The 288,358-nt window shown below is 44.0% G+C and overlaps 1 protein-coding gene and 1 long non-coding RNA gene across 2 annotated transcripts; one reads left to right on the top strand and one right to left on the bottom strand.

Moving 5' to 3' along the window:
• Positions 1-9,836: 9,836 nt before the first annotated feature.
• LOC146796283 (uncharacterized) lies at positions 9,837-29,242 on the bottom strand. The gene is made up of 5 exons (XR_014969916.1): positions 29,048-29,242; positions 14,607-14,718; positions 10,851-10,995; positions 10,644-10,754; positions 9,837-10,222 (listed from the first exon to the last, which is right to left on the bottom strand). It is a non-coding gene; the product is annotated as an uncharacterized LOC146796283 (long non-coding RNA).
• Positions 29,243-52,663: 23,421 nt separating this feature from the next.
• Positions 52,664-239,147, top strand: SEC22C (SEC22 homolog C, vesicle trafficking protein). The gene is made up of 8 exons (XM_085628780.1): positions 52,664-52,795; positions 64,287-64,427; positions 100,222-100,433; positions 106,812-106,975; positions 121,783-121,962; positions 153,524-153,642; positions 188,910-188,975; positions 236,175-239,147. The coding sequence occupies exons 3-8, from the start codon at positions 100,243-100,245 to the stop codon at positions 236,373-236,375; spliced, it is 921 nt and encodes a 306-aa protein (XP_085484906.1). The 5' UTR covers positions 52,664-52,795; positions 64,287-64,427; positions 100,222-100,242; the 3' UTR covers positions 236,376-239,147.
• The last annotated feature ends 49,211 nt before the right edge of the window (positions 239,148-288,358 follow it).

Here is a 288,358-nt window from a genome sequence, read left to right as displayed (position 1 = left end):
AACAACCCTGGGTGTTAGGCACCCTCCTTCCACTCTCTTTTCCACCAGTCCAGGGGTGGTACCCTTAAACTAGCCACTCAGTCCAGGGTCTGTACCCTGATGCTGAACAGTTGCCTGGTGAGCCAGGACTTGCAGGGGGAATCCCCCCTGCCTCCAAGAGTGACACACTCTATTTGTGTTGTCCAGTTGTCTGCCTGGAGCAGGCCTACAGCCCTCTGCCTCCAAAAAAGTGCAGGGAGCACCCCCTGGTCAGAAGTGGCCTCACCAGGGTAAGTCTTGGGGTTCTCTGATCTTAGAGCTTGCAACCCAAGACCCACTAGTCCTCCCACTGTGGACTGTTCCCACCTCCTGCCCCTCAGTCTGGGCCTCTGTACTCTCCCTGTGGGAGTAGTATCTCCAGAAACCAGAGCTTTTAGGGCACTCTGGGGAGCCACCCCTTCAAGCTCTTTTACCACCGGTAGTAACTCAGTTCCCAACACAATGACATATACACATGGAAGCACTAAAGATGTACAGTTACAACAATCCCACCCCAAGAGCACAGATGCAAGCATACAACAAGAACTTCACCAAACCAGTCATCATGTGAACATCGTGCAAACTCTTCTACATGCAACTGTAGCTGGCAAACATACTGACACAAGATATCAGGAGAGCTGCCAAATACAAAATGAGGCTCACACAACAAACAATGAGAAAGAGAATGCTTCTAGATGCATGAAGAACATTAAAATTCCCTATTCAGTACAGCCGACACCAAACCTAAGGAAAACATGGTTCTTGCCAGCAGAACACCAGCTGTGTTGCTTTTCATGAGGGAAGTAGCAGCAAGTCATAAGAGGATCTATTGCCTTTGGTGCAGCAGCCGTGTGGCCCACACACAGCTTAGCACAGTCCACGTGGTCCCGTAGTGACCCACTGGAAAGGGCCTCAAGGTAATCCCCACACGAGAGATGGGCCTGTAGCTGCTCCATCAACAGGTACGGGGGGAACCGGGACATCAGAGGAAGACATCCAAACATTGTTGATGTCGTTCCAGTCCTAACAATGTTGTCCTTCACGGAGTCAAGACACTCTAAGAAACACTGTGCAGCAAATTCCACTGATGATCTTGATGCACCGTAGTTTGAACTGCTGACACCAACGACAATACCATTAGAGCACGCGGGATGAGCAACATTGTATGGGTGGACTTAAATCCAACCGACCTGCTGTCGAAGGATCCGGACTCCATGTACACAAGTGTTTGTGTCCAGAGTCCTCTGGTTAAATCATGGAGGGGAGCAGTGATGTGCTGGTGCTGCTAGCTGCACCTGTCCATTTACCCAGTACTGTCCTGAAGACTGTCTCGAGAGACTAGGAGACTCAGTGGTGTCCAGTTGTTTTAATTATTTCCACAGGTTGGACTCGTTTTTTGTTGAATATTTATAGGAGTGCGGTGTCCTGCTGGACGTGCAGTTTGTTTCCAGCCACTCCCCGAGGGCTGGCTTTACACCCACCCCACACCCATCCAACACAGGCCACCAGTCAGGTGACCCTGTCAATAAAAGGGCCCAGGTGCAAGTGCACGTGGCGAATTCCCTACCCCTACCTCCAGTGTCTGTGCCATTATTATATGGTATGTGGGCCTAGGGCCCAGAACACCACACAGGCGTGCTCCCTCAGAGGTAGGACTAACCAATCGTGCTGTGCATTGCCGGAAAGCAGAAATAAGCAAGAATAGAGATGTGTACTGCCTTGGTGTCAGCGGGCACCAGCCACAGAAGTGGCTTAGCAAGGAGCTGCTTTGGACAAAGCAGTCATAGGTCATAGCTGCATGTGCTACCCTGTGGGACACAGTCACCAAGCTGTAGTGTCATGCGTATTTGCTGCACTGAGGGTAGCTGCCATCCGCAATGGCACACCCTGAGAGTAGCAATTTCCATCTATGATTTGTGTGCATCCTAGGTGACAGAGGTCGCCCGCCAATGGAATTGTGTTGCCCTACTGTCACTTGATGTATGTGCTGATCTGTAGCAGGTGACGCCTGCATCAAGGTGGCAGAAAACTTCACCGTGGTGTGAACTGCGGTGGGGCAGCAGCGATTAGCAATCAATGCCTGTATTTGCGGCCCCTCGGCGGCAGAAACCAGCTATGACAGTGGACGATACCAGAGAGACATCAGCAAGCAGTATCAGAGGAGGGTTTTCATCCCCAGAGGCCACAGCCATCAGCCATAGGAATTCTATTGTCACCAGTAACCAATCAAAGCTGTACGTGCAACCACGAGAGCAGCTGACTAGCAATAGCAGGCAATGATGCCCTCCATGGAGTACTAAAATAACATAATGGTGCGCTTCTTTAGGGGCAGCCATTAGCCGTGGGAATGTCAGCAGCCTCCGGGTAGGGTTACCACCTGCCCGGTTTTCTACTTTAATGTCCCAGCGGTACAAAAATAAACACAATCCCCTAAAGCCGATATTTTTAGCCTTTTCTTGTACATACTTCAAACAGCAAAAATACATAGACTACTCATTACGTCATATTACGTCATATATAGCTTTATTCGGAGTCATAACAAACATGCATAAAAGCAATTACACAGATAAAAAGAGCAGCCATCCAGTTCATTTTCATTACATATAAAAACGGATTAAATGCGGTATCATCATAAAATCAAAATATTAAAAAATCAACTGATTAAATTCATTGAAGTACGTATAAAGGGATTGTAAACATAAGGACAAATTGCTAAAAGACCACTACTCCTTTCAAAGTGTTCTGGAGCTGCGTTGACTATCCCAGACTAATACATAAAGTGAAGTGAGACAGAAAAGGGATGCTACAAATGAATACATTCGATGTTATTTATAGTCCTTTTCAGTATCATGCCTAGGCCTTCGCACACACGGAAAACTACAACAAATGGCCGCTATTTTTCTTTTGGAAAGGTGGAAACCCTACCCCCATGGAATCGGTATCCTGCTATAGTATAAAAGGTGCTCCCATCAGTGCAGAAATGATCAACCATACGTGTGTGTGCACAGCACTGGGGCAGTAAGAGCCAAAAGACGTGCAAATGTTATCCGGGGGCAGTAACCGCCTGACATGGTACTTCCTCCTGCCTTGGAGACAGAAGGCACAACCTATCGAGGTTATAGGTCAGAGACGTTTTGAAGCATGGGCAAAGTGGGCTCTGGCCCAGGGCCCCAGCCTATCAGGGGGGCCCCTGACAGAGCCACCTCTGTTTTGCAGAGAGTCTTGTCCTGATGAACTTATATAATTCTTAAACTGATTGTCTTAAATACCATTTTCCTTTCATTTATTTGTAACGTGGGTTATGTGTGAGTCTATTAAAGACATTATTCAGAGAAATGCTGTGTTTGTGTTTCATGCAATGTCCATTAAAAAAGTTTCTTTTAGATCAAAACAGGACCTCACACTTGCGAAATGGGAGGGTGTGACAGAGATTATTTGTAGTGAGCTGCTGCTGTGTTACAATATTGAAAACATCACTGTCCTGAACAATAGATGAAAACACACTTAGAATTTGGAGGAGAGTGTTGGAGCACTGTCAGTGACCTGGCCAAGGAGGACATGAAAGAGCAGAAACGGGATCATAAATTCAAAGCAGTTCCGAACAAGGGGCACAAAATACGTCTGGTGCAGCACCCCTAAAACCCTTAAGATGTCACCGTTATGGGTGTCTGTGCAGCCCTGGGACTGTTGTCTCCACTCTCCGGCCAATTAAACTGTGCTGCCCTGGGGGCACCAGAAGCCAGCCATAGCTGTGCATGCTGCACTAGGGACAGCAATAACCAAAACAGAAGCTGCTGCCCTAGTGGCATTTGACGCCATCAGTAGCAGTCAATGCTTAGTTTGGCGCAGCAGTAAGCTATCATAGTGGTATCTGCTGCCTTGATAGCAGCATCTCACGAACAATGGCATTTTTTGTTGCCTGTGGCTAACATTTACCAACAATAGTATCACATTGTGCCTTGGGGTAGAAGCCATGAGGCATGACAGTACATGCTGGCAGGGCTTTAAGTGGGATGAAAAAACTGGGGGGGGGGGGGTCTCTCAAAGGGGCGTGGCGGATGCTGTTAGGGGCGTGGCTTAAAACGAGTAAGCTAAAAATCTATGCTTAGCATAGTGTGCCGCCCGACTGATATTTTGATGCTTCTGTGATTGAATCCAGATATATAACACAATAAGTAAGATTACCAACAACAAGCTAGGACTATTGGCTTTGTCAGTGGTTGTTAGATGCATAAGATACATAATGATGAGACTGTAAAAGAACTATAACGAGTTTCTTTGAAGTTACCCCAAAGGCAGTGAAGGGTGGTACATCTGCAGAGGTAAGATTTTTTTCAGCACCTGCTTTTAGAACTGCCTGTGCTCAGCACCAGCAAGACCCAGCTCACCTAAAGCCCTGCTGCCTTTAGAGCAGTAGTCAACCCAGAAATAGAAGGCTGTGCTTCCCAGGACCAGCCGTAGGTAGCCATTACTCTTGATGCTGCCATAGAGACAACAGGCAACAGCATAGTGCCTGCTGCCCAAGATCCGAACTAACACATTCATTAGTATGTGCGCAGCCATGTGGCAGCAGGAGCTAGTTACAGGCAAGCGCGCTTCCCTGGAGGCAGTAACCAGTCTTAGTATTTGCTGTTGCTTTGGGTATGTCATCAGCCATTCAGGTATAGGTGAGCGGGCTTCCCTGGGGGCCAAAGCCGCAAGAGATAACAGTCAAAGCTGCCTTACAGACACCAGATTACCAGTCAAAGCAGTTGTTAGATTGTGCTCGTTGATGCTCTCGTAAAGCCATGTATAAGTTAGCATTCATTTTTTCAGACTCCATTTTGTGTGAGGTTCAAAACTAATCCTTCCATGTTCTGAGAAATACCCTTTGCTAAGTTTCGTTTCTTTAAAAAAGAACTGATTGTGCCAGTGCATGGTTTTCCCTAGATAAAGAACCTCTCCCACCTGTCTGGCAGTTTGATCGTAACACAGGATGGAAAGGCCTTTAGAGTGTCCTGAACTGTGCAAGATATGAGAGTAGAAACCTTTTATGTCTTTCACTGTCCGGTCACATCTGTATGGGAAATTCCACTGTGGGCGTATTCTTAGCTAACCGTGCAATGTACATAATGTATCTTTATGCTTAGTGTTCCTCAGTTCCCTCTGTAGTACTCTTACGAGACTGTGCAGACGGAGCACCTCTCTGAGCATATGCTAATAAACGATTACAGTATGGAGCCTGGGTCATAGGTTCTCTCCCTTAGAGCAACTCTCGGAGGCCAGCGACTGGATCATCAGGCCTAGTTTTCCATAGAGTGAGGGATCCTCTCCAAACCTGAGAATCCTGAGTTGGAATAGCCATGGTTTCGAGCGCCTTAGGAATAGTGGTGAACTCGAAGAAAGATTGAAACCCTTTCATTTGGTGTTCCTTCAGGAGTACTGGTTGAGAGAGGAACAGACCTTTGAAGGTTTTATGGTATTGAACAGTAAAGGTCAGTGCCGGGAAAGGGGAGAGCATCCACTGGTGTATCCACTAAGGTGATCAAGAAATCACTGGAGGCTATAAACATATCTAGTGGTCTGCAGTTTTCTGTAGTTGAAATCGGCTTGAGCATTAATATACATAGATGTTTTCTTCTTATAAATGTTTATATCCATAAAGAAGACCACCAACGAATGAAAGGCTGATTGGACTAATTTGAACATTTCTTCCAGAGTCTGGGAGCAAAATTCCCGGAACCAGTCATAATAATGGACGGACATGTAAATGTCCATCTCTTTTCAGCACAGATGGACTCACAGCTGGAGGAAGCTTTGGAATCTTACAACATTCCTCCAGCAAAATTTCCCCCTGGTGTTATTAAAAAGGAGGCTAAAGTACCGAGCCAATGGCTGGTGAACAATGGATTGATTCACCTAAATGGCCGATATAAAAGTGATATGCCAGCAGCCGCAACCTTCCGTCAGGGCCAGTCTCCTGGCCCGATTGATTATATATTCACTACTCTTTGTCATTTTGATCACTTTATGGACTTTGAAGTGGCAAAATATGAAGGTAGTAATCACTTGGCTACCTTGGTGGTTCATAACGTGTATGGGCCGGTGACTCCAGTGACGGGTTTACCTCTGGGTGTGTCCTACCCGTGGAGGCTTTCAACGCACCTTGATCCCACTCATCTCCAACATTTAGCCATCTTTCTATTAAATGAGAATATTGATATCCTCTCCATCTGTTCCGAAAATACTATTGTGTGGTACAACGAAATTATACATCAAATGTTGGGCTATATAACTGTAAATGTAAGAGAGAGGGGACCCCAAGCAGACTCCTGTATAAAGTGGGGGGGCTGGCTTGATTCTGCTTGTCAAGAGCTGAAGTGACTGGTGAGATGGAGAGCTTGGAGTGCTAGGTGATAACCTGGGACCGTAGCTTCTCAGGAGCTGGTTAACCTTAAGTCCCAATATAAATCCCCTATGAAGGTGAAAAAAGCCTCCTTCTATCACAGTAAGTGGGATGAGATGCAGTAAATTATCCTCTCCGAGGATCAACAAAGGTTTTGGGTGATGGTCAACGAGCCCAGCAATCTTAATTGGGGTACCCTTGTATGTATGATTCCGAAAGATCAGTGAGCTTCCTATTTGGTAGATTTGTTTAGGAGACCTTCTGTTCTAGCTAGATCCTAGGACATTCTTGGACAAAAACTCCCCCTCACATGGTTTTCAATACAGGAGGTAAGACTAGTCATAAAGAATATAAAGCTTTCCCTGCCGCTGGCCCCAATAATATCCCAGCGGTCATAATCAAATCGAACAGTGTTTGGTGGGCTTGGGTTTATTGACTTTTGTTTGCTTCAACAGGCCTTCACCCCCTATAATGGAAAGGGTCCATAGTAAAACCCATTTTTTAAAAAGGGAATGGCTCATACCCCATTCATTATAGGCTTATTAGCCTTCTGGATATTTAGTTTAAGGACTTCTCCAAAATTATTTTATCTAAGTTGGAAGACTGGGTTACCGAATCCAAGAGAGTTCCAAATAGAGCAGGGGGGTTTCCAGGAGGGCTATTCTACCACTGATCACTGCTTTGCATTGTGGACCATCTTCCAGAAGGCCCTGGAAGTGAATCAAAGGCTGTGCTGCTGGTTTTTTGACTTCAGTAAAGCCTTTGATTCACCGGACAGGGGTATCTTATGGGAGAAACTCGCCGCCTGAGAGCTCCCTCCAACCCTTCTTAGTGTAATTTAATCTTTGTACTCTGACAACTGGACTCAGGTGGAGCTGCATAAATTGTGCCAGATGTCCCAAATAATTCCAATTAGGAATGGCCTTCTGCAAGGATGCGTCTTAGCATCTTTGCTCTTTAGTTTATTTCTATCTGACCTTCCCACTTTTATACCCCAAACAAGTACAGCTAGTTGATCAATGCAAATATTTGGGCCTGATCCTTAGGAGGAACTTTAAATGGGGCTCACATTGGACCTGCACTAAACAGAAGGCACTATTGCAGGCCAACTGCTTGGGAAGATTCAACTGGAAATTTGAGGGGGATATTCTGCATCCCACTATTGCAGGTTTATGAAGGGAAGTTACCTCGCAGGGACTGTATGGAGAGGAGACCTTTTCACTAGATCCCCTCTATGAGTGGGACCGATTAGAAGGGACAGTCTAGAAGGCTTCTATGACTCCCTCCAGGCACCATGGTCCAGGCCATAAGGAGAGAGTTCAACTTAGTCTCCTGGATTCTGCTGGCAAGGAGTAGAATGATCTTTATTAAGAACCTCCATTCAGTCTGTGGCACAACCACGTCCGGTCTCCCTTGCCAGGCAAACAACCCTTGAAAATGCCTGCAGTAATGGTGACCGAGAATAATGACCTGACCTACTTGAGCAAGAAACCGTCTATCAGCTTCTCAATTTCTACTCTAGGCCACATCATTGTCTTTCCATATTTAAATCAGTTACCAGGCCCCGGCTTATGGGATTAAGTCTTAAGGGAAAGAGTGGGATGTAATCCAATTCCTTCATCCTGCCAATGTTGGGCCAGGGTCCAGGATAATATGGGGTCTCTGCCCCTTGAACGTAAAATGCTCTCTACTGCATATACTTATGGACTGTGTTTTTTATCTTTCAAACCATATTAGGTTTTTAAGATCTCTGTTTTTTAAATATGAAACAGTCCAAAGGAGGAAAGCTCTTGAGTTGTTATCAGAAATGTGTTATTTAGATATGGCATTAGGGATTCCTTGGTTTTATGGTCTGTCAAACAGAGTTTTAATGATGAATTTTAGTAGGACGGGGGGTGTGGGGTGGGTCAGTTGGGTGTTAAAATTACTGATTTTAACTGTTTTATGTGTTTTTAGAATGTTTTATGGACTATTGTCTAAATAAACTTGTTTCTACCCCCTTTCTTCAGCTCCCGAATACAGCCAGCGAGGGTGCGACGCCATCCACAATAATCCTCAGTGGCGAGTACGGGCATCACCCTCACTGTGCGGGTTCAACCTAACAAATGTTTCCTCAGTATCTCATTTGGGTGGCAGCCAGAATCATTTGGCAAGGCTAGTAACGGCAGCCCCTCCTGACATATGGGTTTGCAGCTGTAAGGGATAATACAGGTGCAGGCTCCTCCAGCGCAAGCATCCCTCTGAGATGATTGCAAGTCTCAGTACTTCTCAAAGTAGCAAATCTACCAGTGGTCCCCTCTAGCCCCCTCTGGCCAGCTAAGCAAGACTTGCACAGCAGTCAACATACAGCAAAGCCAATGGCAGCGCTCTACTGGCATATGAGTGTCACTGGACCAACAATGCACACGGGCAACAACCCGATCAGTGCACAGCTGAATCCTCACACTTGGCACACAGAGCCTCACAGTAGGGCTCCCCACTGGACCTCACTCCGACTGACGCTCTCCCCTTTCTCATAGGACAAACTGGCCTTGTCAAGAAGTCAGGAGCTGGTGCTCCAGGCTCCAGGTCAGGTGGCCTTGGTATTGAGGGGTGATGTTCCCTCACCCGAAAGGGAGACTAGTAGTCATTTGCCCCCAGTCCTCGTCACAGGCAGAAGTCGTGCAGAGCTTCCCCTTCTCACGTAGCCCATATGGCTGCTTGGCAGATGACTGAGTTTAGGGTCTCAAACTCCCCTTCTTATAGGCCATTTTCAGACACCAAAATGTAATTTAGAGTCTGAGTCTTTGAACTTTTATGTTGGGGTTCTGCTTGTTTTGAAGCAGACACTTCTCTTTTTCTTCTTTCCTCATGATAGACTGTCTGTCACAGCAGACAAAACTCTGAAGCTGATTGTCCCACAACACAATTCATGGGAGTGCCCAGAGTTCACACCTGGATGTCAGCCACTGTGATATGCGCATAAAAAGGTTAATCCCAGATTTCTAGCCCTACTTTTTATGATTCCCTTATCAGCTCCCTTTCCTGAGATGTGTCCAGGTCCCTTCCTTGTGATCTATCACTGAGTCAAAGAGCAGTCTTTTGAAGTGGAAAGGGTGTCTCTGCCTTATCTCCCCCAGTGTGGCCCACCCAGTTCACAGGAATGCAGTAATGCACCATTACAGGCACACTTACTAAGTCTATACAAAAAAATCGGGAGCGGACCCACTGCCCAAGAGACAGGGTACCTGAAGTATATGAGAGAAAGAATTCTCTTGGGTATAATGAAAACCACCTTCTCCTCAGATATACAATATCAAATCATGCATATATTAATCATTCTCATTCCCAATTAGGGTTTCAAATATCCTGATATTCAACCGGACTCAAACTTAAATGTGGATCACCAAATAACAACTGCATATGACTAAATGATAAAGAAGCTAAATCAGTTAACAATTATTATCACAATTTATTGACAATCATATAATCACATATCCACATCCATAATAATTAACAGATTCATACAATAATCATAAGATAAAATACACCAAAAGCATATAAAATAAAATAGAAAGAAAGAGTTAGAGAGCAAGAACGTTATGTGAAATCAATATATTCATCAAAGAAAGGTATAACTCCAGTATAAACTAATGTATAGGAATCATCAGTCTATTATTTTCACAATAGATCTTGATTTGAAACAGTTCATGGATTTTAACCAATTCTTAATGGCACAAGCGTCGACGCGTTTCGGTGATAGTTGCTTATTTAAGTTCCACCTTCATCAGGACAAGAATAATAAAATCTCTCCAAAATTTCATAAAAGCATAAAATTACCTAGTGAGACAATAAAAAAGAATTTTTATATAAAAAACAACAACAAATCTAAACATCTTAATCAGTAATCTTAAAGTTCTTGAATCAATGTTTAATCGATTTATGTCATACATTCTCCAATATTTCAAAATAGTGAAAAAACCAATACAACATCCTATTTAAACATAAACAGGTCTATCATATCTTTATCAATAAGTCCATACAGTTGTTCGAAAAGGTATCCACCAACCATTTAATTCATACATAACCCAACAACACAATCTTATTAATCCATTCTAATATATCATCCTTACTGTCAAACCTATCCCTTATATCATAAATCATAGGGTCCTAAATAGGTCCTCTACTTTACATCAAACAGTTAATAACCATTCTTTATATATTCATTTATAGAGGGGTATTTTTCAATAGTAATACATACCCCTTATGTGGGTTAGATCCAATTAAAGGAACAGACTTATTACTAGTTCCTATTACGAATGTGTTCCTAATGGAATACCTTGGTCCATCGATTTGTTCAGATTATTAGGTCCTAATAAGGGATACAGATACATTTTAATTGTTTAGTCCAATGCAGATATGATAAATGTACAATTTTTTTTTAGAGCATTAGAGGTTTCCTGCTTACCTCAGTAATCTCACTGTGATATAAAATATATGTACATATATATGTATGGGTCCAATCGGATTTCTCAAGAGGACTTCGAAGAGATGTTCCAATATTTGTATTAATTAATGGAATCTTCTCGTAGATAGCATGTAGTCAAATCCACCTACAATGTCAGTAAATCGCATATATTATATATTTGACATGTCTGGATATTCAAATCATAGTTATGACAACTTGACATTTATGTCTTGTTAGTCTTAATTGACTCACTAGGGGTCATACAATTAGCTACTGTCCGGAAAAATCCTAAAAACCGGGATGACTATTCACATACGTTTCCATGTTAAGCCATGGCTATATATTGTCCAATGTGGATAATTTAACAATATAAACTGACCTCTTTTATTCACTATAGGCCCCCTGAATTTAAGGAGTTTTAAAACAAAATTCACTCAAATAACATACCGCCAATTATCTGGGAATCGAAAGTTTACAGGCAACATTGTGCTGTTAACCAATAAGACGCTAGACAGCACAAAGCTGTGTGTTAACAAAGCGCCAAATATTTCAAAATAACACTAAAATGCTATAAAGGGTATAAAGATTTACAAAAATATCTTAATATCCCTCCACGGAATCGGAATTTTTCAGGCAACATTGTGCTTTTAACCAACGAAATGTCAGATAGTACAGCGCTATATGTTAACAAAGCGCCAGATTTTTCAAAATAACACAAAAATGATTCTATAAAGAGAGCAAAGGTTTGTGTCAATCTCTTGATATCCCTTCACGGGTTCACAATTTCCTACCACTAAGCGCCTGTATCTAACTTAACCCGTATTGCGTTTTACCTTTGTAACTTGGTTTGAAATGATCCTCTCGAATTCCACAACGTCTTTCCGTACGTCTCGTTTCCGGATAAGAGACCGATGAACCCGTTGCCGGTTCACGGTCCCTTTTATGTGTTGAGTAATCTGTCATAACTATTTGCACCTTGAATGTTACGTCAAAATAGCGCGACTTGCCACTCGCGACTCTTAAAGCGGTACTGTCCTTCTTAAGGCGCGATGTCAAACGAAACGTATAGTGGGACCCACTTCTAGAAGAAATGGCCAAACTACGGTACCACCATTTACAATGTCCAGCAAATCAATATATCATGAAAAAGGACATAGATATCAAAAGAACTAATACAAAGTTTAGAACAGTTTCTATGATTTTTCATAAACCAATAGATTTGGTCAAAGTAGTTATAAACTTCCAAAAAATATAAAGATAAAAAAGTTTTATTTATATCTTTATTTTTTCCATGGGATATGACAAAATGAGAACATCGAATTTTAATGTAAGTAAATAAAATTGATCCCTACCATCTAACACTCCAATCTAAAAATAATATGCAGATGGAGAGTACAATATAGACAGAATCTACTCTACAGAAAGGCTGGTTGCCGGTACACCAATTGAACTAATAGAGCAGAAATCTAGTCACTAATACATCCACCATTAATGCAAACAGCTAAGTGTTAATTTCATGATGTCTATCAATCTATTAATTTCATCCAGTCCTCCTTGGTATTCAAACCCATTCTAATAGTATCTAGAATAGAGATATACCATTGCTCACGTTTTTTGCGTTTTAGGGTTAAGTCACCTGATCTTTTGTTACCTTCTATCTTTTCTATAATAAATCACCTAAAATCCGTTAAGGTATGTCCTTCTTTTACAAAATGACTGACAAGGGAAGCATTTCCCTTTTTGTTCTTTATTGCAGACTTGTGTTCCCCTAACCTAATTCGCAATTCCCGAGATGTCTCACCAACGTATCCCAAATTGCAGGGACATAAAAGTAGGTACACTAAATTATTACTACTACAATTGTTCAGGGTTTTGGAAACTAAAGTGAGTTTATTATAAATCACCTCTTTGCCCTGTATACATTGTCCGCACATGTTGCAACTATTACATTTATAGTTGCCAATAGCTTGAGTACCCATCAATGTTCGTTGATGTATAGAGGAAACTTCTCTGTAAGTGTGAACTAACTCTCTTCTCAGGTTGTTGTTTCGTCTAAAGGCGAACAATGGTCTGTCCAATTTAGTTGATGTTAGGTCATTAAGAATGTTCCAGTTTGAGTTAATAATGTTTTTTACTTTATTACTAAAACAAGAGTATTGACTTACAAACACTAATTTTTTAGCATCATTGACTGATTTTTTCTTGTCTTTCCTTTCTCCCAACATACTATCACGGTTATAAAATCGTGCTCGTTTTAAAGAATGCGAGATCAGTTTTTTGGGGTAACCCCCTATCCTTAAGTTTGTTCGTTAGAACCTAAGAATGCTTGTAAAAATCATGGATAGATGAACAGTTCCTCCGCAACCGGAGGAACTGTCCAATAGGAATGTTGTCCTTTTGTGCCTTGGGATGGAAACTCGAGTAATGTAATAATGTATTTTTATCCGTAGGTTTAGTGAATAACTCGACCTCTAATATACCTCCAATCTCTTTGATCCTCAGATCCAAAAAGCTGACACTTTGATTACTATATTCAGACGTAAACCTCAGGTTGACATCTCCCAAATCCAACCAAGCCAAAAATTGCTCCAGCATGTCAGTCGTGCCCTCCCAAATAAAAAGGATGTAATCTATGAATCTACTCCATTTCACGACGTTCTCAAAAAATGGAGCAGACTCATTAAAAATGTGGGTCTTACCAAATTGACCCACATATAGGCAGGCCAGACTTGGGGCACAAGTAGCCCCCATGCTGGTGCCCTTGATCTGGAGATAGAGGTCATCCTTAAACAAAAACAAATTATGCTTAAGTACCAACTCTGTACAAGCCAGAATAAAATCAGCTTGGGCCCCTCTACACTCAACTGGACCCAGGATGTCACTGATAACCCTAAGGGTGGTATCCTGGGGTATGTTTGTGTACAGGGCCTCAATATCTAAAGTAACCAAAAGCTGAGTTTGATTATTGAATTCACAACCTTCAATTGTTGTGATCATGTGGGCAGAGTCCTTGATGTAAGATTTTTGTTTTTGGACTAACGGTCTTAAAAAACTGTCCACATATTTACTCAATGGTTCCAAAAGGGAGTTAATACAGCTAACAATTGGTCTAAGTGGCGGGTTATTCATATCCTTATGGATTTTGGGTAACCCATATATCGCAGGGATAACTGGTTTTTCATTGCACAAAAATGTATATTCTTTCTCAGAGATCCATCCACTCTCTTTGGCTGTAGAAAGGAGTGTGGAGATCATCCCCTTTAATTCATTCCATTTGTTCATTGGCACCTTAATATAATGGTCCTGTACATTCAGGAGGTTCATCACCCTCCTCTCATAGTCGGAGGTGTCAAAAATAACCACCCCCCTCCCTTATCCGCAGGTTTAATTGTGATCCCCAAATCATTTTTAAGATTGAAGATAATATCTTTCTGTAACTTACTTACATTATGTGTAGTGGGAGGTTGAGATTTACAAATATTCTGTATTTTCAATTCAACAACTTGTTCAAAGATTTCCACCTTCCTATCTATTTGGCTAATATGTGGAGTGAATGTAGATTTAGGTGTGAGGCCTGAGATATTGATCTCTTCTATCTGTTCCTTATTTTCAAAAAACCTCATTAATCTAATCTTCCGAAAGAAAGACTTAAGGTCCTTCTCTAAAAGAAATTTGTTAGCTTGAGTAAATCCCTAATTCCGCCTCTGTCAGAGTACGTTTAGATAGATTAATGATAGGGAAACTCTCATTTGTTACCTCCAATATCTTCGATTCCTTGTTTCCAGGAATTCCTCTTGAGGTTGATGCCTCACATACTGTCCTCTCCCAAACCCCTGGTTGGTTCTCTGCCCTCTCCTTGAGCGTTGATCTAAAAAAGAGGAGGAGGAGGGTGGGGGGGCAGAGCCGGAAGTAGAAGATGTATTAGTCATTAATGCATTTCCTCCATACTCCCCCCCTTTGATAGTTGAACCCTTGATTATTTCTATTACTTTCATCATCTGATCCTGATCCAGATGATTCCGAAAAAGTAATACGGTTCCTACCACCCCTTTGATATGTGGGTCTATATTGGTATGGTCTCTCCCAACTTGATTCACTTTTCTGTTGGTAGTAATCCTTTTCTAAATAGGGATAGTTCGCTTTAATATTGTATTTTTCAATATCTCTCCTTAACTTGTTGGTCTTTTTATTGGTTAGATAATCACTATATCCATTGATCTCCGTATCTAGTTCTTCTAATTTTTTCTTTACTTCATCCACTACTGAATTATTTTGAAGTTCTATAAGTAGCTGTTCTATTTCTTGTTTTTCTAAAATAATAATCTCTTGAGCTGTTTCAATAATAAGAAGTAACCAATCTCTGCTACATCTATTACCAATGTGTGACCATGTTTCTAGGAATTTTCTATGTTCAATGAAAAGTCCGGGTTTGTTTTTAATTTGTAATCCTACTGGTATTACCCCGGCTTTTACGTATTCTACCAGAAATTCAGCATGGAGTTCAGTTCTAATGAGTTTCTTCCTAAGATTATATAGTTTACCCCATTTGTCGGTATTGTTTGAGAAAACAGTCACCTTATTGCCATTTTTAGTGTTAATGATCTTATTAAATGGTTCCTCACTGAATCCAAATGTTTTAAATAGATCCATCTTTATTATACGTGAGGAAAAATCACCTACCAATAAGGATTTATTAAAAGTGTAATAATCTTTCCAAAGAAAGATTGAGACTCCCCAACCAACCGGTTGTACGTAATACTATACAAAAAAATCGGGAGCGACCCCACTACCCAAGAGACAGGGTACCTCAAGTATATGAGAGAAAGAATTCTCTTGGGTATAATGAAAACCACCTTCTCCTCAGATATACAATATCATATCATACATATATTAATCATTCTCATTCCCAATTAGGGTTTCAAACATCCTGATATTCAACCGGACTCAAACTTAAATGTGGATCACCAAATAACAACCGCATATGACTAAATGATAAAGAAGCTAAATCAGTTAAAAATTATTATCACAATTTATTGACAATCATATAATCACATATCTACATCCATAATAATTGACAGATTCATACAATAATCATAAGATAAAATACACCAAAAGCATATAAAAATAAAATAGAAACTTTGAGTCCGGTTGAATATCAGGATGTTTGAAACCCTAATTGGGAATGAGAATGATTAATATATGCATGATATGATATTGTATATCTGAGGAGAAGGTGGTTTTCATTATACTCAAGAGAATTCTTTCTCCTATACACTTACTAAGTCTACATTCACAGTACACTTAGTAGGTGAAATATATATATGTATATGTAGAGGTGGACAGACTGCCGTTCCGCCATGACGGAGGGACTGCCTGCCTAATTTATAGATGATTGCCAAACAGGCGGTCATTTATAGAAGCATTGGCAGTAACCACCATCACGACGGCTCTTGTTAATGCATTTTACTCTTTGCTACAGGGATGCGACAGCAGGATGCAGACCTGTAGCAAAGAGTATTCTTTATTTCTGTACAAAAAGAAAATGCTTCAACAGGATTTTCATTTTGTAAAGAAAAAATATAATGCTCCATTCACCATAGGAGTCTACTCCCATGGCGGGGGGAGTTTTATAATGTTTTAACTGTTCCTTTCAGCCAGGATAGAAACAGTAAACAAGAACTACATGCACGCCCATCTAAATTGGGTGGGTGGGCATGTAGCCAGTTCTCCGACGGCCCTTACTCCCTATGGCTGTTGGAGAAGTTTAGCCATGGTGGAGACAGAGTAGTCTCTGCCATGGCCAAATTGAAGGTCCGCTCACATTTAAATTGGGTGGGTGGACCTTAATGTTGGCGGTATGTATACTCTGTCACCATTGCGATGGAGTATACATACCGCCAACATATAATTCACCGTCTTACTGCCCAGCATTGTTACCTCTGTGCATTGCACCACTACAAGTAAACATGCATTCAGCACACAGACTGTCTGCATGCACTATTTAGCACTGAAGCTTTTCTATATTTAACCAAGATGTGCTATTTACAAACACACACACAATGCCAGCACACACACTCATCATGTGCACGCTGCCCAATGATTCACACTTCATGCATTGTACTACAAGCAAGCACACATAGACCCAGCACATGCTTTCATTGTGCATGCAATGCACAGCACTACTTCTCTCATGTAATGTATTTGATTTGATTTGAATTTTTGTAAAGGGCACTCAAATACCCAGAGGCATCTTGGTACTAAGTAACAAGGCTGGGAGTGTGGCCACAGCTTCTATTGGCGAAATAGCCATGTTTTTAGAGACTTACGAAATCTATATAAGGGATGGAGTTGTTTTTATTGCAAGAGGGAGCAGGTTCCAATTGAGTGCGGTACAAGCCACAAAAATCCTACCTCCCCAAGATGAAAGTTTATAGGGGGAACTACCAGATCACTGGCTGAACTTGAGTGAAGAGTCCTCTCTAAAACATATCTTCTGAGTTTTTTCCTCAGGTTGGTTGGGCCTGATCCCTGAAGCACTTTGTATGTAATGCACAAGGCTTTAAAAACTATGGGGCATATTTACAACTAAAGTGGCGGAGTGCAGCATTAAGCCAAGAAGGCTAACGCCGAGCTCCATCACTATAGAAACTCGGGGATGCATCGTATTTTCAACAATACGGTGCAGCCTTGTGTTTCTCCCTGAGCTGGCACGAAATTAAACTGCCTAGAGCCAACGCAGGCACCCTTGCACCATAGTGCAAGGGTGCCTGCATTGAGGGAATGATTATTTATGTGTAGGAAGGTGTCCCACCCTGCACATAAACAATCATAAATGGTAATTTGGAACTTCTATGTGTGCTGCATTGTGCAGCACACATAGAAGTTGCAAATCGTCATTTTTAAAATGATGCAACACACATAGAAACAGCAAAAACGAGGAGAAATAAAGCATTTCTCCACATTTCGCCTGTTTAAGATCAGGTTTTCCCTGGCCTTAATTTTGCAAGTGCTCATATTTACGTCACCCTTAAATAGTGGGCAACGTCAAAATCAATGGGCGTTGCAGCGGAACACCCACCGCAACAACCGTTGCCCACCCGTTTCAAGCTAAGTATATCGCGTAAGGAAGCCTTATTGACAAGGCTGTGTTAAGCCACGTTAAGTGGCTTAAAGCTGCCTTGTAAATAAGGCAAAGCCCCTATTGCCTCAGGAACGTCTTTAAAAGTGATGTTCCTGCGGCGATAGGGGCTTGTAAATATGCCCGTAGGCGCTTCTGTACAGGTAACCACTGTAAACTGTTGATGGCCTGTGAGGCAGACTGGAATCTGGAAACTTTCATCAGCATTCTGTCTGCAGAATTTTAAAGAATCTGAAGTTTGTTCAAATAAACTTTTGGAAGATTTTGATACAGGTCATTACAATAGTCCACTCTAGATAACTCAAGGGTTATGACAACTGTGTTCAACAAGTCAAACAGTAGAAACTGCACAATTGTTCCCAATAATGCATAGTATGTAAAAAGAGGTCACATTTATCTTATCAACATGGTCCCTGTAGGTAAGTCTATCATTAATCAGGATGCCACTTTTTTTTTTCTTTTTTGACTGGTGAAGGAAGAGAGCCTAATTCAGCTGGCCACCTAGAAGGGGGCCAGAAAGAAGTGTTATTACCAAATAAGATAACTTCTGTCTTTAAAGAATTTAATGGGAGGCAGTTTTTATCCCTGCAGTTCTTATCCCTCCATAGGCTCACTGCCCTCATACATTCCAGAAAATATCACTCAGGTCTGGGCCCTTGCTGGAAAGGGAAACCTCAATCTGGGTGTCGTCAGCATAAGATACTAATGGCAACCCAAAGGATTTTACTAAAGATGCCAAAGATGTAACATAAAGATTAAATAGAGTTGGGCTTAATGATGAGCCCTGTGGAACCCCTCAAGGTAAAGAAAAAGGTTCTGATACATTATCATCTAGGGTGACAGATTGAACACCGTCTGTCAAAAAAGATTGCAGAAAAGAGACAGCAACACCATCTATCCATCAGCATTCTAACCGGTCAATCAAAAGATCATTAGTGGCGGTTTTCGAATGCTGCAGATAGGTCAAGTAAGATAAGGGCTGCATTGCTGCCCATATCTACTGATGCCCTGATTGCCTCTGTGGCCACAATTTGAGCTGACTCCGTGCAATGACCTTTATAAAAGCCAAATTGCGTGCCATCCAGCAAATTATTGTGGTCCAAAATCAGCCAGCTGAGAGTTCATTGCCTTTATAATCAGCTTGGCCAGAAAAGGAAGCCTCGATATAGGTTTAGAACTATTTGGATCACAAATGTTTAATTTAGATTTCTTTAACAGCGTAAGAATTGAAGCAGACTTCCATTGTTTAGGAAAATGACCTGTTCGAAAAATAGCATTGAAAATCTTTGTTAATTAAGGAGCCACTAGGTCAGGCACAAGATGACCATTCTTGGGGGGGGACAAGGGTCTGAGGGGAAGCCTGACTTAGTGGTAAGAATGGCTTTTTTAACTTGCTCCTCACAAAGATACTCAAATTCTATAAAAAGGATCTTATTTTTATCCTTAGGGAAGATATCCTTACTGATCAGATATGTAGCAGCGTTAGAGGAAAATCAATTGAAGTTGATCTCAACTTTGTTCTGAAAGAAGTGTGCTAATGAGTCACAGAAATCCTGATTATAACCTGTCAATTTTTTTATGACAGGAGAGGAAAGTTTTGTGACTACTTGAAACAAGGCTTTGTTGGAGCAGCAAGCCAATTCAACAGATTTAATATAAAAGGCAGATTTTTCGGTAAGAATACGTTTTTTATACTGTGCAATCAAAACTTTATATTTTGATTTTTCTCTTGGATTGTAGATTCTTCTCCAAATATGATCTTCACCTGCTTGGTGACTCGAAGTGTTTCGCTAAACCAGAGGGCCGAAGGCTTACTTTGCTTTGAAGTTTAAAATTTTCCAGTGGGCAATTTATGAACTGCGGCATTTAGCTAAACTGAATAACTTGTTAACATTGAAGTAATATTGTTAATCTAGTCTGTCTATGTCTCGGCAAGAATAGAGTTGAGTTCCAATGCTTGCACCAAGTGCCAAGCACGAGATACTGTTGGTAGAGGGACTTTTGCTTAAAAGCGTAATCTCCCAACTGACGACACTATGGTCCAACCAAGTTACAGGAAAGATTGCTGGGTTGGAAAGGACCAGATTATTTGAGAATATGCTGCCCATTTTATGATCAGCTAAGTGTGTAGGGCCATCCACTCGTTGTTCAAGACCCAACCTCAATAAGGTATCCACTAGTACTTCTGTATCAGGGTCCCTCTGATTCACTAGGTGAAAATTAAAATAGCTAGTATTGTAAATTCTGATTGAGACAGAGAGACTCCAGAAGAGAACCTATGACTTGAGAGCACAAGGCTGTTGGTCCAGGTGGATGATATAGAAGAAGACCATTGAAAGATTGGGTTTTAATTGGAAGACCCTACCGCTCTCATTATTGGAGAGGGCGGCATTATTCAAAATGATGTCTCTAAAACGCTTTCTATATGCACTCCAGAACTTCCCAGGTCCGGTCCCGCCGAAATATTTTAAAGAGGTGGAAAGTCTCCAGAGGGAGCTGCTTTGGGATGGTCGCCCCTTGCATAGCCCTTCCCAAGCTAGTTCTAAGTTGGTATGATGGGGATAGGGCTACCAGACATTAGGAAGTATTATTGGGCGGCCCACTTGGCAGCCGTAAATCAATGTATGTACCGACAGTGGGACGACCCAGGCTACAGGATGGATAAATGGTTATTGCCGGGGGGGGGGGGGGGTAATTACAACATTGCCCTCTATTCTAGATCCAATACATTTTCTCTAACGGGATCGACTGGACACTCAGTGCACGTATGGCACATAGAAAATAGGAGCCTGGGGTGGGAACGAAAGCTCACGTTGGCTACTCCTTTGTGGGACTCGGAGCAACTGGGCACCCTGAGAGGCTCAAAGGGATTTGATAGGTGGGAGCTGATAGGGATCACGAAAATAGGGGACCTATGGCAAAAGGGAGAAATTATCTCCTTCACCACCTTGCAACAAGAATATGAACTGGCCAGCACGGAATACTTTAGGTACTTACAGGTGAGACATGCACTAACATCGCACTTGCAGAGGGGAGTATCCACCCCTGATGCCTCGCAGTTGGAGGACAGATTGCTTGATGGGTACCTACAAACAAAAGCAGTGTCCTTGACATATAAAAAGCTGATCAATAATGCGCCAGAGCCTCTCAAATGATCCGGGAGCGCTGGGGGAATGATGGGTTAGAACTAGATGATTAGGAGTGGCAAGAGGCAGTGGCCTTCCCGCAGGAAGTTGCAATCTCCTCCAGATTGTGTCTGGTCCAATTGAAAATCCTCCATAGAATCTATGCTGTGGGGACGCGGCTTGTCAGTATGGGAAGGGCGGACGAGGGCATGTGCAGGAGGCACTGTGGTCAGGAGGGCACATTTATGCATGTCCTGTGGGAGTGTGTGTGTATACAGAAGTATTGGAAGGGGATACATGCCTGTATAGGTGAGGTCCTTGGACTTGTGGTGGGGATCGAGGCTAAGAGATGTCTTTTAAATGTATGGAGGCCACAGATTTAGGTAGGAAAGACCATATTTGCTAAAAGAAACCTGGCAAGATTGTGAGGGGGAAAGCAGACATGGATTGGTGTATGCTATGGGAAAAAACTGTGTTTCTAGAGGGTGCCCCAAAAAGTGGATTGACATATGGAGCAAATGGAATAGCTACCATGGTAATATATGTGAACCAAGGAGCGCTGAAACTTTTCAGACACTCACCCCCAGTCACAGATTGGGGTTGAATCCATCATCACTCTTTAGCTCACTTCGCCACATCAGTTCAGACCCAGATATATGCAATTAGTCTTGACCCTGTGCCTCATGGGAACAGTCCAGCCCGAACTGCCAAGCCAGGTCTTCCCTGAACAGGAAACAAGCATCCTGGGACCGGTTTCTGGGTAACACCCTTCATCAGCCAGGCTTGCTTGAATCCAGTGGCATAGTGAGCAAGGGAACCATAGTATGGTCCTTTAGGGCTGTTATTATTACAGACAGACACCACTCTCTTTCTCCAAGGTCCTGAAGAAAGCCCCACCGACCCAACAGGTCGATTCCATAGGGCTGAAACATGTCAAACTACTCTTGGACATTCTTCAGTGCGTTAGATTAATAATTCGTCTTTTTACGCACAACACTGTTTTTTATTCACCTCGATTCCAGATTTATTAAAAGTTCAGTCTAGCATATACGAGGCTTCTAATTTTAATGCACTTCACTAGAGCACTTCACATTTACCTCTACTTGATCACTACTGTAAGGTTCTCCTCCTGGTGGAGGAAAGCATACGAAAAAGAAGCCCAATGATGACGCTGTCACGTTTTTAACTTGGCGGAGACTCAAGAGATACTGCCACATGGCTTAAGTACGTGAATGAAGGTTTTTTACAGTAAAACAACCAACACGTTGCAAACCCTGGTTACTTAGGTCAAGTGATCCATTCCCCTTTGATATTTTTTATTTTTATTACTAGCCATGGATAGTTAATACAGCTCTAGAACACATTTAAAAGTGTTTTCTATCTATGTTCGCTGTTCAAAATATGTACAGGTAAAGGATAATAATACCAGCTTTTGGAGATTGGGCTTATTTGTGTTCCGGCCGGGGGATTGAAGTACCAGTGGTGATGGTAGAAAACCGGCCAGATGGCAACCCTAAACGTGTTCCTCACAAGCATACATACACCCAGTACATGCACTAACCACACATGCACTGCACTGTACTGCACTATCCTTGTACTATTCCCTACCCAGGCACACATACATCCAGCAAAGGGGAAGCATCCTTACCCCGCAGTCACAACAACGACCTGCCTTTACAACTCAGTCACTACCTTGACTGTGATGTTACCAGAACTTGCTTTTGGGGGCCCTTTGCTGGACTGGTGTTGGATTTTTAAGTTCAACACCTTCCCTACTGTTGCATAGACTGGAGTTGGAATAGTAACTTATACTATTCGATAGTCCAACGCCCCCTAAGGCAAGTCATTGTCACGACTTGCATGGTAAAGTAATGCGTGGTAACGTCGCAGTCGGAACAGTGTCTGTGTTGTTAAAGCATGCAGGGTACATACATGCAGCGTTCCATCATACAACCATTCTGGACTGCACAGTACTCCACATCTTACCTGATGTAGGCCAAGGGGTGAGTTAAGCACACAGCAGTGGATCTTTTAAAAAAATGAGGGCGCCTGTAGCCCTCACTCCATTGACACAGGGTACAAAAGGTCCTGTTCACTGTTACTGATCACTGCACAGTATGCTGCCACCAGCATGCTCATGCTGTTTAACTCCTGGTGAAGGCGACAGCCTTCTACCACTATGAGGTAAACACTTTGGGCGCCCCTTCCATCCCAACAAGACCGCATTCTGTGAGATAGGCCTGTGTCATGGCATACACACATGATCCATATTCGCCTATGACAAACAAATCTGCATTAGGGATCCAGACAACAGTACAGTTGGGAACTCAGGACAGGTATGCATGTCTCTTACAATTCGGAGGACTTTCAAGTCCCAACACTAGGGAAACTCCTCTTTACAGTGGTTCACTATATTGACCTCTTGTGTACAGCAGTCTGAAGCCCCTCCAATTAGGGACTTGGAGAATGACCTGTAGAACAATAGGTGTTAGCTTGAGCAAAGTCAACTTCGTCTGGCAAAGCCACTGGTCACAGTAGTCTTGTATACCTATTCTATGCAAAACCCAACTCGAAGACCTTCGGTATGACTCGCATCTTCAAAGGGCGAATTGAGCCTAAGGGCCTTATTACGATCTTGGTAGATGGGATACTCTGTCACAAACGTGACAGTTGTCCTGTCTGCCGTATTACAAGTTCCATTGGATATAATGGAATTGTAATTTTGCAGACGGGATATCCCTCATGTTTGTGATGGAGTATCCCATCTACCAAGATCGTAATCAGGCCCTAAATCTTTTCTGTTATTCTATTTTATGAGGACAATCTATCAGATCTCCAAGAAATGAAATAAGAAGCTTATATGATGAGCTGTTTGAAATATGTGGTAAAGTTTGTGCCAAATGCATTCTTGCATCTGTATTTCTGTCTTTTAAAAGCGCAAAACAAATACCCCGTAGTGTACCTGGCCACTGAAGAAGCCTAAAGGAAATAAAATACTAAGTGGCTAGCCAGAAAGTATTCACAGCAATAAAGTTGAGGGTACGACTTTAAAGGGAGATCATTCCAGAGCCTAGCAGCAGTAGTGGAAAAATCTCAGCCACCCAGTGTAGATCTCTTACATCTGGGAACATTTATCAAGAAGTAAGAACCAGATCTAAGTGTCTGATTGGCAGTACAGTGGATACATCTGCCAGGTAGAGGACTAGGGCTCAGATTGTACAATGGTTTATGGACCAAACACAGAGATTTAAATGTAACCATCTGAGACACAGGCAACCAATGCAGCTTTGCCAAAGCAGCAGAGGCAAAATCACACTTGCCGTACTCACATTAGAGTCATTTTAGCTGCACTATTTCGGACTAAATGTAACCCGTTTATATCTTTGACAGGAGGAGCAATTTACACTAGTCAAGTCTGGCGGAGATGAAGACATTTATAATGTGCACTCTGCCCTAAAAAATAGGAAAAGAATGTGCTTTAAGACACTTAGAAGGTAGGAACATGACTTGACCATTGTAATGATCGGAGACTCTATAGACAGGGATTGAGCAAATTTAACACACAAGGTGATTTTCATTTTGTAAAGAAAAAATAATATGCTCCCCGCGCCATGGGAGTCTTCTCCCATGGCGTGTGGTGCATTATAATGTTTTTCCTGTTCCTACTGCCAGGTTTTACCTGGCAGTAAGAAACAATAAAAAATAAATACATGTCTGCCCATCTAAATTGGGGACCTAAGAAACAAGCATTTGCAATGCAAATTGGTCTCGCATTTGTAAGAGTTAGAGGTACTGGCATTGTAAATGACAATGTATTTTACCTACCAAAAGAGTGAAAGAGAAAAGAAAATAAAAACAGAAAGGATGCTAGATAAAGGAGGAAAATTAAATGGAGATGGAGCAAATGTGAGAAAAGTGGACAGCTGGGACGAAAAGAAAATATAGGGGCAATTGGCTTTGGCAATGTTTTTAAGCTATGTTGCACCACCGGGAGCTGGAGGGGTGGGAAGGCACACTTGGGAGCAGGAGGAAGCTACGCGCACGTGTGTACCTTGTACAGTGGTCTCAGGTTAGTACACCTCTGCGCACGTGGGCAACAGTTAAGTACACAGAGTGCGGGGTGCAGCGCCAGCAGGGACATTCGGCTGGGGGAAGAGTAAAAGTGTGCGTGAGGGCAGGAGCGCCCGCGGAAGGATACGAGGCAGGTGAGTGCACGTTAAGGTGTCAAAGGGCGAGCCAGGCACAGGTGCAGGTGCCTGAGTGAAACTGGTCAGGTGTGTACTTCTGGCTGCGGAGAAGAGATGGTGAGACAGGACGGGTCAGCTTAGTACTGCAGGGCGGAGGAAGGGGACGCCGAATACACCTGTGGGGCGGGAGGCAAGCAGCTAACTATGTCTGGGTGAAGGAATCAGCTAGGCACACTGAGGGCCTGAGGTAAGTCTGGGCTTCTGAATGCGCCTGGCCGCTGGCTGGAAACAGGTAAGTCCGCCTGAGCGAAGACGTCAGGTGAGTGTACATGGGCGTAGGGAGGGGCTGCTAAGCACAACAATGGGCAGGCGTGGAACGGGTAAACCCCCGGACACAAACATGAAAGGTGAGTCTCAGAGACGCTAGAGATGGTGGCTACACCTGGCTGAGGGGGTTACCTAGGTACATTGGGTGACGGGCAGGTAAGTACATCTGGGCTGGGGTGGGGAGAACGGGAGCAGGTTGATATGGCTGGTGCAGAGGGCGTGGGACCACTGGCCAGGCGCCCACACAAGGGAGAGTGGCAGAGGAGCGCCCCTCTCTGGCGGCTCCAGCCAGCCCAACTAGTCCCAGGTCCGACGTGTGTGAGAGCTGTGCACACAGCGCCCGGCTCTGTATATAGGCAGGAGAGCAGCCGGCGCGAGGAGGGAGGAGCCGGGCTGGGAGTTTAAGAGTTTTTCAGAGCAGCTCCGTCCTCTTCCCCTCGCTGGCACGGGCGGCGCTTAAGGGCTCCCTGAGAACTGTGCACACTGCTCTCCGGCTGCTGTGTTCGCAGACTTCGGCTCGCTACACACTGTGCCTCTCTGCTGCGGTCCCTCTCTGTGCACACTCACACAGAGCCTCGTGCACAAGCTTGTGCTCCTTGAACTCTGCAGGTCAGTCCGTCCCCTCTTCTCTGTGTTTAATACTGATCTGGACGCCCTGCTGCTCTCTTCGGTCTGACACTCTTTCCGATTCTTGTGCACACTTGCGTTCCATGCATTCTGCAGCTAAGTGTGTACCGGGGTCTGAGAACATTGCTGACTGTCCTGTGTACTGTTTGCTGCTAGTCAGCAGCGCGTGTCGGAGGTCACTCGGCATCTGTTCCCGGATTCGCAGAGCCGTACTCCCCAGGCACGCATGTTGCACATTCACTCATTAACCCACATCACAACAGCGCTGAAAGCACACTGCACTCTCCTCCCCTGTGCAGCGAGGCTGCCAGCGCAACCTGCAGCTCCAGGAAATGGACGAAACATGCCGAGGGAAGCCCTAGTGATATGCGTGCCCAGTACTGCACCGAAATCAAACTATTGAGAGGGCGCATTACCGCACTCTCACTAGAGACAGAGCAAAGCAATCTGAGAGGAAGTCTCACCAGCGAGTGCGTCTGCAGGAGCTGTCAAGCGAAGTACTGAGTGAAGTCTCACTAATACGTGTCCCCAGTACTGCATTGAAGTGTCAATAGGGATAGGGCGCCATACTGCAGGTGAAGTTGCACTAGAGACAGAGCACAGTAACCTGAGAAGAAGTCTCACTAATGAGTGTGTACGGTAGTGCAGGAGCTGTGAAGCGCAGTACTGAGTGAAGTCTCACTAATGAGTGTGTACAGTAGTGCAGGGGCTGTCAAGCACAGTAACCGAGACAAGCTTGACTAAGACTTGTGCCCAGTACTGTACTGCAGTGTCAATAGTGAAAGGGCGCAGTTCTGTAGGTGAAGTCTCATCAGAGAGAGAGCACAGCAATCCGAGAGAAGTCTCACTAATAAGCATTTGAAACGTAAACACATTTTGGGCCTGTGGGCATATCACTTAATCTCCCCGTCAGTCGCGGCTGGCATGACGGGCGAGGGGGGGTTGGGGGGTGGAAATGGGGTCGTCACGGGGGGGGGGGAGGTGGGAGGGGTTTAATTAAAGAAAATTGAAAAATATAAAATAAAACTTACCGTAACGCTTCTTGATTGGTCCGGACCCCCGCTCATGCCGTCCCTCTTTCTCCAATTCCCTGCAGCTCTCGTCATCAAGGAAAGATGTTGGAGCAATCAGGGAACTCCGTGTTCCTCTGTCCGGTGTGCGGGGCTCTCCTTGGTGCATGGGAGCCCCGCCCACACTCAGGCGCGAGACGCCTGCCTTCTGGTGTTCGCGCTTCCTTTACTTTGCACACTACTTAAAAACAAGCATTTGCAATGCAATATGACTCGTATTTAAACGAGACATATTGCATTACAAATGGGAGCTTCCGCGTTGAGGAAGGCATGAACAGGAGTGAGGGGATGAGGGGGGGCGAAAAATCTGCGAACTGCGAGAGGGGGCGGGGGGACAGGGCAGCAAATAGTGTTCGAGTAAAGGGGCTGATAGCCTCGGAAGGAGCAAAATGATGACATAGGCGTCAGGAGGCGGGACTAAGAAGCCAAACACCAATCAAAATGCAGTATTGATGATTAAAGCCAATCAAAAAGATGGGTGGAAAGTGGGTGGAGCTTCCCCCACTATAGTGTATACAGCATCTCTCGACGAGACAGCGCATGCGCTGCCTAGGCGAGACCTAAAAAGGAAAGGAATGTGCTTTAACCCCTTCAGTGCCCGCCCCTTTCCCCGCCCTGTGCCGGCCGTTGCATTAGCGGGCGGGGTTTGTGACGAGCTGGTCTCGTCATGGGCACAGCGCAACCGCGGCCCATGACGAGACCAGCTCGTCACGGGCATTGAAGAGGTTAAGACACTTAGAAGGTAGGAAAACAACTTCACCCCTGTAATGATGGGAGACTCTATAGACACGGTTTTGCCGAATTTAACACACAAATTCTTAAGAATAGGAGTAGGTTTGGACCTCTTGTCCAGAATGTCTGGCCAGAATGGCATAGTTCAGATAGCTGACCACAGAACAGAGCTAGTATCTCCCTTTTCCCACCATTTAGCTTAAGCTGGTTGGAGAACATCCAGGGTAGATCTCATTCATACACTTGCATCCTTTTGGAAAAGATGTTGTGTTATTGACCACTGTGTGGCCTGAATATGATTGTGGGAAGAATGTCGGATTAAGGGAGGCGACTAGTGTGTTGTCTTCTATTTGTTCATCCATGCCTTAGGCTTGGTTGAAAGAGCAGCTCTCTCTATGTATACTTGTCCAGGGAGAAAAATGTCACTTACATCTGTAAAGCAACCTTCTACCTATATCCTTGCTCTCATCTGTCCACCCAGCCTTCTGTTTGGACTTATCGACATCTATGTTCATCTATGATCCTTGTCTCCAGGTATTCATTTACTCATCCACCCCATCTACCCACACACATCCACTATCCACCGGGACCCATACATTCTTCATCCACAAATTATCCATGCAAATATATCCACCCACCACCACTGAAGCATTCAATCATCCACTCACATTTGCATCCACCCAGTGATTCAACCCCGCCCATTAGTCTACCTACTCAACCACAGTTGCATGAACACCTCAGTGCAAGTCATTACGGACACTGTCTCAAGTCCTGAACTATTAATCGATTTCAGGTATATTAGTCTAGATAGTTCAAATGGGGTAAAACAAAAATAACTTCACACCCAGAATGCATTACACTCTTGCACACAAGTCCAAGGCTGTAAACAGTGTGCTTGTCTGTATATGGGACTGTGAGTCTTGTCTGTGTGTATTAGGGTATCTATGTGCGTTATCTCTTTGTGTAGCCAAAAGTATCACAAATCACATACATGCCAACCCTTCCGATTCAGGTGGGAGACTACCGATTCCATGCCAAGCCCCTCGCCTCCAGATTCCTGCATGCACACACCCAGCTCCTCGAGGAGCGTCTGCCGACAGGAACTGGTCTTGTGTGACTCGGATTATGCACTGCTGGTAACCTGCTCCTGCAGGCCAGTGCACAGCATTTTGTTCACGCTCTCTCTGCCTGCTGTATCGCTCGTGACTGATAAGGAAAGAACGTATTTGCATTTCTGAAATCTGACCTTGCAGCAGCACACTAGCATGTCCCATACATGGCAATGGGCCCGATTAAGGCTTCGCCCAAAATAGAAGTCAATGTTAGAAATACATTCTCCGGATAATTTTTTTAGACCTCCTTCTTTGCTCTTCTAAAATGTTGCCATGTTTGATGTAGAGAGTTAAGATGCAGTAAGTATAGTTTGTAACTCTAAGTTTATTCCATAATTTTACAATCGTCATTCAACATCAGCCCCGATCTCAACTTTCCCCGCTACCGTTCACATTCTTACATCCCATTCCAATTTCACTAAATCAGCATTCCTTCCATGCACCCAGTAACAACCTCGCGCGTAGAGACAATGCCAGAACATGACACACCTTCTCCTTTTATACAATGACAATGAATGCAATGGCTCTAAATGAAAGATACAATAAAAACAGTAAAGAATAATGATTAAAAGTGCATCCTCTAAAATCCGGAAAAATGAAATCCTCATTGTAATACAGATTCACAATGTTCTAATCTATAATAAAGTCCTTCAGCTTCCCTGGTAAGCTTATAAGCCTGCCAGAGTGTGTAACTTTCACTCTAGTATCTTCCCTTGGTACTTTTTGTGCAACTCGTGGCAATTAATGTTCACTGATGCACCTTAAGTCACTACTCACCTCTTGCACCACTCCAGGTTATACACAGTGACAGGATTCCAAGGAATTCTTTACTCCAGTAGTACAATTGAGGTTGGCTTCGGTTCCATCCAAGTCATTTCCATCCCTCATCCACAAATCAGAGGATCTTGCCACACTTCCATGACAAAATCTTGTTGCATTTTGCCAGTTTACTAAAATACCAAAGTTTGCCATCTTCCAGCTCAGCTAAACAAGCGAAAACTTTCCTCACCCTCCGGGGATCAGAAAAATGGCTACTACCCTTCTTGACAATCCTGCTTAACTTGACCCCCATCCACTCCCCTTCACTCAAACACACTTCTTTGGCACCTTTGTTCTTGTCATAGTACTCTTTATACATGTTGCGGGCGTTCACCAGATTAGCCTTAACCACCTCCGGTGACCATTTGCTCTGCATTTCCTGACACATACATGCAGAATTGCCCTTTCTGAGATGGTCTCATCCTCTTAGAATCTTGAAAGGGCTGTACCAACTTGTTTAGCTCAAGCTCCCAATTTTTACCTGCATTGATGGCAGCCTGAATACTCCCATAATAACCCTGTTAAACCTTTCAACAGCGCCATTACAGGCAGGATGATATACAGGAGTTTTATTTTCCTTAACACTATTCCTTTTCATAATGTTAGTAACTTTCTAAGGAATGAATTGCAGTCCATTGTCACTCAAGAGTGATTTAAGAATACCTTCTCTGAGGAATACCATCTCAAGGAAAGTAACAATAGTAGCAGAATCAGATATTTCACTGACCATTAATTCTGACCACTTGGAATCCATATCCAGTAGTACTACAACATATTTGGACACGCCCCTACTGTCTAAAATGGGGCCCAGCACATCAATGGCTAAAACTTCCCATGGACCAGAAGGTATTTCTCTTATGCCTAGGGGCCGTCACAACACAACTAAAGACTTATCTGCATTGGTACAATGTGCACAAGTCCTGACACATTTCTCCATAGCGGTGTCCATGTCAGGCTACCAATATGAACTTTGGAGTCTTTGTTTAGATTTGACCACACCCTGATGACCTTCCTGCATTAATTCAAGTATCCTCAGTTGTAGGCTCTGTGGTGGCCCTGTTACCTGTTAAAATAAACCATAAATTGAGACAGATACTTCGTCCCTAAGTTCCCAAAAACATTTGCATTCTTCCACCACATCTCTTTTATTAGGCCAACCATGCAGTGTGTATTCCTTGACTTTGCTTAAGGTCAAATCCTCAGTATATCCAACTTCCCAGTCAGAATCTGAAATAGTATCAGTACCACACTGAGTGCTAGCTACACTATAGGTATTCCACTAACTCACTTCATTCCCCCCTCCCCCCCCCAGGGGTGACCTGCTGAGATAGTCAGCTACCTTGTTCCTTATTTCTGGGAGATACTCAACATTGTAGCATAATCCAGTAAATGAAGGGACATCCTAGCTGTACGGGGAGTAGCGTTATTAGATCCTTCCATGCTCAAAACGTTTACCAGCAGTTAGTGGTCAGTACGTATTGTGAATGAATTACCCCACACAAACTCTGAATTTGGCGGTAGCCCACACACACAGCAACATCTCCCATTCAATTACTGAGTATTTTTCTTCAGGAGTAGTTAAGGATCTGGAGGCAAAGGAAATGATGCAGCCCTCCATCACTAGAGACCTGAGATTACACCGCCCCATGCCCTTTACCACTAGCATCTGTTGTCATGATACATGATAGTGTTAAATCCTTGTAAGGGTATTGCTTCACAAATGTCAAGTTTTATTTCCTCAAACTGTTTCTGACACATGCCAGTCCACTCAAATACATGCAGAGTATGCAGGAGTTGTCTCAAGTAGTATGTTTTCTCTGCAAATCCCACTCCAATTTGGCGTAAAACTCAGCTAACCCCAAAAACGACCTCACCTATTCTTCACCTGATGGAGCTGGGGCATCCCTAGTAGACTCTAAGAATTCTTTCTTGGGAGTAATTCCACTGCCACACACCTCATGACCTAGATAAGTCACTGATTGTTTTTCAAACTTACATTTGTTCAATCCAGCAGTCAACCCATTAGCTATCAACTTCTCCAAGACCTCATATAGTTCCTATTTGCTCTTACCCATTATCAGTATATCATCCTGGAAGTATGCTACCCCTGGGAGATCTTTTGGAGTTTGTGCATAAATCTTTGAAAGACTGCTGCAGCGGCAGCCAATCCAAATGGCATGTGAACAAATCTGAAACACCCCACCTGCGTTATGAACACTGTAAGATCCCTACTGTCTGGATGCAGGGTCACTTGGTGATAAGTTGAAGCTAAATTGATAATGGGGAACCACTTGACACCCTTAGTCAAAGCCAGCAGTTCATTTATCTTGGGCAGCAGAAACGTATCCACTATGATATTTTTTGAGGTCTCTAAGGTCGATGCATACCCTCAATTTACCATTGCTCATCCTGACTCCAAGTGGTTCCATCCACTCTGCACACTCAACAGCCTCAATTATCCCTTTATGTTCTAGGCTCTCTAGTTCCTTTGTCACTTCATCTCTAATGCTGAAGAGAATACTCCTTACTTTGTGGGACACAGGTACTGCATTGTTTTAAGACTATTTTATAAACAACATTTTTCAAATTGCCTATTCTTCCTGAAAATACCTCCAGAATACCTCCTGACCTTGTCCACAAAAACTTGTTCAGTGTCCTCTAACACTTTCACTTGGTCCACACTATTAGGATTTAGAGTAATGTGTAAAGATTTTTGATCTACCCAACGTAACACTGAGGGTCTTACCTCTGACATGTACAAGTTACCCACCATCACTCTAGCTTTGAACTCAGAAGATAAAACACAAAAACCACACATAGGCATTTACTCACCTGTTAACGTAACTGGATGGATATCCAACTCTATTAACTGAATTTTTATTATGTTTTCAAATTCACTCTTTCACGCATCCTTGTTAATAATAGCACATGGTGAACCAGAGGTATATGGTGATACTTAACTACATGATGCCTGTGTTTATATCACACACTGGTTTATTCCTGGCTAGTCCACACAAATTCAGGACAGAACACTCAACACAAAATATACCCTCTTCTTGTTCCAGGCCCACCTCTGACTGTTCTGAATTCAATATATCAAAGCAACTTAACACACTGCACACCTTTATTCTTCTTCCAGCAAACCTTAGCATAATGAACAAACACTCCACAAAATAAGCACTTCGCACTTAAGGCAGGGCAATTCTTATCTCTGGCTAGATGATCCTTGCTGCCACACCTACAAAAATCCAACTTCTTGCTCTTATTTCCACTCCCGAATTTCTGTTTATTCTCTGACCCCCCCTTCACATTTAGTGCTGCGTGTCTTAGAAATTTTGCAAACTATAGTATTCTCTTTAGACTCAACCCAAATAGTAGCTGAGGTGTGAGCTGCCTTTGCACATCTTTTGGGTAACTCACTATTTTTAACTAAGACTATTATATCTTTGAGTGAAGAGTCCTCACTTACCCAAAGTCTCTCCTGCAAGTTTGAGTCAGTGGTATGCTTAATGAACTGATCACTACTCAAATCGTCATGTAAAATACCAAATGTACAAGCTATAGCTAACTTTTTTAAGGCTGACACATAATCCTCAATGGGATCAGATTTACCTTGCTTTCTCTGAAAGAAATTAAATCTGTCAATGGCTACACATACTGTAGGCTGATAATAGCGATCTAGATCTTCCAGAGCATTCATAAAAACATCCTGTTCACCTTCTGTTCTAACTATCTTTTCCATTTGATAGTAAATATGTAACCCTTCTGGACCTAAATTATGTAACAGCTCACCCAATCGTGTAGTAGTCAAGTAGGGTGGACTCAGCTGAAAGGGGCTTCAAGACCATGCATGCGTTGTTCCTTAATCCAGTAGTCGCCAAATTCCAGAGAGTTACGACTCAGTAAGTATAGTTTTTAGGTCTCGCCTAGCGTTGCAGCGCGAATGCGCTGCCATCGCTTTGCAAGGCATGCAGTGTACACTATACTGTGGAAGCTTTGTGGAAGCTCTGCCCACTCTCTGGCCCATCTTCTTCATTGGCTTAGGTTCTAAATGCTGCCTTCCGATTGGTTTTAAGCTTGTTAGTCTCTCCCTATAACAGCCATGTCAATCATATGTGTCCTTCCACGGCTACTGGCCCCTTCACAGCACAGACTACTTTCTTCCTGTGCCCCCCCTCCCACAGTCCGATGCCTTCTTGCCGCCGCCGCCCCCCCCTCGTGCCTCGTCGCCCGCATGCATTGCTATCTGCAATGCAATAGGTCCAGCGGAAATGCGAGTCCTATTGCATTGCCAGTGCTTGTTGGTATTACTCTAATCTGTTTCACACAGTGCTTTAGGGTCACAACATTATATAACCTACCCTGTAGATGAGACAATATCTGCGGTTCAGCAATTAGACGTAAGAAAATGTATGCTCTCCGGCTTTCCCTTATTCGCCGCGCCAATGTCAGTGCTGACAGAGCCCACAAGAGGGCAGCAGAGCTCCAAACAAAATGACTTCTCAGCAATTTATTTTCAAGACAATCAAACTGTCCATCTCAGAACCCTTTCAGTGTACGCTGCAGAATATGAAAATTCTCTATTTCCATACATGTGGGTTAAGCAAAATTCAGCAATACAACACACTTAAGAACTGATTTCAGACATTTTCAATTGTGCGCCCCAGGGAGTATTGTCCTCTTGTTCCGATCACGATATTACTTCAAGAGGAAAGGTCTATCCATTGGTTAAAGTGTTTTTTACACTGGAAAATAAACATCCGGGATTTAATTTAAAAAAATCAGAGATTTAAGTACTCTAACATTCTTTGCTGAGTACAAACGTGTCCCCTACCTCTCCTGGCCTGACCAGTCTCCTGTATGTGACAATCTCTTGGGGCTCCCAGGTATTTCCCAGGTCACAGCGCGGGCAAGAAGATGTACTCTGCAGGATAAAGAGAGGCTCTGCTGCAGGGTGAACCGTGCGCAGCTTGTTCTAAAACCCACGGCATAGCAAATATGCAGTAAGTATGTTTTAAAAATGACTTAAAAGGTTTCTCTTTGCTACAGAGTACATGCAGTTCTCTTAGTTTATTGACTCGTTCAAGTAAGTGAATTGTGTAGCTGTGGTGCGCCAGACCCCTGGAATGCTCACTTCACTGGTGTTACATTTTGAAATAATACAGCCTGCTGTGACTGCTGTGTGTATCTCCCAGCTTCTCCTGAGGCTTACCCAGCACCATCCTGTCATGACACTGCTAACTGCGCCAGCCGGAATCCGCGAGTCAGCTGACTCTAATTAATGTACGCTATAGGCCCGAGGCAGCTGGGCTCTGTGTTAGGGCCTCTCACACCCTGTTAGGTTCTGCAGAATAAACGCAAGTCCTTGATCCTTTTAGTGTTAATTCTTAGCGGAGTCAGGTGACCTGCTTTCTATCTGTCCGCTTTTTTTTTTTTCCTAGTGGTGACATCTGAGGCTAATATTAGTAGTTACTTCATAAGTCTTACCTTCCTGCTTACAGCATTCGTTTATGAACAAGGTAGCCCCTGCAGTGACAGCTTTACTGACTTAGTTCACCCCACTCCAAGTGAAAAACCTTTTCCCATCACATTAATGTTTTGCATGGCCTCATCTTGGACAACAAACACCACCTGGGAAAAGTAATTTGTTTTATTCTCCTTGTTCTACCATGCTCCTTTTCTTTTCTTTTTGTCCAATTGGCATTGCTTCTGCCTTTTTATTCTTATTAGTCAATACATTATGCCAACCAAAATTCACAAGTTTATTAAATGATCAGCATTGTACAAGAGAAGCAATAAAATAGCAATAGAATAAAACTCATACTTCCTATCACTTTTATGAAATATTTAAGTAAACAAGACTCGGTGTCAAGAACAGATGTATAGGCAGAGTCTTCAATGCTATGTCATGTGAAGTGATGCTTGCCCTCTTTCATATCTGCCAAGTTTTCAGATTGCTATGTATGATATTTTGATAATTCTGTTGTAATTATGACTCAGCCACCTCATGAATTTGCATCAGTTTTAAGATCTTAGAGTTTCTCGTTGCTAAAATGGGTCAGATTTCGAATATTTATGTTTCCCTCATCTTTTATTGGTTGATTTTGCTGGCGAGAAAACTGTCACTCATAGTGGTTCTTATGGCACTCAATTAAATTCAAATATCTTTATTCGGTTATAGTGAACAATAACCATAAAAGCACAATAAAATACAAGTTAAAAAGATAATTTCTTGGCCAGCGAAATACATATTTACGTATCACATTATCATGGATTTCCGACAACTAAAAACATTTTTAAGAAACCCAGTAACAGATGCAATAACAAATTCATTTTCTAAAAATTGCAATGCTAAAAATGCTTGTTGGCAGCGTTTCAGGCCAAAATTCTTTAAAACAGGTACAATCCATCTCTTTCTTGGTGCATGGTAATAATTACAGAAAAACATGATATGGATAGTTGATTGTGGTGAGACGTCGTCGCACGGACGCTTACACAGATCTCTAGACCAGTCGTTCACTACAGGGAAACTTAGGGATCTAAATAAAATATTCAATCTAAAACGAGTCAACAAAAAATGGTCAAAGTCTCGATCTATTAAAAATATGTATGGCTGGATTGTTGGAGTCGACAGAGTTAAGTAGTGGGCTTGTGCCATGGGCTTTCTCATTTCAGTGATGGCTCTAATTTCGCCCAGAAGACCCATACAACTGGCTTTAAGATCTTTCCTAGATATACTGCACATCAAGGAAGGCTCTGTGAAATATTCCGGGTGTCCTATTTTTGTGAGGAACATTTTCAGATACTCCAGCCATCTAATATATTTGACACCATCAGACTTCAGCGCATCTGCCAATAGATATAGCAGTTAAAACCAGTTTCATCTGACAACCAAAATCTGTGCCAAAGAAGGACAGGTTGGGTCTTAATAGTGTCTTCCAAATATGGAATGCCTAATTCCAGGTGGCAAGTGTAGGTTGAAGTACTTTGTGGTAGGGCCAGGAGAAACCTAAGAAAAATATTTTCCGCAATCTGCAGGGAGTTTATGTCTGCATAGCCCCATATGCCAGCTCCGTAAGTAGCTATAGACACACATTTTTCCTTATAAATGTGCAGAAGTTCTGCCGGGGGCGCTTTCCTAGTTTACGACTAAAAGTTGTTAGGGCCATTATCGCCTTAACAAACCACAGGCGTCTGGTTTTGACCGCCTCCGACCATAATCCTGTCCTATCAAATAGTATCCCTAAGTATGAAAATATGTTAGTGCTCTCTATCGGTCTTCCATCAATGTATAGAGTTTTAACCCTCTTGTTCGTCCCGACCCCACAATTCATTGTATATGTTTTGGAGCAATTTATTGTAAGTCCCAAATTGGATATAAAGCTGGAGAATGAATTGACAACCCTTTGGAGTCCGAGTGGTGTACGGGCCACTAAAACAGCATCATCTGCATACAAGAGTGCAGGGATAGGTTGCTTAGCTGCCTTCGGTAAATCCCTGCACTCTTTAACTAAAATAGATTCTAAATTATTTATATATAATGTGAAGAGAAATGGGGCAATGACGCAGCCTTGCCACACCCCTCTCCCAATTCTAAAGTGACTCGTGCATTCTCCACCTCTCCCATATCTAACCTTAGCCTTAGCCCCAGAATAAAGCTCCCTTAAAAAGGCAATTATTAAGAGATCCACGCCTAATCCTTCTAAAATCAACCACAGCTTATTGTGGATGACGCAGTCGAAAGCTGCCGTTAAATCCTCAAAAGTCATAAATAGTCTGCCCTTTTTTGCCCTTGTATACTTGGCCAATAAAATATGCAGGTTTAAACCCTGCTCAACTGTACCCAGACCCTTGCGAAACCCATATTGTAGATCACTAATAATATCTTGTTCTTCAGCCCAGGCCTGCATTCTATCTAATAAAACCCGCCCAATGATCTTAACTGTAGAATCCAACAACAAAATTGGGCGATAGCAAGCCGGATTCATCCTATCTCCCTTTTTAAAAATTAGCACATTCGTGGATTCGAACCAGGTTGGTAAAAAGCCGCTTTTATAACATGCATAGAAAACCTGAGTTAAAAGCGGACCCCATAGTGCTAGGTTAGATTTTAAAAAGTCCACAGGAATGCCATCTGGCCCTAGGGCCTTGCTACCCAAGCTAGAATTAATTGCTGCAGTAATCTCATTGAGTGTAAAATCCATTCTTAATTCTTGCACTGTAGCCTCCGTGTTGAATATAGTACCATGCACCTCTAAAGTCGAATTTTTATACAAATTTGAGTGATGTTTTATCCATTCTGGTTCGGAGATGGCAATCTCCATGACGGCCATCTCCTTGTTAGCTAAAAAAGGGGCATTCACCGCTTTCCAGAAGGAAGAGAAATCACGACTTTCAGCAGCGTCGTGTAAGGCCCGCCATGTATTCTGTTTTAAAATAGACTTTCTAGCTTTAAGTACGGTTTTATAATTTCGTCTTGCCTCCCTGATGTGGTCGATATTTTTTACTGTGGCATGTATACAGTTTTTAAGATTGGAATATGTCTTTGTACATTCGGTATCAAACCATCCTTGATTATTAGAAGCTTTCCTATTAGTTTCGACAAACAGTGATTTCTTTATATAATTTGAGATAGCCAAAAAGTTTTCCCTAATCTCTTGACTGGGTGTGTTTTCATCCAAGCATGACAGAAACATGTTTTTACAATTAAAAACAATTTTTGAGATAAGTTCCTTAGTGTCTACAGTAGCCCATTTAAGTGCAAAACCGTTTTGCCTGCTCATGGCAATATTATCAACATTATCTATGGATGTTATTCTAGCATTAGTGCTCTGTTTAAGCACTGTCACATCTACACTTAGAGGGAAGTGATCACTTAAGGCAAGCTCATGTGTCTTAAAATTTTTAATACATGAGGAATATCTACATGAAGACAAGATAAAATCTATGGTAGAAAATGTACCACGAGCATTAAAAGGGCTGAAAGGAACCATGGGTGAACACAGACTATTAACAAATCCTAGTTCGAACGTGAACATTATATGGTTCAAAAAGTCACCGTATGTTGTGTGCGGAAAATGAACGAAACTGTCCCCATTTTCATACGTTAAGCCACAGACATCTTTATCAATATGTTTACAAATGGGGGAATTGAAATCCCTACCCCATATCACAAATACCTCCTTATTTAAGCGAGTATATAAGGCATGTAAATAACGGCTCAGGGATTTCAGTGTTTCTTTAATCAAAGCAGGTGTCACATTATTATGAAAGTTCAATATTGCCAAACAAAGAGTGCTATCCACATGTAAAACAACTATATGATAGTAGGGTTCAATGGCAGTAAATTCGATTTTTCCTACAATGAGGCAGTTTGAGACATACGTGCACAGCCCCCCTTTAGCTCTGCCAGATGTTGTTGCAATAGCTGGGGTATGGAATGTTTTGTAGCCACTTATATGTATAGGGTCTATCGCCCTGGTTTCATGTACGTTAACAATATTGAAGTTGTTAACAAACTCAATCCATAAAGTATTAGACTCCTTAGATTTTAAACCGGCGACATTCCAGAACAGGAGTTGACACTTATCCTCTAGTTCTTTTCCATTTTCATTAACCCCCACGTTATCAACATGAGATTGAATGGAGCTGGTATATTGAAGTGGAGGTGAAATTGATACTGACGTACTAATGCCCAGCATGTCATGCTCTAGCCCTATGCTTTCCTTCTCATTGAGGAAAAGCTCAACAGTTGTTCTGTTAGTAGATGGCGATACTAGATGTCCCGGGCTGAGCAAGGGGCCCGTGTTGCTGGGTGTAGCTATATACTGATGTTCCCCCGTTTGTGGTCAGTCCACTAAATCGAGGTTGGAGAATGTCTCAAACTGATTATGGACAGGCACGTTGAACTGACTCATAAAGCCTGAGATGAGTGGTTCCCTCAAGTTAGTAAAATTGTTATTATTCTTTGGGTGATAAAAATAACCTAGTGGTACTAAATGGACACCCTGGGTAGTGATTGTATGAGACCCGGCTCTATTCAAAATTAGTTGTACTAATTTTGGAGATTTGAATGTTAGTACCACGCAGTCCCCGCTCAAGTTCTTCCGACCTTTACCAACCCACGATACTCTTATAACCATCTTAAATTCTTCATATAGTCTCTCTGTTAGTCCTATCCTAGTACCTAACCAGTGTAGCGATCTATTCCTTAAAGTCTCCCATGATTCCATACTCCCCATCTGTACTCTCGGGACATTAGTTAACACCACTACATAGGGGGAGGCTCCAGAAGGTAAATCCAGACAGATATTATGCCGATCACCTTCATTCCCATTCAGGGTGCTGGTAGTGTTAAAATTGGGATTTGGGGGATTAGTAGATATAAACGGGACTGAGGAGGGAGTGTTGGAGTGAGCCTCATGATTAAGAATAGGAAATTTCTCCGCTTTTCGGTGTAGTGAACTGCTCTGTTCTTTCTTACCAATAGGTGCCGGGTCGGTGGTTTGACAGCTCTCGCTGTTAACAAGTTGGACTTGGTTACTCCTGTGCACATCTAATAACTCCTGTATTGGTTTCTGTACTTTGCCCCAATAATTAAGTAATGCATCTTCCAGTTTTCCAATTCTACCTGATAAGTATCTAGTGTTGCTCTAATATAAGTGTCCAAGGAGTCCAATTTAACTTTTATCTTATTCACCTCATTTTGTGTACGTATGTTGGAGGTACCTGTAAGTTTTTCCCTGCCCTCTGATTTTTGTGACACTAGCGGCATGCCCTTATTAGAGGCCTTTTTTCGTGTTTTTAAATGGGATATCACCGATGGTGAGCCTATGTTTCCCATAATTTTAGGAAGCGTAACAGGATTTCTTGCTCGCTTAGGGGGTGGTTGGCTCTCCTGATCTAGGTCACTTCCTGATATATGTCCTGATGTATCTACAATGCAACCTTTGCTGCTTGACTGGGGTATTTCAGTAGATAGATCAGGACAGCCCTGTGGGGTGTTGTCCCCTGCCATGTTTGAGCCATGGTCTGAGTTGCCCGAGCTCAACGACTCCTCTACGGACAGGATCTGTTGTTCAATAACTCCCACAGCCCCCGTTAAATAATTAAGTAGTGATTGACGCGAACGCGTCTCTGTATTGGGCTGATTATTGTTCTTATGAGTAATAGTTTGTGCCTTTTTTTCCCCCATTTCAGCACAATTACCCCCAGTTGACACAAAACAACCTTCGTCAACGCTGAAAATGCTACTGCCCTATCAATACATAAAAGTGGCGGGGATAATAAGTCTCAGTATAAGTAAACAATAACGTTTTTACCCTCTACCACAGTACCTTTAAATGTTGAATCAAATGCCGTGGCCCAGTCTTGTCTATTTCGAGCTATGACGGGCTAAGACGGGCCCGTCTTGGCCCGGTCTGAGCCCGGGCATGCCCCACGTGCGTCTCGCGCTGTGGGACCGCCACGCTGGTTTTAAAGTCCCTCCAGGGACTGGCGTCGAAGTGCGAGTGCAAGGCTGGGCCAGGGGCCGGGTGGAAAGGATGCAGGCGTCTGTTCGCGGTCTCCCGCCCTGCGGGACCGCCGCGCTGGTATCAAAGTCCCTCCAGGGACTGGCGTCAAAGTGCGAGTGCAAGGCTGGGCCAGGGGCCGGGTGGAAAGGATGCAGGCGTCTGTTTGCGGTCTCCCGCCCAGCGGGACCGCCGTGCTGGTTTTAAAGTCCCTCCAGGGACTGGCATCAAAGTGCGAGTGCAAGGCTGGGCCAGGGGCCGAGCGGAAAGGATGCAGGCGTCTGTTTTCGGTCTCCTTTCCTTCAGCATGGCACTCATAATTACACAGAAATTATGAAAATGTCACATAGAGCAATCTAAAACCTTGGCAGCTATGCTCTCGGGTAATTTCCGCATTACCTGCCTCGTGCTTCAGCTACTCGGTGTTTCTCCCACCAGGACACCGGAGCAGTAAACCCCGAGCCCTGCAGCACACAAGGAACTTCACTTCCATTACAGTCCATTAAAGGAGCAAGTTGGTCAGAGCATGAGCCCGAAGCACTTCCACACATGGGGTGCGGGAGCCTGCAAGTGGAATGTGAATAGGAAAGCACTGCGTAACAGTGGGATGAGTGATGTGCGCATCGTCAAAGGAAAAGTATTTTTCAGATGCGTCAGTGCTTAATTTGACAAAAAATGAGTACCGGTGCCGAAAGCTCTGCTCGGAAGCCCTATTAAATAAATGTCGGCGGGCCAAATACTAGGGCTCTCTAGAATTGAAACCACCCCAGGCCTCTTTAATCCAGTACCTGACACCCTTGGCTTGTTTATTCCTCTTGCTGGTTCCTGCTGTCTCTTTTTGTGATGGTACTTAAGTCTTTTTCATCTTCCTTCTTTCCCCTTTGTGTGTTTATGTCGAGCATTCAAGACCGCTTGGATAAACTTTAGTATATACTTATTTTATACTTATATGTGTATGAACTATGTGGGCTATGGAGATCAGCGCTAGAAAACGACCAGCAGAGGTCAGTATAATACCAGAATCCCTTTAGCATGCTCTAGATTCCAGTCCATAGAAATTGTCTTCCACGAGCACCTGTAGACAAAATATTTTTTTTCAAATCTTGTATTTTCAGTGATATGACCACCGAGGACCCTGATTTAATATTAAAAACAGAGCTTTGGACTATACCATTTCCCGCTGAAAGGCAATATTTCTCTCCATGTGTTCCCATACCTGGCGTGTCACGCAGTTTGGTGCTTACTCTCCCTCCATTTTAAAGAACAGTAGATGTTCAGCACCCAGGCTAATGTGCTGCATAGCTAAATACATATAGGATCCCAAAGGCAAGACCGATTACATTGCAAATGCTTGTTAACTCTACGATTACTCCGTAATTGGAGAGAGGTACAGGAGTCATTCAACATCAGCCCGATCTCAACTGTCCCTGCTACCGCTCATATTCTTACATCCCATGCCAATGCCACTAAACCAGCATTCTCTCCACGTGCTCAGTAACAACCTTGCGCGTAGAAACAATGCCAGAACATGACATATAACATCATAAACTCTTCGGACCGTGTCACAGGCGTATCCCCTCTTTCCCTGCAAACCCTTTCCTCTGCCAAGGTTAACCAGCAGGATCAGCATATATATCCAGGAACTAGGGCTGATTTTTTACCAGCCTGGCCTGTTTTTTTAAGTGTAGACTGATGAAAACAGCTGCAACCCTAGCATGAGCACTGGTGGATTCGCCCGTTTCTGCAGATACTGCAGAAAATGGAAGCTCTGAACAGAATGCACACTCTCCCACTGTACAGCGTTTCAAAGCAGGGGAAACAGTTAGGACAAGCAGGGCAGGGGTATTTCAGATATTATATTTACTAATTGATCTAAACCCAGTCATCAGCCAATCCACTAAGCCAAATCTCTACCTCTGAAACTTTAACCTTTATCTTTTTTCATTACTAGTGAAGGCCAGTGAGGTTTCGGCTATTTATGAGTTGCACTAGGTAAACAGCATTCGCATGAAGTAATTATCTGAATTGTGCTGAAACATGAACAATATGTGGGAAGTTTTAAATATTTACCATACATATTTAGAAAAGGGAAATCTAAGAGATTCCCCAAGAATCACACAATGTGCCGAAGATGGGTTTAAAACCTAGGTCAGTAGATTTCAAAGTTGGTAGCTCATTCCATTAGGTCAAATATCAGCCATCTATCATTCGCCCTGACATTTTAACCTATAGCTTTTTGTATTACTAGAGATGGTGTAGTATTTCTGATATTATACTTTGAGGGGAAAAAACAACGCACTGAGCTTCTATGAAAGGTTGAGAGGTATACATACCAGTCAACTCATCTGCATTTGGTGGGCGTCACCCTCTTTTCACTTCTATTCACTTGTCTGACAAACAAATTGCCTATTGTTGGGGAAATAACGTCCCTTGCATGGTGTACAGGTGTGTTTCCCTCTCCTAAGTGCCTGAGTGGGTATATAAGGTATTCTATTTTTGAGTAACCTCACAGTAATCTGGTGGGAGTACAGAGGGCTAGGCCTCTTCGTTGAAACAACTGTAGTCCTAGGTATGTCATGTGACTTGGAGGGTTTACAGGTAAGTACTTGGTTTTGGGAGTTGGGTTTCTGGGGTTAGAACCAGGGTCAAGGATGCGCTCCAAGTGCACCTTCTGTGGCACTAGGGTGGCCGGGTGCAGAGTGCTGAGGCTAAGTGTTATCCAATGGGGGATAGTGGGCCTCTGGTTGGTGGCTACTCACAAGCAGGCCACAAGGCTGAGGGAGAAAAACTCCAAGAGTTAAGCTCAGGGCAAAAAGGGGATCAAGTTAGCACACAAAATGCACCCAGAGTGGCACTGAGGCGGCCGGGTGCAGGGTGCTGTTTTGGCGTTGGGTGCCCTGTTGTTTTCAATGGGAATTCTCGGGTTTCAACAAACACTGCAGGCTGAGGATGAAGATCCTCTGGAGGTGACCACCAGTTGAAGAAGTAAGTTGGGATGTCGTGGGATGTCGTGGGGTGCCGGGACACCGTCGGTTGGGCCACCCAAGGCCATGGTGCGTCGGGTGCAGGGGTATCTTTAGCCATCTGGTTTTCCTTACCGGCTCCGGTCTCAGTCGGGGTGGGGGATCCTCCATAAGGGGCTGCAGGCATCGTCGGGAGACTTGAGGTAGGTCAGGGATCATCAGATCCCAGGTCTGGATCGCCGGGAAGACCTCTTCATGGTGTTGGGCCACTCCTACTCGGGCGTGGGCATCGGGTGCAGAGTGGTGTAGACTCGGGGATTTGGCCGTAGTCAGAGTCTGTTGGTGAGCAAATCTGGCGCTCATGGGAGACAAAGTCTTTTCAGTGAAGGCAGGGCTGGTCTTCTGGGTTCTGGGGGGCTGCTGGCTGCAGGACATGCCGGGATTCCACTGGAGAAGGTCGAGGTAAGGACAGGTTGGTAGGGCTGGGACGAAGTCTGTTGGTGTCCTCCTCTTCTTCCTTCAGCACGGCTCTTCGGTCCTTCTTCTTCTTCTCTCTTCTTGTCTGAGGAGGCACAGTTCGGGTTGCGCCTAAATACTAGATTTAGGGCATTTTAGGTAGGTACAGGTTGGGACTAATGGGTCCCTTCCTTGGGGTGGGTACACCCCCTATTATGCCACCCTCCAGTGGGGGGGCATAAGCCTCTCTCTTGTTGGCTGGGTCCCCCTATTTTCAAGATGGCAGGGACTGAGAGTTGTGCTTCACCTCGCCCCCCACCTGATGTGTGGGGTTGGAAAAGGTGGGCATACCTCTCCTCCTATCTTTGCTTTCCTGCCGATTCTCCCACCCAAAGTGTGGGTCAGAACCGGCAGGGGCCAGTTGCTGGGAGCAGCAAATGGCTGGGTCAGCTCACAAAGGCGGCAAGTCTATGAAGCTTCCCCTTCGTGAACCCTGCCCATCCTGGGGGAGGAGGCTGGGCACATCTGCCCAGGATGTGCTCTGTTATAAGACCCAAGAGCGGGAGGCTCTCGTCCCAGCGGTCCAGAAACATGTCTGGGGTGGCAGCTGGCGAGCAGACAGTCAGCCAGGACACTAGAGTTAGGTTGTTTTTCAGGGGGCATCTCTAAGATGCCCTCTGAGTGCATTTTTCATAAAATCTCACACTCGCATCAGTGTGGGTTTAATGTGCCGAGAAGTTTGATAGCAAACTTCCCAGATTTCAGTAAAGCCATTATGGTGCTGTGGAGTTCGTAATGCAAAAAGAACAATTGATGGACAGAATGCAGAACAATGTCATACATTAACCCCAGTACAGAGATCTGGGACTAAATCTATTGGTTTTTAGCTCATCATGCCATTCCAGTTTGAACCCAGACATATGCAAATCAGTCTTGACCCTGCACCCAATGGGAACCGTCCAGCACGAATGCCAGGCCAGGCCCTTCCTGGACTGGAAACAAGCATCCTAGGACCGGTTTTGGGGTTTCACCCCTCATCAGCCAGGATAGCTTGACCACAGTGGCATGGAGAGCATGGGACTAACGTCTGGGCATACCCGTCCGTAATGACAAACTTCCAGACCATATACAATTTATGGCTTTACTGCACTTTCAATGTCTAAGAATAGACTTAGACACTGTAGGGGTACAGGGTTCATGCACCTGTACCCTCACCAGTGGCATAGTGCACCCAGGTAGATTGGTGGCTGACCTATGCCATAGGCAGTGGGTTGTAGGCATGCATGTTTGCCATGTTAACTCTTCACTTTTCCCAGCACCAAAACACGCAGACTGCAATGGCAGTGTGTGTGTTTTAAGGCACAGGACCTTTAAGGGTGGCAAAATAAGTGCTGCAGCCTTTAGAGGCCTTCTCTGGTCACAGGGCCCTTGGTACCTAGGGTACCTTTTACCAGGGACTTACATGTGGCCAGTGAGGTGTCAATTTGGGGGTACACAGTACAGTTGTACGGAAAGAACATAGGCCCTGGGTACCTGGTTGGCAGGATCCCAGGGCACACGTAGTCATAGAGCATCAACATCAGACAAAAAGTAGGGGAAACCATGCAAAAAGGAGCACTTTCCTACAGTCACTGAAAGAGATCATATGCCTTATTTGTGTCAAGGAACATAAACATGTTTGAAACAGCCTTGTGAATTGCATTAATGTGCAGGAGCTGGTATATCCTACACTACTGTCAATACATTTTGGCCCATCAAAGGCATATCAGCACAACTTAGCTGATCTGCACTTATGTTCATTGTGTGTAAAGGGTGGTGTTAGGGACATGCACTCATTAAATGGACAAAACTGCTTGGCTACACTCATCATAAAATATCACTCAAAGTGTCACACATAGGGCAATCAAATGTCGTGCATAAACAATGAAAACACAGAAATGTCACACTTATGGAAACTTAAAACTCGGCAGCTATGCCATGCTACTAAGTATGGGTGACTATACAGTTTGCAAGAAAGTGTCACACATGGTCGTTGAATGTCACTCATAATTATACTGAAATGATGAAAATGTCACTTATTAGCAATCTTAACCCCTTCAGCGCGGCGCGGATTTCCGCGCCACGCTGAAGATTCCGTGCGCGGGCGGGGCCATGACGGAACGGTTCCGTCATAAGCACAGCCCAACCGACGTGCATGACGGAACCGTTCCGTCAAGCGCGTCGAAGGGGTTAAACCTTGGCAGATATGTAAATGTTGGGAGAGGCAGGGCATGGCCAAGAATACCGGTCAGCGCCGACTACCATAGAAGTAAAATACTACCTCCGAGTAGTAATTCCTAGACCATGGCGTATCACTATTTCTGCACAAGTCTTCTACCTGAAGCGGGTTTGTTGGCATGTATGAACTAGCTGCTCCACTCCATATTTTTTCTTTGTATTCTGGAACTTGTACTTCTCCATATATGCTATATCTAAGACTACATGTCCCAGAATGCAAAGAAAAAAAACATCTGGATTAGAGCAGCTAGTTTTGCAGGGACCTGAGGAACCAGGAACGAATATGTTTCCGAGTTCCACAGGTGCAAAGTGTCCTGCAAAGTGATATTGGAAGCTGGCTATCCTAACCCCAATTTTATATTGAGGAAATAGAAACGCAGGGCTTTAAGTGGGCCAGGTCTCACCGGGTCTGAGCTCTGGCAGTTTTGAGGTCTCGCCTAGCTATTGCGTTTACGCAATCGCTATGCGAGACTCTAGTAAGAGGGGCATTTCAAAGTACTCCCAAACGTGGATTGCATGGCGAGCACGCGCACAATCACGTGCATCGTGCTGCCATGCAATCCGTTTGGGGAAGCGCTTCAGCCCACTGGCGCCCTCGGCATCATACTTCAAAGGGTCCGCTCCCCCGCCTGGAATGCACTCCCCCGCCCCCGCCAAGCGCGCGCACTTGCTTTCACTTTCGCGCGGCGGCCCCGCACAACAGCATCACTACTTGCCTTTCTTTTTCTGGTTAATGTTAGTTAAAGCAATGCGCATCATGACACAGCATGCGCACCTTTCTTAATTTCAGCACGGTGCATGCAGCCTCTTTTGGTAATTATGCAAGGCACCCATGCACCTCACAGCAGCGTGACTACCTGCAGTTCGATTTCAGTGTAATTTCAGTGACTAGGAATGTGCTTCATGACACATCATGCACACCTTTCTTTATTGCATCATGGCGCACGCAGTCTATTCTACCTCTACCCACCGCCACAAATTTACAGCACGCCACCCGCAGCCTCTTTAACTTCTCTCCACCACCACAATCCCCTGCATGCCACCCGCTGCCTCTTCCACCTCTCCCCACGTAACAAATCCCCAGCACACCACCCGCAGCCTTTTTCACTTCGCTCCACTGCCACAAATCCCCAGCACACCATCCGCAGCCACTTTCACCTTGCATGCACACCTTTCTTTATTTCAGCATGGCGCACGCAGGCTATTCTACCTCTACCCACCGCCACAAATTTACAGCACGCCACCCGCAGCCTCTTTAACTTCTCTCCACCACCACAATCCCCAGCATGCCACCCGCTGCCTCTTCCACCTCTCCCTACGTAACAAATCCCCAGCACACCACCCGCAGCCTTTTTCACTTCGCTCCACTGCCACAAATCCCCAGCACACCACCCGCAGCCCCTTTCACCTCGCTCCACCGCCACAAATCCCTAGCACTCCACCTGCAGCTTATTCCACCTCTCCCCACCGCCACAAATTTACAGCACGCCCCCTGCAGCCTCTTCCACCTCTCCCCAGTGCCACAAATCCCACACTCCACACGCAGCCTCTTCCCCCTCTCCACACCACCACAAATCCCCAGCACGCCATCCACAGCCTCTTCCCCCTCTTCACACCAACACAAAACCCCGGCACGCCACCCGCAGCCTCTTTCACATCTCTCTACTACCAAAGATCCCCCAGCACGCCACCCGCAGCCTCTTCCCCTTCTACACACCACCAGAAATCCCCAGCATGCCACCCGCAGCCTCTTCCCCCTCTTCACACCACCACAAAACCCCGGCCCGCAGCCTCTTCCACCTCTCCTCACCTCCACAAAACCCCGGCGTGCCACCCGCAGCCTCTTTCACATCTCTCTACTACCAAAGATCCCCCAGCACGCCACCCGCAGCCTCTTCCCCCTCTCCACACCACCAGAAATCCCCAGCACGCCACCCGCAGCCTCTTCCCCCTCTTCACACCACCACAAAACCCCGGCCCGCAGCCTCTTCCACCTCTCCCCACCTCCATAAAACCCCAGCCCGCTACCCGCAGCCTCTTTCACATCTCTCTACTACCAAAGATCCCCCAGCACGCCACCCGCAGCCTCTTCCCCCTCTCCACACCACCACAAATCCCCAGCATGCCACCCGCAGCCTCTTCCCCCTCTTCACACCACCACAAAACCCTGGCCCACCACCCGCAGCCTCTTTCACATCTCTCTACTACCAAAGATCCCCCAGCAAGCAGGCAGGCCACAAACAGAGCAGGTTTTGCTGGAGGGTGCAGGGTAGAGCCGAGGCCGCTCTGTTGGCTGCTTTGGCAACTACCACACTTGGCTATTACAACCAAATGGCCGTATTTATTTCTAGGATTTATATACATGCCTTCCAGCTGTGTGTGCAGCAGTCACTACCTGGTGTCCAGTGCGACCAACCCTTCTCCCGGGGCCCCGCGTAATCTAATGCAGATTGTTAAAACACCGAGTCCAAACGCTGGTAAGTTATTTGCAAGAACTAAAGTCCTCTACATTCTCCCATACTTTTCCTGAGCACTGGATAGAGCAGTCCAGGCAGAACCAGATCGGCACAATTTTTTCTTTTCTTCTTTTTTTTATGTGTTTCTAAAACAATAAATAACATTGTGGCACTCATCATGATGTCCTACATGACTTAATGCTGCAGTTAATGTGGGCTTTTCTTCCTTGTGTAACTGCGGCAAAGGGCCTGAAATTAACCCGGAAATCAAATTGCCTAAACACTTCTAGGGTTCCAAAGGAGAGACCTATTGGCTATGCCAATGCTTGGCTATAGGGCAGTTGTGCAGCGCGCCGATCTCTCCAGACAGGGGCTTCTTTTCACTCGGTGTCTGCCGGTACGCTCATGACCAAAAGATATTAAAATGTAAAAAAATGTGGCTAGTATATATGGTATGCTATAGGGCATATGTGCAGCGCTTATTAGCTGCATTCCTCGTTGGTCACGTGCTTTCGCTTCGCTTTTGGTTGTTATCTGCTAATGACATTTATGGCCTTTCCAGATGCTGCCGCCCTTGGTTAACCTAGTATCCTGTTACTAATTGATTTCCGCCACAATCCGAGCTTAATCACGGCGTCTCTGCTTCTGCACTGTGTGATTTTGGGCAAGTTGAACTGCACAATGCACCAGTTCGGAAAGCTCTGAAATGCGCCTACATGTTACAGAAATGCATTCTTTTAACTTTAAAGACATTTGATCATGTATTTAATTGTGTCACAGCTCGCCAACCTTCACCCCTTCCCTCGCTCGCTCTCTCCCTATTCCCCGCCTCCCCTTTGCTTTCTCCCTCCCCTCACTTCCCCTTCCCTCATCTCCTCCACAATCCGAGCTTAATCACAGCGTCTCTGCTTCTGCACTGTGTGATTTTGGCCAAGTTGAACTGCACAATGCACGAGTTCGGAAAGCTCTGAAATGCGCCTACATGTTACAGAAATGCATTCTTTTAACTTTAATGACATTTGATCATGTATTAAATCCGAGCTTAATCACGGCGTCTCAGCTTCCGCACTGTGTGATTTGGGGAAAATTCTTTTTCACGAAGCCGCTTTTGTGCACATCACAATTGACCGCACCTTCAAATGCGCGAGTTCGGAAAGCTCTGAAATGCGCCTACATGTTACAGAAATGCATTCTTTAAACTTTAAAGACATTTGATCATGTATTTGTTTTTTGTGTGTTACATACTGGAGACTCGGGCCGGGGCAGGCGCCTGCCTCAAGACTAATTTAGGGACCATTATTTTAAAACGTCGACTTAAATACATTGTGCAGTACAATGCATTCTTCCGTCAATGGGAACGGTGTGCAGTCGCAGAGAGGGAAGAAACGACATCAACATATACATGCTACATTTCACACTTAAAAGACAGACACACTATCTATCGCACCATCTTATCTAACCAGCAAAACGAAGTTCACCTTTTATCCTTTGTTCGCTCACAGACACTTCAGGCGGTTTTTACAACCGTTGGCTCTATTTAACTTCAAGACAGGAACACTTTCAAACATAGCCTCCTTGATGCCAGATCACTAAAGATTGACTGACGCTACTACGCACTCCTTGCTGACACAAAGAACAACATTCGGGAAAGACTACGCTCACCTATCTTTCAAGTAAGTCTACTTTATTAGCAGAGGCACTTTGCTAGCATCTGGTATTTAAGAAACAAGTGAAATTTGGCAAAGAGCGTCAGTTTATAAGTTGGGCACGTTTGTAAAAGAAAAACAAGCATTGGCATAGCCAATAGGTCTCGCTTTTGGGACCTTATAAGTATTTAGTTATGCAACTGTTGCATGGCTAAACACTTTATAAGGTCCCAAAAGCGAGACCTATTGGCTATGCCAAGACCTATTGGCTATGCCAATGCTTGTTTAAAGGAGACCTCGAAACGGGTCTCTGTCGGGCTCTGTTTTGTGCCCTGGCACAGGCGGTCTGTTTTTTTCCAGACTGCAGTGACAGCAGGCACATCGATGTGTGCTGCTCACACTGCTCACTTCTCACAAGTGGAGGAGTTACAGCATGACATCATGCCAGGTGAGCATTGTAGGGGAAGGGAAATCCTTTAGAGTCATTTTCTCTCTGGATTTCCCTTCTCGATTTGAAACTCAGGAGGAGCAAAATTGTCGTGGTGTCACATGCAACTAACAACCATTGACAAAACCAATAGTCCTGACTTGTAGGTATGATGTTACTTGCTGTATCATATATCTAGATGCAATGACAGAAACAGCAAAATACAAGTTGGGCGGCACACTATGCTAAGCACAGATTTTTAGCTTAAGTGCTTTTAAGCTACGCCCTTAATTACATTGGCCACACCCCTTTGAGGGACCCTCCAGGTTTTTCATCCCACTTTTTATCTTTGCATATTTATATAGCGCGAACTCGACCCGAAGGTATTGGAGCGCTTTACATAGCACCGTATTTACATTAAACATTCAGGCACGGGGAGATTACGTGATTTGCCCAGAATTACAAGATTTGGACGCGACCTCGAGGCTCGAACCCTGGTTTCCTGCACCAGAGGCGGCAGCGAAGCAGACGGACCACATCCTCTCACTTAAAGCCTTCTAGAAACGATACATTTGCACTTGCCTCTGTGAAAAGTGATCTGCGCAAACTTGTGCTGGTATATATCGTTCCATTTTTTCAAATGCTATCCTCCTTGACAGACATCTCTTCTAGTCCTATAAAAAACCGTAACCAGGTCTCCAAATTAGAAGAACTGCGGCTCGGTCCAACTATATCCATTCAAACATGGCCGCCTCGTTTCATTTACAGGGGGTGGGGTGTGGGGGAGGCGCGCGCGAGAGAGAGTGCGCGAAATGGACCGGGGTATAGACCAGTGAGGTTTCAGGTCGTAGTCCATTCTTTGTTTCGTGCAACCCACGCCATTACATGTGAGCATGTAGAAAATAGCTAGTTTGGTTTCTTGAGCTTGCCGTAGGGAGCTCCAGAGTGACAGCTCGACAGTGTGCGGAGTCCTGATTGGCTGAAAGCAGCGTGTTGTTTTGTAAATAATATGGCTGAAATCTGTGTCTGCTTTGTACAGGGACCGCATCCTGATGTGATGTTCGGCAGCAGAGGTACTTTGCCAGCACAGATGCAGGGGTTGGGATTGAGGGGTAGGGTTTGAGGGGTAGGGTCTCCAAGGCTGCAGATACTTCTTCTCACAACACGTGTGTAGTGAGCAGAAGGGACTGGGACACAAAGAGCCTAGATGGGCTGAATTGGTTATGCCTTGCTTTGTTGCAGAAGTGCAGGAAATACACCCTGCATACGTCGTTTTAAGTGTGCAAATCGTCTTTCAGTGAAGTGTCTAGATAAGCCCTGCTGACTCTTGCGCCCAAGTAAACCTTGTTTGGTAAATTACCTTTGGGGGACTGGTAGTGAAGGGATGTCATCTGCTTTACACAATTAATTCATATAGGTTGCTTTCGCGGTGACCCATTTTAGGTAGACGTTGTGATCATCCTGCGATGTTTTTGTTTAGTCAATTTCAGGGGAAAGTGGAAGTTTTGTCAGAATCTTAATGGGAGATGTGAAATCAAGGACACTCGCTCCAGGTTAAGGCCAATGGGTGGGCTACGCTATGTAGTATTTGACTAATAGCTTGTCTAATATTTTGTCAGAAGTGATGGAAATTCGTAGAATGGTGATAATTTGGCATGTGAGAAAAATAGGTTGTCTATTGAAGAGGTACATGTAAGTCTGTGGCTTATTCAAACTTGTCGGGACAGTCGGGTAATTTATATTCATGCAGACTACCTCTCCTACCCCCCCCCCCCCCCCAAAGTTATATTCTGGCCTCCTATCATCAAAAACAAGCTGAGGGATACCATTCAGTAGTATATATTTGAATACAAATGTATGCTCTTTAATCCTGATGAAGTTACTGGTATCACTCTCACTGTAAAGAAACACGTGCTGGCTGGTTGAATTTATATGACTTGAAGATATAATAAAGTTGAATAATTGACTGGACACTCAGTGTGACAATGTTTTTGTGGCCTGCCGTCTACTCATTTATCATTTAGAATTCTGCTTCTGAATTTACAGCTACGCCTGGAATCTCTTCCAGAATTTATAACCCAAAAAAATACATGTGTGACGTTTAATTTCGTTAAGCCAATAAAGTTGGCAAGAGCCAGACAATTTCAGCAGGAGATTACTCCTAGAGTGGGAGGTTGTGATGTGATTGGTTTAAGCTATAGAGCTACTGTCAGATGGATAGTTAAGATAATAGGAACGATGCTCATGTAGTTTGGTCTCCTTGGAGACACATGCAAAAAAACAATTAAACATTAGGTAAGTTTGGGATATGCCTTGTGGGTCATTCATATTGATAGAAAGAACGAAGCTGGCGATCATATAGGTGTTTGTTTGTGGTAGGCTTAGCATTAGAGTTCCCTTCAGAATCGACTGGACATCAGGCATGTTGGAAAACCGGAAAGGACACCTTTCAAAATGTAAGAATGTGTTAAAGGAAGTAGCTAGAAGGTCAACGTGTGTCAACTGGCATCAAAACAATGCACATGGGTTAAATCATTGTTGAAACTATACACAGTGTGAAGAGTGCACGAGGCACCATGGGCTAAAATATAAAATAGGCAATATTGTTATATTGTGTGTGCCTCGGATATTAGAATTTGTTGGCTTCATTCTGCTGGCAATTCTGTGGAGTTGGCTTAGTCTCAAGGAGGATAGATGATAACTGAGCGATAAGATCTCCAGACAGAGAAGAGCTCATGATGCACATTTGCTGCCAGAATGTTGGAGGTTTTAGTCACAGAACCGTGCTACGAAGGGACTTAATCTGCAGAGGATGTTGATGCAGAAAAGAGTGGTAAAACTTCAGCTGAGTGAGTCCCACGTTTTTAGGGACTTTGTTCGCTTATGCCATGGAGATTTCCTCTCCTGATTTTAGCTACGCATGGACGTGGTCTGAGAATGGTATTGTATGCAGGGCCGTTTCTCCAGGTCCTGGGGGACTCACTTGTTTCAAATTGTGCAACTGTCGCTTACTATTGGTATTCCATGGCTGGGGCTATTAATGTATTGTTCACAACTCTCTTGGGGTGTCGAGAAGGACAGGCCTTGATCTGGGAGGTGATCATAGGTTTGGAACTCATAATGCATGACACAATCAAGCAAAAGTCAGAAAAGATCAGTGTCCAGCCAGAGGTGTAGTTTAGAAAACATACCCGTTTTAATTTGCACTATAGTTTAATATAACCTTTAAAAAAAAACACAAAAAAAGATAGTTGAATATAACCCTTAAATGATATTTAACTGTTTAAACTAGAAGGTCCTAGCCCTGTCACTACCTATGCTGGCCATGTTGTAACATGCACTCTGTGCACCACCTGAGCTACAGAAAAATTGTGATCGTAAACAAGGTTCTTTCCGCAGCACCCTGGGGCTACAGGACTGCGCTGTGGTTCACTGAAATAGTGCATAAGCTGAGACATTCCTTCATGGAAAAGAGAAAGTGTACCAAGTCTGAGAAGAATCATATGTAAAAGGATTTTTCTTTTTTAGCAACCAATAATTCAAAGTGGAATTTGTACAGCTGTGTTAATGTAGATTCCTAGCCAATTCATGGCATGATAAATAATTTGCCAAAGTCAATACCGCAGCAACTTGATGTTTGAAAACACTACATATCGCACCATCATATGCATCAGTTACAAATCAAATTTCAAAGCTTTATTCAACGGCATGTCATAAAAGCAAGTATCCTAACACAACACTATAAATACTACAAAATGGAATTCATTTTTTTTTTTTTTAAACTCATTAAACCATGGTGCTGTCGATTACAAAATTTAAGCAACAGTGGATTAAAACAATTCAGAAAAAATCATAATTTTAAAAGTTAATCATACATTATTCGATGTCATAAAGTTCATTGGCTAGCTTCTGGAGGCTATAGAGTGCGGGTGCGTATAATCCAGGCCCACCCTAAAAATTTTGCGACAGCAGTTGCCATACGGGGTGTGCAGTCTGATTTAAGTATTCTTAAAGCCTCTGTGTACCTACGTGTCCCCAGATTTAAACACACTGGTTTTAGCCACTTGCGACGAGGGCTAGTGCACAGGGGACATACGAACAGCAGATGGCCTATATCCTCAGTCAGATCTTTACAACGGTGACACTTGATATCCCGAGTAGATGACCATTTATGAGTGAACGCTTTTACAGGAAGAGTCCCAATTCTGAACTGGAAATACAGTTTTCTATCATGGGGCCTTTCTATGATATCCCAATAAGCCTCACAAGTTGGTAGGGGTTTAATGTCAAGAAAGCGATCCGTTAGCTTAGCATTTGAACCAAACCTATGGGCAGGCATCAAGATCATATCCCAGTACATTTTTTTCAAAGTTAACTTTGATGGGAAGCTTGAACCATTTGGGTCAACCCATAGGTGGTCTAGTTCCAACTTTGTTAACAAACCCCTAATTTCCTTAAGCCATAGAATGGAATGGAAACGATCTGCCCTGATGATATCCTTCAGGGCAGTAGCATAGTGGGCTAGTTCGGGAGTTGTCATAATCCATCTCCAGTAAAGTAGGGGACGTAACCGTGCTAAATCCTCTATTTTTTTCCTGCCAAGATCGTATGCAAGCGGAACGGTGGGGGTACTTTGGGGAACCCCAACTAAACAGCGTATAAACTTGTTCTCTGCCAATGTTAATTGTTTCAAGTTAGTAAAACCCCACAGTTCCGAACCGTACAAAGAGGCACTTATGACCTTCATATTGTAGATTTCTAGGGCAGGAGTAATAGGCTTGGTTAAAGAAGATATGTGCTGAGAGGCAATTACACCCGCCAACTGGTGAAATTTTAAAACAGCCATATCAATGTGACTTTTCCAGCTCATGTTACTCTGGAGAGATATTCCTAAGTACGTGAATGCCTCAACCTGTTCCAATGGGGTACCATTAAAATTAATTACACCTTTGAATGTTTTCCGCTGATTCAGGGACATGAACTTGGTTTTGGAGGTGTTTATCTCAAGTCCACGCGTTTGACAGAAATCTCCAAACGCGTTTATTGCCTTCTGGAAACCCACTCGGAGTCCGGGAAACTATCAGCGTGTCGTCCGCAAACATGAGGACTGGCACGCGAGCCCCTGCTAATACCGGGGCATCTGTGGGGGAACAATTAAGGTGATCTACTATGCCGTTGATGTATAAAGAAAACAACGTGGGTGCCAAAACACACCCCTGTCGGACACCACGCTCGACTGGAAATGAGTCGGTCACCTCACCCTGTGCCCCCCACCTGATTCTTGCGTAGTTGTTCTCATGCAAGCGGACAAGAAGCGTTAACAGTTCCGGCGCCATCCCTGCTTCAGCGAGAACCCTCCAAAGTTTGGAACGGGGGACTAAATCAAAGGCTGATTTCAGGTCTACAAAGACCGCATAGAGTGTCCCATTGGTCAAGGTCACGTTCCTCCAATAAAGTGCTAAAAAAAAAAAACCTGATCAACAGAACTAGTACAGGGTCGAAAACCAGCTTGATATGGGGACAAAATATAATTTTATTCTACCCAAGATTGCAGTTTATTTTGTACTAGTCGACCTATAAGTTTTTGGGCTGAGTCTATAAGACTGATAGGTCTATAATTACTGGGTAGTGATTTGTCACCCTTTTTAAAAACCGGGATTATTTCCGCACCTTTCCATGAGGTGGAGATAGGCGCACCCTTAGCCACAGAATTAGCTAACCATTCAAAATACTGACACCAAGGTAATCTATCACTTAAAAACACATTGGCTGGAATGCCATCCATTCCTGGGGCTCTACCCCCAGTCACGCAGTCTAGTGCTAGGTTGACATCTTTGGTCGTAAATAGCTGACTTTGATAGAAGATAGTGGGGGGAAGTGAACACTCTCCTTCAGATGGATTACAGGCGTATTGTGGTCTAAAAAAATCAACCCACTGGTGTTTGGCAACATTATTTTGGGGCGGTTGAGCTGTCCCTCCTCTGTCCCACTTGGCTATGGCCCAAAATTGCTTTTGATCTTTAGCTACACAAGCAGATTTCAGATCACGCCACTGTTCCTCATCCCACTGTTTCTTGGCCACTTTCTGTGTGTGCCTGTATATCTCTCTAGCCTTTCTCACACCTGGAATATTTCTAGTTCTAAGTTCAGCACTAAGGTTCTGGCGGGCTACTTTGCAAGCTTTATTGTACCATCCCGCCTCAGATGTTTTTATTTTATTGGCCTTATCTGCTTTTATGGTCTTCATAAAGAACCCTTGAAGTTTAATAAAGAAGTGGGTATGAGCCTCAAGCATAGCTTGGGGGAAGTTTTGATTGGCAGATTGAATGTTTATGTTAGCCACTTCATCTAGCACCACTTTTTTAAGATCCTCCAACTTCTCTGGGTTCTCAATAAATCTGCCCCATTTAACGTGGCGCATATTATTCGAGGCTACAATATCTAAGGTGATTTCCCCCCCCTAATTCAGGTTCTCTAAACCCCTTAAGTGCTTGGAATTCCATGCAGAGAGGGTTATGGTCACTTTCCACCCTGGATTTTATGGTCATATCAATCAACCTATGCCATTCTCTAATATCCACCAGGAAATAATCTATGCGACTGGAGGACCTACCATTATCGAATGTTTTTGCTCCCTGGCGATCAGACGGGGTACGCCCATTGGCTGCTCTGAGCCCTCTCTCTAAACATAAAGCTTTAAGTTGAATAGCTACTGCTGACCATCTTTTAACTACGGGAAGTTCCAACTGAGGGACACCCCATTTACTATCTTCCTCAGCTGCAAGAAATTGGTCCTCATGTCCAAATGGCTCAAATGTAGTATTAACATCACCTCCCACAATAATAGACAGCTGGGTTGGAAGTGCTTCAAGCTGGAGGTCAAGAGCAGTGATTACATCGGATGTTTGTCCCCCAACCATCCCTCTAGCGTAAATGTTGAAAATTGCCACTCCATGGCCAGAGGCCCATGTGATATTCACTGACAAAATGTCATTTAGTAGAGAGCTATGTTGCTTAATTTTGCAGCATAGTGATTGGCGGATCCAAATTATCAAGCCCCCAGATGGCCGACCTTTGTTTTTTTTGATAGCAGGTACCTGAAAATTAAGGAACCCCATACGATGTACTGGAACCAATGACCAGGATTCTTGAAAAAGGATGATGTCGAACTGGTCAACAAAACTACCCCATTCGGGAGACGTTAACTTATTACCGATTCCAGCAAGGTTCCAGGAAAGAAAAATCAACCCTGCCTCAACTGCTGGGAAACAAGAGGGGTCTTGTATTGTTAACAAACTTTCAATCTTGCCCTCCGTCTCAGACTCATGCTCAACATTAGTAAATGAGCTGCCGAGTGGCTCTATTGTTAATACCTCAGATCCTAGACTATCACATTTATCCAAAGGGTTAGAGCAAATCGGTTGAACTAGGTCAGTTGTCTCAGGCTGTCTCTCTAGGTAGTTGGATACTCCCATCATTTCTGGTCGGGGGATGAGATCAACATAAAATGATCTCTGCACTATAGGAGCACACAGTCTATCAAACTTGGCTTGGTTCTTTTTCTCCAGTCTACCTTCCCTTTCAAGTCAATCACAGTCATTCAGATCAGACAAGACCCCAAACCTATTTTCCAAGCTGATTCCCCAATCCCTATTTAAGTCACTCCTACCCCATTTGTTAGAGACAGGAATCCGCTTTGATCTAAATCTCATCGGATTCACTTCACTTCCTCCCTTACGATAAAAATATTCTAGCGTTAGTGGGATTATAGCGGTACCCCTTCGTTGTGGGGGGAATATATTTGCCAGGACGTTAGGGAGTACACCTGAACTTGAGAAATTGAGAACTATGCAGTGTCCCGCAAATTGTTTCGGGTTATTCCCTAACCATGCTACTCTTCTTGCCATGATAATTTCCCCTGCTAATTGTTGTTTACCCCAAGGTGACATCTTCATATTATTTAACATCCAATGCAACGATTTACTAATCAAAGAGGATGTAGATTCCACTTTGCCAGGCGACTGGGTGGGTGCGTTAGCAAGGACTAATACGAGGGGGGAAGCCTCGACGATACATTGGAATGGATCTCTCTCTTGATGCGATGCAATAGGTCTTAATGGGGGATCTTCTTTAACTACGTTCTGACCATCCTTACCTACTATGGGTTGAATGAGGGGAGGGTTCAATGTCCCATTTTCTTCAGCCCCTGCCCCACACCTAGGGTGCTCCACATTTAGTGCGGCTCTACTTAACACCAGGGTTGATATACTACCCCCCTCCTCCACTGTCTTATTTAAAAGTACACTCAGTCTTGTTACCTCTGCCATGAGCTGATCAATTTTGACCACCAACGGTTTAATAATACACTTAACCTTTGAATCAATCATGCTAGCTATTTTTTTGATTTGCTCATCCTCGTTCTCCTTGTCACCATGTAACCCATTTGCCTCAACCTTTTCCATGCTTTTGGGTACAGAGGTTGTCTTTTTTATACCAGAACGTGACCCACCACTTTTGCACTGGGCTTTTCTACACGCTCTGACTGCTCTAGTTACAGGCACGGGGACGGGAGGCGGGGATTTCTCTACTTCAATGTCTGGATCTACGTCTACTTCGAGATTAATTTGCAGGTTGACGACAGAGGACGCACTTTGTTCGAAGATGTCACTAGTTAGAACCTCAACGTCAGGAACGACACTACTATTAACCTGTAATGAAGATTCTAGCGAGGGTTCTGACAAAGATCTCATCGTAGGGGAAATAGAAGAACAACTCAACCCCAATGACGCCCTTCTCTCATTATTAATTTTGCTTACAACCTGCACCAGATAATTGTCCATGGTGTTAGACACAGAGGAAACCTTTTGTTTAGACATATCCCACAGAATTAACTAGCTAATGCCGCACTATTACTCTATGCTGTTTGTACCAACCAGTATGTGACAAATTTGGTTAAAAAAAAAAAGACTCAATGGGCGGAAATGCCACAATACAAGTCTCCCTATTTGGAACACACAAAAGTACAACATGTACAATGATCAGGGTTACTGGCCCAGCACAGTCCCAACCTGTCCCGGACTGTCACAGACTGTCCGCCCTTTGTCCGGTCTTCGTCCGGCGCAGTCCGCGCGCGGTCCCGCGACGCGGGTAGGATGCGGGATTTAAAGCGCCTTCGGCCTCAGCTGATCGCGTGGGCGGCTCCTGCCGCTGGATACCCTGGGAGATGTAGTCCTCCACACAGCGACCGCGTCCTGATGAAACTGCGGCGGCGGGTGGACTACGGGAGTTTCAGCCCAGGTCCCGAGGAAGTGCCCAAGTAATACAGCCAGCAAATGAAGAATGGAATGGAATGGAAAAACCTCGATGCTCCAGGACAGGCGCCGGACATACGCTGTCCTCCAATCAAACTGCTCCGCCTCTCAACACGCCGCAGTTGCCACAGCCGCACACAGCCGCACACAGCCGCACCTGCCAACCGAACCCCCAACCGCTAATGAGAGGGGGCCGAGGCTAAAGCAACCTCCGAAGTGGTGTCAACGGTGGGGACAAAGGTGGACAAAGGCGGGAGCAGCAGAAACAGCGTTTTCTCCGACCTCACCGTCAACTTGGTCGTGGGTAAAGATTCATGAGTCAGTAAAAAGGTATGAAAATAATTTAAATTAGAATCAGGACCATGCACCAAGCACTTATCTGACTTTTGTTGGGGTGCTCAGGCATTAACAAAAAAGCGGAGGCGAAGTCTAGATGGCAAGGGCACACAATGGAATCACATACATCAATCCACGACTGAAGAAGAATAGACCAGAGACAATGGTGCAGATAGGCGGCGAGGCTGGGTAACTCCCGCTGTGACCCAGGGCAGCCGGCCGTGCCCCTGACCTCTGAAGCGGGAACGGTAGAAACGCCATAGACGGCCGCCACACAACTGTGGGGGAGCTACAAAGCAGACATGTCAGGAGCACCACGGGGATTACACGAGGATTTTTCACGGAAATTGGAGTTCGGTGACACGACTGCTCAGCAGGTATGGTGGATAAAGCGGGTCTTGGTGGAAGGGTATTCCCGCCCGTCCACTCGTCCGTTCATTCACTGCACGCTGCTCAGGGGATGCCGCTCGGGACTTGGCCTACTTTAAAGCCCCCCGGAGATTAGAGACCGGTAACTGAAACACCCGGTCGGCGTCTTCAAAACAGTCCAAACCGCTCGTGGCCGCTGCTGCCGCACTCACGGCTCACACCTCTCTACTGCTGTGGCGACTCACTGGAGCTCTGCTGCTCTCTGCTGGCTATGCATCAGTTACTCAAATGAGTCACTGGGCCCACTTCACGCTCTAGTCTTGTCCAGAGCTCTACAGTGATTTGAGGCACAAGTAATCTTAAGTCAATAATTAAGACACGCTATTTTCTTAGCTCTGACTTCGAAAATCCAAGGGCCCATATCCAAATTGTGAGAATGCTGTGCTATAAAGATTATTGTAATGTTATTTAGTGGCAGAACAGGCTTGGGGACCCACTCAAGTGTATGGGATTCTCCTCCACCAGGGAATATTGGGTGGAGGCTCAAGAGTTTCCTGCCTTCGCTTACTCACACCTCTGCAACACTGAGACATGTGGTCAGCAATCCAAATGCTGGGCTCCAAGAAGCAACTGTATAGAGTAGTGGCAGAGTAGGATAGCTCGCTTATTGGGCAGGCGTCATTTACTGGGTGCATCCTGCTCTCTGCCCTCTGTTCCTTGGTCCTTGGTTAGGGTGGGCCTTAGCGTGTCCATACCGCCGGGTTCTCACATTTACACCTCTGGTCCTGATGAAAGCCTGATTAACATTCATGTAGGCAGAAACATGTTGACCGCACTTTCAGGGACAATACCTGAACTTTTAATTCTAGTTCTTTATCCCACACATTTTTTTAACCATGTCTGATTGGCAAAATCAATAAAGTTCTTTTTGACACAATTTGGACATTTTTAATTTCACTAAATTCACTTCTCACTTAAACACCTTTTTACCAGCTCCGCAGTAATCTGGCGTCGCAGCACACTAGGGTGGCACGCGGCCACTCCTGGTGGGGCCCAATGATGAAGCATGTCACCAACCAGGTTGGTGAGTGAGGGCTTTTTAAAAAAAACAAATGGGTTTTTTCAAACAGTGATAATTTACTGTGATTATCTGCAAGTTTGCTCTTCCTCTTTGCTATTACTTTAATACACTCCTTTGTTGATGGTTTGAAATAGGATGTAGACAGAAGGAGAGAGACATCTGATGGGTCTGGTGAAACATGACTGGGTGACATGAAGGAGGATTTGGTGGGTGATGAGACAGTAAGCATTGATGATTGTAGGGGTGGGGTTGGTTTGCAGGAAAGAGTGAGGAAGAAGGGACTGGGCTAGGCCTCAAGGTACAGTCTACAGATAGTGTGTGAGTAAGTGGAGAAGGCACATATGAGGCCCCCTTTTTGATTGAGTTAGAAAGATTTGTAAGCAGAGGTGGTGGAGAGATTGAGTTGTTGATTGTGGGGAGCAAGGATGAAGGAGGAAATAAGTGGGTTTGCAAAGGTAGGGCAGGAGGAGGGGGGCGGGAGTTTAAAGGGAGGGACAGGGAGATGCTGGAATTCCGTTACATTAAGATAAGGGAGTCCTCACCCCTCTGTAAAGAGGAGAGATGCCCACATATTGGAATCAGGGTATCATAATCAAAAAGTAAAATCATCCAGGAAATCGTATAGAGGCACATAGGTTATCTAACATTGAAAATGTATATTAAGTTTCAGATTTTAATATTAAAAAAACTATTATGGAGGCATATTCATGTCATAGCTTTCCCTACTCTCCTTCAATTGATATAATCTGTGATTGACATCTTCTGCATTTCTCTTATGTCTCTTTTTTCTTCTCTGAAATCTGATGGCATTGTTCAAACATCTGTCTTTTGTTCTCCACAAATTTCTCATGTCTCTTAGTTTTGCTGTATCACCTTTGTATTTTTGTATCAGATTTTCACCTGCCTCTTGTTGCACACAAGATTTACCACACAACCCATAATTCTCACTCTGAATTTTTTTGGGGGGATGCTTTTCATTTGAAAAGGGTAATCCATCTCTCTTCTATACTTATGAATGTGTTCAGTAGTCTCTCATAGCCAAGCTTATATGCAGTTACTCTCTCATGTTTCCCTCAAGTCACACAACGTATCTTATTCCCTTTCAAATACATTTTGATTTTGTCTCTTTTCTTCCTCAGGATTATTCCTTCACATTTCCTGATCTATCTTTGTGTGTGTGTGTTACATCAGATTGATTCAAGAAACTTGCAGAGCAAGCTCTGTGAACTGAGTCATGCCAGAGCTGTCTTACTGAAGGAGTAAGCCCAAAACGAATTTAGAAAAGGCGAGTTTTGGGATGCCATTCATCTAAAAAAAAACGGACACATCTCTCTTATATACTTTTGAAAGTTACCAGTAGTCTTTCATAGGCGTGGTTACATTCAGTTTTGTCATGTTTCCCACAAGTGACATCACTTATCTTATGCTCTTCAGATAGCTTTTGATTTTGTCTCTTTTCTTCCTCAGGGTTATTCCTTCACCTTTCCTGATCTATCTTTGTTTGTTACACCTGAATGATTTAAGAAGCTTGCGGAGGACAGCTCTGTGAACTGGGTTATGTAAGTGCTCTCTTACTGAAGGAGTAAGCCCAAAAAGAATTAAGAAAAGGTGAGGGGTTTTTTGTGTGTAGTTTACGCTTGCATAACGTTTTCTCTAAGTGTTTATACCTGTCTTTTATTTTACTTCCCTCACCTATCCTCAAAACACCACCACTTACATCACCACCATCATCTCATCATCCTCTTCCTCCTCATTGTCCTCTCTTCCCTCCTCCATTTTCTACTACTTTCTCCTTCATCCCCCTCCCCTTTCTTTCCCGTTACCTCCTCCCTCCCCCTTTCCTCCCTCTTAATCCCCATCTTTCTCCTGCTCCACTTTCCCTTCCTCCTACCCCACCTCTCCTTCCTCACCTCTCCTTCCTCCTTCTCCACCTCCCCTTCCTCCTTCTCCACCTCCCCTTCCTCCACTCACCTTGTCTGTCTTACTCTTGACCTCTTTTAGGAAAGAAGGGTTTACAGTGAAGTATTAGCATAGTAGCAGATGACATACTTAGAACGGATGACTGGTTCAAACATAAGTCAACCAGAGCTTTATATGACAAAGGATTACAAGCCTCTCCAAAAAAATGTTGGAGAGCATATGCAGGATCCCGTCATTACAGATCACCTTAATACATTCTAAGAAGAAATTATATAAAACGCACTAGTAAGGTAAAAACCCCAAGAAAACTGTTAAAGATAAGAATCATCCTTTGTTGCGTCCAAAAGGTATGTAAAATGCCTAAAGCATTATATCAGGATCCAGATGTTACCTTTTACATTATGGAGAAATAACCTTTCATGGTGTATTGTATTGTATTGTAATTGCATTGATGTAGCGCTTACTACCCCTGACAAGGCGTCGAAGTGCATTTTCGGCAAGTAGCACGCTACTCCGGAACCCATAGAGGATTAGCGGTGAATTAGTATAGTGAAGATATGAAAGTGATTTGAGCGGTGGATATGTTACTCAGTTATTTGGATTGAGAAGGATAGCGAAGGGGTAAAAGAGATAAAAGTGTTTGCATTTATATAGCACATGCCACCCCCGACGAGGCACCAAAGCGCCCCCTCGGGTATGCATTTGGGAATTTACAAGGGGCAGGACTCATGATAGCCACACTTTCATTTAACTGTAACTTTCACCTGTTTTTGGTACTTATGTGTTCCATCATTTCTCTTTTTCTCAATACAGGTGTGTCTAATTCCTCTCTCTGACTCTCTTATTACCTTTCTGTATCGACTGTTTCCAGTCCCCCCATTCCTTTACCCTTTCTCATCCTTCTGACATTCCGTTTTTCATCGCGCCTGCCCACCTCTTTGTATTTTTCCCTGCCTGTATTTTTACCTGTCTCTTTCTCATTCTGTCCATGTCCCTTTTCAACTTGAAAACACATGCACACAAACAAAAAAAATATATGTCACCAATAGTTATGGTTGAAGACAATATAGGAAGGATGTAATCTATACACATTTATCTTTGATTCCGTGTGATGAATCTGAACAAAAAATGGCATGTGGAGAAGGGAGTGAAAGTTATAAAAAGGTCAAAAAAGAATATGTTTCTCTTCAAATTGCTTTAAACACATCTGTACTGGTCAACACCAGACTCTACGTAAGTCAGTCACAGATCACTGCCTTCTGAGTTTTTTTGATTTGGTGTAAATCTGTACAGTAATAAATGAAATATCCCCGGAACCTCTTTGTCAAAATATGCATAAGTAATTTACTTTGATTTATCATAAAGATTTTTCAATATGTTCCCAACAATCTATTTGCATGCATAGGCTGAATATGACTGATTATAGCTTGCGTATTAGCAAAAATGACTTGAGAATCACCACGCTGTGGGAAAAAAAAAGCTGCAGCAATTGGTGTATTACAGATGTGGTGAGTGGACACTCTTCACCCCAGAGGATGCATGGATGATTTTTGGAGGGAAAGAAAATTAACCTATTCCCTAAAAAGTCTTTGATTAGCTGCAGGACTTGCAAATCCTTCTGCCCCGAATGCTGATTTGCATAATATTCCATTTCCACATCTATTTCCATTCCTTCAGTACCTCTAATCCAGGTCCAAACTCTAATTATACACTATTACAAGTAGGAAATATGCACAAACTATGCTCAGTTCACTGTTCCATTTAGAACTGCATGCAACCCTAAATAATGTGTTTTTGCATTGCTTATAGCTTTCATCCATATTGCAACAGATTTGTATAAAAGCAAAACATATCCTACTATGTTTGATCTTGGAAATATGCCTTCCGGAATGCCAATAGACCGTGACCTATAGGCACTGCTGGAAAGTACTGGATAAGGGTGTGTCCTTCTTTGGGCATTGCTACAGGCTTTATTTAGTCGGCACAGTGGGCATTGATACTGGGCAACCGATAAAGCTAGGCATGTTTTCCTTGTGCTTACTTGACCTTTCCAAGCATGGAGTAATGGTAGGAATACTAGGACGTAGGGCATGGCCTGCCCATTGGGTACTGAGGGCAGGGGTACTAATCCTAGGTCATGACCGGAAGCCACCAGTGAGGCAACGGCTCTTGGGTACAGGTTCTAGCTGTTTGGAATGGCCTATGAGTCTGTTTTGGGTGTGAGTACTTAGCATAGGGCATGGGTGAAGAATATGTCCTTCAATCAGGCATTGACATATTTCCAGATAACACATTTGGCATGTTTATTCCGCATTGCACATTCAGGTCAATATCCAATCAAGCTTAAATCTATGAAACAGAAGCGTTTAATTGAAACCATGGATGTGTCAGGAAATAGAAAAATCAAATGAGAGTCAAACATCGCCATCCTAGATTTCAGAGTCTCACAATAAAGATTCTTTGAGACTCTCACCCACTAGATTCTGCCAGTGGTGTATATGATCTCCACTGTTGTGGACAGCTTCATCATCGGGTCACCTGAGCATGGGGTAGTCCAGGTAGGTAACACCTCCAAAAGAAGGGAGAATAGCTGGATGTAGAAATTCGATAGGATCTGTGAGGGTGGTTAAAATGACCTCCTATCCTATGGGATGGTGTGAGGCTAAAAAAAACTGGGAAATGTTTTCAGGATGCACTACTTATTCTTCACGTCTCACACCGGCGGTCTACATGTTTCAGCCATCATTAGCCAATTGTGTCAGTTGGCCTTTGTCAGGACGTGTGGTAATCAGATCCCTTCGTTCGGTGAAAGGACAATGCCTGCTGGAACTTTTAAATATGATGGTAAGTACATTCACTTACGTATTTTACGTAGCTTTTTTTTTTTTTGCCCATTCCCTGGGGAAACAAAAAAGAAGACAAATTTAAAAAAGCAAGCTATAAATATACTTTCACAAGCAGTTATATTTGGTGTCTGCCCAATATTTATTCCAATCTTTATGCACCCAAAGACAAGAACTACAAAATGTGTATAACCTTCACCATTAGTGATATGGACACATCTTTTCGTGTGTGGCACAGAAAGCAAACTTGTAGTCAAAGACGCTACCGTCATGTGGTGGCTTTACTACTGCTCCCAAGAGCTTTTCTCGTGGACCACGGTGCTAATAGTACAAGGTCTAATTTAATTGTTTAAATTTTGTTAAAAGTTTTGAAAAAGTGGTCAGTAAATGGAGTCTAGTTGTTCTTACTCTCACTATGTGTCTTTTGTCACGACAATATTGCTCTCGTATGTCTTTCTTTGTTCGGCACGTGTCACATGTGGTCGTTTTTGAACAGGGGTATTAGACACGTGGTAATTTAATAAAATGTTAATCTAGCTGACATACAATTACAGTGAAAGTTAGGATGTTGGGTCCAACAATGGTGTTAAAAAGAAAGATGTACGTCAATAGCTAGGTCCTCATCTTGAGTATGTTCCTTCTACAAAGTCATGTGACAAAGGGTGACATTGCACACAGGTTCTTAAGTCTTATATCTGGCATTGTGACCCAAGTAAAAACTTGTGCCTGTTTTTACAGAATTGCAGTACTAGTTAAGTACATGTTTAGTCGGGGCAGTTTAAGTGTGACATAAGTAATAGGTTAGCTAGTGTTCAAACCTGTGAGACCTCTGACATATGCAACTGATATATTTACGTCTCGCTGTGTGTAGGAGGATGTGTCACACCCTGAATATGCTGCGCTGTTGATAATGTATTTACTAGGTAAATCCGAACATATCTAATAATATAGCGCCCCCTGTACAAACATGCAGTGCATACCTTATTATAGGTTTAACAAGAACTGATAGGATGTGGGATTGTGGCGGGCAGTCTGGCATTCAGCCACTGTGAGTGGTAAAAAACATTAGGGGAATTAAAGAAATTAAATGTAATTGTAATCCAAAATCAATCTATAAAGATTAAAAACGAGGCTGTCTTGCCTCCGTAGCCCCTACTTACTTGGCAAAAGGAGCTTGCCTGGTTGTGTTATCTACTGGGTCCTCACTGTCCTGAAACTTGTAGATATCTGGACACGGTGGTGTACATATATATTTTATTTATTTATAAAGTTTTATACAGTGCAAACAAGATCCCGAAGGACATCAGAGCGCTTTACAATAGGATGGACGGTAGGTAATAAATGCAATATTGACATCGAGTAAGAATAACAAACAAGCATAATTACAAATTTACAGGATAAGGGGTCAGAGGAGAGTAATACAATAAGAGGTACATAGTGGGCTAAGAGAAAGGCACACAATGAGGTAAAGAAGAGTAGCATCCACTAAAGGTGTAATTGTTGAAGGAACGGTGACTTAAAGCCGCTGATCCTGACCACATTCAGGTAAGAACTGGTTCATTAGGAATCTTTTGGCTTCTAGTTTGAAAGCAATCATGAAGGAGATTCTGCGTACTACCGGTGGAAGAGAGTTCCATATCTTCGGGGCAGTGCCGGAGAAGGCTCGGTGGCAGGTTCTCTTTTTGCTGAAGATGTGTGGTTTCAAGAGGAAAGTGTTAGCGCTTCTTGAGGCTCTACCACCGCAGGATAATTCAAGCTTTTGTGCTAGGTAACTAGGAGTTTCGAGATGGAGGGCTTTGTGCGTCAGAACGGCAATCTTTAACTGAATTCGAGCCTCGTAGGGCAATCGTATAAGAGCTTTTAGGACTGGGAATATGTGCGCATTTCTTTTGGTACCTGTAACCAGTCAAGCCGCAGCATTCAGGGATGCCCTTAGTGGAGCCAGGGTATATTTGGGGAGGCCTAAGAGCATAGTGCTACCATAGTCTAACCTCAGCAAAACCTGCGCTTGGACCACCTGTAGAAATCAGTTTGTGGAAGGATGGCTTGATATTTATGAGTGTCCTCATCAAGTGATTGGCTCCCTTACACACATTACTGATATGAGTCTTCATGTTCAGATGCTTGTCCAGAGTGATTCCGAGAGATTTGGCAGAGTCTATAATGAGGGGGGAGCAGTTGAAAGCGGTGAGGTGAGTCAGCCACAGGTCTAGCTTGGGGATGTGGTTCGGGGGAGAGATGAGAAGGAATTCTGTTTTGGAGGTATTGAGTAGGAGGTGGTTCTCGGTTAACCAGTTTTGAGTAGACGTAAGGGTAGAGTTGAGCGAGATGATGTTATCAGGGGAGCAGATTTACAAATAAAGTTGCGTATCGTCCGCATACATATGGAAGAGAATGTTTGTGGAGATTAGTGAATTAGCTAATGGTTCCAAGAATAGGTTGAAGAGTATAGGAGATAGGGCGGACCCTTGGGGGACCCCCATGAGTACTGGTGAGGGTTGGGAGAGAGTGGTTCGCCTTGACTCTTTGTGATCTGTGTTGAAGGAAGGACGTGAACTATTGTAACACCTGACCAGAGAAACCCATCCTGTTCTTCAGGATGGCTAGGAGGTTGTCGTGATTGACCGTGTCCAAGGCAGAGGAAAGGTCAAGGAGGAATAGGAGGCAGGATTAATTATGGTCAAGCATTTTTAAAATGTCATCCATAACGTGAGTGAGAGCCGATTCAGTGCTGTGCCCCCTCCAAAAGCCAGATTGATGCTGGTCTAGGAGTTGAAAATTCTCTGTGAGCACAGAGTTGGGATTGGATGTGTTTTTCTAGGAGTTTGGCTAGGGTGGGAATGTTGGAGATAGGGCTGAAGTTGTTGAGGTCAGCTCTATCTGCGTTAGTTTTTTTTAGTATAGGTGATACCTGAGCTGCTTTTAGGCAGTCTGGGATCGAGCCTTGTGACAGTGAAGCGTTTACAATCCTTGTCCAGGTGGGGATGAAGACATGCTTGATTTCTTTGAAGATGGACGGAGGCAACGGGTCGCTGAAGTGATTAGATGGGTTGATACTCTGAAGAATCGTGTTGATGTTATTTTCACTGAAGGGGGTAAAGGTGCCCCATGATGCATTGTTCTTGGTGTTCAAGCCGCTATGTTTGAGTTTTTCTAAGAGGCCAGGAGGTGGTGCGGACCCAGAAGAAGGCAGTAGCGCCTTCTTAGATGCGAGTTCAATGTTGATTAGTCTTGATTTCTCAGTGAAGAAAGCAGCCAACTTTTCGCAGGAGGGTGGGCTGCCTCTAGAATCAGAGTAGTTTGGAGCTACCACTGATTGCTGTTTTACCAATTCAAAAAGTTTCTTGGGATGGGTAGCCGCTTGATCAAGTTGGCATGTGAAGTAGTCTGCCTTAGCACTCTTGATTTGTTTGTTGTAGGAGCTCCTCACATCTCTAAGGAGTTTTAGTTGGTCCAAGAAGGGTTTGGATCTCCAGGATCGTTCAACTGCCCTAAGGTTGCAGCGTTCCGAGTTTAAGTTGTCGTTGAACTATGGTTTGGATATTTTTGTTGAGGCATTTCTTTGTAGTAGAGGAGCAACGTCATCCATAATGTTGGAGATGGTCGAGTTGTAAAAGTCAGTGAGTAACTGAAACACAACCAAGTCAGAGAAGGGAGAAGAGGGAAGATTTACAGTGGGCTGCTAGTACATATGAATTTAAAGATCTGAGGTCCCTTTTCCAGATCTTTGATTTCGTTGGTTGGGCCTTTCTCATAGACACCTCACTGTTAATATAGAAGAGGATGCAGTGGTGGTCGGACCAATCGCAAGGGGTAATGGTATCCAATGTGATGGTCTGCCCTTTGGAGATGATGAGATCTAGAATTTCTCCTTTATTATGATTGGTTGGTCACAATGCTGAATAAGTTCTTGATAATTTAAGAATGATTTAAGGCATGTTACAGCTTGGTCGTTGGGGTTAGACCATTGAATGTTGAAATCACCGAGGAGGATTTGGGACGATCCAGAGTGGACATTGCCAGAGATGATTTCCATAAGTTGCTCGATGAAGGGGAGACTGTCTCCCGGAGGGTGATAGAAAGTGTGAAGTTTGCACACCGGTAGGGTATTACTTGAAATGCTGAGGGAAAGGTATTCACAGGAGGAAGCGTAGAGGACTCCAAGTGGGAGATCGAGAGTGTGTTCCTGTGAATACAGGCTAGGCCACCACCCAGCTTCAGAGCTCTGTCAAGACGAATAATGTCATGGGTAGGAGGTACTAGGAAGTCTAGGATAGGAGTGGTGGCGGGATTTAGCCACGTTTCAGTGAGGATGATAATGTCTAACTCATTATGTTGGATGAGGTCGAAGATATCGGAGGCGTGTTTACTGGCTGACCTGCAATTGAGTAGCACACATTTAACAGCTTTGCCGCGGTGCACATTCCCCCGCAGTGCGGGCAAATTCCACGCGTGAGCAAATCGGATGGCCCCCGGCAGTCTGACGCACACTCCCACCGAGCATGGAAGAGGTTAAGCCGTACCTGATTAAGGGGGAAAGGAGTCTAGATGACGTTCACTCTCGTGAGGTTGTCGTTATTGATTACTCTAAGCTTGTGAGGGTGTTCTCTGTTTGGGTTAGGGTGGATGGTTTGTATTTGTCCCGGAGGGATCGTGTTGGAGTTGGACCTAGGTGAATAAGAGTTGAGAAGGACATTGGTCTCATTAGACGCAACGTAGGCCTTAAATCTTCTGGGGCGGGAGGGGGTCGTTAGGTAGGGGTATGGTTTTCGAGACCGAGGGGGGAAAAAGCAGGCCCATGCGATCTCTAGCCCTAGGGCAGGCAAGTTCGCGGATGTGAGGAAGGAGCTGATCAAGGGGAAATGATCAGTTGAGAGGGCTTTCAAGTCATGTAGTTCAGTTGTGAGAAGTTGTAACTGAAAAGTTATATCATCCAGGCGCGCAACCAAGTCTGAGTGTTGGGAAATCGGGCGGAGAAAGGGGGCCTCGATCTAAGTCCATGGGGTCCGTGGTGGTGATGTGTAGTTCCTGGGGAGGAAGTAGATTATTAAGGACTGGAGTTGGTGAATTAGTGAGGGAGGTATGAGCATTGAGCTGTGCGTCTGTTACAGTCCCAACAGGATTGAGTGGGATTGTTCGATCATGGTCGGTGAAGGGCAATTGCAAGGTCTCCGGCCTAGTGGGTGGCGTGGAGAGAGGGATGAGGGAAGAGGGATCGTTCATTGAGAGCAATGGTAGTAGGTCGCTAGGGAGTCTCTCCGCTCGAGGAACAGTTAGAGTCGGACTGGCGGGCTGTGCGTAAGGCGAACACGAGGTGTTACTCTCCGTCAGAGTCAGGGGTCTAGAGTGTTGGCACAATTGAACAGGGCACTGAACCGCACTGTGATCATCTAAAGGTGAAGAATGATTTGGATAAAGTGTGGACCTCCCAGATGTGGTGGGGGAGGGCTGGTTAGATCCAGAGTAAAGGTAGGGTGAGTGTAGGGATCATTGGTTTTCTACGAGGCCGCGGTTTTGAGCAACGGGAAGATAGTGGCCATCTTAACTAGGTTGACATTAGAGGCTTGGATTAGGGTGATACCGTTGTTATAGAGGGTGATGGTGGCATTGGCGTTGAGCGTGGACGAGGGCGCTGTTTTTAATTTGAGCCCATGAGGTGTTTTCCTGGAACCTGATATACGGAGCATAGAGTAGAAAACCTTCCGCCAGCATGCTCTTTTTCTGGTGTAGAAAATAATGTCATTAACTCTACTACCTTTGTTTGCACAAAAGTAGACGTCTGAGATTAAGGTTTCGGGACTAGCCCTAAGTGTATGGTGTTTGTGTTAGGGCGAGAACTTGATTGGCAGCATTCGTGCAGAAACTTTAACTAGTAACAGGTGTAGGTGCTTGCCGTAATCATACGTACATGTAGTGCCTGGCAGAAGAATGGACAAGAGTCTGTTTTTAAAGGATGAAACAGACAACACCTTATGATGTATTCAGCAATGACGGACTATGCATCATCGTAAGGCTGATGTACCATAGAAATCAAGGAACAGGTGTAGGTGCTTGCCGTAATCATACGTACATGTAGTGCCTGGCAGAAGAATGGACAAGAGTCTGTTTTTAAAGGATGAAACAGACAACACCTTATGATGTATTCAGCAATGACGGACTATGCATTATCGTAAGGCTGATGTACCATAGAAATCAAGGATGGACAATGTGTCCCTTTTCCGATAAGCAAGTTTCCTCGTAACACTTAGAAATCATTTAGTGGGGACGAAGCCAAGGCCTTTATTAAGGATAGATATCTGTTCTTCGGAAAGGGATAATTCAGTGAGGTTGAACATTAGCGAGTGCTAGTGCTTGTCACTGGAGTCTGGTTCTTTGTCCTGCTCCTGGTATGGATTCCTGGGTACGTGTCGTCACATTTGAATTCCTTCTTTTTTCTTCCTCATTGTGAGTTCTGGCCTCTCCCTAAAAAAGGTGGTCTAAAAAGGGGAAATAACCGTGGTGGATGTCTTGCCATGTATGGGTCAGAGAAGGCCTCACAGTTTTCAGCAGAAGCTAACCTATTAATTTATACTGCACTGAACGCCCCGGCTAAACATGTTCTTGCCTAGTATGGTGATTCCTCAAAAACATGCACAAGTTTTTACTTGGGACACCATACCAGATAAAAGAGTTAAGAACCTGTTTTAAATGTCTCTCTTTGTCACATGACTTTGTAGAAGGAACACACTCAAGATGAGGACCTAGCTATTGACGCATATCGTTTTCACACCATTGTTGAAGCCAACATCTTAACTTTTGCTTTAAATGTATGTCAGCTAGATTAACATTTAAAAAAAGACCACATATATAATACCACTGTTCAAAAACAGCTGCATGTGATACCTGATGAACAATGAACGGCACACAATGAGAGTCATTTTAACGTGACAAAAAGGCGCATAATGAGGGCTAGAATGACGACTCCATTTACTATCCACTTTTTGACAACTTTTAACAAAATGTGACTTTTTTACGTAGACCATGTACTATTAGAACAGTGGTTCGCTAGAGACAAACTCTTGGTAGCAGTAGTAAAGTCACTATATGACGCTAGTTTCTTTCCCAACAAGTTTGCTTTCTGTGCCGTATACAAAAAGATATGTCCATATCACTGATGGTGAATGTTATTCACATTTTGAATTTCTTGTCTTTGGATGCACAGAAGGTGGTTTAAATATCAGGCAAACACCAAATGTAACCGCTTGTGGGAGTATATTTATACCTTGCTTTTCAAAATTCTTTTTTGTTTTCCCAGGGAATGTGCAAAAAATGATATCTCTGTAAAATATGTAAGTGAATGTACTTACCTTCAAATGCAAAGTTCCAGCAGGCAGATTCCTTGCACCGAAAAAAGGGATCTGATTACCATAGATCCTGACAAAAGCCAATCGACCAACTGGGGCAATGATGGCTGAAACATGTAAACCGCCATTGTGAGATGTGAAGGATAAGTAGTGCATCCTGAATGCATACTGAATACATCCCCCAGTTTTTTAACCTTACTCCCGTCCCAATTTTCTATTGAAGTTGTGTGTTCCAGTCTAGGAGGTAATATTAACCACCCCTACAGATCCTTCCAAATTTCTACATCCGGACATTCTCCATCCTGGTGGAGGTGTTACCTACCTGGACTACCCCATGCCCAGGTAGTGCTGAAAGTTGCACTCTGTCTCCATGTGGTGGGTCTCTTGCAGCATAAGAACATCAGGTGCATGTTGATTAGCATAATGGACAACAGCCCCCGCTTGAGTTTATAAATTCGACCGTTCATGTTCAGGTAATTGATTCTGTACTGATCATTGGCTATGTTGTGTGTGCTGACGTAGTCCTGTGGATGTATTTATTCTGGGGCAAATTACATGCATCGCGAAGGCGTTCATGCTGTTCCATCTTCCTACATTGGGTGAGGAGGTGTAGTTTGTGAAATTAGAAATGTAAGTCTTTTCGAGCCAGATGTACGACCATGACAATTTGTGACTCACAAATTGCGCTCGATTGCGAGTCGCACTTTGCGAGTCGCAAAACGCCATGTACAACAGTGTTTGAGACACTGTTTGCGATTCCCAATGGGGTTGCAAATTGCATGCCTACTCATAAAATATTCATCAGGCACTCGCAATTTGCGACCCCATTGGGAATGGCTGGCCCTCCCAAGGATGGTGGCCTGCTGGGGACCCTTCCCATTTGTGAGGGCATTACCACCCTCTTGAAGAGGGCTGTATTTTGCGAGTGTTTTGCGACCACAATTGTGGTCGCAAAACATTCATACATGGGGTAGAGGGTCACTATTAGGAAGGGATGCCCTTGAAAAGGCCCTTGCTAATAGCGATTCGCAGTTCCTATTTAGCGAGCCGCAAAAAAATTGCGACTCCCTAAATAGGAATTGTACATGCCCCTATTAGTTTTTGCATGCGCAAATGGGTCGCTGACCCGTTAGCGCATGCAATTTAGGGTCGTACATCTGGCCCTTAGGGCCTACCGCATGGGGCACGATCTAAGCAAGTTGTGTTCATTACTCTAGTGGCCCCAGGGCTAAGAATGTGGAAGACATATCTGCAAACAAACTCCTAACCAAAACTACTACTGGAAACCAAACAAGATTAACCCATGATCCCAAACTCCCCCACCTCGTTTCTCTGCCTTTGAAGCAGCTGTTGCCCTGAAATAAATCAGTGACTTGTCATTCAAGGCCAAACTTAAACAAAACAATAGAAGGGAAACGAATAACCAAAGGATGGAGTGAAGTTGTCCATCACCTTCCCCACAGCATCCAATTTGGTTGAGGGCCAACAATGTCCGAGTTCAGCACTGGATTTGTGCCAAGACGACATGCGTAGACGTGCATCTGCGGTCAATGGAGCAGCTGGCAGGTTAAGTCAGGACTCTCATGGCACTGGGGAAGTCTCACCGAGTCCTGAACCCAATGGTGCATGCCTGGGGCCAGCATCCTCCAGGGGTCTCCTACGGGAGTGATGCTTAAGCTATCTTCATGCACTATGTCCTGTACGTTTACAGGGTTCCTGGTGTTGCGCCCAGGGGGGATCTTCATGACCCACAGTCAGGTGGGTCAATCTCCATTCTGACCCTCCACCCCTCCTGAAAATCCACCACCCTGACATTGTTGCTCATCACCCTCCCTTCTGCAGCCTCAACCCTTGAGCAGATCAACCCTCTTTTAAAGAAACTTGAAAGCGGCCGACAGCAGTGTCAAGGTAGCCTGCATTGCTCATATCTGGTCTTCAGATAGTCGTGCCTCAGCTTCACCGAGTCCTGCAGTCCACGCAGATTCCCTCCATCTTCCCTTAGAGGGCTGTCCTGGTATCCATATTGGCCAGAAATATTGTGTCTGTTCCAGATGTAGTTGTGGCCTCTGCACACAGTGCTGTGTTACTGGGAGCTGACACTGTGCCTCCCTTTACAGCCCCTGGTGTAATGGTCCATTTTTGTCTGGCCCTGGTGGCTGAGTCTCTTCGTCCCCATTACACTGATTTCCCTACAAGTGAATTGTTCTCACAGGAGTGTTTTCACTTTCCCTTGTACCATGATTTGTTTCGTAGTTAGGTGGGAGCGGGGTATGGTGGTAGCAAACAAAAAATACTCACCAAGCTCCGGACAGCCCGACAGAGAGGCCAGCAGGGCCAGACGGCACAGACTCCAACCCCGCCATTACCCAGATCATCTGGGAGGCAACCTGGAGACCATTGTCTAGTGGAGGAAATGCCTGGGGTGATCACAGGGCCGCTTGGGGAAACAAAAGCTTAGTGGTCTTACCGGGCCCAGCACTCTGCAGACTCTAGCATCCAGGCGAGGTCTCAAGCTCTGTTCTGCTGCCTGTCCTCCTGGCGAAGAATTGCCACAGGAATGCCCCCGCACCTTCCTGCACCCAGTCAGCAGAGACCACGCACTTGAGGTCAGAGACAGGAGGCAAAAAGTATTGGCCAAGAGCGCCACAGTTCCGTGAGGAAAATATATACAAGCAGCACAAATGGAAGCAGTGATATAAATCACAGTCGGTATGGGGAACAAAGGAAGGGAGACCACAACGTGACAGGGTGAAAAAATAAATTATAATCTTTGTAAGTAGTTAAGAAGCCACTTAAAAAGGAAAAAAAGCTTGATAAATTGAATAGTTTTCATCATGGTATCATTGTTATTATTATTATTATTATAGTTATTGCTTTGCTTTGTAAAAGACTCAATGGCGTTGGGTAAAATTCGCATAGCATCATGGAATGTTTGTGGCCTTAACAACGGGAAGAAGAGAGCATTATTTTCGAGGGTTGTTCAGGCTCTACATTTAGAGGAATTATGTTTGCAGGAGACTCATGTGCCCTGGAACAACCGTGATCAATTAAAAATCCCTGGTTTTGATTTAATTGGGTGTTCCCGACAGTCTTCAATGATAAGAGGGGTAGCAATCCTAGCGAGGCGGGGGTTAGGCTTGTGTGTAAGAACCTCTCAAGATAATGGGGGGCGGTGGGTTATCTCTGAGCTTTTGATTAATGGTAGAGCATTGACTATCTGCACTGTATATAGCTCAAATATCGACGACCCTGCAGTTTTACATCATTTAAATGTAGAATTAGCGTCTTGGCCTCATCCTATCTGCCTCTGTGGTGACTTTAATATTAATCTCTCTGCTGATTTTAATCTTATAGGAGGGCAAAAATATGTGGGCAAGAAACACAGAGTATTCAGAGCGTTGCAAGCACTGGTTCAGGAACATTCAATGACTGATCTGTGGTTTCATCATTTGAAGCACTTGGATGGTTATACATATTTTTCGGCCCCCCATAAGAAAATGATACGTTTGGATTATGTCTTTTTCTCCGATCAGTTTGCAGACAATACATCAATCTCAATTTCACCTCGTATAATATCTGACCATAATCCGTTGGTCATCGATGTTATATTAAACCGTCACTCGAAGCCTCCCAGATCATGGACTTTCGAGAGAAAACTTTTATCAGAACAACTCTATTTAGATCATATGAGGCCATGGGTATCTGATTTTTTTAACCTTAATAGGGGATCAGCTCCCAGTAACATCGTTTGGGATGCACTCAAGGCAGCAATCCGGGGCGAAACAAAAAGCTTTTCACATTTTCGCCAGAAGCAAATCCAAGAGCAGACTAATGTGCGGGTTGACGCACTAAGGTGCGCAGAGGTTCTCCTCACTGTCGCAATTAGGGAGGGCCGTGATATAACCTATAGTCAAACTCAGGTTGCGCATATAAAGGCTTCCCTGCTTGAGTTTTTTGGACAGGACCTGGCAGCTAAATATCTTCAGTATCGTCGGATGATGTTTGAGTTTGGCGAACAATCCGGCAGGGTCCTAGCCAAACGACTTCAGCAGCGAGCCCAGGCCAACCGTATTGCTAAGATTCAAGATACCCAGGGGCACATTCATGATACTCCTGAAGGAGTCCTGACTGTTTTTTCTGAGTTTTACGGTTCTTTATACACTGAGGAACCTAAGGATATTGATATAGATTATGAGTTCGCCACTTTTGTAAATGATCTTAACACCTCAAAAGTAATAGACCAGCAGAACACTATTTTGGCGACTCCAATAGAATGGGAAGAGGTGGAACTGGCATTGAGTTCACTAGCCAAGGGTAAGGCGGCTGGTCCGGACTCTATTCCTTTGGAGTTCTATACCATATTTCGCTCTGAGATACGGGAGGACTTTCTAACAATCCTTAGAGATGCGCAACTAGGCCGTATTCCAGACTCTTGGCGTTTTACAACTATTATTATTTTTAAAAAGAAGAATAAGCCGGAGTTGGACCCTGCATCATTCCGTCCGAAATCACTGATTAACACCGATAATAAGATTTTCGCAAAGATTTTGGCTACAAGGCTAGCATCAGTGATATCGCCATTAGTGTCTATCCGCCAACGTGGTTTTATCCCCGGCAGAGACACGGCGGATCATGTCCGCCGTGTTATAGCATTGCTGGATTGGGCTCAAGCCACGGGATCCCCCCTTGGTGCAATCCTGTTAGACGCGGAAAAGGCGTTTGACAGGGTTGCCTGGGGGTTCCTGTGGAAAGTTCTGCACTGGACGGGGTTCTGTTTAGATTTCATCTATGCCCTGCAGTCACTATATAATAAACCTTGCGCAACCCTATCTATATCAGGGCTGGCTTCAAGACCTTTTGACATCAGCAGGGGCACTAGGCAGGGCTGCCCCTGCTCACCCCTTCTATTTGCACTGTATATAGATCCGTTTTTGTGTAAACTTGAGCTCTCCTTAAATATATCTCCGGTTAGGATTAATACATGTGAATTCAAAATCTTGGCATATGCTGATGATATTATAGTATTAACTAGTGATGTGTCAACTTCATTTCCTGCAATTAAAAACCTAGCAGAACAGTATGGCCAGTGCTCGGGCTATAAACTCAATGCCCAGAAAACGCAGGTTGTTCAATCTACAGCAATGGGCCCCTTTGATGCACCAGTGGTCCAAAGCGCAGTGTACCTAGGGATAATAATTACAGCATTAGTTGATAAACTACCAGATATGAACATCCTACCCATCATAGATACTGTTAGCCTTACTCTACAAAGATTAGACAATTTACACCTATCCATGTTTGGTAGAAGGAATGTGCTAAAGATGCTGATTTTGCCTAAATTTCTTTATTTATTTAGGACCATTCCGTTAGAATTTGCTCAGTCAAGTCTTATCCGTTCAGAGAGATGCTGCAGTAGGTTTCTATGGGGATACCGTCAGCCCCGAAGAGCAGCGAAATGGATGCAGTTACCACTGCTTAGGGGTGGGTGGTCTGTTCCTAATTTATTGCTATACAGTTGGACAGCTCTACTTCAACATTTGGCTATCCCACTATTTGGAGACAGAGCAATACTTCCACTATGTCGTGCACCTTCTATTTTTGAGATAGGACTAGGAGAGGAGGCCAAGGGAATTTTATTGTCAGTCCTTGAACCTAAAGTAATCATGTCAATGTACTCAGTTTGGAGGAAGGTACGGCGTAGATGGTCCATCGCCAATATTAACTTTTATACCCCCCTGTCAGCGGCTAGACTGTTACCCTCTATCTTTCAAGATCAAATCACAATTCGGTGGAGGCACCACGGTATCACTACTCTAGGTGATTTAGCACACGAGGGCAGCATGGCTTCTTATCTTTTTTAAAAAAATAAGTTCAGTGTGGATATACATGAATTCTTCAAATATTTGCATCTTCGAAGTCCTTTAGTTAAACTTTCATATAACACCCCTACTCTGTTTGTCAAGAATATCCTTATAAACCTGATTTTGAAGAACTCACGAATTGGGCCGCTTTATCAAAAATTGTCAGGCCTTCCCGGTGATCTGTTGCTTTACAATACTAAATGGGAATCTAAGTTAGGTAAGGCGAGTATAGATATTACTCATACATTAGAGTTATCTAGTACGGTTTTAATCTCGGGGAGCCTACGCTTCCAAAGCTATATGGCCCTATACAATCTTTACTATACTCCAGCCAAAATATATTAATGGGGAGGTAGGGGTGGGCATAGCTGCCCGAGATGTGGCTTAGCAGCAGCTAATGACGTACATATGTTTTTTACCTGTTCTAAATTGGCTCAGTTCCTTCAAGACGTTCAGACATTTATTAATACAAGCCTTAAAATCCCAGTGGAGTTATCTCCGGAATTAGTAATACTAGGTTGTGAGACTGATTCTTTGCCATTAAGAGCGAGCCATACCACAGCTCTAATATCCATTGCTATGTCTTTAATACGATTATGTATAACATCGGAATGGATTAGTCCTACCCCCCCACTTTTGTGAACTGGAGAGCAAGGATTCTAGCTCTCCATAATTTGGAATCAGCTGTGTTCATGAGGGGAGGTAGGAGGAGACGTGAAAGGGGGGTACAAATTTGGGCTCCATTTATACAATGGCTGAACAGCTGAAGGAAAATAATTAGCCTTGTTAATGGGTAATTGTATTTTGGTTTTTTTTCCGGGGGATATATGGGTTTGCCGTGCCCTATCTGTATTTTTCATTTGTTTTCCGTAAAGTTGTCAGATGTGCTATAGGAAATGTACAATTTACAATGATCTCTATGATGAACTTATATGGTACGAACTATTGTATTATTTTCAAGCTGAATAATAAGAAATATATTAAAAAAAAAGTAAGTAGTTAAGAAGCACTACAGTACACATGAATATACAATGACCATAACACACAAAGTGAGCTCTGTCCGTGCTAGTGAAACTGGGCAGCGCAGTGACACAGGGGTGTGGAGAACAGCGTGAACGGCGATCACAGGTAGGGATAAAGTGGTCAAAATTACAAAATATATACAGTGTTAATGTACAAAATTTCAGATAAATAGATTGACCCCAACAGTGCCCGAGTACTAGGCTGGGTAGTCCACGGCGTTTCAACCTGAATTATTGCAGGTCATCAGGACAATGGTCATTAGTTTGAGGGTAGTGCTCTATAGGAAAAGGAGAGCGAGAATGGATCAGCACCTGAGTGGCCCAAGGAGAAGGGGAACAATAGATAAGGTAAGTAGAAATTACTTAACAAAGAGAGTCCAAGGTAAGGATCTGAGTAATCCAGGAGTGGTCAAAACAACGAGGCACCAGGGATCCGTGTTGGTGCTGTATAGGGAAGTAGACAGGGTAATGGGACATCTGGACCGCCGTGTTAGCAGCAGGTGTAAAAGCACATTAAACAGGTGTGTGTATATAATTACCCAATATATTTGGTCCTGTAACGTGGTCGGCAATGTATAAAGATCCAAGGGGGGCTGTGTTAGTACATCCAGAGGCAACCCAGTTAATGGGCGTGGCGATGGATCTGAAAGGTAGGGGAGGGAGGAAGGAGTTAAGTTAGCGTAAAAACCGGGCTAGATAACCGATCGCGTCGTGGGATAATGTCAGGGTAGAGCCGTCACTTACTTGAAGCTGAAGTATGGAGTGGCGCAATGGCGGGAAGTGACTTCATGTGCTGCAACAGAGGATCGAAACCTCCGGGATGCAGCCGAGTCGGGACGAGTAAAGCGTCCGCGAACACAGGAGTACAGGAAAGGGAGAATAAAACCCGGAAGGAGGATCACGTGACGCGAGTCATGAGTGGCGGAGCACAAGACTAGGGAAAGGAAAAGATAGTCGTGGGCCCCCGGGGGGACCAAGGAGTGCCAATTGAAGAAAGAAGTGCACCGAGCGTGCTAGGTTCAAGGCTGCACTTCGATTACAAAATAATTGATAAGTTTAGAAAACTAATCACACGTCATATTATATATACCGCAAATAAATGTAACTCGTATTTGGCATATTATATGGGTGACATTGAACAAAGTACAATGAGAATAATTGTAGTGACAGAATAATTACATCAATTTAAAGGAGGAGAAGTATTGAACATGAGCCCAAATAATGCGGAGAAACGAAGGTAAAGCCATTTTTTCAGGCAGGACAATGCATGTGTGGCTAAAGAACCAAGTAAATTTGTTCAAACCACGAAGATGGAACAATGCCTGCAGATATGCCCTTCATTACTTTCGCATACGTCCACCCCTCTCGCAGGAGCCCCTAATTCTTCAAGGGTTCTACTGGAGAATCTCGAGAACCTAAAGAAAAAACAAATTTTTACAGACCTCCACGCACGCGTGCTAACAGAATATCTAAAATCTGATACCATACCACTTGGTCTTCAAATACGCAATGTTCCGGCCATCTTTACACAAGACCCGAAATTTCGTACTGGCTTCAGCCACCTTGCCACTACCTGCTCCAGACATTGGATGGTGTTGGGCATAGACACAGCCATAGAACACAGTGGCAAGGAACTAGAAGAGGTTGCAGAACTTGAGAAATTAATCCTCTCAGATACATCCATCTGACGCCAAGGCCCTACTGGATGGAGTAAACAGTACCATTGCCACATTCCACACCTTTGAGCAGAGTAAAAAGATAACCAAAATCCAAAAAGATATAAAAAAACTATAACAAGGACACAACATACCCCTACTTATTTGATACATTCTTCAGTACACCTTACCAAACACCGAGAAGCAGAAACTGGGGCAGATACAGGAACAATCAAGCCATCACCTTCTCAGACTCCTCCAACACATCCATAGAGGACACGGACCCTGGAGAAGGGCCGAGTACTGATCGACCACAGAACAGACCACATCCTCAACTGCTACTACCTAACATTTTTTTAGGAGGGAACCGCGGACGCGGTCGGGGACAAACAAGACCCAACTATCAATACCAGTACGCGGGCGAGCGACAAACACGTTGCAAATTCTATCAATGGGGCCCTCAATGACGTCCCTTCCCATTGCCAGACAAAAAGCCGAATTCGCCCATATGCCAACCAATACTGATGACACCAGGCTACTCTCAATGGACATTGAGGTATATCAGCAACCTGCAACGGATCAACTGCCTACCAAGCAAAACAATTTGGATATCCTGACGGAACAGCAAACACCTAATGCCTCTCCAATTCCCATTTTCAATCTCTCCAGGCATACCCTTTCCTCAGAAGAGATTTCACTTCTCAGCAAGGGCCTTTCGTTTGTCCTGACAGAACACAACAACTTCTTCAAACTACAAGAGGACTTACTCCTTTTCTTTTGACGCATCCGCCTCAAACAATTCTTTTCTGACAAACCGGGTATAGTGATCATGGACATGGAGAATTATGACAGCGAGATCCTACGTCAGCTGAGAAACACCTCTCACTATCGGTCTTTACCTACAGATCCCCTCTCTGAAATTCGGAAGCAAATACAATCAATCACAACGCATGCCCTAGACTCTGCCATCATCACTAAAAAAGAACACGCTTTTCTTAATAACCCACACCCTCGGACCCCAGTTATTTATGTACTACCCAAGATCCACAAGGACTCAACAAACCCCCCTGGACGACCGATAGTATCCGGTTGTGGATCAATTCTGGAACCACTGGGCAAATACGTTGACGTCAACCTACAATTGTTACTGAATAAATGCGAATGCAGATGGATTGCACGCTGCAATTCCGTTGAAAATGGTCTAAACACCCGAGATGAATGGAATACGGTTATTACAGCTCAATGAACCCACCACATGCTCCTTGGCCCGTTTTCACTCATTCCAGTGCTCCACCCAATACATTGAGTCCACAGGTAGACACCTATTATGATTATATAATTTAGATTCTCCTTTGCTATCATTAAACCACCCTACGTACCCTCAACTGTTGTTATTTATACCTGCTTTAATTTATATCTGTACAACAATGTTGGTCACTATGATGGGTTCAATTGTCCTCATCCTATGGTCCCCACCATGGTAACATCATCATCATGTGCCTAAATGTTTAACTCCTTGTGACTATTCGGATATACGCAGGCATTGTTCCATCTCCATAGTTTTATACAAAATTACTTGGTTCTTTAAGCCACACATGCATTTTCCTGTCTGAAAATATGGTTTTACCTTTGTTTCTCCGCATTAATTGTGCTCATGTTCAATACTTCTCCTCCTTTGAATTGATGTAATTATTCTGTCACTACAATTATTCTCATTGTACTTTGTTTGATGACACCCATATAATATGCCAATTACGAGTTACATTTATTTGCGGAATATATAATATGATGTGTGATTAGCTTTCTAAACTCATCAATTATCTTGTAATCGAAGTGCAGCCTTGAACCTTGCACGCTCGGTGCACTTCTTTCTTCAATTGGCACTCCTTGGTCCCCCCGGGGGCCCACGACTATCTTTTCCTTTCCCTTGTCTAGTGCTTTGCCCCTCGTGACTCGCGTCACGTGATCCTCCTTCCGGGTTTTATTCTCCCTTTCCTGTACTCCTGTGTTAACGGACGCTTCATTTATCCCCAACCCTGCTGCATCGCGTAGGTTTAGCTCCATTGCAGCACATGAAGTCACTTCCCGCCATTGCGTCACTCTATACTTCAGCTTCAAGTAAGTGACGGCTCTACCCTGACATTACCCCATGACGCGATCGGTTATCTAGCCCGATTTTTACGCTGACTTAACTCCTTCCTCCCTCCCCTACATTTCAGATCTATCGCCACGCCCATTAACCGGGTTGCCTCTGGATTTACTAACACGGCCCACTTGGATCTTTATACATTGCCGACCACGTTGCAGGACCAAATTTATTGGGTAATTGTATACACACACTAGTCTAATGCACTTTTACATCTGCTGCTAACACGGCCGTCCAGATGTCCCCTTACCCTGTCTACTTCCCTATACAGCACCAACACTGATCCCTGACGCCTCATAGTTTTGATTACTCCTGGATTACTCAGATCCTTACCTTGGACTATCTTTGTTAGGTAATTTCTGCTTACCTTATCTATTGTTCCCCTTCTCCTTGGGCCACTCAGGTGCTGATCATTCTCCCTCTCTTTTTCCTATAGAGCACTACCCTCAAACTAATGACCATTGTCCTGATGATGACCTGCAATAATTCAGGTTGAAACGATGTTGACTACCCAGCCTAGAACTTGGGCGCTGTTGTGGTCAATCTATTTATCTGAAATATTGTACATAAACACTCTGTATATATTTTGTAATTTTGACCACTTTATCCTTACCTATTATCGCCGTTCACGCTGTTCTCCGCCCCCCTGTGTTACTGCGCCGCCCACTTTCACTAGCACGCACAGTGCTCACTTTGTGTGTTATGGTCATTGTATATTCATGTGCACTGTAGTGCTGCTTAACTACTTTCAAAAATTATAATTTATTTTTTTACCCTACTGTCACGTTGTGGTCTCCCTTCCTTTGTTCCCCACCCCGATTTTGATTTATATCACTGCTTCCATTTGTCCTGTTTGTAAATATTTTCCAGTTGAGACATTGTTGCATACTACACCCGGTCTCACCCGGGTTAACGGGCCTTACTCCTGTTATTGTTTCACAGTTCCGTGAAGGGCAGGAACCAAGGCAGTCCGCTCACATCAGCACTGTCCTGCCGACCGGGTTGTGGAGGGACCCACGGCGAGCTACATCTCTAGGCTATTCAGTAAATATATTGCCTGACATGACTAAAGTCATGACCAGCTCGTCGGGACAATGAGGGCTTGGGACAAATCACATCCCTTTGCTGGACAGCTGCGCACCAGGCAGCACTGATAGTTGACACACGGCGGTTCGATCTTCGGCCAATGGGCCGGCAGCCTCACTCAGATCACACCGTCTGCGATGTTCGACCTCCAACGGAGGTCTAACAAGCTCTAGCAGAGTGGCTGGGACCAAGGCTCTCTTCTTGATCAGCCTGTTGGAACAGGGGACCACAACAATCCTATGCACTGCTGGTCACCACCCAGCCAGCACCTGACCCTTCTTGAAGTTGGTAAGTGGGGCCAGCCACTGACCGCCCGCAGCACAGCTATCCAGGCCCTTAGTGGTGGTGTTGCCATTGGTTTATGTCAGATGGTGGGGAAAGTCAATGGGTATGCAAGATCAAGAGTCCACCATCTTTGGCTGTCAAGCAACACCCCATATGCTATATTTATGGATTGAAAATTTTAATATACATTTTATCTGACATTTAATGCCACTTTAAATAGCAATTTTCCAAATGTGTTATTGTAAGGATGGAACATTTCTTATGTCATACAAGTGACAAATACATATAAAAGCTTCATAACTTTGACAAGATATCATTCGGAACATGTAAACCTTCTGAGCATATACAGAGCCTTTGTTACTTACTGATATTCTCTCCATTGGGTCTGTTTGATGTCCAGGTTTGCTTTAGCATCTTCACGCTCAAGCAGAATAGCAATACCTTGACCATAACCACTCTCTGATTTCAGCTACACTTTACAGACCATAATTCATCAAGACATATGTAATCCAATCTGGAATAATAATATATTCTTCTAATTGTTGGCTTCCCTGCACATCAGAAGAAAATCTCCTTTAATGCCCTAAGACAGTACGTCATTGATACCGAAGTTACCAATTACTTGATTTAGAAGCAAATAATTATTTAAACCCAGCATCTGAATTCACATAACAAAAATCACCCTAAAATATTTTCACTGCTATGGAGACGTCCTGATGTCACTTCACATACATATTTGCACAACCTGGAAGCCCTCATCTTTATACTTGAGGCCTAAACCTTTGCAGAGCAAGTAAATAAATGTTGATTTCATCACACCTAAAACTCCCCTGCAAAATGAGTTTTCTTTTCATTGTAAATATTTCTTTTTTTCCACTAAAGTATTTTTATCATTTCCTGATCAGAAGGTATCTGAAGGCTGTAAAGTTAACCATCATAATACATGAGCATCAAATAGACAAAGAAAAGTGGAAACATTGAACTATTGTTGGGTCAGAATATCTCCATTACCCATTGTTGAACTCTGCAGTCGCTACAATTTTGCTTTACAAATGTGCAATAAGGTATCCATTGTAGAGCTTCCATATTGAGACACAAATCAAAAGATACCTCTATTAAGTAGACTGCAGCATTGTAAGCATTTTTGCTAATATGATCCATTCTTGTGAGATTATTTCTTAATTTCCAGTCCCATATAGTGAAAGCATCAGTCCTCCTCCAGTGTAATATCGTATACTGTTGTAGGTTTTTGTTCTTTTTATTAGGGGTATGAAACTAACCTTTGACTTCCGTCCATCAGTAACTGCTAAGCAGAGACTGTTTACAGATACTAATCACTCATACCCTGCTAGGTAGAAAAAGGGGCAAGTAGACCATGTTTTCCTGACCTCATGATCATTTGTATCTGACACTCTATTGTCTAACCGTCTTTTCTAGAGTGGACCGAGTCCCTTTATACCCTGGTGCACCTTGAGATATTTGATGAGATGTGTAGGTGCCAAACATAAACATTGTATGTATTTAGGCAGTAAAATTCTGGTATAAAAGTGAGCTTTGTTTGTCCTTGTAGAGCTCACTCTGTAATAATCATTGGTGTTTTGAGGTGCGAGATCACTTTAGCATTTGAAATACTACTATAATAGTGCAGTCCGTAACTTATGTGCCTGCCAACGTATATTGACTGTCGATGACTCACATCTGCAGGAGTCCCTGCCAATCACAATTGGAAATAGAAAATGGGGCGGTGGCTTCCACCCAGCGGTAAGCGTGCACTCTGCTGGTTGAAAGAGGCTGCCTTATGCAGTGGATCAATAATGTTTCATTCATTTTAGACGCCAGGGCAACAATTTTTTATGTATATTATTTACATTACATGTTATGGAACGCAAATTGTTCCTCTTATGGTGACAGCAGATTGCTGATTCTGCTTAGTAATAAATACAAAAATATTCAAAACACTCACATGCAGATAATCTACCTGGCAGAGAGTATGAACAAGCATCAGTTCTATAATAGCAAATGATACTGCTTTTAGTACAGATCAAGTAAATTAATCACTTCCCCAGAAATTCAGTACATCACATACATATTTAATTATCCAGGTAGTTAAATAATTCCTCATTCTGTTTCAGCACACTTGATCTCTTAGGCCAGATGCTTAAAATTCATTTTGATTTCTGCTTTCTTAGTTTCAAATTGAATTTTCTTTTTCCTACTGTCAACTTGAATACATTCAATTTCGCAGACTCTACATTAGGACACATTTCCTTTTATGTTCATCCAAAAATATTTTATCATGGGGTCTGGGATATAATGATTTTGTACTTGCTAAAATATGTGCCAGTACTCTATTCTTAATGTTTCTTCTGTTTCACATGCATTTTAACAGAAAGATAACAGAAGTAGAGAAAAATAATAAATCCATACCTTATTCAGAGTTTGCACATTGGGTCAGAATCATCATTTGAGTTGTGGAGATAACCTTGTTTCCTGTTAATCCTGTTTTTGTGTCTCTTCAAAGTAATAGAAGGCTCAATGGGTTGTTAATATTCCACATGTGTGAAATTGATCATCTTTTGCATTCAAATTGAATAGGAAATTGAATAAGTATGTGCTATAACGTTTTCATAATACATTTTGTTGGTTAGTTTAAGAAGTGATACATGATTAATGTTTATAGATTTGGTTTATATGCCTTGTGGTTTGTCAGTTAACAGTGTCTTCAGTTATGTTGCTCGATCAATGCTGCAAATAGTACTTTTGTTTCTTGCATGAATTAAAAAGTAAGGCTTGGGCCTGGCAAAAGGTTTATTTTACCAGGTCGAAATGGCAGTTTTAAATGTTCACTACAGGCTGTTAGGCCTGAGGCATGTCATAGAATGCTACTTAAGTGGGTGGCATAAGAAGTGTTGCAGATCCACTTATAGCATTTAATATACAGGCCCTGGGTACCTGTAGTACCATTTACTAGGGACTTATAAGTAAATTAAATTATGCTAATCAGGTATAGGCCAATTGTGCCTTGTTTTAAGGAGAGAGCACAAGCACTTCTGCACTGGTTAGCAGTTGTAAAGTGCACAGACTCCTAATGCCAACAAAACCGACTTCAGAAAAAGGGATGGGTGAAGGCTTGAGGTTTTATGTGAAGACCACACCAAGGATGCCAGGTCTACCATAAGTCATAGCAGATTGATTGTGAAACGGGCCCCCCAGTCTTCAAACGAGGGTTTTGCATTGACCATTTTTTAAATGTTTGTTTAGATCATTTTGTGTTAGAGAGTTTCTGAATAAACGTATTCGTTGTAAAAAAAAAACATAAGTGAACGTGAGTAATGAGCATAAGTTACTGATCTATTTATCTATTAGTATCTGATACATAATTATTTGAAAATTCAAACTTCTTTTAGAAAAGGATAGCAACATATGGCAAATGGCATTCAACATTGATTTTACCCTTTTTAAATGAAAAAAATGCTTTCACATTTTGCTAGTTGCCTACATGCCTATTACGTTAACTGGGAAACTAAGATTGCCCAGCCCAACGCATCTTTTCGAATTAATCTGTGTCAAATGCTAGGAAAGGTTACTTTGTGTATCCCTTGGCATTCTACACAGTAAACATTGTATGCCATGTTCTGTCCATAAATCTCTGGAGCTAATAACACTGAACCCTATGTTCTTTAAATAGCTGCCACTCGGGCAATATCCAAAACGGTTGCTGATGAGTGAAGAAGATTTTATTAATTTTAGAATACCTTTTCTATAGAAACTCACCCACAGGAAAATAATCCATTCCGGTGTGTGTACCCCCATTGCTCCAGTTTCAAGCTGTTTAACTCAGCATGCCAATCTTCAAACCCTATTCCTTCTCCTCAAGTGGTTTGGTGCAACAGTCTTTTTGCTCAGCTCTCTTGACAGCATCTACTTAGGTGCAGAGTTTTCTCTTTTCCTGGCTTTACCTACATTTTCTGTGGATTCCACCTTCCATTGTGTCCTTCATGGTCTCCAGCTTGCGTGTTTTCTCTTACTGCCACATTTTTTCAGGTTTTCGTCAGATGAGTGTTGGCATCACTCCACATGGGTTGTCTTTACCTGTGGTCCCAGGGGCTTCATTCACCTGGTCGTAGACATGAGATACCTTTCAAGGTCTTATGCCAAACTTCACCTAGTGTGAATTTTGAGGCATTAACCTGTGTCGTGCTTTGATGTGCCCTCTGGACCTATAAACCTTCTTGTACCAGCCTGAACCTTAGGTGTCCTCTAGGCTTTATATTGGCCTGTGAGCCTTTTTGACAGGTACTGTCTGAGGTGCCTTCCAATTCCTTATTGTCAGGGCCTTACAAGAGAGATCCTCCAAGTACCGTCCATACCTTACATTGTCCTCAAGAGGTGCTCCTGCCTGTCTGTGCTTATGGAGCCTTTATGGGCTGTTGTGACACTCTGCTGAAGGTGCTATCCTTACCTTGAGGTTGTTCGTGAGGGTCACCCCCACCTAACAACAGAGATTTCTCTGAGGTGTTCTGTGATATTACATTGCCATCTAGGCATTCCTGTACAGGGTTCTGTCCTATGAGTTTTTGGTATTTATCTTGCATGCTACCAAGGGGCACCTCTGAACCTTGCATCCTAGCTTTCCACAAGGTGCAACTGAGCCCTCTGGTCTTTTTTTTTGTGCTGATTCGCAGAGGTACATTTTAGAGCCTTTTATCAAGACTGTTCTGAGGTGTTTTCAGAACCTATAGACTGCCCAGTATGATGTCTGACTCTTGGCTGAACATGAGCCTTTCACCAAGAGGTTTCACGGTTGGCTTAAGTACAGTACTATGCGAACCACTAGGGCCTACTGCCAGACGTTGCCCAATGTGCTTCAGAGTTCATAATGAAATTGGAGGTTGTGCGCCAGATTTTCTGTTTCCTCTGTTATTCCTCTCCTGGGATTGGGGGTCGAGGATATCAGGTGGCACAATGTTTCCAACTTTTCACATGGAAGCACTTTCTGGGGTGCCCATTAATGTTTTGTCACATTTTAACATGCACTTTGCCTTAGACATCTTTACGGCTTTATACCAGGTCTTCTCAGGCGGGTGTTTTTGTCCTCCTTCTCACTGTATCCTTTAAGAACTTTTTGTCTTCTTGAGTAATCCTCACACATTAAGAGACCACCTTTCGAAATCAATGCTCCAAGCTTTTTGTAGATGCCACATCTGAACAGGGAAACTGACTGGTCAGCTGGCAGATTTTAGCCTCTGAGCAGCAACTATTAGGTAACCATTGGAAAGCTTGCAGTAAAATTACTTTGCAGATTTCATGTTATCCCATGTGGAGCTCTGTGAGTTCTCTCAGTTTTTAGTCATTTGATGGTCCTTACTGTTATCATTGGGCTTGTGCTGGCCTTCAGTGCTTCTGGGTGCATTTGGTCCTCTCGCTGACATGACTGAGACCTCAGTTTTTGGAGCCAAATGTGCAACTTTTCCTGTACTTTGAAGTAGGCGCCCTCTCTGAGTCAAATTTTAACTTCTACCTGGGGCTTATGTCATTGGATGACAAGGGCCACACTCTTCCTCTGTGGATAGGGGCTTTAGTATGCCTCAAAAGGCCCAGTCTGGATTAGTCAAACCATCCACGGCAGAGCCATTCCAGTGAAGAGAGAGAGAAGGCTTTAATTGAAGTCTCTTTTGTTTGCAAACAGCAAAGCCCTATGTGCACTGATTGAGTATTGCAGCAGCTGTACCACACAAGTGGTTGGAACTGGTTTTCCATCTACTTGTGTGCCTCTCTTAGGGGAAATAGGTTGTTGGCAGGCAAAGCACATGCATTCCCCTTTCCCAGGATTCCTCTTCTCTGTGATCCTTGGCTTAGAGGGAAGGTCTTTGCGTGCAGACATGTAATTCATCTACATCTGGAAAGAGGTTTGTTCAGAAGTTGAGTTGCCAGAACCTTCCATCCTCTTTAGCTCTCACTTGAGTTGTCAGGGTGGCTGACAGAATCCTAGAGAAAGGCCTGTTGGCTTGATCTATGATGGTAATGGGATTTGGGTAATATGCCCCTTTCAGTGTGTGTGATCCAATCCAAATATTTGGTGCTCCAAAAAGAAGCAACTAAGTATTTTCTTATACCCTAACCCAGGGAAGATTATGCAAATAAATGTGTCTTTAAGGTATGGTGACCGGACCCTTTTGTGATCCCTGAGGCTTTTTCCGACGTATTCATAGGCTGGCCCTTATTTTTGTCCCTTGCAAGGACACATTAAGGTTTCACATCTTACTGCTCCTGCCAAACCCAGAAGTGGGAAAGGAGAAAAATGCTTTTCTTATGGGATCAGTACTGGGTCCTTGAGACATCGTAGACCAAGGGACTTTTGTTATGGCAGTCTGTGACTATCACCTTTATTCTGCTTTTCAGCTTTTTGCAAAGTGCAAAGACCCCTTTGTGTCATCATTCCTGATCTTGGAATGACAAAATCAAGTGGTGCCATCTCCTACATCACAGGACCTGTGTTAGTCTACTGCATGGGAAGATCCAGTAGTCTAACACAGGTCCTGTGATGTAGGATATGACCTGCCCATCAGCAGGTACCTTCCTGGCACAAGTCCTTAGTATGTCAGTAAGGTGAAATATTGCACAAGGGTGTAGTATTTTACATTGTCAGAGCATAAAGTTTATACTGACAGAAGTAAGCTGTGGCAATATGTGTCCAAGAAATCACTGTTCAGAACATATGGTTGGGTAATATCGCTGCAAGATATGCTATGACGGCACTTGATGGTCGCACTCATTAGAGCCGGGATCTCCAACTTTTTCTGCAGTGAGAGCTGTTCCTGATCAGTAAAAAAAAATTGACTAGAAGCACTATGACAGGGCTGCCATGTGTGTCAGTGAGAGTGTGGTCTTTGGGGATATATGAATATGTGTGCGCATGAAGAGGATATATTTGTATGGGTGACGAGGAGCCTGTGTTGTATCTACTTGCAGCTCATGATATACCTTTCACCATGTGTGGCACCGTTGCATATATAACACAAACATACAATCATTTTTCTTAAATGGGAGAAATTTGAAGTGCAGAGACATGTTCTGCAAACATTTTAAATATATGGAATATTTTTCTGCACTTTAAATTTCTCTCATTTAAAAAAAATTGATCTATTTTTCAATTATACTTATCGCACCGTGTCTACTGGCCACGGGGAGCAAGAGGCCTGCTGTTTGTAAATGGGACACTTTGAAGTTGGAGAAAATTAAAATGAAGCGTTAACTTAATCATTAAGTTAGCTTTTAATTTTATTTTTCTCCCATTTAAAAGCATTTAGAAACATCATTTTGTTCACAGCTCCAATACTGAGTTCACAAGGACTTTTATTTAAGAGTTAAATACCTTAGTGCTTCAGTTGTTTACCTCTGTGCCCCAGCTCCAGACTGGCTTCACGCTGCTTATTCTTAGGCCTTGCTTTCTGCAGCCTGATGATAATAATGTAAAATAAACACAGCCTTCCTTTAATTTTAAAAGGAACATATGACCTTGTGCTTTTTAAAAATGAACTGAAGACTGTGAGCTATTCTGAAGGTGTCTGGGAGCTACTGGGAGCTCGCGATTGATATTAGTATTAAATGGGACTACAGAACTAAGATGGATGTCAATCAAATGAAAATGGGACATTTTCGCCCTAAATTAATGCGGTAAAAGACTTGGGAGCATAAGGAAAATAACAGTAAACTCTAATAATGTAAATAACTTTGAAATGTAATCTTTGTGGATGTGGTGCCTTGTGTGCTAAAATATGTGGTCCTGATGAAGGAGATGATTACATAAAGTCCTAAAACGTCCGCTCTTGCACCAAAAGGGGGAACATGACTGTGCCACTTCAACATGAGCACTTTTGCCTCTAGTCACACTTTTGGGCATATTCTGATGGTTTATGAAGAAGTACAGTGTGATTGCTTAGTTTACTTACAGAGCACATTAAACAATTAAGTTTCAATCTATTTTTAATACAAACTAAACATTAGAAATCATTTAGTAAAAGTTTCTGTGGATACATGCTTTCATATGCAATGTATTAGCAAATTACGAATTGTCATGTAATCGACAAGCTACCTGGACTGATTAAGTTAGAGTGAGTGAGAATATTCTCTGTATGCATAATTCTCTAATTTCCCTCTATACATAATAATGGGTTGTAGCTGACACCATAACAAATTGTTTGGATCATAACATGTAGATTTTGGTGCATACTGAACAAAATGTGCATGTTTTTGATCCTATTAGGCATTTTCCCCAGTAAATATTGCCTCATCCTCCTCGACCTCTCAGCGGCGTTCGACACAGTCTCTCACCACACCCTAATACGCAGACTCCACGATGCAAGGATCTAAGACAAGGCCCTCGACTGGATCCGCTCCTTCCTCTCCGGCAGAACGCAGCGGGTCAGACTCCCCCCCCCCCCCCTTTCCTCTCAGACCCTACACTTACCACCTGCGGAGTCCCCCAGGGGTCCTTCCTCAGCCCTGCGCGCTCCAATGTCTACATGGCTCCGCTCACCCCCATCGTCAACCTACGGACTCAACATTGTGTCATACGGAAACGACACCCAACTCATCCTCTCCCTATCCAACGAACCCAAAACCGCCAGGCACAACTTTTGAGAAGGCATGGAAGCCGTCGCCAAATGGATGAAAAACAGCTGCCTACAACTAAACACCAACAAAACGGAAGTACTCATCATGGGCCCAAACCCCGACGCCTGGAACGACACCTGGTGGCCCCCCGCCTTCGGAAGCCCGCCCACCCCCACGGACCACGCACGCAACCTGGGAATCATCCTGGCCTCAGAGCTCAAAATGGACCGCCAGATCAACTCCGTCTCGTCCTCCTGCTTCCACACCCTCCTTCTCCTATGTAAGACCTTCAAATGGATCTCCCTCAAATACAGAAAGACCGTCATTCACGCCCTGGTCACCAGCAGGCTCGACTACGGCAACGCACTCAATGCTGGAATAAACAAAAACCTCACCCGCAAGCTACAGAACATCCAAAACGCCGCCGCAAGACTGGTCCTCAACCTGCCAAGACACTGCCACATCTCCCAGCACCTGCGCACACTCCACTGGCTCCCCATCGAAGCTAGAGTCACCTTCAAGATGCTAACCCACGCTTACAAGGCCCTCCACAACACCGGACCAGCATACCTGAACAGCCGACTCACTTACAACCACAGATTACTTTATAGTTAAGATAGACCTCTTCCACTTAAAACACTATTTCTGCATTGGCTGCTAAGGCTTCAGGGAGTGGCTGAAGGTATGACTATACCACACAGTTTTGAAGTTGCTGGGCTGGCTTCCCAGGAGCAAGCTTGGATGGCTGAACAGCACCGATATGATGTGTGGAGAAAGTTCAGTTTCTGTCTCTATGCTGTTCTTAGCAATAGCAGCATGAATAAAAGGGAGGGCTTTCTTACTGCCATTTCACGTGTCAGTGGAGTTAGCAAGCTTATTTTTACTGATCAATTGCTGACACCCAGTAGGAGCGGCAGAACAATGGGTAGGCACAGAGTTAGTAACTGCCTGTACATTTCTGGCCACGCTTTGACTCCTCAAAGTGCGGAATTTCTGGGTGCTTTGCATACAAGAAGAACTAAAACCTGAAATCGGGAGTTTTAGAAAATCGGATAGTTAGGAGGTTATGACTACTTATTCAGAATTAGACTACTAAATAAAGGGTCATATGTAGAAACTGGCCATCTAGGAGACAAAGTATATCAGCAGACCCTCTGACACTGTTTGATGACCGCTCATTACTTTCCTGGAAGTTCCAAAAATAAAACAATAATAGATGTATGCAAGGCCAGCCTGACTCAAATGCCAAGTAGAAGTGGAGGTGACAGCAAGTAAATATTATGTGAAAAGCATGCCATTCCTGCCAGTTCCAGGCAAGCCCGCACAGGTCAATAAAATAAGAAAAATGGACACTACTCAAGCAGTACACATATGGAGAGAGGTAAATGTTGCCAAAGTAAATACATTGAATGTTTAACTCTTTAGACTCTCTGATGTAGCTCTCCTTTAAGCTTGGGCGCCATTCTGGAAGCACCATTGGTGAAGTGACCTAATATTGACTTGCATTATATGCTGACTGGAATTAAGGGTGACCAATATGCTGGGACTATAGTTTGAAAAATATATTGGCAGTAGGATACTGTAAATGACATAATAATGATAATATTCAAATAAATTGCGTGTAAAACGTATAATATATTTTATTTTAAGTGATGAAAAACCGGCCTTTCAATACGTTCCCAGCTTAGAAGATGCCTATTCATAAACTCAACATTTGAGGTCCTGAAATCCATTTTTTGAATTCTTGAACAGCCTTGGAGTGTGAAGGTGCAGCATTGACTTTATCAGCTTTTTATAGCTATAATTTTTATCTTGTTTTTAGCTCTGGTCTTGGACACCAAATCTTTCCTCTTTGACCACCTTCTCCACAAGCATTGCATTGAATGTATATTGTTTGATCCTCTGAGGAGCCGTGCTTGAAAGTAGAATAGGCCATAGTAGATGGCTATTTTTATTCATATTGCTGTTTTTAGATGTCATTTCCTGTTAATGTGGTGTATCTGCGGATGCGTGGTATTTTTGTGCTATTTTGTTTCCCGGCCTGTAAAACCGGTAGTAGAATAATTCATATAAAAATGAAAACATAGAAACCACATTGGAGGAAACCAATTTATGGAAAACCAATTTTAATGAAAGACGATTTTAAGGAAATACAACAAAAATCAAAAATTAAAGCCTACATTTTGCATTTTAAAAGATAATTTTAAAGAAAGTCCACCATTACATTTAACTTGGGTTGGGTCTAGGTCTACTTTGGGGTTTCTGGGTTAAGGGATAGATCATGTTTAGGGTGATTAGGGGGTTACTAGAGGTCAGGAATAATTGGCGTTAGAGCATAGAATTGGATTTTTAGGGTTCAGAGATGAGTGGAGTGCAGGAGTGGTGAGGGCTTAGATGGGTTCATGGATGAGTGGTGTTTAGGTGTGTGCGGTGTTTTTAGGTTTCAGGGACGGGTGGAATGTTTGGTTTTCAAGAGCCTTTAGAGATCACGGATGGGTGGAGTTTAGGCTGGTGAGGGTTGTTAAGGTTTAATTATGGGTATTGTCTGGGGTGGTGAGGGGTTTTAAGGATTCAGGGATGGATGTAGTTTAGATGTAGAAATGGTTTTTAGGGTTCAGGGATGAGTAGTTTAGGGTGATGAGTTCTTATGGGTTATGAATGGCTGGTGTGTAAGAATGGTTAGGGTTTCAAAGATGGGTGGAGTTTGGGTGTGCTGAGGTGTTTTAAGGGGTATGGGATTGGTAGGGTTTAGGCGTAGAAACAGGTTTTATGGTTCAGGAATGGGTGGAGTTAGGGGTAGTGAGATTTTAGGGTTCAGGTGAAGAATGAGAGTGTAAAGATGGGAATGAGGCTAGTGATACCTAGTCCGTCCAGTGTTATGAGAATAGCCAGCATATTGTTTGAATGCTTGCAATCCTACCTTGAATGGTAACGCTTGATACATGGTACTTGGCAGGGTTGTGTATGCCCCATTATGGTAACGTAGAGAGAAATGCTACTTGTAACATCCTTCAAATGAACGTGAACACAACCAATTTTATTTTTGCATGGGAAAATGCTTGAATCTGCACAGGGGATCTGTCGCTGGATCATTAATGCCGACATACGCTGTATGGACTCGGCTGTCGGTTTTCACTTGAATGTTTTGAAAATTAAAAGTTAAAATGCCTTATTGCAGATCAGATGGGATTGCTGAAGACCCCCTTACGTCTGTCCATGTTCACATTTATATTACAGATTTGTTTCTTGTTTTAATTTTGAAAGTATCTCACCTGTGGACTCTTTCAAATTTTAAAATGAAATGCACCTTCGAAACGAAAGTGAAAAGTTAAGAGGTAAAGAGCTGAACAATGGAAAGATAACAAGGCTCAAATAAAGCCCTTTTAATCTGTGTTCCTGGCGAGATCTGATCTAGGGGTTGCAAGGATAGTGCCAGGGGTCGCAAAGGAGGAAGCCAGGAGTCGCCTCTGGCCTCTATCAACCCCTAAATGACATCCATGCATTCTGGATTATCTTCTTATGAGTATTTGGCTTTCATCATTCGGGTAATGTAGGACCTGGTGTAAACCATTTGAACACTGATTTAAAGTCAGAAGAAATAGATCTAACACTTCACTCTCAATGTCTTAGCACCAAAACAAACTATTGCCCTTATTTTGTCAACAGTTTGATTTTGCACTGTTTTATTTAATACACATTTGATTACTTTCAAAACACCGATGGGGCACCTTGTTCTAGCACAGGGCCATATTGGCTTATAAAGAGATATGCTATGATCCAATTACAAAATGATAAACGTGTTATTTTGGAGATGATTAACCGATGAGAAGCAGCATGTGCCATTCAAAAATGGTAATAAAAGAGTTCCTCTCTGGTTGCACTATGAGTTATTCAAGTCTGGCTCTGAGCAGAAACATATTGGCAAGTCAGTTATAGTGCGTCCTGCAATGGTATTAAGAGTAATAGATTCATTTTATACACAGTTTGTAGCCATCATGATGTTGTTCTTGACAATCAATCTTCCCCTTGAAGGTTCACAGGGTTATTTAGCACAGCAGCAATCACAGTCCCTAAAAATAAACAGATTAAATGACCGTTACAAAAGAGTTGTTTTTTTTATTATCATGTATTACAGTTTTATTTTAAGTAATGTGCAAAGAATAGTAGCAAACCATCATACGTCCTTCTATTGGTACAGAATGTCTACATAGTTATGATCAATTCCTGACCAGATGTATTTTCCATGGCTGAGGACAGTGTCTGATTGGGAGCAATAGTGTAATACACTGGGATGATGGCTTATTACATAGGCATGTGTACCGCCTGTTCACCGTGCCTATTGCAGAACTGATCAGAGACTGTCAGCCTAAAACCATTCCAAGGGAGTTACATTGAGTTGCTTTTGCTTGAGTAATAAATGCATCTACTATTTAGAAAGATACAAAGTTATTTCAGAGCTTTGTCAAATCACAGATATATTGTGGCTGCTTTGTAACAGCTGTTTCACAGTGTGATGCCCATATTGATCATGTTAATATTGTGTGTCTTTTTTGTTCTGTACAAACAAAAGATACGCATCACATTCACAGAATGTAATTGTTCTTGTATTCCTTATTATTTTATAGAATTTGTCTCCATGACTTCCCATGTGGACAATGTCCATGATCCTCTTTGCCTGTGTCGTACGGGTAAGGGATGGACTTCCACTTTCAGCTTCCACGGATTTCCACCAGAACAGGGACTTTGCAGAGTGCAAACGAAAGCTGAAAGCTCTATCTGTGTCTCTAGCCAGGGGTCCTGATCGCGGCACCGCAGAAGGATGCCATCTCAGTATACAGTAAGGATATGATTGCTGCTTTTCTAACATTTATTATTAACATAGAATTAAAATGCAATATATATCTTATTGACTTTGCACATATGAAATATGTCAAAAGATGTTCGTTAGATAATACAGCAACTAATCAAATCCATTATAATATCCATATGATAATTGTTGTTACAAAATTCTCTATCTCGAATGCTTTTTGTTCCTTGTCCTGTTCTCCTCCTTTTCCAACCAAGGGGTCGATTCCGATCCTGGAGAAATATTCCCCGTACGAATCGTATCCGGATTTGTTTTCGTACGAATCGTACAAGTCCCGTACAAACTGACAAGTACGATTCGTATGTAAAAAACACCATACGAATCGCATTGGGAATATACCCCGACACGTCTTCGGGTCGGAAAAAGTGTCCGACACATCCCCGGACGTTTTTACGTACGACTCGGCAAACCGAAGTCCGAACGCGCAAGTACGATCCGTCCCGTCCGTCCGAATCCACAACCGTATGGTAAAAACACCGTACGGAGCGGACCTCCACAGCAACCATGGAGTCGTCCAAACATGTGCCCGCATACGCGCCGAACAACCCCCCATGTCCGCGCCATCCCCCCAGCCCCCCCGTATGTCCGCGCCGTCCCCCCAGCCCCCCCTGTATGTCCGCGACGTCCCCCCACCCCCCGTATGTGCGATGCGGACCCCCACCCCACCCCCCCGTATGTATGGTGCGGACCCCCACCCCACCCCCCGTATGTACGGTGCGGACCCCCACCCCCCCGGTATGTACGGTGCGGACCCCCACCCCCTGTATGTATGGTGCGGACCCCCACCCCACCCCCCGTATGTACGGTGCGGACCCCCACCCCACCCCCCCGTATGTACAGTGCGGACCCCCAGCGTGTAGCACTGGGGGTCCGCACCGTACATACGGGGGGGTGGGGTGGGGGTCCGCACCGTACATACGGGGGTGGGGTGGGGGTCCGCACCGTACATACGGGGGGTGGGGTGGGGGGACGCCGCGGACATACGGGGGGCTGGGGGGACGTCGCGGACATACGGGGGGGGGCTGGGGGGACGTCGCGGACATACGGGGGGCTGGGTGGGTGTCCGGCGCGTACCGGGCCCCCTTTTCCTCACGCTTCACGGCGTACTTAGCTTTACCGGCACTTTTTGTGTGCCGTAAAAATATAGCCGTCCGGAGTGCTGTCGGTACGAATCGTACTTGCTGGTACGTAAAAAGCTGCCTAACTCCGTCCGCATGTCGCGTACGCGCCGTCCCGGATCACATTTGTATGTGTTTTTGTGTCGGTCGGTGTTTTGTACGAATCGTACGGAAATGGTGTTTCCGTACGAATCGTACTTGCATGTTTGTATGGTGTTTTTACCGGGTACGAGTCGGACGGAGAAAACGCTCTGACCGACGGTTCGTACCCGGTTTCTCCAGGATCGGAATCGACCCCCAAGTTGTGACTCTGCTTTCTCCAGTTCAGGCCAGACAACTGCTCTAAAAATATGGTAATGTTTAAAAAAACTTTCGGAGCCGCCTTTTTTGCTTAACTAACTGTTAGGTACGCTATTAGTTCTGGAATGTTTCACTTTCTCTTTTGATAGGGATGTTCCTATATCTGCTTTAAAACAACTCTGGTCCACCTAATGTATATATAGATCAAACAAACATCTAGGTACCATTTTGAAATCCTCCCATTGCCATCATTTCCCACATTTAGTATATTCCCCACTAATGCATTCTAGTGAAACATCCATCTATGCAGTCTTTGGTTACTCACACAGTCAGTCCTAAACCTAATCAAGGTCCCTCTCTTACATATGGCTTGAATCGGCAGCACCCTAGTGGCTCAGATTATAGGACTCCATCTTTGTACACGTGTGCATCAACTCCAGGACACAAACGAGTCCCACTGACCCATGCACTTCGAATAAACATCCCTGTAGTAAAATGTTGGTTCTGACGATATTTATAAATTTAATATGCATTTATCCAGGCTGTGGCTTATCAGATTTATACAGGATTGGGGCATTTGTGTGTGCACATTGATATATAAATACAAAGCAATCTTCAATAATGAGTGCCTTTAGAATACACATATGCGTAGGGTTCTTGGGCACATGCTTGCGGGCTCAAAATATCTAACTGAAATACAGAAGCATACCCAACCAAGACGTAACCTAACCCTGAAATGCTTTCCATTTCATTTTTTTTCCACAACAAATGTTATTGAGTTTTGACACTGACCTATTGCCTTGTGGGCCGGCAAATAAACACAACATATCCATAGGCATTAACAAGAACCTGCAAGTCTGAGTCCCCCCCGCCCTCCCCACCCAGAATGCAACTCCGTGACACATAGCATCAACATCAACTTGAACAATGGTCACCCTCCTTTCTAACCCCCTCCTCCGCCCTCATACGTTTGAATCTTCTCATCCATCCATGATCTCAAGGAACGACAAGGGTCCAGCACAACGCCTCTATAATCTGCCCATCTCTGCCTAATCTTGGGGTGTTTCTGCAGACACCCCTCACCTGGTACACCGCGACCTAGAGTCCCAGACGCATGCAATGATCCATCGCCTTTTTCCAGGTCAGGTCACAAGGGAAGGGGGGCCTCGACCTTTCATGCCCTGTGTATATTCCACTTTGCCGAGGTCGATCCCAAACCATTTCATTTTTTTAAACCACAAGCATTATCACTGCTAGTCAAACTAGTCAGTCAACTGGACTCGTCTCAAAGAATGAATATTAATATTTCAAGTTTTTGACAGACAGCAAAACTTGCTTTATATGATTTTATTTTATTTGAAAACAGATTAAACTCCATTAGAATGACGTATATAAATATAAAATATGTAAAAACATCAAATGCCTATGGATTGAGAACCTGCCTCAAAGTGTAATGTGCCTACATGCAAGCAGTACAGTTGCAGTAAAACACTTAAAAATAATAATAAATAAAACGGAACACAAAAACAGTAACAAAAACATACCCAGGATGCTAAAATACCACCTCCAAGACTTATATAGATATATATATGTCAGTAGAGTTGCACTCGCATATTATAATTGACTTATCCTCTTGATCACTTTCCCAATTAAGAAGGCCATTAATTCACCCAGAACATAGAGAAATTAGGCCTATAGAATATTAGCCCTTCTATAAAGAAGATACGGCTCAAGCGACCTAACCATCAAATGTTGTAAGGCGGTCGTAAGCGGCAAATGAAAAGGGGTAGCTTGTTTTGATTGAACTGATGTGAAAATGATACCTTCCCTAAAGATCCTTCTCCCTCTCTCTGCTTGATATTGTTTTAAAGTGTTTCACCTAAATTCAACGCAGTAAGGGGGCTGTAAAGGAAGAAGCCGGATGGCCCCTCATCTCAAGCAATCTAATTTGGAATGGGATTTCTCCCACCTGCTCCCTTTGCCGCGGAGTAGTGTGTCCCAGCAGATTCTCTTATACGGGTGCGGTTTGCAGATCATGCAAGTCCTGCTCAGCCAAATTAGCCATGCACCACTCCATGTCTGAGCTGATTAGCGCCTTCAGAGTACTCCCAAGTCATGAAAAATTTCAAATTTGTGCTCATACATGAAAGGACACACAAACGGTCGCTCGTTCCCTCTCTATTACAGGTAAAATGAAAAAATAAATAATATACACAAAAGCAAAACCTCCAAAAATCAAAATTGAACATACAGGAGTGGCCTTCCCACAGTGCCATATACCAAAATCCACATCATAAAATTAGCACATTTGAACAGTTCTTTCTAGAGGTTGTAGTGGTTTCCCTTCTGGATCCACTTTGGTTCTCCCCCTAGTTTCACGTTTTAGATATTTTAGGCTGGTTTTGTTTAGCAAGGTCTTATTTTTTATATATTTTTTGTATAATATTGTTCTAGGAATGAGCTGCACATGTTGCTTGTTTTCACTAGTCTTTTCCCTCATGTAGTCTGAACTTTCGGTTCAAGGTCAGAGTGTACAAAACAAGATAGTGCACTGTTATGTTGTTCATTCAAAGACAGCACAGCTTCTAAAGTTTAAACTCCACATTGTGCCAGGGCTTTATTTCTAACGTAGTGGTTTTTATTATATAAAAAGTGTCCTGTCCCATTTTGGGTCAGAGAGGAGCATTCCCGCTGTGGTGACCATTGTGGAACACTTACAGTACTCGACATGCGCAAGCTGAACTTACATCCCAGAACGAGGGATTAACCAGCTACCATAATATCCAGCTTTGGGGGTTAACACTATCACCATGCTCACTATCACCATGCTCTCAGAGTAGGGGTAGATATAGATAGGCAAATACTTTTACCATGGTTGAAATATTAATTCTCTTTACCATGTTCATAATGCTGGATATATTTTTCTGCTTCGTTTGCCTAATAATTGCAGATATTGTATTGTATGCTAGATTACGATAGTTGCAATACATGTATTGTAAACTCTCTTTGTGTCTTTCTTGTGTTTACCCTTTGCATGCATGAGTAAACAACGAAAGGGGTAAGATCTGATTCCACTATTCCCTTGGGAAACGGAGTGTCATGTTCGAGGTTGCCAAAATAACTTGTTACTCTGGGAAAGTTAGGAGTTCAGGTGAGGCACTGTGAGCCAGTCAGGAATTGGGTAGGCAGGTTTGAAGGGGGTAGATGGACACATTCCCTACATCTTGATGGCCTGTCTTCTAAATACAGAGGCCTTCTTTCCGTAGTAGGATTCGTATAACAAGGTAATTGTTAAATTTAGTTTGAAAATGTAAGTATTGTCCTATTGGTTATGTTTATATTCCCATACGGGACTATGATTTAGTATCAGATTTTAGGGTACCACAGGAGACTTGGAGCTATCATTTCCCATTAGGCCTGTATCTGAAGCCTGAAATAGTTGAGGGCACCAGATCTCTTGTCCCACTTTTGGTGGAATGTTCCAGAAGAGGTTTAGTCAGACTTCGGAGAAACAAATCGAGCTACCCGCTCAACTACAAATATGTGTAGAAATTGATGGACTAAGTCCAAGTAATTTTTGTAACTGGTATAAGGAGCTTATGCTAAGAGTAGTTGCCTGTTTGAAGGATGAATATAAGAAATTCCATGGTGCAAACATTACTAAATTCCACCAAAATAACAAAGGAGTAACCTGGTTTGATTCCCAGTGCCAGCCATTAAAAAGGAAACTGAGAAGAATACGATCGGGGAAGGATGGGCATTTCAACAGTCAGCGAAAGAGTGAGCTCAATAGGGTCAATCAGAAATGTAAGTCGCCAATTAAGCAGAACAAGTGAGATTTGTTTGTAGGAAAGTGGCAAGAGATGTTTACGGTAATTCAGTCTAAAAATGCTAAAGAAAATTGGAAGCTTGTGCAAGATGGTACATGCTTGCATACGATAAAAGCCAATTGTAAAAGCCAATTGTGTGGCCTCCTAAATTAAGTGAATAGAATTTCTTGAATAGAGATGTAGTAGTGGGTACCCTGTTTGTTCTATAACAGAGTATTCATATGATGGGGATTTTTTTAGTATGTTGATCAAAAGAATTCAGGAAACGATCACCGCATTGAGGCTGACTAGGGCAGCAGGTCTAGATTATTTGCCCTCTGACTAGTAACATTAGTAGCTACTGGTGGGCATCCCTGGTTCAAGTACTTTTGAGAAAAGAATATATTTCCCTGTAAAAGTTACCAATGCAGCCAGTGAAACAAATATATAGTTTTTGAAAATACATGCAATTAGAGCATTTCAATAAGTAATGTCATTCTTTGGCAAAAACATGAATTCGTATTCCCATGCGTATAGTCAGCTCCTCCATTGTGGCAGAGGAACATCTCCCCACTAGGTAGCAGCAGATTTAAACAGATGAAAAATATAAAAAATATAATAAACCAATTTTATTATCTTTTTATTTTTCTTCTTACCTGCAGGCTGCCAGAGTGTGCGGGGGGTGATGGGCACTACTAACTGCACATGAAGGTTTGTCCTGCCGTTTAGGCCGGCCAAGCCGTCATGCACACTTAGCATTTCTCCACCGGCTCTGTTGTACAGCCGGGTGGAGAAAACTCCCAGGCACTGTCTGAGCGGCGAACCAGGCTGCTCAGACCAATCCTGGTGCTGCTCTCATACTGGGAATAGTATTCCTAGCATGAGAGCAGGAAAAGGATCTGGAAACCTGCGCTGTGTGCACCAGCTCTGGAGTTGAGGTTCGGGAGAGGAGCAATGCAGTGACCACTGTACCAGGTAAGTAAACTTTTATATTAAAAAAAAAAAGATTTAGTCCTTATTTTTGTATCTCCCCTTCCCTCTGCCCTGTCTACCCCACCGCTGCCGATCCCAAGCAGCTGCTACTGCTCAAAGGTAATTTTAACATTTCCCTCTTTCTTCAGTTTTCACACTTTCGGCGATGTCTCCTGCATGAGTATCTGCTCAAGCAACTATCCTGCAGCCCTAGCGTTTTGCTTTCTGGAAGAGCTCCAGTGGAAATTTATCTCAACATATGACAGCACAAGCATAAGCTTGGCATCCAGGCCTTATGCCTTCTTGGAATTTGGTAAGTGACTTAATGGTACTTCCCTTGCTTTCATTACAGTATTTCTCTATTTCAAAACATGGCTCACCTTTTTATATAGGAGTTGTTTTCTTCTGCTATGGTATTAGAATGCAGGCAGAGCTATGTATTCAAAATATTAACTCTTTTAACTGAAGGTATGACATTATTCCAATGTTCTGGTGAGTTTTAAGAAAAGTGATTCACTTTCCTTATGCACTTCTCGAGTTCACCCCGGAAGAATGACGTTGTGGGTATGTATATTTTCATAAGGGACTCAATGTTTTTTTCTCTAAAGGAAAACACTCATGAAAAATGTAAATAAGTAAAAATTAATGCGCCCCTCCTCCTTCACACCTTTCCTGCCTCTGTCCTTTCATAACTTTAAGTAGTATGATCCATGTGAAAAGCATGAGGAAAGGCAGCTCATATCCTTATAATGCAATATTAACATCAATCTAAATGAACTGCAGGTAGGGCCTTGCTAAGCTACCATCAGTCTACTTGTGCAATTCAGACTCTGCCCGGTACTGACTATTAAAGTGAGTCTTGTCCATTGCAGTTTATAAGAAGGCAAAATGCTCACAGCACCTCCTATCTCTTATTCAGTAGTAGTTGGTCCTCAGTTAGTCCTCACTTTGGATCTCAAACAAAAAGAACAGCAGATGATAGTGTGCAATCCTGATGCAGCGCTGGTTCTTTGCTTTACCAGGGCCAGCAGCCTGAACACATAGTAAGCCCTATTGGCAACAGGTGTTGCCTCTGCATCATGGTGCAAAGGACCAAGCTCAATATGCCAGAGACAATGTAGGGTTTCCACCTGCTACTGAAGACAATTCAGAGGTGTAAGTAGCACTGGGCCCATCTCGTCCATCAGCATTATCAAGCAATCACTACCAGAAGTACAAAAGAACACAACACGAGTTACAAATGGAACGCTCTGTGCACCATGCATCCGTCTCACTCTGTCTGCTACTGCACTCTGTATTTTCTGATTGAGTCCAAAATGTTGGATTTCTGCAAGGTTACAATATGAGATTCCAGTGAAAGACATGCTTAACTTGGAGAATGGGCCAAATGCTAGCACTCCATCGAATCTTTCAACTGGTGATGTCTCCCCGAAGAGTGTGGTGCTTGCCCACATTTTTCATCAGCGAGGATGTACTCTGCCTGTAACTGACACCTCTTCAGTGTGGGCCTTAGGTAGGTGCAGTAGTGTTTGCTGGGACACAGTGCCTTCAGTGTGTAGTAGTAGTATTTCTAGCCAACTCGGGCATGTCCTCCAAAGGACCTCATAAACTTTCTTTTTTAAAAAGGCGCTGTGGATGATTATGCTGAGACATGAAGGGCAGAATTATTGTTTTTAACAGAACTTCTCTTCTATATAAACTAAAAAAAAAAGTAAAAATCTAAGAAAGCACAGTTCCAAACTTCTGTTGCTTAAAAAAGACTACTTCAAAAGTAAGTTTTTTTTTGTTTTCTTGACTGAATTGCACACAAGGTACAAACTAGAGCTGATCTTTTCTTAAAAACGCTCCTTATTTATTTCTATTGTAGTTTCATTTTGCCAAATGATTGGGGGTGGAAAGTGGGGAAATGGCAGTAAAATTGACAATTTCTCAGTGCTTTTGGTGTTTTCAGCTACGGCCAATGTGAATAGCAGCTTCTGATGTTTTAGCACGAGGGAACGAGTTGGGATATTGAATACTTAGTGAGTCCTCCCAATCATTACGTATTCAAAAATTCCTTGGCACCTTATGGGATATTTCTAATACGAAATTAGTGAGTCTATAGACTCTGCTCTTCCTTCCCTCAATGGCCATTAGGCCTTCAGCACAATAGACCTGCTCTTCCCTCTGGTTTCGCAATGGAGGAAAGAGCATTGGTTTCTGGGATATTGATATACTTGATAAATGCAGCTGATGTGGTCACATTCATTTCACGTTCAAAAATGGCCTGTTAGCTCTGTGTGGAATTTATTCTCACTCTGCCCCCTAATGCTATGTCTGGGTGCTGGGTTGGTCAGCTTGGACACTTTCCAAAGGCCTATTCTTTGAAGGAATTCATTGACAAGTTCCCTTCCTTTAATCTGAACTCTGGGTGATTGAATGGTGATCAGAACTTTGCAGAGGGAAAGTTGATTTTGAATGAAACATCAACAATGGGTGGCATTTATCTCACTCAAAAGCCACTTAATTTTCATGGGTGCTGGACATCCAAAATCAATGAATCGAAATATTTATAGAGTGCACAGCTACTCAAACGAGTGTTCCGGCGCTAGGGTATGTTGGCCACCAAGGAAGACAATTACCAGTAGGCAAGATCAAGCACCCATGTTTTCAGGGTGTGTTTAAAGAAGCCCTCATCTTTCATGTCCCGTAGATAAAGAGGGAGAGAATTCCAACCCAGAGCAGTAAGAAACGAAAAGGAGGAGCTGCTCATCTCTTCTTTTTGATTTTAGGGACAATTGTCAACCTGGCATCAGAAACATGCCAGGTTCTTACTGGAAGGTAAGGTGTAATCCTATTGGCCAGGTACCGTGGCCCTGACTGATGGAAGGCTGTGTGGGCTAGGGCTAGCATACGCCCCTTGAACTGCACTCTCTTATAACTGATAGCCAGTGCAACTCCTTGAGGTGAAGATTGATATGATCACTTTTCTGAAGATTTATTAGGAGCTGGGCAGCGGCCTTCTATACCAGCTGAAGTCTTATAAGTTGGTAAGCCCCAAAAGACAGCATTTGCATAGTCCAGCCGTGAGGTAATGAGGGTGTGTATTACTATTTTCTGGCACTGCATGGGTAGCAGAAATAAAAACGTTTTTAGTGATCTAAGAAGACCTAAACAAATGCCTACCACGCTGTCCACCTGGGGACCAAAGGACAGACTGTTATCAAACTTTACCACCAAGTTACATTCTGTTGTGGTGGGGGTGTGGGAAGGTGGAACAGAACTGGGCCAGTAATCACCGTTCCCAGAATGGAACGGAGTACCAAAGGCCAGAATTTCAGTTTTGCTTGTATTGCACTCTAAGCTGCTCATAGGCATCCATTAAAATACACCTTAAAAGCAGGCCCTAAATTTACACTGAGAATTAGAGATGTTTCTGCCCATGTTGAAGGATCTGTGTGTTGTCGGCATAGGACACCAACTGTGTGCCGAAGGATTTCCCCAAGACTGCCAACAAAGTCTTATCATATGGCATGTTATCATATATTATCATATCAAAATGTGTCCTCATCCTTTAAGAAAACGAATAGATTACTTTTGGCGATAACTACCATCACTGCATTTTTTTCATATTTTGTCAGAACTGCGTCTTCATTGTGGAGGCCAGATTTTTACTGACTGACATACATAATTTAATTAATAAAACATTGCACTGAAACACCCTGTACTTTTGTTTAAAATTCTTAGGTCAGCAACACTGCATTTTAGGTCAATCTACCTATTTAAACAAAAGAAGAAATCTGTCGATAAACATATCAACCTGAATAAATGGCAACACTCCTCATGATCCGGTGTTCTGCTAGAAATGTACATCTCATTTGTTGACCATTGTTTGCACCTCCCAATCGTTATCCACGGTCCTTGCCTCTTACCATATATTATGCAGTGTGACAATACACAGTTACAATTGCATTTCAGCAGATCTAGCCCTCTTGTGAGTTTAATGTCTTACGTAGCATCAAAGAAATCAGCCAGTACCATCGGCTTCCTGACAAGAGTCAGACGTTAGGGTTTTGTTTAGTATTCACCCTCCTGGCATTTGCTTACACTAGTTACAATAATTGTACAATCTGAGCCCTCTACTCATGTCACAGTATTAATTGAACATCAGACTATAAGGACATGGAAATGGAAGAACTAGTTGAAGAAAATAGTGACTTGTAGTTGGGTTAATGAGGCCAACAAGGGAGCAGGGGCGTGAGCAAAATGGGAAGGCATGAGCGAAGAACAAGGAGTTTACAGATTTCCGAAATGTAGGTCTTTTCAAAATTGTTTTCTAGCAGACTAGGATTCCTGAAGTTTTAAGCACCCCCAAATCATGTAGTCCAGTCAGTTGCTAAGACTATTTAGACATGTATTCTGCTTAAAATTCCCACACTGCTATATTTGATAAACATTAAGGTTATGATGGCTGTAATTAACTGTTTTGTTATAAGGTTATGTAATTTTGCAAAGCAGGGTTTGATAGATAGCGGGGGCAATGAGAAAATGTGTTAATACCAAACCCAATAAGGACGTCAAAGAAGTTGGTTATCACTTGGGGCTCCCATTAGAAGAACATTGAATGGTTGTTAACAGCTTCAACATATTTGTCATTTCTCTTATTTGTATTTATTTCTGGAGTTCAACTGTTTTTTACAACTCTGTCAGACAATTGTATACTCTCCTCTTTCCAGAATAGCCTCAAACATGTATCTAGGTATTAGTGCATTCTTGTGCAAAGGTGAGGCACTTTTGATCATGACTTTACATCAAACCGCTGCATGTTGGACACAGACAAAGTTCTTTGCCACCCTTGTCCACATTTATATATGTAGGTATAGGCACAGGCACTCAGCCATGTGCTTTTCCAAATTGTTCATATATTAATGCTGTTTGCGTTTTTTTTAACAACCTTATGTTCACTAATATTAGATCCATCTGTGATTGATAGCTATTGATAGTCAACTTAAGTAATCTGTTTCTTTGCCTCCTCTTTTATCATTTGGTGTTGTGTCAACAGCATAAGCTAGCAGTAATTGTCCATAATTGTCCATAATATAATCTGGCATTGTCAGGCACCTAACTTTCTTTGTGAAATCCAGAAAGAATATATGTAATCTCTTTCAATACATCTGGTTGTTTACATTATGCCACACCCACAAGACCCTGTGTATTAGATGGACTGTGTCTAACTGGCTTCAAGGGTGAGGAGTAAGTTGTCATAATATGTTTATTCCTTAACTCATCTCAGACCTTCGAAGTCAGATTCTTAGTTAGGTTAAGGTCTAGCAAATATAGCCTCCCATTGTTTGGTGAAAGTGCAATACATGTATCCTTAATCCAAATGCCACCATGTCTTGGCTGATGCCTCCTGGTTTCATTCCAAACGTTCCGATAGCTTGTCTCTATATCTACAATTGTTTCTCAGGGTACATTCGTTGGCCTTCCTCCCTGGACAAGGCTAAAATGTGTTCAGTTACTGTAGAGCAGCATCTTTTCAAGAACATCGACCCGAAAAGAGTGTTATGAGTGATAACCTTATACATTTATTAATTTGCTATTCTAATTTTCCAGGATAGTAAACCACTACCTCAGTCTTCAGGATACTACTTCTTTGTCAGTTTTTTCTAATTGCCTTTAGATAAAATAGTTTATGAAGTGCATAGTATACACTTGTTGCTCGAATGTGAATTTACTTTGAAGAAACAAAGACAAGATGCATTTGGCAAAGCTGGAACAGTTGGTTTAATTAAACATTACGGGTGGGAGCATACCTCAAAGGACAAATGATTTGAGCTCCATTATGAGCATTTCTTGGTCTTTGACTGGGTTAACCGAGACATTTTGAACATGGTGTTGACCAGGATATTGTTTATTTTTTGAGGTATCTCCATTTCCATACTGTGGCGTCAGTCAGATATACTTCTGACTCACGCTGCACAGACAGCTTTAGAACCGGGTGAGGGATCAGGCAGGGGAGCATCCTGCCCCCCTTCCATTTTACCCTGTACGTTAACAAACTTGAGCAGATATTGATAGAGGGGTGTGTCGATTGTACGCAAGTTAGAGGCAGACCCCCTACCTGTCCTGTTACATGTGGCGAATGTCGTTTTTATTACAAAAATGGCCAGGGACCTACACGCCCTTATAAATGCATTTGTAGGCTTTATGGAAGGTTTAGACCTCAGCACCAATATTAGTAGTTTTCACGGCATGGTCTTTGGCCCAAATAACACAAAGACGCAATCTTTTAAGATTGGCCTGTTCCCCTTACACGTGTCATCAGTTTCCCATATTTAAGGGTCCTGTTGATGTCAATCTACGCTGGAGCCCCCTGCTCATAGGGAAGTTGTTTGATTTTGATAGGACCAACACTGCTGTATGGAATTATGACACTAGACTGGGAAGAAACCCGATTAGCGCCCTTCTGCAAGTTTATCGCGCCAAAACCATTTCCAAGGCCATCAATGGGAGTGCTATTTGGGGCCACTTTAAACACCATCTCCTACAGGTGGCAGGGAACAAATTCTTGAGATGTCACCTCTGTGTCCCCCAGAGAACCCCCTCGTACCTAGTCCATGAAGAATTGGGGGTCAGTTATCCTTCTGCTACCATTTCTCGTGGCCCCCCCCCCTCTTGTGCTGGGTTGATAAATTGACCAAGGGAGCCCAGCTAAATAGAGCAGTTTTACATGATTGTTTATCCCTTGACTTTGCACTGCATATCCCATTGCTTAGGTATGTTAAGACTTCTTTAACCTAGGAAGGGCTTGCTCCGATAAAATCATGATACAGACCGAGGTTGGGTCAAAGATAACTTCTTTAAACTCAGACAATTAGAGAGAGCATCTGTGGCTCTTCACTAGGCATCGGGCAGGAGGCATTTGTTACTGAAAACACATCCTCTTATAGAACCCTACCTTACCATCGTCACCTCTGCTCATCCCGTTTTCTGCTCACTAGATTTAGGTTCAACATGTTGCCCCAATTACTTGCCATCCCTCGGGGTTGGCATGAGATTTCAACCTTAGCAACCTGCGGCTGCAACCAGGTGTTTCCTCAGGACGATTTGCATTTTACCTTGTTATGCAAGTTTTATGAAATCCCTAGGAAGGGCTTATTTGCATGCCTGGCTCTCTTGTTTTTACAAATGTTATCTGACAATATTTAATTTAAAGTTGCCAGCTTGTTAGCAGCTACAGTGAGATTTAGAAACTCAATAGGGGACTAACTGCTGTATGAAATGTGATTTTATATTTTGTATTTCTTCTTGCAAGTTCTGTAGCAGTTGCAGTGACATTTAGAAACTTAACCCCTTCAGTGCCCATGACGAGCTGGACTCGTCATGGGCTGCGGTGGCGCTGTGCCCATGACGAGTCCAGCTCGTCATGAACTCCGCCCGCTAATTCAAAGCGCGGCACTGGGCGGGGAAAGGGGCGGGCATGCAAGGGGTTAATGGGGGATGTGATTTTATATGTATTTTTGGATAAATGTTATGTTGTGTGGCTTTTGTATTACCTGATGTATTCATGCCCACTTTTAAGTTTTTCTTGATGATGATGAGTACGATACATTGCTTGGAGCATCATAAAACAATTCATAGATCCTTTTTCTCAAAGGAAATGTAGGCCTAGTCATGGAGTCATAAATTACTCCCACCTGATAACAAATGCAGCTGGGTATTGACATTGAGTGGACACAATGAGCGCCAGTTGGTAACGTGTCCCGATGTCCGGCATGGGGAGCGCGTGATCACTGTGTGTGTTGTGTCCTGATTGGCTGAGTGTTCCTAACTTCATGTGGTATCAAACTTTATGGTGTTTTAGGAATACGTGCCCCTCCAACCATGTGCGCTTTATTGGGGCTACTATCCCTGGACCATTGTGGTGTCACTGACTATCTGTGGGATTAATCTGGGTCTTTCCAGTTTGCGCGTTTGTTCTGCTGGTTACGTGCCACCCCACCTGTGCTCTGTTAATCAGTTGCCTCAGGCCTAGTTTGCAGGGCCTGACTGACCACGCATTTCTGACCCGGGGTTGGTGATTCGATTTTGTTTTTATGCACACATGTATCATTGTGTACATTTACATCAATATTAACACACTAGTCAGATGGAAGCTGAGGTATATAATCAGTGGGCCTGCCCAGAGATTTATCACTAATAACATTTTAATTCTGAAAAAGAAAGAGTTCAGTAAAGAATATATCAGCCAATTAGTAAAGAGAGAATGGTTTATTGAACTTGATAAAAAGCTGCAGGATTATTCCAGGTGGATTACTTCATCACAGAGTTTCTTTTGCTGGGCCATATGCCAAATTAGACCAGTCTTGCCTGAAATTGTGTCTTCATTTGTTTCTAACACTTTTTTTAACTGTTTCCATGGACCATCAAGCTACTCCCATTTCCTCAAAAGAATAAAATACTTCTATTTGGGAAATGGTGTCAGCGGCCAGGAAACAGTCTTGCTAAATTAACTCTCTGCAGCACATAAATGTGCAAGAATCAAGGCACCAACAGACCTGGAACTAAACGATTTTAGAGAGGCTTGGGTATGATTTTGATACAGATGACAGCGCCTTTTTGTCTTCTGATGGTCGTAGGAAAGCAGAGATCTGAATGTGGTACAGCATTCTCAGGAGAGTAGGGCAGAGGGGACTTACTATCTGTCAAGGCGGCAGTGTTTACAGTCCTCTGTGACCACCCAATACAGCAGCAGTCCTGCCATAAGCTTTGAAAGTAAAAGATATCGAGTGGCATACTTCCTGGCTGCCTGCTAATTCTGTGATAGGTAAGTCCTGGGCAGTCGAAATCCGGACTAAATTCACTGAGACTGCACTGCTGCTTGAAATGCAGAATATCCCACTAGTATGCCTAGTTGCACATTTAAGGTTAATTTCTATTGCTGATAATAATGTAATGTGAATTGCAAAAAACAGTAGTTCTGGCTTTAATGTATCTTAATGTGCTATTGCATGCAAATACAGGCATGCACATATGCTGCTTAACACATTAAGGCCAGACCTATTGCCTTTCTTGTTACTTGGAAAAAGTAGCTAAAAAAGGTTGCATTTTGTCTAGAATGCATATAGGAGATGAAGAACTGAATATGACAAACAGCGCAGCAATGAGTGAGTTTTCTTTTCACATATAAAATAGTCCCCTATTTGTCTGAATAGGAGCACTTTCTAGATGGCAGAATAGTACAACAAATGGCTATTACATATAGTGAGAGAGAAATACTCTTCTGAGCCAACCCAGTGTGCGCTCTACCTATATGTTAGTGAATTATTAATGCTAGGTCCATTTGACAGCTGGACTGCCAAGTTGGTCCTAAAAAGGTAGCCTGGTAGTGCCACTAGTTGCGCATCTACGAACTTGGCGCTAAATAAGTCACTTTATCTTGGAGATATTCAGTACTGCCAAGTACCACACAACAGGCATTAGACTAATACATTTCAGAGTGGTGCTCCGCATCACAGCACTGAAATGCATATTTGCATGACATGTTTGCAGTCACGGAAGTGCTGCAAACCTATGTGTTGCAGCTGGCAGTGCGGAAGTCGTCTTGTCGAGTTCCTTGTTCCGTACTTGGCAAGACGACTACCGCGAGGCGCGCGACGCCCGTTCTTCCATAAGGTTTTCCCAGATTAATTCAGTCTTTGCATAATTATGGATGCCCAACTCCAGGGCTCAGATTTCCTTTGAGGACTTCACAAGACTGGTCTGCCCATGTGAATGACACCACAACTAGGGGATTTTACTGGCCTAACTTGGATCCTTGACACACCTGTGATGCCGGCGCGGCACCAGGAATAGGTTCCCCTACCCCGTTCTGAAGAAGACTCGCAGAAGAGGTCTAAATTACCCTCCATGCATTAGTCGAGTCGAAACGTCGACGCTCTCCACCAACACGAGGCCTGTACCGCTTCCCCCACCCTTCTTCTGAAATTGCATTGATGCATGAAAATGTTTTATAAATTGTTGCATAAAATGTTTCATAAAGGACAGGTCTCTCTACACTGGTCTTCCTTACCAGTTTGTTCTTAAAATTATTTGAATTGTGTACTCTTCAACCTGTGATCTTCATCTTCACCTACCTAACACGAGCCCATTCCCCCCTTCCTTCTTCTTTATGCAACCTAGTATCAAATACATAAGTTGTGATTTAAGTCTAGCATATTGAATAAATAGACTTCAATTGAATTTTCTCTTGGGTTTTTCTTTCACATTTATTGTATGCTTTTGTAATATATTCTTGATTCCATGGAACGAAGTGGTCTCTCTACATGGTATTAAATACTATTGTTGAATGTAAATGCAACACACACTAGATAGATTGGAATTTAGTTCTCCTTAAAGGAGTCACGGACCAATTTTTTCATTCTCGTATTGTACCCAGGTCTGATGATGATTTTTGAGTTACCCCATTATTTGTAATGGATAGCTGAGAGCTAAGGCCGTGCTGGCAATATATTATATTTATTCGATTAGAATCCCCCGTCGCCGCGCGGCTTGCGCAGCTCTGATTCACTTGACGCACCTCTGAGCCAGCCTGATGTTACGGCCGGCCCTGTGGTATGCCCAAAAGCTACTAGTACTACCTAGACTGTTAGGTTGTTTGATACATTGGCCGTGGCGCCGCGGGGGGATGTTATGTCCTGCCTCCTACTATACTAGTAGCGCTGCGGGCTCCAGGAGCGTGAAGGACAGCGGCTTCGAGGTTTGCGGGTGGTGCCGCCGGCCGCAATCATTATGGCGCTCCTGGCTCTGCTCGCAGCGGTCCGGTGCTGTCTCAAGCAGTGCTGAGTGTCTAGTGCTTGCACAGGCCGGGCCGCCCGTGGATAATTAAATATTCAATATTGCCGAACCCGGTCGGGAGAGTGCAGTGCAGGGCGTAGTCGGAGTCATGACCTGTGACATGCAGTCAAACTCACTGACCATCCGCCAGGAGAGTACTCGGACAGGCTGCCTGAACTAACCGGGCTCCCTGCGCGCTGCAGAGTCAGTTGCTGAGGACAGTTGGCTGCCTGGCTGAAGATCTGATCACCAAGAACAGAGTATAGTAAGTAAAGTAGTTAACACTTGCCACTCCCACCTGAGTGGGGGTGGCAAGTCAGTGTACTAGGCTAGTGCCCTCCCATTTCTAGGGCTGTGCAGAACTTTAAATATCTTCTTAGAGTTTCCCGTTGCTGAAATGAGTGTATTACTGGCATTGGTTGTGAGTATAGTATCTCTTTTACTATCAAAGTTACCAACGCAAGGAACCAAGGCAATGGCTTTCTTGATCTTGTTGAAAGTGAAGGTATGGTCAGGTAACCATTCAAAAGAAGTATCCTTCTTTGACATGTCTCTAATCGGTTGGACTAATACTGATTTTTTTTGATGAATTTCGACATGTTTTCAGCTAGACCTAGGAAAGATTTAATTTCATCCATATTAGTAGGAATTGGAGCTTTAGAAACCGATTCAATCAAATAAAATGTTGGTTTTATTCCTTCGCTAGAAAGAGTATGACCCAAAATGTCTACTGATGCTACCACTATTTTACATTTTTTTTTTCTTGAGCGTAAGACCAGCCTTACTGAGTTTTTCAAAAACTCTTATCAAAATGCAGTTGTGTTCTTCTTCATTGGACCCATAGATCAGGATATCATCCTGGAAACATATCGTTTTATCCACTCCCTCAAGGACATGTTGCATTATTCTCTGGAATGCCACCACTGCAGATGCAAGCCCAAACGGCATCCTCAGGAATTTGTAGGTTACAAAGGGAGTGGTAAAAGCTGTAAATATTTGTGAATATGGGATGAGAGCAACATGATGGTATGCTGAAGAAAGATCTAATACTGAAAAGTACTTGGCATCATGTATAACGCTCAGCGTTTCATTTCTTTTTAGAAGGGACACCTGTCAACCAATATATTGGCATTCAAACTCCTCAAACCACACACAGGCTAATTTTTTTCCCTTCTTTTTAGAACGTTATAGCAATAGGGGCTAATCATCCTGATCTCTGAACAGCTTCAATTACACCTTGTTCTTCCAACTTCTTCAGCTCTTCTTTTAATGGTTTGCGCATGAGTACAAGAATTGCTCACGTTTTGTGTATAAGGGGAACATCATCTGATTTAAGTTTGATCTTGTGTAGATAATTATTCAGCATGCCTATTTCATCTGCGAATACTTTCGGAAAATCCTCACATACATCTTTTCTCACTAAGGTTCTGTTTATGAGTAGAACCTGTTCCTCATTATTAGGATCTAATGTTATACCCAGATCTCTTTGGTATTTCCATCCTAATAAATTGCACCCCTTCACTGTGATATAAACCTTACCAATAGTGTGTCTGTCTTTAAAGGAAATTCTCAATTTCACCATACCTTTATGGAATGGGATCTTTGTTATAACCACTCGGATGTATATCTGACTTCTCTAAGACCTACTCATTCGCTTTAAAATTGTCATGAAAGATTCCATTATCAACTAAGGTATATGGTGAACAGGAGTCAGCAAAAGCACTGATAGTTTTACCATTTAGTTGAATATCACATGATGGATACCTAACTTTGTCATCCTCCTCCTGATTATACACATGAAAAATAAGTTTGTTATCATCCTCGTGTTCAGAATCTACCTCTGTATGGGCAACATTTACTTCTTTTCCTTTAATCCTTGATTTACACATTTTCGCAAAGTGCCCTGTCCTGTTACATTTTCTGCAGTTTTACACTTCTAGCGGACATTTGGGATGATTAGCGAGATGATTAGAATTTTCACATCTATAGCATTTCATGTTTTCATTTCTTAACCTGGATTTAACTGTTTGTTTTCTGTCTTGAACTTTGAGTACTTGGTCTGCATCTTTTATAGCATTTACTTCCTTTTCATCTCTACTATTATCCTTATTAAGTTTCATTTCTTTTACACAAAAATCAGTATGCTCAATACTCTTGGCTATATGAATTGCTTCATCTAGGTCAGGATTTTGAGTTAAGAGTCTCTCTTGGACCTTGCAGTCGTTGGTGCATCGGACCAATTAATTTTTGATCAAGGAATCCGTTCAGGGTCCAAACTCACAAGTAGCCGACAACCCCCTTAACGTTGCTATGTATGAGGTAACTTTTTCATTCTTACCCTGCACCCTGTTAAAAAATGTATGCCTCTCAAGCACCACATTTAATAGTTCCTCAAAATGGGTTTCTAGTTTTCTTAACATTGTAGTAGTAAAAACATCTTCCTCTCCCTCCTCCACCCCATCACCATTGTCCAATAAATCCTCATAAACCTTTCTTCCTTGGATTCCTAAATTATGCAACAATATGTGTTGTTTTCTTATAGACAAAACGTTTTCTCCCCCATGTCAATTAAATAAAAATGCAAAATGATAACCCATCCATCCCAAGGAATATCTGGTTCTCCTTCCTCATCCAAAAATGGTGGGGGTGGACTCATATTTGCTACAGCCATATTGAAAGGACAATTAGAAAAATAAATATTTAAATAAGCTATACAAGTAAGAACAAAAAATAAATAAGAAAAAAGGAAAAGAAATGTATATAAGTTTAAACACTCCAATAGCTTATCTAGTCTATATCATGTCGTACTGTATATGGAAGATGGGCACGGTTAAAAATCATTTAAAACACACATATGCAGTGTAATTCATATAACATATTTAATGACATATTTATTTTCCAAATACCTCTCTTCAGTCCTAAAAGGAAAACATGAGAGTCTTTAACCCCTTGCATGCCCGCCCCTTTCCCCGCCCAGTGCCGCGCTTAACATTAGCGGGCGGAGTTCATGACGAGCTGGACTCGTCATGGGCACAGCGCCACCGCAGCCCATGACGAGTCCAGCTCGTCATGGGCACTAAAGGGGTTAAATAGGTGCTGTCTCTTTAAGGTTAGAGTATGACATCTGCAGCCCAGGAATTAATTCACCAGCTGAAAAGCAGATTCCAGGCTAGCCTCCGCCACGCCCAGTCATCAGGCTGCGAGGACACTTAAAATGCAGACAACCTACAACCTGTGCCTATCAGCGAAGAAACACGGAAAGATCTAAATTCGAGCTGTACCTGTCAGCGGTGGCACCACAAGACTAGAAACAGGCAAAGATCAGGGCTCTAATATGGTGTGCATGACGAAGAACAGAACCAGTCAATTACTTGAACTGTGCCAAGCCGATAGGATACAAATGCAACCACAGACAGGCATGAAATAAAAAACTCTGTGATGTCTGTGACCATGGATACCGCAATAATACTGATATTCCTCCACTCAGCAGAAAGATGACAGCGCAGATACCTCTGAGAGGCCACACATCGAGAACACGAACTCTCCTCAAAAACGTATGTCCCACATGCAGATAACTTGAAGTTCCTGAAGAGGCCATAGATTGAATCTTCCGTATTGGCAAAAGACTGACTGAAAGACACGCACACACAATATGGAAGGAGCCCTGCACACTGAGTTTATGTTCTGGCTCTATAAACACATCGGCAATGGGCTCACAAGCAGGTACGCTTCACAGCTAACTGAAACCAACCACAGAAAGCCCAGATAAATACTCGATGAGCAAAAGCGTCATCTCACTGGGTGGAAGATTTCAGGACAGAGATCGTAGGCTATATAATTGAAAACCTACCAAACACAGTACACTTTCAAGGAGCTAAAAAGCCGGCAGATGCAGAGAAGTACATTACAGGGGTGGGAACGCCAAGCTGCCCCACTGCACAGTGTATTGTAGTCATTGTCAAATGAAAGAAGTGTGAAAGAAGAAATCCGGAACATCCAGATATAATGGGTAAGTTTATTCTCTTGATAGGCGTTCCCACCTGCCACAAAAGCTCCCTCAGCCATAAGGTATAAATCAGACTGGAGCACATCAACATTCTTAAAATGCACTCCCAGGGGTTCCATCGCCCATCCAAAGTTCTGAATAGGACAGGAATGGCCTGGGACAAACCAACTTACATTTTATTTAACATGTGTTTGCTAAATCAATATAAGTTCATAAGAGGAAGATTTTAACGGAAATGGTATTTGCTTTAACGTATCCCAACATCTTTTCATGGGATTTATTTTCACCTGTTCTAGACAGTGTTATTCTGAAAGTGAAGTGGCAGTTTAATTACGCAAGCAACATTCAGATGAAGATGGGCTTGGCGAATATGCCGGAAACGCGGACTTCCCCGTCCCCTGTCGTCCTAAAGCTGGATGAGATTGAGGAGAGGAACGGTGTGGCAAATGGGCACGCGCATGCGCACGTGGATGCCGGTGAGTTACAGCATGACACAGACAACTCTTCTGGGACTTTTTTTTTAATAAGGAACTACAGTAAAATATCATTTGGTTTCGGTGATACTTACCTAGGTCAAAAATGCGCATTGTTTTGTTGTATTCTCTGTGATAGAAGGCGTGCTTCTTTTCTTGGAAACTCATTCATCCCAGGTTTACCCTGCTGATCTTTATTCTTTACCGGCACTTGGGGGAGCAGTGTTAAATGCATGGGAAATGCTGCTACATGAGGGTTTTGGTGCACAGAGCATCAACGTCTGCATTTGATGCCCCATTTCAAATGCACAGCTTGTAATGGGCGACAACGATATCACTTTTAATTTCAGAGTCCCAGAGTATTGGATTTTAAGAGGGGCAGTAATATTTCACATTTATAACTGCTTATGATAGTAGAAATTATAACTTCTCTGTGATAACCTGACCCCTGTACATAACTATGTACCCCGTTACCTAGAAAAAAGACTTTAGGAGATAATGTCAATATACACAAATTAATAGTATAAATCTGAAGGCAGTGGATCTTATATTCAATTACTGCAAATCACACGAGTCATTCATCATGCATTGTAAACAAGACTTTTGGGAATGTGCTTAATTGGATCAATAGTATACTCTTGGTAGGTAGGCGGGGGCTGATTAACTGCAAGCGATGGAATAGTTAATTTGACCTTCCGCCTACTGTGTCTCCTCCTGCTCTACTACATTGGTCATTCCCCTCAGACCGAAACCTTTGCCCATCGTATCTTACTTCAAGTCTTTAACAAGAAGGAAAATTTTTCTTAAAATTAGTTATTTATAAGCAGTTTCTTTTATCTAGGTCAGATATAGGAACAGTTTTAAACAAACATTAAATGCATATAATATATTGAGGGCCACTAGAATTATGTGGCAGCTGAAGACCAAATTATGTGGCAGGTGAGGATGTGATTATGCAGCAAGAAGAGGCAAATTAACAACGTAATGACGCACAATTTGTGGCAGTATTACATTATTATGTTATCATTTTACACAAGTAAACATGATTTAGGCCAACGTTACATCTCATTAGTATCAGTGTAAATTGAGCAATCAGCAACTGCAAATGACCAGCTAACCTTTGTATGGATCATCAACAGACATGGCTTCGTTTTAAAAACTTTTTTTTTTGGTCTTTTAAAATATTTTTATTTTGCATCTTACAAAGATAAATACTGTATACAGCAATAGGAAAAAGAGAACATCTTTAAACAGTAGACAAAAAACACTGTGAGAGATTACTTCTTTGCGTACAGTCGGCGTTGATACAGATATGAACATTTGCAGCATTAATGTCAGTAAGATTTGTTTACCCAGTAGCATTGACTTGTGGTGTATATCTAGGGGAGGTTGACGAGTTACTCAGTTTCGTCTTAATTCTGGCGCCCTTGGTCATGCAAGGGGCTCTATCCCCTAACCCTCTATTTCCAGTCCATAATATCTCAGCCATGGGCCCCAGATCCTAGTAAATTTCTTCAGGCACCCTCTTGCCTGGTACGTAACCCTTTCTGATCCCATATAGAGGTCCATTCCCCACCTCCATCCTGTCATGGTGGGGGGAACCGGGGCTCCCCAGTGCCTAGCAATGTCTCTTTTGGCCACAATCATCCCCAGGTTACATAGCACGAGTTTGTAGCGGGGAAGATCCACCTTAGAGCGAATGCCTAGAAAAACGTATTTGGGATCTAAACATATCAGTGTCTGCAGTATCTTACCCAGTTCTTCTGTTATTTGGTGCCAGTATACTTGTATGCAATTGTATTCCCATAGTGTGTGCATGTACGTCCCTTGCTCTACCTTACAGTGGAGACATTCTGGTGTTGCAGCCTTCCCAATTTTATGTTGGCTCGCCCTATCAAAGTATGTCCTGTGTAGGATCTTGAATTGTATCAACCACAGTTGTAGTTTTATGACCACTTCCCTTGGGGGCATTAACGCCGCCTCCCAGTCTATTTCTTCCAACTCGCCCATGGTGACCTCCCATTTTGTTCAAAGCGATTTTAGGTTATCTGGCATGTTGTTTATACGTGTTTTATATGTTCTTGAGACTGCTTTGTCCGTGATTTCGCCCTGCAATAATCTGCCCTCTGGTGGTTCGAATTCTGGGTGTTCTGATGCGTCCAGCTTCTCAGCTCTCCAGGCATGTTGTAGTTTTAAGTAGTTGTATCTTTGTGTGTCCTTCAGTTTATATTCTCGCTGGATTGAGCTAAAAAGGATCTGGGCGCCCTTCTCTATTATGTCTCCCAATCTGGATATCCCACTCATATTTCAAGTTTGGAGGCCTTTTAATTTGCCTATTTCTGGTAGGCGTTTCCCCTCCCATAATGGAATCTCACTTGTGTGTTTCTCATCCCATTTTATTTGGCGTTCTGCTGTTTTCCATGCTTCTATTGCCTTTTGGGTTGTTGGGAGTAGCTGTTGGGTTCCTTTGCCCCTGTATAGGTAGTGAAGGTGTGTGCGAGGGTAGAATTGAAAGCACTCAAGGGCATATGTTGGCTGTTCTCCCAGCAGGTGTCCCCACTCATTTATGGCGATCAGGTGTGCTGTGCGGTAATATGATCTGATGTCTGGGAGCGCTATCCCCCCCCTTGTACTGACTACGTTGAAGTGTCTGTAGGCTTACTCGTGGGTGTCCCCCATTCCAAAGGAGTATGCGCATCTCTGCATCTATTGTTTTAAAGATCTCTTCGGGAATTTTGTGGTGTGTGTTTTGAAGGACATGTAGCAACTTTGGGAGTGTGATCATCTTAAACATGGCCCCCTTACCTAGTAATGTCATGGGAAGATTTCTCCATCGTTGCACGTCTTCTTGGAATTCCTTCAGCACCCTTTTAATGTTTTTGTTAAGACTCATTGATATGTTGGTAGTTATATATAGGCCTAGATATTTGAATCCCTCTTTATTTACCTGTAGTTGGTTGGGGAGACTTTGAATGTCTAAGCTTCCCCCCCACCGAATATAGGCTAAATTATTTTCCCCAGCTTATACAATAGCCGGCGTGCCACCCATAGTTCTCGAATACCTGCATTACAATGGGAAGTGACCCTTTTGGGGTTGTGATATATAAAAGGATGTTGTCTGCGTAGAGTGAAATATGCTGATCTTTCAGCTGTGACTGAGTTGTCGGTAAAGTACCTAATGTCTGGGTGGTTCCTGATCAGGCATGCTAGTGGTTCTAGTATCATGGCGAATAGTAGGGGAGATGGAGGGCACCACTGCCTAGTGCCTAGGCTCACTGGGAAATCAGTCGATGTTACTCCAGATGTAACTACTGGTAGCAATCTTGTTGCTAGGATCATGGCCAGTATCTTTATCTCAACGTTCAGTAGTGATATGGGCCGGTAAGACCCACACTCTAGTGCTGGTTTCCCTGGTTTATGGATTGCCACTATTGTGTTGCTACGGAGGTCTAGTGCGAGAGGCCCGTCAGTCTGGAATGGCAGGTAAATTTTTAGGAGATGTGGGCCCAATAGGGCAGCATTAGTTTTAAAAAGTTCTGCCGGCAATCCGTTGGGGCCTGGAACTTTCCCTGATTTCTGTTTGGCAATGACTGTGACGACTTCTTCCAGAGATATTTAATTTTCGAGGCTTGCTTTGTCTTCTGCGGATAACGTAGGGGTAGTATTCGCTCTAAGGTTATCCCTAATTTGGCTGTCTGCTGCCAGTGGTCTATCTTTGTAAAAGTCTGCATAATATTATGCAAAGACCTCTGCTATGTCTTGGGCCGTCGTATACGTGACCCCATCTCTTTGTATTTCTGCGATCCACCTCGCTTCTCTTTCTTTCCTACCTAGCGATGCTAGTAGTCTTCCAGCTCTATTGCCCATTTTTAAAGGCGGTGAAGCATTGCTACGAGTTGGGACTAAGCTTCTTTTTGTGTATTGTATGGTATTCCTTACGGGTAATAGCGATGTGGTGCATAATGTGTGGGTCGTTGTCCGGGTTACGATGTCCCTCCAGTTCTAACAGCTTGCATTCTAGCGCTTCTATCTCTTGGGACTCTCGTTTCCTCTTGTGTGCTATGATGTTTTGTGCCCTGTCTCGGAGTACCGTTTTGTAGGCTTCCCACAGAACTACTGCTGAGGACACTGTATCTTCGTTTTCAAGGAAATATAGTTCTCAGTTTACTCTAATCTCACTCTCTACCGTCTCATCTCGCAGTTCCCATGCATTCAATCTCCATCCTGATCTCTGTCTGTGTTGGTGTCCTCCTACTGAGAGCCATAGGGGCGAGTGATCAGACAGCCCCCTCGCCAGGTACTCTGCCTTCTCAACCGTCCCTATCTCACCTTCCGGGGCAAAAAGGTGGTCAAGCCTAGAGAGCACCCTGTAACCTCCTGAGAGAAAGGAGTTTGTGCATTTGGTGGGGTGTTGTTTGCGCCCAGGTCAACCAGACCTAGTGTATTTAAAAACCCAGCCAGTTGAGTTGTCTTCTGCTGTCCTGGTGTTGTATGTGAGCGGTCTATAAGTGGATCTACCAAATCATTAAAATCTTCTCTGATGGAGGAGGAGCCTAGCGCGCAACCAAGATGGCCGCGTAGGTGCGAGGCTCCCGAGGACCTCCGCGACCTCCTGAATTAATCCTGGCGATATCCTGTCCTTGTTGAGGGGACTGTGTTGGGGAACCGGAGCTGAGGCGCCACCCGTTTTTTGGGCTCGAATCGGACCCCGAACGCCGGTGGGAGCATCGATCGAAGGTTGCGGCCTTCTCCTCGCCGGCCCCCCGGATTGGAGTAGTGGGGCGATCCGGGCACAAAGTGAATAACAGCGGCGAGCGGGGCTGGGCGACTGGCGTACCCCGCACTTTCACTTTCGCTTTTGCGCCCTCCTAGCTCTCAAGCGGGGTTGGGCTGCGGAGCGGGGTGCGGTGGTGTGGCCTTGTCCAGGAGCCCGGCTGACCCGCCGGCGGTGGGTTGACCCGCGGTGCGGTGATCGCCCCTGCCCCCCCCCTGGCACCCGTGACTTGGTATAGCGGCCCGTTTGGGGAGCTTGGCACGACGGTGGAAGAGCCAGCATGTCCACCAAACAAGATGGCGACCGGGCGAAGGTGAAGACGACCCGCCGTGGCACGGCGCACCAGGCCAACAGTATGGACCGCTACACGCTCCAGAAGGGTTCTCCGGAGACATCGCGTGCATCCCCGGTGGGCCCGACGGAGGCATCTGCTCATCCGGTGGATCTGACCCTCCGGGACGTCATGGGCGCCATCGCAGAGATGAAGGCCTCGGTGGACCAGCGTTTTGACACCTTAGCGCAAAAAATAGACTCGGTCCTGGTGGATGTGAGCCTTGTGAGGGCAGACTTGTCCAAAACAAACGACCGAGTCGACTCCCTGGCCCACACCACAACGAGCCTCACGACAGACGTGGTGGCCCTCCAGAAGGAGGTGCGCCGGCTTGGCCAGGCGAGCGCCCTGATGGACCGGCGATTGGAGGACTCCGAGGGTCGGGCCCGGAGGAATAATGTCCGTATTGTGGGGGTGCCGGAGGGACGAGAGGCGGAGGCGGCGGATCTTTTCGTGGAAGAGTTGATCCTGACCCATCTCCAGCCCCGGGGGCTGAGTAAGCTTTTTGCGGTGGAGCGTGCTCACCGGGTCCCCGGGGGCAGACCTAAGACTGGTGCCCCGCCGCGGCCTCTCATTGCCCGGATTTTTAATTTTCGGGACAGAGATGCTATCCTCCAGACCTCCAGGCAACAGGGACCGGTCAAGCTTGACAACATGGAGGTACATTTCTACCCAGACTTTACTCCGGCGGTCCAGAAGCAGCGACAGAGCTTTCTTGGTGTTAAACGTCGCCTAAGGGACCTGAACCTCAAGTACTCTATGCTCTTTCCAGCTAAGCTGAGGGTAGAGGTGGATGGTCGCACGCACTTCTTCGACCGGCCCGAGGCGGCTGGGGACTGGCTGGACACCCTGCCTGGAGATCGGGGCCGGGGGGGCGGGGGGGGGCGCGGCTGGCGAGGAGGGCCCGCCGGATCAGAATTGAGGGGTGACTGAATAGGCCTTGCTCTGGACGTTGTTCCTTCACCATTTATTGATTGCGTATGTTCCCCTCCTATGGAGGTCGTGCGGGGTCTGTTGGGGGCTTCCCTCCTCCTCTGGGGGACTAGTTAGTATTTTAGCTACGGGGCGACAGGCACACTGCACTTTGGGGGGGCTGTCTGGGCTCATGCAGGGGTGCAGGGAGGGGGGAGTTCTGTTGGGACCGGGGGGTGGGGGGGGTGTGTTGTTTGTTAGCACCGCAGGGCAAACCCGCTACTATGTTGTTGACTTTAGGATGCTCGATGGGGGACAACCGATTGTTTTGACGTATGATGGGGGGTAGGGATTTGACTGTCTTGTCATGGAATGTTAACGGCCTGGGGGATAGGATTAAGCGTGGTGTGGTCCTGCAGTACTTAAAACGTATTTCACCAGATGTTGTCTTCCTGCAGGAGACGCACCTTATAGGTAACTCCTTTCATGCAATGAATCGGCGGGGATATCGTTTGGCGGCCCATTCCGGCTTCACCTCGGGCTCGCGGGGGGTGGGTATTATGATCAAGAACTCGCTCCCGTTGGAGATTGATGAGGTGCGCCATGATGAGGGGGGACGCTACACGGTTCTGGTGGGAAGAATGGAGGGTAGAGTGTTTATCTTTATATCAGTGTACGTCCCGCCTGGGCTACAAGCCACCACATTCGCGGACCTGGGGCGCCTCCTTCTGGACCTTCCGAGTGGCCTGCTGGTGGTTGGAGGGGACTTTAATGCGGTAGCCTCTGGGTCTATGGATCGCCATCCCCCTAGGGACCTCCCCCGGGCACAGGCGTGGCTGCCCGGCCTTCTGGACACGCTGGGCCTGGTGGATTGCTGGCGATTAAAGCATCCCGCATTGCGACAGTACACCTTCCACTCGGGTGCCCATGGTAGCCTCTCGCGGCTTGATTACATCCTTGTCCCGGCGGCCCATGCAGGGAGGGTGGGGGAGGTGCGCCATCTGGCGCGGGGTATCTCAGACCACTCCCCATTGTTGTTGCATTTCGATGTCTTCCCGAGGGGGGATGGCAGGGTGGCCCCAATCAATGCATGGTATTTGCGCGACCCCACCATTCGTGCCGATTTGATCAAATCCTTACAGCGATATTTCGACGAGAATGTGGGGTCGGTCTCTTCGGCCCTCTCCCTGTGGGAGGCTTTCAAGGTAGTCCTTAGAGGGGAGGCCCTCTCCTTTATCTCCCATGCCCGGCGGCGCGAGCGGGAGGAGGTGACCCGGGTAGAGGCCGAGATTGCAGAACTGGAGGGTGACCTGGGGAGTGGGGTAACAGACGCCAAGTTGCATGTTCTGCACCTAAAGCAGGCGGCCTATCGGGCCCTCGTCACGGAGGCGGCCAGGGGCCTCAGTAGAGAGCAGCAGGGGCGATTGTATGATGTGGGTGATAAGGCTGGCAAATTGATTGCGTGGTTGGATAGGAGGGAGAGAGCGAGCCGCGTAGTGCCTTTGATTGAGAGTGTTGATGGTGCGTGTGTCACTGAGCCGGAAGCCATTGTCTCCTGCTTCGCGGATTATTTCCGCGGAGTCTACTCCCCGGTTTCCCCCTGCTCGGAGGAAGATTCTCATGCCCTGCTTCGGGACATCGCACTGCCCTCCCTAACGGTGGAGGACAGGGATTCGCTGGACGCCCCTCCCACCTCGGACGAAATTGCCTTAGCTATTCGTTCGGTTGCATCCGGCAAGGCCATGGGCCCCAATGGTATTCCCATCGAGCTCTACAAGCTACGCCCGGATGTGTTGGCGCCCCACCTGCGCGCGATGTTCCTGGCGGCCCACTCGCAGGGTTCCCTCCCGCCGGACCAGCGTCTGGCCACAATTGTGGTGATCCACAAGGAGGGGAAGCCCCGTGAACGGGTCACATCCTATAGGCCGATTTCGCTTTTGAACGCGGAGCCCAAAATCCTCGCCAAGGTGTTGGCCAACCGGTTGGTTGGCGTGGTGGGCGATTTGGTCCACCAAGACCAATCAGGCTTTATACCGCACCGCAACACGGCGCTCAATCTGCGGCGCTTGCACGGGGTGCTCGCGCGTGTCCCATTTGTGCGGGAGCCGGCCATCTTGGCGTCCTTGGACGCCACCATGGCGTTTGATACGCTTGAATGGCCATACATCTGGGCGATGCTGGCGAAATTCGGGTTCGGCCCGGGTTTCATTAGCTGGGTCAAATTGCTGTATTCGGGCCCATTGGCGCAGGTGGTAGTGAATGGGCGAGTCTCGGCCCCGTTCGCGCTGGGGAGGGGTACGCGACAGGGTTGCCCCCTGTCGCCTCTCCTGTTTGCCCTGGCCCTGGAGCCCCTGGCGGAGTGGCTGCGGTGGCACCCCTCTATCCGTGGTCTCCGCTGGACCCCCGAGCATGAGGACCGTGTGTCCCTCTATGCTGACGATATCCTTCTGTATCTCGCCTCCCCGCGTAAATCACTGATCGTCCTGGTTGATGTTTTGCGCTCATTTGGTCGCAACTCAGGCCTGGTCATCAACTGGGCGAAATCCTGTGTCTATGTGCTTTCCGGGGAGGCTCCGGCCCTACCACGGGACTGTCCGATCCAGATTGCCTCCCAAGGTTTTCGATACCTGGGTATCTATATCACACTTGACCCGGAGGCCCGCTATGAGCGGAATTTGCTACCCCCCCTCCAGCGCTTGAGGAAGGACGTGGTGCGCTGGCGGCGTCTGCCGCTCTCGCCGCTCGGCCGGGCGGCCTTGTTTAAAATGATGTCCCTGCCGCGCTTCCTCTACGCCCTCCAGAATACTATGGACTTGGTCCCGGCACGCTATTTCCGTGAGGTGGAGGGCCTCCAGCGGCGCCTGTTCTGGGACGGGAGGCCGCGCATTGCTCTGGCTAAATTGACGCTCCCGTGGTACGATGGGGGGGTCGCCCTCCCGGACATTAAACGGTATTACTGGGCCTCCCAACTAGCTGCAATTAATCATGGCCTTTATGGGCCCGCCTTGAACCCGGCATTTGAGATGGATAAGATGCTCCTACCCGGTGGCGATTACAATCGCGCGCTCTACTCTGGCGCGCCCGACTCCCGTTTGACGGGACCGACGCGTGTCATGGTGCGTGTCTGGCACGCGGCTAATGCAGCTATGGGGTGGAAGGACCGTTTGACCCGGGCGTCACCGCTGTATGCATCTGAGAGGTTGGGCTCCCTGTGGACGTCGAAGGGCTTCGAGAAGTGGGACACGATCGGAATCAGCACGGTGGGAGATCTCTGGACGAGAGGGGGATTTAAAACTTTTGAGACGCTGCTGTCGGAGTTTCAGCTACAGGGCAGAGAGTACTTTCGGTACCTACAAGTCCGCCATGCGCTGGGCTCCGTCTTCCCGGACGTCGCATCCATTCCGGAGTCTTCCCCCCTGGAGGACAGAGTGCTGGACGGCCATGTACCGGACAGCACGATCTCCCTCATATACAAAAAACTGATCAACGATAGATCGTGCCTGCTGACTAGTCTCCGCGAGGCCTGGGTTGCCGACGGGCTGGAACTGGACGACGAGGATTGGATTTCCGCGGTGGCCTCTCCGAAAGAGGTGGCCATCCCGGCTCGCCTTCGTTTCGTCCAGCTCAAGATCCTTCACCGGGTTTACGTGACGGGGCCAAGGCTTCTGCGTATGGGTTTCGCTGGTGACGGAATGTGTAAGCGTGGCTGTGGTGCGTTGGCGACTTTCATGCATATACTGTGGGAGTGCCCGAAGGTGGAGCGATTCTGGCGTGGTGTGCATGAGGTCCTGCGTGTGGTTACGCGTGTCGCGCTGCTGCCTGAAGCGAGGAGATGCTTGCTGAATGTATGGGAACCGAATGACTATTCGGTCCCGCAGACGCGGTGGGTGACTCTGGGATACATGATAGCTAAGCGTGACATTGCTCAATTGTGGGGATCCCAGAGGCCCCCTGCGGTGTCGGCCTGGAAAGAGCATATGGATTGGTGTATGTTTCGTGAAAAGGTGGTGTATGTGGCGAGGGGTAAGCCTGGGGCGTGGGTGAAACTCTGGGGCCCCTGGAACGCCTACCGCGGGGGTATTTGTGAGCCACCACTGCTACCGGCTGCCTCGCCTGCTCCGTCTCCCTAGATGGCCCCCCCCCTCGGCCGCGGGCGCGCGGTCCCCCAGTCCCTGATCTACTCCCATTCCCCTCCTCAGAGTTCTGCTGCTGGTTTGGATCCCCCACTTATGGAGCACGTGCTGTCACTTGGATCGCGGGTTGCCTTGCGGGTGTGGTTTTTTGGTGTAGTTTTGTTTTAAGAAAAAGAAACCGTACTGTGGGCTTGGAGCTGTGTGGCCTGCACCATTGATTACTCCTGTTTCACTGCTCTGCACTGCCGAGAGACTTTTACTGTATGTATGCAATATGCTTTTGTCATTCTAGCGGCCGGCCGGGTGGTTGTAGGCCCATACCTGTAACTTTTACAAACTGCAATAAACGGTTTCAAAAAAAAAAAAAAAAAAAAAAAAAAAATCTTCTCTGATTATATGCATTGATGGTGTCGACTCTAATAATATACCCGCCACTTTATCAATTGCGTGTTTTTGCAGTCTGGGAGGGGTGTACACGCTGACCTATGTGAGTTCTCTCTGCCCCAATCTCAACTGTATCGCAACAAATGTGCCATCTAGGTCTTCCCACTTCTTGACCATAAGAAAGGGGGAGTTCTTTTTTTAATTAGGATGGCCACCCCTCTAAATTCTGATATGTACCCGGCATGTGCCAGGGTTGTGTAGGCACCTCTTCCAGAGAATGCACATTGTTTACCTCTGAGGTGCATCTCCTGGAGTAAGATTATGTCCGGTTTTAATCTCTTAAAATAGATGGCCTCCAATCCCCTTTTTATTTTATTTCCGAAACCGTTGACATTCCATGTCAGAACTGAGAACTCACCCTCGCCTTTTGTTGTGAATTACATTCCCAGTCATAGTGCTGCATTGTTTGTTTCAAACATCTCTCATGTATCTCCTTGCCCTTACTGCCACTCTTCTCTTGTCTATTTGTGGGGTTGTATACCCCTCTCTCAGTTGAACTTCATAACTTCCAATTCAAACTTTACGCCCCCTCCCCATTCTCTCCCTTTACTCACGCTCATGGCCCCTACCGTCAACGTGACAACTGTGTTGTAGGTTAAGCCTGAGAGGTCTTTAACCCTGCCCCCCTGTAGAGAAAGAAAATAGATATGACTAAAGTCGTTTCCCCCTCTGGATTAAGCACCAACATGGTGCAGAGTGTGACAGTTGGCTTCCGACAAGTCCTTCCATATTCCGCCTCACCTCCTTCCTGTAATTGCTGTTGTGGCTGTTCTTCAACTGTTGTTTCTGATCCTGGTTCCTTCCTTTTGGCGATCTTTTGGAGAAGTGGATGGTCACTGTCCGCATCTACAGATTGCTCCTGATTGGACGGATCTGGGGTAGTGTCTACTCGGGTTTTGGATTTTCCCTTATCTGCTTGTCTCCCTCGCTCTCCGTGGAGTGGGCCTCCAAGTCTGGGCGCCTCAGCAGTCGATAAGGTGTTCCCGTCCGTGTCTAGTATGACCTGTTAGTTCCCTGATTTCTCTTCTCTCTTTTCGACCACCTTTCAGTGTATCATAGCTGGTCTTGATGTTGCATCTTTTGCCACTTCTTTGGTGTTTCAGCCCCTTCGTATCTATGTTCCTGGGTTATGTAGGGGGGGTGCAAGATACCGGACACTATGAGAGTTCTTCCACTTCTGTGTGTCTAGGGTCCTGGGGTATGTCAGGTTCTTATGGCATCCCACAGCTCTCCCCCTCACAGCCTCACCGATAACTTACTTGGCTTGTCCTCTTCCTCCTATGTTTGTAAATTGGGTGTTGGTCGGTGTGTGGTGTGGAGCAGATTAATTAATAACCTGCTGGTGCAGGGATCACCACTTCGCCACGGGTTCTTATCAAGTAAGGAGGAATCGACAGGAGAGCAAAGTCAAACCATGAATAGTTTATTTAATCATTCTTGAATGGGTTTCCATCCAACAAGTACCATCAAGATACCCAAGGATAGAACACACTGAACAATGGTTACATGGGTTTTTATAGGGAAAATCACAGACTAGGAACGCCCAGAGGTAAATAGAGCTTTGGGAAGAACACACAAATGAGACCATCGGTAAGAATCAACAACCTTGGTGCCTTGTGTAACTGTTGCGTCTTGAAGCTGCATAACAAGATAGGCTTATCTGAACAAACTTTGTCTAAAGCTTTATCATTGTTTAAAATATTCACAAAACCCACAGTGTAGACACCAGCTGTTCTTTTGTGCTGACTTTGCATGTTAACGCAGCCTACAATATCTCAACTTAGATTCGTGACCTAATATTTATGCAAGTGTGGTGTCAAGGATAGAGTCAGGCTGAAAACAGGTCAAAGGTGGGCATGAATGAAGCACAGCTAAATTAGAAAACGAGAGATTCAGATTTTAAGGTTTCACATGTGGGGTACAATGTCCTGTGGCTCCGGGCTGGCATAGCAGCTCTCTATTGTGCACAGGATTCTGTCCCTCGAGGTCATTGCTCTCTCGCGGCCCAAGCGGGCTAGTTTAGGCTTTTAGAATGAAGCACAGCTAAATTAGAAAACGAGAGATTCAGATTTTAAGGTTTCACAGTCCTTCCTTTTCAGCTGTGCTGAATACGTACATATATTAATCGTGTACATTAATATTAATTAGTTCATGAATTTCGGTGTGCATAATCATTTCTCTATTTAATTCATGGACATTGACTGGGGAAGGTTTAATACTATTACAAATGTCTATACAGGCTGTACATATTGTGGGGGCACATTGAATGCAGCAACAAGTGAAAAAGATGGCCCCTATGATTGCTATTCCCATTAACAATTTCCAACCGCAAGTGGAGATAAGTCCCTGTAACTAGTCAGACCAGGACCATGTTCCTTGGTCTTGATGTATTTCTGCAGCTATTTTGTGTAATTTAGAAATGGCGTCATAGACAGAAGGGGCGTGGTCAGGAATGAACACGCAACAGCTACTCCCTATGATGCGGCATGCTCCACCACGATCAGCGAGCACTACATCGAGCACCATTCTATTTTGAAGAGTTACAATTCTTGTAATCTGGAGTTCTTCAGTAATGTTTCCTAGAGCCATTGCTGTCTGATGAGTTACTGCTTCTACTACTCGGGTTAGCCGTCTTATCTTTCTACTGTTTAGGGCTGCACCAACGAAGAAAAAGAGTCCCAAATTAAAATCTACATATTGCTGCAATGCTGTATCGGTCTGATATACTTGATCACTATTTATGGTCCGTTTGAACCTATTTAAAGAGATGTCATTAAATAATTTCAAGTCTTTATAATAAGAGGCAGGTGCTAAAAACACAGGGGGAAGTAAGAAAGACACAAAACAGATGCCAGACCAACCAAGTGGCAAATGATAGTATGCCTTGTTTCCACAGATAAAGTAGGTATTATGTGAGGACAAAAAACTACTGTTATTTTCTCCAGTAATGTTTAGTACTGTTGTACAGTCACTTTTTCCCACAGGAATACGGCCAATACTGCTCACACAAAGTTCTGCTCGGGCTCAGGTTACAGCGATAATAGGAGGTCCATTACCCTTGGCTGTTCGGATGTTGGGGAAAACATATCTGGTGGAGGAATTCCCTCTGCGATATTCCCCCATTTCCCATACAGTTCCTTTGGCTTGGGGATCTCCTTCTTCATCGGGGAAACACACTCTGTTCAGTTTTGCATTGAGTCCTCCTTAATCATAGTCAGCAATGTTAGCAATATCAGAGGCCCACAACAGTGCAAACCAGGCTCTGCAGGAGCCATTATGTGAAAATGGCAAGGGAATGAAAGGCGTTCCTCCCTTTTTCTGGTGAGCTGGCATCATTCCGCACACCCAACAGTTGGTGGTGTTCGTAGCGTTGTGAGTATGATGCAACATCTGTAAGAAAGTGTTGTTGAGGTAGGACATGCGGTGCTTTTGTTCGTGATAGGGAAGGGTATAGTACACGTGTTCTGCGAGGACAGGAGTAGTAGCGGGCAATAGGGTTCGGGCCGGAATCACTTTCTCCATTGTCCAAAAAACTGCTGCCAAGATTATCAAGAGTATGATCAAAGTCAACATACACAGAGTCATGTCTTTGTTTTGCAACTGCAACTTGGATCCCAGTCTCTGCATGTCTCCTTCTCGGTATCGAGACACCACAGGTCGGAGAGAGATCCAGGCAACACTGAACACGTATCACAACCCCCTCTGAACCTAGTTCAGCCGATTCTGTGATCCCAACGTGTCACAGCCGAACCGTTCCACTAATTGAAATCAGCCCTCCGGTATCTCTATCTGCTGCTTCCCTTCCTTGGTCGTAGATCGTACCTTGATGCCGAGGGCACAGTTTGATCTGGGAACAGGGTGTCTTCGTTCAGAAGAGCAACGCCTTTCTGAGTCTGCAAGATGTCATTTAGATCACTTCTGCTTTCTGGCTGGAGAACAGTAGCTGCAATTCGTTTGCAGTGGGATCCATGTATCCATTGATATCTGTTGGTGACACGGACAGCAGTTCGGGTTGCCAGCAGCACTTGCTCGATGTTCTTCCAACGAGGTTCCAGATTCTTAGAATGCTGGAAGTTCTTGAGGAGCACGAAATCACCGGTTTGGAGACCATGAGCCGAACCCTCTGATTTGTCTGGAATAGCTTCAAGCACCTGCTGATGAATCGGAAACAATTTTTCAGTCAAGTTTCTAAGATAGTCACTCAAAACAGGGTACTGTATTTCTTTAATCATATTTGGTCTTGGGGGTCCCCATACATTCATAGGTCTACAAAAGACTATCTCGTAGGGAGAAAGTCCAATCTTACTGTGTGGGATGGAACGAACAGATAGCAAAGAGAGTGGCAAAGCATCTGGCCATGTAAGGCCCATTGTTGCTTGAATTTTTGCCACTTTTAGTTTCAGGGTGGCATTGTATCTTTCTACTAAACCCACTGCCTGGGGATAATTAGCAGCATGAAACTTCTGTTTTACCCCCAAACCCTTCATTAGATATTTGATTATCTGGCCAGTGAAGTGGGGGCCATTGTCGCTCCATAAAACTCTACAAACCCCAAAACGGGGGAAGAACTCTTTTAATAGAACTTTAGCTGTTGTCAAGGCTGTGTTATATTTGGTGGGATAGGCTTCCACCCACTTACTGAAGGAACAAACCACAACTAGTACGTATTTTAAATTGTTGCAGCGTTCTAGTTGAATATAATCCCATTTGGAGTGCTTCAAAGGGAACCTGAGGTGGAGAAAATCCACCAGTAGGGGTTGATACTCCCTTCCCAGGATTGTGCTGTAAGCAGATTATGCAATATTTAATCAAATGCTCAGCCGTTTTCCGGATGAGTGGACTATCCCAGACTGGATTCAATTGGGAAATTGTTTTTAGCACTAACGTGAGCAGGTCCATGAGCCATAGTCACAAAAGGCAAGACATAGGCATAGGGTAATTTCCATTTTAACATGTCTTTTGACCTCCAACATCCCTCATCATCTAATTCTTCTTCCTTTTGCCATTCTGCCCTTTCCTGTTCAGTGGCTGACTGCTGTATATCCTTAATCTCTGTATACATGTTTTCCTATTTATCAGCTTGGGATCGTAGTACATACATCTTACTTGCGAGTGCACTTGCGGTTTCTCGTGCAACTTCGTCAACGAAAGCATTTCCTTGTCCCACTCTGTATGTAACTTTCTTGTGGGCACTACATTTGATAATGGCTATACTCTTTGTCAATGTCAAAGCAGTAAGAACACTGTTTACCAATTCACCATGTTGTATTTTAGAGCCATGGGAGATTAGGAATCCCCGTTCCTTTCAGAGCTTGCCAAAATTGTGTGCCACACCAAATGCATACTGACTGTCTGTATAAATATTCACTCTCAATCCTTCACTAAGTTCACAAGCCCTCAAAAGCGCAATGAGTTCAGCTGTTTGGGCACATTTTTGTGGAATACGGGCTGTCTCTACCACAGTCTGTAAAGTGGTAATGGCATAGGATGCAGAGGTGGTGCCATCAGGTAATCTTAAACAGGAGCCATCCACCCATAGTTCCCCCTCAGGTTCTAACAAAGGTGTATCCTTTAGATCTATTCTTCCCATAGTCTGTTCTTCTGTTAGGAAAATGCAATCATGCAAATCATGCGCCTGTTCAGCTGGCAAAGGTAGCAATGTAGCTGGGTTCAATGTTAAACATCTCTTAAGTGTGATGTGAGGTGCCAAAAGTGTAAGTTCGTAGCCTGTAAGTCTAGCGCTAGTCAAATGCTGGGTTTTAGTATGATTCAGGAGTGCATCTACCGAATGGGGTACCATAACCATAAGCTTGTTGCTCAACACTATCCCCTCAGATTGGCGTATAGAAATCGCAGTGGCAACAACCTCTCTGAGACAACCTGGGAGTCCTCTGGCCACTGGGTCTAATACAGCTGAAAAATAAGCACAGGGACAATGCTTATTACCATATGGTTGTGCCAAAACTGACAATGCACATCCTTCTCTCTTGTGTACTTATAGTATGAAAGGTTTTGCATAATCTGGAGTGCCTAACACTGGAGCAGAACAAAGGGATGCACGGAGCTGCTGATATGCTTCCTGACATTCAGATGTCCATGGTAGAGGAGAGGGAGTGTCTTTGGTAACAAGGGACAAAAGAGGTTTGATAATAAGGGAGAAATTTGGAATCCACTGTCTACAGTAGGAAGTAATACCAATTAGTGCCCTGACTTCTTTTTGGATACTTGGAATAGGAATTTTTAGGATAGTTTGAATCCGGTCTTTAGTCAGCGTGCGACCTTCCTTAGACAAGAGGTGACCTAAATAAGTGACCTCAGATTGACAATATTGTGACTTATTCTTAGAGACCTTATGTCCCGTGACAGCAAGATGATGCAATAGAGAGAGCGTGGCTTCATTTCAATGCTCAACTATGTCTGCGGCTAGCAAAATGTCATCCACATATTGCACCAGTGTTACTCCTGGTGGCAAAATAAGTTCATCCAACTGTCGTTTAAGTGCTTGACTGTAAATGCTAGGGCTTTCTGTATAGCCTTGTGGAGCCCTACAAAATCTGAATGAGTGGCCCCTTAATGAAAATCCAAAAAGATATCGGCTCTCTTGATGTATAGGAATAGAGAAGAAGGCATTCTTAAGGTCAATGACAGAGAATACAGTAGCTGTAGATGGAATTAATTACAACAAAGTTGTAATATCTGAGACAACAGGATATTGAGGGATAACTATTTTATTGACTTCTCTCAAGTCAATCACAAATCTGTAAATCTTATCCCCTGTTCCATCGCCCCGTTTTAGAATGGGGAGAATGGGGCTATTGCATACATTAGAGGAAACTTCCTCAACAACTACTGTACGTATCATATCATCAATGATAGACTTCAATGCATCTTCACCTTCTTTTGATATTTTATATTGCGGGACCCTTGGTAAGGAAGCATCCTCCCGAACCTGTATATGTACTGGGGAAATATCTATTCTTCCCACATCTGTATCAGTAGTAGCCCAAACACATGAAGGTACAGAATCAAGGTCCGGACATAAAGAAAAATTATATTGTTTAGGTAATGCCTTTTCCCCATAAATAACACGTACTCCAGATGGGGAACAATGTATAGTAGCATGGAAATATTTCAAAAGATCAAGTCCCATCAGATTATCTGGGGCATGTGGGGGAATTAAAAAGGGGGCTGTAGTGATAAAATTCTCAACCTGCAAAGGTAGTTTTTGGGACACAGGGCTAGGAGTTGGTGTTCCATCAAACCCTATCGATGTGATCACTTGGCCAGACAAGGGTGTCCCATGGACCAGTTTCTGAGATATAGCACTACGTGTTGCCCCTGTATCCACTAAAAATGTCTGATCCTGCCCAAGTATGGTGGCTGTTATGTAGGACCCTGACTGATCTGCAGGCATCTCAACTTGTCCTCCTTGTCCTACGCAAAATGTGTTCCCACAGTTTCCTCTGATTCCCAATCCTCCGTAGAATATTGATTATTTCGCTGATCAAACTAATTTCCTGACCTATTCCTCTCTGGAGCTTGAACCTGCTGTGACTGTTGTCGGGGAGCTGAAATACCTCGATTACTAGTCACTTGTCCCCTTCCTCTCTCACCAGCAGCTAAAACAGGGCATTCAGAACGCCAATGTCCCTTCTCTTTGCAATAAGCACATTGATCCAGTCCCAGTGGAGTTTGTCTACGCGGTGGCCCTACGGAGGCATTTGTCTATAATTCGGACCATAATTTTGGCCACGGCCTCGACCTTGGGGTCCATAGGCTTGAACCATCATCCCCTTAGTTTTCAATTCTTTTAATTTTCCTTCTTTTCGTTCTTGCTCAGTAGTAACCTGATTCTGATAATACTGAGCCATATCTAATATAGCTTTTGGAGTCACTGAAGCCCATGTGGTTTCAGAGTTCTTTAAGCGAACTGATATCTCAGGAAGCAAATTTCCCACAAATCTATCTACAAATAAATGTGCACCTGTAGGTATAGCTGTATCTTGTCCACTAAAATCATGGAACACTTCCTCAAAGCGAGTAAAGAAATCAGGGACGGCCTCTCCCTGTATTTGTTTACAAGCAGTAAGGAGTGCCTAATCTATTTTTCTGGCTGGCACTATCGTTTTTATGTAAGTAAGTATGTTACCAGGCAGATCCAGTATGAGCTGACTAGGTTTCTGACCAGGTTTCCTATCGCTATCAGCTGCTAAGATGGCAGTCCAATCTCCTCCCAAATCAACAGCATGATCCTGTAAGTCGCCACATATCAGGTGGTAGGATCATACCAAAAAACATATCAATATCTGCTAAGGTCATGATACAAGAATCAATGGCTGCCTGTACAGCTTCATAAAATCCCCTAGGATTTTTCCGTATATCAGGTAAAGAGACTTTTAAAGTGAGTACATCCGTCCTTTTCCAGGGCGTATATATCCAATTGTACAAAAAATGGGATCTAGCATTAGCACTATTTGGGTCATCATCGTCTGCATTCCCTCTTCCAGGAATGAGCTGTGGCGCAGCTTCCCTCATAGGTCTTATTCGGGGAGAGGAAGAGAGCTCATTACGGTATCCAATTATCTTTGCTATGGCAGTGTTAATTCCTTTTACAGGGAAGGTCCTTATCTGACACTGTCTATTAATTGCGCTAACATCATCTGGGCTATTTCGTCCTGTAGTCATCTCCCATTGAACCATAAGTTGATGAGAAAGCTTACTTATAAGACAAAGGAGCTCACCCTCAGAGAAATCCTGAATCTGATCTATCATTTCTTCTACTTCCATTTCTAGATCACTTAACCAATTTAATGCCATCAACCTTTTTGCATCCTGACGAAACTGAGGTACAGTAGAGCGAAGAACTCGAGGGGTCAGGACAGATGCAGGAACCACAGAATCATTAGTCATTTCAAATGCAGTGGTCTGAGGTGGAGGCGCAGAGGCTTCGGGTGGGGGTGCAGTGGCCTGGGTTGGAGGGGGTAAAGAATGTACCGATACTGGTTGGAAAATAGGGAACTGGACAACCGCGGGCAAAGGAGGGGGAGCTGGGGGTACAAGGGGAGCAATATTTAGAGGTCCAGGGGGAAGAGGTGTTAAGGGTACATATGGGGGCGGGGGTCGTTCTTTCAACAATCCATCAAGATCTTCTTGTTGGACCTCTACTACTACTGTTGGTCTAACTATATATTCTTTAGATATTAATAATCTATGCTCCCTATCTAAACATTCCTTTTTCTCCTGAACTTCCTTATCCTTCAATTCCTTATATTTCTGATACTCTGTCTTCCTTTCCTGTTTCCTTTGTACCTTCTCTGCTTTGAGCTGCCGCTCCCTCACTTCTTTTCTCCACATACGCAAACTGTCAAACATAGCCGGCCTAACTTTCTTCAAAAACAATTGATTCTCTAAATACTCGAGTTTGTGAGGGTCCATAGTTCCCTCTAATGGCCATTTCAGCTGGGGATCCCCTTTTGTGTATTTGTTCCACAATGTATTATACATGATGGGACAAATACCATATTTGATGTACATCTCAAAATTTGGCATACCTTCTGGTGGCGCCGGCTGACTTGCTTCCAAAATGCTCTGCTTATCGCAGCAGCAACAACAAAACTTCCAAAGGGTACTAAACACAGGCATGTTATATAAGGAAAAAAAAACTTATAAACAGAGAGAAATAAAAAATATTCTCACATTACCTGTAAGAAAAAATGTTAGTCAAAACAAATAGCAAGTCTCAAAACAAATCTTAGATCTTTAAACACCAAACAGAACCTAGGTTTCAAAATTCAAAACGGAGTCCGAACGGATTACCAAATTCCAAACAGATTACGAATCAAATACCAAATCAAGACAAATACCAAGTCAAGCAAAGATCAAACGGATCCAAACCAAATGAACCGGTTTAATACAGATTTACCTCGTGTAGTCTTCGCCTCCCACCTGTCGATCCTCCCTGATCCAAAGATAATCACCAACCGAAGGCTCCAGTCAAGGCTAGCAGCCGCCAGGAAGATCACAGTTGGAGAGCTGAAAAATCACCTTGGACCACGAGCAACACTAATCTCATCAGGTGGGGCGCTTCCTCAGCGAAGTTCGTCTTACCGACCTGATCGCCTGCCCTGGTCCGACTGCAAGCGCTTGATGGAGCCCTACGTTGTGCGCCAATCTGTGGAGCAGATTAATTAATAACCTGCAGGTGCAGGGATCACCACTTCGCCACGGGTTCTTATCAAGTAAGGAGGAATCGACAGGAGAGCTAAGTCAAACCATGAATAGTTTATTTAATCATTCATGAATGGGTTTCCATCCAACAAGTACCATCAAGATATCCAAGGATAGAACACACTGAACAATGGTTACATGGGTTTTTATAGGGAAAATCACAGACTAGGAACGCCCAGAGGTAAATAGAGCTTTGGGAAGGACACACAAATGAGACCATCGGTAAAAATCAACAACCTTGGTGCCTTGTGTAACTGTCGCGTCTTGAAGCTGCATAACAAGATAGGCTTATCTGAACAAACTTTGTCTAAGGCTTTAACATTGTTTAAAATACTCACAAAACCCACAGTGTAGACATCAGCTGTTCTTTTATGCTGACTTTGCATGTTTACGCAGCCTACAATATCTCAACTTAGATTCGTGACCTAATATTTATGCAAGTGTGGTGTCAAGGATAGAGTCAGGCTGAAAACAGGTCAAAGGTGGGCATTAATGAAGCACAGCTAAATTAGAAAATGAGAGATTCAGATTTTAAGGTTTCACATGTGGGGTACAATGTCCTGTGGCTCCGGGCTGGCATAGTAGCTCTCTATTGTGCACAAGATTCTGTCCCTCGAGGTCATTGCTCTCTCGCGGCCCAAGCGGCCTAGTTTAGGCTGTCCTCAGCTGTTGCAGGGGGTGGTGGTAGTTTAGTTGTCTCTATCACCCCTGATGTTTACCTGACGTGGAGGCTTCTGGAGTCGTGTAGGGGGCCCCCGCTAGGTCGCATTAACATATCGCAGGGGCCCTGGTTATCTGTCTCCCTGTTCTACTCAGGGGTTTTCGCTGATGTGTCTGACCGTGCTACGATGCGCTCCGATTCAGGCTCACTTTCCCGGGTAGGCTTACTCTACCACGATCCTGTAGAGGATTCTGCCCCAGCTGGCAGCAATTTCCATCCGCCAACTTTGCGGTGTGTGTGGCGCTCCTCTTCGCCACCCAGCCCGCACTACGGGCTCAAGCTCACGTCCGTCTCGGCTGCGCCTCACGGTCGCTTAGACCTCGCCTCCGGCAGTGCAGCCCCTCCGGATGGGACTGCGATCCCAAAGAGGAGTCCACCCCAGTTGTCTCAGAAGGCCGCTCTGAGACCGGTCACCTCTGGTCACGTCGCCTAACACAGTGGCCAACAGCAATTTCCATCACCCGCTGATATTATTGGTGACGCTCTCTCTATTCGTGCTCCGTTCCGGTGCTCCGAGATGCCCTAGTTTCCCGTCCTGCTCAGCAGAGTGCTTCCCCCTGTCTAGGGCAGCTGGATTCTCGCTTGGATGGCAAGGGGAAGGCAGGATTATAGGTAGGATTAGAATAAAAGTGCATTATTTACAGAAACATTTTCACATTATTTGTAAATATGTGGCTGTATTTAGAATAAGTAAGTAGGAAAGGTAGATGAATACAAATAAAAACATTTGAATACGAAATGAGAAATTGACAACGCTGATAGAACTTCTAAAGTTTATGATGGAGGAATATGTTTGGAATACCAGCCCTTCAAGCTCATGCCACTGCTGCCTGCAGCCACAGTCTGTGTTAGGTGTTTAGAGCCTTTATTTTGATTTTTTTGTATCTTTGTATTTATAAATATAGTCTAAAGATTTGGTATTTTACACCCACATATATATATGTGTAACGAAGCAGGCGCGGATCACTCACTGGACTTTTATTTGATTTAATCTGAGCAAATGCCTTCTTCAGTGCTCATCAAAAACTGCATAAAAAATAACACGTTTAAATTAACTAAGGAGTAGTTTCGTTGGAGGAATGCAGAAACATGGCCAGCAACAAAGGACTGCCAAAGTTCTTGGTCCAAATAACATTATTCCTGGTCGCCATATCCGTGTGTGTGTTTACTGCTTCAGACCATGTGATAATTATTCAGTTTTTCATTTTTTACATCGGTCCTAAAGTCTCTCAGCCAGCATTTGATCTTGCATAGAATATATATTAATTACCTACTGGTGGTTGCCAGTAGGTAGCAGGTGACTTGCCTATATCATTGACACTGTTTGACAACTCTTCTCTAAAGTTTCCAGATAAAGTGCGCCGGTAATTTTGTGTTGCGCATGGAAAATTTCGGGGGCGATACGTCAAGCGGAGGCAGAGAAACAGGGGGCTAAATATTTTGTTTTCCATGTTAATTCCATAGGAGCTTTGAACACAACTACAGCCTAAACCGCTAGATGGAATTACACCAAATTTGGCAGAAAGCTAGCTTTTGCTGAGCAGATTATGCTTATTTGAGGTAAATCCATTCAGTAGCTGTTGAGAAATGTAAGGAAATCCACATGTGTACATCTGCGATTGCGACAAATTCACTAATAATAACAGGCTTGTGCAGAGATCTGCAGAGCTCCGATTGGCTGCCAATACTTCAACTAGGCAGTGTTGGTAGCCATCTTGGTACTCAGCGTCAGCATAGTCCCACAAAAAGCGTAAAAGAAAAGGGGGCAGGATAGGAATAACCTGACCCCCAAGCCTTGGTCTTAGGGCCCCAGAGGGAGACCGGCAGGAGAAAAAAACCTTTAAAAAAAAAAAAAAAAAAAAGGCTTGAAATTCACGGCAAGAAACAAGCAAGGTCTCCCGCGTTGGGCCAAGGCCCGTGGGCATGTAGAGTTTTTTAATGAAAGGAGGGGAGCGTGGCCCCCCACCATGGGCATTATTATGCCCTAAGGACCACCACCTCTCCAGGGCTTATGTTTAATTTAATGTGGGGGGCTGCGAGGACCCCCCGGGACACCACCTCCCTGTGGCTTTAAACAAAATGAATAGGGGGGGCCGCATCGAGCACCCTGAGCCCAGGGGACCACCACCTCCCCCTGCTTTTGTTAAATTCAACACGCAGGGCCATTAGGATCCTTCGAGTTCCGCGGATAACCACATCCCCGATGCTAAAATTAACATTAAAGAGGGGCTCTTGCTATGTTCCGGGTCGCCCAGCTGACAGCTTCCGCCAAGCAAAAGAAAACACTTTGCTTCCAGTGGAGTGGGTGGGAGCTGTCAAAGTGCTTCCACCCACTGGGAGCGGAGGTTTTATTTATTTCCCTGCCTGCAGGTATGAACCAGAATAAAGGCCAGAAACAAGCAGAATGAGGCAGAATATTGGTTAGAAATGAGCAGAAGGAGGCAAAATAGAGGTCAGAAACAAAGCATAAAGAGGCAAAATAAAAGTAGGAAACCAGCAGAAAATTCTGAATAAAGGTCAGAAATGAGCAGAAGAGGCAAAATAGAGGTCAGAAACGAGCAGCAAGCAGCAGAATAAAGGTTAGAAATAAGCAGTAAGAGGCAGACCAGAGATCAGAAACGAACAGAGGTGAAAAATAAAGATCAGAAATGAGCACCAGGAGGCAGAAAAATGGTGAGAAACGAGTAGAGAGAAACAGGTTAAAGGTCAGCAGCGAACAGCAAGAGGCAAAATAGAGGTTACAAACGAGCAGCAAGAGGCAAAATAAAGAATGAGAAACAAACATAAAGAGGTAGAATAAAGGTCAGAAATTAGCAGAAAGAGGCGAAATAGAGCTCCGAAACAAAGCATAAAGAGGCAAAATAAAGGTCCGAAATGAGCAAAAAGATTCAGAATAAAGGACAGAAATGAGCAGAAAGAGGCAAAATAGAGGTCAGAAACCAGCAGAAAGAGGCAAAATAAAGATGAGAAATGAGCAGAAAGAGGCAGAATAAAGGTCAGAAACGAGCAGGAAGATTCAGAATAAAGGTCGGAAATGTACAGAAAGAGGCAAAATAGAGGTCAGAAACAAGCAGCAGGAGACAGAATAGCGGTCAAAAGGTAGCAGAAAGAGCCAAAATAAAGGTGAGAAATGAGCAGAACAAGGCAAAATAAAGGTCAGGAATGAGCAGAAAGAGGCACAATAGAGGTGAGAAACGAGCAGAAAGAGGCAGACTAGAGGGCAATGTTCAGAAAGAGGCAGATTAAATGTCAGAAATTAGCAGAAAGCGTCAAAATAAAGGCCATGAGTTAGCAGAAAGAAGCAAAATAATGGGCAGAATGAGCAGAAAGCGGCAATATAGAGGGCAGGAAAATGAGCAGAAAACGAGCAGAGGACGTACAAAAGAGAAGGCGGCAGAAGGTAGTGGACTTCAGTCAAGCTGGACCAGAGGACTATCACAGGGGTAGCTGGCAGGAAGACCTGCTCCTGTGTTGCCCCCTACTTGTTTTACTGGGCACCCACTGACAGGCGCACTTATACACTCACTCACAGACCCACTCACTGACCCACTCAGAGACTCACACACCCACTCACAGACATACTCAGACACTCACAGATCTGTCCAAGCACTCATTCACCCACCCACAGACCCACTGAGACTCACACGCACATACTCACAGACCCACTCAGAGACTAACACATCCACTCAGAGATCCACTCACACACCTTTTCACAGACCCACTTAGAGACGCTTGCACGCTCTCACAGGCCCACTCAGACACTCATCCACCCACTCACAGTCCCACTCAAACACTCATGTTCCCATTCACATACCCACTAGAGACTCATGCACCCACTCACACATCCACTCTTGACCACTCAGAGACATGCACTCACAGCCCCAGACATTCACACCCACTTACAGACCCATTCAGACACTCAATCGGCACAAATGCATCGAGATTTCGATGTCGACGCTTTGCTTTCTCAGCAGGATAGAGTGGTGCAGAAGAGTGGCACAGAGTAGAACAGAGGGGCTTAGAGTGCAGTGACATGGAGTGCAGTTGTGTAGATTGGCGTAGCTTGCAGTGGCATAGTGTGCAAAGGTGTAGAGTGCCGTTAAGTTCAGTGGCAGAGAGTGCGGTTTAGCAGACTAGAGTGGCATAGAGTGCTCTGTCAGTGTTGCATAATAGAGTATAGTGGCGTAGAGTGCAGTGTAGTTGGCATAGAGTGTAGTGGTTTGGAGTAGAGTGGTGTAGGGAGCAGTGGTGCGTGGTGGAGTGGTGCAGAGTATAGTGGTGCAGCATAGAGTGCAATGCCATAGAGTGCAGTAGATTGTTTCAGAGTAGAGTGAAGTGGCGTAGAGTGGAGTTGTGCAGGGTACAAGGAAGTGGTGCAGGATATAGTGCAGTAAAATAAATTAGTGGTGTAGAGTGCAGTGGCATAAAATGAAGTGGTGCCAAGTGGAGTAGAGTGAAGTGGCATACAGTGGAGTGGTACAGGATAGAGTGCAGTGACATAGAGTAATGGCGTAAAGTGCTGTGTCATAGAGTGCAATGTTGCAGAGTAGAGTTTTGCACTGGCATAGAATAGAGCGGAGCGGAGTAGAGTAGAGAGGCACAGAGTGACGTGGCGTAGAGTGTCGCACCAGAACCCAGCAGTGCCAAAGTATGCCCTCTGGTAGGCCATTGTTGTTTCAGTGGAGCAGGTTCACCTATTTCCTTGTTGACAACGCACGTATACACCAAATAGTATAAAAACTATGCTTTGACGTATGCAGGATGTTTAAGGCTGTAGTGTAAATGTGGTGAGTTTCTGGGCTCCTGTTTGTAGTTTGGTGCTCAGACTTGCTGACTGTGAACAGAAAGATCATTAGACTTTCTAGAGGGTCACATTAGGCAACAGCAAACAGTGCTTTGATAGAAGAACCTCAACATGAATATTTGCATCTCCTCCCTGCAAGCCTGTTTTAAGGGTTATGTTACAGCCTCGTAAGCTGGAGCATAGGAGGGGCGCAAGCAGGCTCCATGGGGAGAGTAATCTGCATTCCTTTTGCTTTGGTATAAACCCTGTCGCTTTGAAGTCACATAAAATGAGTTCTTTGAAGGGTACAGTAACAAGGCAAGGGAAGGTACAAACTCAAGCTGGACAGCCTAAAATAAATGGAGCCAGCAAATAGAAAAGCAAAGAAATGTGAGTTACAAACCACAAAGCCAGTGGTAAGCAATGGGCAGAATGCATTTCCAGGGAAGCTTTCAGAATGTCACAAAGATGTATTTAGCAAACCAAAATGCTGTGCCGTCTGGTAGGCCTTGACCTAAACAGGATCTACATTTCCTCTTTACTGTTTCATTCTACAACCAATAAAAAAGGTAACAATCTGTGAAATGCCTTGCAAGAGCCAAAAGATGAAGTGAAATGTACATGATAGCATTTGGATAGTTTGTTGTGTATTGTTGTATAATAGTGGTTTGTTTATGCTCATGTGTTTTTATAAGGTGCATCTATCACCACTACTGGAGCATCTTGGCGCTAACAAACCGCTCATAAGCTTAACCCCAATACTCCACTTTCTACTAGTTTGTCTGAGGGAAAAGACAGGTCTTTAACTTTCTTCTGAATCTCAAATAGTCTGACTCGTTTTGCAGGCCATTTTTGTGCGGCAGCTACCAAAAAAAGCCCTGCCTCCTACTGTCTTCCTTCAAAATTTGGGAATTAGAACATTTAGTTTAGAAGCTTATCTTAAAGAACAAGGAGGGCAGTATGGCTTGAGATGTTGTTTAATAGGAGTATGGCATTACTGGTATGCCACCTTCCACCTTGTGTAGTAAACAGAAAGTTTTAAACAAACATCTCTCCCTCACTAGTAACCAATGAACTTGGCAAAACTCGGACCTATATGATAATTCCATTGTGTACCTGTGGCTAATCGTGCTGCAAAATTCTGGATCTGTTGCAATTTTCTTATTAAGCAGTCAGCAAGGCCAAAATAAATGAAATTGCAGTAGTCCAGTTGTGTATTTAAGATTATTTAAGATTATAACCTTCTATGATTATATAAATACAGGCAGCACACATTTCAGAGAATGCAGTTGGAATCTATTTTCATTCTTCGGCTGTTACCATTGCTGTCAATGGGAGAGAAAGCAAAAGACACACAAATGATGAACGGAATGCGGAACAAATCAAACATTCACCCCCATGCACGAGATCTTGGTTAAATCCATCGTTCTTTTGCTCACCATGTCATCCCAGTTTAGACCACGCCATATGCAATTCAGTCTTGACCCTGCTCCTCATGGGAACAGTCCAGTCCTAACTGCCAAGCCAGGTGCTCCCTGGACCAGAGATGAGCATCCTGGGACTGGTTTCAGGGTGTCACTCCTCATCAGCCAGGCTATTTTGAACCCAGTGGCACAGTGAGCCTGGGACCCATGTCTGGGCATACCCCGCGCACCTATGGCGAGCAAGCAAAAGACACACAAAGGATGGACGGAATGCAGAACAAATCAAACATTCACCCCCAGTCAAGAGATCTGGGATAAATCCATTGTTCTTTTGTTCCCCATACCACCCCAGTTTAGACCACGCCATATGCAAATCAGTCTTGACCCTGCTCCTCATGGGAACAGTCCAGCCTGAACTGCCAAGCCAGGTCCTCACATGGACCAGAAACAAGCTTCCTGGGACTTGTTTCAGGATATCACCCTTCATCAGCCAGGCTAGCTTGAATCCAGTGGCACAGTGAGCCCGAGGCCCACGTATAGGAGAGGCAGCCCTGAGTTATCTGGCCAAACCTAGATGATAGTGGCGTTCGAAGGTTTCGCTTAACCTAGAATCTTAGTTTTTATTGACATTAGTACCTTGTGAGACAGCTGAAGCTGTCTATAGCAAGACACAAAAAAAGGGGAACAAAACGAAGGAAAACTGAAAGGATGATGTAGAAAGAGCTGAAATAAAGACAGACTTACTGCCTGTTATGCCGACAAGCATGTAGGGAGACAACGAAGGCCCGCTACTTCTCTTTGTCTTGGACACGTTTCTCTACGGGGCCCAATCTGTGTTTCAGGGTCTTCATTTCTGTTTCCACATTTCTTCACAGGGCGGAGCAGAAGAGTTTTCCAGTTCCATGATTAGGGATGAGTACTCAATCTGGTGGATGGCATGGTAACTGCACATTCTGGTCCGACAGCAGTACCCGAGTGGGCCAGATGCAATTGCAACTCTCCTTCTGCACCTCTGAAGACAGTGATTTTTTTTCCCCATAGGGAGTTTGGATTGAATTAACGAACTGATTGGATCCTATAAATCTTGTGACACTTGTTGTGTAACCTTGGTGTCAACCCTGAAGAAGCAAATATTAATTGTAGAGGTCGCGAAACACATGTTGGCTTTGCTTTGGTATTGATTAAAATTCTCAATAACATTTCTGAACTATAACCATCACGTATCTTCAATGCAAACTTTGGAATTCGGTCTATGTTTACAAATTACGCAAGATTTGGAAGAATTCTTGCATCTCTCCTAAATATCGCAGCAGGCCCACAAATGCTTCCGCCTATTAATTGGATATAAAGATTTTTGTTCCACAGTGTAGGGCTTCGGCATGGGCGCCTAAACAGTGCTCTTAAGGCTCAAATCTCAAGCGTCCCTGCAGCTTACGAACACCGCTGTGAAAATGGCAGCAGGCGGTGTCTCTACCAATACGAACCCAGGTGCACATTGAAACTTAAATGGCCTTTCTTTCAACTTAAACCTGTATGACAGCCAAGTGGATTCTGTTTATTTAAGTATTTTGAATACTTGCAGAGCAAAATCAGTAGGCTGTCTTTCAGAGGTCGATACAAGGAGTACCATTTAATTCTAGTACTAAAAGACATGATTTTACAGCCCTTAGCAGAACAAAGCCTACTGAAGAAATGTTATATAAATAAAAATATTAACATGCATTATTATTACCATTGTCATAATTATTATGTAAATAAGGATTTTTTTGTGGATTAAAGCTTTCATCAGTCTTTGAGTTCGACAAAGTCGAATTTTGGTTGATTGAGTCCAACTTTTTATATATGCACTGACAGTCGGTTGGTTCTTTGTGACAATCCCAGCCATCCTCTGCTTCATGACATATATTTACTCTCTGTGACAATATAAAGGAGACTTAGATGGTTTAATGTTGGAATCATGTGTTAACTTACGCTGTTCGCGGGGTGCATGTATGTTCTTTGGGGCTCAGCTTCCTGTGCAGCATGTCAAAGTCCACTTGAAGGTCGGTTTGGGAACCATGCCCAAGCTGTGCTTTCCCTGCAGTTGGAGGGTAGGGCAGGATGGGAAGGTGACTGCATTCCTTTCCACCCTCTGAGCTGCTCTGGTTGGCGTGCGTGAGATGCAGAACTGCTGCCCTCTGTTAGCTGTCCCAGGGCAGTGGTGCCACTTTGTGATACCTAGTAGTGCAGTGGTGGCCGATACAATGAAGAGGTGGTGGGTTCGGGTGAAGGGAGCGTGGGGGTGGGACAGCAGCAGAGACTCCCTGTGCAATCCCCGTGATGCTCTCATGCTATGAGACCAGCACAGGGACTGGCCTGAGCGGGCTGGTTTGACGCTCTGCTCAGGACAGGGCGTCTGTGCTATTTCTTCAACCTGGCTGTTCAATAAAGCTGGGTTAGAGAAACCTAACTGAGCATGTCTGTTTGGCTGGCCTAAGCGACTGGTGAAACAGACATGTGCACTAAGAAGTGCACTCCACTCCACCCTCCCATGGTCCGCCCTGCCCCTCCCCTCCCCACCTGCTGGCTCAGCCAGCAGGTGGAAAATAAAGCAATGATAGAATATCATTTTATTTTTCACCTGCTGTCTCTGAACCAGTGGGGCGGCGCTCCCCCGCCATTGTGGAAGAGCCACCCCTAGCTGGAACAACAAGGGCCGAAAGAAGAAAAAAAACACCAGCGATCCTTCAAAAACGCTGCACACAAACTCACTCACACACAGCTGGCAGCCAGTGTTGCCCACAGGGAAGTGAGGCATTGCTGAGCATGATGGGGCATATAGTCCGTACAGTACTGGTGCAGGCAGCAAATGTTGAAGAATGTTCAAAAGACAAAAGAAACTGCATTTTCAGGCATGCAGCACGCACTATGTGTATTGTCCGTGTACATAGAAATATCGCTTTTGCACTTAGTTAGCTGACAAGCCAGGGGATGTACCTATAAATTAAGTAACAGAGGGGCAATAGCAAACCCCTGTGGATGAGATCTTTGGGCGAGTTTTTTTCAGATATAAACACGCCTAATTACATGTTTTGAGTGTAATTGGACAAAAAAACACCTCATCTAGGTACGACCATGTTCAAGATCTCACATTCAAGAAATATTTTGACAAGAATGTTACATCAGCGGTGTCAAATGCAGCCGAAAGATCAGGCAAACCAGTCGAACCAAGATCAGCATTATCCACCATTATACCAAGGTCATCAATTACGGATACCCCCACTGTTCCCGTGCCCAGGCCTGGCCTGAATCTGGCTTCTCATGTAGCAGCACTTGACAGCACGAATCAAGGTTCCTAGTTTGGGTATTTTCTTTACAAGCTTCCCTGGACTCCAGGCCAGGAACTTCTCTCCTATTGCAAATACAGTGTAAAAAAAAGAAGTCACAAGTAGTAGCATTTTGGTATGTGGTTGATGGAGGAGTTATAAGATTCCATTAACAAATAACACCACAAATCTTGTGCGGAGTAAAGCCAAGAATTACAGAAGGCAATACACTGAATTCTACTTCAAACATAAAGTTCTTATAGATCTTCCATTTTGGAATATTCACCCAGACACTGTTTTGGTGGAAAATGTAATGGTGTGGAAGAACATGATCCTTTTGCAGTTAAGATACATATTAAACACTGAACGTTGCATGCTGCTTGCTCTTAATGTTTATTTCACTGATTTTGTCGAATACCATGACCCCACAGATCCATACTTTATTGATATTTTTGTTGTTTTGGGCAAAAAATAGCATGTCCTTATTCATTAAGCTCTTTTTGTCTGAAGCCCCAAACCACAGAATGAAACCGGTGACTGCCTTGGGGATCCTGTCTTTAATTCTTAACATCATGTGCGGCGCATTGAACCTCATTCGAGGCGTCCATCTTGCAGAGCATTCCTTTCAGGTAATCATTTTCAGTTTTGTGTTTTGTTTTGGCAGATTGGGCCATGAATATTGTGCTTTCTAGCATTGCGGATCTAGGTCGTCACAACAAAGATATCCATGTTTTCAAGCTGTTCATTAGTGATCAGAGCATTACCCTTAGAAATTTAATTTCTATTGTATCCTTTCAGAATCAAATTCTGTCCCTTAGTTAGGCAGTTTTGTAATACAGAGTTAATGTTGTGGTACATATTTAATTTGGGATATGTTGTATGAGTTTTTCATATTGAAATTCAAGCCAAAACAATATTTACTAGAACAATGGTTTTGGAGAAAATACAATTAGTGGTACTTACATGCAAATTAGGTAACATAATTGGCCTGTAAAATGAGGTTCCAGTTGATTGTTACACAGAGAGAGGTTGGAAAAGACATGGGTATGTACATCTTTTATTAAATGTGTCAAATCCATAGCAGCTTTACTTTTTTTTTGTTATAAAAAAAAAGTCACTTTCGCTCCCCTCGTATTTTCCATTCTGCGCTATGTAATGCTAAGCACAAAAGGAGAGATCCCAAAAACCCAGTTGAGACCTGGGTAACTGTAATAACATACAACAATGTCTCAACGGGTAATACTATAATGGCAATTTTGTAAAAAGTTAATTAATTTATAGGAGATGCGAAAAAACAAATGAAACACCAAGGGTAGATCATCTTATCGGGGTCTGTATTCAGTAGTAGCTATAGAGATTAATTCAGACATCAATGGTATAGTCACTCATAAGTAAGTTTAATCAACACTAAAGTACACATATAGTGCTTATGAAGAGGTGAACGGCTCATGTGAGGCATATGACAAGGTGAAAGCAAACAGGGAGAGGGTGTTACTTGAAATGGTACATACCATGAATACTGAAGAAAATAACTTCACAGAAGCATGTTTAGTGCCAGAGGCCGTAAGTCTGCTGAATTCTGTCGACAGCATTTCGACCTGTGTTATGTCAGGTCATCATCAGGACAAGGATTGCACAGATCATTTTGAAATTGCTGTGCGTAGTCTGTAAGCACGTATGTATGAGTTCATAGCGTGACAAAGAACCTCACCAAGAGATTGGAGGTCCGGATGGTGACTGGAGTACCAGTACCCGGAGTGGGTCACCCTACAGTCTGCTCGAAGGCTACACTAAAAGTAAACTCTAGGTAATTGATCAATGTCCAATAAGTATAATCAATCAAGTGAGACACATTGAGTGCAGTTGGTGGCATAGGCCCTACTCGATGTGGCGGGCAACGTGGTGTCAGAACCACAGGAGTTAAGAAGGAATAAAAACCTTGATGGAAGCCTCTATGAGTAAGAGTGCTTCAGGGCAGGCAGACGCTGTGCCAGTGTGGGTGCTCTGTTCAGCCGACAGAATGGTTTGTTTTTGGCAATGTTTGTGAAGCAATAGAAGTATTTGCAAAGTCAAAATATGAGCGGGCCACATCCTTCCCTTGGGGCCACATCATTCCCTTGGGGCCACATCATTCCCTTGGGGCCACATCATTCCCTTGGGGCCACATCATTCCCTTGGGGCCACATCATTCCCTTGGGGCAACATCCTTCCCTTGGGTCAACATCCTTCCCTTGCGGCAGCATTCTTTCCTTGCGGCATAGATGCACTGAGGGTGAGTCAAAGAGAGCAAAGGGTGCTCTAACACAGTGGAGAGGTTACTAAAGGGAACTGTTTAAAGCCACATGTGACCTTTAAAGAAGTGCCATAGCTTTAAGGACAGCCCACCCAGCTAATGGCAACTTTTATAAAATGCCAACAGCCAATGAATGAATCTAGCTGACCTAAAGCCCACTCTTCTGTACTGTATGTATCTACCTATGCATGTGTATTGGTAACAACAGCTACAGCCACCTGTAAGCAAGACCTAAAACAACTGTTCAATACAATAGACATGGCCATTAATTATGCTGTATAGTTTAAGAATAGTGTTGACATCACCCCCGGGCCCCAAGGCAAAGGTCTAATAACCATTGAAGAATGCCCGCTACACAAAAGAGGAGAGGAAGAAAACTAAGATAGCAATATTTAATTGTTTATGTTAGAAATTGGGTCTCTAGTTGGCAGAGGTTTGCACCCTGTCCATGTAGGCACCACAATCCTAGTCAGAATAAGATAGATATACTGAAAGATAATCTATGCTTACCCTCTTTGAGCTTGGCACAGAGCTCAGGCTTATCTAAAGAGGCAATGTGTAAAGTATCTGTGCAACACACACAGTATCAAAACATAACATGTATTTGTAAAGCGCATGTTCACTGAGAAGGGTATCTAGGTGCTGAATAACAGAGGTTTGCTACCCAACTCAGAAGTACCTTTTTTATAAACCTCCGAAGGATGAAAGGCTGAGCGGGCCCGCTGGGATTTGAACCTGTGGCTATGTGGTCAAACACAGGCCCCTACAGTGGATGCATTAGTCCACTAAGCCACCAAGACCCGACACAATGAAACACCACAAAAAGATTTCACACAGGTTTAGAGAATATTTATCTTAGTAAAAACAAGACAAAAAGTACAAAAATCCAATTAGTTGAACTGGAGTTATGAATTTTAAAAGAATAAACCAAAAATAGTGCCTAGAAGTCAGTAACGCTAAGTGGTTATTTGAGGTCACGCTAGACCGGGGTAAGTTCAAAATTCGGGCCGAACGCGATGTTGGGCAAGACAGCTACAGGACTGAAATAGGTCCTACTGACAAACTACTTTGGATTGAGCAAGTGCTGACGTCGAACACTTGATGCTAGGAATCGGCGAGGCGCTGCACCATCGTTTATCTTTTGGATGGGGGCAAAGCGTTGGTGCGGATCTGTGCATTCGATGAAAGCTTTGGCTCCTGCTTTGGTGTGGCTGTCATCTAGCCCAGACGTGTATTGGAGACAGGCTGCTGTAGGCACCCAGAGCTAAGTTAAGAGCTGAGAAATGTCCACTTCCTAAAAGTGGCATTTCTATAATAGTAATGTCAAATCCAGCTTTAACACTAAAGAGGATTTATCATTACTATTCCAAAGATATGAAACATCATTTAGCTACTCCTTCCGAATCAGGAACTACAGCTTAAATGTGTTTTAAGGATTTCCCAATGCTAGCATATGGGAGGAGTATGCTTCACAGTAGTTAAAAAAGGAATTTAGCTGTTTGTCAGTACCAGGACATGTCAACTTAAAAGCACATATCCTACCTTTTACTGACTCAGCACCCTGCTCTTAGGGCTACGTAGGGCCTACTTTAGAGTTGACTTGTGTGTAATTAAAAGGGAGTTTAAGGCTTGGCAAGAGGTTTTAAATTCGAAGTGGCAGTAAGCTGCACACACAGGCCCTGCAATGGCAGGCTTGAGGCAGGTTTGAAAGGCTGCTTTTGCAGGTGGCACAATCAGTGCTGCAGGCTCACTAGTAGCATTTAGATTACAGGCCCTGGTTATACGGTATACCACATTACAAGGGACTTACATTGTAACCTAAATATGGCAATCGGGTATACACCAATGTCACCATGGTTAGGGGAGAAGCACATGCACTTTAGCAATGTTAGCAGTGGTAAAGTGCTCAGAGTCCTAAGGCCATCAAAAATATGCAGCAAAAAGTGGAGGCAAGCAGGCAAAAAGGTGGGGGAAGACCACCATAAGGATGACATGTCTAATAGTTTCTATACTTTCTGTAAAGAAGTTAAAGTAACCTTGATGTATGTACATTACTTTGTACTCTGCCATACTGCAGACATAGAACCCAAAACTGTGAGTTAAGGGGTTAAAGGAAAATAGATTTAGCCAATAAACGTTTATATTTAGGTTTAATTTCTATATTGGGATTAATACCTTCATGTATTCATAAATGTTATATCTTTTTAACACTACCTACATGATTTTTACTGTACTCTAGAAGAAGATTGAAAAGTTAAATTAAAAATCGACTTAAGCTGGATAATGCCACCAGAAAAAAGAAATCTAATCTAATATTGAATGATCACCAGTGAAACTTTTATGGGGCTGTGGGACACTTGTTAGACATATAAACTTCAAACTACTAACCCTGACTTCTGTTCAATCTACCATTCTTCCTGAAGGACGAAAGGTAGGAACTCAACTGACGATCTTCAGCAGGAAAAATAACTTTGTTAATTTCTCTTGAGTGCCATGATGTAGCTAAGATTGAATAGTGGAGACCATATCAGCTAAATCTTGACCAATTTAATAACCATATCTTCCTTGGTGATTTCATCTTACACTGGAACGACGAAAATGATCCTTGACTATGGACATCCAAGGCTTTCCTCTATGACCTGAACTTCACCCATTCACGCAACAGACCTGCACATAACAAGGGTCCCCCCTAGATCAAATAATAGCCAAAGAGAACATCATACAACTAGATGACATATCACATTGCGACTGGTCAGATCACGTTCTAATCTCTTTTCGCATCTTGGAAAGGATGTTGGTTTAGACGAGGACAACCTCGTAGGACCAAACAATGGTCTTGAGATCTGAAAAACATCAGCGTAAATGATGGGGGTACACAGGGGACCCAACGGGATCCCGTTGGGTCCCCTGTGTCACTACCTTGGGTGGTTCCTTGGGGTCCCAGCGATTCTACAGGCTCTAGGCCTTGTGTCTAGTTAAGTCGTGGTTCTTAAACCACTATTTTAGTATATGGTTTGGCTCGCCCCTAGGGCCTAACGTGTATTTGTGCTATTTTACTGTGATTATTGAAGTGTAACTTATGTGTTTTGACCTCTAGTCTCATAAAGAGACTAGGAGGGTGTGTTTAGTAATAAATACATATATTTTATATATATACCTGGTGTGGATATCTTTCATTTAGTGACTCAAGAGATTATAGACTGGTAAAACAAGCTGCTTTACATTCCTTCAAGGCTTAGCCTGAAGGCTGCTCTCCATAGCTACCACTAGGATAGCTTTCAATAAAGGTGAGTGGAATTGTTTACAATTACATAGTGACGCAAAACAGCTGTCTTTCGGCACTTTGTCGTAAATCGATTTGTAGGAAGACAGACATACATAGTCTGTCTTCAATGTCGCTTTTTGCACTAGCACAAAATCAACGTTGCACATTGTTATTGTATTTAAACAGTGAGTGTAATTGTTTACAAACAGCAATATGATGTAAAATAGCTTTTAAGCATTCGGCACTATGCCACGAGCCGGTATGTTGGAAGACAGACGCATAGAGTCTGTCTTCACGGTCATTCTCTGCACTAGCACTTTAAAACGGGAAAAAAAGCAAATGGCATGTCATGTGACCAAGGGCTTGTGGGCCCGAAACGCGTCATGGCGGCATTTCTTGCATCTAAATAAACATCAACAGCACTAACTGGTGTCCGTTTCCTGCTTAAGAAGCTTCAGAATATTTTGAAACTTTCTGACAAGTTGGAGTTTGTTTCATATTTTCCAAGGCGGCTTACTTGGATCAGCGGACACCCTCTTTCGATGTGGTAACAGGACGTAAAGCCGATCTCGGTTCGCGAACCGGAAGCAACCCCTTTCCGTGAGGAAAAGGTCCTGTAACCCCCAGACGGCGAAACAACCAACTGACTGCGGTGCAGCGGAACCGGCCAGGTCGTAGGACGCGTACAAGTCTAAGAAGCGCCGCACGAGGTAGGAGACGCCAAGATTGTCTGGTGAGAGGTGTGCTGCGAGCAAGGCAATCCCCGAAACTCGCGCAAAAACATTTGATTGCAAATAGAAATGTCAGCCGACATGCTGCGTAGTAGGGAGGAAGCTGCGGATGCAATCTTTACTGAGAGCCCTAACTCCCAAGCTCAGATACCGGTATCGGACACAGGAATGCATAGCCAGCCATCAAATTTGAAGGACTTATACAAACAGTTGGAAAAACTCATGAAAACAGAGCAAGCAAAATGGTGGGAGCACAGATCTCTGTCTAAATATCTGGAAGTGGGCAGAATCCCACGAGGTCTCCGCATCATGCTCGCTCCGAGTTATGAAAACCCTAATCCGAGCATGCTGCCAGAGTGGGCGGAGAGCAACTTGGAGGCTTCCAAAAATCTAATGTGTATCCTCATCAAGTATGTGGATAGTGACAGAGCAGAATTACTAAATAAAATCGATGAGATCAACGAGCAGATTATGGCCTGGGAAACTAGCACTGATTCGTCTAAGCTACGAGAAGAAATGAGCACAAGACCAAAAAAGGAAGAAGATAAAATAAAAAAACGTAAAACATATACATTTCAACGTGACAAACTTGATTATGAGAGAGGACAGATTTTCACTTTTGCCCGGAAATATGACGCTGTCAAGATGCCGCGCAAAGCAGTTAGATTTCAAACAAATCTTGACAACAGAGTGGGGCAAACAACGGACATACCAACGGCGTCATCTGTATCAGATCTTAGCTCGGCCATAGACAGCGAGTCAGATGTGGAACAAAGTAGGGGAGCAACAGCCTCTAGTATTTCCAAACACTCCTTGAGTGAAGAAATTGTTTTTTTACAAGAGGAACGGCGTTTCAATCTACGCCCCAGGAATACAAACATGAGAGGAGGAAAAGGAGGAACATCAAACGCAAGGAAAGACGCAGAGCAATGCGCAAGCGAATCAATGCGTCCCCAACACAACAACAACAAGAAACCGATAAGAAAGAATTGGAGGCAAAAATAGCTTCCCAAGTGTCCAATGAAAGATCAGTCATCAATCTCTCTGATATCAATCTAAGTGAAGCTGAACAACAACTGCTATCCTTAGGATTATCGTACTGTCCGGAATCTAATTTCCAGTATACACAAACAAGGGTGGATATTTATAAATTTATACGGAAATTAAAACTCAAAAAGTTCCACAGTTTACAAAAATCTAAAATCTCCCTTCCCATTTCGAACTTGGCAACTAATGAACTGCCGCAAGATTTAGCTGTACCAGATACCACTCTCTTGTGTGATATGCAAGCTCTCGAATCAGGCATTTCCCCAACATTAGTCTCACAAAACCTTAATCTAATCTTGGAGCAACAAGCCATTTCAACCAATGCCACGATCAACTCTGGACTCAAATTGAAATCAACCTTTGTCCCTATCCTCCCACGTGATTCCATCGACGTATTCCATGAAGTAGTTTTGAATGAAATAAAAAAGCTCAATCACAAAACCCGGGGCATTTTCAATCATCACAAAGCACGCCAGCACGAATATTACCAGCTGATCAAAAAACTACAAAAAGATGATTCCCTTATTATAAGGAACTCAGATAAAGGTGGCAATGTTGTGCTTTGGCCTAAGAAATTATACTTGGAAGAGGCCTTGTTGCAATTGAATGACAGGTCATGCTACAAATTAAGCAACAAATTAACATTAGTAGCAGCACAAAATGAGCTTTTTAAACGCCTACTAGCATGGAAAAGCGCAGGATTGATCAACACGGACGAATACAAATTTCTAAAAAAAGACTATCCTGTCACGCCCGTGATATACTTCATTCCAAAGATCCATAAAGACACTAACAACCCCCCGGGCAGACCTATCATTTCGGCCATACAAAGTCTGTTGGAGAACATTTCCATTTACATTGATTCTTTTTTACAGGAGCATGTCAGAGCCCTACCCTCATACATAAAAGACACTACAGATTTTTTAACAAAAATCCATGAATGCCAATGGTGTAACGAGTATCTATTGATTACTATAGATGTGTCAAGTTTATATACGAGCATACACCATAAAGATGGCATGCGAGCTCTGAAACACTTCTTGGACAGGCGACCAATTCAGTTCCTTAATCACAACAAAATGTTACTTGCCTTGACTGAATTTTGCCTGAACAATAATTATTTTCTCTTCAATAATCAAATCTACCAGCAAACTCGAGGTGTGGCTATGGGGGCAAGCTTTTCACCAAGCTATGCTTGCCTCCATATGGGCTGGTGGGAGGAGGGAATAGTACATACCCTGTATAAAGACATAATCAATAGACATATAATCAAATGGTTCAGATACATAGACGACCTATTTTTGGTTTGGCATGGCAATAAAGAAAGTGCAGCAGCATTTATTACTAAGCTCAACGATAATGACATTCATTTGCATCTCACTTACAATATCAGTGAACATTCGGTTTGCTTCTTAGATGTAGAAGTTTTCACACAACGATAAACTGGAGACTAGATTGTATCGTAAGCCGACAGCGGGTAATACCATTTTACACGCTTCTAGTTTCCATCCAAAACATACTATACACGGCATTCCGTATGGAGAAATGCTGCGGTTACGCAGAATATGTAGTAGGGATGAGGATCTGGTCCAAGCACAGGAAGATTGCAGAAAGCGTTTTTTAGCGAGAGGCTACTCTACACATACAATCTCGGTGGCTATAAGTAAAACTAACCAACTACGCAGAGATGATTTGTTGTTTCCCAACTCCAACATAGAACTTTCCATGATTCCTAGCCAAAACACAAAGGAGCTCTCTAATCCAAGATTAATTTTGACATATAACAAACAAAGAGATGTAATCAGCCGTGTTCTAAGAAAAAATTGGCACATTGTGCGCAATGATCCAACAATTGGTGAACATCTCTCGGCTAACCCAGTCATTACATATAGAAAGGCTCCTTCATCCAGTGATTTCTTAGTCAAAAGCAGCCCAGAAATCTCTGTGAACAAAAATTGGCTAACGAGTTCTGGAGGTTTCAAAAAATGCTCCTCATGTAAAGCTTGCAAACTGGGTTTAAACAAAAACACCTTCATAACCCCTTTTAAATCAGCCCCTACCATAATCTCCAATGCACTGACATGTAAATCAGAGTATGCAATTTATGTGTTGGAATGTGCTTGTGGACTGAAATACATCGGTAGCACAAAGCTACAAGTCCACAAACGAATCCTTCAACATACCAGAGCTATTGCCAATGCAGATCCAAGCTATCCTGTGGCCCGTCACATAAAGGAAGTCCATAACAGTCTTGTACAATACCTTAAATATTATGTTGTGGACTCAATACCGCCATTGAGGAGAGGGGGTAACAGAGAGGCCCAATTGAGGAAACTGGAAACAAAATACATTTTGGAGTTCGATAGTAAGCATCCGAATGGCCTGAACACAACGGAAGACTTATATACTTGGCTCTAGATAAAAAAATATATATTGTACAAGTGTCATTCAAATGAGTTTTCCAACTAGACATTTGGCATCAATTAATAAGCTAGTGGGCCTTTATACTCCATTCCAGTCGTAAATTGGGTGTTTGCTAGCATCCCAGTGGACTCATCTAACCTCAATTTTAAACTTTATTTTTTCCTTTTTTTATAAAAAGAATATGTCTTTCCAAGCACCGAATCTTAATTGTTTTTAAATTCTAAAACAGATTCAAAGCACTTTTTGCACTTTATCTATTCAGGTGTTGCACATATTTCTAGCACTTTACAATATATGACTTAGCCCAACATACCACTGACTATCTATTAGGGGACAAGCAATTATCTTAAAGAGTAAGAAATGTGATCAGAACAGTATACAATTGTTTTAACCTTCAGTGTTTTATGTAAAAAAATGTTTTTAACACTCGTAATTGTATATGCTCTTATTTATTTCCTGCCCCACCTTTTAGCTATTATACACTATCCAATGTACCATATGTCAATGCTTTTACCGATATATTAGAAGTCTTTTTTATACTTTTTTATATTGTTGAATTCTAAAAATTCTTAATGGCAATTCATATGCCACATGGTCTTGGTACTAGTAAAACAATAACCTTGTTCATTTTTATTGTATTTATACAGTGAGTGGAATTGTTCACAATTACATAGTGACGCAAAACAGCTGTCTTTCGGCACTTTGTCGTAAATCGACTTGTAGGAAGACAGACATACATAGTCTGTCTTCAATGTCGCTTTTTGCACTAGCAGAAAATCAACGTTGCACATTGTTATTGTATTTAAACAGTGAGTGTAATTGTTTACAAACAGCAATATGATGTAAAATAGCTTTTAAGCATTCGGCACTATGCCGCGAGCCGGTATGTTGGAAGACAGACGCATAGAGTCTGTCTTCACGGTCATTCTCTGCACTAGCACTTTAAAACGGGAAAAAAAGCAAATGGCATGTCATGTGATCAAGGGCTTGTGGGCCCGAAACGCGTCATGGAGGCATTTCTTGCATCTAAATAAACAGCAACAGCACTAACTGGTGTCCGTTTCCTGCTTAAGAAGCTTCAGCATATTTTGAAACTTTCTGACAAGTTGGAGTTTGTTTCATATTTTATATATATATACCTGGTGTGGATATCTTTCATTTAGTGACTCAAAAGATTATAGACTGGTAAAACAAGCTGCTTTACATTCCTTCAAGACTTAGCCTGAAGGCTGCTCTCCATAGCTACCACTAGGATAGCTTTCAATAAAGGTTGTCTTTAACCTATAACCAATAAGGGGTTGTTTGGACTGATACAAGGTGCCCACTATAACTAGTGGACAGCATATATCAGGCCAACTTCTCACAATCACTACATTCATTCCATGACTGATATTTTTGACTTCCTGGCATCTCAAAAGGATTCCTAGCAAACATTCAAAACCTTAGTTCAATGGCTCCCTTAACGAGGAACAACATAAAAGAAAGGCTTGTAGAAAGATCTTGGAGAAATTATCCTTCTATAACTAACCTCAAGCAGCTAAGGATGACAAGAAATGCTTATAACAAGCATATCTGTAGCGCCAAAAACTGATCACTTTAGGTCGCAGCTTGACAAGGCCAAAAAACAGACCTAAAATACTTTACAAAATCATCAGCCAACAAGCAAACTACTCCTTTAATCAACTCGCTGCACTCAAGGACTCACTCCCTAGCAGTGAGGAGTTCTCAGCCCCCTCATTGAAAAAAAAAAAAAGATTGAATTAGATTTTCAACTCTCCTTGCCAGACATACAGAATCAGGCACAGTCCGCGCCTCCTTCATGGCCGCCTTGGGAGAGCTCTCCTCTTGTTGGATCGGTGGACTATACTCCAAAAAAATGATGTGTCATGGAATAACTTCATGCTACCTGAGTTGCTCAACATCATAACTTCATGAAAACCTTCAAATCGCTTGAATGATCCTATACCCATCAATTTTCTTTAAAGAGCTTACTGCTTCAATTTTCCCTCTCTGGTCTAAGATTGTTCACGAATCTCATGCACAAGGCTCAATTCCAGATTGCCTCAAGATTGGACAAGTCACCCCCATCCCAAAGAAGCCTAATGCAGACCTATCTGATCCAAACAACTTTGGACCGATTTCTAATATCATGACTTTATTTAAGCTACTTGAAAAATGTGTACATACACAAAAGAAACTCTGTAATCACATTGAACAGTTTCAGCTCCTTGACCAAAACGGCTTCAGATTTCGATGTAGTACCGAAACTGCTCTAACACACATTGTTAACTAACTACTTGACCAGAACGGACCTTGCCTACTTATACTGGTTGATCTTTCTTCTGCGTTTGACATGGTCAAACATGACAAATTAATTGATCTTCTTGAAAAAAGGATGGGATTATCGGGTCCAGTCTTAAAATGTTTTGCCTTGTTTCTTCAAAATAGAACACAAAAAATCAAAGTCAACCAAGACCTTTCCAACAATAAGCCGGTCTCAATTGGATTTCGAAAAGGATCCGCACTCACACATTTTTCAACTTGTACAATGAACCTCTCACCCAAAATTCTGAAACGCACAAACATCCACTATCATACGTACGCTGATGATACACAATTGTACATTAAAATGTCTTCACCGGACAACATCAGTACTCTCAACTGTGCTCTTCTGAAAACTAAACAGTGGTTATCTCATAACCACCTTATGCTAAATACACACAAGACTGAACTCCTCCTGCTTGCCCCCCACCCAATCATCCTGCCTCCATTCAGGATTGGCTTAAACAACTAACAACCCTCAACTGCACCCCACATATTGTTAACTCCGCTAGATCACTGGGCCTAAGTTTGGATAAATTCCTGAATATGCAAGACCACATCAGTGTGACAGCAAGAGGATCCACTCATCGTTCCTGCCGCCTGCTGACCTGCAACTAGCAGTCCAATCCCTAGTTATCTCTCGTTTAGACTATGGAATTGTGACCCTGGCTGGGCTACCCAAAGCTAAACTGGTCCCTTTAAGGGCCACTCTGATGCCAGACTCATCACGGACTCAAGAAAACATGATCACATTACACCAGATCTAATCCAACTCAACTGGCTATCTCTCGACGCAAGAATCAGGTACAAGATAGCCTGCTTGACGCACAAAGCGCTGCATCAGAACACGCCTACTTACCTGGCAAATAAACTTGAACTATCTGGTGGGAATCGTGCCCTAAGTAATTCAAACACTCAATGGCTGAAACCACAAAAGTTAAAAAAGAAGCGAATCTACATCCGCACCTTCTCCGGTCTAGCTCTGAGAATATGGAGCGCTCTCGCTCCCGAAGTCCGAATGAACCCCTCGACTTTTGCATTTAAAAAATATGTAAAAGGTTTACTCCTGAATATCTGCCTGTAACAATAGTCCTGTAACCATACAAACTAACTTTAATGGCCTTACAACATTGACCTCCCTTATCTAAAATGCAATGTGCATCTGGGGTAACTGCTTAAATGTTGAATATGCATCTGCTGCATCCGCGTATATATCTATTATTTTCTCCTATACCAGATTAAACTACCTGCTTTGATGTACAGCTCTCTGATACCCTGATGGGTCTTGTTCCTGCTTTATAAAACTTTTTCAAATAATTAAATACATAAATAATTTAGACACTAGCCATTGAGACACCTTGTTACAGAAAACCCAGTATGCTTACATAGTTGTCAATTACCCTGTGTCATTTAAACAGAAATGGAACATTCATATGAAAAAATGCATCATCCATGCATTTGTTAGATTGTTTTTTGGGAGTTTATATTTTGTGCATTTATAATAATTAATATGACTTTATACCATTGATTCAGCATGCATAGTTGGAATTAACATGACTGCAGTTGAAGATAATTGTATACGATATCTAGAATTGCATTTATTAATGTGTTAAAGTTATACCATATTTTCTTTTAAATGCCATCTTGGACAAGATGGATGTCATCTCTGTCAGGCACTCCTGTCCCCCACCCCCCTGCTTCTGCCTTCCCCCCTTTGCGGACAGCTTCTCCCCACAGGCTCCGCAGAAAACAGTCTGACTGACTTGTATTGGTGTTTTCAACTGTTGTGAATATAGTGCTTGCCATGAACTTTCTTCTGTCCCCAAGGACTTGAAACAATACTAAGGTATTTTCCGCTGTCTTCTGTTCTGAATACTAGTCCATTCATTCGCTGAAAGTTCCATTGTCTAAATGTTTCATATTAGTTAGAACGTTTCTGGGTGATGTCAACAAGGAGGATGCTGAATTAGTTTTTTTTTTTATGGGATGTTGCTTATGTGTTAAGGCAGGGGTACTCTTAGTACGGCCCGCGGGCCGCCAGCGGCCCGGCAAGCCTTCCTTGGCAGCCCGCGGACCTTGCCGACATCATATGCCTTTGGGGGCCGGGCGGTTCTTTTAAATAACATCCCTCTCTCTATCTCTCTCCCTCTCTCTCAATCAGTTGTTCTCCCTTTCTCGCTGTCTCCGTCCCTCTCTGTCTCCCTCCCTCTCTGTCTCCCTCCCTCTCTGTCTCCCTCCCTCTCCATCTGTCCTCCCTCTGTCCCCCTCCCTCCCTCTGTCTCCCTCCCTCTCTCAACTTGTCTGTCTCTCTCTCGCTGTCTCTCCCTCCCTGTCTCCTGCTCTGTCTTCCCTCTCTCCCTCTTTCCCTCCCTCTGTCGCACTCTGTCTTCCTCCCGCTTTAAACTCACCTGCTGCTCTCACTAGCTGCTGCCCGCCCCCCCCTGTCCGTCACCTCACCCGGCGCTGAGTCAGCTTCCCTTTAACACAAACAGCCGCCGCACCCAAGTACTTCACAGGTCTTTTAACCCCTTCCATGCTCATGACGGAACGGTTCCGTCATGAGCCACGGTTGAGCTGTGCTCATGACGGAACCGTTCCGTCATGAGCCCGCCCGCGCTCGAACCCTTCAGCACCGCGGCGGAATTCGCCCAGCGCTGAAGGGGTTAAAGGCCAAGTTATTATTATTATTATTATGTGTGCTTATATAGCGCTCAACTTACCCTTGGGCATCTTGGCGCTTGCATTGGGAACCCGTCCTGGTTTTTCCCTGTGAGATAACCCGTACTGGGCATCCCCAAGGTGAAAGCCAGGCATCCCGCCGCGGGGGGCCGTTGTGGAGATTAAGCAAGCTATTGCCCAGAGTTGCAGAGTGTGAACCCATGATTTGAGTAGGCACCGAAGTGAGAATTATCGAGTCCGTGGACACTTGGGCTCAGACCCTGCCGCGTCGGGAATTGAACCCTGGTCCCGGGTCTGACCTCTGCTTCAGGGTATGCCTTCTCTAACCAGTGAGCCACACTTCTCCTCTAACCAGTGAGCCACAAGTCACTTGTTAATGAGGCTTTGTTGTACTTCACCTCTTCTTAGCGCCCCTGCATCTCCACTCTGATTGAGTGGAGATGCAGGGGCACTAAGAAGAGGTGAAATACAACAAAGCCTCATTAACAAGTGAATGGTCTTTAAAAGACCCATGAAGTACTTGGGTGCGGCGGCTGTGTGCGAGAAAGTTTGTGAGTACCCCTGGTCTAAAGCCTCGCGACTCTTGTTTAGAGAGGTTCGTGCACCGGCTGCGTAGGTGCCTGCTGACAGAAGAGTCTGCAGCTTCTGCCTACGACACAAGACTGTGTGAGGTCCACTAATAGTGCTACAAAAAGGGCAGGGACGCACTCAGCCAACAACGGGTGATGCCGGGTGAATGAGTGACTTTGAGTGCTTTATGCAACATCCGTCAGAGGCTTCTAAGCACTGCGTCACGCCGGTATTCTGACGTTGAAATGGAAGGGTGGTTTGAAAAGGCAACGGAGTGCGGCGGGGCCTGGGGGGTTGAAAACACAACGGAGAGCGGGAGGGGGTGGGTCAAAACACACCAGAAGGGCGAGGCTGAAGAAGCCGTACTGTGGACCCTACATCTGTGAAAACACTGCAGACGTTTTGTTTCTGATAGAAAATCATAGAGCAGGAGAGATTGCTCAGTGACTGCAGTTAGGTAACCCAGGATTATTTTGTAACGTGTTTACACCAGAGGCAGGTCTCATCTTTCTGGATGGAATGTTATAATTTTTTACTTTGGCAACTTGGAAAGACTAATCATATGCAGGAGAACGCATTCCTGTTTCCACTTGATATGCACGTTACATAAACAGAGGGAGGGAGACGGAGTGAGAGGGAGACAGAGAGGGAGACGGAGGGAGAGGGAGGTAGGGGGACAGAGAGAGAGGGAGACACAGAGTGAGTGAGACAGAGTGAGTGAGACAGAGTGGGAGGGAGACAGAGAGAAAGGGAGACAAACAGATTGATGGAGACAGAGGGAGAGAGAGAGATAGAGAGAGGGAGGGAGACGGAGAGAGAGAGGGAGAGTGATAGAGAGAAGGAGAGAGAGAGAGAGAGGGAGGGAGACAGAGAGAAAGGGAGACAAACAGAGTGATGGAGACAGAGGGAGAGAGAGAGAGATAGAGAGAGGGAGGGAGACGGAGAGAGAGAGGGAGAGTGATAGAGAGAAGGAGAGAGAGAGAGAGGGAGGGAGACAGAGGGAGGGAGGGAGACAGAGAGAGGGAGGGAGACAGAGCGATAGATAGATAGATAGATAGATAGATAGATAGATAGATAGATAGATAGATATGTGTGAATGCCTGGTCTGGTGGCTCAGTGGACGAAGGCGTCCGCTGCAGGGGCCTGTGCTCAACCTCATGGTCATAGTTTTTTTTTTTGGTCTAGCCCCGCCCCCTCCCCCACTGGCCCCGCCCCCACCAGTGCGGCCCTCAGCCAGAAACCACACTGTAAATGTGGCCCCGAGAGAAAGTTTGTGAGTACCCCTGTGTTAAGGTAATGATGTATTCTTTTCTCTAAATCCTGTTTTTCCAAAGAGATGCAATTTTTCACTCCGACCATGATGATTTAGCAGTTTTACTCATTTGTTATATGAGAACTGTGAATAAGCACCTCTGGATATGGAAGTGAACCAAAAGACGTTCCTGTTCTACTACAGATGCTGTCAGATTTCTTTTTGATTTTGCTGCTCCTTTGGGACGTAGAATATTTTTGATCTTGCATACTCTGCAATTTTGTATTTCAAAGCCTTAATGGCATTATTTCTGTACCGAATTTTGTACTAAAACCCTTTAACTTTCTATTTATCTAGAACTTAGTTATTGAGCCCCATTATTATTTGAACAGTTTTACTTTTGCTAATTGATGCTTTAGAGATGTCCTAAGTGCAGGTCAACCTGTCGGTGAACCGGATGAGGTAACATTTTGGGGTGTCCACATTTTTGGGATACGATTTTGCCCCCACACTTGCCACTTAACCTTTTAAAGTGTATTCTTGTTAACGCAAAGTTGGCGGTGAGTGTAGCACTTAGCAAGAAATTGAGCCGGTCTTTGACTCTGAGGCAGCACAATTTTAAGCATCTAATAGAGACCTACAATCACTGTTATTCCAAATAAGTGAGAATGCTTGCGGATTAGCAAATGACCACCTAAGGACATGAAATGGCAAAATATTCACAGGTCTATAGATGATCCAGAGGTATTAAACTAAATTCTGGGCTTTCCAAAGAAAAGAAAAACTCCTTAAAATGTAAACTTAAACTCCTGTAAAAAAAGTTTTGTTCCATTAAGATTTAGCCAAATTTCGATATAGGACATAGGTAAAGACGCTGTTTAGTAGAAATAAAATGATGGACATATGCTATGAAAATGTGTGATAACCATATTACGAGAATGCAATTGCTCCTAATACCCAGGATAGATTTCTTGGCAGTCTGATACGATCCTCGCACCGAAGCGTCCTAACTAACTAAGGGTGTGCGAAATTCATGTAATTTTTTTTTTAATGTAATTATGCAAAAATGTCGCAAAAGTACGAATAATGCAAACACAGCATTTAGTGCTACTTCAGGGCAAATACGCCCTCTGGTCCAGTGCATTTCATATCGAAAAATGCAAAAGAAACCCCTTGAGCCCAATGGGCGTTGCGCGCCCGTCCTCGTTCCTAACAAAATGTGTCCGTCTGTAGTGCAAACGTTCCAACTCGCTGTCAGTTGGGCGACAGCTGTGGCTTCTATATGTGGAATTTATAAATCTGTTTTGCCCTTACTACGGTTCCCTACATAAGTGGCAACGAGCTGAAGTCGCCGCACAGCGAATTCATGAGTGCAGATCGAGGCAGACTGTTTCTGATAAGTGATGACATGCTTGAATATATTCTATAATCTGGGTAGATAGATTGGGTTGCATGGGTTGCAAGCTCTGTCTTTGAATCGAAGAGCTAGCTCAAAATATAAGCACGGCGTTCATTTTTCCTCCTACACCTATAGGAAAAGCTCAGACTCCAACGTCCTTTAGCGCATCTATTCTGACACAGGGGTTACAAAAAGCTAAGAAGCAACCAAGTGATTCGAATGCTGAAGGACAGATGCAGAAAATCTCATATGTTTAACTAATGTAAGTCATCAATTTTTACTGCGTGTAAATGAAATTCATTTCTCCATGAAGTCTCTTATAATAAAAAAGCTTTTAAGGCCAATTGTTGCAGTCTGGCGCCATCTCGCGGCAACTGGAGGAGAGGATAAGCAAACAAACCAACCTCGGGTGTTAAATAGGAACATTTACATCCTGTTTTAAATATGTCTGAGCTATATTGCTTGGAATCCCAGCAGTGTTTATCCAATAGAATATGTGCTCTAAAGGTTTCCAAACACTGGTAAAGGCTTCAATGTCATGGATAAACTGAGCGGAAAAGACATTTATTCAAGAGAGGATGGGGCCTAACGGCTAGAGTGGTCGAGCTCGAACCTGGGAGAACACTCAACATCCTGTGATTCTGGGCAAATCACGTATTCTTCCCATGGCTAACAACATGAACGTGTCTGTCCGTTTGTAACGCAACTGGCGCTCATGTAAAGCGCTCTGATACCTTCGAGTCTCGTTCGGGCTAAATAACACCCCCCTCCCTCACCCCAAAAAAAAGATAGCCCTTTCCCTAGGCTACCTAAACCTGCAGTGGGAATCAGGAACTCCTGCCACAGATAAAGTGGCTCTTCACAACACGGAGCTATAGAGTGTAAATGCCAAGCCGCCCTCCTCTCAACATTCATCAAAACAATAAAGGATTGGCACAGAGCGGATTCACAATTTTGCCTAGGACCTACACCTCTAGTGGGGATACCTATCTCCACCCAATCTCTGGCATCATGCCCAATGTAATGTAGCCCTACACCTCTTGAATTTAAGAATAAAAAACTGCAATATGACACTCCGCAACCCAACAATACCTCCCCCACAATAGGTGAGTGAAGAGTACTCAACAAAATAAGTGTGAAAATGAGAGGGCACCTCACGTACGCAACACCAGTGAGGCTACCCGCCGGTTCTCGCCAGTATGCCCACGTCTATCATCATTGGTTGCCCACTCACAGGAATCAAGAAATTAGTGTCCAGTGAAGAGAAAAGGAAACGGATAAGAGAAAGGAAGTTTTGCTGTCCCCAAAAATGAAAAACCCCGTTTATTGCCAAGAAACAGGTGTTCCAAGCAATATTATAAAATTGAGTCAAGACTCACTTTAGGTCACCCTCTTTATTCACACTTGTGAGCTTACTCAAATTAAAAGCACTCCATGTTGCTAACCTTTGCCAAGAAGGCAAACATGTTTCATTGCCATTTACTAATGTTGTGGCAAATTCATCAGGGCATGGGGTTTCAATCACTCGCCTCACTGGACAAATGCTGGACAAATGCTTTTATGTTGCGGAAGGGCTGTTAAAAAAAGAAAGGAATAGCAGTTTTCTATTCTATTATCAATAAAATCTGACCAACCACTTGTATTTATAGTCAAATCTTTTACATAACAATCACCCATACTAATTGAGTGTATTTACCAAGTGAAGGCTGAGGGCACTCATACCAGCCTCCACCGAGCCAAACAGGGTTGTGTTGAACACTCTTTCCGCTATTTTTGGAACTGCACTGTCGTTAAGAAAAATAATGTTCATAGCTTCAGTTACTCAATCACTGTTGGTAAAGCCCAACTACTCACCAGTGAGGGTCTCAAGGCGATGGGGGGGGAAATGGCTCCATTGAGTGCTGAGGTCCTTCCTGAACCGGGGCAGTGTGGGAAAGTGCCGGAGGTGGAGGTAGTTCCAGGCTTTGGCTGCGGGGTAGGAGAAGGACTTTCCTCCCATTCTGGCCTTGTTGACACGTGGGATGGTAGCAGTATGCTGGGCTGATCGGAGGTGGAAGGAGAGGCGGCTGATCAGGTATGCAGGTACGGTGTTGTGAAGGACCTTGTGTGCGTGGGTGAGGAGTTTGAAGGTTATTCTTCTTTCAACTGGAAGCAAGTGGATATCGCGGAGGTATTGGGTGATGTGACTGCCACGGGGATGTCGAGGATCAATCTGGCTGCGGCGTTCTGAACATTCTGGAGATTGCAAAGGAGTTTCTTGTTGGTTCAGGCATAGAGGGCATTGCCATAGCCCAGTCTGCTGCTGATGCCTGTGTTCGGGACAGTTTTTCTGGATTCGGTTGCGTTCTATCTGAAAGTCTTTCGAAGCATGCGGAGGGTGTTGCAGCAGGTCAAGGATGAGGCGTTGATCTGGCGGTTCATTGTGAGCGATGAGTCTAGTATGATGTTGAGGTTTTGTGCGTGGTCCGTCGGGGTGGGGGGATTTCCGAGGGCAGAGGGCTATGGGGAGTCATTCCATGAAAGGGGGCTGGAGCCAAGGATGAGTACTTCTGTCTGTTTTGAGTTGAGTTTGAAGCAGCGGATCTTCATCCAGGTGGCATCAGCTTTCATCCCCTCTTGGAAGTTGTGTTTGGTGATGTTGGGTTCGTTGGTGAGAAAGAGGATCAGCTGGGTGTCATCGGCGTAAGAGACGGTGTAGAGCCCATGAGACGGTGTAGAGCCCATGGACGGTGTAGAGCCCGTGAGACGATGTTGAGCCCGTGAGACGATGTTGAGCCCGTGAGACGATGTTGAGCCCGTGAGACGATGTTGAGCCCGCGAGACGATGTTGAGCCCGCGAGACGATGTTGAGCCCGTGAGACGATGTTGACCCCATGTTTAGATTACCAATCAATCCTTGGAAATGGCCTAATCTTCCTTCGGCAGATCTCTTGTATCCTCATGGAAGAGCTCTGTGCACCAGGCTGGCTCCAGTACTGTCCATGGCTTCAAAAGACGACGTGAAATAGCACAACCTCTTTCTCTGTTCAGGCAGCAAAGCCTTAAAACTCAATGCCTGCTCAAATAATAAGATTCAACAATCACTCCTCAAGTCTTTTAGGGGAGAGGATGTGGCCTAACGGCTAGAGCGGTTGGCCTTGGAGCTGGGTAACCGTGGTAGAGTCTCGCAGGGGCGCTCAACATCCTGTGATTCTGGGCAAATCACTTAATCTCTCCGTATCTAACAAAAATGAATGTGTCCTTCTGTAACACAACTGGTGCTCATATAAAGCGCTCTGACACCTTCTGGTCTAGTGTGTGCTATATAAAAAACTTAGACTCAAACTTCTTATCCTGGATAGCATTAAAAATGTGGTTCTTCCCATTATTGTAGCCACAGCATACAGAAGGTGAACTATGCGCATTTTAGTTACATTGCATGTTTGTGCGTATGCTTACGCTGCAAAACTCCATGCTTACCGGCTTGTCTGCACAGTGTAGTGTGTAAGAGCATGTCTTTGAACCTCCTGAATCTCTGTTATTCTCTACCACCTGGGCATACTAATTAGTTTCATCGTTATTTCGGTCGTTAGATCATAACAGCATACGAAGATATTATGCACAAACAATTGATTGCATTATCAAATAAGATTTTAGTTAGTTGAAATAATTATAATCGTAAACAATTTTTACCAATAAGAAATTAATTAATACAGATAAAATGTCCCTGTACACAGTCCATCATTGCGTAAGTAAATAACCATGACATTTTGTTTTCTAAAAAAGACATATAGCAGCTATCACGTTTTCATTTAAAAAGTATGGTACTACATTTATCAAACCACGTCGACCCTGGGTCCATCGAGGGTCGCATGTAAAAGAGCTAATCAATAATAATCTCAAGTACATATCCAATTAAAATAACAATTCCTGCTGTTTCCTATATAGCCACGTTGTATAGAGGTATCGACTGACTCCAAATACCATTGCCTGGCTAGTGTCCCATCTCAAAATACCATAAGCCACCGATATGACCTCACACTCCAGAGTGTACACAGTGGTTTAATCCATCTACTGCATCCAACACTTTTCCAACTTTACACACAAACGTATGTGCAGGAACCAATGCAAATCTGAGCGCTTTGTGGCCTCTTCTTGGGTATGAAGCAGTATGCAAGTGCTGTGGTATAGTACTATACAGTTACATGTCCATAGCAGGACAGGTATACTTTGAGGTAATAGGGCACATTGCTGAAAGATTTTCATGCCCTAGAAGGCGACCATATGCTCTTAGCATGGCCTTTTTAAAACTTTCGTACTGGGCCCACACATTTTGCTTGTTCTTCACCACAGGGACATAGAAAGGATGTTGAGGGGAGGATGTTCTTGGGGGAAGATTTGAGGGAGAAAAACCTGTCAAAGTATCAACAACATTATTTGTGATCTTAAGTCACAATATCATAGCTCTTTTAGGTTGTTGTTTAGTTAACCCCTTACCAGCCTTATGTGCATCTAGTTGAAAGCCTTTTACAATGTCCTTTGTCCTTTTTAGCACCAATCAAGAAATTTCCCCATTTATTAAAATACAGCATAAAAAGACTTCAAGAAAGCAGGCAGTTTGATTGCACTCACATTCTACACCTTATAAAGTGAAAAAAGGAGGTCCCATAAGCAGCTGAAACCTGGTGTGAAAAGAGAGTAATACAAGCTTACCTTGGCTTTTTTAAAACCACAAAAGTGTGTTAGGTAATGTATAAAGTGTGCGTTATACGTTAGCTCATCCATGTAGACTTTGCTCGGTGAGTGTCATATGATATTTCCTAGGAACCATCCGCAGTGGAGGTACTAAAGGACTGCCACAGGATCTGAGTTTGACCCCAGACAGATCGCTCATGAACATATGTTGCACGTGGCCCAGAGAATTGTTCAGGGATCCCTCCTGAGCAGAGCTTTAAGTGGGATGAAAAAACTGGGGGGGGAGGGGTCTCTCATAGGGGCGTGGCCGATGTAATTAAGGGCGTGGCTTAAAACAAAAGCTAAAAATCTGTGCTTAGCATAGTGTGATGCCCGCTGGTATTTTGCTGCTTCTGTCACTGCATCCAGATATAACACAACAAGTAACATTACACCTACAACAATCCAGGACTATTGGCTTTGTCAATGGTTGTAAATTGCATAAGATAAATAAATAAGCATCTACTATGACTCCGTTGTATATAATATTGAAAATGCTTCTGATCTTGTGGGCGAGGTTGTGGCGTAAGTCTACAGCTGCTGACTTTAGAGCTGAGAAAGCAGGTTTAAGCCTGAAGTTGGCTCAACATCCTGTGATTCAAAACATGAAAATGTCCTAGAGTAATGTAACTGGTGCTCATGTGAAGCCTCCAAGTTTGCATTATATAAAACTGACAAATAAGTCTCTTTGAAGTTGCATCAAAAGCAGTGATGACTGGTACTATTGGAGGGTTGTTAATATTTTTTTCACCCTGAGTGTAACAATGGAGAGCCTAATAGGGACCCATCTCGGCACCTGCTTTTAAGAATTGCGGGTGCTGAGTACTTGGTGGACCCGGCCCACTTAAAGCCCTGCTCCTGAGGACCTCTTCCCACTTATGCACATCTGCACAACGGTCCTTCGTAAGCAACTGAACTGTGAGGGCCAGACTCCAGAGAGGCCGATGTATTTGAGGTTCGGTGGATCCTGTGTGTGCGCTTGGGGTGGAGGCAACTGTCACATTACTGCCTGGAATTACTCACTGATGTGCTGCTCAATAGGAGTTCGACGGAATGGTTTCGACTTAGGGTTTGCAAACTTTTCGGGAATTCCTTCATGTGTTCGATATTCTCGTCATTAATGCTTTATATAACACTCAGGGGGGGCTATTTACAAACAGAATTTTGTAGTGCATTTAGTAGTACTACAATAGTACCCCTAACGTACTACAAAATGCTACTCAATAGCCTAAATGTGGAGGTCTGTGCATCTGCCTCTACTGTCTTTTATGTGCAGCGGTCTCCACCCCGACTGTGTTATCACAGCAAACATAGGCATAGATTTTAGTGGTAAATTTGGGAGGAGCAGGGGGCGGAAGTTACCGGAAACATAGGAATGCTTACCTCTAAATGGCATGTGATTTGTGAAGAGTAAGGAGAGGAGTTAATGGGGGGTTAAGGAGGTTTATAGAAAGGTATTTCTTTTATTCGCGCAGTTCTGCAACATGGCTAAAACATTGACCATTGTCTTGAAGACCTATTGGCTTTGCCAATGTTTTTCTTTTTTGTAGCAGGACGCGAGACTGAGAGGGGATAGAAGCAAAAACAGGAGGTTGGGAGGAGGGGAAGCAACAACAGAAGGGTGGAAGCAACTCCTGGATCTTGTGATGAGGCAAGCAATGACAGGGGGCTTGGTGGGTGCCAGCAATGACTAGAGGGTGCAAGCAACAGTGGCAGGGTGGGAAGATTGCAAGCAACACAAGATCGGATCATGGTAGGTGGGCAAGCAACAATGTGGAGAAGGATGGGGGAGCAAAAACAGCTGCATGCAAAACAACATGTGGTGGAAGGGGCAAGCAATAATGCAGGGAAGGGACTAGGAACAAAAAAAATGAATCTTACCTTGTGTAACATAATATGATGCACATATAAAGTGTTCTAAAGCCCGTGGGCTGATCTTGTGAAATAATTAAAAAAAAATTAATCTGACCTTGTGTAACGTAATCCATTACTCAAATAAAGCACTCCAATGCACTCAGTTCGATTTCGCCCTATATAAGAAATACAAATTGCAGCGTGGAATGGGACAGGGAGACGGTGGGTGGTCAAAGAGCCTACAATCGGAAGCACTCCAATGGAGTAGCTCAGAAAGTTTGCGCAGTCAAATTCAGGAAGCAGTACTTGGGTCATACTCTAGGGGTCGGTCAAACACATGAAGAGAAATTAAAGCTGGTACATGCGGTGGGGGGCGCTAGAGAGCCGACAAGCAAAATGGCCGCACTCTAGTGAGGCTCTTGCAGCCCGGAGTTATCATCTGAAAATATCTTCCTTAAGGGTAGTGTCTTAAGGTAAATCTCTTAGCCCAAAAGCGAAGGTAACTGGCGCTCAGTGGAGCGGTGGTGGTGAGTTGCGAGTCTCTCGCTTGGATCCCAAGAAAAGAAGCAACACATAGCAACATGGCGGCTGTGTAATGCAAGAGTCGGATAGTGCCTCTCGACTTCCCATTGCCAGATGCGGTTTATAACGCCATCGATACCAATCGGAGGCTCATGGAACGCACACCAGTGGAGCAGCAGCCCAGGCGTGAATGCTGCAGCCGGTGGGGAACGCGGCTGGAGAGGACTGGGCCGCCCGTTTCCAACGCGCCGCAGCGGTGATTGAAGCCGGGGCTTCCCGCGCGTCGGTTACGTCAGACCGGGGCACTGCGCAGCCTGCAGGGATCCAAGAGGCCCGGGTCTCGCATGTCAAGACAAAGGAGATCCCAGTGGTACGACTGGAGGAGCCCCCCTGCGCTGCAGAGGTGAGCCCGTAGTCGGGGCTTCTGACGTGCTGGAGTGGTGGATAAGACGGCCTGCTACAGGAAGGGCTGCTGGCTTGCTGGAAGACGGGAGAATGTGGATCGAGGAGTACGGGCCCGGCGCACCTTCCCATAAATGGCACGTGAGTGACACGGCATAGCGCTCCAGAAACGAGAAGTGAGTAATGGGCAACACTGCAAAGGAAGCCTGAAATATTAAGTGCTGGCAGGGTGCGGAGGAAATGAAAAAGTGGGTCACATCAGGTTAATGATGCCTGAACGCTAGGAGAAGGTTACGGCATCATATCGACATAGTGTGCAAGGAGCGCCAAAACGTCGAGTACACTCTGCAGTGGTAGTTTGTGGCGCAAGGAGCCTGCGCTAACGCACCAAAAGAAGGTAAAAGGGGACAGCACACAGCATACATGACGTAGTACCATTGACGGCAGGGTGCAATACAATTACAATACAATTACGTGCAACTACGCAACGCAGATAGCGCATATGACGGTTGCTGTACAGCTAGGCCTTTGCTGAAAAATCCGAATTGAAACCATGGGCAGAACCGAAGGCAAACAGGCGAAGCTGCAGTTTGAAGCGTGCAAAGCTACTAGAGACTCTGAAGGTGATGCAGCGTCTAGAGAGGGTGACAAATCGCAAGTGGAATAGGAAGACCTGTGCTCGTTGTTGGTTACCATGAAACAAAGCCTTAACTCCATAGAATCCAAAATGGATTCCCTAAATATGAGAATGGACTTTATCACGCAAAGTTAGAAAAGCATGATGGTTGCATCAATGAGGCGGAGAACAGAATATCGCAACCTGAAGACACGCCCACCACTGGAAAGGAAAATATGCAGAGCATGGAACGCCTGCTCAAAGTAATCGCGGCCAAAAATGAGGACTTGGAGGCGAGGTCGTGCCGCAATAACTTAAGAATTTTGGGCGTACCGGAGTCAACAGACACAGGCCGCATGGAGGATTACATCAAATGCCTACTACTGGATCTCTTTGGGGCCTCCTCCTTTTCTAAAGTGCTGATAGTGGAGCACGCACACTGTTCGCTTTCACCCAAGCCGCCTCCGGGGAGCTCACTCCGCCCTATAATCGCAAGACTGTTGAATTATAAAGACAGGGAGACTGCACTTCGACTGGCAAGGGACAAAAAGGAACTGCAACATGATGGCCATTCCGTCTCCATTTTTCTGGATTTTACGCAGGCAGTGCAGGAGTCCCACAAAAAATGTGTTCCTGTGAAACGCAAGCTGCAACAGGCGGACATATCATACATGATGCTATCCCCGGCCAAATTGAGGGTGAACCATCGGGGAAAGCAACATGTCTTCAACACACCCCAGCAAGCGCAAGACTACCTTAAAAAAACATTGTCACGCAGCCCCCGAGGGGAAGAGACATCTGGAGCAGAATCTCCTCGATCGACCACAGAATGAAGACAATGAATAAGAAAAGGAGCGACTTACTTAGACTTGTTTCGTGAGCATTATTTACATTTAAATGTAAAATAAGTTAGAGGGCAGAAGAAGTAAAGTCTTATTGTTACTATGCCAACACTACCTGCTTATATGTTTAGGCTAAGTCACTTGGGATAAGAATTTATATTATAGTGCAACTGGGACGCTACCGTGACATTTTTTAACTCTGGGCACCCCCGTCCACTCGGGGTGGAATATGAACAGGACAGTGGCCCGCCTCCGCTGCCCTGCCCCAGGTGAGCCAAACTTCCTCATTACCCACCCCACCCCAGAGAGCTTGGTGGTCCAGCCTCTACTTCCCATGGCGCGTTCCCTGACGCTCCCCCGGACATCCAAGATGCTGGACCGTTGAGTCAAGAAAATGTTTTCTTCCGCCAGCTTTGCATTGCTGTCAGCGAACACTGCATGCTTATTGGCCTGTTATTCCCACTCTCTGTGGGAAACAGTTGCACAAGTGCTGTCACACGTCCTGGAGGAGGCCCGGGCCATCCTCTCCCAAGCAGTATCGGATGGGAGGGATGCAGTAAAGTTTTCCATTCGATGTGGTTTAGACACAACCGATTCGCTGATCAGAGCAATTTTTACGAAAGTGGCTGTTAGACGCCATGCCTGGCTGAGAACATCTGGCTTTTCAGAGGATGTCCAGGCCTCGCTCATGGACATGCCCTTTGATAGCACCCGTCTCTACGGATACAAGGCAGACACTGTGCTGGCGCGCTTTAAGGACTCGCGGGCTACGGCCAAGTACTTGGGCCTCTCAGCTGCCCCCTGTTCCCAGTCTGCCTTCCGCCTGTTTCATGGTTACGGAAGGAGTTTTCAAACACGCCAACCCTATCCCAACCACTAAGCTACGCAAGTTGCACAACCCCTACATGGACGAGGGCACGGTTCGTTCCAACCTCAAGGGTCGGGCAGCCAGAGGTCTGGTCAAACCACCACCCCCTCCGATGCCTCCTAGCCCTCCTAGTCTTGCCCTTCCAGATCATGGTCGTCCAGTTGGTGGCAGGATCAACCATCATCTACTCCACTGGCACAATATTACACCGGACAGGTGGGTCCTCTAGATCATCTGAAAGAGCTAGTCCCTCCCCTTCAAGACCACACCTCTCTCCATACTCCTTCCTATGGCCGGCTGATGGATCCTTTAATTTTGTTCCAGGAGACATAGAGATTGTTCCAGCACCAGAAGTTGGTCGTGGTTGCATTTCCTGCTACTTTCTTGTCCAGAAAAAGGACAAGGGCCTTCATCCTATCCTAGATCTTCGAGCCCTCTACTACTTCCTCAGAAAGGGGAAATTCAAGACGCTCACATTGGCTCATGTCCTATATGTTCAGGACCTGGGAGTCTGGATGGTAGTTCAGGACGCCTATTTTCATATCCCCATCCTGCCTGCCCATCAACGCTACTTGAGGTTTATGGTAGGCCACAAGCACTTTCAGTTTACAGTGCTCCCCTTTGGTCTTACCAGCGCCCCTTGGGTGTTCACCAAGGTGATGGCATTGGTCGTAACTCATCTGTGCAGATCAGGGTTGCCAGTCTTCCCCTATCGCAGACTGGCTGCTTAAGGTGGGCTCGCCCAAGGCTGTCGTCTCCCACCTCCACAATACGGCAAACCTCCTGCATTCACTGGTGTTCACTATCAGCATGCCAAAGTCACACCTGACTCCCTCTCAGACGTTCCCTTTCATCAGAGCTGTTCTGGACACAGTGCAGTTTCGGGCCTGTCCTCCTGAGCGGCGAGTCTAGGATGTTCAGGCTATAATATAGATGTTTCAGCCTCTATCCTGAATTTCGGTGAAAATTACTGAGGGTGTTGGGCCTCATGGCCTCCTGCATCCTGCTAGTCACACATGCCAGATAGCAAATGCAGGCTCTGCAGTGGGACCTGAAGTTCGAATGGGCACAGCCTCAGGGGAATCTTTCCAACATGGTCCAGATCTCGGAGTGAACTGCACGAGACCTGCAGTGGTGGATAACGAACCACAATTGGGTCAGAGGCAGACGCCTCTCCCTTCCCCAACCACATATGACAGTAGTGTTAGATGCGTCACTCTAGGGATGAGGCAGCCATCTGGGAGAGGTGGCGATCAGAGGACTCTGGTTTCCGATGGAATCCGGACTCACTTCAACTTGCAGAAGCTCCAAGCAATCTGTTTGACATTAAAAGCCTGGTTACAAACGGAAGGCTGGTTCAAGTGTTCATGGGCAATGCTACCCCAATGTAAATACTGCAACTAACAGGGTGGAGTGGGGTCGTGGGCCCCTTGCCCATAGACCCTGCGTCACTGGACGTGGGTTAAACAGCAGGCCATTTCCCTGGTGGCTCAACACCTGGGAGGTTCCCTGAACGCCAGTGCGGACAAACTCAGCCATTGATGCCTAGTGGCATCTCCATTTGGAGGTGGCTCAAGGTCACCTTCAACAGTGGGGCGAACCTTGGTTTGATCCATTCACCTCCTGCGAGAACTCCCAATTTCAGTATTTTTGCACGCTGGAGTTTCCAAGGCGTCTCTTGCTCTGAGACCCATTTCATCTCGAGTTGAGCTCAGGCCTCTTGTACGCCTTTCCGCCCATACCACTCCTGCCTAGAGTTCTCAGTAAGATCAGGACCGACCGGGCCAAGTCATCCTCGTGGCTCCAGATTGGGCACGGAGAGTCTGCTATTCCGAGCTTCTGCAGATGAGCATCGTCCTCCGATCAGGCTGTCCCTTTGGGAGGATCTTCTGTCGAAGCAGCAGGAGAGGGTCCTTCACCTGAACCCATTCAATTCTACGCCTTCTTGCATGGAGATTGAGCGGTGACAGCTTTTGAGCTGCCTCCCGAAGTTTGCAATGTTATCTTGGCAGCCAGGCGGCTCTCCACCAAGATGGCATATGCCTGCTGGTATATTGTACAGAAAAGTTTATCGACCCTCTGGCTGCTTTCCTTTCTGATGTGTTGCTTTTTATTTTGACCCTTGCCCAGCAAGGCTCTGCTCTGGGCACCCTGAAAGGGTATTTTTCGTCTTTGTCTGCCTTCCTGAGGCTGCCAGACCAACCCTCCTTATTTAAATCACCCATTGTACATAGATTCCTGAAAGTCCTTGTACATATGTTTCCACCTTCCCCTTTTATTATGCCTCAGTGGGACATTAATTTGGTTCTCACCTTTTTCATGTGTGCTCCTTTCAAGCCCTTGCATAATTGCCCCCTCTGACTGCTCATCATCAAAACAGCCCTTTTAGTGGCAATTACATCTGCCAGAAGAGTGAGTGAGCTGCAGGCTTTATTATCAAAACCTCCCTTCTTGACAAGATTCCCTAACAATTTAATGCTTCGCACTAGGGCCTCTTTCGTTCCGAAAGTGCTTACACCTTTACATGTGTGACAATCTGTCACCTTGCCCACTTTCTACGCTCCTCCACATTCCTCTAACGAAGAGGAGCAACTCCACTGCCTGGACCCAAAAAGAGCATTGTCGTTCTACCTTGACCACACTAAAGAGTTCCAGGTGGATAATCACCGCTTCATTGGAGCGCAGAAGGGTCGGGCAGTGCAGAAGAGAACTATCTCCTGATGGGTCGTCCTCTGCATCAAGATTTGTTAAGCCCTGGCAAATAAGCAGACTCCTGAAGACTTAGGACTCATTTCACCAGAGCGAAGGCTGCTACCACTGCGTTAGCACGTGGGGTCCTAATCTTGGACATCTGCCAGGGAGCAACTTGGGCATTCCTACACACGTTTACAAAACATTACTAAACTACACAGACCATTCCACAGGGACGACCATTTCAGCCATTCAGTATGGCAAAATGTCCTAGTCTAAACTTGTCCATAGTCCTTCCTCCAGGGATGGCATTGCTATCAGGTGAACAAGTTAGTTAACTTCAGTAATGCCTATCTGGTAGAGACATGATCTAGCCACAGATTTCTTACTGACCCACCCATCCTCTCGGCACTGCGGATAGGTTTCTAGCATCAAGGCTGATCCCTTTCGGGGTCCTAGTTTTCAAACACACCAATGTAGTACACTTTATGGCTCTGCGCTTCTGACATGGACGTTGTGAATAAGGAACTGACATTTGCGTGCAGAGGTGAATCCTTTATAGGTGACACAGATGTCACTTCTGGCTCGGACGATACCAATGTTGCCATGCGGAAGCAAGCGACGCCACCTATCCGGTGCACAAGAGTATTGCTCGAAGAAAAATCTTTTGGATCCTGTCTGACATCTGGGAAATTCAAAGGTAAGGAATCTGCGGCTAGATCATGTCTCTACCAGATAAGACGTTACCAAAGGTAAGTAACTTGTATGATAAGCCTGGCTCCTCTGGACCAAGCTACCGGAGTGAGAGTACAGTTTATCTTTTAGTGTGTATCTGATTTATCCTGACTAGAGTGGTGGTCCCTACTTGGACAGGGTGCTTACTTCTGCTAACTAGAGGCTCCATTTCTACCAGTAGTATATCAAGTTGTTTGCTGCCTCTTGAGTTCTGAGCCTCTATCCCACAGCACATCCTCTGGGTAAGCCTTGGACTGATTTGCCCTTCTATCCTGAGAATCAAGTGCTAAAAAGGGGTACTTGGTTCCCAGTTTGGAGTCCGCATTGCCAAGGGAATAGGACACCAGTGGTGAAAGCCCCGAGACCCTTGGTCATGCTGGAACAATTTTTATAATTTAAAAAAAATAGATTTACTTTGTCTTTTTTGTGAACGCACCATTTATGGTCACACATTTAATCGGCGACCACTTCTTTTATTGAGTTACATCCTCTACCCTTCATATATTTTTGAATCTTTTTCTGTGGAAATGAGCACAAAGGCATGTCCTAACTATCTGACTGAATCACCAAATAATTGGTGCACCTAATTTCAACTCAGGCGTGGAAATTAATACATTTGTGCAGTCATTATTGATGCATTTCTGATGTATAGGATCGGGAATGGTGGGATTCTCCCTCGCAAATTGAATTTGCTTGTGTGAAATTGTATGATGCAAATTCCGTGTAAACAAAATTACTCTAAGGTCAGGTTTATGATGGCTACTGTGTGGGCCCACTTGTGAAATCTGGTGAATACTTTCAAGCGTGCAGCTTTGTGGGTGTTCATTAAGAAACGGTTGATAGTCTCCCTCCACCAAATCACTCATAAATATACTTTTGTCAATAGTATGAGTAAATCATTTTTCCGAGTGGAAATTTTAAGTGAAATGCCACGCAAAAATAATTGTTGCTGTAGGGTAGAGGGGTTCCCCAAAGGGAGATGTATTTCCCTGTGGAGAGAACAAAAGTAAAAAAATTGAAATGCAAAAGTAATTTTACATTAAACTTACACATGACGAAATGTATACATACATGACATGTTCTGAACATTTGTCAAGTTGGCATCTAATGCCTGTGTTTGGTTTGCTGGCCCTGTTCGTGATTCCCTTTCCCTTGCTTCCAACGGGGCAGACATCTCATGGCATTTTTTCACCAATTAATCCCCTTGATTAGTTTTTCAGCTACCGTGGTCCTACATATGAGGATAAATAAGCATTCGCATTCCAAACTCATACATTTGAGAATATTAAAAGGATATTAAGTCCAACTAGGCATTAACCATGGGGTTCCTGGTTGTAAGCTAAGCAAAAATGAATTTGTCTTAGAAAATATAATGTATTTTTGCTTTGACGCATGCCAATAGTCAGAAACTCTTAATGGCTCAGTTGATGATTCTTTTGCTATTTACCGCAACAATGAGGATTTTATTATTTTTTTAACCACTATTTATTGATTTTCACAAACTCATGTCATATACATGCGGATACAGGAGACTAAATTATGACAATTGTTCCTGTGGAGGGCCTGAACTTTGCGTGATGACGGGTATCGTACAGCAGGATCATGGGGCCTCATTATGATGGCAGTGGGACCGCCACCCCGTCGGTGGCGGTCCCACTACCATCGGTGACTGTGTTACGGCCCACCTCATCATGATGGTGGGTGAGTCTTTGGGTATCGGAGAAAGCGACCGCCACGGATCCGACGGGCTCTGGCCAGAGGTGCTGCAATACCTACAATGGTGGCGGTGCCTGGCAGGCACCGCTTTAGGTATTACAATGTTCCTTTCCGCCGGCCCATTCATGGCGTAGAACCCGCCATGGAAAGGCTGGCGGAAAGGGACATTGGGGGCCAGAAGCAGGCCCCCCTTCACCCTTCGCCTCAACTTTGGTGTTTGGGGGGCACCTTTGGTGCCCCCGTACATTTCCCTGCACCATGTGGCAGGCACAGCATGGTGGCTGCCACATAGTACAGGGATATGTCTGATGTGTAGTATTTGTACTGCGGCGTGTGCTGCAGCACCCGCCGCAATACAAATTATACACATTGCGACCGGCTCCAAGGCGTTCGTATTGTAATTCCTATGGTGGGACCGCCAACAGCAGGTTGGGCGGTCCCATCCCCGATATGATGGCTGTCGTACTAAAGTCCGACCACTATCGTGATGAGGCCCTAAGTTATAAACAAGTTAGTGAAGGTCCTAACAGCTCCACATACAATGTGAATAATTAAGGAACAGTGAATGTGAGTGTAGGCCCCAAGAGTGAACTCCCCTGCATACGGGAGCCTTGCAGTATGGTGGAGAGATGCCATGCACATATTGCATCAGGACTTGTCCCATATAAGAACAATCACGAGGGAAAGCCCAGATCAGTGGCGAAGGCAGACTAGTAAGCAGCACAGATCGTCAGAGTACCATGGCGGGTAACCAGTCACTTAGGACTCCATCAGTTTGTTAGGTCTTCTGTGAGTTCTTGCAGTTCATGTAGTAGTGCATCACATTCCATTGCTTTTGGGACCCTGTGAAGGACATGGGGCTCCTCTCGCCTAAGGGCCACAGATATAGCCTTATCCCATTTGAGAGTTGCTGCGCACCACTACTGTTAACTTGGTAGTATGCTGGCTTTCCAGTGCATAGTGATGGATCTCCGAATCATGAGCAACACCCATTCCACAAAAAAGTTGGTAGCACTCCCTGACCTTTTCCACACTCCATGGAGCACAGCCCCACGTGCCGCTTAAGGTCAGTCAGCACATCAGTGACCTCCCACCACAGCGCTGTCACCACCGGGCAGTTCCAAAACATGTGGGCCATGTCAGCATCATGTGCTCCACATCTAGGGCAGCTTGAGAAAGAGCCGAATACCCTTGTTGAGAGCGCTGGTGTGAGGTACACTCTTTGCAGAATATTATGTTGGATATCTTGGAACTTAGTATTGCAAGAGAATTTGAGTGGGTATGCTAAAGTCCTATCCCATTTCCTTTGCATCAGATTGCGTCGTAAGTCGCGCTCCCACTTCTGCCTAGTGGACTGCAGAGGGTCATGTGGTGTGTATCCTAAGGCCCGAGTGAACCACGTGATCAGTCTGTGGCCATTGCCTATGGTGTGGAGTGTGTGTACCAGGGGATGTGTTTCCAGTTCTGTGTCGGCTATCTGCCAGAGTCCCTGCATTTCGGCCACCAGTGTGCTATAAGCCAGAAAGTGGCCCATAGGTAAATTGTAGTATGCCTGTAACTAGGCAAAGGGAATGAGCACAGTGTTCAGAAACAGTGTACCAAGGGTATCAACCCCAGCACTTTCCTACGTTTTGAGACCCTCCCAATCAAGTCCCTAAAGGGGTGGATAGAGCTGGTGCAGATCTGTTGCGTGTATGGTGTGAGGGCTGGCACAGTCGCACACATGTGGTAGCTGGTGCGTACTATTTGTAGGAGGTTGTTGGACTGTTTAGGGGTTTATTCTTTGGTAGGAACGCCTCTTGCACAATGCGCTGTGCTCGATCCGGTGTAGGAGACCCTAGTTCGCCTAGGAGGCATCCTGTTAGCCAACTGGTTGGCCACTGCAATTGCACCGCCAGATAAAAATTGGGGGCACCAAGTCCTCTTTTTTCCACTGAGAGCTGGTACTTGTGTAGTGCTAAATGGCGTCAACCCTTATTCCAGAGTACGCTCCCCAACATGCTATGTAGTGTATGGAATGTGTTGCAGGGTACGTGTACATGAGGATATTATTATAAATTAGCTTTCAGAGTCCATCCGATTTTCATGTTTGTTGCCTCCAGTGTTAATCAGCTTCTGTAAATAGGTACTTGCATCCTGTGTAGTATTGGGACATCAAAGAGATAAGAAATGGTTGTTTAACTGAAAGCGTTTCAAATCAAGAAATCTGGTGGCAAAAACAGGCAGACATCAAACCCACAATGTGCTATCTCTTCTCACAGGTACTCACAGGGTTACATGAGTCAAAATATTTGCAGAGCAGCCACTTGGAAATTGGTTCATACTATGTACAAGCACTGCTGCTTTTATTGTGACTCCTGAGTGGATGCTGTCAATGCACTCTTTATTCTAAAAATGATATTAATGTGGGTGTTTATTCTTTGTTGCCCTTTTTTTGTACTTAGTGGCAACTACTTTATTTTATATTTGCAAAATGACATTTCTAATAAATAAATATGTGACTCTATACAAGATATGCGGAAAACAATAAGTGCTTACAGGTAACAATTGCTCTTCAGTGTGTATATTTTATATTTTACATGCTACCCACACAGCCCATTCCAGACAGAGTGAGGTATTATAGAACCATGATCCAAAAGGGATCAAAACTGCTGCTGTCCAGAGGACTTTATTTATGCATGTTGAAACCATAAGTAAATTCCTAACCAATATGTATACAGTTAGTGATGGGCATGTGCTTAAAAGGTTAGTACTCAAATACCCTCCTCTGATGATGGTAGGTAATATAGCATGCCAATTTGTAAATTATCTGGAAAACAGTTTATAGTTATGGATATGTTATATCCCACTGAACTGCATGCCACCCATGATGGGTGAAATATAAGTACAGTATTCTTACAAATTATTTTTATACTCTTCACTCCGCTTATGGATGTCTTTGTTATTTCTTTCTAGGAGGATTTCGAGAATTTTGGGACTGTGACTGTATTTCTCACATGTTTTATAGCTTGTATTTTCCAGGTGAGTGTACTCTAATTGCATGTGGAGGTGTGTATTCTGAAAGTATATTATAACAGGTTATGTTTTCGTACTTGGATTCTGGTATATCTTGGTGCACACTGAGAGATGTGAGGTCAAGGACCCCATGTTAGACAAGGAGCATGGCAACAGCAAACAAAAGATGTTTCGCATAGAGCTGGGTCTCAACTATTCCAGAAAATATGTAGCTAAGTATTTGTACAGTAAATGATGATTATCTATTTTATTTAAATGATTTGTAAGCCTGCAAGTCAGCAAAGTCTCAAGACACCAACAAAGAGATATATAATTCTGCAAACGTCTTCACAAATAAACAGGTTTTCAACTTTTTCTGAGGGTTAGAAGAGTCGAAATATCTTGAAGTTGCTGTGTGAGAGTTCCAACTGTTTTCACTTTGGAGAGCCAGTCTCTGACGACTGAAAGAGGCCGGCTTGAATGAAGGGGGCGCGATGAGGATTTTACTATTTGCTCATGTTTTTATTTTTACACATTGCATTTTTATCATAATACATTGTTCAAAAACATTTCTAGATAACCCAGGCTTAAGGTGTGAAGAGAAAACAAAGAAAAATGCATCTCTTGATTGTGTGTTCAGATTTTAAAATCATAAACGCTTTTTACCATTTTAAATCAAATTTACCTGACTGTCGTAAAGTGTTGCCCAATGTCATGAGATGGTTATTCTTTAGAAAGTGATATAGCAAAGTGACCCTAGAAATAATATTCCCCTTCCCCATCTTACCATTTCCAGATTTATGTTTATCATTAACTTCTAAAAACCACTTTGTTTAAGTCTAAGAATGAAACTTGTTTTTATTTCTTTAAATTAGCCTCATAAAAGCTACATAAAATCTGCTAGCTTTCATCACCTTGAAAACTGCATGATTTCTTATATAATGTATCCCCCACCTTCTTTTCTTGATGAATATTCATCGAACCAATGTTTTTCGGTTACTGAAGAAACCATCCAAACACCTACTGTGTAAAAAAAAAAAAAAAAAAAATCAAAATGTAATTGGGCAAATGTTTTTAATATTTGCTAATGTCCATGGATCTTGTGTTTTCGTATAATTTGACAAGTATTTGTTTATCAGTTAAAGAGACTGCTCATATAGAGACTTGTATCCTTTTGTTGTCCCCATTTTTTCTCTTCACTTATAGCTTTTGTAATCGTATTATGGTATATAGATATCTATCCATATCCTTCAGAAAAGAAGTATTTTTCAAATGACTTTCTTTGTATACCACTGTTCCCCTAACCAGGGACTGTGACTCACAAACGTTCTCCATATTGCTCATATCTTAAAAACCATGCTTTTCCACTGCAACATTTTTTACAGTAACTCTCATAAAAATATAAACCCGACTGCCTGACTTGTACCCTACTGCGTAATGCTTCTTCTTCTTTCGATTAGTACAATTCTCTATAGAAATGGATTACCCCATACCTCTGTACATTGGATGGTGAAAGGTAATCCAGGAATTAACAAATATCCTTAAGTAACAAAAAATAAACTTTAAAAGGCTAAGCATTGTTTGTTTTTTATAAAATCTGATGTTGAAGGTTACCGATTTTGTAGGGCAAGGTCACTAATGATATGCAACATTTGCATAAAACTATCTCATTTGTACAACTGTTCCACAAATACATCTCCTATATCTGTAAGAACAACATAAAGCAATTATTTTTAGAAGATGCCATCTTTCATGCAAACTGTTAAGAAAGGGGGGGAAAAAATACTACATAGAAACTTGTTGAAACCTTCCGCTCCTTAATATCCTAAACCATCATTCGTTTTTTTTCCTGCTAAGTAAGCTGAAGATTTTCCCTAGTTCCCAGTGCTTACTTTACCAAATAATTTTCCCTATTAAAATTGCAATCACAGAGTGAGCACTTTCTGATTATTGCTGTGCTATGAAATGTGAGGTTTGTGAATTCCTTCTGCAAAAGTCTTGCATACTGCGGAACCGGGAATGGTCAGATCCAAGATCCCTGCCTCGTGCCTTAAAAATAAATGATATTGAGTGGCAATTTAATACTAATGATAATTGCTTGCTTTTGATAAAGCTCTTTTAGCACACTTCTGCCATTTCTAATCACTGTAAATCACAGGTCATACTTTTAACCAATTCAATTGAATTGTCCTCAATTTACTGCCCTTGCAATTATGAAAGGCAGAGTCCGCATTGCCAGGATTTCAGCTTGTGACCTGCAAATCATTTCATATTTCAGAGGTGAGCTCTCAACTTAGTGCTATTTTAAGACCAAAAAACTGTGGCACACAACAATACTTGAAATGACTATAAAGGCTTAACCTTACTCCAAAATAGACAGCTGCTTGGACATTAAGGGCCAGATGTACGACCCTAGTAAATTTCGACTCGCAATTTGCGCTCGATTGCGAGTCGCGAATTGCGAGTCGCAATTTACTATGTAGAACAGTGTTAGAGACACTGATTGCGATTCCCAATGGGGTCTCAAAATGCGAGGCTCATTAATATTAATGAGGCACTTGCATTTTGCAAATTTGATTTAAAACTTATGGAGGGACTTTTTGAAATGGGCATATGCAGAAATTGCCCTATTGTCGGTCACTCGAAACATATGAACTGAGGAAGGGCGATTGCCTAAGTGGGATGCTTATTTAGAGAAGGTGGAGGCCCAATCGGATAGTCGACCACTATAAAGACTGAGAAATAAGGTCACATACGTAGAATACAAACAACACAAGTCTCTAACTCTCTCTTTCACATTAGGAGAATTTATGCCCCTCATATATAAACTAAAAACACCTATACACCACGTATGCAGTGATTAAGCAAAGAGACAAAAAATCAATTAGATATGCACGAGAAAATATGCTGACATACCAAAACAGATGATAGTAAGATCTACTCAAATTTGTTATTGGTTTTTGTATTTTTGTCATCCTTTTCACAGGATATTGCATGATTAATATATTCTAAAATAATCATAGAGGGCAATGCACCAAGACACTTTTGCACCAGTACACCTTTCTTTTATTTACCTTTGTCTGAACTATGGTGAGATTCTACACGTGTAACAATTGATCGTTTACTCTGTACTATTAAAAGTACCATTCAACCAAACAAAAACAGAAAATACCACATTTGGGAGGTATGAAGTGAGACTTTCCAGTGCACATCCTGCTGCCCTTTTGTGAATCCTCCTCATTCAATGCAGGTAGCACATGAACATGTCTGCAAAGATGTGACCTGCTCTGGTTGGCCATGGAACAGGAATTCACAGGTAAAGCACCCTGTGTTTGCCCCAGATTTTCTGTGTCATTTGAATTTAGAATTCAGAAATCTTTTCAAGATGTCTAAGGAAGAAATTACGTGTCAGATGCAGGAACAGAGGAGAAGATGGAAGCTGCTGCTTATTCGAAGACAAGATACTGTACTGCTTGTTCACTGTGCTTAGGGCACCAAAGATAAAGAACTGTAGGCACCGAGGCCAGACCAGTGTCTTTCTGCTGCTGAGAGACATGGAGGAAAGTCCGAATAACTTTACTAATAATTGTCTCCATAATCTAGGAATCTAGAATCTAGGAAAAAGCCTGAAAAACAAAAACTTTGGTTTGGGAAAAGTATAAAAACGTCCAATTCCAAAAGATTTTATTCGGATAACATTATATCCATTAAAGTACAACACATACAAGAATTAAAATCACAATTAAAACAATTATAGTGGCGGGATCAAAAAATTCATAGTGTTAAGAACAAGGTATGGATGGACTTCACAATAAGAACAATTACAGTAGCATAATCAAACAAGCAGTGGCATAGCAATAGGTCTCGCTTTTGGGACCTTATAAGTATTTAGTTATGCAGCACAATATCCTTGCATGGCTAAACACTTATAAGGTCCCAAAGGCGAGACCTATTTGCTATGCCAATGCTTGTTTTATTATTGTGGGCGCACAGAGAAACTGTAGCTCCTAGCAAACGGCAACTACTTTGGCCTTTCGGTGTTTTCGAATGGACGAGGTCTTATTCCAAAGTAAAATGCGTGGTTTGAATATTTCCACGTGAAATTTCCATTGCGTTAATTAAACCCTAACGCAGTGAGTTTTCTGGTACGCGGGCTGGCCCTTTAAAATTAAGCAGAGTTTACTCTGCGATGCCTTTAATTGAATGAAAGCATTTATGCGATCGAAGGACCCGCTTCCAGCAGAAGGGAAGTAAAGGCAGGGACGGCACAGTCCTGCCGCCGGGGGCATGGCCTCGGTGACTACTGAATGAAAGCCAAGTCCTGCCAGGGCGAGGGGGCGGGGCCTGTGAGTGTGCAGGAGGAGGGCAGAGGAAGGCGCTGTTTGTGTGCAGCAACGGCGCGCGAGGCAGTTACTTTTTTTATAAACAATAGTTAACCATGTTAAATTGATCGTAATTTTAGATAAAGAGGAATCGATGTACGATCACAGAACGTGTTGGCTACGTTTTCAGACGGTTTGAATTAAGTGATGCACTTTTGAGTATTAAGCATATTAAACATTTAAAAACCTTTTTAGCTAATAACAGGCAGCTGTTGGAAACTTTATTTTTCATAGAAAAGGTTTATTAATTAATAATTTGAGTACAAAAAAGAAGCGTTCTGCTGTTAAGGTTTCTTTTTTTACACTGCGGGTCGAAGAATAGGCAGTACCGAGGTCGAGAACTAGCAACAATTAAGTAGTTTTCTGAAATCAGTAAATTGCCTATACCAGTTATGGGAATAAACCAAAATCTAGTAACTATCAGTATCAAAAGAGCTTAATTCGGTTTTCGTTTCGCAGTTTAAAAACCATAAAAGCACAATTTGTAACAACATTTAAAAACTCGTGGGACTTATTCAATATTCATGAAACAATTAGTCACTATCAAATTCTTCATTTAGAACTGATTTCTATGTTAAATCTTCTAAAAACAATACTGGTGCCTACGAGATGGCTCAGCAAATTAGGCGCTCACGGCTGACATCGGTAGGGAACTGCAGGTCACAAATCCATGCTGGGCCAACTCAGCTGCTCATCCTTTCGAGGTCAATGAATCAAATGCAGTTAAATTGGGTAATGCCTGAGAACTGTTACCACCTAGCAACTTGAGATAAATGACCCGATGATACGCAGGTCGAATAAGCAGAGCGTGATATGCCTCTACATGCTTGAATCTACCCATCCTAAACCTCGCTGTCACTTTCCAAAAGTCAGCACAGATAAAAGATTACCGATTTCTGTGACTAGATAGGTGCACTATTCTAAGCCTCATGGACAACATGCAACATTGCCACCCTACAAACCCACACCCATTCAACTAAATGCAGCAGCAGCTGACAAAGCCAACAGGTCTCGGCTCTAAAAGGATGAGCTATTTGCTTTGACAATGTTATTTTCACCAATCACAAATATGCCACATACTTCAGGAAACCTGTTCATGCATGCCTGGAAAATGGGGTTGGGTTTTCTATTAACTAACACTCTGATATGCAAGCATGCGTTGTCACATGCACCTACGTGACCATTTTTAATTAATATTCTAACATTGCTTACGACCATGTTAGAACAATAAATTACAATGTAAAAAGCAAATAAAAACAAGCGCTCGAGCTGAAAGGAGGCAGCAGGGGGAGGGGAGAGAGGAGGGGGCCCGCGTCAGTTTCCCTTGCGGGAGCGAACGAGTTAAATACAAACATATGGTTTGAAAGCTCGCTCCCGCAAGGGAATCGCCAGACGTGCACGCGTTGCCATTGGATGCAATGCAACACGCGCACGTTTTTGCCCGCAAAGCTGTGCCGATGGCTAAAGGTCTTTTTCCTATGCAGCGCATGCGCGCTGCATAGGCGAGACCTAAAAATCATAATGTTAAGAACAAGGTACAGATGAACTTCATGGGTTACACATCGTTTTGCGAGACCCTGTACCTATTCGCAAAAAAGTGCCAATGCGGAGAACCAAATGATCATTTTCCAGTTTAAGTATATTTCTAAGCGCATCAGCTAATTGGATAGATAGCAATTTTTAAAAAAAATGATACTAACAGCCATTGTGCGTATTTTGTGTAGTACTTACAAAAGAATTAAAAGTGTTTGTCCACTCTGTCCATCACATGGGTATGACAGGGAATCAAGTTTTGCATTATACCCAAGGGGAAAACAAAGCAGATATTTTACAGTACCAGCCCTTAAACGAAAAAGAAGTCCCCTCTCCCAATGGGACTTAGGTAATGTAATATAGCTAAGCAAGCAATGTTCAGTTCGCTCAATGGGTAGGAAATTAGCAACAGTAGATTTCTTAGATCACTCTCTAATCTTTCCGTGCTATAAAGTGCATACAGTGCTGACCTAAGAGCTTTTTTGTCTATATTCTTCGCTGTTTTCATATTTAGAAAGAGCCCATCAAAGTTAGCGCTTTTCAGGCTCTTATTTACTCCAGCAAGCCATGGGATATCCATCCCTTTCTCACAACTAATACAGTCGTCTATTATCTCCCTTGTGAGGGATGATGCAGGGTTTTTCATTATGGCCAGCCAGAACAGTGCCGGGCGTGCCCTTATAAAATCTTCAATGTAACTTAATTTTAGTTCACTATGGCATATGTACTGAGGAGTGGAGATTGGTGCGCCCAGAAGTTTTCTACAAAATCTGTTTTCCTTTTGTTGGGCACTGAGGCTTTTAACAATACCCCAAACCTCTGTGCCATAGGTAGCTATGGATATGCACTGTGATTTAAAAATCTTTAAAATCGCTAAAATTGCCCCAGATCTTTTTGGGCGGGAAAGACTGAGGATGGGTTTGGTGGCCTTTGAGAACTTGTTCTTACAGGACACCACATGTTCAAACCAGGTGCCGTTCCCAGCAAAGACCAACCCCAGATATGGAAAAGTGCTGGTGCTAATTAATTTTTGATCGCTCACAGATATAGAGCTTAGGGGGTATTTCCTTGGCCCACAGGACATTATAAATGATTTCCTAAAATTAGTGCATAAATCTAGATGAATCATAAAGTCTGTGAATCCCCGTACTAAAGTGCGTAGTGCATTGGGTGTGCGTCCAATTAAAATTGCATCATCTGCATATAAAAGCACAGGAAGGGTTTTACCTTTAACTCTGGGGACATCGTCGGTGAGTGTGGTCAATGATTTGTGCAGATTATTGATATAAATATTAAAAAGAAGGGTGGCTAAAATACACCCTTGCCTGACCCCTCTGTTTACATTAATATCATTAGACACCTCACCCCTCGCTCCAATCCTGACCCGTACCTTCAGGTCCGTGTGCAGGTAGGCCAGAAATTGCACAAGGGCCTCATCCAGGCCCTATGCTAAAAGGATATACCATAAGCGGGACCGGTTGACAAAGTCGAAGGCGGAGGTCAAGTCCATAAAAGCTAAATAAAGTAGGGAGCGCTGTGCTATGGTGTATTTCCCAATGATCAAATTAAGATTTAAACACTGTTCATTCATGCCTACTTTGCTTCTAAACCCTAGTTGACATTGCTCTAAAATATAATTACCCTCAGCCCAATTTAAAATGTTGGTAGTTAGTTAGTTAATACTTTATTCGAATTCAATATTCATGAAATCATAAAAGCAACAGGTTCATACATGGACAAAAATAAACAACGATAAAAATGTTGTTTAAATAGGACATACAAAGATTACCTAAAAATTGATTAAACTTTTCCTTTTCCTTAAAATACTTTTTAAAAAGCCCAGCATTATTGACACACAATATTCATCCTGTAAAGAAACTGAAAACAATAAAGCGGGGCGACAATGTCTCCATGAACCATGTTTTTTTAAAAATGGCTTGATCCATCTTGATCTTTCCATCGAGTAAAATTTACAGAAACAAATTACGTGCAAGGTTGATTGGGTAGACAGGTTATCACACGGGCAATTACAAAGTTTTCTCGCCCAATCATTAACTGCGGGAAAGGAAACTAGTCGGAAGAAAACGTCGAACCTTAGCCTAGTTAGTAAGAAACGGTCAAAGCCCACCTGGCACCAGGTTAAATAAGGCTGAATGTTATAGGAGACCAGTATACGTTGATGTTGCAAAACAAGATTCTTGTTAAATTCAACGCCTAGTCTAAGTGATTCAACGTGAGACCAACATAGCTCCTTCAGATCCTTTCTTGTTATCCCGCACAGAGACTCTGGTTGATGATAAAACTCGGGTCTACCAAGATCCCTTGTGAATTGACAAATATACTTCAACCAGGGTATCCTGAGGGCCTTATCCAATCCCATGCAATCCTTGAGGATTTCTCTATTTAACGTTAGGTCCGGCGAGGTCCATACCCTATACCAAAGCAAAACTGGTTGTATGCTAATCAGGTCGCTCACATAACGCATACCTAACTCAGCATGGCAGTTAAAAACAGGGGAGCTAACAGGGGTTGCCAGAATGAATCTCAAAAATGCATTCTTTACCTTTTGTATAGAGGAAGAATTGTTATAGATCCCCCAAATACCTGCCCCGTATATGGCTATACTGATGCACTTGGCTTGATATATTTTTAACAGAATCGCAGGTGGTCTCTTCCCCAACTTTTTCGAGAAAGTCATGAGTGCAGCGGTGGCTTTCTTGAATGACAATGTCCTATTTCTGATGGCTGGCCCCCAGTACCCCTTTTCCTCGAGGACTATGCCCAGATAAGAGAATATTTTGGTTGGGGCAAGTTCCTCCTTCCCAGCAAACAGGCGGCACACTCTTTTCTTACGACTACCACAGGACATTACGAATGATTTAGAAACATTGAGTTTTAACCCCCTGTTGTCCATGAAGTTTAAGTAAGTGTCCAGAGCAGTTTGGAGACCTCTTTGAGTCCGGGACATGATCACTGCATCATCAGCGTATAGGAGGGACGCAATTTGGTGCTGATTAACCTGAGGGGAGTCGCGTACTGCAGCAACTAAAACATTTTCTAGATCGTTAGTATACAGGTTAAACAAGAGTGGGGCGAGTACACACCCTTGTCTCACTCCCCTTTTTACATGAAAAGGCTTAGTGCATTCACCATTTATACCGTACCTAACCTTCGCCCTTGCGCCGGCATACAACTGTCTTAGGAAGGAAATAAGTACTTCGTCTACCTTCATGTCGCTCAAGATCTGCCACAGTCGATTGTGGATGACACAATCGAAAGCAGCACTTAGGTCGACGAACACTACAAAGAGTTTACCTTCCTTGGCCTGGGTATATTTACCAAATAGTGATGTAAAATTAAGAACCTGTTCCACGGTACCGCAACCCTTGCGAAAGCCGTATTGAACCGGTGATAAAATGTTGGACTCAGCTGCCCATAGTTGTAGGCGATTCAAAATAACCCGCCCCGTGACTTTCAAAAAGGAGTCCAGAAGGGATATGGGATGATAACAAGAGGGTTTATCCCGGTCCCCTTTTTTAAATATTGGTATGATTACAGAGTCTGCCCAGGTATCAATAAAGCCCCGCGCACAGCTAGCCTCCAGTACACGCGTGAGTAGAGGCGACCAAAGCCCAGGCTGGATTTTAAATAGATCTATTGGAACGCCATCTGCACCTGGCACTTTGTTACCTTTGCTCTGGGTGATTGCGTCAAAGATTTAATTAACGGTAGCATCTAGCTTAATCGGAGCAAAATCGCCCGCCTTTTGACCCTGGGTAATTATCTTCATATCTACCAGTTTGTCTTTCCCTCCTGGATTATAAACCTCGGCGAAAAAGTCTACCCAGGAATCTTCTGTGATGGCCACTTCCATTCTATCGGTTTCCCCTGTAGTAAAGAAAGGTGCCTTGACCGCCAGCCAAAAGGCAGAGCAATCCTTATCCAAAGACGCATTGTATAAACATTCCCAAGCTTCGTTCTTAATTGCGCATTTACGAGCATTCCTAGCCTGGTTGTACACACGTCTAAGATAGATAATTTCAGTTTGATTCCTTGGTTTTTTCCCTAAAGCATTCTTTAGGACAGTATGGGCCTTAGTACAGGCTGAATCGAACCACCCTTTTCTAGCTACTTTCCCCTCTTTAATTGGACGTTGTAGGTCATCTTTAATTATCTTTGTAATTAAAGCAAAAGAGTCCAGAATGTCTGTATGAGATACTTCGTCCTGAAGGCAAACATTGATGGGAATTAATGCTTGTTTAATTATGGACATGTTCATCACCTCTTGATTACACTTTGACCATCTAAGGGCATACCCATTCGTTCTTTTTAGGGTGCAGTTAGTTGTCCAGGCCAATTTCTCCGCCGGAGTACAGACTGTATTACAGGGGAGCTGTATACTAAAGCTCAGTGGGAGATGGTCACTCACCCCAAGTGTATGTGTGGCAAAGTCGGTTAACCAGCTGGAGTGTGAGTTGGTAACGGTAACAAAGTCGATCAACTTACTAAACCCTCTCCCCACATACGTCGAGCTAAACTTCACCGGGGGCCTACAGAGCAGGTTAACAAAACCAAGATCGAATGATGCCATCATTTCATTAAATGAATCGCCCCCGCTATTATGATCAAAATGTGGTTGATATTCTGATTTATATTTTTCCTGATCACCACAGCCACTCAAATAATATTTACAGAGGTGGTGGTTGAAATCACCTCCCCAGATGATAATGGAATCCCTTGGGGATGAATCTAGTAGTGCCCCTAAATCCTTAATGAGAGTATTTATCATACCGTTAACTAGACCTTTCTCAATACTATTGTACATATTAACGATAAGCATCTCCACCTTGGGAGTCACCCGAATTAGGATGATCTGATAGTAGTTGCATTGGCCCACCATTTTTACTGACAGAGTCTCCATCAGATTGGATAAATAGATAATCAGGCCGCCTTTATTTCTCCCTGAAATGGAGGGACTAGCAGGTTGATGAAAAGTTCTGTAGCCGGTGATATGGATGGCGTCCAGGGACCAAGTCTCTTGCAGACATAATATATCTATGTCTTTAATATAGTCAATCCATATGGGATTATCAATCTTGGAACGGAGACCAGCTACGTTCCAGAAGGCAATCCTGGTTCCTTTATTTTTAACAACCCCTGGTTGATCAGACAGAAAAGTTACCTTCTGTTGGTCACCCACACAGGCTATCACACTTGGTTCTTTCAAATCAGTTGTGGCAGGATCAACAGCAACTTCCGTAGTTGGGCGTCAGTCAACTCCTTCAAGTCCGCTCAAAACTGAGAAGCGATTGACCCCTTCAAAACTATGGCAGTGGCCGTCGTACCCACTCCACATCTGATTAGGAAGCGTTTTTCTGGGGTATTCCCAACCTGAATTAAGTGGGATGCGGTAGCTCTTCCTACTCCCAAGTTCAGAGACCTTGCTAGAGTTTGGTCTGTTCAGCTCCCTATAAAAGTATTCAAGTGGGAGGATCTGGATACCCTTCAATTGTGGCTTAGCATTAAATATGGACTCATCAATTATTCGTCTAACCAAAAAGGGATTATTAAAATTGAGTATAATACAGTCTCCAGCTTTAGTCTTCCTGGTTCTACCAATCCAGGACACTCTACGTACCATTATTAAATCATTCCAAATGTTGTTACCCGCCAAAGTGTTCTTTGTAAACCAGTGGAGCACCTTATTTTTTAACTGCCCAAAGTCCTCTCTAACGCCCCTGTTCAATACAGGGACGTTTGCGAGCACTACTACTAGGGGTGAACACACTGGTGGAAGATTAATAGCTGGTAAAGGGACCCGTTCAACCTGTTCAGCCCGCTCTGTCTCCCCCATACATTTATCACTGGTTTGTGAAGATGTAATAGTAAGTGAAGTGGGTTCGGCAATATTAACATTTTTAGTTGGAGGGAGCATCAGAGGTAAAGTAGTGGTACTAGTTTCACCAGAAAGGGTTGCAGCTACACGAATGGTTGGTCCTTGAGGGGCTAAGTTATTGCTAGGCATTATCTCGGTACAAGTGATCGACTTGGGAAGTGTTATGTTATCGAGCCTACATGTATTAATATTGACAAGGTCACCCAAGGCGTCTAACTTCCCATTGATGATTTTCAGTCTCTCGATTATTGGAAGGGTAAAGGATCGCAAAAGATGGGTTATGTTTGAAAGTGATACTACTGTGTCCTCGTCCCTTCCGCTAAATATAGCTCTATTATTTAAATCAGGAGACTGCAATACAGGATCTATCGGTGCTTGAGAGTTCCTCTTGGATTTTTTGATGGCTTTCTTAGGACAAGTTACACTCTGTGTACCAGACAGCTTTAGAACTTTTGGTTTCCTGCCTGTTTGACTGCTCCCGCCCCTTTTCCTTTTCCCTTTCCTATCCATACTAGGTGGGGCCACTACCTTGATGGCTTCGAGGTCTACAAGATCTGCTGGCTGTAAACTTTTTCTGGGCTCTATCGGGTAAAAGCCCTCGGATGAATCAAGACTACTGAAGGAGTTATTACTCTTAGACATATTTTCCTCTACAAGCGGGTAATCAGAGTAGGTTGAGCTACGTGGGCATAAGGAAGTCGGATCTGCCCTTGCCCTTGCCGGTGACACCACATTACTTAAATCTCCTAAGGAAGAGCGTCTGACGTTCAACAGTTCCATGGACAGTCGCTTTTCAGTCCGGGCAATCTCCCTTCCTACGACGTCGGCTGCTCTCAGGAAAAAGTCATCAAGAGTGCCAGTAGGTCTATTGCCGGCAACAGCCGGTGTAAGGCGGCGTTTCCCCTCGTTATCAGAAGTGAGTGACATGATCACGTACAAGTGCAAATTGTCAGGAAGATCTTACCGTGGAGAAGTAAACCTCAGGGACGTGGCCCAGCCCAGCCTCTGCCGGCCTTGGACGGCCGTAGACGGCCCGCCCTTTGCCCGGGCTTCGCCCGGCGCGTCCCACGCGCGATCCCGCGACGCGGGGATCGCGAGGTTCTTTTGAAGTCCGGTGCGAAGGGAGGGAGGGGCCGCTGCCGGTCACTAAGCCCCAAAGCCTCCTGGAGCCTGTAGTCTGCTGCCGCCTCAGAAAAGAGCAAAATCGTCCCTTGCTGGCGCTGCGCTTCCCGCGAAGCGGGAAGCGCGAGTTTCTTTTGAAGTCCGGTGCGAAGGGAGGGAGGGGCCGCTGCTGGTCACTAAGCCCCAAAGCCTCCTGGAGCCTGTAGTCTGCTGCCGCCTCAGAAAAGAGCAAAATCGTCCCTCGCTGGCGCTGCGCTTCCCGCGAAGTGGGAAGCGCGAGGTTCTTTTGAAGTCCAGTGCGAAGGGAGGGAGGGGCCGCTGCTGGTCACTAAGCCCCAAAGCCTCCTGGAGCCTGTAGTCTGCTGCCGCCTCAGAAAAGAGCAAAATCGTCCCTCGCTGGCGCTGCGCTTCCCGCGAAGCGGGAAGCGCGAGGTTCTTTTGAAGTCCGGTGCGAAGGGAGGGAGGGGCCGCTGCTGGTCACTAAGCCCCAAAGCCTCCTGGAGCCTGTAGTCTGCTGCCGCCTCAGAAAAGAGCAAAATCGTCCCTCGCTGGCGCTGCGCTTCCCGCGAAGCGGGAAGCACGAGGTTCTTTTGAAGTCCGGTGCGAAGGGAGGGAGGGGCCGCTGCTGGTCACTAAGCCCCAAAGCCTCCTGGAGCCTGTAGTCTGCTGCCGCCTCAGAAAAGAGCAAAATCGTCCCTCGCTGGCGCTGCGCTGTTGGTATATAAAACTCTACCTAAAATTTTGAGGGTGTTATCTATTAAAGAAATTGATATAATAACAACAAAAGAGCGTGACGAGAAAGAGATTCGAAAACACAGTGATTCTCTATGTGCTTGGGTAAAGTGTAGAAGAAAAAGAAATCATCTGATGAAAAATAAAACCCTCACTCACCAACATAGTTGGTGACATGCTTCATCATGGGGTTTTAACCAGAAGGGCCTTGTGCGCCTCTGGTGTGCTTCGACGCTTGAAATGAAGGCAGAGCAACAATTTCAGACTTGAAAAAGAGAGGTGATGGGTGAGTGGAATAAACAAGGGAAAGAAAAAGATTTAAAAATCATGTATCGTACACCAAAACATAATAGTGTCGAGACAGGAATATGTTAAAAAATGTGAAGGATAATTACTCCTGACGTTAATTTGGTCAGATTTATCCTATAGGTGGTCAAGTGGTCGACATGTTTCAGCTTGTCTATGTTATTTACTAAGCTTTCATCAGGACCTAATCATACAAAAGAAAAAAAGGCACCTTGGCGGTGTAAGCTTGCTAAGGCTTACCCTGACCTCAGGTGCAAAGAACCGATAGACTCACGGTTACCGTAGAGGTCTCCCACTGTTCTGGAAAAAGACCTCGTATTTCTGAAAGAAAATTTGTATAATTGAGTTGACATACATAATAGTTGCCTTATATTCATCAGAGAGACAGTTCTGGACTTTAAATGATACCAAGCAACCGAAAATTAATCGGTACCCGCATAATTTACATGGTCTATGTAAACTTTCAGCCATTTCTATATTACAATTAGAAGAATGAGTGTGAATACAAAATTTGTAAACATGCCAAGATCCATATATTCAGACATTATATAGATAAAGTATTTCAACAGTTTAGTCAATACTCTGGCAAAAAAATTTGGTTTGTAGTATAAATGAAGATCACATGTATCAAAGGCACTTTGATATACTTTACACCTTCAATATGAAACTGAAGGAAAGCAAGATACGAAATGATAAAAAAGGAAAACACTTGCAGCTTACGTATAAAAGAGTGGGTACGTGCTCCTTGGGCAAGAAGGCGAATTGCGGGACTACAGAACAACTGTGGCAACAAGAAGAGAGAAATACGGGGAAGGCGTTAGATGTAGAAAAACCCGTCTCTCACGAAGATTGTTTACCACATTATTCCGTATAGCATGGTGCTAAAGATCTAGTTTCTTTAAAAAGGTTGGTACTTACATCATCCAAGTCCTCAGCCAGCAGTCTGCACCTAAAAGGTCCGCCGAGCCCGGAGGTAATTGCGTACTGACGGGCTCGTGTTTAAATGCAAGTTGTCAGCCGCTGACGAACCGGAAGTGAATGTGTAAGTCTTTCCACAAACGCCTCTGGGATTAGGACAGCGAAGAAGGACTATATGGCTGCTTTCTTCTAAAAATGCTAGAGCGCTAAAACCTCTCTTCAACAAGAAACTTTATTGAACAGCGATAGCCGTACATCGGTATTTAATCAAGGGTAGTCAACATCAAATTAGCCGACTGCCCCCTGTTACATAAACCTCACGGAGAAACTTTTCTTTCAGAGACTGATTCACCCAGAAACTCCTTAAATAAAAGGATTTCTTGACGCATCAAACCTTGTCTAGCCCTGTTTGTGTTGGAAACATCGTGCAACCTCATCTTCAGATATAGAATTTGCAAAATACCACAGGTGACAAAAGATCCACATTGCCATATATATACAGAATGGGCCCTTAGGTTAATAAATGAGAGCTCAAAACCACTCAGATGTAAACGAGTATTTATTTCTACATAAAGGCTCATGTCTTAGCGTCTCAGCACTGTCCCCCAAGGGATATTATCGTTGAGGCCTGACAGATGTGTTGACAACCTATAGACCCAGCGTTGTTCCTTTTCGAACAATGAAGCTGATTTCACCTGTTCAATAATGGTCCACTGTAGATCATCTGCAGTATGATTCAAACGCAGGAAGTGCTCAGTCAGTTTAGTTGCGCTTCTTTTACATCGGACATTACTACGGTGTTCACCAATCCGTAATTTCTTTCTTTTGAAGTCCGGTGCGAAGGGAGGGAGGGGCCGCTGCTGGTCACTAAGCCCCAAAGCCTCCTGGAGCCTGTAGTCTGCTGCCGCCTCAGAAAAGAGCAAAATCGTCCCTCGCTGGCGCTGCGCTTCCCGCGAAGCGGGAAGCACGAGGTTCTTTTGAAGTCCGGTGCGAAGGGAGGGAGGGGCCGCTGCTGGTCACTAAGCCCCAAAGCCTCCTGGAGCCTGTAGTCTGCTGCCGCCTCAGAAAAGAGCAAAATCGTCCCTCGCTGGCGCTGCGCTGTTGGTATATAAAACTCTACCTAAAATTTTGAGGGTGTTATCTATTAAAGAAATTGATATAATAACAACAAAAGAGCGTGACGAGAAAGAGATTCGAAAACACAGTGATTCTCTATGTGCTTGGGTAAAGTGTAGAAGAAAAAGAAATCATCTGATGAAAAATAAAACCCTCACTCACCAACATAGTTGGTGACATGCTTCATCATGGGGTTTTAACCAGAAGGGCCTTGTGCGCCTCTGGTGTGCTTCGACGCTTGAAATGAAGGCAGAGCAACAATTTCAGACTTGAAAAAGAGAGGTGATGGGTGAGTGGAATAAACAAGGGAAAGAAAAAGATTTAAAAATCATGTATCGTACACCAAAACATAATAGTGTCGAGACAGGAATATGTTAAAAAATGTGAAGGATAATTACTCCTGACGTTAATTTGGTCAGATTTATCCTATAGGTGGTCAAGTGGTCGACATGTTTCAGCTTGTCTATGTTATTTACTAAGCTTTCATCAGGACCTAATCATACAAAAGAAAAAAAGGCACCTTGGCGGTGTAAGCTTGCTAAGGCTTACCCTGACCTCAGGTGCAAAGAACCGATAGACTCACGGTTACCGTAGAGGTCTCCCACTGTTCTGGAAAAAGACCTCGTATTTCTGAAAGAAAATTTGTATAATTGAGTTGACATACATAATAGTTGCCTTATATTCATCAGAGAGACAGTTCTGGACTTTAAATGATACCAAGCAACCGAAAATTAATCGGTACCCGCATAATTTACATGGTCTATGTAAACTTTCAGCCATTTCTATATTACAATTAGAAGAATGAGTGTGAATACAAAATTTGTAAACATGCCAAGATCCATATATTCAGACATTATATAGATAAAGTATTTCAACAGTTTAGTCAATACTCTGGCAAAAAAATTTGGTTTGTAGTATAAATGAAGATCACATGTATCAAAGGCACTTTGATATACTTTACACCTTCAATATGAAACTGAAGGAAAGCAAGATACGAAATGATAAAAAAGGAAAACACTTGCAGCTTACGTATAAAAGAGTGGGTACGTGCTCCTTGGGCAAGAAGGCGAATTGCGGGACTACAGAACAACTGTGGCAACAAGAAGAGAGAAATACGGGGAAGGCGTTAGATGTAGAAAAACCCGTCTCTCACGAAGATTGTTTACCACATTATTCCGTATAGCATGGTGCTAAAGATCTAGTTTCTTTAAAAAGGTTGGTACTTACATCATCCAAGTCCTCAGCCAGCAGTCTGCACCTAAAAGGTCCGCCGAGCCCGGAGGTAATTGCGTACTGACGGGCTCGTGTTTAAATGCAAGTTGTCAGCCGCTGACGAACCGGAAGTGAATGTGTAAGTCTTTCCACAAACGCCTCTGGGATTAGGACAGCGAAGAAGGACTATATGGCTGCTTTCTTCTAAAAATGCTAGAGCGCTAAAACCTCTCTTCAACAAGAAACTTTATTGAACAGCGATAGCCGTACATCGGTATTTAATCAAGGGTAGTCAACATCAAATTAGCCGACTGCCCCCTGTTACATAAACCTCACGGAGAAACTTTTCTTTCAGAGACTGATTCACCCAGAAACTCCTTAAATAAAAGGATTTCTTGACGCATCAAACCTTGTCTAGCCCTGTTTGTGTTGGAAACATCGTGCAACCTCATCTTCAGATATAGAATTTGCAAAATACCACAGGTGACAAAAGATCCACATTGCCATATATATACAGAATGGGCCCTTAGGTTAATAAATGAGAGCTCAAAACCACTCAGATGTAAACGAGTATTTATTTCTACATAAAGGCTCATGTCTTAGCGTCTCAGCACTGTCCCCCAAGGGATATTATCGTTGAGGCCTGACAGATGTGTTGACAACCTATAGACCCAGCGTTGTTCCTTTTCGAACAATGAAGCTGATTTCACCTGTTCAATAATGGTCCACTGTAGATCATCTGCAGTATGATTCAAACGCAGGAAGTGCTCAGTCAGTTTAGTTGCGCTTCTTTTACATCGGACATTACTACGGTGTTCACCAATCCGTAATTTGATCTTTCTTGTAGTCATGCCCACATATTTCAAATTGCATGGGCACGTAATTAAATAAATCACATCTGTAGTATTGCAATTCGTATGGCTGCGTTGAATCCAGGTTTTCCCGGTTTCCAGAGATAAGGTTTTGGTGGGGGACGTGAGATGACAAATGCTACAGGACCCACAGGGGTAATGACCAAGAATAGGTGGCAAACCCCAGGTGTCGAGAACCGAGATAGTAGTTGGTTTATTACAAATCCTAGGTCTCGTATGAACAAGCGAGTCCTTGATACTCTTAGCCTTCTTGTAAGAGAATAGAGGTTTGTCCCAATTAATACTATTGCTTTCCAAAATACGCCAATGTTTCTTAATCGATTTGGAGATTGCATTGGAAGCAGTATTAAAAGTAGTCACACACGTTAGTGGAATCTCAGTGAGCTGTCTAGGAGAATCTTGTAAAAGGATCTCTCTAGGTTGATTTCTTGCTCGTTTGCAACTTTTATTCAGGATAGTGTCAGGATAGCCTCTCTGTTTCAATTTAGACGTAAGGTCTTTTGATTGTTTACGAAAATCCTCCACTTGACTGCAATTGCGTCTAATTCGCAAATATTGGCCATAGGGGAGATTTTCCCGTAATGGCCGGGGATGAAAACTGGAGAAGGCCAAAAGGTTATTTTTGGCTGTCGGTTTATAATGCGTTTTGGTCACAAGTGCACCGTCAATTTTAGTCACAGTTACATCCAGAAAAATCATTTCATAATCATGGAAAGCATGAGTGAACAGCAGATGGGGATCACAAGTATTGATCCATGTCAAAAATTCAAGTAGAATACTCTCAGGGCCCTCCCAGATGATAAAAATATCATCGATATACCTCTTCCAATAGGAGAGGTGAAGGAGAAAGGGATTATCTTGACTCAGAATGAATTTTTGTTCAAAATTTGAGACATAAAGTCCTGCCACACTGGGCGCAAAAGTGCTGCCCATCGAAGTACCGGTGGACTGGAGGTACAGGGCACCTTGATATTCAAAAAAGTTTTTCTTAAGTGCCAAGGTGGCACAATCAATGATAAAACCCTTCGGGGTCTGAAAGGACCAGTTAATAGAGTCCAAGGCTTCCCCAATGACCTTGATGGTATCGTCCTGGGGAATGCTCGTATAAAGGCTTTCAATATCCAGAGAGACAAGAATGGTGTTATCATGATCTACTCTCAGTTCTTGTAAGGAAGCCAGAAAACTTTTAGTGTCTCTAAGATAGGTGGGGGTGTCCTGGATTATAGGTTTCAGAAAAAAGTCACAGAAGATCGAAAGGGGCTCTAAAAGGGAGCCTATGCCCGATACTATTGGGCGGCCCGGAGGGGGTGATTTATTTTTGTGGATCTTCGGCAGTGTGTAGAAGTATGGAATCACGCCTTTTCCCTTAGTCATAAAATCTGCTTCATGCTTGCTGATGAATCCACTACTTTCAGCGTGTTCAACAAGATTGCATATTGTGGTTTTCAAATCAGGAGAAGGATCGATAGCGAGAGGAGTGTAGTTCTTCAAATTATCTAGAAGACGTCTACATTCTAAATCATAATCTCCAACATTCTGGATGACAATTCCTCCCCCCTTGTCAGCTGGTTTTATCACAATAGATGGATTGGTTTGCAATGCTTGGAGGGCTTGAAATTCAAGGGCACTCATGTTCTTATAGGCTCCTTGGTCTTGAAAAGCTTCAACGTCATTGAAAACAGCTTGTTTAAATGCAGTGATCCCCGCTGGAATCAGATGTGGGGGAGGTGTGAATGTGGATTTTAGACGTAAAGTGGTGTCACTGAGATGATCTACAGGGACATCTGATTTATTGTTCTCAAAAAAGAATTTCAATTTCAGTTTTCTGAAAAAATCAGATAATTCACAATGTAATCGAAAACGATCCAGCCGTGCAGTAGGCACAAAGCCTAGTCCCTTCTCAAGTACTTCACTTTCTGTCTGTGTCAAATTGTGTGAAGAAAGGTTCAGGACTAAACTCTCTGCGCCGTCACAAAGCTTCACAAGCACTTGTGCACAGTATTTTCTAGGTTACATGTCATTCAATGTAACGCAGTGCTACTGTCCCATGTGCTTGTACATATGATGTTTAATATGTCCAACATCCTTATCGATTGAATTACAATTTACCTTCACAAGAAAATGTCTCCCTGGTTTTCTTCCCTTTTGGATTTAATCCGTCGCAACTAATTGTGCCACTTGACCTTCAAATAATACCCTTGTTTGAGACACTGTTACAGATTATTGCCCTAGTCTCCTTGGGGTTTATGGGCTACCTCATGTAGCCTGATACTGCTTAGGGCTATCTCCCAGCAATGTGTATGAAAGCGTGTGTTAGTGTATGAAGACTACTGCAGATTTCTTGTAGGCTAAGAATATGAGCCATGTATTTGATGGCCTGGGAGGTAGCCAATTATATACTTCAGTAAGTGAGGCTGCTGTAAGAACCAGTGAGGTAATTGGTTTCTTACTCAATGGGATGTGTGCTGTGATATGATTGGCTGATAGCACATTTGAGAGCTGTTGCAAGTATTACATGTGGATATGATGCACAGGCCCTCTGCCCTGCCGTACCCAGTATCAGAGGAGGGGACCTGATATCTTGTTGTCAGTCCGTGATTTTCAACCTCAAAGGAAGGGCAGGGCCTTCGGTGGGAGCCAGAAGCGAGACAGCCAGGCTCCAGGCCTTGTCAAGTCACTGGCAGGAACATTTCTGAGGTTTTCTCTATTGGCATCTTGTGTTCACAAGGCTTAGGGGCACAGGGGACGGAGAAGAGATGTTGGCCCTTAACCCACAGTTCCTTGGTGTGCAGTACGTGGGCAAAGTGCAATGTATCACCATTAATTGGTGTAAAGCTCGTGGATTTAGAGGACACTAGCACGAAGATCGTTGCTACCATCCCGATACTGATGTAGACCAGAGAGGAACATAAGTGGAACCAATCCCACTTCTGCTTGCATAAGTATCCGAAGTCAGTATTGGACAATTCTGCTAAGGACCACCACAGAGGATGGGTTGAAGTGCCCCAGCTCAAAGTTGGTGTGTAGAGAGAGTAATTGACCACACTTTCCGGACACCTGTGGATTTGTGCTTTTATTATTTTGCCCTGCTGCGGCATAGGAATTTGGTATGCATATGACACACAGCCATCTTGAGGGTATGTTTAATGTGGCCAATGCACAATCCTTACATTGATCACATAATGGCCAAGTATGAGATATTATGCATTTAGTGAGAATGCCAATTTATTCACACATGAAGTATTACAGCATTTCGATCCTCCTTATGAATTACCAGTGCAGTGAGTTTAAAATGATGAAATACCATTTTCAAACACACGCGGCTGAAAAAAACAACTTTAATCTTGTCTTAGATGTAATTCTGTCTTTGAATCCACTCACCTAAGAGAAAGAGATATGGAGGGATTCAGCTCACAGGGAGCTTGGGACATGTATTAATCAACCAGTCTTTTCTAAAAATGAAACAGTTATCTCTTGATGTATGAGCTGCTTTCATTAAGCTACACAAACAAGTGGCTGGGTTCTGTAAGATGTTTAGGAGCTCCTCAAACCAGGTAAAAGAATCTCATACTTGCAGAGAGCAATGTATGTTGTCAATGGAGATAAACAGTGAAGATGTACAGTGCTTTTCTGTTGCAAATCCCCAATTGTTCAGAGAACGCCATCCTTTTCAAAGTTGTCAGTGATTTGTGAAAAACCTGCTGTTAAATGTAGGCAACACTGTTGCATCAGACTGTTCATGGAGATTGACTGCTTTTATGGATTTGCATTGATTTACGTGTTGAGTATTAATTAAGCTCTCAAAAGTAACATCAAACTAAAGTAACCTTTTAGTGTTTTTCAAAGTAGAGTGCACACAGTCAAATGTTCTAATTGGGAATGAGTTAGAATGACAAGTGAAACATCTTTGGCACCGCCTAAGAACATGTGGCAATGCCCCGCTGGCATTGGTGTGCAGCTACCGGATAAAGTGCAGTCCACCGTAAAGAAAATTTTGGAAGAGAGAAGCTGTACCAGTCACTCCCTTTCCGGCTTGTTTCCCCTTCATCAGAAAAAAAAACCTCCTTACTTGTGCGTATTTTTAGATTTGCATAAAAGAGGAATTCTACAGGTCTGACATATAGCACTAGTTGGTAAATAACCCGTAGTTGCACAGCAAGTGCTATAACTTCAAAGAAAAGAAGGACTTTTGGTTACAAGCAAGGTACACGAGCTGTTAAAAATATGATACATGCAACAAAAAAAAACAGTGCACAAACACCTTTTGGGTCTGAGGTTTACTTCTAAATACCAGTGGCATATCACAAAATGATGGGGCTCCCTGCAGGATGTGATGCGTGGCCCCATAGACTCCAAGAAGGTAGCACCCTGAAGGGTTGAGGGCTCCCCTGCACCACAGGGGCTGAAGGGGCATGCATTACCTTCCTGCTAAGTATGTTTATGCAGCATGAATCTTTTCTGGATTCACAACTGTTTGCATTGTTCCGCCATCTACTGGTTGAGTCCGGAACTCCCCCATTGCAGTCTTTTCTCGCAGTTTTGTTTTGTTATTGTTGGGCGTCGGTTATTGCCCCCATTTGGTGTCTTGTCTATCCCTCTCAGGAAGTCAGATGTGTAACGCCCTGAACGTCTCAGGATCGTTTAACAGACACGACAATGAGGACGCAACCACTTGTGAAGGGTTAGTTCTTTTAATGAAGGCAAATAAAATACAAAGAACAAACAAAAGTTATAGTCACTGGAATCCTCCAGGCTAAGTACGTTACCAGCCCACAGCACGGATGGTCCTAACCGTCCTCTGCATATACGCCGATCCCGGCGTATGCCAACAGAGGGCAGAAATGAAATGGCCGACAATGCCAATCGGTAGGCTGTGAGGGGCACGAAGAGTGTTGGGGAGAATCGAGGAGTCAGGGAAACACCCAGCCGGGGTCTCTACCTGAAGGGAGCAGCCGCTCAACCTCTTCCTCAGACTGCACCGGGACGCGGAGTCACCTCCTGGTGATGCGTCACCGATACCCCAATCACAAGCAAGAAGACTGAACCGAGAGCAGCCGCTCGATCGATCCTGTGGACTTCCGAGTCTGTAACGCGGCAAACACCTCCTGGTGTGCGTTACAGCTGGCAGTCCCTGTGTCTCTGGTCGGGCTGGGAGTTACGACTCCAACCAGCAAAAGCGCCACTGCGCTTGGACTCAGCCGAGTCAAAAAGCGAAGCTCAATGGTTGACCGGTAGAGCTTCCGGGTCCTTCACAGGTGACGATGGGGCAAGACACGGCCCAGGGAGTAACGACTCGACCTACCTCCGTTCTTGCCTTACTGGAGCACCACTCCGGAACACTGCTCTTCACGAAGCAGGTACGTCGGTGTAAACACAATATCCGACAGCCTTGTACCTCCCGGTTCCTCCCTTTATAGGGCGTGTTTTCCTTGAGTTATGTAACAGCTCTCCTGTTTACATAAGGGCGTGTTTCCCTTGAGTTATGTAACAGCTCTCCTGTTTACATAAGGGCGTGTTTCCCTTGAGTTATGTAACAGCTCTCCTGTTTACATAAGGGCGTGTTTCCCTTGAGTTATGTAACAGCTCTCCTGTTTACATAACCTCTCAACCGCTAAGCATCCTGGGAGATGTAGTCCGTTTTCGCTGGTTACCGTTTTCCTCCCCTCGTATGACAGGAATTCTTGACAGTACATCCTCCCTCTCAGCGGCTCCCCACGGGTCCAGCGCTGGCAGGAAAACGCCGATGGAACAAGGAGACCAAGCGAGGAGCGTGAACCCCTTCAGCCGGTTCCCATGAATGCTCCTCCGGGCCATAGCCTTTCCACGCAACCAGGTACCACAGCTTCCCCCTGCGCCATTTGGACGCCCGTATGCCCGACACTTCATACTCCACCTCCGACTCCACGCATACCGGCCTAGGTGTCCCAGATGGCTTGGAGGGTGCTGGTTTGAGCAATGATACATGAAAGACAGGGTGTATCCGCAATGACTGGGGCAAGCACACCTTTACGTTCACGGGACCCATACACTTGGTAATTCGATAGGGGCCCATGTACTTGGGATGGAACACACTGTTCTTTCGAAACCTCATGTTTCTTGTGGATATCCAGACGTAGTCTCCAGTGCGGTACAGTGGCCCGGGCCTTCTCTTCCTATCTGCCGCAGCCTTGTATCTTCTCTTGGCCTCTATTAGGACAGCCCTTGAGCGCATCAACGTGTCTTTTATGTGTGCCACCCTGTCCGCTGTGGCGGGAATCCTGTCCTCTCTGAACGGATGTAGAAATGGCAAGAACCTGGGATGTTGGCCATAGTTGCTATAGAACGGAGATGACTGTGTGGAGCTGTGAGTGGCGTTGTTATAGGCTATCTCTGCAACCCATAGCAAGTCGACCCATTCTTCCCTGCCCTGGTCCACAAAACATCGCAGATACTGTTTGAGCGTTTGGTTCAGGCGCTCGGTTTGGCCGTCCGTTTGAGGGTGGTAGCTGGTGGACAGGGCGGTCTTAACATGCAGCGCAGTGCACCAAGTCTTCCAGAATTGCGCAGTAAACTGCGACCCCCGGTCCGACACGATCACCCCAGGTAATCCATGCAGTCGTACCACATTCTTTAGGAGTAGTGACGCCAATTCCCCGGCCGTAGGGACTCTCTTGCAGGGGATGAAGTGCCCCATTTTCGTCAAGTAATCCACCACCACCAGTATTGCCGTCATCCCCTGGTCTACCGGTAGGCCCACCACGAAGTCCAGTGATATGCTATCCCATGGTCTATCCGGGGTCGGAAGTGGATGTAAGAGCCCTTGGGTTCGGCCATGGTCGGCCTTCATGGTAGCACACGTAGGACACTCCTGTCCCCACCTCCTGACATCCACTCTCATGGTTGGCCACCAGAAATGCCGTCCCATGCTAGCCACCGTTTTTTCAAAGCCCAAATGACCTGCGCATGGAGAGTCATGGCACCAGATGAATGCTTGTTTCCTTAGCCTAGGCGTGGGTATCAATAGGCACCTGCCCTTCAGGGGTATCCCATCCTTCAGCTGCCATTCTCTGTGACTGAGGAGCCACCTCCGCCATGCGAATGACCTGATCCCTCTCTTTATTCCCCTCAGGAAAGTATCCGGTTGGATAACCCCCAATACCATCCTCGGGGAAATGATGGAACGCTCGGTTGCAGGCAATGGTTCCTTAACTGCAGATTGACGGGACAGGGCGTCCGCCTTCCGGTTTTCCGTCCCCGGCCGATATGTGATGCGGAAGTTGAACCCCGCAAAGAAGATCATCCACCGCAGCTGCCTGGGAGAAAGGTGTCTAGTGGCCGTCATGAACTGTAGGTTCCGATGGTCCGTGTACACCGATACCACATGTCTTGCCCCCATCAACCAATGCCTCCATTCGGTGAAGGCGTCCTTGATTGCGAGAAGCTCCTTCTCCGCAATATGGTAGTTGCGTTCGGCGTCGTTGAGTTTGCGGGACATGTACGCAACGGGATGAAGCACCCCTGTGTCGTGGTCGCGTTGGGACAAGATAGCCCCCAGCGCCACATCCGACGCGTCCGCTTCCACCACGTAGGGGAGATCCGGATCGGGGTGAGCCAACACCGGCGCCTTACCAAAGGCGCTTTTCAGGGCCTCAAAGGCTTTGTTCGCTTCAGGGGACCAGACAAACTCCTTGGACTTCCTCAGTAGCTGTGTGATTGGGGCCACCACTCCTGAAAATCCATCTATAAACCGCCTGTAAAAGTTGGCGAAGCCAATGAAACTTTGGACGTCCTTCACGCTTTGGGGCACCGGCCATTCTTTCACCGCCTTGATCTTTCGTTCTGCCATCTCCTGTCCCTCTGGACTCAGCATCACTCCGAGGAATTCCACGGATGTGACGTGGAAGTCACACTTGCTGAGTTTACAAAACAGCATGTTTTCCCTCAGCTTTTGGAGCACAGCTTTGACGTGGTGTACGTGCTCCTCCACACTGGACGAATAGATGAGGATGTCGTCGATATATACGACCACGTAGATATCCAACTCCTCTCTGAATACCTCATTCAAAAAGTACTGAAAGGCTGCCGGGGCGTTGCACAGACCGAACGGCATGACGAGGTACTCAAAAAGGCCGAACCTGGTCTTAAAGGCGGTCTTCCACTCGTCTCCGTCCCTCATGCGCACCAGATGGTATGCCCCTTTCAAATCCAACTTGGTGTAGATACGAGCTTTCTTGACCTGTTCCAGAAGTACACTGATGAGAGGCAAGGGGTACCGATTTTTTATGGTTATCGCATTCAATGCCCTAAAGTCCACACAGGCTCTCAGCTCCCCATTAGCCTTCGGGATGAAGAAGAGTGGCGAGGCGGCCGGAGACTTGGACGGGCGGATGAATCCTAGCTTGAGGAGTTTATCCAGGTACCCCCGGAGATGCACGTTTTCAGGCTCCGTCAGGGCATACAGCCTGCCGCTGGGAACGCTGGCCCCTGGCACCAGGTCGATCTGGCAGTCAAACTGTCTATGTGGTGGTAGCACTTCCGCCTTCACCTCATCAAATACATCCTCAAAACTGTGATATGCCTGGGGGAGAGCCACATCTTTTTCTGCCGCTGTAGCCACCGTCTGACTCCCGCTCTCATCTGCGTCAAGGGATTCCGTTCTTATTCCACAATGCAGGATGCAATACGGTGACGTCATTTCGATGCGATGTGTTGGCCAATCCACAAAGGGGTTGTGTTTCTGTAGCCACGGCAATCCCAATATGACGCCATATTGGGGCGCTCGGATGATGTTAAAATCGATTTGTTCCAAATGGTTCCTCCCATATCTCATCGGAAGGACCCCCGTGTGCTGTCCGATGGGCCCCGTCACCAATCGCCTTCCGTCTACCGCATAGACGTCTTCGGGAACTGCTTTGGGAAGAAGCACTAGCCCTAGCCTGCATGCCTCGTTGTGGTCCATAAACATGCCAGTGGCCCCTGAATCCACCATGGCCACAACGGGTATCCACTGGTCATGCACTCCCACGTGCACCGTGATAAACAGGTGTCGTTGTCCCTTAGTGACCGAGTTGGAAAGTGAAGGGATGGATGAGTGACTCCGAGATGCCCCTTCTCTGGTCTTGGAGTCCTCTAGTTTTCCGCCGGTATGTCCACCACGGCTGTTACCGACCGGTTGGCCCGATAACGTGACGTCTTCGGTTTGGCAGGGCATTCACGTACGTAGTGGCCTTTTTTGCCACAATATAGACACAATCCTTGTTTACGGCGTGACTCTTTCTCCGTGGCTGTGAGGCTCGCTCGTATTGCGCTGATGTCCATGGGTTCTCCCTTGGATGCGGTGGAAGTTTCAGGACTTCCCACCGTCACATAGGATGGAAGGGATTTTCCTTTTCTCCCATGATCCCCCTTTCTTTCACTTAGCCTATGTTCCAGCCGTAATACCAGGTTGATAAGGCCCTCACATGTCTTGGGTTGAGGGTCAATATGAGCCACGGCGTCCTTGAGCTCATCGCACAGCCCTTGATGGAAGAGCGCCGTCTGTTTAGCAACAGGCCACTTGGTTTCCGCAACCAGCCTTCGGAACGCGTTGAGATACTGCACCAGGTCGTTGGATCCCTGTCTCAACTCAAGCATTTCACGGTCCGCCGTGTACGAGTCAGCCCTTCTGTCGAATACCTTCAGGAATTCCTCGCGAAAAGCACCCCAATCACATAAGAGGGGGTCGTCCCTGCTCACCAGAGGTACGGCCCATTGTGCCGCGTTTCCAGCCAAATAGGATATAAGGAAAGCCACACGAGCCTGACTCGTGGGGAACGCCTTTGGTTTGCACGATAAATGTAGCGCCACTTGTGTGAGGAATACCTGCACTGTGTTAGGATCCCCACTGTACCTCTCTGGTGTTGCCAAGGGGATGGCTACCGGCATTTCCACTACTACCGCAGGGGTCTGGTTCGTGAGGGAGGTGCTGGGCGTGAGCGGGTCCAATTGGATAGCATCCAGTCTGGCTTTTACATCGGCTGTTTCTTGCCTAGAGGCAGCCACTTCAACTTGCATGGCCGCTAAAGCAGCCAGCACATCATCAAGTGTTGCCATGTCTGTTATCGACCGGGAGACAGTTAGTGTTATTAAGGTCGGATATTTTGTAACGCCCTGAACGTCTCAGGATCGTTTAACAGACACGACAATGAGGACGCAACCACTTGTGAAGGGTTAGTTCTTTTAATGAAGGCAAATAAAATACAAAGAACAAACAAAAGTTATAGTCACTGGAATCCTCCAGGCTAAGTACGTTACCAGCCCACAGCACGGATGGTCCTAACCGTCCTCTGCATATACGCCGATCCCGGCGTATGCCAACAGAGGGCAGAAATGAAATGGCCGACAATGCCAATCGGTAGGCTGTGAGGGGCACGAAGAGTGTTGGGGAGAATCGAGGAGTCAGGGAAACACCCAGCCGGGGTCTCTACCTGAAGGGAGCAGCCGCTCAACCTCTTCCTCAGACTGCACCGGGACGCGGAGTCACCTCCTGGTGATGCGTCACCGATACCCCAATCACAAGCAAGAAGACTGAACCGAGAGCAGCCGCTCGATCGATCCTGTGGACTTCCGAGTCTGTAACGCGGCAAACACCTCCTGGTGTGCGTTACAGCTGGCAGTCCCTGTGTCTCTGGTCGGGCTGGGAGTTACGACTCCAACCAGCAAAAGCGCCACTGCGCTTGGACTCAGCCGAGTCAAAAAGCGAAGCTCAATGGTTGACCGGTAGAGCTTCCGGGTCCTTCACAGGTGACGATGGGGCAAGACACGGCCCAGGGAGTAACGACTCGACCTACCTCCGTTCTTGCCTTACTGGAGCACCACTCCGGAACACTGCTCTTCACGAAGCAGGTACGTCGGTGTAAACACAATATCCGACAGCCTTGTACCTCCCGGTTCCTCCCTTTATAGGGCGTGTTTTCCTTGAGTTATGTAACAGCTCTCCTGTTTACATAAGGGCGTGTTTCCCTTGAGTTATGTAACAGCTCTCCTGTTTACATAAGGGCGTGTTTCCCTTGAGTTATGTAACAGCTCTCCTGTTTACATAAGGGCGTGTTTCCCTTGAGTTATGTAACAGCTCTCCTGTTTACATAACCTCTCAACCGCTAAGCATCCTGGGAGATGTAGTCCGTTTTCGCTGGTTACCGTTTTCCTCCCCTCGTATGACAGGAATTCTTGACAAGATGCCTGCCCCGGAAACTCCTCTGCATGGCTGCCATCTTCAGATTCTTTTTTCCGCCGTTGGGCCTGGAAGCTACTGCTGAAGATTTTCCGAACATTGAAAGAAGAAAAAGGAAAAAGCGACTTTGACAATTCAAAACATTAGTCGACTATAACACTGTAGTGCAAAGAAGTGGAGTATAACCGATATCGACAAAGGTATCCGCTGCGAAACAATGAAGAAGTTGTTGGGGCCTGTGGGCGAATGACTGAGGGAGGTCAGATAATGCGTAGCCAAGGGGCACATTGCCCTAGGGGATATGGAGAGCACGCCCTTTAGGTTCTATCTGAAGTGCCACCACAAGTTTGCACAGAGGGAAAATCACCTTGTGTGCCACTTCTGTCTGCAGAGAGACCACAATAATAAGGGCTTCGAACTGTGCACCGAGTTCAGGCTAAAGATGCTGAAAGTCAGTGAGAAACAGAGACAGGCACACTACACCATGCAAGCACAGAAGGAAAGCTTGTCGCTGAGAGACCGCAATCTATTGAGCGAGGATGATAATAACATTGCTGAGGGAGTCGAGAGGGCTCAGATCCTTAAAGAGAGATCATCGACGTTGAAGAAAACACGGAAACACAAGAAGAAACAATGACAGGTAATGCAGAAAAACGAGAGCCAAGAGAGCAGAGACCATCTTACTGAAAAACCCCAAAAGACTGCCTCGGTGTCAAAAAACCGACAGGCGGATGGCACGTCCAAATTGAAAGAGTCCCTCGGCTTCTACACCAAGGACACCTCAGGAGGCCGATCCTCCAATAAGACTTTGTGTTCAAAGATGATTGAGGACGACAGAGGCTAAACAAACCAGCAGCCAAAACACCAATGCCAAAAAAGAGGCTGCTGAGCGAACTTGACACCAAAGACTGAAAGCTCGAGATTGAGCGGAAAAAAAGACGTCTCGAAGCGAGATGGCTTTTCTCCTCCAAAGTAAGAAGGATTTCTACACTTCCCTCTGCGAACTTTACATTCTATCAAAACCTTTGACAGAAAAGAACCAGGAGGGAAGTGAGACTGTGGACTTGGAGCCACAGTTATCGCAAAGTCCATGGGGGCTTTATAGTTTTGAAGAGGGGTATTTTCACCCACTATTCTGCACCAACTCTTCCAACAGTCATGCCAGACACGGGACAACTCAATAGTGGCCTGCAAGCAAGTTACTTGCAGAAGCAGCGCCCATCACTCAAAACACGTGTAGGGGGAATAATAGAGACCGTTCTGCAGGACCAGGTCACATCGAACAAATAGATTCTAAACATCAGCTAACATGGATATTGCATAGAACTACTAAAACACCTCTCTCCCCCCAATACAGGGACCAAAAGAAAGACCACATACGGAACAGGAAAGATCATATCTTTAGTGGGTGGTGAAAGAACTGTTAAAGAAACAGGCAATAGAAAGAGTACACACAAAGAAGAGCAATCAAGGAAACTACTCAACATATATTCTGGTTCCAAAACCGGTCAGACCACTACGACCTATACTAGATCTCCACTTCTTAAGCAAATTCATAAAGACACAAAGATTCAAGATGACAGTGTTGCAAGATGTCATCTCGCAACTCCAGGAAGCCGATTACAAAGCAACCATAGACTTAAAAGATGCCTATTTGCACATCCCAATAAACTGCAGACTCAAGAGGTTCTCACCTTACTAATAGGACAAACTACCAATTCAGAGTACTACCTTTTGGAATAACATCAGCACCCAGAGTGCTCACATAATGCTTAGCAGCTGTAGCAGTGCACTTGTGAAGAAGGGAAATATTTATGTACCGCTACCAAGACGACAAACTGGTTAAAGCAAGTTCCTTCTTCAAAGGTTCAACCAGCATCAAAACGGTGATGGAAACACTCCACAGATAATTTATCTGTAAACACAGAAAAAACATCATCTATATCAGAAAGGGAAAAGCTCTTTCTAGGAGCAAGAATCAGTACAACACATCCAAGAATGTTTCCCAGTGACAGGAGTCGAAGCAATAATGCAGGAAGCTCACCGTTTCTGACAGAGAGGATGTGGGAAAGATTCTAGTCATGATAGCTTCATCCCACTTAATTCATACACGAGGCTACACATGAGACCAATCCAGGAATGGAACCAGAACCAAAGGTCACATGCAACAGGGTGTTGGAAGGATCTAGTGGTTGTCACACTTAAAGTACAATAGGAAATGGAATGATGGACTGAAAAGAACATAACAGTGGGAAGATCCTTCATATTACCAACTCCGACGGTGACCATCACCACAGACATCTCTCGCACTGGGATGGGGAGCACATATGGGGAGGCTCAACATCAGAGGAGTGTGGAAACTAGAGGAAATGAGACAGCACATAAACATAATGAACTAAAGACAGCGTTCCTTGCCCTAAAGGTGTTCCAGACACATTTATGGGGAAAACCAATACAAATTTAGATGCACTGCACAACTATGAAGTTCTAACCCAACACTCAGGGGTGGGGAGGGGGGATGATGAGGTTTTTCAGCCTATCAAAACTGATGCTGAAAATGTAGAAGTGGGCCATTCAAAGAAAGACAACCGTAACAGCAGTACACCTATCTGGGGTGGACAATGTGGAAGCAGACAAAATCAACAGACAAGCAACTGTCTCACATGAGTGGGAACTAAAGTAGACAGTGGTCAAAATGATGTTCCGAAGGTGGGGACACCAGAGGTGGACCTGTTTGCAGCATGACCGAATGCCAAATGCTGAACGTTGCCTCCAGGCACCCACACCATCACTCTTTGGGGAATGCATGGTCAATAGACTGGTCAGGGAAATTTGCATTCGCTTTTCCCCCAAACTTGCTACCATCACTAGTGATCAACAAATGCAAACAGTTCCTTATAATGCTAATCCTGCTAACCCCCCAATGGGAAAGACAGACATTGTTTTTCAAGCTGACGTGTCACAGAACAATGTGCAGACTGCAATTGCTGTTTACCACTGCTAACCAATGCTAAAGTGCTTGTGCCTCTCCTTTAAACATGATGGAATTGGCTCACACACAATTGACACAATTAATTTACTTACAAGTCCCTAGTAAAATGGTACCACATCTACCAGAGCCTGTGAATTGAATGTTATTTGCGGGCCTGTAGAACTGATTGTGCCACCTACTTAAGTAGCCTTTTTACATGTCTCCTGCTGCCACTGCAGCCAGTGCATGCAGTTTAATCTGCCATTTCGACCTGGCAAAATAAACCTTTTGCCAGGCCTAAACCTTTATTGTTGATTCATATAAGTCACCCCTAGGTTAGGCCCTAAACAGCCCGTAGAGCAGGGTGCAGTGCATTTGCAAAGTGGGACATGTACTTTTAACTTTGACATGTCCTGGTAGTGAATAACGCATACATTAATTTATCACTAATTCAAGGCCTGCCTCTCCCAGAGTATGACATTAGGTTACCTTATTACATTTAATAAGTGATAACTTTCAGTTGGGAGTAAGTACGAATATCGAGTTTGGGGTCTACAGAATTGTAATTTAAAACCATCTTTAATGGTAAAGTTGGATTTTTAGTCAATGTTCTGAAAAGTTCACTTTTCAAAAGTTGGTATTTTCCTGTCCCTGCCATTTCGTGCCTGCAGCTTGGGTCTCAAGACTAGGTGTAGCTGGTTGTTGGTCTGTGTGTATTGCTCCCACCCAGTGAGACAAAGAGGAAATAGGTGTTGGCAGGATGGGTTATCTCTGACTTGATAGAGATAGAGCTGTTACCTACCCTACTTGCACATCACAAAGCCTTTGCCTCGGCACACTCAAAAAGAGTTTCACGCAAGTCTTTTGTGGCTTCAGACAAACTGGGGCCAGGACAGGGAAGCAGGAAATTTCCAGACACATATGTAATGGGACAACTCTAGAAGCTTCTCCTACTTCAAAGTGGGCACCAGGTATAAATAGTGGACCCTCTGTCCCAACTCTTTAGTACACATCTGGACCTGTGAAAGACTCCGAAGAAGGACTGCTGTGCTACTCTGCTGCTAGATTGACTGCTACTCTGCTGCCTGAGTCAAAAGGACTGGACCTGCATCTTGAAACCAGGACCACCAGAGTAACTCCAAGGGCTAGTTGGCTGGCTTCCTGATCTCAGGGAGGAAAAGGCTCCAACCCCCCTAACTCTGCGCCTGGATTCTGCCTGCTGTGAATCCTGCCCTCTCCAAGTAGCGCCACCCCAGCACTTGACCTTTGGAAGAGAGCCTGAAGTTGCTCTACCAGACCAGCTGTGGTCCTAGCAGAACCGATGCGGTGTGACACTTAGCCTTGCAGCTTCATATTGCAAACGCCACTTCGCGACGCATCCTGATGCAGGAACTTGCAGTCCCGTAGAAGCACCACTGTGCGATCTATCCTCAAAGCAGGACCTCGCATCACAGCCCGGCGGCTTCTCGAACTGCCACTGCGAAATACATCCTTGATGCAGCACCTCTTATTGCATCTGCGCAGCTTCCAGGAACTGCAGCTGCGCTATACAGCGTTGACTCGGGACCTCGCAACGCTACTTATCCAGGATTTAAGGTACCTTTTCAGCAGGCCTAAATTGGTCATTGTATCCATCCTGCGGTCCATTTTGGTTGGCCTGAACTTGTGTCTTTTCCTGGTACTTTGTGCTTTTAAGCACTATTTTTACTAAATCTTTAAAATTGCATATATCCAGTTCTACTGAATGCAATTTTGCGGTATTGATTTCACCTCCTCCCCAGTAACCCAATTCCCTTGAACTATCTAGAGAGGGGATAAAAACGATCAGCAAAGGGAAACAGTTCTTTGTATCCTTCCCAGACAAAAACAAGGATGTGCCAGTTACTAATGGCATCTATCACAAAGTGAATAGCCCTGGGCAAAGCACACTCAACAAGAAAGGAGCAACCCTAGCCTTCCTAGCATATGCCCCGTTACGTGACATATGTATGGCAGCCACCTGGTCATCAATCCACACATTTACAAAAGCACTACTGCATAATCATCCAGGTGAGGAAGAATCACAAGTGGTGCAGAGAGTACTAAATTGTTTGTTTGCAAATCTCACCTCATTTCAAACCCAACCACCACAGTAAACAAAGATACCACTAAAAAGTCAATGCACAGCATGCAAATCCAGAGCAGATTCACACTGCAAAATGAAATGGTTACTTACCAGTAGGAGTAGTTTTGCATTTTGAAGGATTTTTCTGGCTTTACATGTGACCGACCAGCCTCCCCAGGATATGAGGTGAAACCAAGAAGACAAGGAGATACAGGCAAAACCAAAAGACTAGGTGAAGCCCAGTTGGAGTAAATTGAGTAGCTAAATCGCTGTGGAAAAGAATCTGAAGATGGCGACCACACACCTGGGTTTCCGGGGCGGGCATCTGACATCAAGAGAGGGATGGACAAGGCACCAAATCGTGGCAACAGACGAAGCCCAACAAAAAAAAAAAAAACATTTGCAAAGCCAACAGGTCTCAGCTATTGGCTTTGTCAATGTCAATGTCAGTGTTTTGTAGCCATGTTGTATAGCTACATGGCTATTGTTCAGGATGGCTGAAGTTTATGGAAAAAAGCAGTATGACGGAGGCAACGCTAGCTGCATCATGGCGCTTTTTTGTGTAGCAGGAGGGACAAGACAAGCAACACAACACGGGAGGGAGTGATTGGCTGTTGGGGAGATGGTTGAAAAGCGCTATGACTCGGCCACCGATGTCCACATCATAGAGCTTTGTTTTGTTAGGGTGGCTGGGACAATAGGAGAGAGGGCCAATACACTGAAAATGGGTTGAAGGGCAGAAGCCAACACAACAACGGGAGGGAGAGAGCAGACAAACATGGGAAAAGCCAAACATGAACAAGGTTGCAGGGTGTGGAAAAGAATGGACTGGACTGGGGCAGGAGGCTGGGAGGGACAAGCAACAACATGGACAGGTGGTGGGTGGGAAAATAAAGCAGCAACTTGGACAGGGATATGGGAGACAACCTTAAAACACAAGCACTCATATGGAGTGCTTGAACACAAACACATAGCTCCAAAAACTGAAGCAGTTGAAGGACAAAGTACTTGATCCATGCTCCAGGATTGGGACAAACACAAGAAGAGGACATGAAGCATGCATGCCTTCACAAACGGGAACGGAGCAAATGGGAGCGACTCTGAAGTGAACACCAATGACAAGCTATGGGCAGGCTGTAGGCCCAATGTATGGGAAGATAATGTCCCGAAACCGAGACCTAAAACTTTCTCATGCTAATCTGCAAATCAGAACTTGAAACAAAAGGATCCAGAAGGAATTATTGAGGCAGTAAGTAATGTGCAGATACCAGACATAGGGCCTGATTACAAGTTTGGCGATGCAGGACCGCCCCGCTCCCTCACATCTAAACCCATGGTTCAACCACCCGCCTGATTAGGAGTTTTCTCCTGGTCTGGCGGGCGGTTCTATGGTATTCGCACAGCAGTGCCTATGAAAAAGGAACTGCAATGGGAATATCAAAATCAGTACTTGCATGGCATTGACTGGTGCAGTCCATGCCATGCAGGTAGTGGGGTGCATGCATAAGGGGGCACAACATGTGCCACCCCCTGCATGCATCCCCAGGCCTAGAGGCAGCAAGGGGCCCTGTAGGTTTTCCCTCTGCTACGTTTATCATGGAGGTGGAACTACTATGACAACCGCAGCGGAGAGGAAACTCTTAATATGCTTAGCAGGACCACAGCGGTCTCCGAAAAGACCACTGCGCCACTGCCAGAGATCTCTAATCCCTGGCGGTTGCTGTGGTGCAGGGCGGCCCAACCAGCCGAGATTAATAGGGCGGTCGGAAGACCGCCGCTGCATCCCTGCGAGTCTGGCAGTCCATAAACCGCCAGACTCGTAAATAGCCCCAAAATTAGGTGTGCCCACACTGTATGCTTTGAGTTCAGAGTAGCTAATTGAGGGAGGCCTATTATTTTCAGATCCAGCTGAGACCAATACAAATGCTTAAATTAAGGGTTCATCAGCACTCCCTTTGTTCGAGTATCATTCTGCCTGCTAGTTGTCTGAAGCCTGACTCATTGATGCAATCTAATCAAGGAAATAAACCCAACTTGCTGTCTGCATAGAATGCATCTGTGAGATAAATAATTTGAACTGTTATAATTCAGTGTACTTTTAAGATGTAAAATAGTTCTCCATGCGTCGTAATAAAAGGGCTTCATATGTGGTGGAATGATGCATTGAACAGCCAATAACATGATCAGTGCAAGAGATAATCCACTGGGCGGAAGCAAATCACATTTTGTATAGGTCAAGCGAGACCTAAAAAGGTAAATAAGCACAGACTGTATTTAAAGAGCCACATCATAAAGGCTTTATTAATTATTAATGAGGGAATAGAGATGATGTCCAATAGGAGTGGGTTCCACAGCTCAGGAGCTAAACCAGAGGATCTTATGCCCACCAATTCATACTGTGTTAAATTTAAGCATTATAAGGGAGGAGACTTAGAAAATCTGAGATGAATGGTAGGTGGTTTTAACTTAAGCCTGTCTTTAATTAATGTTGGAGATTGGCTATGCATGGCATGGTGGATGTGCACAGAGCCTTGAACAGTTCACAGTCCTTGATTGGCAACCAGTGGAGCCTAGCCAGGAGAGGATATACATGGCAGAATCAAGGGGAGGCAGCAACAACCTGAATAGAATGGATCTGTAGCTCATGTAAATGATGAGCTAGAAATGTAGGTAACCTAAGTAAAGGATATGGCACTAGCTAGCTCACAAAGGATGTCATGGCTAATGATTTGCTATTTTTGTTCAAAAAGCCCCTCACCTTTCAAAGGGGAAAACCTGCAGAGGTTACTTGGCAGGGTAAGGGTATTGGGTCTGATTACATTTTAACTCCGAGGATGTAAACTGTGTGGACTAAAAAAGGACCTGAGGCAATTTCAGGAGAGAAGTATTGTTCCAGAGATGAGTCCATGCCATGGCCAACAGCGCTGAGGCGTGCTAAGGACCCACAAAGTGTTTAAAACTTGCACTGGCACTAACTAGCATGAGGGTCAATGTAACATCAAGTACAGGATTATGGGGCTCATCGCTGTGATTTTCCTCTGGAATGGGGAGAGGGAGCCTTGGAAGGGTCCCACTAGATTCCTATATACATCAGCCGAAGGCTCTGAATTTATGGGTGCATGATTAATGATATGGGACTGTGAGATCAAAATTTGAGAGGTACCCAAAATGGCAGGAATGTTGTCATAAACTGTACTCCTGGTTTAAGTTAAGAAATCAAACACAAGGAGATTGTGGACGGAGCGCTGAAACTTTTCAGACACTCACCCCCAGTCACAGATCTGGGTTTAATCCATTATTGTTCTTTAGCTCACACTCACAGAAGGCTCTGCCACTACTGCCACCCCACACGGCTTAGGTCCACAATCAAAGCTCTGGTACGGATTCCTGGTGCCCGCACTTCAAGATCTGGGGACAGATCCTGCTTGTACCTTGCCCCGTTCCGTTGGAAAAAAACTTATTCTGTAAATTCACCTATGCACGGAACTGGACAGTTCATTAGACTTCTGAGGTCATGGCTGTTCTAATATACCTTGCTGGCCTCAGTGAAGCACCAAGATTCATCCCCGGGTGTGAGTCGCTGCACTATAGCAAGTGGCAATAACATAACATAACTGTCAAACAATAAACGAAGATTACTAAAATGAGTGTTTTATGTGTTGATTGTCCAATCTTAAATCTGTATGTGAACTCAAAGAACAAATCTTCATGTTTAATTAATAAAGGTGGCATAGAATTGTTCATAGTAGCAGATTCAGGTTCAGCTTATGCTTGCTATTGTGGACAAAAAATTATGGGAGGAAAGGTTTGCAAATGTCCTGGGTACTGAACTGAATGACTCCGAAATTTACCCACAAGCCTTCACAGGTGAAAAAATACCAATTTTGGGGTATAGGACTGCAGTTCTTTAATTCAAACACAGGAAGACTTCAGGCAAATTGTACGTAGCGGTGAAAGGTCCTCTGTCCTGGGGTGGATTGACAAAAGGGCTTTAGGTATCACACTTGATCCCAATAGCAGGGAACAAGTGCTACTGTTGGGAGAGCCTGTAGGAATTGTTGAAGGGAAGTTATTTAACGACTTTCCTGAAGCATTTTAAGAGAAGGTTGGAAAACTAAAAGGATTTTTGCACAAAATTGTACTTAATGGAGGTGCAGAACCTGTTTGCCACAAAGTAAGGAGCAAGCCTTTCAGTGTGAGGAAAGAAGTGGCAAATGAATGGATAAGTTGGAAAGAAATTGAATCATTGAGTCTGTAGAGTGTGCAGTGTGGTTGGCAACTCTGGTTGTTGCTAGGAAGGCCAACAGCAGATTAGGTTGTGTGTTTTTTGAAGGTATCTTCATAAAATATATTGTGGTGGACAAGTTTGCCTTTCATAAAACTAACGAGATGTTGACTAAGACTAAAGGTGTGAAGTTGTTCTCCACCATTGACCTGACTTGAGCATACCATCAAATTCCCCCACATCCTGCAAGTCATGAATTCAAAGCCATAATCATGCCTGTTGGGTGTTATAGGTTTGTTTAGATGCCATTTGGGTTAGCGTCAGCGGTGACCATATTTCAACAATTAATGCATAATTTGTTTAAGGCTCTCAAGGGAGTAGCTTATTTCCAGGATGACATTTTGGTCATGGTGAACGAAGAAATGGAACATGATCATAAATCGGGAAAGGTGTTGAAAAGCCTACCTTCTAATGGGTTACCTGCAGAATTTAAAAAAAATACATTTGCTTTAGACATGTTAACGTATTTGGGACAGGAACGTTTCCAAAGTAGGAAATTGTTGAGAAAAATAGGGATGCTCCTCTACCCACAAGTGAGGATGAAGCAAGTTAATTCTTAGGTCTGACAGAGTATTACTCAAGGTTTGTGAAGAATTTCACAAGCAAACCCTGCGAATTGTGACAAATGTTGAGAGATCGCCGGGAGTTTGAGTAGAATGAGAATGCCCAAGTTGTTTGAAAATATTAAGGAAGACATTTGTAATGTGGTTCCTTTGCATGGGTTTGATGCTGTTGCTCGTAGTGTTTTGACCACGGATGCCAGGGGGAAAGGATTGGGAGCAGTTGTCACTAATAGGCGTTGGCTAATATAAACGAATGCTTTATTCATTGTTATGACTGAACATTGAAAGGGTATATAAAATGGTAAGGTATATGATGCTGGACCTTACACAAGGCTCTCCATGCTTGTTTCTGTGCTCTGCCTCTCTTGACCTGGAAACCAAGTTTTGTTTTGCAATATGTATACTTTTTGGGCAGTGTTGATCGCCAATCAATATACTAAAATTGCGCAACCAAAAATGATGCTTAAAAAAATGTAATGCAGATTTATTAAAACCAGATTACAAATTTAACCAAGTAGCGAATCTTATTTCTCCTGCAAAACTACTAACAACAAAGGTGAAAGTGTTCTAAACCTTAGTTAAAGTCTTGCTTCTTCAGTTATTGATTGCTGTGATTGATTGCATGAATTTCCATGAGGCAAGCTTTGCAAAATCCCTCCTTAACTTTTTTTTTTTTAATGTAGCTCCCCATACCTTACTTCTCCCATGTCTTAGTGTTTTAAGGGACAGTGTTACCATTACACACAATTCTCCATCTAGAAATGGAGTACTTTTGTCAGTCTCCTCCTGCATGGACCTGCTTCTGTGCTTTTGCCCCTCTGATTGCTAAAGCACAGTTTCCTTTGGTCAGAGCAGCATTCCTCCCTGAAACATTCCTCTTACCCCCTATGTAAGCTGCGGGTTAAGTGGAACTTCTGCTGAGTATGACTTCTGATTTCCTTTGCAGACCTGATCAGTGTGTGACATGAAGTACTGTAGATGGCTTGATGCCAAATTGTAAGACTAAATGAGCACATTTCTGTTGAAATTGTGTAATTTACTTCAGCAGAAAGCATAAATCTATTAAGAGCGAGGCGGGCCAGTGACTTTTAGACTACATTGGAGCGTCAATGGGATTTTCATGGCAAATGCTCATATGTTGCTTTAGAGCTTATATAAGGGCTACTTAAGATAATAAACACGATCTGAGCACTTCCTAATGGTGGTTGATTTTAAATCAAAGTCAACCTCTTTCAGCTATGAAGGGCCACACATTTTTGACGCGCATGAATTTCTTAAAGTTTGTATGCGCTTTTAAAGAAAGTTTTAAAAAGAGCTGGTGACGAAATTCGAACTCGTTTACTGAAAATGCAGCAGATTTTTAAAGCCCAGGCTAATGTGTAGAGCCATTCCAGTAACAGCTGCTTGCATAGATCCTGACTGGTAGTAATCGTTGTCCAGGGCACTTTCAGTTTAAGTTAAAAATGGACGGGTGGAAATTGCTGCCAGAGGGCTCCTACAGCACAAATATCTGGCTTTTACTACCGATTGCTCCTTTAGTGTTGTCCTAAGAATATGAGTTGGACAAACTTAATGTGTGCGTTACCAGAAAGCCTGTGAACAAGGGCAGGGCGGCATCTGAAAGTACTAGGCTGAGATGGGGAGACAACAGGTGGGAAAGAGCCGCACTGTATCCGCGAACAAAGGACACAAAGTTACATAAAAAAGCGGCACGAGCTGTGCTTGGGGGACAACATGGAAACTGCTTGAGGTAGGAGTGTGAGAGGGAAGCTGCAAACAAAGGAGGGAGTTAGAAAAGACATATGTGCAGGGACAGCTTAAGGATTTTAGGGGCCCTGGGCCAAACGGGTTTTGGGGGTCCTGTTCGAAACAGCTTTGAATTAATGATCCATTTTAAGCTCTTTCATGCCCTTCTCTGCTAGGTCACTGGCAGGGCACATACACACTCGTCCAAATTCTAAATATGTTCTCAGACAGTGATGTATGTTTTCAATATTGTAACACAGCAGCAGCTCAGTAATATTACTACAAATAATCCATGTGACATCCTCCCATTTCATATCTGTGAGGTCCTGTTTGATCTAAAATAACTTTTTTTATTGATTTTGGATACAACAAAATTTCTCTGCAAAATGTCTGTTTCACTTTCACACATCCCCCACATTAAAAATAAGTTGTAGGAAAATGCTATTTAAAACAATATGTTTAAAAATTATATAAAATCCAGTTGTGAGATGTGAACTGTTGCTGGTATAGACATGCACATAATGGTAATAATTAGCACAACTGTAGTCTACCATTTGTCTATGCTGTGTTACTAATGAAAAAAATATATATATATTTTTTTAAATATTCAAGGTCATCAGGGCAACACTTTCTGCAGATCAGAGCTGGCTCTGTCAGGGCCCCCTGAAAGGCTGGGGCCCTGGGCCAGAGCCCACTTTGCCCATGCCTTAAAACATCTTTGCATATGCTAGTGGAAAAAACGCATGCACTTTCATGGAGTGCTGAATGAAAGTAATTCCCTAAAACTTGAGCAGTGGAGGGACACGAGTCGGCAGTCGCGGCTCCTGGAGGGAGTGCTGCGGGCTGGTGAGGAAGGCCAGGGGAGGGGCAGGTTGTGGGGTAGTAAACTCCGCCATACGGCCGACCGTTGTAAAGTACATAAATAAATAAATAAAACGAATTGCATTGCGCGCGCTGCAACGCCATTTGCGTTGCAGCGCGCACAATGCAATTTGTTTTATTTATTTATTTATGTACTTAACTCCGGGCGGCCTAATGCTGGAGTTTACTACCCCCCACCCTGCCCCTCCCCCGCCCCACCACCCCGCAGCACTCCCTCGAGGTGCCGCGACTGCAAGTCGGCAAATCAAAAAGATAGTAAAGAGGATATTTAGGGCCAAACACAAGAAGAAGAAGGAAAGCCGTCAAATAATAGGCAAACAAACAAAATCAAATGTAAGCAGTGGACAGGCTGTAAGTTGGCAATAGGTCCTTCGTTAGCAGACAGCTTGTGCTGTCTGGTAGGCTCAACCTAAAAGGACCACTTGTAACTTTTTGTATTGAAGGGCTATGAGCGCAGTTTGTCTGAAAACACAAAATATCTACAGCCAACAACTGAGCTATGGCTTACAATAATGTTTCAGTATGTACCAGTCAATGCCATGGACATATTGTTTGGAGTCCAGGACCAACTTTTTCCGTGTTTTTTTTTGTCCACCAAACAAATAGACCTAATCCTGTGCAGCACAAACCCTTTGGCTGCCAGTTCGCAGCATGGATCTGTGAAAGAGAATTATTTGTCACTAAAACAAAGTTGGTATCCATATATATACGTTGTTCAGACTTATGTTTATGATTCATTAATGCGAAACCTTTACTATGAGGGTGGGCAATCCAAGGAAATGTACTGACCTATGAGGTCTGCTTGCATTTCTGACAGTGGGTCCGTCATAACAATGTGTACAAGTGTTTTCAAAATGTAACAAGTCAGGCTTTTTATATTGCTCCCAGAATACTCCCCTTTTTACCAGGTGCTTAAGCCTGAAAACAAAGTTGGTGATTGTTTGCCTGCCAAATGAAATGCCTCCAAACAAACCTGCAAACAGATGTTTTGCTAAAGTATTGTGCAGATTTAAATGCCTCTCAGGCATCATATAATAACACGTGTTTAATGTAATGCAAAACAAGCATTTGCAATACAGTCGGTTTCGCTGGTCTGTTCATACAAGCGAGACCAATTGGCATTCCCAGTGTTGTTTCTAATAGTCTTTAATGCCTGTCAAGATCAACATTACATCTTCCAGACCTCTGCTGCACTTTTTCTAGAAACCGCCAGGTGGCACTGAAATAGAGTAAACTAAGGTTATTTAAATGTGTCTGGGTTTTCTGAAATGCAGTGCAGTTCGTAGAAGGATGTATGACAAATTTACCATCAGCCAAACAGAAAGAGAAAAGGCAATAAATAAGAGCAATGCAACTGAGCCTGGCACGAAAACCACCCAGTCTTGGGCAGGGATGGACTCTCTGGATTATTGTATACTGTGCTGTCTCTGACAGATAGCTGGAAATATCTGTAGCGAGACTGCAAACTTAAATAATACTGGAGAGTCGTTGTAATGTCTTTATCTGTCATTATGGGCAACATGAAAATGGATTAGGGGTCCGATTCTTCAAGAAAGTCACATGCAGATGTTCATTCTTGCATTGGTGCAAACTTACGACTTTCAAGAATTTACAAGAGTGTATAGGGTTAGGTCTGGAACTCATACTTTTATAAAATTTTTGAGAATTCCATTTGCACAAGGGCAGTATGTATGACAATCTGCTCATGTGAAAATCTGTTGCAAATTCACTTTTACTATACACTCTTTCTTTCCACCTTGTGGAAGAGTTTACCGTTGTAAAGAGTACATTTCCAACCTTTTCCAGAGTGGGAAGAGATTGGAGAAGACCTGGCAAATACCCTTACACATGTTCGTTTGGAGTGTACACAGACTCGCAGGCCTGGGACTGTTGTTTTCCACCTACTTCTAGCCTTTTGGCTAGATTTTTGGAAGTTTGGCAAAATCAGTTTTGTCAGTTTGGCCAGTTTTGCTGTAATCCAAACCCTGCTATTTCATAAGCCCGTGCTTATTCAAAAAGGCTGTTATCAGAGCTCTGATATAATGAGAATGCTGCCATAATGTGTCACCTCACTGCATGGCACCTAAAGAGACAAGTGTTTTTTTTCTTATAGGACTAGTAGATATCTGAAGACAGTTCCTTCGAAAAGTGGATATTTTATTGAACACCACACCCCTGCAACCATGTGTCATTTTATATTGAAATATAATCATAATTATAATGAATAGGTACTTGGTGGTGAGGAAAATGAAGAATTTTCTAGTTGTTTCCCCAGCCTTTGATCTTTCTATTATTCACATGTGTGAATCACCCCCCATTTTTAGGCTGGGAATCCTCAGTAACATTAAATATTATCCGCCGGCTGTCTCTTTCAAGAGATGCAGACAATGGGGTGATTGGGTTCTTAGACCTGCTTAGGGCCGGGTTAACAATAACAGAGTCTGGCTTCAGATGGCCCATAAGGCAGGCTGGGGCCAAATCTTGGGCCCTGTACTACTCTTACAATGGGGTACCACTGTTGGAACCATAGCCGATGTCTTCATCAACCTTAGGCCTTCTGACCACACAAAATCCATTATTGTAAGGACCTTGTGGCTTTGCATGGCTATTCCTTAAAGAGTTTAAGAAAGCACTTGCTCCACGGAATGCCACCAGGAGATTGGATCTCTTAGCTGCCCTCTCTATCAGACTCTCAAAGCGGGCTATATCATCCAGAGACAATTCTGGTTTAACAGGTGGTTTATTACCATCCTTGGGTAAGATATAGTCATCCCATTCATCATTGCATCTGTCGTGTTCTTGTGGGAGTTCCCCTTCTTCCAAATCTGAATGCTCCAAATTCGATGAGTCTTAACCCCTGTTAACCCAACCATGCCCATAGGTGTAAGCTGGTCCATGGGGTCCGTGACAGCTCTGAGAGGTATCTCCGTTAGCATAGGGGTGAAGGAGCAGGAGGAGGCACAAGTGGCAGAGGTGGTGGCGAGGTAGAGTAGGTATGATTGGGGCAGTGAATGAGGCAGGTGTAGGCTTCCCAGCAGGCTGTTGAGGAAGCAATCATTAAAAGTCATCCATCAACTGCTGCAAAGTTGTCAAAAATGTAATGGGCACCTGCATGCGATCTGGTTCCTTATAGTAACAACAAGGTCTATAAGATTGAGGAGGGTTGTCAGCTAAGAAAGTCTGTGGCTGATGATTATAGTCCTGGTAGACTTTCTCTCTTTCTAAGGTCTCTTTCTCAATTTCAGGGACGTAACACACATCTAGCTATGTAGCACGGTATGCTTCCTCATGGGCAATGCCCTGGTCCCTGAGATCTGCCTCCAACTCAGAGGCCAGAATAAGGGTGGGTGGACCTATTGTCATCCTTATAAGTGACAAAGTAAACTAGCTTTGAAAAATCCATAGTCCATCCAGGGGGCTAGATTGTTCGTGTAGTCAATTATGCAGGTTGGTGTTCATCCTTCCTGGGGTGCTTTCCTTAGGAAACACCATTTTTTTCTGTACGGAGATGTCTGTTGGTGGTTTAGGTTGTAAGTCCTGCTCTGAAAACTCCACGTTTCCTCTGTTTCACTGCCTTCATGGAAGTGCTTGGGAGAGTACTTTTTTCAGAATTATCCCCAGACAAGGGGACATGCCCCTAAGAAGAAGAGTATTTTCCTCCAGTAAATTGCGTGCCAACCTCCTTTCCCCGTTCTTTAGGGCCTTGGAAGGGAAACGTTTTACAAATGCTGCAGCGTGAAGCCTTGTGCACTGGATAAAGGCAATGAATACATTGTTCTTGTGGGTCATCAATATACATTTTGTTGAGGCCACAGGTAGAGTAGAATTTGAAAAGTGATTTCTGTCAGTCATGATGATAGTTGGTGACAGAGGAGAGGTCTTACTGGCCCGTAATATGGAGCTTTCCCCCAAACCACACTAAAAAAGCTGAAGGTAGTTCTTGGTCAATTCCAGGGTAGACCAGGAAAGCATGAGGATAAGGTCACAGAGAAATGAGAGCTGAGATCTTCTTGCCAACTCCCTCACATACGACGTGCAGTAGACATCTGATCTCTGGTGGCCCCTAGGGGAAGTAGGAGCGCTTCACACTTCCTTATTGGCTGATGTTTGGCTGTTTGAAATTAGGTAGATAGGCTTCTAAAAACAGTTGTAGAGGCAAGGACTATTTTAACAGTATTGACTGCTATTTAATGTTACCAGATATTCCCAATCTGAAAAAAGGGAATGATTCAAGCATGTGCATGTTTGAAAGATACCAACACTGGAGACCTGACGGTATAAGTAAGTAACTAATTTCTTATTGATCTGCGACATTCGTACCTACCAGAAATGTAAATACCTGTTCGAGTTGAATATCAGCTGGGCCAACGTTTCTTGTGTGGAAGAGGGGATGAGCTGAAGAAGTTACTCTGACTGGTGAGTGCAACCCCCCTTGTACAAATACTTACTCATTGAATGTGTCATGATTTTGGGTACACCACCTCTTGGCTGTTACTGGTAACTACTAGTTTCAGCTCGACGAGGCTTGAGCATTAGCCCATTACCAGCGTAACTGACTTGGGTGCCCAATGCCACACTTAATTAGCTTTCTAGACATATTTTGAGATGGCTCAGGTCTAGTACCCATATGTCAGGGTGGTCAGGCACAGACGCTCAAAGAGGTCCTGCTTGGTCCTCTTGTGTGCCCTTGTGGACTTTAATTGTCGTCAAGGATCACACTGCTACCTGCACCAGTACTGAGAGCTGTCCTCCCGGATGTGGAGCACTTGTCTCAGTTTCACTAGGACTCTTGATTTTACCATGCTCAAATCTTGTTTTTACTTCTATGCAGGTCAAATTGATAATATGTGTTGTTTGTAATTTACATGGTGATAATGCTGAACTAGTGCTCTCAAGCGTGTTTGAGAAGTTACCATTTTGACATGAGAATCTCCACCCTCCTTGCTTCTGATTGCATTACAGCCAGCCCTGCATTCATGATCAGTCAGTGATAAACAGCATGCATGATGGGTAACAAGAGTGCCCAGGGCTACAGCTTTATTTGTAATATGTTGTTGCTATTAGATTTACGTGACTTTCATTGGCCCATTACTTTTTTTCAGTAAATTGACTTTGTGATATTTGTTGGATACAGTTGTATCTCACAACCAGTTACATTGTCCAGATATAGGCATAATCTGACAGTCATAATAATGATTTCGGTTTTGTCCCTGTTAAAGACTCTTTTTATGCTGTTATGATGACGTATGCAGTCTTCTTGCCTTTCCATTCAATGTTTATGTTTGGTAATGTATGGATAGTATCCACTGGGAATACCCTTTGATTTTCTCTTTGTACATTACGTCATGTTTGCATTTGTGGATCTAACATTATTTACATGGTTTTGTCATTTTAGTGTTATTTGTACCTGTTCTACTGTTCAGAGCGAAGACTGAAGACTCTTGGACTGTTGGCCTTTATTTGCATTTGCAACCTATACTTGTATGGATTAAGGAACTTCTGGCAAATCGTCTTCCACGCTGGTGTAGCTTCCCTTTCTGCATATCAAATATTAACGAGGAAACCTGTAGACAAGCAGCTGGACTGCGGAGTTTGAAAACTCAAAACATGTCTTTTGGTATCCTGTTTTCATAGTCCTAAACCTTCACCCACAGTTCCACACAGCTATGTCACCAGCTGTCCAGGTCGGATTGGGCCTCCTGCTTCTGAAACCAAAAAAACAAAACAATATTTTGTCTTTGAAGCAAAAAAAGTTGGAATTGCAATTTATCTGAACTTGCTAACCGAGGTGCATTGGATTTTCCTACAGCAGTCAGTGTGCCACGGCTATCCTAAGGGGATTAAACATGATCTACAAATCACACATTTTATTACCAAGAACCTAAAGGAAATGTTTATTTAGAATGATAGTTCTTTCTTTCGAAGAAGGGAGAAACAAATAGAAAATCCATAGGATATTTTTTATGTCTGTGTGTCTGAAAACTAATTTGGTGTTAAATATTTATACTTTTCTACTAAATGTACACATATTTTTAAAGAAGTGGCCGGGTTGGCTTTTTCCTCCAGATATGAATTTATGCTATTAATTGGTGGGTTAGCATGTCTCTCAGGTGCTAGTCAGTTTTCAGTTGCTTGGTTCATGAGGTTCTGTATGATGTGTACGTGAGATCTCAGATCAGAAATGCACCATCCTTAGGTAAGCAGCTAATACTGCACCTTTCAATTGGCTTCTAAGCCCACCTAGTGCGATGCTGTCTGCCTTTAAAGCAGTTATTGCTACATGCACGTATTCAAGGCATCTCAAAGATTTACTCTACTTGTACCCACAATTGCGAAAATCTAATAGATCCTGTTTTTACTTTTTTGCATTTTACAGACAAATTTGTTAAATGCCTTCTATATTCAATAAGTTTGTCATAAATGTGGGGTCTTTTAATTTTTTTGCACAGCTAAGTTTCTATTTATTCTTGATTCCCTGGAAGCGTTTTTGATATCGGAAGATTTCAGTTGCCCTTTGGAGATGGATGCAGACCATTTGCCACTAATCTTTGTTAGCAAAAGGTGAAGAAATTGAATTTTTCATGCCTTGCTCCCTTTTTTTATAGTAGTATGACCGAACCTTCCCGATAGCCAGGGTATTTGTTTTATGACTCTTGTTGTCTGAGCTCTTATGTTGCTGATAAACGATGAACCTGCACTTTTGAAATGTATCGGTTTTGTTAGGGTCTTCATCTGATAATCTTATCTGCACTGATAACTTTTGTGTTCTGGTGTCACTAGTTACTGTTGTATGCTCTAAAATGATACTGATCATATATTTTTAATGTACAAAGTATTTTTAGGTATGTACTTGTTTCATTTTCACTAATAGCCATGGTCAATTGCACAGATTCCCTGAAAAAGAACAAAAACAACTAGGCTTAAATCAATCAATCAGTAGATTTGTAGAACAATCCTGATCATCCATGATGGTATCCAGGTGCTGGCAGGGTCCAGTTGATTAGCTGACTAGCCAGGTCTTTAGGGACTTTCAAAACTCTGGAAGAGATGGGGAGGGCCAGAGATAAAAGGGTAGCTCTTTCCATGTCTACGCTGCTTGGTAGTAGAAGGAGTGACCTCTGCATCTGCTATGTCGGACGCGGGGGTGAGGGTTAGAGAAAGCGAAGCAGACAAGTCTGGTGGGCTGATGGAAGTTCAGGCGGTAGTTCATGTAGGCGGGTCCGTAATATAGGGCCTTGTATGCATGGGCCAGGAGCTTGAACTGGCATGTTTTCTGTACAGAGAGCCAGTGGAGTTCCCTGAGGTAGGAGTTGATGTGAGTTCGTCTAGGGAGATCCAGGCTTTATGCTTTGTGGAGCACAAACAATGTTTTATAATCTTCTTGTTTATTTCATGTTAAGTTTTCCTTATATTAGATCTTCAGTAGATTCAAACGTACAGTATTGATGGAGATTGTGGCAGGATCCAGGTTTGTCATGGTAATTTCTTTAATCTTTTAGTATTAATATGGTATCTATTATGACACGTTGATGTTGAATGACCCTTGATTCTGCAGGGTCTCCCTTACTTTTCTTGCCAGCCACATGAAAGCATCTCTAGGCTACTGTTTCAGTCTGCTTTGCTTTATTGTTAGGCATACTTTCTGTTTTTGAGAAATTTCTGTCTTTCAGTTCTTTTTTTACTTTTCACTATAACCACTTATAATTTATTTTTCTACTCTTGAGAGCGTTTTTTTGCTACAATAATTTTTTTACAATGTATTTTAGTTTACTAGGTCTTTAATTTTAAACACCAAAGGACTGTTTGATTGAACTGTTTATAAAAAAAGATCCTTTGTGGGTAACACCATTGAAGTAATTTCTTAGACTTGTTGTAACAGTTGGTATGGCTGGATTATGCACAGTTTTCTGAGTACCTGTGGGGTATGCTGTTCTGGCTTGGGGAGATTTAGAAATCAATAAGATAGTGAAATATAAATCACAGTTTTGGATGCTAGTCGCAGTGGCTAGGCTGGTACCATCAAATCTTCTCTTGAATCAAATAGAGCCATATCCCCATAAAGTCGCATCTCTCATATTGAAACTTTCTGTTTGTTCTTCTTCAATGGTTGAATTTGTTTATTTTGCTTTAAAACAAAGAAAAACTCCTTTGGGGGATGCTAAAATTGAAAGGAAGGAATCACCTCCTACAAAGATTCCCTTCAGCACAGAAAATATCAATTTTTGTACCCCGGTCATGGGTGCTCAAGAAGTGCTGTTTGGAAGCGATACTCTTGAATCTGAGGCCAAGAAAAGCTTTCCTGACCCTGAGAACGATTGGAGAGACTATAAGATTTCTCACCTGTATTAAAAGGATTTTAGACACAAAAGATTCTCTTGTACTGAAAATACTGTTCTTATTCAGGTCCAGTAAAGTAACTGCTGATTCATTTAGCATTCTGTTCCTAAAGCAATACGCATAGTCCTTTGGTTTTCAGACTTTGGAGACTCATTTTACTATATGAAGGTTTCTGTGCCTTTTGTGTAAGGTTTTCTTCATACAACACTGGAAGACTTATTGAACACAACTTCTGATAAATAGGGCTTCTAGCTTAGATCCTTACATTGTGATGGAACCATCTCTTTAAGAACCCTTTATTGAATCTGAGAAAAGATGAAAGTCGGTTACTGCTAGCCTGAAGTTTATGTCTGTACTTTGGTAGAACAATATAATAGAGAACTTGGGAAGACAAATCTGCATAACAAGCAGATTGATTTAGAAGGAAACAAATGGGATTCTTCACTACAGGTATAATGAGCTTCTGGAAAAGAAGGCAATCCACTGCAATGTTTCTCAGATTAAAGTTTGCAGCTGCCCCTTGGACATACTGTAAATCTTGCACAGACATTCCAGGCTACACATTTCAAGATTTTGATTTCATGAGAAACTGTCATAGTGCAACCTCTCTTAAAGGCAGGAAGTGATGGGACTCTTGGCAAGTAGAAGGTTGTAACAACGATGACTGACGATAAGGAAGAACACTCAGGAGGCAATGGCTTGGTATAGTATAGACTCTGTTTTAATTCAAATGCCCATAGAGTCTACAAAGGAAAGGAGATCAAAGTCAGAGATGAGCAGAAAGTTATTTGGAAAATGGTTGATTACTTTTTTATTTATTTTCATTTTGACTAAACATATCGTAAATCTGATTGCAGTACCTGAGTGGTAGGAAGGATATCTGATAATGTGTTCCAGTTGGTAGGAGATTAGACTGGAGGATGCTAGAAACTATGAGTCATAGCAGCATTTTCAGATATACTCACAACCTCCAGTTGTTTGCCCATAATCCAAACTGGTATTAAATAACATTTGCTTGTACTACCTATAAAATGCCTCAGATACGCTGCCCCACCTCCCAGACTTCAATTACAAGGAGCCAGCAGCGGCGCGCAGAGGGCCATCTGTTTTGTGTCAGGTTTCCTTGCCACTTTAATTAGAAGGCGCATGTAATTTCTTGAAGGGCTCGCGCATTCCATAGATGAGTAACTCCTTTGCACCACAGGAAAGCCTTCTTTCAGACAGCCGCCCGCCTTCCATTGCCAGGTTTGCTTACACTTTTACCTATCTACATCGAGTCTACTTAATGTACGTTTTATAATCGTTATTATACCATCTTTGTTTCAGACAGACACGTCCATGCGTTTTTAATTTCCAGCATGATTTCCATTTGCCTTCGGTGCTTGTGTGTTTCCTAAATGAGTAATTGTTTGTAGTAGATGTATCTAAGAAGCAGTCGACTTATTCACGTGTTTATCGTCGCGTCAGACGCAGGAGATAGCTGTAATTATAATAGCATTACGAGATTGAAGACCCTGAGAGTGCTGAGTGTTCTTGGAGAGCAAGCTGCATACAGGAAATGGATTGTCAGAAAGTTCTTCCGCAGCACGCTGGCAGGCGGTGCGTAGTGTTCATTCACGCAATGAGCTTGTCACTCCTTCGAGAATGTTTTCCAAGTGCTGTCAAACGTGTGGAGTCTGGATGGAAGTGCATCGCGTCATGATGATTTCCATTGAACTTTGCCCTTCCTCCTTTTTTCCTAAGGCACGCACTGTCTGTGACCCAAGTTACTAGGGAAAATACTGATGTAGACATCAGGTTCCAATGAGAAGATCACGCTTTCGTGTTACTATGCACCCCGGTTGACCAGGTCCCAATATAACATAAAAACTTCAGAGCAATATGTGTATTCTGATCCTACATTATGTCATTCCATGGATTACGACACCGCTGCCTGAGAGGCCGTGCCCACTGTTGCTTGGTAACGAGTGAGCATAGCAGAGGTGCACGCATGGTACTCATGAACAGCGCATGGCCCCTCTGCAATAGATTGAAGGGAGAGGAAGGTACACAGATGCACAGATTAGCAATCATGTTTTCTTTCTTGGGTTATAGTGTTTTGCCAGGTGAAGAGGTTGTGTTACTTTAAGCTCGTATCCCAACAGATAAACGCTGTTCGTGTTTAAAGGCGTCAGCTTGCGTGATCATCAGTTTATTACTTTTCCTGTATGCACTAAGTTCCCAAAGGCGAGACCTTTTGGCTATGCCAATGCTTGTTTATCATCTCACCTTCATTGGAACTGAATGCTCATGGGTGTCTGCTTATTGCAGCTGAATGTTTAATGTGAGATATTTCCTCTGCAGAGATTACTGTACATTTTGGCATTCATCTTTTCTACATTCTATGGTTTTTAACATTTGATAAAAGTCTTAATCCTGGATATAGCTCTTAGAAACTCTGCATTCTTAGGAGGCCATTTATCCATCAAATCAGATACATACATTAATTTGCTAAAGTTGATGTTTCCTTGCATAGTCTATGGTCAAAAGACCTGTCTGCAAATGAGGCATTTAAAGGATATAACTGCTAGTGCTTCCGCTGACATTTGCATCTTTCCGTTCTGTTGAGCTTCTCTTCTGTTAACTTGCAGAAAAATACAAGTTTAAGGTCTGTTTTTTAGTCTGTCTCTTTAATGAATCTTGAGGGTTTGCAAGCTCACAATAGACATTTCTTGTAGTCTGTTATATACAGGTGTGTGAGAGCACCAGCTCACTCAGTTAGTTGCTCTATCAGTCCTAGACACGACTTTAGGCAGAAGTTAATTTCTTTGTACTTTGGATGTTTACTGCCCCTCACTTCCTTTTAACCCCTTCAGTGCCCATGACGAGATAGTCTCGTCATGGAGTGCGGTTGCGCTGTGCCCATGACGAGACTATCTCGTCATGAACCCCGCCCGCTAATTCAACGCCCGGCACAGGGCGGGGAAAGGGCGGGGCACTGAAGAGGTTAAGTGTTTGAATCTATAGAGGATAACAAACTGAAGAAGAAAGCTTTACTTTCCTGTAACAGCCTGTTATTTTGCTTTGGTATTTTACGTAGAATCACAGATGAATCTACAGATTCCCCTTTCGGGATGAGGCCTAAGTTTATCCTATTACTTTATAGGTTTGCCTTGACAGCCCAGCTGCCCACATGACCTATTGCTAACAATTCCTTAAACTGTTCATGTTTGGCTCCACACAGAGGAGTGTGTATCTCTCACCTCATGCTTTTGGCTGTTTGATGTTTCATTTAGATCCTATGGAGTGCTTGCCTGCAATGCATGAGGGGCTATTTTACATCTCAAAAGTACACTTAATCATCAAACATTAAGTTCTTCATCTCATGCATTGTAGATAGCAATCCTTTTTTTAGTGATGCAGGCTTTTTAAGAGTATTTTAATCAGAAATTGTGTACTAGTTGCACATATAGGCACACATATATGTTGACACACAGATACACACCTGCATAAGGACATACAATCTGGCTGCTTTTAACAAAGCAGTCATTGGCGAAGCCAGTAGGTCCTGCTTGAATGTGGTAACACAAGGAGACACAGGGATGCACAGATACAGTTTGCATGCATTAGTACAATAAATCCAGACCATAAGCTGTGCCAGTATTTGTGTACATGGTGACTGCGATAGAAGTCTGGAGCTTATAAAATCTTTCATTTATGTAGTTTGAGAAGAAAATGTTAATACTATTTGGGTCATACACTATTATAAATGTTCCTTGTTTAAAATTCCTGTGTTTTTTAGGTGTTTCACTCAGTAGGTTGCAGGTCGAGTTGTGTAAATCCATCATGGTAAAAGTGCAGAGAATGCCTGTGCTACGTGCTCTTTTCACAGGTTTTAGTGACTGTGCTCCAGGGAGAAAGTGCAATGATTTAGTAGAATGCAGGGGTATGTCACGACAGTCGGAGTCTCTTTAGTAAAGTATCGCAAATTAGCTATGTTTTTTAGTATTATTTATGGTAAGGTATGCTACTTTACTTTGTACATGTGGAGTCCTTTTAGCCTATATTTTTAAAAGAAAATGATGTATTGGCGAATGCACATGGGAAACAAAACCACTTTTTCCTTCTCAGTATTACAAAAGCATTATTGCTTGAAGTACACCCAAAATGTTAGGACGTTTTTTGTATATTCATCCCTGTTTTGTTGCTATATGTTATTAGTTGGCCTCATATTTGTTATTTTTATAATGATAATATCAAGTGACTTGTTTTTATATTTTCTGAATATTATTAACCCATATCCTTGTTATTGCCATAAAAAGTCTAAAAGCTTGAAGAACCAACTAAGACGGCTGATTCTTCAAAAGGTTGTGCATTCCAAAGCTTCATCAATAGGTGTAAATTACAGAAGGCGATTTGTGAAATTAGGATATTTGTCGATTTACTCTGCAGATGGAACTTTGTGAATTAGGAAAGCTTCCCAAGATTTTGATCTGTTCTTTTGCACACAGGTATTTCATACAAATAAAAGTTGGACTCAGTTTGCAAAATGGGTGGAAACTTTCACACGGATCTTTATATTTCCTGGGGACATATGCCGGAGAAGAGTAACACCCGAAAAAATATATTCTTGGTCGTGAATATATTTCTGAGATTTTTGTAATAATGTTTTGAGAATCAACCCATTCGATTTAAATGTTGTGACCTTTCGCAAACAAACATCAGCCACTGGTGAATTTTTATTTAGCTTATGATAAAACGCTTCACCAATTTGTTAAAATAAATGGGAGTTTTCAAGATAACAATGTACCCTCATTAGCATAATCATCCTATATGTGCATGCTCTTCCCATGTAATAGTTATTTAACTAATCAAAGCATTGGTTGTGTTGATGATAGTTTACTTGAGACCTCTGCCTTGATTCAGTAATTGGAAAGGAATTAGTTGAAGTTTCTTAAAAAATAGAAACTAAAAAGACTCTCTTTGTACCAGATATATTTTCACATTCTTATTAGAACAACATATTTCTGTCGCAGTGTGCCCCCTCTAATTGCCAGTCTCAGGGTGGGCTACCTCTTGATCGTGATTGCCTTAATGTTCGCAATTCCAGACTATCCAGGTGTGAGAATCGGCAAAAAAATCCAATTAGCAAAACTGTGTGAGGACTAGACTGCAAAAGCCCTCTTCTGTGACACAGGAGGAGCGCCTGTTTCTCCCCCCACCCACTCACTTCCCCCCCTAACCTTTCTCTCTCCACCAGCTCCATGGAATATGGAAACCTGTGACGAATTTTATATAGAAAAACCAGGTCCAAATAGTTATTCCCCATTCTGTAGAAATTATCATATAGTTCCATGGTTCTGGCTGGGTGAGTCCATGTGGTACCGACGATTACCAGTGCAGAGTTTCTACCTGCCACTCGTAATATGGCCCTTTGAGTCAAGTGGAGTGGTGTTCCAACCCTCCTGATTTCAAGATTTATTGCATGCGGTAACACTCAGTAAACACCTAAAGCGTTTCCACACACATTTTCCTTCTCCTGAAAATGAGTATGGGATTGGGTTTGGAATCCATGGAAATTAGTAAAAATTAGAACTGTTAAATCCAGATCTCACAATTGCCCTGATTTTGGGCCTAGAAATGCATCATGGCTAGTAATTGGTGTAGCCAGCGGGAATTGGTTTCTTCACGCCGGTATCTCCACTTCCAATTACATGCTGAATTGTAATGGGCCCCTATGTTTGTCACTTGTCCTGTAGACTAATCGTCTAAAAACTATTTTGTACTAAATTCCTAAGCATATTTGTTTACCTACTGCTTACTTTAATACTGTTTTGGATCTTGATGGTTTTTGGATGGTGCTTGTGCGGGTTCAGTTGGATGGTGATATGTGCCCTTTGAACATCCTTTTGCAAAGTTGTTCAAAGACTATAGTGGTTCTGTTTCTCAGGCGCATTCTTAAAGTCTTGGCATTGCATCACATAATCTTAAGGCTAAACAACATGGCAGTCAAGTTTACATAAAAAGATATCAAAGTGTCTTGGTTGAAACTACCTTTTAAACCAAAAAACACAGATGCTTTATTAGAGGATAACTGAAATCTTTACAAAATCATGTTTTTGCACTTCAATATTTCTGACTAAATGTATGTAATTTGAGCATAATGCATGCACATGAATTGTACATATGTTAAAATATGGTGGAAAAGTAAAAAGACTTTTTATTAGACAACTGTTGTTAGTAATTTTTCATTGTTTCACGGATACCTTTCTGCCGTACACTGTCCTATGATAGAAATCTTGAAAAACTAACACCAGTGTTAGTGGGACTACTGAGCTATTGTAGTGCTTACTGCATTTTTCAAAGAGAAAATAGTCCAGTGACATTTGGAAGTGAGGCACTGAAAAAAAGCAGTGTTGGACAGTGTCTACTACTTTTAAAGTTCAATGCACATTAGGCTATGTCAAAAGATTAGTAACATGAATCCCAAGAAAGTGGTGGGAATGTCTATGGATGCTTGGCCTCCGAAAAGCTATCTAGCAGCCCTGGGCACATTCCCTTTCAGTATGGCAGTAGTAAACATTTGGGCGTAGTCTTTAAGACCGACTTTACTGTAGCCACTCAAGTACAAGCCTTCACCAAAGTCGATGTTTTCCAACTCTAAGGCCTTGATTACAATTTTGGTGCAAATTGCGTTCCATTAGCAAATTCTTAAGCCCGGTGGTATTTGCCCAAGGGCTAATTGCACATGTCCTGTTTGCCTATGTACAAATTGCTTACTCTGCGCTGTTTGTCCGCAGATTTTCAGCTGTCGAGAATCTTGGTGGCAAACACACTCAGTAAATACAATATTCTGGGTAGCACACTGTATGACAAGTACGTTGTTCTGATTTGTGCACCATGGAACAGCTGTGCTTGTCCCAGGGTGTCCAAATGGGATTTTTGTACTATTTGCCAACCAGATTCTTGCCAAGTGTTTCTTGCCAAAGAGATTCTAGACAAATTCCACATGCACAATTAGTTCATGGGAAGATGCTGCCCTATGTGGGTGTTTGCCGCTGAAACTAATTTAACACCAAGCTTGCATTTGGAATTTTCCCTTGCTTTGTATTTCTGAACTGCATGCAAACTGCTATTGCACAGATGCAGACCTAAGAATATGGCAATTTAAATGTTGTGCCACCTAGCTCCCTGCTCTTTGGTCACTACAACTACATTGGCTCACTGGACCAAGGTGTTTCGATTTCAAGCCCTTGATTTCAAGGGCCTCTTTGGAAACTGTATTTTAGTACTACAGTAGTACATACTTCCCACACACTACAAAATGTTATTCACTAAGCTACATGCGGAGCCATGAGCTTCATCTCTATGCATTCTGTGCGGAGATATTCTCCCCAACTGCGGGAATCTCTGCACACATATATGCCTGCATTTCAGTAGTAATATGGGAGGGACAGGGGGAAGCGTATATGATTTGGAGAATATCTACTGCTAAATGGGAGAGGTTTGAGGAGAAGTGAGGAGTAAGGAGGGGTTAAGAGAGGCCTAGGGAAGGATTTAGAGAGGAACTTGTTCCCAACCATTTAGGCATAAGCCCATTCTTGTTCACAAATTGCACTTCTGTAGTTACTACAGCCAAAAAAGACCCAAACCAATCGTAAAAGTACTGCAGCTCAGACCTCGAGTAAGGCTAGACCCACACATATCCAAGCAACTGTACTGCAGTACCTTCCCTTAGAAAATAATGGTGAAAGGGAATTTAAATAAATTAATTTTTTCTACATATACCCCAATTTAAAAAAAAATGTATTTAATGTTATTTTTTTTTATATATGATTAAACAATATTTTATTATAACATTTTTACTATCTTTTTAATTTAAGTATTAACTTCAATTTGTTTAAAAAATAATGACATTAATTTAAGAGAATTCTATACATAACTTCTGGTACTTTTTACCAGACAGTAAATAAATATAAAGATTTACTTACATGGGCAATTTTTAAATACTTCTTAAAATAAATAAGTTTCATGTAATGTAATATATTAAATATTTAATTCACTATGAAGTTAATAGTGGTGAAGTGTTTTTTATTATATTCCACATTTATTATATATATTTGATAATATATATATTCACTGAAAAAACCATAGGTTTCACACATGTTATAGTTAGCGGAAATTTTACTGATAAAAAACCAATGAAATTCCCCCGTTATAGTTAGTGCAGGCAACTATAACTCACGCGACCGCAATCCTCTGCTGATGCTAATACTGTATTTAGACACTTATTTGCCCATGTCTTCTTCCATACATTTTTAGCTATACATATATTACAAATATTTTTTTTTCATAAAGACACATATGTCATCAGCAGAAGATTGCGGTCGCGTGAGTTATAGTTGCCTGCACTAACTATAACGGGGGAATTTCATTGGTTTTTTATCAGTAAAATTTCCGCTAACTATAACATGTGTGAAACCTATGGTTTTTTCAGTGAATTTGTACGGTTTTTTAAATGCTAAGTTACTTTACGCCATTCGTGGCGTGCGCGCCCACTTAACGCAGTTCGTTCCGTGCGCGCACCGTGCGCGCACAGTGAGCACGCGGTGCGCTTCGCGCACCGCGCGCCCACTTTACGCAGTTAGTGCCGTGCACGCACGGTGGGCACGCGGTGCGATGACAAAGCAAGAAAGCACGTCAACAAATCTGTTTCTGCTTTCCTCCGTGACTATGGTATGGGTGCCATTTACGTTATGACATGCAAGACATTTATAGAGGAGATGGTGTGCACTTCAATGATGAAGGGAACAGAGTCTTCCTCTTGAACCTTAGACTCTGCATCGGTACTTACTTGTAGGTACCACTAAAAAATCATTTCATAAACACAACGGCTCTTTTTAGAGCCCCCTAATATCTAAACACTTAAATCTGATTTTCATTTTTTTTTTTTTTTTTTTTCTACCGTACGCTTACCGTAAGCTTACCGTACGCGTACCCCGTGATTTTTTTTTAAAATCAATAAATGTTTTCTTTGTACTTTACAGTCCTTCTTTGACCCCCTCACAAATGTAAGGGGGTCTGTAACTCTCCTCATTGCCCCCTTTTCTTGTTTTCACTCTTTTTTTTCAGAGTGAAATACACAAAATGGCGGCCGCCGCTTCCTGGTTTCGGCCGATTCGAATGTTTACTAAGATCTAAGAGCCAATCAGAATCGCGCTCGCGCACGCCACCGTACGCTTACCGTAAGCGTACGGTAAGCGTACCGTAAGCGGGCTCAGATATATATATTGATTTAAAGGCTATTTTCTCAGAATCTACTGAACAGATTTACACCAAACCTACAAAAGGCACTTCCTTGACCTAGGGACTACCTCTCTGCCAAATTTCGAGTAATTCTGTTCAGCCGTTCGGGCTGTAGCTCGTTCTAAAGGTCCTATGGAAAAATGCATGGGAAAAACGCGTTTTGGGACCCCCCTTTTATCTCAGCCCCCGCTTGACGGATCCCCCCGAGACTTTCAGGGTAGGAGCGGAGCGTAGCGCCCCACCTATTTTGAGAAATTCGCGAGGATTCATCGACCGGCGCCAAAGTTATTAAAAATAGAATGTTGAGGTTTTCCTATGGAAACGTGGTCCTAACTATAACTACCTACTGGCGACCGCCAGTAGGTAATATATATATATATATATACATATATTATCTACTGGCGGTCGCCAGTAGATAGTTATAGTTAGGACCGAGTTCCCATAGGAAATCTGAAAATTCTATTTTGAATAACTTTGGCGCCGGTTGACTTATCTTCGTGAAATTTTCAAAACTAATGGGGCGCTCCGCTCAGCTCCTACCCTGAAAGTCTCGGGGTGATTCGTCAAGCAGGGGCTGAGAAAAAAGAGGGGTCCAAAAACGCGTTTTCCCCATGCATTTTCCCATAGGACCTTTAGTCGAAGGTACAGCCTGAACGGCTAAACAGAATTACTTGAAATTTGGCAAAGAGGTAGTCCTCAGGTCAGGCATGTGCCTTTTGCTTAAATGGTGTAAATCTGTTCAGTAGTTCCTGAATACCAGCAGCAGACTTCCCTGGTGAGCAGTAGCTTTACTACAGTGATCTAATGAGCAACTAGAGTGCTAACATTCAGAATTTATGGCAAATGTGTGACACATCTGAATGCCTTCTTGATGGAACCAAGTAAAAAACTGAAAGTATTTCCTACTGAGGAGACTGCAGTAAATGAGGAAATTAGGAAACTTCATAACAAATAAATCTCCCAAGATGGCCACCAGAGACAAAAGAGCCCAAATGTAGCCCAAATATCACCCAGATGTAGCCCAAGTATAGCCGAATGACAGAATGTCCCAGAGTGTTCTAACGAACAACTACAGCGCTAACAGTCTTACTTATGACAAAAGTATGGCACACCTGAAGCCATCTTGATTGGAATCAAGTGGTAACACTTAAAACAATTAATTTAAAAAGGAACAAAATGAGGGGATTCATTTTGCCATAGAAATTATGATTAGTTCTGCAGAAAGAAAAATTAGGGCACATTTTGAGTGACTTCTCAAATCCTCTTCTATTTAATTAAAAAATTAAGATATGCAGACTGAAACATGCACTTTTAATACCAGCAGCAGACTTCCGTGGTGAGCAGTAGCTTTACTACAGTGATCTAATGAGCAACTAGAGTGCTAACATTCAGAATTTATGGTAAATGTGTGACATATCTGAATTCCTTCTTGATGGAATCAAAGTAAAAAACTGAAAGCATTTCCTACTGAGGAGACTGCAGTAAATGAGGAAATTAGGAAACTTCATAACAAATAAATCTCCCAAGATGGCCACCAGACACAAAAGAGCCTAAATGCAGCACAAATATCACCCAGATGTAGCCCACATGTAGCCCAATGACAGAAGTGTGCAAAACACTTATTTTTTGTGTATTTGCAGTTTTATATAGTGCAGACTTGTCAGGTATTGGAATGCTTTACATGAGCATTGGTTACATCACACAAGATCAAATTCATTTTGGTTGTAGACCTGGGGAGATTAAGTGATTTCACCACAATCACAGCATGTTGAGCTGAAGCAGGAACTCCAACCTGGTTCCCCAGTTGCAAAGTCTGCAGCTCTGGAAGTAACACCACATCCTCTCGCCAAGGTGCAACATTTAATCAAGTGGTCAACTGGATAAAAAAACATAAAGATTACAAATAATTTAAAAGTTCTTTGTCGCTATTTGAAAACTCAGAAAATATGTCCTCATTTTAGTTTTTTAGAGCACTAACCATAATTTTGATGCAAATAAGACCCTCTCATTTATGTAATTTCTAAAGGAAATACTCTAGGTATTACAGTTTTGATTACATCAAGATGACGTCAGGCGTTCCACACTTTTGTAATAAATATAGAATGTTAGCAATCTAGTTGTTCATTGGGATACTGTTGAAAGGCAGAGGCCAGGGGCACGGACTCTGAAAATTGAAGGCAGGTAGGAGAGTGCAGAGGCAACAATTTGACCACACTGGGCAGGCAGGAAGGGTAGTGGCAGCACAACAGACTATGGAGGGCAGTGGAAAGGGGGGCAGGGGCAACAAACCAACAATACAGGACTGGCAAGAGAGGCTGTGGCAATATAATAGACCATTGTGGGCAGAAGGAAGAGGCAGTGGTAGTACAACCATACATGCCAACAGACCCGTTTCAGCCAGGAAACGTCCAATGTTTTTAAGCTCAAATGGGCTTTATTTGATCTGTCTCCTGTCTACAATCTCCTCTTTTTCAATGTAACTCAAAGGGGAAAATCAATACCCCAGTTTTGTTTCAAAATCTCCCTCTTACCAAGTTAAAAATGTTCGCAAGTATGGTACATTGAATCATGGTAGGCAGGAGGAATTGGGGTAGGGACATGGACTCGGATAACAGAGGACAGGAGGGACATGGAGAGGTGCACCAAACTGACCCTACAGGGCAGGCATCATGGTTTGCAGCAGCACAATACACCACACAGTGCATGCGGGACGGGAGTGCAGCACAACAATCCATAGAAAGCAATAGGGAGGGGACAGGACCATGCACATGGACAACAGAGAACAGATGGGAAAGAGGCAATGGTAGCTAGCGGACCATAATGGACAGACAGGAGAGAAAGCTGCAGCATAACAGACCATAAAGGGCAGGAGGGACGGATCAGGGGCATTACAATGGAACAGACAAGCCTGGAGGGAGGGAATAGGGGGTCTGCACTTGGAAACAGAGGGCTGGGGGCAAGGTGGCAGGGCAGGAGCAGCAAGATGACCATGGAGGTCAGGCAGGATGGGCACTAGAAACAAGACACACCATGGAGAGCAACAATGAGACTATGGTGGCATACACACAGACCATGGAGGGAAGGTGGGAGGGGGTCAGGGGCAGCTAGCAGACCACACAGGGAAGGTGGGAGGGGCCATGGCAGCACAGAAGACCATGCATGGCAAGCGGGAGGGTTAGTGGCAGCCCAATGGCTATGATTGGCAAGAAGGAGGGTGCAGGGGCATGCACAAAGGACCATGGAGGATAGAAGGGAGGGTCAGGACCTGGGCACAGACAAGAGAGTTCAGGGGAAGGGGCCCTCACAACAGACCGCGTGGGGCAGGCAGGAGGAGCAGTTGCAGCACAACAGATCAGGGAGGGCAGAAGGGTGTGGCAGTAAAATGGACCATGGAGGACAGGAGGAAGGGGATAGGGGCATGGCATGTGTACAGGCAGGGTGGAGGTGGCAGGGACAGGTTACAGTCATCTGACAATGCTAGGCAGGTGGGAGGGGAGTGGCAGCTCAACAGAACACTCAGAGTAGATAGGAGTGGCAGGTCCATTGAACATAGTGGGCAAAAAGGATGGAGCAGGGGCATGCACAAAGACATCGGAGTGCAGGCGGAAGGAGAATAGGGGCAGCAAGCTAAGCACAGAGGCTAAGCAGGAGGTCAATGATGGGCCATAGAATTGGGCAATGGAGGGCAGGAGGAGTGGACTGGTACATCATGCTAAATGGAGGGCAGTGGCAGCACATCAGACAATGCATGGCAGGAGGGAGGAGGCCAGACAACAGAGGATAGGGAGGAGGTGGATGGGGCAGCAAGCTAAATGTTCAGAGAAGGTGGGTATTAGGAACTTTTTTTTTTTTAAATGTGTGTCTGTGCGAACTACATAAAATATGAACAAGTATGCAGCATAATCTCACTTTTTTTCAGGAAGAAGAGGACGTTTGTGACTGTGACATCGGGCTCACTAGGCAGAAACAACCCCTGACCCTCCACCCCCATCGCAAAATGTAATGCCCGTGAAAAGGGTAGGTGGACGCACTGTTATATAGAACATAGTCCTGAGAGCATGAAATGAAAACTAGATGTAGTATATGGTATAAACTATTCACCAAAAAGTGTGATATAAGATGAACCGGGGCGGGAAATATAATATGCAATACATTGTGCGCAATGACAGATTCATTGGAGAGCGCGAGATAGCACAGGCACTAGCGCGTGCTATGCGATATCCGCCTTGGAGTGTAATATGCACAGGGCAGTGTTGTGTAACATAACTAGTCTCTAAAGTTGTAATATAAAATATGTGCTGGGGAGTGTAACGTTGCATATGCACTGTGACAAAAATATGGATCCCAGATTGTAATATGTATGGCATAGCGCTGTGCGTTATAACATCCACATCGAGGAAGGCACGTTGGATGGGGCAATATAACCCGTGCGAAGGCAAGTGTGGCATGACATATTCACGGGGTGGTGTTACAATGCACATGGGCTAGAGAGTGTCATAGCATACGCACTAGCTGGTGGAATACAACACAGAGGTGTGAGGCAAACGGCGGGCACTGGTGGGTGTAACACAGCATTGGGCTCAGCCAGGAGCACGCTGTGACTCTCAAGTGAGGTTCGTCTCCTTTCCAGAGAGTAAAATAAAAAGTATTACACATCCGGCGGTGGATGTGTTTTTAATTAACCGTGAGAGGGGTTTCTTGCATAGTTTGGTTGAATTTTTGTCGAATGCCCTTTGAATGGCTTGGTGTGCGTGCATATTAAATGTGTCCGTCAATAGCTACCCATGTTTGTATAAATAAACGACAAGGGTGTCTACTTGGAGAGTACCCACCGGCGGGGCGCCGGGATTAGGCACGGTAGGGCGTCAGACACGTCAGAGCTTCACTAGCAGTGTAAATACATTCCATGTGGATTCATTCTATGCATAGTCGCCTTTTAATGAATATCACGCAAATCGTCATGGTGATAGGTACATACGGTTTGTCCAGCATGTCGTAGGTGTTTCTATAAATATATATATTTTTAAAATAATAAAAAACAAAGGCCGGCCCCGGGGAATGGGGTCCCCGGAGCCAGTAAATTAGAAAAAGAAGGGGGGCCACACAGCCTCCTTCTTAAAAAAATAAAATAAATAAAAGGCCGGCATCGCGCTGGAGGCCACGGCCCCTCTTTGCAGCACTCTGCAAACGCGCCCCCTGGCCAGTTGTAAGTTGGGGAATTAATTCCCCTTCGATACTGAGGGTCCCTGAGGGCCAACTAGCCCAACAGGTATCTCCAGTGTGCGCCAGGGAGCTGCGTTGCAGACAGGTGTTCTGAGGCCACGCCCCTTTTTTACACCTCTATGCAACGCAGCTCTGTGGCGCTTACTGGAGGTACCTACTGGGCTAGTTTGACCATAGGGACCCTTAGGATTCAAGGGGACTTAATCTCTCAACTTAGAACGGCCACAGGGCGCGTTTACACAGTGGTGAAGGGAGGGGACGGGGCCTGAGGTGACGTGTGCAAACACGCCCTGTGGCGCGTTTTAAGTTGGGGAAATAATTCCCTTTCAATCCTGAGGGACCCTGGGGGCCAACTAGCCCACCAGGTGCTTCCAGTAAGTGCCACTGCTCTGCGTTGCAGAGAAGTGGTGCAGGCCGTGCCCCTTTTTACACCTCTCTGCAATGGCGCTTACTGGACGTACCTAGTGGGCTATTTTGCCCCTAGGGATCCTCAGGATTCAAGGGGACTTAATCTCCCAACTTAAAAAACGGCCACAGGGCATGTTTACACAGTGGGGAAGGAAGGGGACGGGGCCTGAGGTGACGTGTGCAAACACGCCCTATGGCGCGTTTTAAGTTGGGGAAATAATTCCCCTTCAATCCTGAGGGCCCCTGGGGGCTAACTAGCCCACCAGGTGCTTCCAGTAAGCGCCACTGAGCTGCGTTGCAGAGAGGTGGTCCAGGCCGTGCCACTTTTTACACCTCTCTGCAACGCAGCTCTGTGGCGCATACTGGAGGTACCTAGTGGGCTAGTTGGACCCTAGGGACCCTCAGGATTCAAATGAACTTAATCTCCCAACTAAAAACGGCCACAGGGCGTGTTTACACAGTGGTGAAGGGAGGGGACGGGGCCTGAGTTAACGTGTGCAAACAAGCCCTGTGGCGCGTTTTAAGTTGGGAAATAATTCCCCTTCAATCCTGAGGGACCCTGGGGGCCAACTAGCCCACCAGGGGCTTCCAGTAAGCACCACTCTGCTGCGTTGCAGAGAGGTGTTCTAGGCTGTGCCCCTTTTTACATCTCTCTGCAACGCAGCTCTGTGGCGCTTATTGGAGGTACCTAGTGGTCTAGTTGGACCCTAGGGACCCTCAGGATTTAAGGGGACTTAATCTCCCAACTTAAAACGGCCACAGGGCATGTTTACACAGTGGGGAAGTGAGGGGACGGGGCCTGAGGTGACGTGTGCAAACACGCCCTGTGGCGCGTTTTAAGAGGTAGTTTTAATCCCCTGCCCTATAATATACTAGGGGCTTACAGAGGAGGTCATGCTGATCACAGGGGGACCCCAACGCATAGTGTTCCCTAGTGTTTGTAGGTGTTTTCACTGTATTCTGAGTGTCTTTTAACATAGCACTGGCTCTAGGACTGGTTAGTCAGACTCAGTTACCACCAGTATCCGTCTGGAAAAGTTGAGGGTACAGGATGATTTTGCAACAAGGCTTCTTTCTGCTCTTCTGTTTGTTCTTTCTGCACGTTATCCTTCTTCCTGCACTTTTCTTCGTCTTTGAGGAATCCGTTGCTTCTTTCTGCATTTCTTTTTTTTATTTCTGTGCATTTTTTCTTGTTTCTTCACATGTCCTATCTCTGTAGGCATTGTTAGAAATTAGCATTTAAAAAACCTTTGAAATTCACTGAAAAAAACATAGGTTTCAGGCACGTTATAGTTCGGAATTAGCATTTAAAAAACCTTAGAAATTCACTGAAAAAACCATAGGTTTCAGGGGCGTTATAGTTAGCTGGACTTTTCACTCGTACAAAACCATTGAAATTCCCCCGTTATACTTAGTTCAGCTAACTATAACTTGCGCGCCCGCAATGCACTGCTGATGAAGTCACATATTACATCACTCATGACATGGTCAGTGACATCACTCATGACATCACTGATGACATCTCAAATGACATCACTAATGACATCACTGATGACATCATCCTTGTGATAGAGTGGCAGACCTCCTCTTCCCCTAATATAACCTTTGATACACACATTCAAAAATAGAAACTACAATGTTCAAAACAATGGACATACCAATACCAGTTACAACAACCTATTCAGTAATTCTAAGATCCACATACACATCCACTCATTCACCAACAGTCCTATACAGTCACTCATACATGTACTCACTCATCATATGTACTCACACACCTATACATCCTGTTACACAACGCCACTCATCCATAGAGTTACTCACACACATAGTCACTCATGCTAATAAAGAATCAAACATCCATTTACTTGCATATACAGTTATACACACACCACCACACTTACTTCTACAGAAACTTACACATACTTAGTCTTTTAAACAATCACTTATAGAAACACATACTTTTTTTTTTTTTTTTTTTTTTTCTTTTTTTTTTAAACCGTTTATTGCAATCTCAAATAGTTACAGGTATGGGCCTACAACCGTCTGGCCGGCCGCTAGAGTGGCAGAAGCATATGACATATATACAGAAAAATCTCTTGGCGGTGCAAAAAGGTAAATCAGGAGATATCAGTAGTGCAGGCCACATAACTCCAAACCCACAATACGGTTTCCTTTTGTCGAAACACAACAACACAAAAAACCACACCCGCAAGGCAACCCGCAATCCCAAGTGACAGAACGCGCTCCTTAAGTGGGGGACCCCAACCAATCGCCAAACTCTGAAGAGGGGAATGAGAACAGATCAGGGACTGGGGAACCACGTGCCCGTGGCTGGGGGAGGGGGTCGGCTAGGGGGACGGAGCTGGTGAGGCAGCCGGCAGCAGTGGCGGCTCGCAAATACCCCCGCGATAGGCGTTCCAGGGGCCCCAGATTTTCACCCACGCCCCAGGCTTACCCCTCGCAGCATACACCACCTTTTCACGAAACATACACCAATCCATGTGTTCTTTCCAGGCCGACACCGCCGAGGGCCTCTGGGATCCCCACAATTGAGCAATGTCACGCTTAGCTATCATGTATCCCAGAGTCACCCTCCGCGTCTGCGGAACCGAGTAGTCAGTTGGCTCCCACACATTCAGCAAGCATCTCCTCGCTTCAGGCAACAGCGCGACACGCGTAACCACTCGCAGGACATCGTGCACACCACGCCAGAATCGCTCCACCTTTGGGCATTCCCACAGAATATGCAAGAAAGTTGCCAAAGCACCACAGCCACGCTTACACAGTCCATCCTCAGCAAAGCCCATACGTAGAAGCCTTGGCCCCGTCACGTAAACCCGGTGGAGGATCTTAAGCTGGACGAAGCGAAGGCGAGCCGGGATGGCCACCTCCTTCGGAGAGGCCACCGCGGAAATCCAGTCCTCGTCGTCCAATTCCAGCCCATCGGCAACCCAGGCCTCGCGGAGGCCAGTCAGCAGGCCCGATCGGTCGTTGATCAGTTTTTTATATATAAGGGAGATCGTGCTGTCTGGGACATGGCCATCCAGCACTCTGTCCTCCAGGGGGGAAGACTCCGGAATGGACGCGACATCCGGGAAGACGGAGCCCAGCGCGTGGCGGACTTGTAAGTACCGAAAGTACTCACTGCCTTGCAACTGAAACTCCGTCTGCAGCGTCTCGAAAGTTTTGAATCCCCCCCTCGTCCAGAGATCTCCCACTGTGCTGATGCCGATCGTGTCCCACTTCTCGAAGCCCTTCGAGGTCCACAGGGAGCCCAACCTCGCAGACACATATAGCGGTGACGCCCGGGTCAAACGGTCCTTCCACCCCATAGCTGCGTTAGCCGCGTGCCATACACGCACCATGACACGCGTCGGTCCCGTCAGGCGAGGGTCCGGCGCGCCAGAGTAGAGCGCTCGATTGTAGTCGCCACCGGGCAGGAGCATCTTGTCCATTTCAAATGCCGGGTTCAGGGCGGGCCCGTAAAGGCCATGATTAATCGCAGCTAGCTGGGAGGCCCAGTAATACCGTTTAATATCCGGGAGGGCAACCCCCCATCATACCACGGGAGCGTCAATTTAGCCAAGGCAATGCGTGGCCTCCCGTCCCAGAACAGGCGACGCTGCAAACTCTCCACCTCACGGAAGTAGCGCGCCGGGACCAAGTCCATAGTGTTCTGGAGAGCGTACAGAAAGCGCGGCAACGACATCATCTTAAACAAGGCCGCTCGGCCGAGCGGCGAAAGCGGCAGACGCCGCCAACGCACCACGTCCTCCTTCAAGCGCTGGAGGGGGGGTAGCAAATTCCGCTCGTAGCGGGCCTCCGGGTCCAGAGTAATATATATACCCAGGTACCGAAACCCCTGGGAGGCAATCTGGATCGGACAGTCCCGTGGTAGGACCGGAGCCTCCCCGGCAAGCACATATACACAGGATTTCGCCCAGTTGATGACGAGGCCTGAGTTGCGACCGAATGAGCGCAAAACATCAACTAGGACGATCAGTGATTTACGCGGGGAGGCGAGATATAGAAGGATATCATCAGCGTAGAGGGACACACGGTCCTCATGCTCGGGGGTCCAGCGGAGACCACGGATGGAAGGGTGCCACCGCAGCCACTCCGCCAGGGGCTCCAGGGCCAGTGCAAACAGGAGAGGCGACAGGGGGCAACCCTGTCGCGTGCCCCGTCCCAGCGCGAATGGGGCCGAAACTCGTCCATTCACCACCACCTGCGCCAATGGGCCGGAATACAACAACTTGACCCAGCTGATGAAGCCCGGTCCGAAGCCAAACTTCGCCAGCATCGCCCAAATGTATGGCCACTCGAGCGTATCAAACGCCATGGTGGCGTCCAAGGACGCCAAGATGGCCGGTTCCCGCACGAACGGGACACGCGCGAGCACCCCGTGCAAGCGTCGCAGATTAAGGGCCGTGTTGCGATGGGGTATGAAGCCGGACTGGTCTTGGTGGACCAAATCGCCCACCACGCCGACCAGCCGGTTGGCCAGCACCTTGGCGAGGATTTTGGGCTCCGCGTTCAAGAGCGAGATAGGCCTATAGGATGTGACCCGCTCACGGGGTCTCCCCCCCTTGTGGATCACCACGATCGTGGCCAGACGCTGGTCCGGCGGAAGGGAACCCCGCGAGCGGGCCGCCAGGAACATCGCGCGCAGGTGGGGCGCCAGTACATCCGGTCGCAGCTTATACAGCTCGATAGGGATGCCATTGGGGCCCATGGCCTTGCCAGATGCGACCGAGCGGATAGCAAGGTGAATTTCGTGCGAGGTGGGAGGAGCGTCCAGCGAATCCCTGTCCTCCACCGAAAGGGAGGGCAGCGCGATGTCCCGAAGCAGGGCATGGGAATCCTCCTCCGAGCAGGGAGAAACCGGGGAATACACCTCGCGGAAATAATCCGCGAAGCAGGAGACAATGGCGTCCGGCTCGGTGACACACACACCATCCATCCTCTCGATCAACGGAACCACACGACTCGCTCTCTCCTTTTTGTCCAACCACGCAATCAATTTACCAGCCTTATCACCCACATCATACAGTCGCCCCTGTTGCTCTCTACTGAGGCCCCTGGCCGCCTCCGTGACGAGGGCCCTATAGGCCGCCTGCTTGAGGTGTAGAACATGCAATGTGGCATCCGTCACCCCGCTCCCCAGGTCACCCTCTAGTTCAGTAATTTCGGCCTCCACCCGGGTTACCTCCTCCCGCTCGCGCCTCCGGGCATGGGAGATAAAGGAGAGGGCCTCCCCTCTGAGAACTACCTTAAAAGCCTCCCACAGGGAGATAGCCGAAGGGACAGACCCCACATTCTCCTCAAAGTACCGCTGCAAGGATTTGATCAATTCGGCTCGAATAGTGGGGTCGCGCAGGTACCAGGCATTGATTGGGGCTACCCTGCCCTCCCCCCTCGGGAAGACATCAAAGTGCAACAGTAGTGGGGAGTGATCTGAAATACCCCGCGCCAAATGGCGCACCTCTCCCATTCTCCCAGCATAGGCCGCAGGGACAAGGACATAATCAAGCCGCGAGAGGCTACCATGGGCACCCGAGTGGAAGGTGTATTGCAGCTGCGCGGGATGCTTTAGTCGCCAGCAATCCACCAATCCTAGTGTATCTAAAAGGCCGGACAGCCACGCCTGTGCCCGGGGGAGGTCCCTGGGGGGATGACGATCCATAGACCCAGAAGCCACCGCATTGAAGTCCCCCCCAACTACCAGAAGCCCACCCGGGAGGTCAAGGAGGAGGCGCCCCAGGTCCGCAAACGTGGTAGATTGCAACCCCGGCGGAACGTACACTGATACAAAAACGACCACTCTGCCCTCCATTCTACCCACCAAGACAGTGTAACGTCCCCTCTCATCATGGCGCACCTCATCAATCTCCAATGGGAGCGAGTTCTTAATCATGATGCCCACCCCCCGCGAGCCCGAAGTGAAGCCCGAATGGGCCACCAAGCGATAGCCTCGCCGATTCATGGCATGAAAGGAATTACCTATAAGGTGTGTCTCCTGCAGGAAGACCACATCTGGTGAAATTCGTTTCAGATACTGCAGGACCACACCACGCTTAATCCTATCCCCCAGTCCGTTAACGTTCCATGATAACACAGTCAAATCCCTACCCCCCATCATACATGGAAGCCATCAGTCGTCCCCCAAAGAGCATCTCGAAAACAACAATACAGTAAAGGGTTCGCCTTGCGGTGCAAACAAACAACACTCCACCCCCGCCCACCCATCCCAACAGAACTCCCCCCTCCCTGCACCCCTGCATGAGCCCAGACAGCCCCCCCAAAGTGCAGTGTGCCTGTCGCCCCATAAACGAAAAACTAACTAGTCCCCCAGAGGAGGAGGGAAAGCCCCCAATGGACCCTGTACGACCTCCATAGGAGGGGAACATACACGATCAGTGAATGGTAACCGGAATGTTGTCCAGAGCAAGGCCTACTATTCACCCCTCAGTTCTGATCCGGCGAGCCCTCCCCGCCAACCGCGCCCCCCCCACCCCCCCGGCCCCGATCCCCAGGCAGAGTATCCAACCAGTCCCCAGCCGCCTCGGGACGGTCAAAAAAGTGCGTGCGACCATCCACCTCCACCCTCAGCTTAGCTGGAAAAAGCATTGAGTACTTAAGGTTCAGGTCCCGTAGGCGACGTTTAACTCCGAGAAAACTCAGTCTCTGCTTTTGGACCGTCGGAGTAAAGTCAGGGTAGAAATTCACGTCCATATTATCGAGCTTGACCGGTCCCTGTAGCCTGGAAGTCTGCAGGATAGCGTCTCTGTCCCGAAAGTTAAAAATCCGGGCAATGAGAGGCCGCGGCGGGGCTCCGGCCTTAGGTCTTCCTCCGGGGACCCTGTGAGCACGTTCCACCGCAAAAAGTTTACTCAGCCCCCGGGGCTGGAGACGGGTGAGGATCAGGTCTTCCACAAACAAATCTGCCACCTCCTCCTCCCGTCCCTCCGGCACCCCGACAATGCGAACGTTGTTCCTCCGGGCCCGACCCTCGGAGTCCTCCAATCGACGGTCCATCAGGGCGCTCGCCTGGCCAAGCCGGTGCACCTCCTTTTGAAGGGCCGCCACGTCTGTAGTGAGACTCGAGGTAGTGTGGGCCAGGGAATCGACCCGGTCATTTGTTTTAGACAAGTCGGCTCTCACCAGGCCCACATCCACCAGGGCCGAGTCTATCTTCTGCGCCAGAGTATCAAAGCGCTGGTCCACCGAGGCCTTCATCTCGGCAATGGCGCCCATGACGTCCCGGAGGGTCAGATCCGCGGGCTGAGCAGACGCCTCAGTCGGGTCCGCGGGGGATGTACGCGGTGCCTCTGGAGATCCCTTCTGGAGGGTGTAGCGGTCCATGCTGTTAGACTGATGTGCCGGGCCACGGCGGGTCGATTTCACCTTTGCCCGGTCGCCATCTTGCTTTGTGGACATGTCGCACTCCCAAAGTCGTGCCAATCTCCTCGAAAGGGCCGATAAACCAGTTCACGGGTTCCGGGGGGGGTGACCACTGGACCGCAGGACAACTCACAGCCGGCGGGTCAGCCGGGCACCGGGACAAGGCCACACCACCGCACCCCGCTCCGCAACCCTACCTCGCTTGAGGGCAAGGAGGGCGCAAAAGCGAAAGTGAAAGCGCGGGGTACGCGAGTCGCCCAGCCCTGCCCGCCGCTGTTGTTCGCTTTGTCCCCGGATCGCCCCACAACTCCAATCCGGGGGGCCGGCGCGGAGAAGGCCGCAATCTTCGATCGGTGCTCCCACCGGTGTCCGGGGTCCGATTCGAAAACGGAAAACGGGTGCCGCCTCAGCTCGGGTACACAGACACAGTCCCCTCATCAAAGACAGGATATAATCAGGATTAATTCAGGAGGTCGCGGAGGTCCTCGGGAGCTTCGCACCTACGCGGCCATCTTGGTTGCGCGCTAGGCTCCTTAGAAACACATACTTATTCATATAGGAACTTTTTCAATCTCTCACTCTCACATATTCTCACTTATATACACCAATAGTCACATATACTAGTTTAAAACATATGTAGTTACTCATAAAGACACTATTGAGACAGTCTATCACTCACTAACACACCCATGCACACACTCATCCACCCATACAGTCCTGCACACATGCTGTCTTCAACACATACAAACAGTGAGTCACTCATTCATGCACCTATGCACTACGTAATACCCCCCACCGAACAATACAGATACTCAGACACTCATACCTATACTCAAAAAACCAACTAATAACCTATATAGACACTCATGTAGCTACTCACCAACCCATGCAGCCACTTATACACAAAGTGAGAGACTGATACAGATATTTACACATTTAAACATTACTCACTAAGCCATGTATTCACTAAGATACACTTAATCAGTCAGTTATACAATCAATTTTTCAAAAACAAATCATCCATTTAGACACTTATATACCCATTTATTCTTCCATCGACCTTGAGATATACATATATAAAACATATGTAATTTTCAGAAAAACACACATTCACTGGATGATGTCATGAGTGATGTCATTTGAGATGTCATTAGTGATGTCATGAGTGATGTCACTGACCATGTCATGAGTGATGTAATATGTGACGTCATCAGCAGTGCATTGCGGGCGCGCGAGTCATTGTTAGCTGAACTAACTATAACGGGGGAATTTCAATGGTTTTGTACGAGTGAAAAGTCCAGCTAACTATAACGCCCCTGAAACCTATGGTTTTTTCAGTGAATTTCTAAGGTTTTTTAAATGATAATTCCTAACTATAACGTGCCTGAAACCTATGTTTTTTTTAGTGAATTTATATATATATATATATATATATATTGCCTTTTTTTTTTTTTTTCTCCTTCTCGAACCGACAAAGATTGACGACGCGATGTTCTGACCAAAAAGTTTATTTGAACAACTTAGGAGGACGCGTTTCGCCTGCCAAGCAGGCTTGTTCACCAATAGTTCAACCATTTTGGAATCAGACAATTTAAATCACAATGCATGAGTCACTAGTCACATGATTAAACTACAGATTGAGTGTATTGGAAGACAGACTGGTAGTTCATAGAAATTAACAATTACTGTTTTTTGCCGCTAAATTCATATTTCGGCACGCAAAAACCTGTCATTCTATTATTAAAATAACGCTGATTTTGCAAATAAGTTGACTTGAGCATTGAGCAGATATACGATTGCATCAAACATTTTCATCAACGATTTCAATAAAACTTTATCCAAATTGTTGTTTGGCATTTTGTTCATAAAGTTAATGTGGGATTGTCTTAAAATAAGTACGCCCCAGACATGGAAATACTTGATCTTATGAGTTAAATGTCTTTGTATGAAGTTTAATGGTAATAAACTTAATACGGCTAAATTTAGCCTGACTGGTTGTGTTCCCGTTAGTAAATATATTTACATGTATGAATATGCGCTGTATTCGCTTGATTACGGTGCAACCCAAGTGGGTGAAAAATTACTCATTAGGTCAAGTATAATGCTGATTTTGGTTTGTGCCCAAGTGGGCAAACATTCATTTTCGACAATCCTTAGAATAATGCTCCTAATACAAGTGACAGAGTTGTTACATTGCATGGACAGTCACATTAAACTGCTTAATTGTATAAGCACCCCTAGTGTGGGAATTTTTCAAGATTGTCTCCCACTCTATAGCCATTCATGTGCTAAAAGAATACTCCCTAAAGATAAAGACAAAGAAATAAAAAGAAACAAAAGAAGAATGGTTAAAACTTGAAATTGAGAGAGGTGTAACAGGCATAACTTGCATCTTTGTTTTCATCTTAAAGTAATACTAAGCTTTACAGATGTGTTAGTAAATCCTCTTCCATATTAAGACCCATAGGTGTTTTAGTATTTAACTCGATAATGTAGCGCGATTCTAGTCTTCTAAGCTTTTTCTCTCGATTGCCGCCTCTAATACTGGGAGGCACGCAGTCGATGATGAAATAGCTTAGTTCCTGCGTATTCTTATCGTGATATGTGTCAAAGTGTCGTGCAACGGGGTACGCTTTGTCCCCATTCTTTATGGCTCTCAGATGTTGAAGGATTCTTACATGCACCGGATGAATAGTGCTGCCCACGTATCGCAGGCCACAAGGGCACTGCAAAACGTAGACTGCAAATTCTGTTTTACATGATAGAAAACCTTTAATCTTTTTTTCTCTTTTGGAAAGTCCTGATTTATAGGATAAAGTATTCTTCCCATGATTGCAGGCTTTACATTTTGTGCACTTTAAAAACCCCTCTTTCCTTTTTAGCCATGTAGATGACTTAGTTGCTTGCTGGTTAGAGATCATGTTGCTGACTAGCATTTGTTTAAAAGATCTGGCTTTCCTGAATGTAATTGCAGGCCTTTTTTGTACTAGCTTCCCCAGGATTGCATCGTTTTTAATAAGGTGCCAGTGTTTGTTTAGAATACTCCTCACCTGGCCATGCTGTCGATTGAAGGATGTGATCATCCTTACTTGGTTATTCTCTGTACTCAATCGTTTAGTTTTGCTCTTACTTTCAAGAAATAAAATGTCTTCTCGTGTTCTTTTTTTGGCTCGTTTAATCGATGCCTGAATATGTTCTTGTTTGTAACCCCGAGATTTGAATCGTTGTTCCATTTGTGCTAATTCAGAATCCAAAACCTGTTGTTCGCTACAGTTTCGGATGGTTCTAAGACTCTCCCCATAGGGGATACTTCTGATTAAATTCTGCGGGTGAAAGCTCGTTGCGTGCAGTAGCGTGTTCCCTGCTGTGGGTTTGCGGTACAATTTTGTGTGGACTTTGGAATTTTGTATATAGACAGTTAAGTCAAGAAAATTGACTGAGCTGTTACTAATACTGCTGGTGAATTTTAAATTTAAAGAGTTGTCCTGGATTTTTTCAATAAAACTCTTTATGGATTTCTCCGTCCCTTTCCAGATAATAAATAGATCATCGATAAATCGACTCCAGTGTAGAATATTATTCTCCCATTCTTGACTGAACTGGACTCTGACCACCTGCTCCTCCCACCAGCCCATATGCAAATTCGCATAGCTGGGGGCGAAGCAGGTGCCCATCGCCGTGCCGCAGATCTGATGATATAAATCATTCTTGAAAAGAAAGAAATTATTTTTCAAACAGAACCAAGTCATTTTGATTAGCATTTGAGTGTGGGCCCAAAGATTTATTGGGCGTGCACTCAAAAAATGTTTGATGGCCCTCAGTCCATCTTCATGTCTAATGCTGGTGTACAGCGTGGTCACATCAATAGTGACCAATAACATGTCGTCTTCCCAGGGTATATCATAAATTCTTTTTAAGAAGTCGCCTGTATCTTGGATATAAGAAGGCAAAGACTTAGTTAACGGACAGAGAAAAGAATCTACGTATTTCGAGGTGTTTTCTAATGCTCCCCCAATTGCGGATATAATTGGTCGCCCTGGGGGATTGTCTGCATTCTTGTGGACTTTTGGTATCAGATAAAATACCGGTGTAGTTGGGTTAGAAACCTTCAAGAATTGTTTCTCTTCTCTAGATATTAGACATTTGGTGTACCATTCATCAAGTTGTGAATTAAACATGTCAAAGCTATTTTGCATTTCTGCCTGAGTTATTTTCACATAATTGGTACAGTTGTTAAGGTGAGTATATGCTTCATTCATGTATTTAGTTTTATCCCAGAGGACAACGTTCCCGCCTTTATCTGCATTCCTCACAATGCAATTATCTTTACGCTTTAACTTTGAAATTAATGCAGAGTAATCTTTTTCATGCTTGGTGAATTTTTTATACTTCACACTAGTACATTTTTCAAGATTTTTTAAGTCATTAATGACTAACTCGTTAAATACGTCAATTGCATCTTTTGCAGAGGTGGGGATAAATTTTGAGCTCGGCCGGAAACAGGTGGGCACAAACCAAAATCAGCATTATACTTGACCTAATGAGTAATTTTTCACCCACTTGGGTTGCACCGTAATCAAGCGAATACAGCGCATATTCATACATGTAAATATATTTACTAACGGGAACACAACCCGTCAGGCTAAATTTAGCCGTATTAAGTTTATTACCATTAAACTTCATACAAAGACATTTAACTCATAAGATCAAGTATTTCCATGTCTGGGGCGTACTTATTTTAAGACAATCCCACATTAACTTTATGAACAAAATGCCAAACAACAATTTGGATAAAGTTTTATTGAAATCGTTGATGAAAATGTTTGATGCAATCGTATATCTGCTCAATGCTCAAGTCAACTTATTTGCAAAATCAGCGTTATTTTAATAATAGAATGACAGGTTTTTGCGTGCCGAAATATGAATTTAGCGGCAAAAAACAGTAATTGTTAATTTCTATGAACTACCAGTCTGTCTTCCAATACACTCAATCTGTAGTTTAATCATGTGACTAGTGACTCATGCATTGTGATTTAAATTGTCTGATTCCAAAATGGTTGAACTATTGGTGAACAAGCCTGCTTGGCAGGCGAAACGCGTCCTCCTAAGTTGTTCAAATAAACTTTTTGGTCAGAACATCGCGTCGTCAATCTTTGTCGGTTCGAGAAGGAGAAAAAAAAAAAAAAAGGCAATACTACGGACCTTACCTTGGTGGTCCCCTGAGACGACGCACCCGTTGGTTTGGCGAGCGGCGGCTGTACCGAGGAAAGGAAGAGTCGAATATATATATATATATACATATTACCTACTGGCGATTGCCAGTAGATAGTTTTAGTTAGGACCTATTTTCCATAGGAAATACGCAACATTCTATTTTGAATAACTTTGGCGCCCGTTGGCGAATCTTCGCGAAATTTGTAAAACTTTTGGCCAGCTCCGGTCCGCTCCTATCCTTAAAGTCTCGGGATGATTCGTGTAGCGGAGGCTGAGAAAAAAGGGGGGTCTCCAAACGTGTTTTCCCCATGCAATTTCCCATAGGACCTTTAGCCGCAGCTACAGCTCGAACTGCTGAACGGAATTACACTAAATTTGGCAGAAAGGTAGACCTTGGTTCAGAGTCGTGCCTTTTGCTTAAATGGTGTAAATCCGTTAAGTAGTTCCTGAGAAAATCAAAAGTAAAATCACATATATATCTGGGCGGAGCCTAACCACACTTCTCATCGTGAGATCTGATTCGCTGTCAGCACTTCATCCAAGAAGTGTTGGCAGCCATCTTGGGACCAATATACATGATAGCACCTCATTAAAAAGCATTGCAGTTAATTTGCTGGGATATCATGAATCATGATTGAGAGAAAAATATTTTCTCATGCTTTTCCCACAGAGGTTTGGAAGGTGATCTATAAGCTAAACTGAGAGCATATTTTCTGTAAATTCACATTATCTTTCTCAGTCATGTGAGAATGAAGTCTGACATTCTCAGTAAAAACATGTACATCCAACAAGGGCAGAGACTGTCAGTTGATTCCTTTGTGTTCTACTGCAGTTTCCCAGAGTGTTCCAAAGAACAACTAGAGCGCTAACAGTGCTATGTATGATAAACGTATGGCACACCTGAAGCCATCTTGATTGGAATAAAGTGGTAACTCTTAAAACATTTAATTTAAAAGGGAACAAAATGAAGGGGTTCATTTTGCCATAGAAAGTATGATTAGTGCTGCAGAAAGGAAAATTAGGGCACATTTTGAGTAACTTCTCAAATCCTCTTCTATTTCATTAAAAAATTCTGACATGCAGACTGAAACTCGCCCTTTCAATACCAGCAGCAGACTTCCCTGGTGAGCAGTAGCTTTACTACAGTGATCTAATGAGCAACTAGAGTGCTAACATTCTGAATTTATGGCAAATGTGTGACACATCTGAATGCCTTCTTGATGGAACCAAAGTAAACAAGCATTGAAAATGCAATAGGTCGCGCCCTCGTTTAAGTTAAAGCAATTCTGTTTATAATTAGGTGGCTTTTTAGCTTTGCTTGTATTAGTGTTTTTTCAAACTTTCATGTACATAACATGCATATGTATGCATATATGTATGCATGCATTTATATAGCTATGCAGATTATATACATGTTTATATATATGTATGTGTATATATATATATATACACACATACATTATCTACTGGCGGTTGCCAGTAGATAGTTATAGTTAGGACCGTGTTTCCATAGGAAATCCGCAACATTCTATTTGGAATAACTTTGGCACCGATTGACGAATCCTCGCGAAATTTTCAAAGTAGGGGGCGCGCTCCACTCCGATGCTTCCCTAAAAGTCTCGGGGGGATTCGTCAAGCGGGGGCTGAGAAAAAGGGGGGGTCCCAAAACGTGTTTTCCCCATGTATTTTTCCATAGGATCTTTAGTCCAAGCTACAGCCCGAACGGCTGAACAGAATTACTTGAAATTTGGCAGAGAGGTAGTCCTCAGGTCAGGGATGTGCCTTTTGCAGGTCTGGTGTAAATCTGTTCAGTATTTCCTGAGAAAATAGCATTTAAAAGCATATATATATCTGTAAGCGTGCTCCGTGCGCGTACGGTAAAACTTACCGTACGCGCACGCTGCCGTGCGCGATTCTGATTGGTTGTTAGATCTTAGTAAACATTCGAATCGGTCGAAACCAGGAAGTGTCGGCCGCCATTTTGTCTCTCGCAGTCTGAGGGGGTGAAAAACAAAGGTGGAGAACGTGAAAAGGGGGCAGGGTGGACAGTTCCTGACCCCCTAGCCTTAGTCAGGGGGTCCCGGAAGGACCCCCAAGGGCCAAAATTTCCTTTAATTTTTTTGCGAAAAATCGCGGAGTGCGCGTAGCGTGCGCGTACGGTAGAAACGGAAAAATTCCGCGAACTGCGTAACGTGGGCGTGCGGTGCGCGAAGCGCACCGTGCGCCCACAGCGCGTGCACGGTGTGCGAAGCGCACCATGTGCGTACGGTACGCGCACGGTGAAAAACCTTAAAAAAATAAATACATAACTTAGCATTTAAAAAAACGTACAAATTCACTGAAAAAACCATAGGTTTCACACACGTTATAGTTAGGAATTAGCATTTAAAAAACCTTGCAAATTCACTTAAAAAACCATAGGTTTCACACATGTTATAGTTAGCTGGACATTTCACTCGTGAAAAACCATTGAAATTCCCCCGTTATAGTTAGTGCAGGCAACTATAACTCACGCGACCACAATCCTCTGCTGATGACGTCAGATATTACATCACTGATGACATATGTGTCTTTCTGGAAAAAAAATATTTGTAATATATGTATAGCTAAAAATTAATGGAAGTAGACATGGGTAAATAAGTGTCTAAATACAGTGATGTAATATCTGACGTCATCAGCAGAGGATTGCTTTCGCGTGAGTTATAGTTGCCTGCACTAACTATAACGGGGGAATTTCAATGGTTTTTCACGAGTGAAATGTCCAGCTAACTATAACATGTGTGAAACCTATGGTTTTTTAAGTGAATTTGCAAGGTTTTTTAAATGCTAATTCCTAACTATAACGTGTGTGAAACCTATGTTTTTTTCAGTGAATATATATATAAATTCATTTGCATATATATGCATATATATATATGTGCATAAGTGTGCGTGTAGAGAGAGGTAGAGGTGTAGAGGTATAGAGGTAGAGAGGTAGAGAGGTAGAGAGGTAGAGAGGTAGAAGTAGAGAGGTAGAGGTAGAGGTGTAGAGAGGTAGAGAGTAGTAGAGAGAGAGGTAGAGAGTAGTAGAGAGAGAGGTAGAGAGTAGAGAGAGAGTAGTAGAGAGAGTAGCAGAGAGTGAGTAGTAGAGAGTAGTAGAGAGTGAGTAGTAGAGAATGAGTAGCAGAGAGTAGTAGAGAGTGAGTAGTAGAGAGTTGTAGAGCCTGAGTTGTAGAGAGTGAGTAGTAGAGAGTAATAGAGAGTGAGTAGTAGAGAGTGGTAGAGAGTGAGTAGTAGAGAGTGAGTAGTAGAGAGTGAGTAGTAGAGAGTAGTAGAGAGAGAGTAGTAGAGAGAGAGTAGTAGAGTAGTACAGAGTGAGTGGTAGAGAGAAGTATAGTAGTAGTGTGAGTAGTAGAGAGTAGTAGAGAGTGAATAGTGGACAGAGTAGTAGAGAGTAGTAGAGAGTGAATAGTGGACAGAGTAGTAGAGAGTAGTAGAGAGTGAGTAGTAGAGAGAGTATTAGAAAGTAGTAGAGTAGTAGAGAGTGAGTAGTAGAGAGAAGTAGAGTAGTAGAGAGTGAGTGATAGAGAGCAGTAGAGAGTGAGTAGTAGAGAGTAGTAGAGAGTGAGTAGGAGAGTAGTAGAGTAGTCAATCAGTGTCAGTCAGTGTCAGTCAATCAATCAGTGTCAGTCAATGTCAGTCAATCAGTGTCAGTCCGTCAGTGTCAGTGTCAGTCAGTCAGTGTCAGCTAGAGCAGCTCTGCTGACCTTGTTCTCTGGTTCTAAAGCAGCTCAGCTGACCTGGTTCTCTGGCTCTAAAGTAGCTCTGATGACCTGGTTCTCTCCCTCTAAAGCAGCTCTGCTGACCTGTTTTCTCTGGCTCTACAACAGGTCTGCTGACCTGGTTCTCTGGCTCTGGAGCTGCTCTGCTGACCTTGTTCTTAGGCTACAGAGCAGCTTTGCTGATCTGGTTCTCTGGCTCTACAACAGTTCTGCTGACCTGGTTCCATGTCTCTAAAGCAGCTCTGCTGACCCGGTTCTATGGCTCTAAAGCAGTTCTGCTGACATGGTTCTCTGGCTCTAGAGCAGCTCTGCTGACCTGGTTCTCCCCCTCTAGAGCAGCTCTGCTGACCTGGTTCTCTCCCTCTAAAACAGCTCTACTGACCTGGTTTCTCTGGGTCTACAGCAGCTCTGCTGACCTGGTTCTCTGGCTCTAGAGCAGCTCTGCTGACCTGGTTCTTAGGCTCTAGAGCAGCTCTGCTGACTTGGGTCTCTGGCTCTAAAGCAGCTCTGCTGACCCGGTTCTATGGCTCTAAAGCAGCTCTGCTGACTTGGTTCTCTCGCTCTAGAGCAGCTCTGCTGACCTGGTTCTACGGCTCTAAAGCAGCTCTGCTGACCTGGTTCTCTGGCTCTAAAGCAGCTCTACTGGCCTGTTTCTCTGGTTCTGAAGCAGCTCTGCTGACCTGGTTCTCACCCTCTAAAGCAGCTCTGCTGGCCTGGTTCTCTGGCTCTACAGCAGCTCTGCTGACCTGGTTCTCTGGCTCTAGAGCAGCTCTGCTGACCTGGTTCTTAGGCTCTAAAGCAGCTCTGCTGACCTGGTTCTATGGCTCTAAAGCAGCTCTGCTGACCTGGTTCCCTGGCTCTAGAGCAGCTCTGCTGACTTGGTTCTCTGGCTCTAAAGCAGCTCTGCTGACCTGGTTCTCTCCCTCTAAATCAGCTCTGCTGACCTGGTTCTCTGCCTCTAGAGCAGCTCTGCTGATCTGGTTCTATGGCTCTAAAGCAGCTCTGCTGACTTGGTTCTCTGGCTCTAGAGCAGCTCTGCTGACTTGGTTCTCTGGCTCTAGAGCAGCTCTGCTGACCTGGTTCTCTGGCTCTAAAGCAGCTCTGCTGATCTAGGTCTATCCCTCTAAAGCAGCTCTCCTGACCTGGTTCCCTGGCTCTAGAGCAGCTCTGCTGACTTGGTTCTCTGGCTCTAAAGCAGCTCTGCTGACCTGGTTCTCTCCCTCTAAATCAGCTCTGCTGACCTGGTTCTCTGCCTCTAGAGCAGCTCTGCTGACCTGGTTCTATGGCTCTAAAGCAGCTCTGCTGACTTGGTTCTCTGGCTCTAGAGCAGCTCTGCTGACTTGGTTCTCTGGCTCTAGAGCAGCTCTGCTGACCTGGTTCTCTGGCTCTAAAGCAGCTCTGCTGATCTGGGTCTATCCCTCTAAAGCAGCTCTGCTGGCCTGGTTCTCTGCCTCTAGAGCAACTCTGCTGACCTGGTTCTCTGGCTCTAAAGCAGCTTTGCTGACCTGGTTCCATGGCTCTAAAGCAGCTCTGCTGACCTGGTTCTCTGGCTCTAAAGCAGCTCTGCTGACCTGGTTCTCTCCCTCTAAAGAGCTCTGCTGAGCTGGTTCTCTGGCTCTAAAGCAGTTCTGCTGACCTGGTTCCCGGCATCTAGAGCAGCTCTGCTGACCTGGTTCTACGGCTCTAAAACATCTCTGCTGACCTGGTTCTCTCTCTCTAGAGCAGCTCTGCTGACCTGGTTCTCTGGCTCTAAAGCAGGTCTGCTGACCTGGTTCTCTCCCTCGAAAGCAGCTCTGCTGACCTGGTTACTCTGGCTCTACAGCAGCTCTGCTGACCTGGTTCTATGGCTCTAGAGCAACTCTGCTGACCTGCTTCTTAGGCTCTAGAGCAGCTCTGCTGACTTAGTTCTGTGGCTCTACAACGGCTCTGCTGACCTGGTTTCTCTGGCTCTACAGCAGCTCTGCTGACCTGGTTCTCTGCGCTCACGATGCACGCACCCAGCTTCGTGAAAATATATTAAAAAATAATATAAGTTTATTATAAGTACAAATATATTATTTTTATGAATATCTTAGATAATGTCTCGCCCTAATATGTATATTACAGACACATACATATCATTATGGAACATTCATTTTTTTTGCAGGAGTCGCGCACCCAGCGCGCCCAGCATGTATATGACGTCGCGCGGGACCCGCCACCGCGCAAGCATCTTGTACTGTAATGCGCATGTGTCGCAAATGCGCGGGAGCAGGAGTCGTGGACTGGTAGCTTACCAATTGCGCACATCACGTAATATTAAATGTATATGATGTAACTGAAAAACATGCAGCCGTCGCACACCGTACGCAGATCCTTCACAACTTTTCTAACATGGCAGCTAGAATCTGCGCACCCACCGTGATGTGTACGCTTTGAAAGAATTAATCAATATTTCAGTTTTAAAAAATGATTTCTTCAGCACAAAAAATAGGTGTAACTACTATCACACTTAAAAAATTAGCATTTAAAAAACCTTTGAAATTCACTGAAAAGACCCATAGTTTTCAGAGACGTTATAGTTAGAAATTAGCATTTAAAAAAGCTTTGAAATTCACTGAAAAAACCATAGGTTTCAGAGACGTTATAGTTAGAAATTAGCATTTAAAAAACCTTAGAAATTCACAGAAAAAAACATAGGTTTCAGGGGTGTTATAGTTAGCTGTCCATTTCACTCATACAAAACCATAGAAATTCCTCCGATATAGTTACTTCTGCTAACTATAACTCGTGTGCCTGCAATGCACTGCTGATGATGTTACATATTGCATCATTCATGACATGGTCAGTGACATCACTGATGACATCACTGATGACATCTTAATGACATCACTGATGACATCACTGATGACATCATCCACGTGACAATCTGAGACACCTCATCTTATACTAGTATAACCTTTCATCAGTCACTGTAAAATACCATATTTGAAACCATTGGCACACCAATACCAGTTACTACATACCCACTCACTGATTCCTAAGTCTACACACACAACTCACCATTCAACAACAGAATCATTTATACATGCAGTCACTAATTAATAGAACACTATCAAATGCACCTATACACATATATAGACATTGACACATCAGCAGTCATCTTAGTCGGTTATGCAGTCATCCTATTCACTTAGAAAAAAATTAATCACACTTACATTTACTCACTTACACAATTATCCAACACCTCATTTATTCAAACACATAGTAACTCATAGTTAATATGTTAAAAAATCACCATTACAATTGTACACTCATTCATATAGTTACTCTCACAATCACTGACTCTTACACATACTTATTTATATACACCAACTCTCACATACAATGCCTTTTATTTTTTTACTTTGTTGAAGATGTGCAACTAAAACATATATTCGCTCACCAACACACAAATAAATACACTCAGTCACCCAAACAACTGTTTCCACATGCACTCTTAAACCTATACACCTAGTCAATCAACCATTCACACATCTATGCATAGAGTTACACACATCCCATCCAACCACACACAAACTCAGTGTCCCATACAAATACTCACCCAACTAATCATTAACTAATATACACACTCATGTAGTTGGTGACCAACTGATGCAGCATGTAATACAGCAACAGAGACAGTGATCCACACATTCACATAGTTTAGTTACTAATCCATGTATTAAGTGAGACACTTATAATTACTCACTTAAACAGACAGTCAGACAGCTACTAAATCCTCCAACCAGACAGTTATATATCCACTCAATCTTCAATACAGATTGGTATATATATCTAATACATATTTAAATTTCAAACTAAACCACATTCACTGGATGATGTCATCAGTGATGTCATTTGAGATATTTCTATTCAAAAGGCGTTTTTTCTTTTCCCAATAACTTTGGCGCTGGTTGACGAATCTTCCCAAAATTTTCAAAAACTAGTGGGGCACTCCGGTCAGCTCCTTTCTTGAAAGTTTTGGGGTGAATCGTGAAGTGGGGCTGAGAAAAAATGGGGGTCCCAAAACGCATTTTCCCTATCTTAGTTTCTAAAGGAAACTTTAGACAAAGCTACAGCCCGAACTGCTGAACGGAATTACACCAAATTTGGCAAAAAGATAGCCCTTGGTTCAGAAAGAGCCCTTTATGTGAAATAGTGTAAATCTGTTCAGTAGTTCCTGAGAAATTAGAAAAAGAAAAGTTTTGATATCTATGGCTGTGGTGGGTTCGCGAACCCTCCCGAGCATGAGCTTCACTCTGACTGCCAACACTCCAAACTAGGAAGTGTTGGCAGCCATCTTGTGACTCGGTAAACTGAGTCACAAGAAAAGAGTAAAATAAAAGTTTAAAAACCCTGACCCCCTAGCCTGCTCAGGAAGACCCACAATGACCCCTGAGCCCCAAAAAAAATGTTTTTGCAATATTGGCGGAATTCCCGTTGGGGTCACAAATCCCGCCAAAATGACAAAAAAAATGAAGTGTGGGCTCCCGTGTTTCATTTTAATGAGGCCCACGGGTGGGCCAGGTCCCTGGGGAATTGTCTAAAAATAATAGCGGCCCCCCGCAGTCCCGGGGTCTGACACCTCCCTGGGGCTATGCAGATTATGTGCAGGGGGTATGCGGTTACTCCGCAGCCCTGGGGACCACTACCTCTCTGGGGCTTAGTGAAAAAATAATGCGTGAGGGTCCCACCCCCTCAATTTGCCCCGGGGACCGCCACCTCCCCGGGGCATTGTTAATTGGATGTGGGGGGCACATGGTCCCCCGCAGCCCCGGGGACCGCCACCTCCACGGGTCTCTGCTTTAAAAAAAAATAGATGAGTGGGGGGCACGAGCCCCCCACATCCCCCAGGGACCATACTTATTTAAATTTGGGGGTCTGTAGCGGACTCCCAGGCCCGGGGACCACCACCTCCCTGGGGAAATTTTGAGAAAGGAGTGCCAGAGAGCTGCGTTGCAGAGAGGTGGTCCGAGGTCATGCCCCTTTTCACACCACTCTGCCAACGCGGCTTCTGGTGCACTGCTGGTGGGGCGATGAGGTCCTCTTGTGTCCTGAGGACCTCAGGACACAAGTGGACTTCATCCTCCGAGCAGCAGCAGCAGTGTGCCAGAAGCAGCGTTTGCAGTGTAGTGTAAAAAGGGGCATTTCCTAGGAACACCTCTCTGCAACGCAGCTCTGTGGCACTTACTGGAGGTACCTGGTTGATACTTGGCCACCAGAGACCTTCAGGATTCAAGGGACCTTAATAGGGATGTTATAGTTAGAAATTAACATTTATAAAACCTTAGAAATTAACTAAAAAAACCATATGATTGAGGCACATTATAATTAGAAATTTTCGTTCAAAAAAACCATTGAAATTCACTGAAAAAAACCATAGGTTTCAGGGACATTATAGTTTGAAATTATCATTTAAAAAACCATTAAAATTCACTACTGAAAAAACCATAGGTTTCAGGGACGTTATAGTTAGTTGGACATTTCACTCATACAAAACCATAGCAATTCCGCTGTTATAGTTATTCAGCTAACTATAACTCATGCCCCCGCAATGCACTGCTGATGACGTCACATATTACATAATTCATGACATGATCAGTGACATCACTGATGACATCACTGATGGCATCTCAAATTACATCACTGATGACCGCACTGATGACATCATCCACGTGAAAATCTGATGCACCTCCTCACACTCTAATATAACCTTTGATACACCCACTGTAAAATACAGACTACCATTTTCGAAACCATTGACACACCAATACCAGTTACTACATATGCACTCACTGATTCCTAGGTCCATACACACATCCACTCATTCACCCATACAATCACTCATACATGCAGTCACTCATCAATACAACATGATCATATGCACTCATACACCTATACATACACTCACACACTGCCACTCATCCATGGAGTTACTCACACACCTAGTCAGTCATGCAAAGAATCAATCCCACTCCCATTTACTCACCTATACAGTTATACACACACCACCTCACTTATTCACACAGATACTAACGCATACTTACTCTCTTATACAATCACTGATACAAGCACACACTCATCCATAAAGCCAATCTCACAATCACTGACTCCCACGTATAGTCATTCATATTCACCAACTCTCACATACGCTGCCTTTTACATATGTAGTTATTGGACATGTACCATTGAGACATCCATTCACTTACCAACACATCCATACATACACTCACCCACCCATACAGCTGTTTTCACATGCACTCTTGAACCCATACACCCAGTGAATAAACCACTCACACATCTATGCACAGAGTCAAACTCTTCCCACCCAACCACACGCACACTCAGTCTGCCATACAAAAATTCACACAACCAATCAGTAACCCATATAGACATTAATGTAGCTCCTGACTAACCCATACAGCAGCTTACACAACAACAGACAGAATGATACAGACATTCACGCAGTTTAGTCACTAACCCATGCATTGATTAAGACACATTCAATCACTTACTTATACAGTCAGTCACACACCTACAAAATCCTCCATTCAGAAACTTATACACCCACTCATTCTTCAATACACCTTGGCATATATATAAAACATATTTAAACTTTGCCCCCGCAATGCACTGCTGATATAGTCACATATTACATCACTCATGACATGGTTAGTGACATCACTCATGACATCACTGATGACATCTCAAATGACATCACTGAAGACATCATCCAGTGACTGAGTGTTTCTAAAACGTTTAAGAATGTTTTGAGGGTGACTTGAGACAATAAATGTTGCCGTATCCTGAGCAGTCTCGAGTCCGTGCCTTCTTCTGTAGTTTTGCTGTGGAAGCTGGAGTGCATGTTCATACATATATATATATATATATATATATATATATATATATATATACGTATATATATATATACTCCAAGGTGTATTGAATAATGAGTGTGCGTATGAGTGTCTGAATGGATGATTTAGTGGGTGTGTGACTGACTGTAGAAGTGAGTGATTAAATATGTCTTAATAAATGCATAGGTAGATGAGTAATCTGTGTGAATGTCTGTATCAGTCTGTCACTTGGTGTGTAAGTGGCTGCATGGGTCAGTGAGTAGATACATGAGTGTCTATATGGGTTATCGATTAGTTGTCTGAGTACCTGTATGAGTGCCTGAGTGTCTGTGTGGGTGGGTGAAGGAGTGTGTGACTCGCTGCATGGATATGTGAGTAGGTGAATCCCTGGGTGTATGGGTTCATGAGTCCATATGCGAGGGGCTGTATGAGTGAGTCAGTGCATGTATGAATGTGTTGATGAGTGAATGGTTCTCTCAGTGGTATATGTGTGAGTAACTAGTTATTTGAAAGGCAGTATATGTGAGTGTTTGAGTACAGAAGTCACTATAAGTGAGAGTGAGTGATTGTGAGAGTGGCTGTATTGATGAGTGTGTGGTTGTGTCAGTGATTGTAGAAGAGAGTAAGTATGTGTTAGCACCTGTATGAATAAGTGAGGTGGTGTGTGTATAACTGTATAGGTGAGCAAATGGTAGTTTGATTGATTCTCTGCAGGACTGACTAGGTGTGTGAGTAACTCTATGAGTGAGTGGTGATGTGCATGTCTATATCAGGCCTGGGCGTAGTTTGCTGAGTTTTGCTACGTGGAACTTTGCGAAGTGACAAAAAACTCTGTGAACTCCCACAAGTGGCAGAGTGCAGTGCGTGCTGCCGTTCACGCTGGTCTTCCTGCTGCTCAGGTAGATATTCTACACGAGTGGAAGCTCGCTCTTGCAAACGTACTATTCGCGAGCGAGAGCAGGGAAACAACTCCGCTGCACTATGCGCACTGGAGTTTTCTGCAATCTGCGAGCTCCATGGAGTGCAGAAAACTCTGCAAACTCCATGAACTGAGCAGAGTTCACCACCCAGGCCTAGTCTGTGTGGGTTTATAAGTGCATATATTAGTGGCTGTATTGAAGAGTGACTGTGTGTATGAGTGACTGTATGGGTTAGTGAGTAGATGTGTGTGTAGACCTATAAATCAGGGAGTCGGTATGTACTAACTGCTATCGGTTTGTCTATCGTTTCGAGAATGGTAGTCTGTATTTTAGAGTGGGTGTATAAAAGGTTATATTGGGGTGTGGAGAGGTGCATCATATATATAGTGGATTACGTCATCAGTGATGTCACTGACCATGTCATGAGTGATGTAATATGCAATGTCATCAGCAATGCATTGCGGCGTCACAAGTTATAGTTAGCTCAGCTAACTATAATGGCTAAATTTCACTGGTTTTATATGACTGAAATGCTAGCCTAACTCTCACGTCCCCGAAACCTGTGGTTTTTTCATTGAATATCTAAGGCTTTTTAAATGATAATTCCTAACTATAACGTCCCTGAAACCTCTGTTTTTTCGGTGAATTTCTAAGGTTTTTAAAATGCTAATACTAACTATAACGTCCCTGAAACCTGTGTTTTTTTCAGTGAATATATATATATATATAAATATATATATATAACTTTGACAAAGACCGTGAGGTTGAAACGCGTCAGTCATTAAAATCCTTTGTTTTCCAATCATCCTTAGTGCGGAGTTTCCTTGTGTTCGTGCAATGTGATAACTTCTTGGAGATATATGTGTATATATATATTACCTACTGGCGGTCGCCAGTAGGTAGTTATAGTTAGGACCACGTTTCCATAGGAAATCCGCAACATTCTATTTTGAATAACTTTGGCGCCGGTCGACGAATCCTCGCGAATTTTTCAAAATAGGTGGGGTGCTACGCTCCGCTCCTACCCTGAAAGTCTCGGGGGGATTCGTCAAGCGGGGGCTGAGATAAAAGGGGGGTCCCAAAACGCGTTTTTCCCATGCATTTTTCCATAGGACCTTTAGACACAGCTACAGCCCGAACGGCTGAACAGAATTACTAGTAATTTGGCAGAGAGGTAGTCCTCAGGTCAAGGAAGTGCCTTTTGTAGGTTTGGTGTAAATCTGTTCAGTAGATTCTGAGAAAATAGCCTTTAAATCAATATATATATCTGAGCCAGCTTACGGTGCGCTTACGGTACGCTTACCATACGCGTACGGTGGCGTGCGCGAGCGCGATTCTGATTGGCTCTTAGATCTTAGTAAACATTCAAATCGGCCGAAACCAGGAAGCGGCGGCCGCCATTTTCTCTCTCGCACTGAGAGTGTTGAATAAAATACAAAGCACAAAAACATGCAAAGGGGCTTTTTGGACAGCTCCAAAATACCTAGCCTTATTGTGGGTGTCCCCAATGATCCCCCAAGGCCAAAAACCGAATTTTAATTTTTTCGCTAATTTCGCCGATTACGCTTACCGTACGCGTACGGTAAAAAAATATTAAAAAAAAAAAAAATTATCCACACTCTCTCCACCCCGTGTGCAAATGGTGCCCGAAGAGCACCATTTGTGCATGGCTTATATGAGGTGTGAAAAATTTAAATATTACCTTTCTAAACGAAGTGCATCATATGTCCTCCATGTGCGCACGGTGCGCGAAGCGCATCATGCGTACATGGCCCATCTAGCGTAACGTGGGCACGCGGTGCGCGTAGCGCACCGCGTGCCCACCGTGCGCGCACGGCACTAACTGCGTAAAGTGGGCGCGCGGTGCGCGAAGCGCACCGCGTTCTCACTGTGCGCGCACGGTGCGCGAAGCGCACCGTGCGCGCACGGAACGAACTGCGTTAAGTGGGCGCGCACGCCACGAATGGCGTAAAGTAACTTAGCATTTTAAAAAACGTACAAATTCACTGAAAAAACCATAGGTTTCACACACGTTATAGTTAGGAATTAGCATTTAAAAAACCTTGCAAATTCACTGAAAAAACCATAGGTTTCACACATGTTATAGTTAGCGGAAATTTTACTGATAAAAAACCAATGAAATTCCCCCGTTATAGTTAGTGCAGGCAACTATAACTCACGCGACCGCAATCTTCTGCTGATGACATATGTGTCTTTATGAAAAAAAAATATTTGTAATATATGTATAGCTAAAAATTTATGGAAGAAGACATGGGCAAATAAGTGTCTAAATACAGTATTAGCATCAGCAGAGGATTGCGGTCGCGTGAGTTCTAGTTGCCTGCACTAACTATAACGGGGGAATTTCATTGGTTTTTTATCAGTAAAATTTCCGCTAACTATAACATGTGTGAAACCTATGGTTTTTTCAGTGAATATATATATATATATATATATGAATTACACTCCATATACCGCTACAGCTTCTGGCGTTGGACACCAATGGAGGACGGACCACAGATAAGTGCAAAATTTGTTTATTCGTTCCGTTCCCTTGCACCCTCTCACTCGCCTGATGCATTTCGATCCTCTAGGGATCTTGATCACATGACGCGCTATTCAGTGCTTGATAGGTTTAAATACTTTTTGTTACATTTTTTTGTTTTTAAAGTGACAAGTGCAATTTAGACACCTTGTGTTACAAACCATAGACATAGATAACATGTTCGTCTCAATGTAAAACAAGAAACTTCAGGTTAAAAACAATATATGTTTAAATACATTATTAAAACTTTAAATTAGTTTCCCTTGGTTTCTGAAATACAGTACATAGGACTTGGGGTAATGATGTTAACCCTGAACCTTGTTAAGAAGCTGCCATTACTTTGTGCAAATGTACAATTGGTAGATAGTATACATTGTTTTAGAGAGTCCAGGTGTAAATACCTTGGCATGTATCATAGTTATACTGCTTGAATGATGTCAGTTATAACTGTTAGTGTATACCAATTTGGTACATGTTATCCTCTGGTTAAATAAAGTGCAAATTACTTATTAGTGCAAAGTGCAATGTGCTAGTGTTAAAAACAAAACCAGCATAAAAAGTTCTAAAAAAGACTATACTAAAACACCGTGTAAAATTTGTAAATGGGATTGCTGAGAGTGCAACACCCTAATCTGATGACTTATATAAAACAGGATAATTTGTGTCTTTCTTAATGTTGTCCAATTATTGTATCTGTTGGACATATTGGTCGTTAATTTCTGTTGGTGTCAATGCTGCATCAAGGCCTCATCATATCAGATGCTATAGATACGTATACAGATCTTCAGTTTGATTGAGCCCCCCTGGGTGCTTGGTGTTGAGATTTAAGATATATCTAGTCTCAAGTTGGCGCAAAGCCCGTACACGATCTCCACCTCTCTTTTTATTCTGCACACAGTCAATCAGAAAATATCTTAAAAGAGTGGAGTCTGATTTGTGGTGTTCGGCAAAATGTCGCGCCACCGGGTAAGACTGATCCTGATTCTTAATTGCTCTGATGTGCTGGAGTACACGTTTGTGGCCCTGTAGTATGGTGCTACCTACATATTGAAGACCACATGGGCAATCCAGCACATAGACCACATGGGTCATTTTGCATGTTAGGGCTTTTTTGATAGGATTCTCAACTGAATTGAAAGGGGTTTTATAAAAAGTAGTGTTGACACCATGTTGGCACGCTTTACATGTTTTACATTTGAAAAACCAGTGGCGTTGACTCAACCAGGTGCCTTTCCCTACACTTGCCAAATCATTGCACACCAAAGTATCTTTCATGGAGGGTGCTCTACTGTAGGTTATGGTGGCATTTTTGGGTAGTTTATGTCCAATCACCGGATCTCCCAGTAGAAAGGGTCAATTTCTGTTTATGATTTTTTTGATGTTTTTACTTTGTTTGTTGTACCCAAATATAAACCTGAACGACTCTTCTGTTTCTTTCTTTTTAGTCGCTGATTTACTTTGTTCATTTAAAAGTGTATCTCGACTTGTCTGATTACTTTTCTGTTTGCATCTGTTACACATTTGAGTGAATATCCTAGAGCTAAAAATCTGGCTTTGCTGGATGCCTGCGCTATCTCCAAATCTCTTTTATTACTGCATATTCTTTTTAGTCGTATCATCTCTCCATATGGAATACTTTGAATGAGATGATCCGGGTGGGCACTGCTCGCATGTAGCACCGAGTTGCACGCAGTAGGTTTTCTATGCAATGCAGTATGTATTTGATCATTGCTAATATAAACCTCAACGTCCAGGAAATTAACAGATGTAGTGCTAATAGAAGCTGTAAAATGAAGATTCAAATTGTTAGTATTCAAGTTCTGAACAAATGTCTCTGCTTCGCTGATCGATCCCTGCCAAACCACAAAGAGATCATCTATATATCTCAGCCATTTTTTAACATTCATAGTTATATTATTTGAGAATTCTTTGATGAGGACCAGCTCCTCCCACCATCCCATATGTAGGCAGGCGTAGCTCGGTGAGAAACTGGCCCCCATCGCTACTCCACGTTGTTGTTGGTACAAAATATTCTCAAACATAAACAAATTGTTGTACAGGCAAAATTCCACCATGTTGACCAACATAGTGTTATGCTGGTCAAATTCAGGGCCTCTGCGTGAAAGGTAGTGACCTAATGCCTTGAGCCCATCCTGGTGCTTGATGGAAGTATATAGAAAGGTGACATCTAATGTGATTAGAAGATAATCTTTTTGCCATATCACATCCCTAATCTTCGCAAGGAAGTCTCCTTTGTCTCTCACATATGAGGGCAATTCTTTCACGTAACTCTGAAGAAAATAGTCTACATAGACTGATGTATTTTCTAACATGCTGTTGCATGCCGAGATGATAGGCCTACCTGGCTGCCTCGTTGGATTCTTATGGACTTTGGGGATAAAATACATTATCGGTGTGACCGAATGGTTATTTCTCATAAATTTGTATTCGTCAGTAGTTAATAGGCCCGCATTCTTCCATGCCACAAGTTTCATATTGTAACAGTTATACATGATTTTCAAATTCTGTTGATCAACACGATGATAACATTCTTTGCCTCTTAATTGCACCATGGCCTCTTCAATGTAGGCAGTCCTATCCCAAAGTACCAAGTTGCCTCCTTTATCTGAATTACGAATAATTACACTTTTATTTTCTTTCAGTTTGCCCATCAGTTGATGGTATTGTAATTGTTGTTTGTTGCCTTTGCTTCTGGTGTTGGCATTGGTTGTACAGTGTAGTTTTTTTATGCTGGAAATAACTTGTTCATTGAATACATCAATTGAATCCCGAATGTTTATGGGAGTAAAAGTAGATCGTGGCTTGAAAGGAGTTATCCACTTATGTTTTGCTATTTGACTGCCAGATCGCACCTCACTTTGAGTTGAGTCATTGCTTTCAATCGCCAAATCTTGCATTACCTGTAAAGTAGGCAAGTCGGATGCCGATAAATCATAGGGTAAGGATACAGGTATTTGACTGTCAGTTAGCTGGCTCTTATTTGGATTCTGCGTAAGGAAATGCTTTTTAAGTTTTAATTTTCTTATACTTTTGTATAGGTCAACTCTTGTGGCTGCATAGTTCATTGAACTTTCTGGGAAATAGGACAGTATATATATGAGAGAATGTATATTATTATGTAATATAAAAACATTTGTACTATTTTTTGATGAATTTAATAAACTTTCTTTATAATTTCCCAATATGTTACTGTAGGGAGGTCTGCTTTCCAATTCTTTGTCAAGTGTGTTGAATGTAAAATATGGTCGTAAAGTTACTACTTTACAATCTTATTTTACATTTATGCAGACTCCAACCCCCTAAACTGAGAGGGTGGAGACCTGTAAGTCTACACTTTTTAGTAACTTTACCCTTGCAATTGGTCACCAACCGAAAAGCAGGAATGTTAATACTAAATGTAAGAGTACATTTACATGTGTAGATTTACTTTGGTAAATTTACCTTTGTGAATAGCACCCTCTGTGTCTTATACCTGTGGACTTCCAGAACATGATGGGAATGGTCACACGTTATGTCCTGTAGGCGCAAGAAACCCCTCACATTGTACACTCAAAATATTACCTCAATAGCACACTGATGGGTGGATGAATCAGAGATAATGTTAAACTTCAGATTCATGAGACAATGTATTCCTAAAATAGGGCACCTAACAGCACATAAAAAATTCAATCAATTTAGTAAGGTCAGATTCAATTAGTGAGTTCTAGAGTAGAATAGAAATGTTAACAGATGTATTACTAAAATAAAAAATGTGCTGTACAGTATTGGCAAATTAAAATGCATAATGTCATCGCCATAAAGGCTCTCAGCAAATAGAGCATTAAACAGTAGTGGACAAAATCAGAAATTATTTCAAGTCCCAAATGAGCAGCAAAATCAATGAGAATTCAGACAGTATCCCAAGTAGCTGCTGAAGATTCAGGAAATTCTTCTGGTTCACCACTAAAATTGAGGATTTATTTACGCTTTTCTTTTTCCTTATGAAAGGATCAAAGCTGCAAAAACATCATGGTGTGAGCAAAATAATTACATTCTCAGCAGATCAGAGCACAGCTCTATATTACCTCATAATATCTAAGCACTACCCCACCATATGAATATTTATTCTGCCCACTCTGTCCTAATGTCATCCAGTGCTGGCAGGAGAAACTAGTTACATGAACTACAGCAAACTATTATGAATGAATGAAATACAGTGAGCTAGCAGAAGGGCCATGGGAAAAGAAACATTATTGTGCCCATGCTGGAAAGTTTTCTTTGAGAACAGTAACAACAACATCAATGATGTTGCCATCAAGTACAACTAGAGGAAAACAGATTCTGCTGAAATGTCCTGGAAGTGCCAATTTCGAGCACCAGTTTCATCTGTCAGAGCGAGTAAGGCATCCCATTTGTGGAAGACTTTATTAGTGCTCGCCTGCTGCTTTTTTGGTAGGCAATCTGCCAAAACAAAGAGGGAGCCCTTACGATAGACATCATAAAAAATTGCCTCTCATGTGACAAAGGCGGAAAAATCCCATGGCTAAAGTACATTGAATCCGGCCTACGCAAGATAGGCCTTAGTCATCTACTTGAGAATTCAGAAGGCCTTTGTCCTATAAGTGAGAAACATTTGCAGGCGTGCTTGTACCAATATGTGCAGGCCGAGAGAGAGAGAAGAAGGATTCAGAAAAACCAAGAGTATCTCCCTATTTAGGTAGAATTTGGGGATGGACTGGTTCACACAAAGTTATTTGATTGGCCCCGTGAGTCACTGGGAATGCAGTTTATTGTTCCGTTTTAGGGAAGGCACAATAAAATATTCACTAAACTTCCCACTAGGCTTCCAAGCTAATCTAGATATATGCCTATGTCCATGTGATGGGAAATCTGGTCAATCTATTTTGCATTTTTTATTCTTTTGTAATTATTATTCTACATATGCCAAAACTATTTTGCTCCCTGTGATTAAGAAGTTACACATTAGTGATTTTAGAGAAGCGATCAGTGTACTATTTCGATTGGATGACGTGGACATTATTAATTGTGTCACTCTGCTTTTGAAAGTTGCGGTGTTAGCCCTCAAGTCAATAACAGCGCTAGAACTTTAACATGTTTTTAGAGTTTTATGTTTGCATTTTAAATTGCTGTCCTACATCTGATATGAATTTTCCCTCTACTTTTACTAATTTGCCTGCTTCCATGTTGTGGGCAGCCCTGATTTTAAACTGAATTATGTATGTTGTGTTGTTTTTAACATGTACTTTCATGGTTTAAAATGTTTAAACCGAATAAAGAACACATGAATTACATTCTCAGCAGATCAGAGCATATTATCTAAGCACTACCCCACTACATGAATATTGATTCTGCCCACTCTGTGCTAATGTCATCCGGTGATGGCAGGAGAAACTAGTTACATAAACTACAGCAAACTATTATGAATGGGATACAGTGAGCTAGCAGAAGGGCCATGGGATAAGAAACATTATTGTGTCCATGCTGGAAAGTTTTCTTTGAGAACCGTAACAATAACATCAATGATAATAATCAAACATGACCCTGCTTAATGGCATACTGCAGAAATAATGAACGATGTACATAAGAGGACGAAACATCGTTTTGAACAAGAAGGCTTTGGGGCTAACATTGAAGCCTAGTTAGCATAAGCATGAAAAAACATACTTTTACTAGTCATAGCAAATTTGTAAAAGCAAGAGTACATCTACGTTCTGCACTTAGCTACTGATGCACAGAAATATAAAATTAACAAAAATGTCTACAGTCTCAATTAGAAACTGGTCTCTGCATCTGTTCTTTTTGCATAGTGCAATTTCATGGAATAACAAAGTGACAGCAATACTTTTTTTGTTCACTTGGACCTCTTGTAGGCACTTCCTGGGTGTTAGGGGCATGGAAGTAGGTTTTGAGTTTGGGGAAAGCATTAAAGACATTTGTTTACCTAGTACTTTCTCTCTCTTGCATTTAGCAGAAGCAGGAGAAATGAGAGCATCAAGAATCTAACAAAAGCTAATGCTATATACAAAATACAATTGAAGTAACATTGTATAGAAGAAAGTTGTTATATTTAAATTGTAAATTGTTGGTAGTGCAGAACTGCCAATCCCATCACTTTGGTATGTTTCTTCTTGTTAGACCTGACATCCTTAGTGTGGGCTTTCACAAACTTTTTGCCTGATTACCTTCACTTTTTGATGTTTTTTTTTTGTTGGCCTTAGAACTCTGAGCACTTTACCACTGCTATCCAGTCATACAGTGCATGTGCTTCTCCCCTTAACATTCTTTTATTGACTTATCCTCAATTACTATATTTAATTTATCTGTAAGCCCCCAGTAAAGTGCAATACCTGTGCCAAGGACCTGTAAAATAAATGCTACTAGTGTGCCTGCAGCACCTAATCTACCACCTACACAAGTAGCCCCTTAAAACATGTCTCAGACCTGCCACTGCCGATCTTGTGTGAGCAGTTTACATTGCTATGTCGAATTGACATTTAAAACCCCTTGCCAAGCCTTAAACTTAAAGATTCCTCTAAAAATCTGTTCATGGAACATAAATGGCCTCACGAACAAGCTCGAGGACAACACTACCATTCCCTACCTTCGGGGTTTTGACATACTCTTATTACAAGAGACATGGCTCATGGCACCGCATCATCTAGAAGGCTTTAAAATCCACCACATTCCAGCGCACAAACTGAATCGTCCGGGAAGGGGGAGTGGCGGTCTAGCAGTTTATATATCAACAAAAAACGCAGTCACTTCCTGGGACTTGCCGGACTCATCAAATCGCCTCCAATGTGTGGGAATCTCTCTTATCGTGAACAATGGCCAAAAATGGAGGTTAACACTCATGAACGTCTATGTTCGCCCAAATACAGCATCCAGGAAATCCTTTGCAGATGAAGTATCGGCATCAGTAGTAAGAGCGCAAACAGGTTTTCCAAACTCAGAAATTTTACTCACTGGTGACTTTAACATGTGGTTAATGTCAGTTCTTCATAAAAATGAGGTCACCAAATCACACAATAGCATCTGGGTGATCCCACCGCAAGCCAAGCCGGGTTGGCATAAGGAGGATTCTCACGGAAGTTCTCTACAAGGTAACCTCGAAAATCTGGGTCTAAGAGCCTTAAACGGACGTTATCCTGCTGACAAGCCACCTCGATTCTCCTACCTATCGAAAAAAGGCACTTCATTAATCGACTATACCTTTGTCAGCATCTCTTTGCTCCATCAAGTAGCTGGATACTGTCTTGGAAACAGAATAGAAAGTGATCATTGCCCGCAAGAAATTACTTTGAGGACTGGCCTCACACAACATAAAAAGGTAAGGGACTTGCCATCTGAGAGCCTCACAATCAACCTCAAACGCATCAAATGTTCCCTTAAGAATCTTCAACCCATATCAGCCGAGGCCAAACAAATAATTGAGCGCCAAACGTGCTCGGGCAATATATGTGCCAACTGGTCAACATTTGCTATCGAACTTACGGATAGATTTGCGAAACCAACAAAACATGCAAGCCAAATCGATCAAAAGAACAAGCCGCGCTCAAACGGCGAGATACTATCTGCAA

Source organism: Triturus cristatus, chromosome 10, assembly GCF_964204655.1.
Source record: "Triturus cristatus chromosome 10, aTriCri1.1, whole genome shotgun sequence".
Lineage (NCBI taxonomy): Eukaryota > Metazoa > Chordata > Amphibia > Caudata > Salamandridae > Triturus > Triturus cristatus.
The sequence above is the reverse complement of the archived record's forward strand: the minus strand, read 5'-3'. Positions and strand labels throughout refer to the sequence as shown.

Coding starts and splice junctions, on each gene's coding strand:
- SEC22C (XM_085628780.1), top strand. CDS start 100,243: ATGTGGACAATGTCCATGATCCTCTTTGCCTGTGTCGTACGGGTAAGG. Junction 106,976..121,782: donor TTATGCCTTCTTGGAATTTG/GTAAGTGACTTA, acceptor CACCTGTTCTAG/ACAGTGTTATTCTGAAAGTG. Junction 121,963..153,523: donor GCATGCGCACGTGGATGCCG/GTGAGTTACAGC, acceptor TTTTGTCTGAAG/CCCCAAACCACAGAATGAAA.